The following is a 288358-nucleotide window of genomic DNA, read 5'->3' as shown; positions in this document are numbered from 1 at the left end:
TGTGCAACACCTTGGGGTGTGTAGCAGAGCTAAATTAGGCTTGCCGCTTTACCCAGGCTTATGGGAGCATCAGGAATTTATAAGTACTGATGCTGCAGAGTTCAAATCATGTAGAAGTGGATTTATAAAAAGAAATGGTAAAACTTCCGTTATTGCAGCGTGGCTCAGGCACAATGCTAGCTGTCTGTGTGTTTGTCGCAAACCACTGATCGGATCAGCGCCAGATGTGCACACTGCCAGCAGGCTAAAAGTACTTCCACTATCTTAACCCTGACCCTTTTTTCACACGTTATGTTTTATACTTTTTTTAAATATCTAAATTGAATTTTATAATGGATGGAAGTCAATACATCAGGCTGAGTCCTGGCCCAAATCTGGAGTCATACAAGAATACATCATAGATGACTGACGTCACAGACTGGCAGTCGTGGAAAGTAACTAAGTACATAAGTACATTAATTATGTACTGTAATTAAGTAAAATGTTGAGGTATTTGTACTTTACTTGTGTAATTCCAATTTCCATATTTCCAATTTCCAATACTTTTACTCCTGGTTCAAATTTTGTTTTTGTTAAAATAGCCAAACTATTTTGGGAGTAGTGGGCAAATACTGTATACCGCCTGCACCTGGGTAGCATTTGGGGCTCAATGTCTTGCTCAAGTAGCTTACACTTTGACACTAAGCCAGGAGGAGCTGGCATTTCTGCTTGGGGTGGAGGCACATCACAGCTGTAGTGGGAACATTCAGTAAAAAGTGAGAGTAAAAAAATTGCTTATTATGAGAACAGGTTAGCTCCATATGGAACCTGTCCTATCTAGCTCCGAGATGAGGTTCCACACAACCGGTATCGGCACAGGTCGAGGCCGGCGAACATTTTCCACGATGCATTATTACCCTTTTCCGCACATTGTATCAAAAAAGTAAAAGTCTGCTCTCAGATGTTCTATTTTCGGGGCAAGAAATTCTAACTGACGAATTGAAACAGGCGCTTAAAATCGCTTATTCCAGTTCCATGTTTTTTCTTCCATTGGTTTCTGGTATGTTTCAGCTTACTCTGACTTGTGATGTCATGTTGTAGTGAGGTGGTCACCTCACCACTGATAAATCAGACTATGAATAACACTTTAGTTGATCAAACTCAGAGGAACACGTAAGAAAGTGATGGCCTGCACCCTGCAGTGCCCATGCTGCACATGTGGCTTCTTGTCAAATGTATAATCTGGTGAAACCCCAAAAGAAATATGTTTCCTTTTCTGTAGTTTGCATGAAACAGAGTGGCACACCCCATGCTGAAAGCTGCCAGTTTACTGTAACATAAAGTACGTAATAAAACATTGCTAAAGACTGAATTGCCACAGGCAACTGATAAATTCTCTATGTATTGATCCACCAAGCAGCACTTTTTGACCCGTCCGGTTTTATGTTGTGGGATTTAGAAGTAGGAGTGTGCTGCAGTAAAAATAAAAATAATCATAAACTTTATATGTGCAACACTTTACTGCAAAGACCAAAAGGGAAATGCGATGCCAATGCCAACCAAGCAAGAAACAATGATACAAACATTAATGTTTACTGCTGTATTCACATGCTTTCATTGGCAATACACTACATTCACTCCTATACTTCTTTTTACGACAGATACAAACATTTCGATTAGCTATAGTGATAGATAGTCCTGATAAGCAGGCAGATATACAGGAGGAGACGTGCACTGTAGGCAGAGGGGCCCACTTTTTTTGTTTTTTAGCATTCTTTAAATGTAAATATATATTTGTATTTTACATTTAAGTGAATAGTTGATGTTCCTTGTGACCCAGAGCCGTTGGGCACAGGCCCCATTGGCCCAGTACAACCATCTCCTTTCTCTTTATTAATTAATTTTTATTTTTATGTATAGTAAGCTTGTAGATATGCTACTTTCACTACTTTTGTGCGAGCGACACTGCTGTATGATAAAGCAGGGCATTAATTGACAAAAACGTCCATATATGGACTAAACGCCGGTTGGCTACGCTTATACGTGTAGTTGGCAAGAACAGGTCCCGGGGGGGGGGGGGGGGGGTTCCGTTTATAAACGTAGATGGCAATAAAAAAGTTTACTTACTTCCTGGTCGGTTTCAAGCATGAAATAATTTATTCATATCGCCTACTCTGTTTTTATATTAAAGCAGAGAAATGCGTTATAATTACAAAAGCTATGGAAGTAGCTATTGTAGAAGTCTGTGCTACGTATACTGTCACTGTTACCCTGTTGTTGATTCCCCAAAAGCAATTATTTGGAACTAGACAAATGAAGATAAACAGAATACATCCAAAGCAAATGTGATGGATTCATCCCCCAACCTACTTAGTGGTCAATCGGAAGGCTTATTTTGAAGTGTTACTAAACCATTATCATGAATATGAGTCCATAACTTGCTGAGAGAGCTGTATGTTAATACTTGCATTGGTTTCAGTGGGATTATGGAACAAGTTACCCCTCAGGCTGTGTAATGATACCTATTAGTGCTTGAGCTCCATGGCAATAAGAGTTCACCAGCTGACAGTGGTGTAAACTAACTAAGTACAATTAATTAAGCACTGTACTGTACAATTTTGAGGTATTTGTACTTTACTTGAGTATTTCCAATTTCCAATACTTTTACTTCTACTCCACTACAGCTCAGAGATAAATATTGTACTTTTACTCCACTACAATTATTTGGGAACTTTAGTTATAGTTACATTGTAGATTTTGATTATTATTACAAAACATACATTACCCACTTCAGCCCCATACATTTCAGCCATTTGAAAATAGCAGATCTACAAGCTCACAATGCGTCACATTGTAGATCTTCTATTTTCAAATCTGTGAAACAGGACATTCTGCATAATGAGTACTTTCTACTTTTGTTACTTTGAGTAACTTTTACTTGTAACAGAGTATTTCTACATTGCAGTATTGATATTTTTGTGAGTGATATAAATGTGAGTACTTTCTCCACCACTGGTGTATTATGACGTCTACAGCTGTCACAGAAGACTGATTTTCATCACTGTGGAGAACAAAATACACAGAACATTTAAATGCATGAAAAAATAAGTTGGATCTACTGTATATATGAAAAACAATATAGGCCGTTGAAAGCTATAGTCACCACAGTCAATGCATCATATCTCTCTCTCCCCCCTCATGGAATACTTATGGTGGTAATCTTCCCAGCAATCCAAGAGGAACGCTGGGATGATGGAATAATGCATTATGTTTTCAGAGAGAGGGACAGAAGAAACGACGCCTCTGCATACATTGACAAGTAGAATGTATGGGGCGGCACGGGAGAGTTGGAGTAGAATACAGATGGAGACAAGGTTGCTTCTGATAGAGGCATGCCGAGGCACACGGCGCGCACACACACACACACACACACACACACACACACACACACACACACACACACCTCCTAGACCACGTCATTTCCTTGTGAAGTCAAGGCCAGGTGGTCTCCGAAAGGGAAATTGATCACGCCACAGTTTGCTCATTAGACGGACGGACGGGGAGGGAGGGTGCTTTGAGTATCAACGCTAACAACCAGCTGACCATTGCTCCACAGTTGTTGTTTGTTTTCAAGACTTATGCAGCAGACATTTATTTGGGGGACCCAGGCGGGGAAAGGGACGATCCATCACAGCCAGACTCGCAGTTAATAAAATTACAGCTCGCGCACAGGCTCGTACATCCCACTGATTCATCACCGGCTGCCAGGGGGTTCCTGCCACACCCGATCAGTCTTGGCTCCTGAAAACCCACCGGACAGGGAGATAGAGCCAGACTTTGGGGAAATCAGAGGAAAAAAATCAGTAATGGGATTTTGATTAGTAAACACTTTGCAGTAGTGGCGACGCTTCATCCCCGCGCTTCTTCGACGTGTGACGGGTCTAAATGAGCGACTCCTCGGAGGTGGGGGTGACGTTGGGACCCTGTGGTGTCGAGTGACTGACCAGGAAGGAAGCCTTCCGGACAGTGTTGATTTCGTCGACTAAAACTATGCCAAACTAAATCCGATGACAACTAAGACTACTTATATTGACAATTTCATCAACAAATAAAAACTAGAAAAAGGAGATCCAGTAGAACTAAAAGAAAAGTAATTTTATGCTTGGTTGCATGCAACCAAGTCTAAAATCGTCCATTACGACACCATCAATCAAGGCCTGCCAAAATACATATTAGTCGACTAAATCAACTGTAGATTTAGTCGACTAAAACACTAAAACATTTCAGTTGACTAAAATGTGACTAAATGTAAATGAAAATGTATTCAAAAGATTTCCGGAGTCCGGAGCTGAGCTGAACCTCCACAGGGAAGGAGGGTGAAGAGTGACATGGGCGGAAAGGGAGAGAGAGAGAGTGAGTGAGAGATATAGACTAGACTAGAGAGGCAGCTGCTGCAGCCAGAGGGTGACCTACAGGAGGGAATAATAGCACATCTGTAATGGCTGACAGGCCAATAAGGGCCCGGGCGTACCATTATCATCAGCAGTGGACTTGGAGGATGCATCACTGAGGGACACACACGTCACGCACAGACAGAGTGAGTCACACTCGGGGTGAAGAGAGTTCTGTCTGCCCTTAACCAGCAGATAACTGCCACTGCTGGGGGATTATTATGTTGTAGCTGCAGTCTTTTTCCTTTCCCCCCCCCCTTCTCCAGTCTATAACAGCCTCTGTAATGGCACCACTGAATATACCAATAATTTCATTTGTCAATTAAAATCTACAGTGATTAAGCAAGAAAATAGAAAGCCATGAAACTGCTACTCTGCCTGTCCCCAGTCTATGACTGTGCATGATTTATAAGTTGGTTTATATTAGGTAATAATGGCCAAAGGCAAAGAAAGGCATGTTAAAGTACAATGAAGGAAATAGTGTCATTTGTAATCGGCAATTATGACACGGTCTTACGAGAAAATGGGAAATCTGGATGAGGAATAAACAACAGCGTGACATGGAGTGAACATTGGGATTGCTATTCTCGTACTACCTGTCAAAATGTTGAATTGTGGGTTTGAGCTCACTGTGATGTAAATGTAGTGAGTGGGGAGTGTTGGCTGATGAATGAATATCAACATCCTAATACATCCTAATACTGGGGGGTCAAATTATGACAGGCAATTCCTGCTGTCAAAATATGACCCCCCAGTCAAAAAACACTTTGTTTGAAATAGACACTCATGCTTTCCAAGGTGTGATTTGGGGTCCTGATGAATACAAAATGAATATCAACATCTTAAAACCAAAATTTTGAATTGTGGGTTTGAGCTCACATGCCCTTTTGATGTAAATCAAAAGCAATGCTGATCTTAGAAGCTTGGGTTGTATACTGTAGCTACCTGCATGGGTGTGATAATATAAGTCGAAATGTCGCGATCATCTTAATCTGTTGCTTATTAATACTTGCTTCTCTACAATAGATTCTACACATGTATACAAATGCAAACAAAGAGGATTCTGCCAGTAGCCTATAAAGAAATGAGTCCTGGGCCCCTGATTTTGTCCAACTGTTTTCTAGTCATTGCTCATTTTACACTGATATGTAATGAACAGATTTTCATCATGGGCTATCTTACTTTCAGTCTACTTTCTTGATGACAGCACTTTTACAGTACCACTCAGGACAGCATGTTCATTTCATATCTGGGAAAATCGCAATCAGGCCACAACTAAAGGTGAATAAATCAAGTAAAATCCCATCAGCGTGTGTGCACAGCACCCCCAGTAAACTCCTCTCCGTCTCGAGAGACCCCTGGAAGTGGCGCTATCATTACAGAGACACATTAGAGGAGAAAAGAAGTTGAAGATAAGAAAAGAACGGGGAGTTCAAGTGCAATGGAGGGGAAGAGAAGCAGAAGGCCGGGGCGAGTCCATTTACAGGCTCATTACTGGGAGAGAGTCTCTGTTACAATCTATAGGGAGGGCTGGGAATGGCACCCTGTGCCTCAGTGCCCGTGGCGCACCGAGGCAGAGCAGAACGTTGGTTGAACTGCCCGCATCAGGGACATTATGTCAGTGGAGAGGAGTGATGGTGCTCTACTTTAGCTGTTCAAACTTTACAACCACTCCACGAGCATGTGGATGAGTGGGGAGGGTTAAGGGAACTTATATTTATTAAAACACATTTATTGCCGGATTAATCATTAATAAAACCCGCTTCGCTGCCTGTGTTTTTCACTAACCTTTGAAGAATCACCCGATCGTGAGCGTAGCTTCATTGCATGAATGTGTGTTTTAAAATAGCGCAATGTCCTACAGTATATGTCAGAAAATATCCCACAATTGCCAGTGACAACAAGGAAGAACAACACAGCCGCTCGCAGGCTGCCACCATTCTCCATAGCATTCCATTGGAGACTCCATTACCCAGCGGCCCTCAGGCTGCCACCATAGTCCATAGCATTCCATTGGAGACTCCATTACCCAGCGGCCCTCAGGCTGCCACCATAGTCCATAGCATTCCATTGGAGACTCCATTACCCAGCGGCCCTCAGGCTGCCACCATAGTCCATAGCATTCCATTGGAGACTCCATTACCCAGCGGCCTTCAGAAGCGAGTGTCACTTGTTTTTTTTCGGTCACGTGATCCAAACGTGAGACGTGTCACAAAGTGGACATGTATGTCTTAAAAGTTATCAAAATCGCCCAATAAAACAAATAAAACACAACTCGGGAAACTCAGGTTCGGCAGTGAAAGACACTATCAATTAACTTGGTAAACTCGGGTTTAGCGGTGTTAAGAGCAATTTAATTTTCCTTTTTTATTAAATAAACAATGTTGTACACTTGCTATTTTTGCAATTAAAAAGAAGTGCTATAATAATAATGGATTGCATTTTTATAGCGCTTTTCTATGCACAGAGTGCTTACTCAATTAAGGCGCTTCACAATGGCCCATTCATTCATTCTTACATTGGGGGTGAAGTGTCTTGCCCAAGGACACTTCGACATGTGGACAAGAGAAGCCGGGATTCAAACTGCAGACCCACGGGTCATTGGACGACCTGCTCTACCTCCTGAGCCACAGCCGAAATTGAGGATGCCAATACAGTCGGAAGAGGTGGGTTACAGAGCTATAGTATATAGAACCCTTTCTTTGTATTGGGTTCTGCTGATAAGTAATAGCACACTCTCCGTCTGGGAGAGTATAGACAGAGGAGGAAGATGGGGGGGGGGGGGGGGTTAGCCACCACGAATCAATATCAGAAAAGCAGATGAATAGATTTCCGATTCCAAACACTCCTACAGTAGCTCTGGTAATGACCCGCAGGGCTGTAATTCAAGGTGTTGGACATGGGAATGCACTCACGAGAAGGTGAGCCACGGCCATGATTAAATCATAGACCAAGATTATCCTCCTCCTGTCTCACTTCCCCCTCTTGTTCTTTGGAAAACATTGTGAAAAGCCATTAGTCTCGTATGCCTCCTTTCCTCACTTGTGCCTTGCCAAGGGAAGTGACACGTACAATATGATACTGCCAGGATTGCGTTTGTTTTAAAGGCATGGTGGTGGTGTTTTGCATATAGGACAATATTTATGACTGTACTACAATACATTGTGTGTCTGTCCACAGCTAATCTCGCAAACCACTACACTGATCAGCGTCAGAATTCTTGTGCACGCTGCCATTAAGCCAAGGAAGACAGTCATGGAAGCTGAGTCCACTTCAGTCACTCATTCACTACTCCTTACTTTCCTAGAGAGTCAGACAATTATAGTGAACTCAATAAACATAATAAATAATAATAAAACTTTCCTGACACTACTCGGGTCAGCGTCACCTACGTCACTTTCATCTGCACTATAACCAGTATGAAAGGTGGACACATGCAGTAGTCATTTAATGGTATATTGATAAGGCCCACATGACTTATTTATTTGGTGCCCTTGCAATAGATAGATAGATAGATCTTTATTTGTCATTGCAACGTGTACAACGAAAATAAAAGTGCCAATCAATCAGTGCATCATATCACAAAACAACATAAAGCTAAAACACAACACTTCCTGTTATTGCACAACCCCTGTAGCACTAATGCACAAACATGTAATTTTAGCTACTATTTCACAACAAACCCTTATTGCACTTAATATAGCAGAAAAACAAAACATGTGTCGCAGCAGCAGATCATTTCTTAGCAGCATTGAGTGCAACTACCGCTGTGGCAATAGTGTTAGGTTGTTTGTGCTCACTTTGAATTGAGAATATAGCTGCAAAAAAAAAAAATCACTTTGGATATGTGTCCTTGCCAGAGGGAACAATGTTTGTAATTGTTGTAATTCCTCACTGAAGTAGCCTGGAAAGTGCCTGTCACCAGCTTTATTACCAGGATGGTAATAAAAAACACAACTGGAGACCTGGTTGATTATTTTCTTTGCAGAGACTCGCAGCGGCCTCAGAGAATAAGGGAAGAAAATCAAGAAATCACTGAGTGGGGAAAAAACTAAAATCAAAACAAGCACTGTGGTTGTGGCTAATACATGTGGCCTTCACTGAAATACTTCACCGCCTTGCCTTCTCAAAATATCGTCTCGCTCACTCTTTCTCTCTCTCACCCTGGCTTATCTTCCCTTCTCCCTTCCCTTTCCTTTTGCCATCTGCCTGCTTTGCTTCTGGCCAACATGGCTCTGCTTGACTCCGCTCCCTCTGTTTGTCAGCCCTCTGTGCTCAGGGTCCTGGGTTTGATCATGATGCACAGCAGACGGAGACCAAGTTGCTCAAGGTGTTTCACCAGCCAAGCCAGAGTGTCTTACAGTGTCTGCACAGCCCGTTTATTGATACAATGCAGCAAAGGATGCAAAGGAACACGTAATACGTGATATTATAACAAGATCTATAACAGGGTCTGTGCGTGCGTGCGTGACGTGCGTGTTCCTGACGTAGGCCATATTCTTGACCTGGGCCATATTTGGGGACAAATTGTTCTCAAAAGTAAACTTTCTTGTGCACACTGCCGGTATATAGGCCAATAGATATATATTTTGGCATAATCATTTATACTTTTTTAAATATATAATTGTATAATGGAAATGGATGGAAGTCAAAGGCACTGGGCTGTAATCTAAAGCACTTCATTTTATATAGTGCTTTTATCCAAAGCGCTTTACATAGATTGTGCATTACATTCACCCATTCACACACACATGGCAGAGGAATTATGCAAGGCACCAACCTACACATCGGGAGCAATTAGGGGTTCAGTGTCTTGCTCAAGAATCGAACTGGAAACCTCACGGTTCTGGCCACTCTACCGACCATTCTAACTCTGAGCCCTCTCACATGAAGTCCGAGGTTCACATATAGGAACCACTCTGTTTTTATGTGGATTGCAAGATCCACATAATTTCCTAGTTTTTCTTTTACTGTTGAGAGGTTTGTTTTGTCTTTGCAGTTGCCCATTTTCTTGGATTCTGTTTGTTGAGGATTGGATTTGATTTGCAAAGTAGAATTATTCATTATATTGATGAAGGCCTCTGTTTATATTTGAAATGAGAAGAACACAGTTTGGTGTGTATTGTGAACGATTAATATTAGAATTCGAGTTTTTCTTTTTTACTACAACAGTATAACACCTACTTATTATGAGGTATATTTAATTGTTGTGAAGAAATGTTTATCCTGCAGGAGATATTGTATAACATTTTGCAGAAATGCAGTCCATGAGTTCATCCCTCAAATCATGCATTGTTTAGAAACAGGGATTTATTAAATACATGTAACCACAACAATCATTGACAAACCATGCAGTGGCACGATATTAAGGAGTATATCGTCGCTGCCTGTCAGGCACAAGCCTTGTAATATATCTCCATATTTCATCTTTTTATATTTATAATAAATGAATGCCCTATTTTATACAATGGGTCATGCTCACGCTCTGTGAGCTTGTAGAGCTGCAATATTCACAATTATTTTTATTAATGCCCCAAAAATATGATTAGTTGAACTTTCCTTGTTTTTTATGCTGGGTGGTGTTTAAGGAGCAACATAGAGATTTTTGTTCTGGTCTTATTCAATTCAGTTCAAGTTTGAATTGTGATTTATATTAAATCTTAAATGGAACTTTGGTAGGTTTGTAAGTATTATTTAACTTTGGTAGGTTTGTAATCATTATAAAAAAAAAAAAGAAGAGCCGTGTGCTTCAGTGAGTTTCTCCGGATTTGACTTATGTGATTTTACCTTTGCTTGCACACGCTGCCACATCTTTAATAACAGTAAGTAATGCTATATTGGTGAATTTATATACTGCACAGATACTTCCAATCAAACTTTCATTATGGGTGCAATAGTGTGGAGCTATAGCTGTCAAGTGATTTACTGACGTGGGAATTCTGGGGTGGCAAGAAAGCAATCAGAAAAGGGAGGGGAGGTGTACTGTATATCTCTTGTCCTGAGAAACTACTGTCCCCATAAGAATTGGACTGTCCCGAATAGTGGGTGACACTCAATCCCTCAACTTTCTAATTCTCCTTTCCAGTTCATTCAAAAGAGGCCTCTCCTTAAGATGTCCATGAAAGAGAATGCTTGAAGAGACAGCATAATCTGTATTACACTTAACATGTGTCAAGAAATGAGACACATAGTGGACTGCAACACAGTTGGAGTGAAACTGAAAGAAAACTACAAGCGAAAAGCCTGCCAAGTGGGGTCAACCAGACACTCCTTTCCTATTGATTGACACCTGGTCAACACTGGCACTTCTAACGCATATGTGACTGTCCGGCTGCATGAAGATGTTATATTAAAGAACTAAAACAAATAAAGGCCCTGTACCTACGTCAGTAATCCTTTATACTGTAGGAAAACTGTATTGCAGACCAAAAAGAAAACATAAAACTGTTACTTTTAACGTTAAATTGCAATATTTCTGTATATATCTGATTTAAACTTGATCAAACCATTAATAATTCACTTCAATTGAACAATCAATATAGATTTAAAACTCACTTATTTTAAGTATAGTACCGCAATGCAAAGTTACTTTAAATATCCCAGTCAAGTATCAAAAACGTTATCCCAAAAGTAATCCAAACGTAATCAAACCAAAACTTTTTCCAAAAATCAAGTAATCCATGAAGCCGAAAAATAAAAAGGCAATGCATTGCTCAAAAAGGGAAAGAAGTTCAGTATATTCCTCACCCAACCTTCAAAGGGAAAGAAGTTCAGTATATTCCTCACCCAACCTTCAAGTCAGGAGGCAACAGCAGGTTCAACTAGAAGTACAGTATATTCCTCACCCAACCTTCAAGTCAGGAGGCAACAGCAGGTTCAACTAGAAGTACAGTATATTCCTCACCCAACCTTCAAGTCAGGAGGCAACAGCAGGTTCAACTGAAGGGATTCAGAGCTAAACCCTCAGAAATGTTCCTTGACAAAACCTTTCTTTTACCAGATTTCAGAAGTAACTCAGAAGTTTTCCAGACCCACTACTCTGTGGTTATGGTTTAGTAGCGCGCAGTCCGGCCCTCTTTCATGACGACGACAGGAAATAAATTGAAAGATCTATAAGCCTAGAACAAAGCCAACTCGGATCATGACAAATCATGACAACAAACACAATATTTTGGGCCGAGCAAATTATTACAAAGAAGAAAAACAACAAAAAAGTGTTGTAACCTGCCCTATTTTACTTTTCTAGCTGTTCCTGGTCCTTCACTTCCTGGAACTATATTGCTCAGGTGCTTTTCCCCACAGCTCCCCTATATGATAATTGATAAAACCTTGTCAACAGAAAATGAATGACCAAGGGGTTAAATATTCAACCATATTTTAAGCAATATATTCCCTTGTTATCACCCAGTAAGTTATGTTTAATTTTCTTTCAATACTCAGGATAGGAAATACATTTCTTTACACATTTATGTGGCAGTGTGGCAGCAATTGAATGTTTAATAGCATTTATAATTGCTGACTGGAAACCTTGTAGGCCTACATAACGTATTTGAAATGTAAAATCTGTCTTCCAACTGATCCAATCAGATCGTCTATTTTCACTACTTTTGTGCGACACTGTCATATTATGAAAAACTAGGGTATTTACAGAATAACATAATAAAGTTGAAATATGGAGATACAAGGTTACTGTCTGACAGCAACAATATTATCTTGTGTTTTAAATAGCAATTATATAATGTATCATGTAATGCACTAATACGTGTAGTGTATTGTAATTAGTATGCACCATGCTATTGCTGGCATGCCACGCCATTAGAAAGCAAAGGTTTACTGTTGATTTAGCACACCTGTATATCAAATGACATTCTTTACACAGAACACAATCACTGCTTGCCAAAAAGCAATCCTCTGAATATTATAAAATTGGCCCGGGGTAGAGCTGCACATTTATTTCTTCTCAAACTGTCAAGTCTGTCACAGGTGAGGGCTATTTAGCTTATGATTTAGAAGCGTACCACGGGGCCTGTTTGTTGTTGACGGCATTGCATCGCTGCGTTCTCTTTGATTGTCTGCAAAAAGCCTCGCCGCTAAAGGACAAGCACAATGAAACGCACTGTGCTTGGCAGGACAAACAGCTGGATGACCCGGTCCATTTGCCCGTGGGAAGGGCGGTGATGCTCAGAGCAATAACCTTGACCTTTCCACTGACATCCCCTAATTTGTCCAGAAAGGTAATTGGGAAGATGATGGATGCCTTGCTCTTTTAGTATGTTGATTCATCCACTGGATCTCAAACAGTCTGTCACGGTATCTTTTTGTAATGCTCCATCATGAATGGTCTGAATAGTAATGATCTTGCTAAATGGCTCTAATCGATGCCGGGAGTGGGGATAAATTATTGCCAGCAAAGCTTTTGAGGTCATATCGTCACTCTGTGCCTTCCTATTACTGGTATGTCATGGTGACATTTAGCCTGTTGCTCAAATGTTCTGCATGCCTCACGGGCCACTGCCTAAACCCTAGCAGGAGTTCAAGTTCATTTGCCCCATCCAAAATAAATATTGAGTGTGAAATGAGGGTTTGATAAACAGAAAATTAAATACAATTATGCATGTGTGGCTCAAGAGAACATGTCTTTATCACACTGCCAGTCTGTCTGTCCTTCTGCTTAATGTCTGTCCATCTGCCTTCTGGGAGAACAGGCAGGGTGATGATCTTCCTCCGAGGTTGGACAGGAGAGGAAGATGGAAGTGACAGGTCTGAGAGACCCGGCAGCTTTTCCTCCGAGACCCAGGCTACAAGACGTCCCTCTGTGTCACGGTGTGAGACAGAAGGGACGTCGTTTGCAGAATTCCAAAAAGGCAAAGAAAATGGCATGGAGACACATTGCCATGCAAGTGGTTATGATGGAGGGTGGAAGCCATCTATCCAGGCCGTCGGAAGGTCCTGCCTATGTGCAAATCAACTGAATTATAATTTTCTCGTTCCACCCGACGTGCTCCATATGACATGTGAAAGATGGACAGGAAGGAAAGGCTGCCCTGTAGAGAGTCACAGTTTCTTTCAAAAGAGTTGGTTCACTTGGGTGCCGTCTTGATAATACGTTATTTTATGACTTGTGAGTGACTAACAAGGACAATCTCTTTGAATATGGAGTTTTCTACATCTAAAGTTATGACATGGTGAGTTGAATACAACATGGATAGTTAAAAGTCACTCCAAAACTCTATTCTTTTTCACTGTGACGCTTGGACACTTTTGCTATCCAACGTCACAGAATATATGAGATTACAACATTTAATAGGCTCTATGAACAGCAGCAATATTGGAAATAAATACTGCATACTTCCTTCACAGGTCACGTGTTACCTGGAAATTATACTATTAAGGCTCTGTTCCATTCTGGTCAAACAGAGTCAGTGATATTGTGCATGTTGGCTCACTGGAAACACCAGCAGGTCTGAAAGTGGGGTTCTTCATGGTTCCTTGACGGCGTTCCTTAAATGGCCCCTTACATGTTGGAAACCGAAAATGTCTAATTGTATTCTCTGCAGCGGTTTGGTCTTGTGGCCATAAGGACTCTGTCATTGTTTGCTTGTTACCAATCTAAGTGCCCTTATTTTATTTTATGTTTTTGTTTAGTTTTTTGTTTGTTCTTCATTTTAAGTAATTGTATTGTCTGTATTATGTATTGTTTTGTTGTATTGTCCGTTTGTCAAAAAAAAGAAAAATGCAATAAGAATATTGTTAAAAAACAAAACAAAAAAACCCCCCTTACGGGTGTGTAGCTCGTGCTTGAAATTAAAACGTTTGAGAACCACTGTGATACACTAAATGGAACAGAGCCTTAATTATGCATTGAAGAATGATAACACCTGTTAAGGAAGTAAGGAGAGGCACAATTTCTTTCCAATATGAGCATACATGCATATTAGAGCCTATACAAGTCTAATGGAGGTTAGTTTTGCTGACAGCTTTGTCTTAAATGATGTCGCTGCCGTTATCTAGCGTTTGAAAATTTCTGTCATCTCATTCTCTATATTATACTGTATCTGATAAGAGAAAAAGATAGAGAGCAATGTCACTGTGGGAGGTCAAAAGATGTGCATCATCTGGTGTGACAGAAGGTTTAGGAAGCATTATTCATATGCACGTCTTCTTCCTCTCACATTCTATACTTTATTTAATTTACATGTCTGGGAAAACTGTATTGCCGCTGGTGTATTGTAAAGACCTCCTTTATTGACTGACGATTTTATTGATAAAAATGTATATCCATGAACATACATGTGTACATACTATCTGTGAATAGGATAAAACCCACAAAATCTTGACAGCTTATTTCCATTGTGGAAATTAGCTCTCAGGCCTTTTTGCGCTTCTTATACTGTAGCAGACTGATCATAAAACATTGCATAGACAGGCTAAATTTCCCTCGCTGGATAGTAGGTCTCAAGAAAGACGTGAGAGAGAAGTGTGGACACTGGACAGTATTGGATTTGGAACAATAACTGGCTTGCTTTTGGTAAATAATATGAATTTCTATAGCTCCTTTATCCAAAGTGCTTTAATTAAGATATGCGATACATTGACCCATTCAGACAGACATCGGAGGAACCCTAGCGAGATTCTCACCCTCATTGGGAGTCATTTGGAGTGTCTCGCTCAAGGACACATCACATGAACCCTATAGCGTCCCTATTCTGGGCATTCTAATAGCAGATCTACAAGCTCACAACATTCACATTGCACTTTGTGAGTGAGTGTGTAGATCAGCTATTTTTGGTTTTATTTGATGTAGAGGGGAAAGCACGGGGGGGGGGGGGGGGGGGGGGGGAGTACAGACCTCTGGGGAGTCAGTTAATGGTTTTAAGTGGTTAAGCATGAAGCCATAATTAACCCTGGGATCGAACCAGGAAGTGTCTGGATACCAAGCGGCCAGCAGCCACTGTCCTGAGCCGCAGCCATGATAGAAAGGCCAGGCTGGTCTTCTTGCATGGTATAGGTTCCTTAAGTTCTTAACACCCTATTTATATGAACGAGGGGAGGATAAATATGGTGACAGTATAACTACAGTAAAGTGTTCCTTCCATTTACAGCCGTTATAACGGCATGCGTGGTCACACTAATGAACCGGTGTGCACTGTGCTGCTGAACGTCCCAGACATGTAGCTCATCTGCACATGCAGACTGCAGACCAAAATGGAGCTGGCAGTTGAAGGGGTGGGCGGAATAGCACATGCAGAATTGCCATCATGGTGGAAGCATGACTGATTAGAATTTCTTTTTTTTTGTCACCATGGTGTACATTGGTGACTTGCTTTGTCACGTCTCACGTCTGGGCTGTTGCATGATCAGGTAACAATGAGACAGGCTGGGATGGCTCCCGTCTCCACATCAGCGCATGTAACGCTCTCTGCCCATCTGTCGTTTCTTTGCTGTCAAGCAAACACCACATCGCACATCTTGACGATCAAACTGGAAATGGGATGTATAGAACCTCTGTTTCGCATGTGCCTGGCTGCCTGCAAACCCCCCAGGTGCCTAATTATGAGAGTTCCATTAACATATGGCGTCCATTAACATTGTGTTTGCTCCAGCTAAGACAGCCGCGTGTTTCATATTTACGCGGTTTATTTCTTGTTCCAGGTGCCTTCTAGATCAGGGTTGGGCAACTTTGACGAGGGAGAGGGCCACACTCACTTCAGAGGGCCACATTGCATATTACTGTCGTAGCAAAAACAGCAGATCTACAAGCTCAAAACGCGTCGCGGTGTGGCGCGTTTTGAAAACATGGTGGAGAATATGACATGGATAATGGAGCCCATGTGGTATGTGCCTTAACCACTAGGCCAGCGGGCTAGTGGGCCTGACCACATACTTCAAGTTCTAATCAGTTCATCCATGAATCAAGTGGACATTTGTGCCAATAAATGTGATGGATGGAGAGACAGATGGACCCACCAGAATGGAGAAGTGTCTGGCAACAGCTGTCCATCGGCGCAGGCATACAAAAGCAGTTCTGTCACCCTAAAAATGCACAAGCTATTTAAATCCCAATGAAACTCTTTTCTTTTCTTTTTGAGTGGTGCAACCACTCCACTCCAAGGAACAGCAATGTCCGTGTTCACCTGTGGTCACCTACGTGTTCACCTATGTGTTCACCTATGTGGCCATGAGCACCAGTATATGACTATGAGTACCAGTAGGGGCGCTGTTGTGCCAGAAACAGAGAGAGAGATAGTATTAGTGCTGCACTGTTGCCTGCTAATGAGAGAGAGGGAGAGAGAGGAGAGGAGAGGAGGGGGGGGGGGGGGGGGGAGTTGCACCACTCAGTTCACACAGGTGTGATTTTTTCAAATAAGTTTCAGGTTTGGTGGATTGGTGGAGCATTGGTTGTGAGGCCAGAAGGGCTGAGGTCGAATGTTGCCCAAGAAATGCAGAGGCAGACAGCCAATCAAGGCCAGCTAGGAACTTCACTTTGTTCTCTAGTCTAATGAACCCTCCAGACAGATTTCGCATGGCTTTTAATTTATGATGCCTTTCAGGATGTTGTGTCCTTAAAGGACCTGAAAAACTGCAAGTAATGTCTCTCCAGAAGACTAAATAGATTAGAGCATTATCACTTTGATCATCAGTATCATTTTTAACACCACAGGGCAATGTCTTTGATCAGCCAGCTTGGTTGGCAATGAGCTCCAAAAACACTTGTCTACAGATTATGAGACAGAGAGAGAGAGACGCAATAAGACATGCAACTATGCATGAATTAATTATTACCTTGGCCTGGGAAAATCTGCCTGGGCACACTGGGCACAACATTTTTGGCATTAATTAATTAATAAATAAAAATAATTAATTGATACTAATTTTTGCCTTCAATTTCCTAAAAATATTTAGTCAGGTGTCTTAGAGATTGACAGGTGTAATGTCAGGCTGCTACAAGACACTTATCCCATCACATTCCCAAAATGTAAACAAAAAATCACACCTTGTCTTCAATTGTGTTTACACAATGTTTGTTTACACAAACCCTCAGCTGAACATAGGAGGCTCCTCAACAACCATAAAACAACAACATACACACTCTCCCAGGCAGCCTACTAGTATAAAACAACAACATGCTCACTCTCCCATGGAGCCTACTAGTATAAAACAACAACATACACACTCTCCCAGGCAGCCTACTAGTATAAAACAACAACATACACACTCTCCCAGGCAGCCTACTAGTATAAAACAACAACATGCTCACTCTCCCAGGGAGCCTACTAGTATAAAACAACAACATGCTCACTCTCCCAGGGAGCCTACTAGTATAAAACAACAACATGCTCACTCTCCCAGGGAGCCTACTAGTATAAAACAACAACATGCTCACTCTCCCAGGCAGCCTACTAGTATAAAACAACAACATGCTCACTCTCCCAGGCAGCCTACTAGTATAAAACAACAACATGCTCACTCTCCCAGGGAGCCTACTAGTATAAAACAACAACATGCTCACTCTCCCAGGGAGCCTACTAGTATAAAACAACAACATGCTCACTCTCCCAGGCAGCCTACTAGTATAAAACAACAACATGCTCACTCTCCCAGGGAGCCTACTAGTATAAAACAACAACATGCTCACTCTCCCAGGCAGCCTACTAGTATAAAACAACAACATGCTCACTCTCCCAGGGAGCCTACTAGTATAAAACAACAACATGCTCACTCTCCCAGGGAGCCTACTAGTATAAAACAACAACATGCTCACTCTCCCAGGGAGCCTACTAGTATAAAACAACAACATGCTCACTCTCCCAGGGAGCCTACTAGTATAAAACAACAACATGCTCACTCTCCCAGGCAGCCTACTAGTATAAAACAACAACATGCTCACTCTCCCAGGGAGCCTACTAGTATAAAACAACAATATGCACACTCTCCCAGGGAGCCTACTAGTATAAAACAACAACATGCACACTCTCCCAGGGAGCCTACTAGTATAAAACAACAACATGCACACTCTCCCAGGGAGCCTACTAGTATAAAAAACAACATGCAAACTACTACTAGTATTGAAGTATATAGTAGTGTTGAGTATTGAAGACTGCAGAGCGTACAACAACATGCACACTCTCCGTCTCTCCCAGGCATATTGAAGTATATAAGTGTTGAGTATTGAAGACTGCAGTGTACAACAACAGCTAGTTTCTTTCAAATCACTTCCAAATTACAAATTAGCAAGCATCCCGCGCAGCAGAAAACATTGGCACAATCAATGAAAATCCATTCAGCAAAGATTACAATTAAATTATGACCTTTGATGTCTTCAATCATGTAGTAATCCATAATCAAGGGTGGACGCTGTTGTGGAGTTGCCCAGTAAAGCTGAAGTCCTCAGGATACAACTGTTATACAGTAGGCCTATAGGCTAGCTCCTCTAGGGACTGCTGACTTCCTTATAGACATTTGATATTGTGCGGCTAACATTTAAGATACTCTCAGAGAGGCTTCTCATTAATATTTAATCATAAACAAAGACGCAAGTTTCTGGTGTGGAGAAAAACAAATCTGCCGCATTCTAGAAACAAGCACATGATAACAGGGATCAGGCAGGCATGACCAATCAATCTATGCAGGTACAGATGGTCAAACTAAGCAGTTCCAGTGGCTACGGATCCAAATAGGAAAAGATGAATAATAATACACCCACTGCCATATTTTGCTAAATTAAATGCAGTTCAATGCAGATTGTATTCACATTATGTTATGCAATGACGCTACTGTCATCATATGATGATATTATTATTATTATTATTATTATTATCATTATTATTATTCATTTTTTTGTGGCTGGGCCTAGTTCAGACATGAGATGATGAGATGAGATATGAGAGATAGACAGAATAAGCTGTTTTGCTGACTGCTGGAATAAAATTAAAATATTATCCAATTGCACATTATGGGAATGCATGATAATGCATCAAACTAAAGGCTGCAGAGACATGCACATCCACACCCAAAATTAGGCAGGTGCTAACCGAACAAAATATAACATGCAGGTATGCATCAATGCATCAAATTGCCGCAAGTTGTATTTTTAAATAAGGAACAGTATAGAGTATAGACAATAATTCAAAACTTCGGCCTAGTGGCCCAGTGGCAAATAGGCTTCAATATAGCCTGACAGTGTGTCATGGGTTTGAGTCCCGATCCCGACAGCCTTTGAATAACTCAGGGGCCAATTATGACATGATACATGGCCGTTACGTTTTTCCACTTTGAATGATAAATTCTTTGGGATACATCCTTTTCTGCGTCATCAATTTTGGTTTATGATATGTTATGAAAATGAATTAACGCCAGTGTTGCACTCACTCTGCCAGCAATTTCTTTCAGCACGTGGAAAAAAAAGCATTTACATTAGATTATGAAGACGTGAAGTGAGAGGGCTGTATTGACTATTGGACAGTGCCAAATTGACCATCAGTGGTACTGGCACCCACCCAGTGATCTTGGATACTCTCTTGACTGCTCATTGTCCATGCTAGCTTCCACTTGAAAATATTGCACACCTCAGCTGGCAGAGGGAAAGCAATTTGACTATCAACCATGGCCTGTAGCAGAAGGGCATAGAACATTGACTAGCAGGGCCAACGGAGGTGGCCATTGTTCTCTCGATCTTCATTGTACTTACAGTATGTGACTATTTACCTTTTTTATACATCATACAGTAGTTACACTGCTTATTCCGATCTCGCACTTTTCTCAGGATAAAGGTGGTTGCACACTGGACGCGTTTTTCGGAAAACAGACGGAAAAACTGACTGACTGGCACTGACTGAACAGTAGCTGGTGCCACTTGGGCAATCTCATTTCATTCCTCAGGCAATCAACACTTGACCAGATGGAGGCAAGGAGTGACAACTCTGCTTCATCACTGCAGATTGGATACACAATGGCCCATGGCAAACTGGCTGTATTAAAAGCAATGCTTTTTCACCTTGAGAATGACATTTCACTTGATTATAATACCTACAGTATCTGCATTCATCACATGCAGAACCTTTTTTTTTATTTTAAAGGAGAAGTGTCCACTTGCTGTACGACTTGTGTGTGTGTGTGTGTGTGTCTGTCTGTCTGTCTGTCTGTCTGTCTGTCTGTCTGTCTGTCTCCGCTGGACCAATCAGTGTCAAACATATTTTGATATTTCATATTCCATTCCGACGTGAGAGAGAAGCTTAGACATAACTTACCAAAAATCATGAGCGTATGGTTCAATTGTCAGACCATGCACACATTGAAGTCACTCTTAACAATGCAAATGGCGATGTCACTTAAAGGGGCATTCCACTCATGCTCAATCATTCCACTGTAAAGGTCATTACACACTGGCGAATTAGCGGCGCGATGCGAATAAGCGATCTGAAAATGCGAAATATTGCATGTTGCAGTTCACCTGCGAATCTCTGCAAAATACGACACCAGAGCGAACGAATAAAGAGCGAAAAGGTCGCATTTTCGCACATTCGCCACTGATGTGGAAGCTTGCATGGACTTCAATTGTTTTTTTTAAAATGCGAATTATTCGCACGAATATATCGCGTCGCCAATTCGCCAGTGTGGGCGCCTTTAGTATGAAAAAAATCATTACCATGGTGAAACACATCTTGATGACGCACGACACTTAAATTACTTAAATTAAGCATTACTTTGAGAGAATTATCGAGCAAAAGAAGAATACATCACCGGCAATCTGCATTCAACTCTACTGACAATGAATTATATAGCCTGAAAGATTCTGTCCTTTTTTATTGTAAATAGCCAGTGAGAGACTGGAGTGTGTGAATGTTATTTATTTCTGCAGTATTGTCAGTGTCCCTGTTCCCCTCTTCTGATCTCTACGCTGAATGAGGGCTTGTAAGAAAAGCTTTTTCAGGCGGAACAAAGCAGGGCATCAATCATTCAGAAACTGTAGGAGCTGTCCTCAGGGATTCAATGGGGGCTCATTGCAAAACAGAAAGGAAAAGAAACTGTTTCAAAAGGAATAGTTTTGGAGACTCCACCAAAAAGGTCAAGTAGATGGATTAAGTGATAAAAGTGTGATGAGATAGAAGTTCACCTCACAAAGCTCCATGCTATCTTGTGTCCTCTGCAACCTTTAAATCCCCCTGGTGGATGGGTGGGCAAATAAAGTCTACCCATATTGACAGTAAATTCTTGTAACTGTCAGGTTTATCTGCAGCAAAGTAGATCATCTCTTAGGTCGGCTGATAATTATTTTAATCCTTTAAGTTACTGTCTCTCAAAGTCATGTCCCGCGGGACCAACAGGGGTCTAAATGGAGGCTTACATGTCTGTAACTTTGAAGATTTTACAGTGTAAATAATTGGGGATTCAAATTCAAATCTGTGGCCTAATGCATATCAAACTGGGGGTCCTCAAAATGGAAAAAAGGATCACTGATTTAAGGGCCATTGACAAAGCAGGGTGTGACGATCCCCCACACTACACTACACTACACTCCACTTGTGATGAAGGGGTTCCAACAGGGCCCCTGTTGCATCGCTGCACAGGTGAGCCGAGGCAAATGTTGTGCTCTGGTGAGCTGCGGCCCCGGGTGCCTCTTCATTCAGAAGTCAAAGCACCCCTAAAATGACCCTCTCCAACAAGAGCCCTCCAGGATGACTCGCATGGAGATGCCAATTAGAGCACATTTTCACATCATGAATCCAATTTTGATGTAAGTGGCTCCAGAGCAGGGCACATTATGGTCACCATGTTCTCAGTGGTAGAACGTCGTCCTTTTATTTGCCCTACATTATAGAGAGCTCAATTGCAATTGTGATTACAATTTAGGCATTTAGCAGACGCTACATGCAAAGCGACTTACAAGTGCGGGTCTGTGGGATCAGAGTAAGCATAGTAAGCATGAAATATCTAACAAGGCAAATATATAGTCACATAAAGCGTGCAACTAGAACAATGTACTGTAGTGATTCAAAGAAACTGGGATACCAGATAAAATAATATTAAGCTAGTATCTGTCTAAAATACATTCTTATCATTCTTATCATTTGTGTGTGTGTGTGTGTGTGTGTGTGTGTGTGTGTGTGTGTGTGTGTGTGTGTGTGTGTGTGTGTGGGGGGGGGGATTAATCTACTTTATGTATGAACAAGTAACTAACAAGTAACCAACATTATGTCTAATATCAATTAATTAACCAAAGACATGAAATGGAAATGGAAGCTTCACAAAATGTGAGCTTCAAACATTGTGGAAAGTTACATTAAACGCAAAGCCAATTTAAGAACAGCATTACATTTGTATCAGTGAGACAATCATAATTTTTTCACCAAAGATTTTACACAAAAAAACAGTCAGCCTCCTCTAATGATGCATAAGGATTTGAGACAGTCAATCAAGTCTGATCTAATCTAAGTCCATTTTTCTTTTGCCACAAACATATTGAAGCTGTCGGGTGGAATAACCTTGTATATCCAAAACTGTCACTTTTCATGGGAAAAAGAACCGTTGAATTGAATCGATATTAATTATTATTGGTTCTCATGCTCTTGTTAATACATTTCATTGGTTCAATATTTATAAAACCCACAGACTAGTCACACTAAAACACTTTCGCTCACAATGCACACATTGTGATGTGTTGTGAGCTTGTAGATCGGCTATTTTTGCTACTTTTGTCTGACACTGCAGTATGACGAAGTAGGGAATTCATCTATCTATAAATGCACCATGTCTCTGTATGTCTGTATGTACGTACGTACGTACGTACGTGTGTACGGCTGAAAGAACCTCGAGAACCGTTTGCCCCACCAACTTCAAATTCGCAACACACATTCACATTCCACACCCCCACAGGGAGTGCAGTGCCCGGTGTCGAGTCAGTCGGACACACGGTTGTCCAGAACCGCCACAAAAGGCCTCTGCCCGGGCTCTGGACAGGACCCCTGCATGCCCATGCTCCATACAGTATATGGAGCTGCCCTGTTCTGACATCACAACACTCCATACCTCGTTCCTGGTGGAGGTTTGGGCATGCCTGACACAGAACGCCATAAGTCATATAGGAATAAAGGGACACAGATATATGGGTGGAACCGGTACTCTGACACACGGGTATTGCATGGATCTGGATCTGGACATGGATCTCCGACTTCCATCATTACCGACTCTGTGCTCTACAGCTGGGCACCAGTCTAGTTTACCAAATATAAACATACTGTAGAGTTTAAATATGGAGATATGAGGTTTCGGCCTTAACTCAATGATATGCAGCAGAGGCACAGCAGCATTCCCAAAGAGTCCATGCACAAGATATAAATAAATACACCTTGAAGTGATTCAGACATCGTTCATGAAACCACCACAACCCCAGTGAATTGTTATGTATGTGTGTGTGTGTGTGTGTGTGTGTAAAAATGGTGTTTATAAAATGTTTATGTCCTCATAAGTAAAATAATCTAAACCTCTGTGTGTGTTTGCATACGTGCATGCCTGTGTGTGCGTGTGTTCCTGCGTGCGTGTCACTCCCCGGACGTCACACAGTCTGCTAATGAATACTGGAGGAACTAGGAACTCTAATGGAATTACACTTTAATGATGTTTGCTGTTTTTTTATGATGGCAATTAATTAGATCGGTGTAATCTCCGTCTCCCCAAAATCTTCCCACATGAGCCGCGTAAGCACGGAGCGGCACTTGTCCGTGGCCCCAGCGGAACATCATAAACGCCTGTAATGGCACACTCCCGAATGAGCTGTGTTTAATGCCTCTTCCCTCACCCAAATGAAGGCGTAGCAGACATGGGAGTGATCGCAGAGTGTTTCACTGCATGAATTCAAAGTGGTTGCACAACTTTAGACCTGCTACTTTAACCACACGGACTCTAGCATCACATCTAGCGTTCACCTAAAATAGCAGATCTACTAAGATCACAATGCTATTTTCGGCCAATGGATTTGGTGTAGAGGGGGAAAAAGGAGAGTGCAAAGTAAAGTATAGACCCTGCGGGACTCTGGTCGACAAAGGGTTTAAGTCAAGAGGTTAATGCTTGTAACTGTCTACGTCTGTATAGCATGCCAATGCCAACAATTTATGGTATAGGAAGCACTGAATCTTATGTATTATTATACAATAATAGCCTATGTATTCTTGTATGTAGTAGAGTAGCCCTGCCTGTTTGCCTAGTATAACTCCCTTGACTATGGGATGATTATACTCACATATTGCTTATTGTTGGTGACAGGTGTGCTTTGAAAAGCTCATGTGTCCCATTTTTCAAATTTGATATGCTTACCTTTATCCCTCACTTTTACAACCAAACACCAATCATCTAGATTTGACGAAAATTCTATAACTTAATGAAGGTTTGGGTCCCAACAACTACTGTAGTAGCCACATCTACCTGGAACCCTGCACTCACTTATTACTGTAGGTAGGCTAGAGAGAATATGAGATTCATTAGATGGCTAATCTCTCATTTTTATCTGTATTTGTCTCCATTTTCATCTGTAGAGCACATTATAATAAGCCATTTAAAAAAGTGCTTCATAAACACATTTGCTCTGACAGGTTGGTTGATCAGATAACACAGTTAAGGTGATACAATTATTCAAATTATGACGGGGGACAGTTTATCTGCAATATGTGATATAGATAGATAGGAGCTTTCTTGGCACTGCAACCAACTGATACCAACTGCAGCTTTCTATACCATGAGAATATATGCATATTGATTCATGGCCTCTTGTTTTCAATTTGCATTTACAATGCAGCCGTCAAGTGGATGGTCACCCCGGAAAGTGAAATATCTGCCCTGTGTTCACGTAATTGACATTGTGAGTGCCGCGCCAAGGCAAGTGGAAACAAACATTGCAAATGAGTCGGTCGCATGGTGAAAACGACCTTGCTTTATGACTTAAGTGCTTCCCGCCTTTCCTTGTCAGATGTGCCAGTTCGATCTATCACTCTAATGATGTGGCAAAGGGCCAGGCCAATCAAGTTCAATTACTTTTACTCTCATTTGTGACTGGCAGTGACACAGCATATTGTCTCATCTGCACACCTGGTTTTAGGACTAGAAGAACATCTTGAATGTTTTGTGTCAGACAAGAGTAAATACAAATCACTTAACCGTTAGGGAAGACCAATTTTAGACACATCTTAGATATTCTGTCGCTTTGATGAAACAGTATAGGGTTAAGCTTCAGGAGAGACAATGGTTTTTGAGTATCTGTAAAAGTAAATATACTCACTCAGCTGATTCTAAGGCCCTTATATTGGACTGACAGTCACAGAAGCCTTTCAAAGATGCATACATTTATCATTTCTAGATCTGATGCTAATTTGGGGACACCGTTTGATATGTTGACATAGAATCCAGAGTTCCAAGAGACTCCCCTGAGACTATAACTAGCTGCTTAAGAATATATAATTACGTTCTACGCTTTTCCAATAAAAGGAGTTGAGCACTTTGGGGATGAGGTCTTGGTGAGCACTGGATGTGGAGGAAGTTGGATGGATTTTATAAAGAATACTACTACAAAGATTGCATTCTCCTCATGAAATACGTCAATATTTTATATCAAAATGTAATATTGGCTAACTTGTCAGAATTTGACATTGATCAATTTATCAATATTTGAAGAATTTAACTAGAAGAAAAACTAAAACCAGGAGTTCTGACATTACACAAACCTTAAGGCACTCTCATCCTTGCCTTAACCACACCAACAGCGCATGAACTTAAACAATGTGTTATTAATACTGGCCTCTTGAGGCAAAATGGTCCATATTTCAGGCATGATGTCAAAACTTACATACACATTTTTGTGTTCTGGCTCTGGCATGAAGATATGTTGTCTTTCTGATCAATATTACTTGCTAATGTCTAAATTGTTCTGTTGTTCTCACACTTTCGGGGCTCCTGCCATCAAAAAGGCTCCATCTCTATCCTTGAGGAAGGCAAGACAAAGGGAGCATAAGGTTTGATAAATATTGCAGAGGCACTGCAGGCCTGTTGTTGAAACCGAGCCACAGAGAGATCAGCCACACAGCAGGCACTACCTTTTGTGCTGTGTAAACTTCGTGAAATTGTGGGCCCTATATACAAAATCAAACAACCAAAATATATCATCATGACAGCTTGTGAGCTTGTAGATCAGCTACTTTTGGAGAATGTTCCCCCAAAAAAGATTTACCTTTGGTGCAACTTGTTAAGAAGAATCAAATACATCCCATTCTTTTTTGTATTATTATTTTATTATATTATTTATAGGCTATAAGTAAAAAAGATTACTAAATGTTACCATTACTCATTGTTTATACAACATAATAACATTGTAACATTTCACGCACCAACGGCCAAGAAGTGCATCGCCCCAAGCCAGGATTGAACCCATTACCCATAGTTTACCAGTCTGGGCAACAACCCCCTTTCCCAAAGGTAACTCCCTCAGGAGGATGCTACAATATCATTATGGTTACAATATTAAGAATTATGTTGTATTTATTATGACAATTTCATTGGTTAAATGTAGACTATATTTTTGGGGTAGTTACTCATTCAGTTTATCCACTAGAGATTATTGTCTCCACCAGGCCGAAGGGATGGAGAGTATGTTTTGCACTCTGTCCGTCCGTCCGTGTGTGTGTGTGTGTGTGTGTGTCCATCCGTGTGTCTGTCCGTCTGTGGACAGCAAATCTCGTTATCCGGCACCGTTGGCTTGATCGCAGCCATACTCTGCACACACACTCCCTGAATCAATGCCACAGCTGAAGCTCTGCCCCAAGGTTTTCACATTGGCCTCTTGTAGCACCACCAGAGGCTGCTTTGTGCAAAACAAATTTTTGGACAGTACACCTGCAGATTTTGTTCAACGATAGTATACCGTTCTAACGGACCAGAAGTGGGGCCGCTGTCTCATTTGGGGGTGTAAAATTTGTAGTCCCCGTGTGTCTCTATTCAACCCGGCTTTATGATCCTGGCTCGATAAATCCACCCATTCTAAGCCTCGCTTGGCTTTAGTGGAACGGAATAAACCAGGCTGCACGGACCAGGATTTAACAAGCCTGGTTTTGTCTTAAATCCTGGATTAGTTAATCCAGGTTTCATGAAACAGGCCCCATGTAGCGCTGGTGCGTATGGGACTACGTGGCTATAATGGCCTGCTACGCCTGCGTCGCTGCTCGACTCAGTACACAGTTGTTCCTTACCTAGTTAACTTTGTTTTCAAATATGATGCTTTGCATGGTCCCGTTAATATTAACCTTGCAGCAATATTTAAAAAAGATGCAACATTAGTCTTCGTGATAGGATTATTAAGGCCACAGACCCCTGGAAGGAAAGTACACGACACCAGGCCATGCTGCACGTGTATGCCAGCGTGGTCCCCGTCAGCAGCCGTGACCCCAGCATGTTCCAGCACCAGGTTGCAATGGATTCTCTTTTTTTTTTACACTTAACATTTATTTATTCTGTTATGCCCCTCGCTTATGGCCAGGGAACATAGCAAAAAACAGGCGTGCAAACGAGTGGATTGTGTAGTGTAGGTGCATGTTACATGTAGCCTACTAGTCCTTACCCGTTCTATTATGAACACCAAATGAGGTACAGTGTGGGTAATGCGATGCGTATAGATCACATTATTGTTTGGGAGGGAATTGTTAACAGATGAGCTTGGGAAAGGCACAAAGTTACTATTATTAGGCAAGTAGTGTGCAGAGAATTCCATGGGGGGCGTCTGTGTATTCCTGGGACTCACATAAATACGTCTCTGTGTGGCTGAGACACACACACGGCAAACGCAAATTGGTTTTGACATGGCAGCAGCGCCCTGGACGGCGTGTGCACAGTACAGACAACACTGGCACTCTGGCAGGCAGTGGTTAGGTGTGCTGTGGATTTTTTAACTAGAAGGGCTGTATTTTAATGACATCACATGCACACGCATGCATGTGCACATAGCCACTTAGCTCGCTCTAGTTATATGATGGAAAACCATGCAGCTATTCTAATGTAATTATATTTCTTATTATTTAGTTCCATTGTAAATTAGTTGGTTTTTTATTTTTGTTTCAATTTATTATTTTCCTTTTAGTTTTATATCAAATCCATTTGCATTGTATACTCACCCTGCCTTACATTAGTTTGCTTTCAAAACTGTGGCTTTAAAACAATCACAAGTTCCAACAACGGTCAGGGATAACCATGTGAGTTTCAGTTCCAACAACGTTCAGGGATAACCATGCGAGTTTCAGTTCCAACAACGGTCAGGGATAACCATGTGAGTTTCAGTTCCAACAACGGTCAGGGATATAACCATGTGAGTTTATCAGTAGGCCTAGTAAATGAACAGTAGCCTAAATGGAAATACACTTTTGTAAATAAACCAACGTGTAGGATAGGCATCAAAGCTTTGAGCTTCAGCCTAAGCCATTTCGATCAAACAGAAAGAAATTTGGATGTACAGTATAATGTTTGCAGGCACCTTGGCTGGTATAAAACAGCTTTACAGCGTATCGTGACAGTTCTCTCTGAAGAGCAAGCTCAGGACACCAACCAACAGCCCTGTTGTGAGGGACTTTATTTATTGGACTACATTATTTTAAATAGTTTATTTTAAACCAAAAATACTCTCTCACACACTTATGCCAGTGTGCCAGTGATCACCCTCCTTTGTGCCAATGTTGGCACTGGTGCCTAAAGTTGCCTGGGATGTACACGCAGACTATAGACACACCAACGGACCGACATGCGGAAACAACAGTTGAACGTGCACTGCTCCGTGCTTGCGGTTATAAGGTTTGAGTATAGGTTGTTGGTCTAATGACAGTTGGACCAATATTATGTCTAAACTAAAGCATGTACTAAGGGTTGCCTACCTCATGTGAGAATAGCCGATTTACAAACTCACAATGCGCCGCTATGCAATGCATTGTGAGCTTGTAGGTCAGCAATTTAAAAAAATTATCTTGGAAAAAATGACAAATGTGGAATATTCTTGAACATTTTAACAACACAAATCTGGCATGGCCTGGCACAAAATATGTTTAGGTGTAGGGTCCTTAGTTGGACAAATGGTCCTTGACATGGAAGTGTCACTGTGTGAGAATCACTGGTTTAAACATTAGGAAACAAGCCCAAATACGCAACTACACTTTAGAAACAAGCCCAAAAAACCACAACCCGCAACTACCAATATTTACAAGCAACTTTGTAGACATATTCGCTTATAATAAGCAGACATTTTGACCATTTTGATATATGGATTATCCAATATCAGTAATTTCGATATCTCAGGAAGGACCGGGCATTTAAGCCAAAATGTAATTATAGTATATACTCAAACCAAATACCATATAGACGTTCAAAGCCTTTTTTCCTAATATACGTAATTACCAAAATATGAATATAAACCTTTAACTTTACCGTTATATATCTTCATAGAAAGATTATCAACCTTATATGAATAGTTAAAAAAGAGTATCCAAGTACCATTACTTTATGGTAAAAGTACCTTGTTAGGAAAAACCCAAAATGAATCATTGACACGACACATGAGTTTTCAATAATAATCCATTATATTGGTAAGAATGGGTCCAAAAGAGCAATCAGAAAGTTCTCCCACTGATTACGAGTCAGTGGACTTGTTTTATATTGATTGTATATGGATATAACTAAACTTTTCTGTTTCATAGCTTCTAAATTAACAGGTATATGAACACTTCCCGAATGCTGGCAAGTCGTAAGCCTTGTGTGTGTGCACTCAGTGCGAATTTATCACGCGCAAAATAGGGGCCTTAGGCTCAGATTACCAACGTAAAACTGGAAAATAAACAAACAAGATAAACGATCAGAAATCAAAATAACCCATGCAAACAAGAAAATACATTTGAATTGGCATTTACATCATTGGCTGCATATTGGCATGAAATATCCAGGAATCCAATTAAACAATAACACAACGAACTGAAACAAGATACAAAAGCAATCAATTAAACCCATAAAACACAATGTACAACTTAAAGACTGAGTGCCCTGATTCTTTTCCACACCTTTTTCCACCCTGAAACAGTATTTTTGAGGGGCACTAGCCCCTCCTATATAGAGGTTTAATGTTTGTTTTTCCTTAAACAAACATTAAAAACGCCATTGACATGGACAGAGTTTAATGTTTGTTTTGTCCATGTATCTTTTGTCTGATAATTACGTCATAAAAGATGTATATAAATATAGCGCCCCTCACTTCACACGGGTGTGATTTTTGTTACAAAAACAGTGTACAATATTTGTTAAAATGTCTTTTTTATGTGGACACGCCCACCAGCTCATTAAGTATGCCTGGTATAATTGGCAGTTTGGTTTGACTGTCAACGCTTCAGCCTACAAGAATCCCCAAATACAAAGGGAAGATATCATTGCACAACACCAACAAAAATCACACCCGTATGAAGTGAGGGGTGCTCATTCCGGCCAATCAGAATTTTTGTGTTACGCAATGTTTACACAAACACAAACTGTCCATTCATTGTCAATGACATTTAACGTTTATGTTAGGACAAAGTTTGTACACTAGAGTTCTCAATCTCTGCCCGAACCATACCGACCCGGGCCTCGGGCTCTATGATTTTCCGTGATTTATTTAATTTTTTTAATAATTTTATTATAACAAAATGTATTTATTTAATATGAAGAGGGCCGAGGCTGAGCTGATGAATGTTGGCGAATAACTTTTACAGTTTAGGCTATATGTGACCCGTGACCGGACTGGTGGAGGAGCAGCAGCAGCAGCGCACCAGAGAAGTGACAGAATAACTATGAAAGCGCATACACGACACGTAATATAGTTACATGATGACCAAGTGTAGCCCCCAGCCAAGACCCAGGCCGCAACAGCCCTGCCAATCGGGCTCAGCCGGATTGGCACGACAGGTTGCGCGTTGGTCTGGCGAGTGGGAGGCCTGGGTTCAATCCCCGTTTCCGCGCAATGCTACACAAGCATATGTTACAGTCCACTGTAGGCTACAGCTACGTATTTGGTTTCCAAATCGTAGCGCTGTACAGCTATTTAGTTAGTTTAGCCCAAAATAACAGATCTGCAAGCTGACGACATGTTATCGAGTGGCATGTTGATGGTTTGTATGTCTGTTCTTTTGGTTAGGCAACGCACATTACGCGTGGTATGTAGGTTTGAGAGGCAATGAGTAATGTAAACTATACAGTAGCCTAGTAAATTATAGCTGACAGTTGACAGTTGTCATAATATTGTATAGCTCTGTTTGGGACTGTTGCACAACGGTGATTGATGAAAAAGTTACACTTTGTTAACGGGGACAGTATTGGACAATATATTAACTGCGTCACTTCAGAGGATCGCTGCTATTTGATTCAGAAGATGTTTACTCACCCCTGGAAATTTCTGGAAACCATTAGAATGTTGGAAATGGAACATTATCAGCCAATTAACGTGAGTTACATAAATCCTTTATTTCGGCGACAATTAGTCCGTTCTCTCGGGTTTAAAATTTCGGGACTAACATTATGGTAATTGTTAGGGCCTCGGGCCGACCCAGTTAGGGTAGGGCAGGGCCTTAATTTTCAGGCCCGATGAGAACTCTATTGCACACACACTAAAAGCTGGACATAGGCCCCTCAAAAATCACTGCACTCCATCTCCATTTTCACAGTTGGCGGGGTCCCAGGGTTTTGAGTACCGTGGACTCCCCGGACTCATTCTAGCAGTCCTCCGACTGTGACACTTTTTAACCAAAATTAATATAAATATCAGTGAACAAAAGACAAACATACCAATGATGGTGGCAATGATGATGGGAAATCTACGGGCGGGCTCAAAGTGGTCAGAAGGGTAGTAGTTCATGGGTAGGTCATATTCTAAGTCATATTCTTCGTCGTCAAAGTCGTCAAAAGCGTGGTAGTTGTGATGGCCTGAACGACCCGTCTCTCCTTCTTTGGGTTTATGGAGAACTTGTGTGTTCTCCCCTGGTGGCTTTGTGACCACCATGGATGTATGTGGCGTTACAAAACTGTATTTCAGAGACAGCTCCAGGGCCGCTTTCTTCACGTTCTTCTTCTCAGCACCAGATAACTGCAACTCTTTGTCCAGCAGCTGTTTCACTGTGAGGTAGGCCCAGACCCTCTGGAGATGGTGGTCAGAAACGGTTCCTTTGGACTCCAACATGCTATCATTCTCAGACTCATATTCCACCTTTATATTTATCGATAGGGCAACAACGCGTGGAGTGAACGTTTCATTGTTGTTGTCTGTGATCTGACCAGCCACCACAATTTCAGAGCCATTGTAATACTGGCTGAAGTTGGTCTTGGTTAGATTAGTCCCACCAACATAGATCATGATCACATCTGTCAATAAAGGATTGGCAACCTCTTCATAGAAACCCTGCAGCTGCAAGTCAGCATCTGAATCCGTATAAATCCGTCGAGCCACACCGTTGTTCTCCAGTGCCATCTTCTCGAGGAACTCAAAATTGACATCATGTCCAAATCCAAGACAGTAGAGTGGGTATTTCTCATTTATGGCCCGTCTTACATTTGCCTGAATCCTTTCAAGATTCGTCTCCCCGAAGGTTGGATCACCATCAGTGAGAAGTATAAGAAGAGATGCAGAGCCTTCTCTAGGGTTTCTCTTCAGCATTTCTGCACCGTGTAACACGGCAGCATTGATATCTGTGGATCCTAAGCTTTGGATCCGGCGTGCAAAATTTTTGGCAGCTTCCAGGTTTTCACTGTTTGCCTGGGACAGTTCTCTCTTCCAGGGGGAAACTCTGTCGTCAAAAGTGATCAAACCAAAGTAATCGTCTTCCGCCAGGTCTCCCAAGATGTGTAGAAGAGCAAGACGGGTCTGATCCATTTTCTGGCCTTGCATGGAGCCACTTTGGTCAATGATGAAGACAACATTCTTTGGTATGCGGGGGAGACCGGCTGGGGCAAAGTGATGGACGAAATACCCATCAGACACCTTGATGTCTCCCATTGAGGTGTCCCTGTTGACATCATAAACAACGACCAGATCTCCATTAATTCCCTGCTCTCCACAGCAATTGATCTGTTGTTGCTCTGTAGGGTAAAAATATACCCAAGCCTGATTGTGAGCATGTGTCTTTGTAATGGCATTGGCTAGAGCATTGGTACTTAGCCCTCCTTTAACCTGGACAAAGGTAATGCCCGGCTTCTCATTGATGTATATGTCCATCTTGAAGTCTTTGACAGGCTGCATGGGTCGGGCGTGGATCTGCAGCTCATATTTACCCAGTGTGCGTTTCAGAAGCTCCTCGTATGTGAGTTCAAAGGTCACCTTTTGGAGAGCAGCCACAGTCACAGAGGTCTTAAACTCCTCGAGTGTTCTCCCCACAGAACTGACCACACCAGCACTTTCGCCCCGGGACACAGCCTCTGTGTATTGTTTTTGTGCTTGTTCCTTAGTTTTCACAACACCATCATACATCTGGCCTTCAATAAGCATGGTGAATTTGCTGATGAATGCATTCTTAGGAATCCTGACTTGGAAATGTATTTCTTTGGGTGCGTCCACACGGTTGACAACGCGGCTGGTGATGACAGTGGTGGCGTAGCGACTAGTCACAGTGGAGTTGATGTGGAAGCTGTAGATGTCCCAGTCCTCCTTGATTGATGCTGTGGTAACAAAAACCAGCAACCACCCAAGAAGGGTGAGTCGCACCAGTCTCTCCATGTTTGGCTCCACACAAAATGATACCTGGGATGTTCAACCTGCCTTTAAACTCAGCTGAGAACAGACGATAGCCAAGTGCAGACGTTCTTAAAGGAACAAACCCTATTATGAGATTTCTCCTTTTATCGCTGACACTGTAGATAAATTGAGTCCATTCCACAGAGGTCACTATTGACACAGGGTGTCTGCAAAAACACACAGGGAACAGTCTCTGGCCTTTAGGCAGGTTTATTCCAATCAGTTATACAAAAAAGGGTGCAGGGGTCGTACAGGAGGTCTAAATGGAAACAAGCACATAACAAAAATAACATCAGTGCTTGATAGACTATAACTCAATACCTTAACCCATTCAGGCCTGACGTCGAAAAAAAAAAAAAAAACGTTTTCTAAATCATGACAGGCAGGAGTACACTTTTTGTTTTGTTTTTCTTCTTACAAATTATTTGATCGGCCCAAAACATTGTGTTTATTGTCATGATTTGTCACAACTCGACAAGTATATGAGGAAAATGAATGGGGAATTATTTTCCCGGCCTCTCGTCATCATGAAAGGGGGCGGGACTGCGACGCTCTATAGACGGCCAGCACAATACAGTACACTACACTGATGGAATAGACCTACTTTCATTGCCCTGAGGAAATACCTCGTTTTGTTACTTTTGGGTCAATGTATAAATGTATTTGCAAAGCTAAAAGATAAATCAACTATAGGTGCTCAGTGGAGGTGCAAATAGTACGGATGGTGCTTCAAGGATCAAAGCTACATAGCACCAGAAAGAGCGGCGATCCGAGCACTAAAAATTGTTTTTATAAAAGAAAATAAAAACTAAAAAAGGAGAGGGTGGATATAAAATCTGTAGGAATGTAGGATCTGCCTTGTCGCCAACGCAACTGCTCTAAACAGAACCGGGTGTGCGGAAGTCTTCTCTTCATGACTTTATTAAAGTTTAAAACGCCAGTCCAACGGCAACGAGTCTTCATAAGGGCATGTATACAGCCATAAATACATAGCCTAGTAGCCCTACATACTTGTCCTGATGAAGACTTGTCCTGACTGATGAAGACTCGTTGGAGTCTCAAAGAAGAATTTAGACCTAATGACAGCCTGGAACAGACTACGCAACTGAAAAGCGAACTCATTGTTGCAAAGCATAGATAGATAGATAACCTGATATGATTGATTGATTAATTGATAGATAAAATAAAATAAAAAAGATTAAATTAAGATAAATACAGCCTCAACAGGACAAAAGCCAGATATGATGATTGATAACCTGTTATGATCGATTGATAGATTAAAAAAAATAAAGCCAGTGAGTGTTGTGTTGTGCCGGTTCCAAGCCCAGGCAGGAAGCAAGTGTCAGGAAGGGCAATTGGGCAAAAGGGCAAAAAAGAAGGAGAAGATAGATGAACTGATATGATGATAGCATATCGTTTTCTATGCATTTGTTTGACACCTCAAAATAATTTACCACCCCTCAAATTAGGTCTGCCCACCTCAGTGGAGCTGGATTAATCCGGCCCTGTATAGGGTACCGCCGTACAGAATTCAGAAAAGGGGGGTTCCGAAAGGGGCTATAGCTGGAACCAGGCTTACAACATGAAGATATGGCTACGCCTACGTACATAACAAACATTTCAGAATAGGCTACACATCTCCGCATGCTTGTATTAGCAGAGCTGTTGTAAATGCTACAGCAAAATGGATTCACCTAAGTTAATAACAAATGCATGATTACAATTCATCAGCAATAAACTCAACTGAACAACAAAGTGCACTTACTTTAGTTCAATAACGCACACAAGTAACCCACCGCATCCATCTTACAAACGTTTCTGTATTTCTTTCGGTTTCTTAGTCTCATGTGAAGTCGCGGGATTTCGGCGATCTCTGGGCGCGTTCGGAAATAGCGCACAGACACAGAGCGTAGCCTACTGTGCAATGCAAACTAATAGACGAGTGCGCTCCGGTGCGGTATTTCCGAACGCGCCCTCTGAGTAACGGGCGGGTGCGCTGCTCTTCTCTACCCAGCTGCAGCCTCGCAGCTGGGTGGAGCTCCATGAGCGGTGATGAGGGAGCGTGAGGGAGCGGTGAGGCTGCAGCTGGCCTGGGTGCTATTGATATCTGAAGAAGGTTCAGCCAGGGGAATGATCGTGGAATCCTCCAAACATAAGTTATTTAGGCATGCAAATAAGTTATGAATCGCCGTTAAGAATATCAACAAACAATAGTGCTTTGTCACTGTTAAAATAAGGGAAATGAGCAAAGTAAAATAATTGTAAAATAATATGGAAATGCAATTTATAATTAATAATATTACAACCCCATATCACAATCAGTAGTGAAGTATGTATTTATAAAACTAATATATTACAATACAAAATTATGAATAATAAAAACATAATCTTATGCAAAATAATGATCAACAATATTATATGTATTAATAGGCCAAGCAGAGATGGACATGAAAACATGTAGGTACATGAATTTTATATGCATGGGTGTATAATATGCATATTGCATATTTCTGTATTCTTGGTTTGTCTCATGCTAAAATCTGCTGTAATCATTGTTTTTTTTTGTTGAACTAATCTCTGGAAATGTGGTTTTGTTTTGTAACCAATAAAGTTACTCTTCAGGCAGTGCCGTATCCAGGGAATAATCAGCAGGGGGGCATTCATATTTCCAAGGGGGGCACTTGATTTTTCAAGTTCACATCCATATATAGCAATTAAGCTCTCACATTGGGCTATACAATAAAACAACACAAAAGGCTTGGAGAAGGGCTACAAGTATAGGTTCCAATTATACACCAAAACAAATAATATAGCCTAATTATTGTAGCCAACAGAACAAACAAACAAACATAGCCTATATACTGTCATGTGGAAACACGATCGCATCGCACCAACAACACAATGAACACAATGAGCATCTCCACGGCGGGAGGAAAGTAGAAAAAAAAGACTATAGCCTATGCACCAACCATTAATCACCAACAAATAGTTGAGCATTTAGGCTTATAGTGTCTTTTATATGTCGCCATCTCCACGGTAGGGGAATATGAGTAAAAGTTTATGCACCAACCAAAAACAACAAGTCTATATAGTGTATTTATGTCGGGAGGCAAAGGGGGGGGATCTGCGCGTCTGCAGATTGCGCGTTTGCCATTATGAAGGCTACTTGGGTATTTGTCCCGTTTTACCTGATTCGGTGACGGTGTGCCAGAACCAAGAACCTCTGGTGGAGAAGCATGCGGTGGTGGTGGAGGTCCGAAAGTTGAGCTGCTGCTGTGGAAGTTGCTAACTTGCTACAGCAGCCCTCTGCCTCACTGGAATAATGCTATCCGACACTCGCGAACCCCCAGTAATGTGATCCGACGACCGAATTTCGTTGTGCATTTAGTAGTGCTCGGTGCTCTAACGACTCCCCGCAATATTAACAACAACAGGCGACATGGTGTTGGTTTCAGTATCGTCATCAGTCTGCCTTTCTGAAGGTGCTGGTGGGTTTATAGAGTTTGGTGTTTTGGCTTTGAGCCAGTTCCTAATATCCATGATTCAATTTTACCGGTTTGGGTTTGTTTTCACTGTGACTGAATGACGTAGCTTTTGGTGCGCTGCATCAAAACGAATCCGACTAGGTGCACCGACTAGGTGCCAGTGTACTTTTTATTATTGCATTTCTATTACTATAAATTAATTAGAAAATGTAAATTTATTATAAACACAAAGAACATGAAAATAACACATTATATATATTTTAAACCTGTAAAACATTAAAAATAATGGTGGGGTAGGGTTCTGGACTGGGGGGGCACAAAGTCTATCTGGGGGGGCAGTGCCCCCTAGTGCCCCCCCGTAGAAACGGCACTGTCTTCAGGGTAGGCATAATAATAAATCCTCGGCTTCAGATACACCTTTTCGGTAATACCTCTGTATGTTTAAACCAATATCACTATAGGCTACATGACTGTAAGGACGGTACGTTTTAAAAGTGTCACGAAAGTGACAATCTTCAAATTCCTTTCACTACAATGTGGAACCCTTGCAGCCTCTCTAGCTGACGTCACCTTAAGTCATCAACCAGTAAGACATGAGGGCGAGAAGCGACCTCGACCCTAAAGGGGCGAGGTCGCGTGCGCGCATCCGCCTCGTTGATGGCAGACTGCTGGGCCAACGTTGGCGCTTTGGCATGGGGGGTCAGATCAACAAGGAAATTAATTCTGTACTGGCCAGTGGCCATATAAGGAGCATGTTTTGAGTGTACAGGGTTTGATGAGGTCAGATCAACATATTGAATTAATGTCAGAACAGGTCAGTTCCTATATGGAGATCTAAGGGTTGTAGCGGGGACATTCTCTTGAGTGTACAACTGTACACTACAGGGTTTGATGAGGGCCCAGGTAGGGCCGGGCCTTAATTGTCGGGCCTGTTGACATAGGCGGCGGGTGCGTTTTACCTTTGGGTAGGCTATAGAATTGCGTTGGGGGGGGACTCTCGCCGCCGCGGATTTATTTATTTTCCAGATGGTCTAAAAATTAGTTATTTAGCATACTTTTACCAATGAATTAGCCTATACACAGACAACGACTTTTGGACGTCTTTTTCTCAAGTCTCGAGTCAATCAGCTGCCCTGCCCCTCCGGCCCCGGGAGTCGCGGCTCATGGCTCTTCACAGACGGCACAGAGACAGCAGTCACTCCGCTGAACGTGTCAGTGTTGCTGCAGTGGTGTGAACTGTGAACCGTGCGGGCACTGAGTTCTGACAGCCGACTCACAGCTTCTTCTTCTGAATTAGGCTACTTTATCTTTGCCTTGAAAAAGACATTTTGCGTTTTGCTGTTTCCCAAAACAAACCAGCGCGCGCTACTCTTTGCTACAAAGCGACTGGAAGGACGAGGTTTACAGACACACCAATAGTACTAGTCAATCATATGCTGATTAGGCCAGTTGCTGTATAGTGTATAGCCTATATCCGATCAGCGATCACCAGGGGGCAGCGACAACACACACACACACACACACACACACACACACACACACACACACACACACACACACACACACACACACACACACACACACACACACACACACACACACACACACACACACACACACACACACACACACACACACACACACACACACACACACACACACACACACACACACACACAATAGCCTTCTATAATGCTGCATCATTTTGCCAGCATCTTGCCAGCATCATTTTTGGGAAGGCTAAGCCTTCCCTAGCCTTATGCACCCGCCGCCTATGCCTGTTGAGAACTCTAGTTTTGGCCGGCTGCTGGGCACGGCTGCACTAATAACTTTGGGGCAGGCCTGTCTAGAGTTTGAAATTTGAATGGACAAAAAAAGTAAAAATGGAGATCGAAGAGGAAGGATGGATGGAGAAGGATCAACATATGGAATGTCAGAACAGGTTCTGATATGTTTGAGGTCAGATGTAGTTCCTGGCCAATATTGATCAGGAATCTCCATATATGGGCTCAACTGTGACAGCAGGTCGCATTTACATCATGACATCAGGGTCTCCACATCTTCAACCATGATGATGTCACGAGACCTGGGCACCATATATGGTGCCTGACCAACACACTGATGGTGCCCGACCCACTGACGGGAAATGCACGATTCCATAGTTAACAATTAATGAGGGTGCAGGGCTCAGGGCTTGAGGGCGGTGATTGGAATTGAGCCACAAACTATTTTACAATAGTAAACTAAACAAATTATCTTCCTTCGTCTGTCTGTCTGTCTGTCTGTCTGTCTGTCTGTCTGTCTGTCTGTCACCCCACTAACTCTTGAAACTCTCTGTATTCAGCCCATTCCACAGAAGACATCCGTCTATTGTGTGTCAGTTACTTTTCTCCCTGTCATCAGTCCAAAATTCACCATCTTGGTATTGTTGATATTTCTGCTCTCGGGAAGAAACTCCAAAATGTTATTTTTTTATGAAATATTTTTTTATTTTCAGGAATGAAGAAAACCCTATATTTTGAAAACAAAGCAATACTGCCTCATCAAAGTTGCTGTTGTGACTTTATATATTGTCAATTGCATCCATGAGAGGGGGAGAGGTGGTGGAGTTAGTTGCTTTAGCAGACAGTTTGAGCAATGGAGTTAACAGTTTTTGTCTAAAGCTTTTCATTGGTTCAATATTTTCGAAACAACACACAGACATAAAAAAAAAAAAACACTCAAAAAAGGAGTTAGATCGTTTCCTCCCGATAGCAACGATATATACTATATCAGTTCTCAAGTCTAGGGATAACGGTGGTAAACTAAACAAATGCATCTGTGGATGCAACGGTCTTGTCAAGTCATCTAGCTAATAAACAAACAGTGGACCAGATTATGCACACATGTGCAGAACGTTCTCACACCCATAAGCCCATCCACACATGCGACCATGTACGCATGATTTTCCTCACCTGTAGAAGATATTTACTTCAAGCATGCATTCAACACTTGAACCCCAGCATCCATATTCTGGGGAGAACATTTGGCAAAAACAGCAGATCTACTACAAAGTAGCTCTACAGTAGAAATTTGGTGTGGAAGGAATAATCAGTACAGTACAGAGTACAGTAAGTAACACAGGTCCATTTACTAAGAATATAGAGTATTTAGGTACCGGTATAGGTTAAAATATATATCAGACCATTAGAAATAAATCCTTAGATAGGCTGTCTGTTTACACATAACCGAAGCCAGCAGGACCATGGTGACGGTTAAAGAAATTACTTTTGCAAAGTGCAATGTGGCTTTACAGCAGGCTAAAGCAATCATACAAGCGTTCATTGCAAGCAATAAACGCATCAAAGTCTGTTTATTTAACCAAACTAGCTAAACTCTGGTATGAAAGGATTCATATTGTGACTGCTGAAGCTCAGGAAAGACCGTATGAGTTATGGTTTCTTTGGTATGGGACATGAAGCCAGTGCTATACTGTTCTGTCCTAATTGTCCTGTATTGTAGTTAGTATCAGGGGAGGGGTCAGAAATGACTTCATCCATATTTTGGCATAAGCCCTAAAGCCCTGGCCTGTAGGCCCTGTACCACTGATTATTTCGAGCTAAGCCACTTCCAATAGTTACGGGGGGGGGGGGAGACAGTTGAAATGTTCAAGCAGTTGTAACAAAAATAAATGAACTTAATTAAAAATGGAAATCTTGCAGAGGATTAGCGAGGGAGGGCTGGATGTTGCCTGCGGGACTTTTCTATGAAAAACCCAGCTCAGGATCAACACACAGAATGGTGTCAGTGCTGGTAATTGCCCCCAAGTCTCCATCCCACAGTGTTCTCTCTCAGCTCCCTATATCTAATCTGCGCACAATTTTAGTCAGTGCCATGTTTTCTATAAGAAGACACAATACGTAACTGTTTGCCAAAACAGTATTTAACATTCTCTACATTGGTTAATGATCATGATGGTGGAGGTATCAGCACATCACCACTTTGCCAGTAAATTAGCTTTAAGTATGGTGTAGGTCTCAATGTATTACATAGTAAAGTCTCAACTTCAAGAAAGTTCCAAGTCAATGAGCCAAAGTCAAGTATTAAGTATTAAGACGTTGCGTCGACAATGAAGTACACAAAATGTTCAAACCAGATGAAATGTATAGCTTCTGGGGTGTGCATTGCGTTGTTGTGACTCGTTATGAACTTGTAATTCTGCTATTTTCAGAGAATACATTTGGTGTATACTAATGGTGTATAAGTATTGGTCTTTCTCAAGTATAATACAAACATTTGAGAAAGACCAATACGGGTGGAAACGTTGTATGTTCTGCCTGCTGTGATTGTGAATAAACGTATCTGGAGCATTACAAAGTGAGTTGCGAGCCCTTGCTTTTGTTCAATTGTAACACAGGCCATGCCATATCATAACATAATTATGTAATAATATTTACATATTTGACATATTGGCCAGTATTGTGTTCAGTCAGCTGTCTTTCAGTTACATAGTGTATTCTAAATTAGTTTAGGGTTATATAACATTGTACAACTCAATCAATCAAACGTTCTATCTTTTTTGTATAATCAATGTATTTTCCCATTGAACTGACTCAAACGCTCAAACCCCTTATGTTTTGATCAATTTTCTTATCACATCCATGTTATGAAAACAATGTTATACAGTTGCTTCAATGAAATATAATTGATTTAAGCTGAAAATGATATGTTTAATGGCGTTTTTTAGCGTAGTTACATTTATGGTGCATGCCGTTACAATTAATCCCATATGGGCAAAACAAATGTAACACTGGAACAGCGTCCACTTTCAGCCTAATAGCACAAACAGATGGGTGGTACTGGTATCCTTTACAAATTGTCCATTGCCTATTTATTGTTTAAGATATGTTTTGCCTTTATTCATAGTTGAACAGTAGGTAGACAGGAAACGGGGAGAGAGATGGGGGGAAGACACACAGCAAAGTTTGTCGGGATCAGGACTCGAACACACTGTCATGCTGGATTACCAGCCAAGGTGCCTGCATGCCCTGGAGCACTAAGCCGGCCCAAGCCACCCATTGCCGATTTTTAAGTCATCAAGTAATTATTTAATCAAGGATAAAAGGGGTGTGAGTTTAAGTTCTACTTTTTTTTTTTTGCTTTCCAAACCAAAGTATTATTTACTATGATATCTTAATTCAGTTTTCTGCCTGAGATTAAAAAAAAGAAAAATACAGAGACGGCAAACAGCAAAGAGGTCATGAGACCCTGGATATCGTTCCCTTGTTTTTCTCTCTCTCCCTTGGACAGTATCTACTGTATCTATATTTATCCCTTTCTTTCATTCATTCATTCTCACACACACACACACACACACACACACACACATACACAAACTGAATTTAATCTACCAACTTCCTTCAAGATGTAGCAATTTATCAGTAGACGTGAGGGAACCGCCGCTCCAGGAACAACAATAACAACATCCCCCACTTTCAAATGACTTCCCAGACCCTATGAGTTTAGCACGCTCACTGTCTAGATGTAGAAGACCTTCCCAGACCCTATGAGTTTAGCACGCTCACCGTGTAGATGTAGAAGACCCCTGCTAAGTAATATGGGACAAAGGAGAACAGATGTGCATGTCACCACATTATCAGACCAGAGAAAAGGCATGACGAGGCCACTTGTCTGAGAGGAAACCATTGCGATTTCTTTCCCAAAGTCAAATGATTCATCTGCGCTTGCCGAGTCATTTGTCTGTGTCAGGGTTTATGCGATGCTCCCAAACACTTTGCCTAGCCCCCCAACTTCCCTGTCTCCCAGCCTTGAAAACCAAATCAATCAAACTTCCCCATGCAGGAAAGTGCCGAAATAAAGAGACAATGAAGTGGAATGAGGAAAAGCAGGATTGATAGCATTAAGGGGATTTGGGACAGGTTGTGAAGAATATTCTCTGCTGTGGTTTTTGGGAGATGCGTGCACCATGTCCATGCAAGCCATTATTGCTGACTAGACTTTATGCAGACAAATGAATTAAGTCAAAGCCATCTAATCATATAGTTACGGCATGGGATTGGGAAGTTATCGTTGTTAGAGAGCAGGGAATATATTAATAATGTTTTATGAAATGGGAAAGACAATAAATTCAATTTCAGGACATTTTATGTTTTCTTCAATACATTCAATAGCATAATATACTATATTCTCAAAAATGAACATACCGTTGAAACATACAGTACATATACTAGTATACTATAGAACCTTGCAGCTAGAAGAGCAACATTTTTCTTATTTAATATTGAAGTGAAAACTGTATTGGTTCAAAACACAAACGAGAGAACTTAACATGAATGAGAAAAATACTGCTTAAGGATTTCTAATCATCTTCTTTGAGAGGACTACTACTGAGTGGACACACTTAATGTAGTCACTCTACTCACTGGAGTTTAGAAACATCCAAGAGAGATTGATGTCATGAATAAGCTTTCATTGTGTCCTTGTGTCAATATGTATGTAAATAAAGAAACATGAACGCCACTTTCTTCGCATGGCAATTCCAGCTGGCATATTTGACATACTGGAGCCGGACTTTTGATGGACTGTATCAATTGAAGTCAATGAGAGCTGGGTGGGCTGCCTGCCATGGAAAGACAGTTTGTGACATCCTGTCAACCAATCCTCATGATGATAGCCCATACTGCCCAGTCAGAAACGTACTATGTGCACTTTAAATACCACAACACATCGATAAACAAAAGCTCAGAAAATGTGTGATATGTCTTCTTTTATTTTCCTGAACCATTTATCTGATAAAGGTCGCAATCATTAAGAAATATTGTTTATCCATACGCTTGTCCAGTTTGCCTCCCAGTGCATCAATGGGGCATAGAACATACCGTAGTTCCATATAGCCTTGGTTGTGTGTAGCCTGCTCACGAAGCTCATGCGGTTTGAACAGATTGTTATTTTATTTATTCTTTGTGAGTCTATTATCTCAGTATCTCTGCACTGTAGGCCTACATGTACTGAGATACTTCCCACTGTAGCTTATTTCACTCCCTCTATGTTCTAGTCAATTAAACAATATGTCATTTGAAGACTGGCCATCTTTTCACCAGTGGGCCTTACCCCTTATCCCTAAACGTCTTTGCCTTTTTTGCGGTGCACACCGCTCCTAATGGCTATGTGTGTCCCTGTATCTGTCTGTCTGTGCCTATGTCTTTCTGTTTAGAGTAGGACCTATTGACCAGTTACGACCTATTGACCCCTGAAGATGCTGGGCCATTCACACTAAGCACTCACCCATTGACCACTGCAGCACACACACACAATTTACAATTTAGGCATTTAGTAGACGCTCTTAATCCAGAGCGATTTACATTAAGCAAGAACAAAAAAGCATGGGAATACATCACATAATTATGTATCATTTATCATGAAACATGCGTAAGCTAAGAACGTAACAGTGGAATATCTATGAAACTATATATATAAACTATACATATATATACTATGCTATATGTACTATGACGTGCTATGACTACATACAATGCAATTATAGTGCTGTCTAAATAACATGCTATAAGTCTGTATCAAATGCTATCTAAGTCTACAAAAGTGCTATCTAAGGGGGTAGGGTAAATGCTATGGGCTATGATGGAGTCACACACACACACACACACACACACACACACACACACACACACACACACACACACACACACACACACACACACACACACACACACACACACACACACACACACACACACACACACACACACACACACACACACACTGCACCGCTCAATTCAGAAGGGTCAGATTTATTTAGATTTTTTTTGTAATAGTTCAAAGCCAGTCTACACGCTCACAACGGATCGATGTAGATGGCCTAGTTGAACACTTCTAAATATAATAGTAAAAATAGGCAAAAAACGTTTAGAGATATTAGGTATAGGCACTGGCATAAATATGGCCTAAATCAAAGGGGCTGAACAGGCTGGACAGGCGGACATATCACGTTCACCGTGCAACACCGTCGTATGACAAAGTATCACGCTTCACTGTGACACTGTCACATGCTGCTCATTCAAGCAAATGAAAAATGAGACGATGTTGAAGTTGAAGGGCACCTCCTTTTATTCAAAGCGAGATTAGAAAAACCAAGTGCTTTCTTGGCCAGCTTTGCCCAATGGTCAGGATAGTCCTTGAGCGCCGTTTGATAGACTTGAACATCTGTGCCAATGTCAGGGAGTACTTGCAGAGGCGGATGCTTTATTGTCCAAAGGTGAAAAGGGACATTTCTGGCTGTTGTTCAGGCATTTAATTTCCACGAGAAACACAACCGGCTGATCAGCATCTGTTATCAAGTTCATTTTTCAAATTGCTAGCGACTGATTGGTGCTTTATAGAGTCCTGTAACAATGCAACCTTCTGGGAATTAAATCAATTCTACCCAAATCCACAGTGTAACCCCTAAGCCCTAACCAATTTCGCTTACACTGTGAGGGTGTTCTCAAGTGGTAGCAGGCTGAGGTTCAGATTTTCAATTAAGGACATACCATGCATACACATGACAGTTATCATTTGCAATTCTTGGAATTACCTTGTAGTTTTGGGATGGTCTGTCTAACCGCTATAGACTACACAACTGTATTTTAGATTTCATACATTATTCAATTATTTTATATAATATTATATCATATTCAGAAATGAAGAGCTGGATTTTTGAGCGGTGCCTCCGCTCCATTAAGGAGGTATGTGTGTCCGTCCGTATGTCTGTCTCTGTGTCTGTCTGTATGTCTGAGCAGTGAGCACGGAAAGCTGCAACACCTAAAGTGGCCAGTAGAGTACAGCACAGAGTAAAGTGTCACAAAGTGCCCCGGCTCTGGATGTTCCAGGGACCCCCCAGGGACCCCCATACGGACCCCCCAGAGACCCCCACTGCCCCACATGGTAACTCTGTCATTTCTCGACCGTTTCAGACGTGTGGCGGCTCGCCGGAACCGGCCCTCCCCCCTGGGCGCGTTCCTGGGGGTCTGGATGTTCTGGGACCCCCGCACAGTACACTACAATATAGTACAGAGCACAGTAGAGTACAGTAACTATAACAATAAATGTATAGTTGCACTGCTCAGTTCACACAGGTGAACCCACTCCTTAATTTTAATTACGTTGAGTGGTTAAGATTTTAAATTCCCAAAATGTGTGAATGAAGGCCCACTCTTAGCTGGTATTATGGTTTAATCATTTGAGTTCTATCTATACTTTTGTGTAGACTGTAGACTGTATGCCTGCCTTTCTTTCTAAATGCATCTACCGGTATATGCTGAAATACTTTGCCTTTGATCTAATGAATCCATTTGAAACAGACTGCTCCTCGATGTGAGCCTCTGATCAAATGGCTGAAGCATATGGTGACACAGTGGGATCCTGGATAATTTAGCCCCTCCACAACCATAGCTCTGCGTGACAATGAGGACGTAGAGAGGAGAGGGGAAGAAGCTGGTTAAGAGTTCAATGTGTTATGTTATATGGCCTCTAAAAGTCTAAACCATACAAATTGACCACCACGGCCTTTACCCTGGACATTACGTCTTATTACCAAATGCTACAACTGAATTAAAGGAGACACTACATTTTTGTTTCATACTCAAAACCAAACAACAGCAGCAGCAGCAGCATCACAATGAGCACAGACAGGCTATGACCTCTCCAGAGCCTTCCATTGGGCCCGTTGGGTCCGGCTGCCTACAGATGGAGCAGGTGGCCATTGTCACACACCGAGGCAACAGCTTGACTTGGTTTCCAGAGCTGGTGTCATCAAGTCTGAACAAATTACACCTCACAGCTTCACAAGACACAATGTCATTGGCCCCGTTTAACCACAATGTCAACCGGAGATGTTCTTTTTTTCTTTTTCAAGTCAAAATGTGTCTTTTCTTTTTTGCATAAGAAATGTAATGACACACATACATGGGCTAATACAATTCTAACTAGCATGCATAGATTTATTGGATCTTTAATTGAGGATGTGAATGGATGGAATGGATGTACTAAATGTTTAAATAGAGATGGATCCTGTGTGGGCCGGGGTCAGAATTGGTTTAAAAGATGGGGGGGAAGAGAAGAGGAAAAAAAAGGAATTTAATTAAACCTTGGGCTTAATACCTCTCTGTCTACATTAGTCAATCCGAGCATGAATTTTTAGGAACTTCACATTAAATCACTTAGCAATGGCTACTTAGTTTTGTTCCATGTGTCAATGCCAATATCAGATGGTCTGCATAATGCATGCATCAATCAACGAATGATAGAGACATACACCTAATATAGATAATATAGTTAATGGAAGCTCCAGACAGACTCCAGTCCCCAACTACAGAACACAGATGCAACGCAGAGTCACAGTCTCCCTTTGTATGGCCTTTGATCATCCTGCCAGTTCTCCCCTGAACATGACGTCTTTGATGTTACTCCAGATGTCCAATTGATTGAAGCTGTCATTGACCACAACAATCATCATGTTGTCCAATGTTAGTGCTAAACTGTATACAGATAACCTGTGTGTATATGACATGTGTCACAAATGTTTATCCTGATTGCACAGATATAGATTCTCAGAAGCCTTTTTTGTGTGTGTTTTAGTCAACACAGAAATTTGCACAGGGAGAGATAATTGGCCTAATTTGGGGGAAGGAAACATAATTGAATAATCCTGTGTGTGTGGGGGGGGACTTGAACATTAAAGTTTTTAACCTGTCATGTCAGAGCAAGGGATGATTAAATCAGAGAGCCTCTAATTCAGAGGTCAGGGCCACCGTGGGCGCTGGGCTGTACTAATGAAGGCTACAACACAACTGGTCCATTCCCTCAATGCCTCATTCGTGCTCCGTCGTAGGTAAGACGATGTTTTATGCAGAAAATAGACCATTTACATGATCACAAAAAGCAATGAGTTGTTGTAAGTTTGTAAATCGGCTAATTCCGGCACATGACACTGGTACCGTACGACAGCGTATATAAATCAGGCTTAACTGTAACACAATCACCTTCACGAGGCCACCGTGGCGAAGCGTTTATCGCCGTCCGGCAAATCGATGCGTTGATGAAGATGTGATGGTTAGGGGGGCACCGGAAAGAAGAAGGGGGGAGGCTCACTCCCAGGACTCTCTCGGCCGGGTTAGGGTCATCCGTCTCTGGGAGGACGCTCCCATCCTGTCCCTACCTCACATCCCCCGCCTCCCACCGCCCTTCCTCTCCCTGCATGGCCATTAGGGTTGGCAGGATCAATGTGAGTGGGCTAGGGAGAGACGCCATCCATCATGTCGCCCAACTCAGCCGCATGCTCCCTCCCCAGCAGAGTCTTCCTGAACCTGCCCTGACCCCACACCACAAATATAATTACATTCCGCCTTGCCTTCCTCACGCCAAACCATCTCTATAAAGGACGGTGCTCATCTTCACATCATCCAGCGGGGGGTGGTCCCCACAGGTTGGCCCATGCAGGGATAAGGGGTCCCACTGATGAAGGTGAATTAAACACAACCTTGAAATTATTATGCATCATTTATCTTTGTCACACTTACAATAATGGTCTTCTCAGAGTTGTTGTACATGTACAGTACATAGGGGTGCCCGCTGGCCAAGTGGTCCAGACGTATGCCACAAGTACTGTATAGGCTTTAAATTTGGCCTGACAACTTGCCTCGTGTTCGAGTCCCGTACATGACAACCTTTGCTGCATCTCTCCCCTTCTCTCCCTCTTTCCTGTCCATCTTCTCTTGATACTATCAACAAAGTCAGAAAAGCCAAAAACTAAATCTTTAAAATAAAAAAAGTTAAAAAACAAACAAAAAAAACACTAAAGTTCTATACTTCATCACATGACAAACAGCGAAAATAGCCGATCTGCAAGCACACAACAGGTCGCTATAGGGATGCCACGATGAAAATGGTTAAAAGTTGTTCAAAAAGGACAGTCTAAAACTCCTGAGATCAGTGAATTGATATGAATACATACCGCATCCTTATTTCTTGTCTTCAAGCCTGTTACATGAGATTTTTCTGTGGTGTAACTAATCCATCCACACAGTCATCTTGGACACGGTCAACTAAGCCATATCTGTACGAGTAAACCAGATTAGATATCGACCGGCACATTTGCTGTGTACACATTCACCAGGAGGGGAGCTGATATCATTGCAGAGCACGATTGGGTCATCATCTGCTCTATATGTCAACACCACCTCTGATTTCTCCAATATTGCTTCCTGCAGGATGAAACAGCTAGGTTTTAGTGTAAGATGATGTGAGATGTTGAGGTCTAAGATCAAGGGGACAGCTTGACTCCGTCAGTGTTTGTTCGTGTTGCTGACTTGCTGTCACATTTGGGGAAATGTTCTAGAATGTTCTAAAAGTCTTTTTCAATCATTAGGGTAGTGGGTCGCTCACCAGAACAACAATAAATAAGGAATAGCGTCTTAATTACATATTACACAATTCAGTTACCAATAATCAGTGGAAACTAAAGCCACAATGACACAAATCCTCTGTAAATCCTGCAGAGAGGGGTAAAGGGGTTGCATTACAAAGGATACCAGTTATTTGCTTTTTATGATAGAACACCTATTTCCAAGCACACAATTTGGTGCTCTGCTGTAGCCTGTTCTGCACAGTTTGTGAAATACCTTTTTGCACTCACTGATAAGGAAAGGCCAGGCCTTGGAGGAAGACAGAGAGAGTGCGATTGCCTCTTCTTTTTAGGCAGTTTGCCTCTGATGCACTGTGGCGTTCACAGATAAGATTTCTAAGTGACTGATTGATCTCAAAGAAAAGTGAGAATGTGATTACTAAGAGACTCACGCCAGCTACAGTCGCTTGCAGCAGGCCAACTTGGAGGAGCTGTACGAACAAATGAAAGAATTACAGTGTGTTCCGAAATCTAATTTTGGAATGAAATTATCTGCCTGCCAAGCTTTGATGTCAAGTGGTTTGGGCAAGCTGCAAGGTATCAGTGTAGCCAGGAGGATTTCCGTCGCTTTGTGCCAATTATAGTGCAGCTTCTAGCTGGAGTGGCAAGACTAATCGACTGGTGTATAAATTGAATCCAATCAATAATGACTAAAGGAGTAAACTACATCTACAAAAGAACCGGTTGTTATGCTTAGTTATGTAATTGGTTGGTTACAGCATAACAAATAATTGACTGTACACAAGTAATTTACATCAAGGAAATGCCTAGAATCAGAATGTTGTCTCTTCACTTCATATTACTGTTGAGAGTGCAGTAGCCTATATGAGTAAACAAAAGTAAAAAGCCAAACCACTGCCTTATCACTGATAAACCCTTTCCATTTTTATACCATGAAAGTGGATTTTAATTTAAATCCAGTTTGTCTCTAAAATGGATTCTTCATGATAGAAAACCAAACAGTCTTGTACAATACAAGCGCACAAGGAATATGCAGTGAATGGAGGGGAGGGATTAACACAGCACACATATATATGTTGGAAATAGCTGGAAAAAAGAATTACCCATCCCATTCTAGACGGCCCATGTCTTTTCAAAAAACCCTTTCTTTATGCAAACAAGAGCAATTCATTTGAATAATTCTCACTAAACCTGTCTCATCCACTCCTTTTCCCTTTGAGAAGCAATCACCAGTTGTCTGCTTGTAATTTATGAGCACGGGTGAATCTGCCGTGTTTTTCTTTACAGGGATACCTTATAAAACGCTCTGTTATTGTGAAGAATCATGGTAAATGGGGAAAAATACACCTTTTAATGGAAACAGACAGGTGCTTTCCTACGTAGGTAGTTCTGCAGCCTTGCACATTTCTAAAATACTAAAAGAGAAGATTGATTATTTTGCAGTGCAACCTTAAACTCAATGATTCATTATCCAAATTATGCAAATAGCTTATCAGGAAGTGTTTTGTGGTTTGCTGCTGGATTAAGACACACCAAGAATGTTGTGCTTCCTATGGTTATATGGTATAAGAACTGTCATCAAGTCCCCCCCCCCCCCCCCCCCCCCTCCCAGTAATGGCAACTGGAATCCATTGGCAGCATATGATCATGACAAATATGGTTATAATAAAACACCTTACACAGCACCAGCCCCTTGTTGAACCCCTGCTCTTCACAATGCTATTTCAAGGGAGGATGGAGATTACTATATGGACCAAGAAAGACTTATACTGTATGATGTCCCGTATTTTCTCACCAGAACACAATATTGCTTTATATGCAGCCAGTATGCATGAGTGTCCGCCTTTCACATCACCACCAGACTGTCCTTCATTCCATAACGGGGACTGTCTGGACATGATATGCCGAGGTGATAATATTTGACACTCAAGTACTGTGGATTGTGTGGAACTCCACAGAATGCTTGGTGAGAGGTGAGAAAAGAGAGACTTATACTTAGTCATGCACTAGCTATGGCCCATAGCTCTAATACCTTCATTAGAGCTGTGGGACTGTTCTCTTCCTATGCTCGCATAAATGCAGACCAGCCTCTCCTCTGTAGCGTAAATATAAAAAACGTTTTCGCTACTCACCAATACAAAGACGTTGTGTAATTAGAAAGCCTACTTTCCTTAGTGGACGCACTCTGAGCCCCCCACCACACGTAGAAAATAACTTAGAAATTAAAACACGTAGAAATGATCCCTTTCTGGCCAAAAAGTACATTTTATCCGTGTGGTGGGGGGCTCAGAGTGTGTCCACTAAGGAAAGTAGGCTTTCTAATTTCACAAGCCGCCTTTGTATAGGTAAGTAGCGAAAACTAGGGGTGCACGATTATGAAATTATGACCGATATCCGATTATTTGCAGGGTCACATCTGCCGATACCGATTCTGACCCATTCCGATATTATACAGAGGACCACAATGGAAACAAGCCTAGGCCCTATAGGGACTTGGCCCAAAGCCTGTTAAAGTATTCATAATCAATCAATAAATAGCATATACTATTTCTTTCACAACTGAATGACTACTGAATGAGAGGAGTAGCCTACACAAATTAAATGTAGAATGTTTTTTCCTTTTTAACTTTTTTTCGCTGGTGAAAACCGATTAAATAATCTGTATTATTTTGAGACCGATCCGATATGGCATTTTTATGGCCGATATGGCTAATTCCGAAACATTGGTTCCTACTCTGCATCCTAATAAATAATCAGTACTTTGGCTATCAGTGTGTGCGGCCACGCTTTTGTCTTTTTAAGACTTAACTCTTTCGATGTTTCTGCCGTGAGCTGGCACCACTATAAGACTGGTGTGCGTTTAGCATCCTCCTGTAAGTATTCAAGGTTCATACCATTTACTGATTCCCTTTGTAAGTCGCTCTGGTTAAGTGTCTGGGAAATGCATAAAATGTAATAGTAATTTATTGTAGAAGTGGAGTGTGTATTGATCTTATTTTGGTGTAGTTTTTTGTTCGCTGTAAATACTAGAACCCTTAACATTTAAAAAACACTAAAAGTAGTTCCTCCTGCTGTTCATCTTTGTAGGGCAGGGTAGATAAACCCCAAATTTAGAGACAGGGTTGCTGAGCTTGAGCCAAACCACAAGCTTAGCAAGAGACGACTGTCTACTCTACAGGCTGTTAGTGAGTTTCACTCCAAAATAAGATCCACCTAAGCTTATTACATGATAGGCAAATGTTGACAACTAATTCTGGGACCTCATTTAACCCATTCAGGCCTGACGTCGAAATAAAAAAAACCGTTCTGAAACGAAATATACCTATTCAAAGATTTGTGCCGCATTTTTACGATTTTTCAAAAATAGCAGACCTACAAGTTCTACAAGCTATGAGCTTGTAGATCTGCTATTTTTCAATAGCTAACGTATAACAAAATGGGTTAAAGTGTAATGTCACTTATTTTGCTTTAACACTGAAAAGAAAATGATGAACTGAGAGAAAAATGAACATATAAAATTAAACAAATTGCCTGTAAATGAGCTTATAATGGCAATATATACAAGTTAGAAAAAAAAAATCTTGATGAAAAACAAAAACAGGTATGTTTAAAGAACATTGGTAGTAAAAGTATATCCATAAAAAAGAGGGATGTCATTAAGGGAGTAAGGGAGGTGGTCAAATGGAGTTGTTTTCGAGTTGTAAAAACTGTTAAATGCCCGGATGCAAACTGTAACCCAGATGAAACCATAGAGAACCTGCTAGTGGACTGTCAGAGGTCAAGAGATGTATGGGGAATGCCACAGATCGGTTTTTAACATTAACGTTACTTATATCATGCAGTATTGTATGGAGTCTTTGATGAAAAACATGTCTGCTATGGAACAAGACTTTTATTGGGCTGTGGTTTGCACTGTGGTCAATAAGATCTGGAACACCAGGAGTGATCAGGAGGGCCATCTCTGGAGAGGTGGTCTTCATACAAATAGTAACTGAACTGAAAAGACAGAGAACCCTGGACTCAAGACAGAAAAACCAACACTCTGTGTGTGTATTGCAATTCCTTACTACTATACTGCCAAACTCAATGTAATAGGAGTGCCATGAATAATTAAAATAAAGCATATTTTAAAAGGAAAGCAGGACATGGGTTTAAAATGTATTTCGAAACTTAATTGTTGTATTAAATATTGTAGGATGGCATTTTGTATTGCCGCTATTTTTTGTATGTTATTTTTTATTCCTCAGGTACCCACACTTTCTCTCCATAATAAGGACACACACTCTTACACCAAATGGTAGGGCTGTAACGATTACAAATATAAGTTTATGATTAATTGTCACACATAATTGGGTGCTTGGACATCACGCAGGCGTCACGCATCACTAACTAACTAACTGTCTATCACACGCATGTCCTACACATACAAGACAAAGGAAGTGTCGCTCTCTCACACAGCAGTCATCAGTGCTGCTGTACGGTACCTTCTCTATGGGGCCGAGACATGGACACACAGGAAAAGGGCCCTGGATGGAGTCAGTCTGCACAAGAATGTACTAACTAGGTATCACATGGACGGACCACACCAGAAATGTGAACCTCAGTCTACTCTACAGGGACCTACAGTATACCAGGGGTCGGGTCACAGACACAGACACAGACAGACAGAGACAGAGACAGAGAGAAGGATGAGGCTACATGCAGAGAGAGAGAGGCCTACATTGACAGAGGTGTTGACACAAGCCAGTGTCATATGAACCAACCAGAGAGAGAGCGAGAGCAAGAAAAGAAAGAAAGATAAAGAAATAATTATGGCCACGGCGGGCCATGAGGAATTGACCAGTACATAGAGATAAGTTTTACCATCAAGCCAGTCATTAAACAATAGCCGTCACAACACACAATCTTCAACACACCCACAACACAGCAGCCGCACACTTAGTAACAATAACTAACTATCTACTAACTATAGTGTAGATGAACATCAGTCTTAATTTTTAAATGATGGCTGTCGTCATGTGAAAGCCCAAAACCTCTAGCTTGAACTTAAAAGGCTAATTGAAGTGGCCAAGATCCACATGATAATACTATTCTCTGTTACAACAACTCAGTTTGTTCAGTGGCAAACACAAGACAACACAGACTGCAGCATCCACCCAATCCCAGAGCAGACACAACACAGACTGCAGCATCCACCCAATCCCAGAGCAGACACAACACAGACTGCAGCATCCACGAAATCCCAGAGCAGACACAACACAGACTGCAGCGTCCAATCCCAGAGCAGAAACACAACACAACACAGACTGCAGCATCCAATCCCAGAGACACAAACAGTCACTGACTGAACATGTTTCATTAATTGCCACCCAATCATTGCGTCCTAAAATCACAGCAACAGCTTGCAGTGTACACACAGCTTAATTTGCTTACAACACAAGCAGCAGCAGCAAAGATGGGGAAAAGGGTTCGTACCTTGAGCTGTCTTCTACTTCAGTTGTAGAAGAAGGGATGGCGGCCAGCAGGGTCAAAGTTTGGAACCCACCAATGGATAGAGAGAGATAGAGCAGTCCTCTTTTAGTTCGTCCTTAGATGAGCCCTCCAGCGGGGTCTCCAGTCCTCTCCATCCTCCATACATCCCGACTGTGGCGACTGTGGCTCAGGAGGTAGAGCAGGTCCTTGGGCAAAATTGCTCCCGATGTGCAGGTTGGTACCTTGCATGGCTTCCGCCGCAAACAGTGTATGAATGTGTGTGTGTGTGTGTGTGTGTGTGTGTGTGTGTGTGTGTGTGTGTGTGTGTGAGAATGTAATCATTCAGTGTCAATGGCACCGACCAGCCTCATTCTCCTCCTCCTGGAGGCCATCTTCTCTCACCCACCCTCGGTATCACTCCATACAGATGCATGTTGGTAACGTGTTCTTCCTGGTTGATGTTTAGCACTGCACGTAGCATTCTGGTGTAGCACAGTGGGGCCAGGGACGATAGAGCAGGCTTCAGGGTCCAGCATTCACAGCTATAGGAGAGTGGACATCATGAATGGTAAATGGTGCATTTATATAGCGCCTTTATCCAAGGCGCCTTACATAGATTGTGCATTACATTCACCCATTCACACATGCATTCATACACAGATGGTGGCGGAAACCATGCAAGGCACCAACCTGCACATCAGGAGCCATTAGGGGTTCATAAATCATAAATAACAATAACCTGAATTTATATAGCACCTTAAAAAAACAAGGACACTTTACATGAATATAGTAGAGTATATATTTTTTACATTTTATGGTTTTATTACTGTAAATTGTTTGACATTGACTTATAATAATAATTATAGTTGAAATACTTGTTCAGTTATTGTTATTTTAGTATTTAAAAAAAAACATTTGCACATAGCTTGTATAAATGCCTATTCTCATACTTTAGTGTGACAGTCTTGTATGAAGAAGTATAGGGCATTAAGCCATTTTGGGGCGGGAACCCCTTTTGGTGTTTTAAACATTATGCTATACTTTAGCTATTGAAAAATAGCAGATCTACAAGCTCATAGCGCGCTATGAACTTGTAAGTCTGCTATTTTTGAAAAAAATAGTGAAAGTTTGCCTCAAATCTTTGAATATATATTCTTTCAGAGTTTCAGTTCAAATATTTGCTTCTGGGGGGTCCCTGGAACAATATATTTTCATTGGGGGTCGGTGGCATATTACATATCATTTTTGGGGTCCTTGACATGAAATATTGAGAACCAATGATATAGAAACATGAGGTTTTTCAGAAAAAAATATTTTTTTTTAAATTTCAGGCCTAAATGGGGGATATGATATTTCTGCCTAACAGCAAACAAACAATATTATTCACTTCACAGGCACAGCACTGCACAAACAATGCTTTATATCCTGACTAGTTCTTTAATTTTACTTTTTGTAAATATAATTAGTGACATGACATTACACACAAACAAACAATTCACCTCTATTAACCATGAATGCTAAAGCAGCTAATTAACTGTAGGTAGTAGCTAGGTAAGCTAACGCACCTGGTCTCTTGGGGAATGGACTCGATGAATTAATAAACGATAATTAAACTTCTCCTCCTGCTGTCACCGTCATGTCTCTGGGCACTCCCTGACAACACTCCTCAACTTCCATGAGGTGGAAGTTGGTACGTTTTAACTTGTTATTTATTTCACTGTTTTACTAACAAACACGAAGGAGTTTGAGTCAGACAAACACAAACACTCGTCAGTTTAGAGAAGGGGTGTGTGTGTGTGTGTGTGTGTGTGGGGGGGGGACAAAACCCTTTAAAGCCCGCGCGTGAAGCCTGCTTAGGGAGTGTCTGCCAATAACCTGCATCACAGAATAGTGAGCGTCTGCCATATTACGTTTTTAACTCAAATCTATGCTTCTGGGCCGGGGGTCCCTGGAACAACATATTTTCAGATGGGGTCGGTGGCCAATTACATATAATTTTTGGGGTTCCTTGACATGAAAATGTTTGATAACCACTGACATAGAAACATAGGATTTTTCAGAAAACTGTCATGATTTAGAAGACATTTTGTAGAATCGTTCTCATGTCTAAATGGGTTAAAGGAAATTAAATAATACACAGCCTTGTTTGACAAAGTGATAGTACTTAAGTACTATTTATATAAAAGCAATGCAAACTGGCAGGGATTTCAGCATGGGCTCTGTTGTCATTCACAAATTACAGTCCTGCCAGCATAAAAGGTTATGGTTAAAACTGTCATAGATTACTTGTTGAATTTAAGGAAGATTAAATGTGTTTGCCATCTTGAGACCACAAGGGTGCAACAGTGTGACATGAGTTTAAGCAGGAGTGTATCAGCACCACTATGTGGCCACTTTGGGAAGTGACATTTTAATCTAATTTAAAAAAGCATACAGGTTTGCTATGGCCTTTTGGGAATTCCTTGACCCATTCCAAGGTAAAATAGAAATGCACGAACGAACACACACACAACATGATAGATCATAAAATCATACTAAACATAAATTCATTTAATCGTTTGTACATCAAAGATAAAATGTAATCCTTGTTAAAACAATCAAACTGTATGAGCTTACACGAACACTTCAAAATACCAAATAATGGCTACATTGTACAATTAATAAGATTTTGTTCACAACATTAAAAAAAAAAACATTACACAAAATTATTTAACAACATTAAAGAAATTAGGTGGAATAATGTTCTGCAACTTTTCCTTATGTGTTACATTAGGTTAAAGGTTCCTCCATAAAATCATATTTAGCTGATCTAAACTTGGCATAAGATCATAGACAAACACTTTGAGAGATCCAGATGAACATACTGTAGGCTCAGATCACCATCAACCAATTCTCTTAACATTCAGTCATCAAACCACAGCTTGTAGATTGGCATGACACGATCAAATGACAAAGTATAAATTGGGCGTCACTTGTTATGTCAAGTAGCATACTTAATGTTATTCTGTAATCAATGATAATCGTCATAATACTATGGGTGGAACAACACTAGGTAAAGAGAGTAGACCCAAAAACAGGTACATAATAAAATCTTGTATTCGCTTAACTCAGTGTACAAATGTAATCAAATGTACACTTGCAGGTCTATTTGGTAACATTTGTACACCAACACTGAGGCTTTTACTGTGTAAATACATTGTGTTGTTACACCCATCTAAAAAGCATCTAAGGGTGATTCTCATTGAGTACCTATTGTCGTGTAGCCACAATGCTTTTCCATAGGTTAACAAGGTCATAAAAACGGTTACACTACATTACATGTGGAAGACCAGGAGAGCAACAAGCTTATTCCACTTGAGCAACATGTCTGATGGAGAAGTCCAGCTACAAGTATGACTGCAGATAAAGGCCAATGCACATTATTTAGTTCTAGTTTAGAATGCAGAGACTCCTATGATTTGATCTCAATGAAAAATTGTAATTCAGACAGTGGTCGGTCACCCGTGCTCGCACACACACACACACACACACACACACACACACGCACACACGCGCACACACACACACACACAGAGGCCGTAAATGAACATGACTCACAGGTGCCTTCCCTGATGAAAGCCTGGCGGGCCACCAGTGGAAAGTATGCTCACTATGCAGAGCGCACGCACGCAGAACCTGTTCATCAGGATTAGATAAGACAGCAGCATTCCAGCTCACCTGAGAGCAAGCTGTTACGGTAAGAGTCCAGGCGGCAAGGCTACAAGAAGCCCTCGGAGAGAGACGTCTATTCGAGAGCAATAGACTTTTCACTCTCTGTCATCTGATTCAAAGTGCATTTAAGTTGGCAAACAAAAGCAGAAGAGCTGTTGCAAATAACTGTTGCCATGTTGAATGCCTCCCGCTAGTCATACAGTATGCTCCCCTACAATGGCAAATAATTTACACAATAGGATCATTTTTTTGACTATATTCGATCAGGTACAGTGGCAATGTGGCAAATGAAAGGCATGTATGCAGCTTGAATCACTGTAAGCTGCATTACTGGAGATAGAAATCATCAATGATGATCGATTGATTTTTCCATGGCGTTGTTCATGTCGCATGGTAGAGAGAGAGTGTGTGGTTTCAACTGCCCATTGTTTTTCATACGCGAGAGTCTGTTCGGTTTGTTTTCCACTAGTAACGGTTGGCATCATCATAGGATGTCACGTCCATGTCAAAGAAGTCCTCTAACTTCCACTGGAGTGTCTCAAACGTGGGTCTGTCCTGCTCGTTCGCCTTCCAGCAGTCCATCATGATCTCATACATGACTTTGGGGCAGTGAGGGGGACAGGGCATCCTGTAGCCCCCTGGCAACCTCTGCACCACCTGCTGGTTGGTCATGTCTGGATGGAGAAGAAGAACAATTGCAACATGATAACTTAATCCATTAAGACATGAGACTGATTCTACTAATGCCTTCTAAAATCAGTAGTTCTCACAATTTCAAGATACAAAGAAAATAGCAGATGTACAAGCTTGCCACGCTCGCCGCGCAGCACAAGTAGAGCTTGTAGATCTGCTATTTTTGAATAGTCAACAAAAATCTAAAATGACAAAGGTTTTTATTTGGTAAATTCATAAAAGTGCACATTTAAATTTATGTAAAAAATAAATCCACATTCCACTTACAAAATATGATTAATACTTAAATCTATTTAACATAAAAGGTGATTGATTACAAAGCTCTTACTTGGATACGGCATCTTGCCAAAAGTCACAATCTCATACAGCAAGATACCAAAGGACCACACATCAGATTTGATGGAGAACTTGCTGTCCAGGAAGGCCTCCGGAGCAGTCCACTTCACAGGGAATTTGGTTCCTTCTCTGGCTTCATACACATTGTCACTCTCCATCTAACCCCCCCCACAAAACAAGTCAAATATTTATGGATATTTACTTCTTTAATGGCATAAAACTGCAATATTTGTGGATTCGATCCCGGGTCTCCCAACGCAAGTGCTGGAATGTTTACCACTGATCGGAGTCTGATAACCAGTAAAGGTCCTGCCAGACCACAGATCTAAATGCCTCAGTAAAAGAGCAAATAAAAGCTTTTATTCAGTAAAGCATTTACGTAGTGTAGCTTTAAACCCTATATACATTGTTGATATTCAAAAATATTATTTTATTATTATATAATATGCAACTACTTAAAAGGACCACTTCACAACTTTTTAACCTATCTTCATATAATTGGTCCTCACTAATGGTATGGTTCATGATAAATTACCACAATCTTTCTCTACTCGCTCCATGTATCACAGGAGGGCTGTGGACAGAAACCAGTCACCCAGTGACGACATCGTAGGCAGATTTATTTTTAAACAAGAAAAAAAAAATGAAACAATGACTTCCATTTTCGCATTGCCAACTTTTCAGGAATATAATTCTATTAGCTTGGATTCCCCATCGATGATGTCACTGGTGGACACGTTTCTGAACTTCCCACAGACACAGAATGAGTAGATTTCTTTTTGGCTATTTTATTACCAATTATATGAAGATAGGTTGAAGTGATGCACTACATAGCCTACATACAGTAGTAGTAGGCTACTTTGTTGACTGGTGTACCCCAGGGGTCTATACTAGGTCCCCTACGTTTTCCCTCCACGCTCTTCTGTAAACATAGCTGATCTACATTCTCAAAAGGAGTTGCAATGCCTTGTGAGCTTATAGATCCGACGTTTTTGCCAAAACTTCACCCCAGAATAGGAACGCTAGGGTCATATGGTTAACTACTGTAAGGAGTTTTGGTAAAACAAACAAAACAAGAACAAATGACCATGTCATGTGTGTGACTAGGATACCGGGTTGTAACATGAACCCGAGTAAGGGAGACAGGATTTGACACGATTTTATTTGTAAATCTGTGTATATAAAACATATATACAGTAATGTGTCCCATCGAAATCTCTTCATTACTCCAACAGAGCAGGCAGAGCGGATACAGCGAACATGCACATGCACAGATTCTTCATGGCTGGTGACAGTGGTGAGTAAAGGAGACAGGATGAACCCTTTCCGATGCTCCTTTATTTCTTTTAAATGTGTGTATATAAAATATACCCTATCAAATTGAAATCTCTTATTTACACCAACAGAGCAGGCGTTTGTCTTTTTTGCGTTCTGGTGAGTCTCCTGCAACAGGTACCCGCATTACCCGCATATACTTTTATAAGTTCACAGGGACAGACAGTACTGAACTAAACGCGGGTGGGTAACATTTTATTGTGATAATAAAAGCGCATGGTTTCCACCCAAACAACGGCACTTATGTAACTTATAGTCAAAGATAGCGAGCGGTGATACGAACGGGTAACAGGGCAGACAACGGGTCCATAATTTGACGTGCGGGGCATGTCTGGTTTGTATTTTGAAATAATAATCACAGGTGACCCATGCAGGACTATTAATTACTACATCACATAGTTGTTCAGTATTGAATAATTTGCAGTTTTGCACGTAGTCTTTGATCTATTGATCGAATACAATGAATAGTTTGTTTAGAAATATGCTGCGGCCGTCCTGTCTGTTCCCAGCCCTGTTCTAAAGCACCGGCCAGCGAAAGCTGCCCGTGTCCGCTATGCGGAGCGCTGTGGCTCTGGCACCCATACGCCGCTGGCGTACCGGTCCAGGCATCTAGGCTGCAAAATATAAACCCATGACGACATTTGCTGCATGTCACTCCCCATCTCCAGTCAAGACTACATCCTATAAATAAATAAATAAATAAAGTATAAAAGCCGCAAAACAAATTAAAAAAAAAAAAGAAAACTCACCATGAAAACCCTGGCAAGGCCGAAGTCAGCCACTTTGCAGACGTTGTTGTCTCCCACCAGCACATTCCTGGCTGCCAGGTCTCTGTGGATGTAGTTCTGGAGCTCTAGGAAGGCCATGCCGGCTGCCACCTGAGCAGCTATCTCAATCTGATCAGCCACACCCAGCTTGGCACCCTGGTCCTCTGCAGAGACAGGGAGAGAATTAACATGATTATTGTACAATATAATGTACACAGATGACTGACAAATTAAAAGGAAAAAACAATGTAAATTGTTTTTTCCAATTCTCTAAAGTAGTGGTTATCCTCCCCCAATCATGTGGGGGGGGTCCAAAACCTCCCATAGGGGTCCATTTGGGTTGACATCTGGTGACAGTAAAATGACTCTGCACCATAACAGCACAGTATAGAATGGACCATTCTATTGCACTCACCCACTTGTGAAGAATATGGTGAAGGATGACTCATATCTGACCAATAATGTTGAAGGATGACTTATCTGACCATATCACCTTTTCCCCCCCATGTAAAGGATGACTCATGTGACCATATCACATTTCCCCCCCACATCTCGTAGACCAGTGCCTAGGGTTTAATTGGGCCACTGAACGATCAAATGTGCATTAGTCTTTGTAATGAAGGGTTTATGCACTGCAACCAGACTATAACATCCCTCATGTAGTTGTCGCATTGACATTCTCTCAAGTCACCTGAGAGAGTTCATCCTGTTCCACCAGTATGGAAGCATCTGCATTTCTTACGATTCTCCACTCAATTATTCAGGCATTTCCTTTAATTTGTCACCCTGTCTGTACTCTGCACATGTTAAAGGCTAGCCTCTGCGTGACGTTGACCAAGTCCTTGTCATGAGCCAGAGGGCATACAGCACTAAGCAAACTCAAGGCTACAGACATCAATTGAAAATGAGCGCTCCTCAGACTGACCATCCGTCTGACTGGTAGTGACACAACATCTGTCATACTGCCGCAACGCCATTACTCATGGGAGGTGAATCCAACAGATTAATGGTAAAAAGAAAATCACACCTGTGTGAACTGTGAAGTGAGTGGTGCTCTCATCATCGCACATCATCCAATACTTCATCATAAATTAATTTGTCAACTTATGTTATTATCTTTTAACCATGATACACACATACATTGAATATATTTTTTAACAGTTTGTGTGTGTGTGTGTATATATATATGCTGAATTAAAACAGTTGCACCGCATTTAGAAAAGTGGATTTGCTCGTCTACATATGACGTAAATTCTCCATTCATTGTCAAGCAAATCAGCTATTTTTGTATTGTTGTACCCCTAATGAAGTAAAAGTGATACTTTGAGCATGAACATTTATTATAACCATTTTGACCACTGATTCTGCATGAGAGAATATCTATGGGGAACTTCACCTGCTTTGCCTGGATCTCTTATGTTATAGGTGTGAGGAGGAGTATTCTTTGGTCAGTGATGCATGTTATTATGTTGTCTATGAATCTTGAACTGGAACACCTTATAATCGACCCTATACAAACGCTAACAATCAGGAGGACAGTGCTATCATTTGAGGTGCTGCTCTCTGTCCGTTTCCAGCCCACCCACCCAGCGCCAGGTGTACAGTATACGCACACACTGGTGCACATGCAAGTCATGCATGCACGCACTAACTTAGCCTTACGATATACTAATACTTCTAACCAAAACCATAAACTTGGGACATCAGTCCTCAAGAATGCAGAAAAACAAGGATGCATACACGTTCACAAACAAACACGAAAACGCAAACAGACACGAGATGGCATTTTGTTGAGCGAGTCTGACTAATCTGTTGTGAAAGAGAGATGTTGTAAGCACTCTGACTTTTCCATGACTAGGTTTCAACCTGTCATAGTGTACCATCCCGAGGATATGAGATAAAAGTAAGCTGACTCTAGAAAATCCCTCCTTCTCTTTATCAGTCAGAAGCAGACACATTCTGCAAACGAGTAGGAAGACATCAGTAAGATCGCTTACTGACTCAGACTTTGATCTGCCATTTCACTTTAAACTGAATCAGAATTATTAATTTGAAAAAAAAAGGTGCTTTTGCTTCCCTACTTTTGTTTCTAATGGATTAAAACATTTGCATGGATAAAAACAAAGGAAAAATTAAACATCCCATATACCATAAACATCAACTTCCCTGATGTCTAAAATCTGAACAATAGCTGCAGAGGACTCGGATCCTCATATGGCAAGAACCAGTCTGACCAGCAATTTTGCAGATCAAAGAGAGATTGATTAAACTAAATTGCTGACTGACCGCCACCATAGACTCTTGTTCTATTTCACTTGGAAAACAAGACCGTTTCCGGTCCCCAAAAAAGAGTTAGCGACAATCGGCTAAAGTTAATTAAAATGTGATCAGCATCTATTTAAGAGTCTTAAAATTAAGAAGCATTCATATTTTAACTGCGCAGTAACTGGGATTAAGTATTGAGCCGCCAACATCGACGCTCAATCTGAGCCGTAATTCAGAGAAAAACGGCTATAAAAGGTCAGTGTCCCCAGCATTGTGTGCAGGCCGCCATCTTTGGGAGGGCAAAACACACTGAGCCGAGTGTTGCCTAGCGCCCGGGAGCCCCACTTTATTGGTGTGCTGATTATGAATTAATACAAAGCTCAAAAACATGTAAAAGAGACGTTCCTGGCGCTATGGGATCATGAAAAAGACTTATTTAGTCCACCATACGGTAAATTAATAAAATAAAATGTTGTCCAATCTGAGTACAGTATAACTTTTAATATAACTTTAACTTATACAATTGGGGTGGTTGTATTTTTTCTCCCCGCTCTTCGATTGATTGTGTCAAAGGTCACGTCTCACCTAGACACAGGATCGGACACGATATCAAAAGCAGCAGCATGGATCCCCCATCCCCTCAGCAAATTGAACCTTAAAATGATGGCTTACTCTGGAGGTAGTCCAGCAGGCTGCCATTACTCATGAGCTCTGTGATGATGTAGATGGGTTCCTCCACGGTGCACACGGCGTACAGCTGGATCAACTTGGGGTGACGCAGCTTCTTCATGATCTGGGCCTCCCTGAGGAAGTCCTGAGCATCCATGGTACCTGGGAAGAGTGTCAGTTAATAGTTTTATAAATCAGTATTCAATCACATTAGTTGAAGTCATTAAAGAACCCCATTGGGCTTCTCTGCTGCATTAGCACTGCAGACAATTAACTGAGAATTAAATTAGAATACTCTAACACAAAACTCTTAACAGGCTATTCATTGATGAGCCAAGAGACCATGTCCCTTTGAACTGTAATAAGGACATAGTTTATGGTTTCCCACAAGTTTCTGTTGGCCATTACTGCACATTGTTAGTTAATATTGAACTTTTTCTGTTCTATGAGGAGGAATAGCCATTACTGGATATTTCTTTTATTCAGTACTATATTACATGTAAACCATGTTTTATAATAGTGTTCCAAATCTGCAAAACAAGTTGTATTTACCAGGTTTGAGTGTCTTCACTGCCACTGCTGTGGTGTCATTCCACAGGCCTTCGTAGACTTCTCCAAACTGACCCGCTCCCAGCTTCTTCAACAGTCTGATGGAATTCCGCTCAATCTCCCAATGGTCTACTGTATTGTAGGACAGACCATGAGTCTGTGGGGCCTCGATCTACAAAGAGCCGGTCACAAGAGATTAAATCAAATCAACTTTTCCAGCTAATACCGTTTTTTTTTGTGGTGCAACCACTCCTATAGAGACAGCAATGTGTGTCCCTGTGTCTGTCCAAGCACGGAATTAGCGTTAGTTCACCACCAAGTCTCTGTCTCTCACACACACATACACCACACACACGCGTCTGATTTTATTTTTTAAATCAATGATAAAGAACCATAGTGTCCCTATTCTGGAGTGAACATAGGACATCTACAAGCTCAACACGCTGTGTTGTGACACATTTTGAGTTTGTAGATCAGCCATTTTCTGCAAAGAGATTTGGTGCAGAGGGGGAAAAGGAATGGGCCTAGTACCTAGGCTGATGGGAGACTCAGGTCAATGAAGTGTATAGGGTTCAAGTGGTTAAAAGCAGTATTATTTTATGAACTACAATTATATTGTAAGTTAAAATTAGATGAAAGTACAGGTATAGAGAATAATTATATCATATGCAATACATACTTTTGTGTTGTTCCTCTACCACCAGCATACAAATTGACAACCCAACTGAGGAAACCATTCATAGCTTTTAGTCCATTATGCATACAGAATCAATGTTTCACCTTTTTGCATGGTTCGGTCAGACGCACACAAAGCCCATCCTCCTGCCTGGTGTAGTGGTCCACAAACTCCCGCAGTGTTTCAAAGCTTTTATTCTTGGACACAAAATAACTGCCAGTCTCAGTTTTTCTGAGTTTGTAGTGCTTCACCTTCCCTCTATCCAACACTAAAAGAGAACATGCAGAAGGTTACTGTAGCTGGCTATTATTACATTTTATTTTAATAAGTTTATTCAATTTGATCAATCATATACAGTACAGACGTACATCTAAGACAATAAGTGTTTATTAAATTTGATAAATAATATACAGTACATCTAAAACACTTCCCTGTGAATGAAAAGTGCAAAATACAAATAACATTCATTATTATTATCACTGATGTAACATGGGGTTATTAGCTGCTTAATTAACTCAAATGAGCAGGGTTCACTGGGTTTAATGTATGAATTACACCAAGGACCTCTGACACGGTGAACGAAGAGATTGATCCAGACCAAGATAAAGTTATGCTGCTTTTATTGGAGCATGCTTAAGTCGTTGACCTTGAATGATCAATCACTTTCAGTCAGGTTCGCTTGAGCAAAGCTGGGATTGTTCTAGGAATGTAATGAGGAAACATGTGTTTAGTGTATCCAGTTCCTGCTTTAAGCCTTCATCAGGAACTTGGCACAGAAATGGGCGATGTGCTACATAACATGACTTCGTTTTTTATTGTTGATGCTAAAGTCCACGAGGTTGATTGCATGGTTTCAGAGAAGAAGGGGAAAGATGTCACCTAACATGGCACAGCTTGTTTTATTACCTGAGAGAGAGAGGTCCCCTTTCTGACTTTCACAGTTTCTGATGAGAAAGGCTCCATGCTTGTTCTCTCCAGCTAACAACAGCTTCTCTGCATCGAGTCTCTTTGTGTCAGCAAAATACCATCTGCAAATCACAAAGGAAGCAGATAAATATACCACATGGTCATCATTTGACTATAATCGCTTTAGCGACCATATAGTAAGTATAGATGAAGCCCCCTCTTGGACATACTTCGTTATGAATAGCTATTTTGTGATCTATAAGTCTGCCTTGAGTATGAAAATATTGTTCTGAATGAAAACTGAAAACTGTCAGAAGAAAAAACATTTTCTGCCATTGAAGTGCCCTTGATCAAGGCACTTGACCCAAAATTGCCTCAGTGGAGCTGCTCAATGTGAATTTGTGAAAGACTAAGACTGTGTGGTTGTACTGGGAAGCTCCCAGGTGTGAATGCATGCATCTGTGGGAGTGTGAAACAGGGCTTTGCTGAAAAAGAGAATCTATGCTCAGTGAACATAGCCGGTATAATGTATAATAAAAAGGCTTAAAAAAACAAATATTCTACAGAGAAACATTGTGCCTTGAAATGCATTTATTTTTGGGTTTTAAAGGATTAAAACACAGGACTCTCTAGAACAAAAACAGTCTGATCAGACTCTGTTAAGGTTAATCAGTGATTAAGATCATCAGACTGGTCATTCATTCATGATGACTCAAAGCACTCTCTACCTTGTCACAAAACACGCTAATCAGGTACTGTAAGTGGATGAAAGAAACTGTGGAATTGTTTCCTACAACATATGAAAAGAACAGGAAGAACTAGCTTACAGCTGGAATGAAGTTTCTTATATGCTTGATGAAAATGCCATGGCATGCCAGCCTTCCAGCCAGGCATGTACTTTACAACAGTAGGCTCTATTTGTTGAACTTATTTAACATGATTCCAGTATTTGACTAGCCCTGGCTGGAACATGACTGTCCATGGCTATTGGCTATTATTTGACATGACTTTCTTTTTGGGTATAACTGGGATAAAAATAATCCATACATAACATGCCTGCACAAATCGAGTTTACTCTCCTCCTGAAATTCTCTTTCGTGTCTAGAGGTAATGTAGTTGGTTATATCATGGGTTTTCAACAGGTGGTCCGTGGACCACTGGTGGTCCGTGAAGGTGTTGCTTGTGGTCCCTGACCATGCATTTAGTAATGTAGGAAAGTGAAGATTCATATTTGAATTTATTGTATTGACCACAAGTTGAGAAACAATGCAGTAAATGATCTGGTGACAAATTATGTCGATGTCGTCAGTTACTGGTCTGATGTCAAGAAGTTCCACATAAAAGTGAGTTAGAATCAAAGGAAACCATGCCGGATTGCCTGGTTGAGTCACCATTATAAAGAAATGTTCCCATAATCAACTGCAAAATTTCACTTTCCCTGGCTGGATTCCTTGGGTCATGACCATGTCTCCCCATATAGGCCACTTCCATTTGCATCAGTGTTCTTCAAAACACACTTTTTGCTCTTCTACCTACAGCTTTTGTGCAAATCTCACAAAGATCGGTACACATGATCTCTGGACCTATCCGATGAAAACGCCACAGCCGGCATTTTCATAGTCCCTATCGTTCGGCTGTAATCGGCGTCTAAAGATAGTGGGAGGGGCCCGTTTTACAAAAAAATGACACAAATCCAATCAATCCAATCCACCCCAAATTTCATTCACATGTCGTGGGTGGTTTAATCAACGGAGAGCCCAAAGCAATTCCATTTTCAGCCATAGGGGACACCGAGTTTTCTCAAGCCAGATCAGAATTGTGCACATTTTGGACGCAAATGCACCTATAACTTAATCTGTGCGACTCACAATATACATTTGGGAGTATCTCTGCAACTGTCCATAGTTTCTGTGGTGCATGTCAAACTGGGGGGCCTTCACACTTTTCAAATGGGGGTCTGTGGGCAAATGTTGTGGTCCTTGCCATGAACATATTTCCCTACCATGCATTTGTACGAATACTCTTTTTATATTCATTAAAAAAAAACACACAAATATATTATACAAGTTAAAATGAACGGCAATTAAAGATATTTATGGGGGGGGGGGCAATATCTCACAACGGGTAAGGACTAGTAATAAAATACATTTCTGTAACAATTACTTAAGTTTATAAATGGAAGATATGCATAATTAAAACCCTTTCACAAAACACACTGAGAACTGAACTTCTCACAAGAAACCCATTCAGCAGCATGTTTGTGGCCATGGTGATGTAGGCCTGCTATGATTATGTCACCCTCTCTGTTTAGTGGTACAAGTACAGCCACCTTGAACAACCAGTTTGTCTATCCACATCTAGCAATTTGATGCTAGCTAGATGTGGTTACCCATTAAATGCCATCTGAAGCATATTAATGCTTGGTTGATGATCTGAACGCAACGGTATACCAGAATTATTAACCTAGCCTATGCTACTGTAGCTATACTTCCTGGACATAGTCATAGACAATGATTAACCACTTTAACCCAACACTGACAACTCAGGTATGACAAGTGGCACTCCCACAGGATCAACAAACAAAACAATTGATTTAAAGGAATGTTTGGGGGGAAAAAATAGGTCAGTATGGATATAAATAGGCCAAAATGTACTCACAACCCATACATTTGAAACATGAATGTTGACCATTACAGAGTCTAAAAGTTAAGACACTTACTTAGGCTATGTCTTTGTCAATGCAATAATATATTTTGCATAGGAAAGAAATTAACAGCAGTGCCACCAAAATGTTTTATAATTCTAATTCATACAAAAATGTCCTGTCGTTGGTAATCTTAATTATTGCCTGTATCTCAAATACATAATATTAATTATTTTCAAGCAACAGTGGGGCCGGGGGGGGGGGGGGCAACAATATAAGGGCCATACAGTGCGCTAGTCTAGTGTAGGCCTATACTTACGGCTCGGCGTCAATACTCTCCACGGGGGCCACATAATTGGCAGGAATATAACCTTTCTTCGAGGCAGAAATTCCGGTGAGTGCTTTCGCATACCACCAGTCCCCATTACTTTTGTCCAGAGCTTCCAGTTTATCCCCGGCATTAAAGCTCAAGTCCTCCTCGGTTCGAGCGGTGTAGTCATACAGAGCAATGTAAACACATTTCACGTTGTCCAGCCCCGGGAGTTTCGGTGAAGAGATGCGGCCGGGTTTGGGGTCCGTTGTTGCAGCATGAGGATTTACAATCACCACCTCGATGTGTTTTTTCTTCCCACCGTCACTATCAGTGCCTTCGGGCTTTGGCTTCTTGAAACAACTTAAAAAACGCGTGCAACACAAATCGCACTGTTCTCGAATCTCCATGGTGGAAATCACTCTGAAGCGATCAGGGCCGCCTTTATGATCCATGATACTAGTTTACCGTGGTTGCTGTGCTGTCCAGTCTGCCCTGTCAACGGCTGTGGTCTTTGGACCAATAAGTTGAGTCAGAGGCAAAGAAATACTTCCCAGGTCATAAAAGATAGTCAGAAGACGGGATTTATTGCCCTCCAGCTCGTCGGTTGAACGCGGACAGGTTTATAGTTCAGCGCTCCATTGGTCAATCACCTGCACCTGCTGCCTGCTCTGTACGTGTGCTCCTTGCCTCCTTCTTCACCTGTTGTCGAAAGAACCTCCACTCCACCCAGACTGGCTCATGCATATCATGAATACTGTGGTGTGGTGACTCTGGTGAGGGACACTCCAGGAGCCCTGCTTTCGCGACTGTCAAATATACGGCTTAGATTTGACAATTTAATAAAACAAATACTGGCAATAATGTGCACTGCTAGGCCTGTGTATATATACACAAAGAAAGGCACCGGTAAATAACAAAGTATAAGTAGCCAACATTCACGCCCAGTGTCAGAGAGTATTTTCTATTTTGTTTCAGTTGTTACTTGTTGAAATCTCTATTCTCCTGTGTTCTGTCTGAACTCTTAGTTTACCGATGTTATTCTGAAGTGGGCGTAAAAATGGAGAAATGTGCCGCGCTGCGCACCACATTCATGTTGCGCTTCTACGTGGTCCCGTACGGTTATTTCCAACACACACACATGCACAGTGCACACACACCCGGAAGCCTCAAGCCTGTCGCCTCTCTGTCGCCTTCTCCTGGCGATACCAGCCTTAGCTCAACTTCAGCTGCATATTATGGACAACTTATTGACATATCGCATTGAATGAATGTTGGGTGTTGACTTCTAGAAACCGTTCCGCCCGGGGAAACCCCATTTTCATTTATAAAAGTAAAACCGAGTGCTACGTGCTACCGAGAGAGGGGCAGATGCTTTAGACGCCGCAGATCCCTGTCGTCATTGACATTGACAGATCAGACAGTGGCGCTGCTGTGTGTGCACTGTGCAGGAGGCGCGTGCAACCTGTGTGTAGTACACGTTACTGATCGATTGATTGATTGTCCTCCGGTTTGCTACAATGAGCGAATACTTCAGCCTTTCAGACTGCGATGTGATCGGCTTTGACTTGGACCACACGCTCTGCCGGTACCATCTGAAGGAGACCTCCAGGGTGAGTGTGTAGCTCGTGCAAGCTAGCGCGAGCATCATCATCCATGGTGACAATAATGACCGTCAGAGTTGATATAATGTCGGTTTTCACGATTCCCAATCGCCTCACATTGTGTTTATAATAACGTGGCGCCCACGTGGAAAAGCCGCGGTTCATCTGTTCAGCAACCGATTTGTGATGAATATTGTCTCGTGGATGTGAGGATGTAACGTACAGTATGTAGCCTATGTAACGTATGCATGTTGGATGCAGCTGCAGTCGCTCTGCGTGACTCACTCACAGGTTCAACATCGGAGATGGTGCTGATGATGATGATGATCATCATCATAATGTGTTTTAACTTGCTTTTGAGGCCTGGATGTACATCTGTCATAATAGTGCCCTTTGATTTATGTTTGCAAATGCAAGGATCGCAAATGCAATATCCCCTCGTAGAACTGACAGACGTGTGACTTTCATTCAATGGTTCAAAATCACATTAAGCATATAGTGTCATGCATGCATAGTGTGTTATATTTCTGTAGTAGGCCTAGTCCTACACGACAGCTTTGGAGTGTATTGATTTGGCAGACATTGATGTGCCAGCCAGGCAGTGTTAACTGTAAATAGCAACCTAATATGTTGTTACAATATGTTAGTAATTGTGTCAGCCAAGCTCAGTGTTACTGTCTGTAACAACAGTATTACATAGTAATTATGGTGTGGTCTGTCAAGCAGTGGTGATTCTTGCAATTCTGTAGTGATTTTATTTTACACTGGTCATCAGTTGTTGTTAAAACAGTAAAATCTGGACCTGTATAGTATACCCAGTGTCATTGGATTCTTTCTGGGCTGTCAACTGACTTGACTTCTTTGTTTGCAGCTAATCTATGAGAGCTTTGCCAGTTTCCTGGTGGAGCACAGAGACTATGACAAGGACCTCCTCAATTTAACACCTGCAACCTGGGATTTTTGGTGAGTCATCGTCACTCAGTAGCAGATTCACAGAGCTTCTGTGCACCGCATTTTTCTATTGCATATAATGAACTAATAAACTAAACTAAACGCATAGAGGATCATGCGACCTTGCTTCTGGAAATGCTTTGTAGACAAATCAGGATCAGCTCTTACAATGTTTGAAAAAAGGGCATTATTCCTGAAATACAGTGAGTCTGACAATCATCAAAGAAAGAAATCATTAGTTCAATAAGGAAATATTATTGGTGCTGTGGGGAAAAAACTTAGTTTATACTTCTTTATACTTAATGAAGAAATAAATATGTCAGGCTTGAATGCAGGGCCTAAACACTGCTGCATGATCTGGTATATCTTCTGTATACTTTTTATGTTTACTATTTACTAGCTGGGTTATAGCAAGTACATCTAAATGTCCATCCATTGTGATTCATAATATTGATCATTCCATGCTGTGTATGAGCTGACACTGACAGTCAGCATGTGGGTGTTACTGGTGCTAAAATACCTATTTCTCATTTTCATATCCAGTTTCAAAGGGCTAGTTGTGGATCTTGAGGATGGAAACCTGGTGAAGTTGGCTGAAGATGGAACCGTCTTACGGTAAAGCCAGAGCACTGCTGTCAAATAAGTAAAACTGTATAAAATGTGCATAAATGAGTACTTCTATAAGTTTCATTTAATGTTGAATTGGTACTCTTTAGGCTCTGGTCTGGTGGGCCTCGCTGCATATAATTTTCCATGACTCAATAAACGTGTACATTTTGTTTTTCATTCAAACTAAACATTCATATACTTTTTGAAATATTTTATTTGACTTCAGTTATCACGTATTTCTTTTTCTGATAGTATTTCATAATGGGATTACTGAACAATGAATGAACAGGTGTTTCTCTGTTTCATTAGGGCAACACATGGGACTACTGACCTCAGCACAGAAGAGATTATCAAACACTATGGTCCTAAAAGGGAATGGAAGCACTTCGACAGCCTCAATACCTCCTTTACCAGATCCGGTATGGTGTTCCCATGCAAGATTGTTCATTCATGATTCAGACCTTATTTTAATGTAGTTTTATGAGGTTTTGTGCTGTTGGCAGTTTTGTGGATAATACAGGTTATGGAAGGATTCCTTAATGCCCAATATAAATATTTTCAGCTCTTGGAATTGCTGTGTGTGAGTCCAGTGGCATTTGATCTCCAAAGTGACGCTCAAACTGGCCTCAACGTTTTCAGCATTCCAGTGTTATTTAACACTACACTTTTTATTTACGCAGTGTGGCTTGAGCAATCAGCAATGTATCTGGTCACACCTGGCATTTTGTATAGCTTTGTCACCACTAGTGTGAAGGCAACATAAGTCATTTAAGCAAATTTTACTAAGAGCACCAAGGGTGAATTACAATAATTTATTTACAATGTCAATTTATGTAGGTCAATGTGGTATACTGTAATACACGTCACACAATGTAAAAAACAAAACGCTTGTACATTGGCTATGTTGAGTATGTTCTATCTCTTTTATTATTTTTAAAATCATAGTAAAATTCCTAAACATTATTATGATGCACTGAATTTGAGTGATATGCTTGCTATGCAGCGCCTTCAGTGCTGTTCAATGCACTAAGTTGAGCATTGACAAAATGTTATTTTCTTCTTCTGCAGCAAAGTACTATTACTACGACAACTATTTTGATCTACCTGGGGCTCTTCTCTGTGGAAGGGTGGTGGACATGTTGCACAAGGTAAAATCTTATATGATTATTTAATACTACTACATACACATGCAGTGGTGGAGAAAGCACGCACATTTCAATACTGCAATGCATGTACTGTAGAAAGGAGGGACACCCGCACACTGCCACTTGCTAGGTTCAGAGCACTTATTATTAACGTTTCGGTCTTGCGACCTTCCTCAGGCTTCAAACCGAAACGTTGCTTCTTAAGAATAAATGCTCTGAACCTAGCAAGTGGCAGTGTGCGGGTGTCCCTCCTTTCTACATTGTATGCCTCGTCATCATCGCACCTGCTCCAAATTACCTGCCGGGTGTGCGGAAGTCATCTCTCTATAAATACTGCAATGTAGAAATACTCTAGTACGGAATTCAAAATTGTATAAAATTAGTAAAGGTTTCAAATGTATACAATTCTGTTATTGGCTATTTTCAAATGGCCAAATTCTATATAGGGCTGAAATGTTTTATAATCAAAATCTACAAAGTAACTAGTAACTAAAATTCAAATAATTGTAGTGGAGTAAAAGTATAGTATTTGCCTCTGAGAGTGGAGTAGAAGTAAAATCCTGAAAATTGGAAATACAACAGTAAAGTTAAAAATCCCTCAAAATTGTACTTAAATACAGTACTTCCACCTCTGCATATATGATAATTCAATAGGTAACTGGAATACATTTTGAAGTTTACCGTTTTCTCCCTTAAAAAATGCCTGCATGTTTTTTTGAACAGCGTGGAAATGAGGTGAATTCAAACTTTTGGAAAGACATGGTTGCTGCCATTGACCATAATTACAACACATCTGCATTTAAAGGTATGTGGATTTTTTTTTTTTTTTTCACTTGAGAATGTGCCACATTCAGGTCCATAGTTGAAATCGGCAGTGAGTGAATTTGTAGCTTATGGCAGGGATTGCATCACATGTACAGCAGAAAGCGCACAAAATACACAAATGCACAGAAAACACAACACATTGTTTCTCACTTTTTGAACTATAAATTTATTCTTTGTTTTGTTCAATAATACAGCCAATGGGATTTTGACAAAATAAACTTTGAATTCCTTATCCCGTTTTTTGTTAATCACAGTGCTTGTTAAAATGTTTTGGTTTTATTGACATATTTTAATACAACAAGTGTGATGATGTATATTACAACAAGAGACATTAACAGACACACAAAAAGATAAGATTTGCTGTAAATGTTACAGGCAGTTGTAGAGCACCACTTCTATCTTCCAATATTGTTTCATAAAACTGCACTGGCAGACACGCACCGGGAAATATGAACAATGAATCGTACATCTTTAATTTATTTCAACCCCCCGTAAAGGTCTTTACCAATACATTGTTTTGGCAATTTTAAAATCTTGCCTTTTGCATGTAAAAAATGTGATTGAGGCAGATGAGCTTGTTGAAATTACAACAAAAATTTCTTCATTCTACAATGTCAATGGTATTTTTGTAAACTGGACTAATTCTCTGAGTAGTTCTTGAATTTGGTATGGTTTTGAGGTGTAATTTTGAATTTGTGAAATCACGTTGAGGCAATCAAGAACCCAGAGAAAGAGCAGTGAACGTTGTCTGCAGCAAAGATTCCATTGCTCTCCTCGTCGGGTACCTGAACGAAGACCCTGTCGTGGGCGTTCAGCATGAGCACAGCGCTGCCTGACATCTGGTCCAGGAAGCCCTTGTTGTATTCGTCGTAGGTGAACATCATGGGCTCTTCATTCTTGTAGAGGGCCACCAGAGCATTGGCGCCATTGACATGCATGTGGTAGGCAAAGTAGTAGAGGCCAGGGATCTGGCAAGTGAAGACGCCGCTGTGAGCATCATAGTGGTTCTCACCATTGTACAGAATCTGGCTGAACGAAATAGGGGCTCCAGCTGGGGGGTAAGCCCTCGTCAGCACAGCGCTGAAGGCAGACATGGGGGCCTTCATCATCTCATGGGGCATCATAACCTCATGGGATTTCATGGGCATGGCCTTCTCGTGGTGGTAGATCATCTCGCCGGGGGCTCCGGGGGCTCCGGGAGGACCAACAGGGCCGGGGTGACCGTCATTACCTCTGGCTCCTGGATTTCCAGGTGGACCCTGTGGACCAGAAACTCCCTTAGAGGTCATGCCAGATGGGCCAGGTGCGCCGGGAGGTCCTGGGTGGCCCTTCAGACCAGAGGGACCGGAAATGCCTGGAGATCCGACAGGTCCAATGCCACCTGGAAGTCCATTCGCACCAGAAGATCCTGGAGCTCCGGTGTGTCCGGTGTGGCCCTTTGGCCCTACCTGACCCATAGCGCCTGGGATACCTGATGCACCGTGGGGGCCCATCTCACCCTTGGGGCCCTGAGGGCCAGTGTGGCCAGTAGCTCCAGTACCACCATTTGCTCCTGGGATACCTGGTTTTCCTGTGAATCCCTGATGTCCCTGATCACCCTTGGTGCCCTTAGGCCCTGGTGCTCCTACCATGCCAGTGTCGCCCTTAAGTCCCATTTGGCCTGGCTCTCCCTGGAATCCTCTGGCTCCCTGTGGTCCAGCTGGGCCAAGAGGACCAGTAGCACCTGGTGCACCTGTGTAACCAGTTGGGCCTGGCTCTCCCTTCTGACCGGTGGTTCCTGAGGTACCGGAGGCTCCTCTGTCACCTGGCATTCCAGGTATACCTGGCTTGCCAACGCCTGGCATGCCAGGGGATCCAGGCTGACCAGCAGGACCCTGAGGACCCTTAGGTCCCATATGTCCAGGCATACCTGGAGTACCATTCTGACCTGACTTTCCTGGTGCTCCAACACCGGGAGCTCCAGTGTGGCCCTTTGGTCCAGGGATACCTGATGCGCCAGAGGCACCATCTCTGCCAGGGGTACCAGCCTTTCCGGGATCACCAGGATATCCGTTGGCACCGGGCTTACCAAGTCCAGATTTGCCAGGCATTCCAGATGCACCCACTGGGCCGTGTGGGCCTTGGGGTCCCTGAGCCCCGGGGATGCCGTGTCCTGTTTCTCCCTTGGCGCCGGGAATTCCAGGAATTCCAGGGTGTCCCTTCAGGCCAGACTCTCCTCTGGGTCCCATTGCTCCAGGAATGCCATGTGGGCCGGGTTTGCCAGCGCTTGTATACCCGGCAGGTCCGGGGCTTCCAGGAGTACCTGGGACACCTTTGTGTCCCATTGCTCCAGTTGCGCCATGTGCGCCTACGGGACCGGGCATACCATTGGCTCCTGATTTGCCAGGGGCACCTGGGGTACCAGGTTTGCCAGCTGTGGAGTAGCCGGGCGCTCCAGCAGCTCCTTGTGGGCCTTGTGGTCCAGTGTGTCCCATTCCGCTCTTTCCAGGAGGGCCAGCTGGTCCCATTTGTCCAGGTTCACCGGGGGCACCTGCAGGTCCTTGCTCACCTGCAACGACTGGGAAATTGACAAATATTGTTATATACTGTAGCATAATGCAACTATGGATTACAATTAATTATAGTGAAGGTGTCAGGATCGGGCGACCATATGTGTCACGTCTAGGGTCAAATATTCACCAATCTTCATCTCTGATATTAAAACTATTTAAGCACTTAGGCTCTATTAAAAATACCTTTAAAAATAGAATATCTACAAACTCACAATGTGTCACATTTGAGCTTGTAGATCTGCTATTAAAAACATTTAAAAAATGACATGCCCAAATTAGGGACACAAGGGTGAAAATAGTTTTAAAGGATCACTTCACACATTTTCAACCATAAATTATGTTCATATAATTGGTCCACACTAACGCTCATTACAAGATGTCACCATTTCTGTGTACTCACTCTGTGTCTCCCTCACAGGAGGGCTGTGGACAGTTCTGTGTACTCACTCTGTGTCTCCCTCACAGGAGGGCTGTGGACAGTTCCGAAACCTGCCTGCCAATTAGAGAGGCTGTCGCTTGGAATCTCCATTGATTGGCAGGTTTCTAAACTTTCCATAGCCCACCATGAGATGCTGAGTGAGTAGACGGAAGTTGTGCCATCTCTTAATGAGCACTAGTGAGGACCAATTATGAAGATATGGTTGAAAATAGGAGAAGGTCATCATCACAAGGCAGCTCAAATGACAGTTACATCTTGTGTATTGTTAAATGGTGCGAGTGTTAGTCAATAGTGATACAAATTATGGCGTTATTTTCTTGTACCTGAAGTACTGTGTAACAAAGCAAAACTAAAAACACATGTTTGCTTAAACAATGTGTTCATACATGAAACAGTGTTTCACAGTGTTTCATGTATGATGCTCATTGGTGCTGTACTGTAAAAAGATGGGAAATAGCACATGGATCTTATACAGTTCATGTGCACCATTTTCTGTGTACATTGACTTTACCAGTCTGTCATGCATCACTTGTTGCGACATTGATCAGGCCAGTTATTTTCACGGAACGTTAAGGCAGACATACAAGCATTAATCTGAACTGAAAAGGTTTACCGTTTCACTATTTATCTCCACATCATTTTGTCTTTCTTGTGTTTTTCTCTAAATGACTCCTCGGATGGGTTTTTAGTGCTCGACTAACACCACGGTTGGTATTCTGCTCCATGCGACCACAACCTGATTTAAAACCCAGAGGACACTGCTCCCTGTGATTACAGGGAGAGGTTGTGGGGACACTTGTTTCTTTTTCTTTTCCCAGGGTAGTCTGGACAAGGCCAGTGGTCTGAGGGGATGTTTCCCACTAAGACCCACTCTGCCTCGTGGGAAACTCAGTAACCCCAGGTCCTGTGTATTCTTGTTTGATTCCGGCCACGCGATATCATATATGGCATATACCCTTTAATTTTCTGGTGCAGCCCATGGCAGGATGTATGGTTAGTGGTCTGCAGGATGTTGACATCACCTTGAGCCATTTTCTGCCACTTAATGTGGAAGTGCATGGTACAGTACAGTAGGTCATATGAGGATACGGTATCCACAGTACTGTATGTGGACCAGAATAGAATTTGATCACAAATGAGATATTGTGCTGTGGCTCAGGCAATATATTACAGCCGCCTGCCATATTATTACTTTAATCTAATTTTAACCAAAGGGAAGCATCTTCTCCGTGAACAAAAAATGTAGACTTAGTTTCTTTTTTCTTTTTTTTGTTGTTGTGAATGCGGAAATCTAATTTGACCACTTCCTGCTAAATAATTAGATGCCTACAACCATGTTTTGCTATTGCTGGCCACTGTGCAAACCTTATCAGGAGAGAGGCGATACCAACACTTGAATTATTGTAAAAAAAAATTATATATCCAGAAGACATCCTTATCCATCAGCTACTTGAATTGTTAACCTGTATCTAACAACAACGTTGTGAATACAAAAGCACCAAAACAGACTCACTAGGGAGTAGACAGTCAGTGTATTCTCATATTATCTGTTGACTGTGTTCTATGCAGCAGAAGCAAAGTGTGATACAATTACGTCTTTTCCAGATAGTTTGCATATTCTGATATAGTTCCCATTTTAAAGTTTACACAACTGCTGTATACCTAACAATAAATTGGATAGCCTTTCAAGGATAGTAGGTGCTGTAAAATAAATTGTTTGTTGAAATATCCAAATATATTATGAAAGGACATGTGAATGTGTATGAGCTCTTTTGCAATAGTGGCTTGAGCGTAAAATGGATTGAAATTGCTATAATTTGAAAGCCACATAAGAATTCTTCATGACCACGAATGAAGAATTGGTCCAGAACTGCACTTTTTGGCAGCCAGGAAAACCTCAAACTGGAGGTGATGATACTGGCGGCGGTTAGCATGGTGGCCTAACCAGTCATTGAACCGTGACAGAACTGTTTGTACTGTACAGCAGTCTGCTTATGTGTCAACGTGCCGCACCAATATCCATTGTTGAAATATTTCTCTTTCACAGTCCTCACTTTATCCACTTTACTCCTACTTTCTGTCTGGCTTGTTTTCTAAGTTGGTTTTACGGTCTCCTGCATCAGAAAAATATAACCTCACTTATAGTAGATTAACAAAGTTATAGTGAGCTATGGGACATTTTGATTTATTTGGCTAGTCATACATTTGTCATGGAATGTGTGAGAAACTTTCTTTCGTAATACATTTTATTTTATTTTCTGCGTTCAAATTGTGTTTGTGTTCAAAGATTTAACGCCACAAACGTGGTTTGTTTGGGTGTGCCCACTGCGACGTGGTTATGACATCTGTTTTGGAAGGTTTTCCAAATCTGAGTGCTCATTGTTGAGTGGAAAGGCTTCTATTTTTATGTTGAAGCCCACGGCCATTAAAACCACATCAAAGCATCTGAAAAGCAGAGCAACTGCTGAAATTAATTTTCAATTGTTTGCTCCCCAAGTAAAGTCATTGCATTGTGGGGATCTGAATTTAAATTTGACCACAAGTCATTGACGTATTTACAGTGTTAGATGTCAACTAAGCAATTATGTTGTTAACACTGCTTCAGGGCTTTTTTGTGAAGTGTGCAGAAGTGATGGTTATGCCTATTTCTGTATTTATCCAGGGATCACATACAGTATACTCTCTTTTATGACCGTTTATTTGATCCCAGCCTTGAAAGAAAGATGAGTTACACGGCAGTGCCAGCTGCATCTTTATTGTCATTAGTGTAAAAAAATATTTTATTGATTAATCACTTAAAGGGACAGTTCACCCCAAAAAACAATTCTATTGAATACTCACCCAATGGAAACTTGAATTCATGGATATCTTTTAGTTTTTGTTCAATTATTGACAACCAGCAGCGGTTCCAGTAGGAGACACAAAGAGTCTCCTTTGTGTCTCCTACCGGAAACACAGCAGGTAATCAGATGATTGGCTTGAATGTGACAGAAATATATATCCATGAATTCAAGTTTCCATGGGGTGAGTAGTTCATTTTGGGGGTGAACCATAGCGATACTATTATGGGGTGAACATTCAACGGAAATAGAAGATATACAAGTTCATGATGCCACAATGACGCACGTTGTGAGCTTGTAGATTGGCTAGAGTGAAAACAGGAGGGGGCTTACTACTACATATACAGTTCCCTGTCAACTAAGTATAGGATGTACTGTAAGCGGTCAAACTATTCCACTATTCCAGGGGTCTGTCCTTGGCCCGCTCCTTTTTTCCCTCTACACCAAATATGTTCATTGACAATAACCGAACGCAAAATATGAGCTTGTAGATCAGCTATTTTCACCAAATGTTCACCTATTTATGCTGAATGCCGTTAAAGTTGAATTGTGGCATTTTATTTATTTGTGTAAATGCAAATAACATGTGTTCATACAGTTATACTGACCAGGTCCTGCCCAGTACAGCTACAGTTGTAGTAGTGGTTTTACACTTTTAACTAATTTACAGTAGTTTTAGAAAGAGAGAGATCGGCAACATTTAGATAACATTTTAGCCAGTCGGGTGCTCTTTGTATTTGTACGATATTTTAAAAGCTGCTTAATGGTATGATCAGTTGTTAAGGTCATTGTCCTAAAAAAGACTTGAAAGCAAACTCATAATAGTTTGAATTGTTGCTATAAATCTCACTCGTTTGGAAGGCTTTGTGATGTGACCACGTGTGATCACACTTTTTGTTTTTGGCCTACAGTAGGCCAAATGTAGGAAATGCACTGTATTCTCTCCATGGACAAAATTATGGAGTTTTATGTATTTTTAACATTTAAAATAAAATATTGTGTAACTTTATATCAGACTAAGCCTACCACTTGTATTTCTATCCTTATTTAAAAAACCTTTATTTTGCTGAGCACAAATGCTCTTTTTCAGCTTCATGCTCACTTAGCTACAGACATTTCACACCTGGGAGCTGCCCAGTGCAACCACAGCTGTACAGTTGTACGGTTGGACTCTGACTAGCTGTACTGGAGCAGTTGGGGTGACGTGCCTGGGTATTGAGGTAGGGGCGAGTGTTACTCATTTACTTCCCAGACCAGAATTTCCCTGCCTGTCTGGGGGACTAAACCGGCAATCTCCTAGTCACAAGCACACTCTAATAACATTTAGGCCATCACTGCCCCATTTCGTTTTGATACTGAACACCAAAAATTATGCATTATTGAATTAGTGCTGTAATAGTGGCATTATTATTCAATGTGCCATCTCAACACTGAACATTGGTACATATTTTACATATTTCGGTACCTAAAAGGTCAGGTCTTTACATTATACATTGTCAATGCAAGGACAGAAGTAGATGTGCAACTTACCATGGCTCTTAACCTGGTGGTAGGGGGTCTTTTGTACTTTATGGTAGGGGGTTGCCTCTGCCAAAGCAAGGAGGACTAGGACAATGCTCGTTACTCTCAGATCCATCTTCTGAAGCTAAACCTGCAAAAACAAAATCCATTCAGAACAATAGCTTATTGATGATGGAGCTTGGATGAAAAATAATGTCACCCACTTCTTTACACCTGTATTCCTGTGATGTCACAATACATTTTATTCTGATTCTGATAGCTTCCTCAATACTTTCATCTCCCCCTCTTTGCTGTTAATTGATAATGATTTTTTTTTATATATTTATACTTAAATAATATACCATGTAAATACCAATTGAAAGTGATTGGCTTTGCAGCTCTTTAACACTAACTATCTCCTGTGTCACCGGTGCTCTAATTCCTAAGTGAATTGAGCTACCATGTTTAAGGTTAGCCTAAAGCAACCCAACTGTGACCATGGCTTAATTGACGCAGAAACACAAATCCTAACAATATATTTTGAGCTGAATCACGTCTACTTGTGTATTTCCCAAAGGCCTCAAAATATCTTTCAATCGTAACCTTGAAAAGGAAATACTTTTTGTATATTTATATTTAGTTGACTATGCTTTAGAACATGTCTCACTACATTCATCCAGAGCAGCAGGTGGCTTTCGGTATCAGCCAGACACTTGCTGCTGATTGGCATCAAGTCAGTAGATTGACACCAGGTTTGAATTCAAAGCCAGCCATTAGTGCCGAGCTGTTCTCTCGCCTTGGGAGAAGAAAGCTCTGCATCAACAGTCAATTTAACTCTTGTGAGTGTAGAAATAGAACGCAAATAGAATGCACCCATAAAAGTCAATTTCCAGATTTGACTGTGCACCTGTTTAGACTCAAGATGCATGCAAGCCCAGGCCCATGCACGTCTAACAGCAGAGGAAGGCCCACCATGGAGGGCAAAAGGGGCAATGCTAGGGATAATATGAAAGCACACCTTACCGTTACGATTATGCTCCAAAGAATCGTGGGGGGTCGGGAGGTGCTGTCCCGGTCCGGTGCTGTTATATCCTTTTGTGTGGAGTCGAGTCTGTCTGTCTGAGCGGCTGCTGCTGCTTCCCAGGGCATTGGGCTCAAGTATTTATACTGAGTCAGTCTCCAGCATCATGTAGGGTCTACCATAGTATGTGGAAGGTCCTCCCTGCTGTGATGTCATCTTTAATGACTGGTGCCATGTCCTCAGAAGGCATGTCACTTTAGGATGATGGTGCTCTCTTTTGACTCCGCCTTTGTTTTATCCTTCTCTCCCCCCCCCCACCCCCCTTTCTCGCTGACTTTCTCTCACACCCTATGTGTATAGCAGGGCTGAGGGAAATTTAAAAAAGAAACGGTCTCGGTTATGTTTCGTGTGGATTTTACAGCCTTTTAGTGTAACCTGTGGTGTGTTGCTGTGCAGATTGTTCAAGTTATAAACTTTATGTTTTTATTTCTGTCATGCGGTTGACATCTTAATCACTGTGTACATTGAGACAGAGGGGTAAATTAGTGTTTTTAGTTTCCTCCCTCTGCTTGGATTTGGGTTTTTTTAACTGCTCAAACAAATGTACTTTTACTGGCCTTTAGAGGATTCACCATCTAAAGAGCAAGTTTTTCTGTTTGCAGAGTGTATTCCTGGAAAAATAAAGACAGAATTGGTCTGTCTGTGTTTTTCTTCAGTCTGATGTCTCTCTCAGTACAGGTATATTAAAATGTCCCTACTGGCATTTCTGTGTCTATTTCAGGACACGCAATATTTTCAGAAAGCTTTTAAGAACACCTACAGTATATATTTATTTTTCAATTATTGGTTGTGCAACATTTATGGAAAAAAAGATGAGAGTAAGAGTCTGATTGTGTGGGCACAAATCTTTGTCTGAAGTTTTCTTAGCAACATAATCATGTGCTACAGAAATCTGTTTAGTGGCATTTTCGAACATTTCACACAATTGCGTTTGAAGTGATCGAAGTAACACTAGAAATTAACTTATAATAACCTTAGCATTTATGCATGCTCACAACTATTATGTGAAGCATGTCATGCACTAGGAAGTACAAGACCAAAACACCAGGGGGCAGAGTGTAGTTTCTGGTCTCAGACCTGTTGCATTTGATGCTGCATGTCAGTCCTCTAGGTTCCTGGTAACCAAATGGATAGACGAATGAGGCTGGGGCTGTTGTTGGTTGCTGGTTAATGTCCCTTGACTTGGTAGTTACATTTGGGTAGAATGCAGGCCCTAGTGCAAAATTCTCCTTCCCACGGTGCAACTATACTTAAAGTCGAGCTAAAATGGCATTTCGTGAGTGACACAGATTTATAAGTGACACAGGATAGGAAGGTGGGACATCGAATTGAGTGGAGAATCAAGATTCTATTACTGCATTGTCTATTTATTTCTCACCACCAATATTTTGAGAAACATAATTTATTTTAGTTCATGGTATAGATGAGATTGTTATCTCTGCCAGGCTGGAACAGCCGGGAGGGGGACATTGTGTTTTCGTTCCTGTGAGTCTGTCTGTCTGTCTGTGAGCGTTTTTATTATAGTCTTAAGTATTTAAGATAGTCAAAGGGGCCTAACTACTTCTCCAATGTGAGTGACACATACAGCCACAATAGTATAGGATCCGGTACTACCCACATTTTGAACATGGGAAAAGCCCTATACCATAACTGCATACAGCTGTATACTGTTTTCATTGCACACTGATAACCTATAGAGGTGTGCATAGTTGAGCTCAGGGGTAGAGTTGCCACTTGGGAACCGGAAGAGATCCCGGACTCCCCCAGAGTTGGTGTCGAAGACAGTGTCCTTGAGCAAGGCGCTGAACACCTAATTGCTCCCGATGAGCAGGTTGGTGACTTGCATGGTTTCCTCCACCATAGGGTGAATGTAAAGCGCCTTAGATAAAAATAAATGCACCATTTACCATTTTGTTGGATTTATTGATGCTGTTGGTGACCACAACTTCCTCTTGCTCAAAGCTTGTGTGAGGTGTCACTTATTTTCTCCCTTTAGCCGGGTGATAGACATAACTTTGTGCAAGAGCTTCTCCCATTGTAGATCTCTCCAATTAATTCCTCTTGGTGACCTGACTGCACGGAAGTTGTGGGGGGGGGGGGGGGGGGGGGGGGGGGGGGGGGGGCGAATCAAGCGATATTGAATTTTGCTGGACTATAGAATCTTAACATGGCATGTCCAGAATCTAGTTAAATAAACAGAGAATTCTGTCAGCTCTTAGCATTACAGATTGCTCGGTCATTATATTATTAGGTAACCCATTGCATGGCAATGATGATTCTGGCAAGCCCGTCTTGTGGTTAAATCATTGTCTGGGGATATTTTGTCTATGACCGTGCAGGACACAGCATTTGAGAAATATTGACCAATTTAACATTCAATCAAGAATTTTTGGCCCGTATCTTGGTTAAATAATTGTCGGGGGATATTTTGTCTATGTCTGTGACAGGCACATGATATTGAGGACTTGGAGATTGAGCTGGAGGTCTCTTGTCTGTCTTACCAGAAATGGTAAGATATGTTTGTATTATTGCTTTATGCCTGTATAAGATTCAGTGTAAAAAAAAAAACACTTTTCAACGAGAGGATTCTGATCAACGGTTGTTACTAGAATAGAACAGAGCATTTTACAGTATGTTTTCCTGTACTGAGAGGCTTGTAGTTACACAGTTAGATTTGGTCTGAAACTTCTCTGAGTGAGGCATGCTTTATCCGGGGTGCATCAGCACACCTCAAAAGCATTGGGTTACATTTTATGGGTTTGTAGGTCTTAGCTGAAACTATCGTGTGTAGCAGAAATAATTAGTGGTTGAACATTCTTGCTCAATCCTTCACACACTATACAAAATATACCATTAGCACAAGGATATTGGACTTCAAAATGGGTCTCTTTCTCTTATTTTGGTCTTATCGCCATCATTAACGCAATCCTCCTTCAATGGTTCTGATCATCAATGGTTGTTGTTATGTGATGATGGGGTATGGTCTATTTAGGGCACAACATAATGTATCTATGGTTTTGGGTACAACCGCGATTCCCTTCCTTGGCATATCATTTCAACTTTCTAAGTTGAGGCCACGGAAGAAAGCCTGTTAAGCCTCGGGCATCTTTGGCAAACGCTTCTGGTAAAATGACAGAGCTGTGGGGCAGGGGTGGAGTCACCAACACTTAAACAGCTTTTTAAGCTCCATCGCATCGTGCCATGAAAGCAACAGTGACCACACTGTGGCACTACCATTTGGATGTCCTGCTTTTTCATTTTTTTTCTTTTGGTGTGTCAAGATTAAATCCTCCTTAATCTAAATTGGAGCACTCTGTGATTTAATGCAAATGGTCACCTAATTGTGCATCCCGCATCCTGGAAAGACCTGGAGTGTGGCAGACGACAGTTGGGTGCCCTGTATAATATACATGTCAGAGGAGAACGCATTTCAAATGCGTCAGCAGAATGCCATTAAAAGTGTTACAGGACTGTAACTTTCACACTGCCTATTCTAAGGCAATGGCCTGATTTCCAGGTATTAGTCCTTTTATTCTCCTATTGAAAATGACTGCGTCAATACAGAATCAAACATTGTAGAAACTTAAAAATGTCCCTCATACATTCAGGTTGTAACTTGGTATGAAACGAATGCTTTGTACAATTGGCACTTTCATGAACACATAATGTAGTAGGGACATTTTCACTAAATTAATATATAATGCAAAATTAGAAACAAAAACTACAAAAAGCACAGTACAGTACAGTGCATCATTCCTCTACACAGCATACGTTTTTTAAATTGTTAAATAAACCTTAGTTCTTGATTCTATAACTACTAGTTATTACATTGTAATAGAATCAAGAAGCACATCTGCAGTGGTTGCAGGTGGGGTATCGGGAGGTGCTGTCCCGGTCCGGTGCTGTTACATCAATATTTTCTCAATGGTTTGTTCTTCCACTGAGAGAATTAGACTCTGGTGTCAGGCAGGATACCAGGCTGACATGTAGTACTGCCTGAATATCATTAGTTTCTCTATGTAAGCTCTGCACAACGTGTGACATTGTGACACACATGTAGTGAGCTTGTACATTTTTAGGTTTTGGTACCCATCTTTGGCCGAACTATTGAGTGGGAGAAATAAGCCCCCCCCCCCCCCCCCCTCTCTCTCTCTCTTTCTCTCTCACTCTTCTCTCTCATCTGATTCATCACAGACTCCTGAGACATCAGAAAGGAAAACTTTGTCACTTTGTTTTGTCTCGTTTTAACTCCCAGGAAACAGAGGATGCCATGATAGCTGGGAGAGAAGAGGGAAAATAATTGCAGGTTGATGTGACTAGGCCCGGTGGGAAGACTGGAAAGTGGGTGCTAAAGATAGAGCCGTTAGAGCTTGGATGTGACCGGGGCCTAGATTTAACGTTTTAATAAACCCAATATGCCACTAAGAGGCACTTGCAGCTTTATGAATGGAAGGATTGATGTTGGACCTCCTGGCTGAATGTGGGTACAATTATAGGGACCCGAATACAAAAAATCACGGTCGGAAATCTGACCGACCTGAGGCGAACTTACATTTCAGAATAGCAACCAAAACACCCCAATCTGTAGCCTGTTGGACTTTTGGCACCTTGACAAATAAAAATATCGCCCAAGTCATTAAGACATTGCAGTGATGTTGAGTTTGTGAGAAAGGGGAATTTAGGTCACAGGCGCTGAATCCAAATCAGATTTCACTCTCATTTTAGGTTTGTTTTTAGGACCTGGTAATGGGCTCATTTGAAGTAAATTGCCTTAATAAAGGCAGGACATAGCACAGAATGTGCTGCAATGACCATTCTTTTTTCATTTTACTATGCCTCCCACACCCTCAGGTAACTAATATATTTTACAATGAATGTGCTTGATTATTATTTAAACTAGAAGCTCGACCTGCCTGAATAACGGAGTTTTATATTAACTGTACAATATGTAAATACATTGAAGGCAGGGAAATAAGCCCAGATCATAGCCATAGCGCTGATGGATATTCTGTGGTCTGGAGGCAAGTGGAGCGCTTGTGAGCTGGGCCATAGCTGACGAACACCACAGCGTGGGCATTCTGGTTAGAGGAGAAGGATAAGTCATCAATGTTTAGAAGGAATAGCCCTACAAATACATTGTATTTATTTGTCCAACTACTGTAGATCATTATTAAACTATTTTTATGATTGTGATGTAGATAAATATTGGCAGCAAAGGAAGCTATATTCATTAAAAACATATTGTTGTGTTTACAGTATGTTAGTACGATGAGGTGTCAGCATCCTGTTTGGCTGCTTTGACTTACGTGACAAGCATTCTGTAGGCTCTGCAGGCTCAATTTAAAGGCTCCCAACCCCTCACTTAGGCCTAATGGTTGCCATGAATCCAGCTGCGTCTCGTATAAGCTTTGCTAAGGTCCTGGTAATTTATATAAACTGTATGATTTCACAGTCCACCAGAATGCAACAGCCTGATTACTATAGTTTTATCAGTAGTACCCCTTGATTAAGCCACGATTCTCCACTTTCTGTTTTTACCACTATTACACTTTGCATCAAATGTCCCTACTGTATCCATCCATCTTCAGTCTGTCACCCAGTAGTAGGTGGGTGGTGGATCTGAATTCTCTCCTGTGGATGTTGCGTGGGGAGGTTTGTGGCAAGTAAGGTGTGAGAAGCCAAACCGAGACGTCTTAAACAGCTACAATGCTGTTATGTTTGTGTTCTTTTGAAGGAAGCGCCAGTGTTTACCACTCTCAAAATAATTATGATGGCATGAGGAGCCATGCGGATTGTAAACATCCTAGTCTGTAAACCTTTTCAAATGTATTTGTATCAAATTAACCCCTTCACAAACCACCAACCCACCAAATAAAATAGAAATCCCACTGGATTGAATGTAGCACATCTCTGAAGGTGTTACTGTGCCAGTAGTAATTGCATTAATTTCAGCTTAAGTTAACTTTTTTCTATTGTGGGATTTTGATTTAAGGATATAAATGTATTTTTCATCACTTAAACCCTTAAAGGGATAGTTCAATACTTGTTCTTTCGGTTACTCACCCCATGGAGACTTGAATTCATGGATATTTTTTTGTCTTTGCCAATATTTTGATGACCAGCAGTGGTTCCCTATCGAGACACAAAGAGACTCCTTTGTTCCCTATGGAGAACCTCCTCAAATGATAGGCTTAGGAATGTGACAAAAACAAACATGTATTCAAGTCTCCATTGGGTGAGTAATCGATAGACAAAATTTTGGGGGTGAACTATCCCTTAAACCAATTTGTTCTGTTCTTTTTCGGGTGCATACTTCGTTTAGACTAGTCATTGGTTAGACGTAAGGTTGGTGAGGGGTGCATTAAAACGACCGGATTAAGGTTGGTGAGGTGTGTGTTAAGGGTTGGGAGAGGGTTAAGGTTAGGGTTTGGTGTGCTGCCCCGTGGAAGGTTAGGGTTAGGGTGAGGGTTTGAGATAGGTTGTAGGACTTTCTCATCTTTTATTTGCACAGGGCTTTCAAACTCAGGAACTCATAATTAATGAGCACAGCCAACTTTACACTTACTCTACAGCAACACATATTGTTTGGTTTTATATATAAAATTAATGTATATATAGAAAAATATAAAACATTTGAGATATATTTTGTATGTACATTACATAGGGAGGCAGCCTTTTTTCCGACACCCAAATAGCCGACGGGGCAATGGTCCGACACTGTCGGCTATTTGTATGTCGGAAAAAGGACCTGCACATTACCAAGCCACACTTTCCTTAATGCACCTTTTCATGTACATTGCATGCTAAGGATACTCCTCATATCACCTAATTACATCAACATTAGACTGAAAGGGTGTTATTGCTAAAGCTGAAACTAGTGCATCAGCCCGGGTGGCCTTCATATGAAATCCTTGCTGACTTCCCCTGCTAGGCTCCTCTCGCTGCTCTCAGGTCTGCTGTTGTTTTTGTCGGTTTTGGGAAGGCTCCCCGAGCTACCATTCTTAGCACGGAGAATGCACTTAGGGAAAGTTCAGAAGCACGTGGCTCTCCTTCTCAAAGAAAAGCCCTGCGTCCCTCACAGGAACTGAATCAAGAGCAAGCCCTGAATTATCTCATAAATGGTTTAACTACCTCTGCTGTGAGTTTGAACACAGCTGATGCACATATAGTAAACAGACTTGCTTATGTATGTAAGTAAAAGCTATTATTTAGATGCTATTATCATTCCCAGACTATAGTTGGATTAAACAGGATTTCATATCCGTTGTGTTCACATGGCTCGTAACGGGTCAGCTCCATATATGGAGATCTGTTTTACGTTTGAGGTCAGATGTAGAGTTGCTGGCCGACTCCATATACAGTATGCAGATCTAGGTGATGATCCAGTCTTATCCATGTATGGTTATCCAGGGTTTGATGAGGTCAGTGTTGTGATCTTCATATATGGAGACGGTCATATATGGAGCATGTCACAAAGCGCGAGGGACTGACGGCCAATCGGCCATATATGGTGGCGTGACGTGTCATGAGGCGTGAGGGACTTACAGCCATATATGGTGGCGTGACTGACGGAGCAACGGAATCGCAGGTTTTCATAGTAATCTACGACCAACTAAAAAAAAAACTACGGTCGCAAATAATCAGCCATCTCCAGTAGGCCATTATTCTTATCTTTAGCAACGATCAGACCTTCAGAACTATATGTCACATTCCATATTGTGCATTACATAGTAATGAAGTGCTGTTAACTGAGTGTGGCTTCAAAGCCACACTCTCCTAGTTGAAAGCAAACACTGTTCAATTGCTGAACATTTTGTCTGCATTTGTGTGGGCACAAATCATGCAGCTTTTTAAAGGAAAGTCTAAAATCGGTGTGTCTGAACTGACCTATGATCAACCTTTTCTTTAACCTTTATTTACCCACAGAAAGTTGTCTGAGCTATGAATGGTGTGTTTCACACACCTGGGAGGTGGCCAGTACAGACATACTGTACCGCAGAGTTCCAACACTGCAGTGGCCACTGAATAGCGCTGCTGGCAGCAGTCAGGGGGTTACAGCAGGTCAAGGGCACCTTAATTGTGGCTGTTGAGGGAGGGAGGTTTTTCTCGTTCATTCTCAATCCTCGCCCACATTTTCTGAGCAGGTCCGAGAATACGAACCAGCAACCTTTCAACCACAACTCAGGGCCCGTATATACGGTACAGTATATCAAGCATCTCAGAGTAACTCCTAGGAATTGTGATGAAAGTTTTACTAGGACCAGAAATACTCCTACCTCAGGGTAGGAGACAGGAGTACATAAGAGGTAGTTATGAAACTTCCTGCAACCACTTTCAGCGAGGCATACAGTATGAGTTCTCTTTGGAGTATGAAGGATGTCGCGGTTTCCTGACATAAAACACATAAAAAGGAAATCACGATGACGTCTTCCTCTTCCACTTTAGATATCTTAATACTGGGTGGATTGCTATGGCATTTTCTGTGCACCTTCGTGATCCCCAGAGGACGTGAATAGCTATAAAGCTTGAATGTCCAATAGTTTGGTCTTGCAGCTCCTACATAATTCTAACTAGCCGAACATCACTGCAGAGATCTCAATGCGAAGGTTCTTTATTGTTATGTCTTCTGTACAGGTAAAGGAGAGTACAAATCATTTTTGTTCGGCTTCTTGGTCTTTGTAGCAGCAGAGCATAATAAAAAGTGATAAACGACAATAAAATTATGGGAAAATAAAGGAAATGTCTATAATCCCTCTCTGAGGAACCAGATAGCAATTAAATAACGGAGAGAGATAGCACACACTTTTCCACTAGAAATTATGACATCTCAGACAATGTCAACGAACGTCAGAGGGTGATGATCCAGGTGATAAAAACACAGTTCCAGAGCACTGTATACAGAGCCACATTGAGTAAAAAACTATTTAATCCACAGCAAACTTGTTTGGTTTCTGCAACTGCAGCCAACTTCAACTTGATAAGAAACAACCTTTGTGAATTTGTACAATCACATTTGTACTCTGGGACTTGATAATAATACGGACCCAAATCTTACCAAAGATGGTAACTAATGAAAGATTGAGAAAAATTAACAACTGAATTTATGTATGACTCTCTTTTATATGCATAATTGAAGTTACCAAATGTGTTTCACTGGCCCAAAAAATGGTAACCAATGCCATTGTCCCAGAAACAAACATCACAGCAATTGAACTACCCATGCCGTACGCACATGTACAACTGTGGTTCACTTTGAAGTCACTGAGTGTGTCAATGTTTTACTACATGGATGAGAAGTGAAGCAGTAGAAAATTAATGCTTAATTTCACCAGTGACATGGGGGACATTCTTGGTAAAGGCTTAAATAAGAAAATGTGCTTTGGTTTCGATGGTAATCCTGCAAAACTAAAAGAAGGCTTTAACTCAGCAATTTCATTTCAAACATGGTATTAAGATGCAAAAAATACCAGAATGCTCTCACCAAACCCACCACGTCCTTTACCTCAGTGTCCACTATGGAATTGTGACTGCCAGGTCTGTTTTGCAACTGCTATACAAAATAATTTCTCCTTTTCTGATAGGCTATCTTTATTTCGGACTGAGGTTTGTTTTATTGGCGTAGCATACCACAGAGCTGTGGTTGTCTTATAGGTTTTCTTTAACAGACAAATCTCTTCTAAACCATTCAAAAACAAGACAAAGTGACATTTTCTAACTAATGTGGGACAATTACAGTCACACTGCTTGGCTTTAACTCACCACTGTCAACCTGTAACCCTCAGTGGCCATCTTCTTATTTTTTCTGTGTCTGGAGCTAACATGTAATATTCAGCAACGACGGCTGCTCCTCCTGCCTGCAATTTTTCTTCACATCTCAAATTTGAGACTTTTGTCATGATGTCTACAGGGAGCTACGTATAAAGGGAAACGCATACTCAAAATAGACAAGACAGGCAAAACTATCTTTGTTTCACACATTCTGCCATAAATTCTGAAGAACTGCTGTGCTTTGTCTTTCTGCGCTGGCAGATATGATTTTGTTTTGGAGAGTTGGTAACCAAATGGACCCTTATACATTGTACATTGAAACCAACACTTATGGTTCCATTTGGTTTCATTTTACACTCTCAAGAGTTTATTATTGTTAAACATCTGTATTACATAGTTTACAAGAAGTACACAGTTAGCAACGGTAGAATAATGTTATTTTGTTGTCTCCTATGGTACCACAGTTTTGGGTCTGACTCTGAAAGGCTAAATCACACCAAATGGTTGTCCGTTACTCAAATGCCGAATTTATAATGGACCTTACAGTATATGCTAAAGGTTTAATACTACTGCTATATGACATCCGTCGTCTAAAGTGCCTTGCAGAGTCGAATCACAATCGACACAAGAAGACAAGAAGAGGGTGAGAGAAATTTCTCCCCTTGCGTCACGTCAGTTACGTGATCCATCTCGAGACGCAAGCATTTGCGTCGAGGAAGCAGAGAGCAAGAAGGCTTTTCCTCCTCTGCTTGAAAGAGGATGACACTATCGCCGGCACATTAAGTTGTAAACGTAAACACGATCGGCATGGATATCATTGAAAGTTAAACAGGGCAAATTGACATCATCGTTCAAAGCACTGCTTTGCAAACTCTGTGATTATCAGGCCTGGACTGGCCACGTTATGTCCAGTGGGCAGTGGGCCGCCCAATGAATGGGCCGCCCACATTGCTTGGGCCAAATATGTCAGGGATGATTTTTTTGACCCAGTCCAGCCCTGGTGTTCAGACGAGAACAAGCGCTGACAGTTTTGTATAATTAATCGTCTCCTAATCCTATGCTTCCAATTGGTGCCGTTTACAGACGCGACCTGTAGCCTAACTGTGAGATGGTCTGCTCTAGCTGTTGATATTTCAGCACTTAGGTTAGAAAGGCGTCCTCCAAGCTGTAGTCAGAAGTACAGCCAACCTCCCTATGGTTTTCAGTTACAACGTCATCAGGGGTGTTAGCTCAGCTAGAGAACACAGAATCATCACCGGCTGAACATGTTCGGCTTGCAGTAGTATGCTTATACAGCATAATGGGGGAACTGAACATAGAAGTGATATATTTTGATATAAGATAAGATAATTAAATTTACATAAAATGGAAATTTGTCTTTGGCACACCGGCAGTCAGTTTACAACAATAAAAACATTACATAAGATACACCAATACATTAAAATACTATATAAAATGTATTCACATAACACAGCAACAGTGATCATGGGCTGTGGGGATTTGGTGGTGGAACTATTTAAACATTTTCTTATTTAAAATGTCCACAGCAGTTGGCACAAACGAAGTGCCAACTCTCAACTATTCTGTCATGCCTACTTACAGTATGTAGAGAACCCTTTATACATGGCAAACATTTTTTAGATGTGGGACATGGTTTAAGCTATTTGTTCATAGCCATGATGAATACGGAGAGGAGCATGATTGCCTGGAAACCAGATTGAGATGGTAGAACCTGTAATCTCGCTTTCAAATTAAAGACAACAATGCAGTCATCTATGGCAAGATTTTGAACACAGAGACACCCTAGCCTAGCCCATCGCAGAGTCACGCTGTAATCAACTCTAGCTCTTTCTGTTTGTGTGGTTGTGTGTTTTTATCCCATTTTTTTATATAAACATTTTCTTTCTTTTTTTCTATTACCTTTTTTGTATTGAGAGGTGTGATAGTGACCATATATGTTGACATAACAACAGTAGCCATGTTTATACAGTATGCAGCTTTATTAGATGACAAGTGAGACTATGAAGTCATCCATGACACATGCACACTTATGAGTCTGGAAAGTGTTGGGTTAATTGATGCACGCATCAAATGCTCCCACAACGCCACATAATGTTACTTTAAATTTGCGGCCTTCTCTTTATGAGACGTGCAAGGTGGGCCTGCTTACTGGGATGCAGTAGACGCAATGTACAGTACTAGGACACACTTTGGGACACTGTTGTATTTTACTTGACATTCCTTGTGTTGTTTAATTTCATCTGCTCTTTCCATCAAAGATTTAATTTTCATTTTGAAATCTACTTCAGCCACAAAGGGGAGATATAGAGGAAAATTACTGGATTAACTTTGACAGTCCAAAGTGTGCAACATTTGTACAAATCAAGTCAATATACTGTAGACTAGCGTTTCCTAAATAAACATAGGTCCACCCGTTTATACTCTGAACCTGCGGACGATAACAACTTGTACAGTACAGTATGCGAATATGATTTGCTGTACGTGTCTGTTCCCAGCATGCTTTGTATTGTATTGAGGAAATGGGCAGTTTACAGACCCTTCAGTCCTGTTGTCTCTACTTTAGGTCTCTGAGGGGAGGCTCATTGCAAGTAATTGTCAACAAATAAAATTCAAAACGTGACGGTGAACAAAAACCTCACTCTTAATCCTGGCTCACCCCGGATCACTTTTAGTCTTATTTTCAAACCTTAGATGACTTATTCGAAACGTAAGCCCCTTAATGAACCAATTTGTTTTTGTTTGAAAGTGTCGAGGAGGTCTATAAACGCTTCAGCGTTAAGATAATATGCTTGTGTGTATATTTTCCAGGCAAGCCATCATTCTTCAGGGTGGGTATGTACACTGTTATGTCTGTCGTTCTAAATTATGTCCTGATTTGTGTTTGCGCCTTGATCTGTGTTTGCGCTTAGATAAGCTAAGCTTCTGTTTTGCACGCAACAATAACAGTTGGAGTACATACTGCACGGTACAAAACAGCCCAGAACGACTTCTGTTCTGATGCCTCAGCTGGTTTTATTAAATCACGTTTGTTTTTCTAAGGAAGTGAGCACATTTTTGATTAAATAATAAAAAGCAGTATTACAATGATGCCGCCAGGGCTGCGCACTGTCAAAGTCACATTTGAATGGACAGAGTTAAAGACAGCACTGTCATCATCACTAAAGGTTGATGGCTGACAGACATAGGGCTCAATTTTGTGGTGAACTGTAACTGCTCTTACAGCACCTTTTTAGACACGATATTCAATTACTATCCGGTCTTTGAGAGGAAGAGAGGCTTTGAGGGAAGACAAAATGAAAAGGATAGGAATAGATGAGGAATTGCGTGGGTGTTGTTTTGGTAGCCTCAGTGGAAGTGGAACTCATAACCCTGACCGTCTCCCTCCTGAGCTACACAAGGATTTATAAATGTATCATGTAGACAACGTTTAACAATACACCCCTTCTCACACCATTTTGCCACGCAAAGGCACTCATAAAATGGCCAGCGAACTACATTATAATTGCTTATAAAGTTCTATGAATGAAATCACAGAGTGCAAGTAAATACATTCTGCATTTTTAATAGTCCTGTAACAAACGGAACATTGTTATGCCGTCTGCCACTGATGGCTCAATTTAGTCATGAATGCCCACAACTGTATAGTGTGTAAAGTTAACGATGATTCAACTGGTGAGCAGACTGGTGGGCACTGGGTACTGGGCAGTGGTGTGTGAGGCAAGCATGAAGAAGATACTTTAACGGTAATAAACCTGTTTACTGCCCCTCTTGCCATGCTGCCGGTTATTGCTCCCTACTTCCCTCTCATTGAAAATCAAGTCCCATTTATACTTTGTCGAAAATAGCCGATCTACATGCTCACAGCGCGTTGCATCGCAATCTGCTATTGTCAGAGGGTAATTTTTCACATGAGTTTGTGGTTGACATCTGCTTGCTATCTGACCATGTGGAGCAGGCACAGGAGCTCTTGACCAGAGTGTGTGCCGAGGTTGGTCTTGGGCTAAATGCCAAGAAAACCATGGTTATTATCACAGTCTACAACATCCTCCAGGACCTTCCACCTCTAACTACAACAGCCGGCACTGTGCTGAAAGAAGTCATGATGACTTAAGTTGTAACACCTTCTGGGCTCATGGCTGGGGTGAACTGAGAGCAAGAGCAAGACTTTAGATAGGAAGGAAAGTGCTCACATGGAGGGCTGTGGAAGCAGGACCAGTATGTGTCCAACCTCCACTGTAAAAAATAATTTAATAATAATAATACGTCAATCTTATCGAGCTCTAATATAGATCTACTCAAAGACGCATTACAAAACGAAACAAATAACTATTAAAGCAAGAAAAGTCAACTAAAACACCCATAGACAATATATACCTGAATGGTAATGTTGACTTGAAACACTACTTTTTACAACTGTCTATCTTTCTCTGACTTAAAACATTTGTAATCATGAGGGATGAGGCATTGAAAGGATTGTGATATCTAAAACAATACTTGCAAAGTGTGCAACATTTGTACTCAAATGAAAGTAGCTGTTAACAAGGACAGTTCAATTCAAGTTAGTGCCACCAGTTGCGGTTACTACCCCTAATTAATGAAACTTTAATAGTGCACCGCACTCTCACTGTGGATGTGAGGCGAAGTAATTCATTTGTGAGGTCGTTATATTTAAAATATACATACATACATACATACCCATCAACGGGTGACAAAATACTTGTTTGTGTTGGGCTAGGGGCCACCAGAACAGTTTAATTGTGCCTTGACATAAATTGCACAAGGGCAAGGCTCTGATAAAACACCATTCTAACAAGATATTTTGATGATGGTAGTAGAGAGTGCTGTCATCATGTATGTATAAAACCTCCCAGTATAATGAAGGTTGAGATCTGGTGACAGCGAAGGCCATATTATATTTCATACTCATCAAACCATCCAATGACTTATTATACCCTGTGGATAGGGCCCATCAGGATGAGACCACTGCACCACTCCCATATGGGTAGAAACTTGACTTTGTATTGATTTGCAGGGATTCTTCCCACTAATTGGACCCAAATACTGGCAGGGAAATGTGTCCCCACAGCATAACAGATAAATGTCTCCACAGCATAACAGAGAAATGTCCCCACAGCATAACAGAGGAAATGTCCCCACAGCATAACAGAGAAATGTCCCCACAGCATAACAGAGAAATGTCCCCACAGCACAACAGAGGAAATGTCCCCACAGCATAACAGAGAAATGTCCCCACAGCATAACAGAGAAATGTCCCCACAGCATAACAGAGAAATGTCCCCACAGCATAACAGAGAAATGTCCCCACAGCATAACAGAGGAAATGTCCCCACAGCATAACAGAGAAATGTCCCCACAGCATAACAGAGAAATGTCCCCACAGCATAACAGAGGAAATGTCCCCACAGCATAACAGAGAAATGTCCCCACAGCACAACAGAGGAAATGTCCCCACAGCATAACAGAGAAATGTCCCCACAGCACTCATGTACTAAGAATATGGTAAAGGATGACTCATCTGACCATCTCACGCTTTTCCACAGACCAGTGGCTATGGTCTGTGCACCATGAACTCAAAAGTGCATTCATCTTTGTAATGAGGGGTTTATGCACTCCAACCCTACTATAATATCCCTCTCTATGTAGTTGTTGATGTACTGTACTGTTCTTGCTTGACAGTACACAATCTCCGACCCTAATTGCTTTCCCATAGATCTAAATGCAGATGTGCAGTGTTCCTATTGAAACACTAGTCAGTTCAGTGTTCAAGTGTTCTCTATCGTGTTCGAGACTGGCTCTCCACTACATATTTTCAATATGTACGGGAACTGACCCTACAGGGCAGTGTTCATGGATATCTCTTTAAGACACATCTTCTATGGTGGCACCGCCCAGATGCCAATCAGCGGGCTATTTAAGCCCCATCTGTGCAGTGCCACTTCGATTTTTTGATTTCCACGAGAGCAGACGTTTCGTGTATCTCAGCAGTTTTGACACTATTAAACAACATATATATATATAAATATATATATTTAGAACATGAAGCTGCGTGGCACACAGTCCACTTACCTAGGTAAGAAGAGAGCTGGTCGTCTCGACGACTCCTCTCGGGGCGCCGCGTAGCTCCACAAAAAAACAACAGCAACAAGCTGCAGGCCTAATCCGCTAGACAGTGGAGGAAGCCTCAGCTTGTCCGTGCGTCCGTTCCCTGGTGAAACCCGACCACGTTGGGGGAAACCTTGAGACGGCGTTCGGTCCGTGCGTCCGTTCCCTAGTGAAACCCGACCACGTTGGGGGAAACTAGGAGACGGCGTTCGGTGTGGCCAAAGCCAAGTGCGAAGCCGACCACGTTGGCGGAGCCCTGGTTCCCTGGCTGCAGAAGCGGTGAGACCTCCGGGTCTATCATCGCAGCTGTACACCGCGGCGGCGATTGGCGGGGTAGAACCTAGAGGAGCTGACCCAGTCGGCGTACTCTGAGGCCATCTACGTTCGCTGATCGTTGCCGCCGCGGTCCGGGCCAGACCACACGGCAGAGAGTGTAAACAAACAATTCCAGCGTGTTCCAACTTCCTCATTGACAGGTTGACGTGAGCGTCATAGTGTAGGAGGTATGCTCGTCAGGGACGGCTGCCCAGACTGCACTGTGCCTCACGGTTCACAAGAGGGCGGTGTGGCTCAAAGATCAGGAGACAAAAACTCCAGATGACCCACCGTGTTAGGCGCTGCAATTAAATCGCTTACTCTGTCAGAATTGGTTCTGGTTAATATATACTTATATGCTTATATATTATATACCTGTGTGTATCAATACAAGCATACAGGTATGTGTATCACGCAAGCTGATACACTACCAATGTATTGTACAGTCTGTACAATACAGTACAGGCATATATATATGTACCATTGTAAAGCGCTTTGAGCACTTGGAAAAGCGCTATAAAAATGCAATTCATTATTATTGTTAGTATTATAAGTATGATAATGGCTACAACAACACACTATGCATGTGGACTTGTAGGCCTACTGGTATGATATACAAAAGTTTGGAAGCCTCCAGTGTGCTTAATGTCAGATTGTTTTGTGCTAGAGCAGAGCGGCCGAGCAGTTTATGTACAACCTCTTCCAGAGGTCCATAACTCTGCTGGTGACACAAAACAAACTGTGGACATTGATTTGGGGACTCTGTCCTAACAAAGAGAGAGCACACTGAGAATCCGCGTCATGGGGATGTCTTAGGGTACCATGTTGCCTTGATTCGTTGATGCAGCATTGTGAGCTGCAAAGGGTAGATTATGACCCCTCACGTTCAAGCAATTACTATGGGCCCACTCCCTGTGGAGCACATTCCGAACAGTTAAAATATGGTGTACAATACAAGATGTATACATATATGTATATATAGGTACACATATAATAAATAATATATAGGTATACATATGAATATATCTATATAGAGACAAGAGGAGATGGAAATAGCAGGGGTTTCTCAGGCTGCATGTGGAGCTCACACGCCCACAGAGGATGGCCATGACCAGTGTGTGCCCTGCGGGGGCCCTGGTATGAGGACCTCCTGTATGAATGGTCTCTTCCTTCCAGCTGAAGCTGGAGGGGCCATGCCTGTTTTGGCAAAAGACCAGTCGTTTCCACTGACAGACCCATAAAAATGTATTTTTTATGTGAACGGGTATATGCTATTTGTATACAGCTGTGACTCTGTCTCCAAGACAATGTTTTCTCAAGAGAGACAAATAAAGACTACCTTGAACCTTGTCCCAGGTTGGCAGAGCTGGGCGAGCTAAGCTCAGGCTATAGCTCCACCTCTTTCCTGCCCTGCCTGGTATGGACAGGTCTGTAAAGAAGGATTTAGTGAAAGTTTTCGGCGAGACTACTTACGAGTGTCAGCAGCCTATTAATGCACTACAGTGTGCAGTTTAGGGAGCGAGCGTTGACTCGCCCTCTCGGGTTAGCTGTTGTCTCGTTTGTAGGTGAGACTAACACAATTCCTTGGGGTCAGACGGCCATTAGAGCACACTGTACAGGGTATGGTTTACTGAATGGATCCCCATTAGCTGATGCCAAAGCGACAGCTAATCTCCCTGGGGTCCATATGAAATAGACATACAAAGAGTACATGAATACATGTATTGTGGGTGTTGCGCCAGCTTACACCCCGGTGATGTAGTTCGGTATTGTGGATCTGGGTTCAGTGACACAAACAGAACGTGCTGGGTCAGTCGAAGGTTTCCCTTTATGTTGGGCAGTCATCATAGCGCACTATACTGTCGTATTTCTGGCGGGGTGTCAGCTCACGCGACAGTGGTGTAGTTCTGTCACAGACAGGACATGCTGTGTCTGTCCGACGTTTGGTAACATAGACATGACATGCTGGGTCTGCCAGGAAGTATGCCTGAATCTCAGCCATTATCACACTATAGGGCGTATTGCTGACGAGGTCAGCTCATGCGTCCGTGGTGTAGTTTCACGGTGGAGCCGGGCTCAGTGACACAGCAGAGCGTGCTGTGGCTGTCGGGCAGAGCACACGATACAGTGTACAGTGTGTCACGGCGAGCCGTTTATGCACCTAGGTGTGACTCTGCGGGGTAGAATCCGGTTACCGGTCTGAAACCACAGAGAAAGCTCTTCTCATCCAGAGAAGTCACGAAGTCATGGCTATCTAGGCGCAGCTAGCCAACAACAACAGCAACAAGACTGAGTGCCGAATCTGCCTCGCGGAGGAAGCCTCAGTCTTGTCCGTGCGTCCGCTCCCTGGTGAAACCTGCTCGTCGGGGGAAACCTTGAGACGGCGTTCGGTCCGTGCGTCCGCTCCCTGGTGAAACCTGCTCGTCGGGGGAAACCTTGAGACGGCGCTCGGTGCGGCCAAAGGGTCCCAAGTGCGAAGCCGACCTCGTTGGTGGAGCCTGGGTTCCCTGGCTGCAGAAGCGCTGTGAGACCCCGAGCGAAACCGACCTCGTCGGTGAACCTCCTGGTTGATCATCGCGGCTGTAAACCGTTGCGGCGGGTAGCGGGGTAGAACCCAGAGGAGCTGACCTAGTCGGCGTACTCTGAGGCCATCTACGGTCGCTGATCGTTGCCGCCGCGGTCCGGCCAGACCACACGGCAGAGAGCGTAAACAAACAATTCCAGGGCCAACCGGCGGGGTATGGCTAGAGGTGCTCAGCACACCGAGCCCACTCCTCAGTCCTGACAGTTCAGGATACCCAGCCCCCACATGCTGTCTCTCGAGACAGTGGCGGTCAACTCAGGTGGACCCCTGAGTAGGTTCCACCATGTCATGGGTTGTAGCTCTCTCGAGGTCGTCCTCAGACGAGCCCTCCATTGTCGTTTCCGGTGATCCTGGATCTCCATCTGGCCAGTTTGTTGGTACTTTGCGCTCCTGCGTCGTTCTTGAGTACATCCACGGATGTTGGCGTGGGACGTCCTCGTGACCGGTGCCCGTTTGTTGGATCCCACAGCACTAGTTTGCTGGCTGGCATCTCTTGGCAGTGAGCCAGCTGGTGCCTCCGCCCCTTAGGGCTGAGGGAGACCACGGTGTACCGGGTGCTCGCACATTAGGTCGGCAGCCCCCCCACGGGAGGTGGTACTGTCTGCCTTGCGGCATGAGCCAATTAAGCGTGGACACTTGGGTGGCTTCTCGCAGGACAGCATTTTTGTTGTTAGCAGTGTCAGCCACAAGAATGTCCCTATCAGTGCATGAAGGAGGCTGCCGCTTCCTACATGGCAATGGTTAGGTGGTGCTGGCACCAATCCCTGCACTCTATACCATACGGCCTGATCAGAGAGTGCTCGGGTAGACCATGGTCGAAGGGTGGACTGTCCCACCGGATCACAGGGGTGATCCAACAGGGACAAGCAGGCAGGAGTGCCAGGGTCGCCTGGAAGGCGGGCACACTCTGCCCATGGGACAACAGCCCCCTGGTTGCTGTAGAATGGTGTATCTCTGACAGAGATCTACACAGCAGTGACATGGGCGACTCTGTCTACATTCACCTTGTCCTACCGATGGAACGTGGTGGCATCCGCTCCCCCTGTGGGAGTCGCTCCTGCGTGCTACTCAGCGGTAGGGTCACCAGCACCTTGACCGGTCAGGTCGGCCGGGCATCTGACGGGCTGGCTTGAGCAGCCCTTCACCCCGGTGGTCACTGGCCTAGCATCATGCTGGGCCAGCTGAGCCTAGGCGGCGTCTTGCGCCTAGGCCACGAGTATTACTTACTTGGTATGAATACTGAAGTTTTGGAGCGTTTTGGCAAGCGCCTGTGACTCATGGCGCTCACCACTTATAGGCTCGGACGGAATTCAGGTTAAACTGCCTCGGGCTGCCGCAGGGGCAGCTGGTCTGCTTATTTCCTCGCGGTGTGTCTTAGAGAGTTCCCGTACATATTGAAAATATGTAGTGGAGAGCCAGTCTCGAACACGATAGAGAACGGAGGGTTACACTCTCTGTAACCCGGGTTCTCTGAGTGGAGAGACTGGCTCTCCACAAAAGAGCCGCTCCGAAATGCGTGTCAATCAAGAATTAATCGAAGTGGCACTGCACAGATGGGGCTTAAATAGCCCGCTGATTGGCATCTGGGCGGTGCCACCATAGAAGATGTGTCTTAAAGAGATATCCATGAACACTGCCCTGTAGGGTCAGTTCCCGTACATATTGAAAATATGTAGTGGAGAGCCAGTCTCTCCACTCAGAGAACCCGGGTTACAGAGAGTGTAACCCTCCGTTGTATGGTAGCAGTAGTAGTCGTTCTGTTTCTCTCAGTTATTTAATTCGTCACCTGTCTGTAGTACAGCACATAATAATGTACAGTATATGTGACTCTTCTATCCATGACCGTACACAGTTGAGTTTTGGCAGTGTTGAGGTTCCTTGATTGAGAGGTCTGCAGCACTCCTTCCATCACCTTATTTCATGTCTGTTGAAATGACAACCTTATTGTTGCCATAAATAGTATACACGTGTATTTTCAGCTTGTGAAATGTGGGAAATGAATTCCTCACATCCCACAGGCCGTAGTGTACATCCACTGCCACGACTCCTGCAGTTGCAGATAAACTCTGAGCCCAGCATGCCCCCGTGGCAGATGGTAAGCCATTGTTTGCGGAGATTGCATCTTGAGACAGAAGTGTGATTTATTGCCATAAGTGCCAAGCCCCCCTATGATTAAACGAACCTGGCTTGACTTGCCACAGTTCTTTCATTGTTACCCCACGAGTCAGCACATTTCAGCCTTGTTAGTTACAATTTGAGGACTTAAAGGCAAATGCATTTAAATAAGGAAGCCCAATTTAACTGTGATGCATGAACTGCTACACAGTAATAAACTATAATCTTTAATCTGACTTAATGGCACGACTATTTTTACCTTCCAAAGCTATTTGTATACTTTAGACAGTTGTTGCCACTTTCCAATAATGGTATGATACTTGGAGAAGGTACAGTAGTGCATATTCTTAAATTTGTGTGTTGAGCGGTGTTGAGCTGGAATTTCTTTCCATTTTCTCTCATGCATAGCAAAAACAGGTATTACACTTTTAGCAACTAAATGAACACAAACAAAGCAGATTGTTCCAATGTACTAGAAAACAACAGTCCCATATTAATTTAGTTTTGCCTATTTCGCCTACTGGTACACATACAGTATGTGAGCGTCATCATCACCGTTAGTACTTACTTGTGTGTTGTGTTTACACAGACATTATGTGGCACTAGAGATATTGGCAGAATCTGCATCGTTTGCATTTATGCACTAAAAGTGTGATTTTTAACCCTTTGACCTGGAACGCATCTGTGTCACTTTAGCTTTTAACCACTTTAAACATTATTTTATACTTTATAAATACTAGCTATTGAAGGCTATTGAAAAATAGCAGATCTACAATCTCATAGCATGGCAGTGGCACTCTGTGCCGCACTATGTGTTTGTAGATCTGCTATTTTGGAAAAATCTTGAAATGTGGCACAATCTTTGAATATGTTCTTTCACAGTGAATGTTTTTAACTCATACATTTGCTTCTGGTGGGTCCCAGGAACAAAATATTTTCCTATGGGGGCCGGTGGCCAATTTCATATAATGTTTGGGTTCCTTGACATGAAATCGTTTGAGAACCACTGATATAGATTTGTAGAATCTGGTCTCAGGTCTCAATGTACGAGATTCCCCGCTCCTTTCACATGGAGCACGGGACGGGACCAACAAGACGGGATCACAAGATGATTGACAACATTTGAACTTACAGTAATATATCATGGCCAGGTAGCTGCACAGCCCAAGGTTCTACTGTAGTTCAACATCACTTTAAAGATATGCTACCCTTGGGATCAGATCCTGAAGTACAGATCCTCCCAACTCTCCTTTTCCTAAGATATCTCGGCTAAATATAGCGATGGTTTTTATATAATGACAGATTGCAATGTCCTCACTTTAGCTCTAACGGGATAGTGACTATGCAACTGGCGTCAGTGTCTGTCACACAGACTGTATGTGTGTGTGCACCAAAACCACCATACCTTTCTTTCTGTGCAGCCATTGTTCTCTTTGTATCTCACTGTCCCTTTACTCTTAAGTGTATATGGTATGAAACGGCACAATTATTTTCTTTGGACAGAACCAGATGCTTATGGGTGTGTAGTTATGGTTGAGACACCTGACTTGAAAGGCTCAATAAACTGTGTCGGGTTTATAATTTAATAATATCTGATTCCTACTGGTGCCTCAACTTAGTGGTGGATAGTCCCCCCCTCACCCCCCCCCCCCCCCCTCACCCCCCCCACACACACACACACACACACACACACAAAAGAAGGAACAGTACCATGGTCACATTGAGTACAGTATGATGTTGATGCTACATTGAAAAAGCACATACTGTGTCCTTGTGACATAACCCGAGCAAAAAAGCTATAAAAGCCACATTGCTATCCCACGTAAATCTTTGTAATGCTTCACTACATGTTGACACTAGACACAATGCTATAGGAACTTAGAACTTAGGCTCGGGTGAGACCGTACATTAAAATGCTCCCAGTCCATATAGGGTTTTATCTAACCGTAGCATTACTGTTTTTCGCTAGCCACCAAAATGAAGACTCTCCACGTCTGTCATCGACCAACGACATTTAAAAAAATGTGACATACTGGACACGTCGCATTTTGTGGCCAGTTGGCTAAAAATGGCAAATCCACAGGCGTGATGGCTCTCTCTTTCTGATGGCTGTCTTCTCACACATGGTTCACACAGGTGCATGGAAAAATAGCCCACACTCGCAACAGTTTGTCTGGAGAGAAAACGCAATTATTGTGTTCCTTTTAAGATCCGCTTCATGTTACTTATGTTTACAATGAGATCATTTTAGCTGATAAACCATAATTAGGAATGTCATAAACACACATAGCTTTTGTTTGCTTCTGTTTTGACGACCTGTATATGTCCCCCTGATGAGCTGGGTGAAAATTAATGTGCTGGTTTGGTGTGGCTGTTTGTGAAACGCTCCCGTGCTCTGCCCTAATTTGCAACTGCAACTGTTGATTTGTGTTTTCCTGTAAGGGCCGCTTTGATGTGTGTGAGATTGGCTGTGTTGGGTCGACGTTTGTTCTCACAGGCTGGGCAAGTGTCCAGCTAGACCGCATGCCAGGCGACCAGGCCCTTTCCTCCCTGTAACTGGCAAGCCACTGAGTTGAGAATCACTGTGACACTTAACCACTGTCAACCTGGCCTTCCCTATTTTGGGAATGTCATTGTATGTGAAAATGTTTTGACACGCACGCGCCACACATGCATGCAGTTGTTTTATGTTGCACACAGACTTGCATCTTGCTGCTTGTACCTGTATGACTAGTAACAAGTACACCCACCCTCTTGATTCTTGTTTGATTCTTATACTGTATTTTTACCCCTTTCAAGTGAGATTTTTTCACAATTTTCTATAATGTTGGCCTGGGTCTCTAATGAGGCTGCCCAATTAATTAATTGTGTATATTGCATAACTGATTTAGTTTCCATTTCTGTGGAAATATTGAAACATCTCAGTTCATTTAGAATTCCCAGATTGCCCACTTTATTTGAAAATAATTGACATGTTGGTCCAATAGTATACCTTAGTGGTTAGGATTGCATAGAAGCCAGCTTGTCTTTTATGGAAGCACGTTGCACGGCGCAAATAGACGATCTACAATTGGTTATATTCGCTTATTATTTTTAACTCTGCCGCTAACTGCACTGACTGCCGCCTAGTGGTCATTGGAGGTAGTTAGCTTCTGCCAACAGACATGACTGGATACTCATTTATACATCCCGTCTCCCGGCCTCTCAGACTGAGAGAAAAATAAAATAATGTTAGCATTAGCATCAAAAAAAATCTAAAGCCAGCTTAGGTGGTTCGGGCATCTGGTTAGGATGCCTCTCGAGCATCTCCCTAGTGAGGTCTGGAAGGAGACCCCCGGGCAGAAGAAGATCGGCTCGGGGCCCTCCAGAATGAAGCTGCTGGAGCCCTCTGGTGGATTTGTAGGCCCTGCGAACCGACTACGGATAAGCGGTTGAAGATGGTTGGATGGATGGTACAGTTCAATACAAGGTCTGCTAAGACGATTAAAAGACCCAAAATAGCACTATGACCTTTTACATTGGGATCCTCCATTTTCAATTAATCAGTAACTTCATCAAGTAACTTTGCTTTATTCTTGACCGCATGTTGGTCTATGCTTCTCTGTTGATCAGGTCCGTCAAGAGAAGGCGCACTCAACTCGAGGGGAGTCTCATATATGTTTGGGACCACTGCAATAGTTTACAGTCATATTTAAGATCATAGTTTTAGCGTTATAGTTCAGCCCTGATCTCTCCAACCTGGGTCCCATTTTTACAGTCTTTGGTATGACCCGGCTGGGGATCGAACCCCCGACCTCCCAGTTTCAGGGCGGACACTCTAACCACAAGGCCACATCACATCTGCTGCATTGTGAGTTTGTAGATCGGCTATTTTTTTTAAATGGTTGAATTCAGCTTAAACATCTTCACCAATTTTCAACCTACCTTCATATAATTGGTCCTCACTGCTTTTTTTTCCTGGAAACCCACCTACCAGTGACTTCATCGTTAGGCAGTTAAAAACATTAAAAATCAACGTGAGAATAATGGCTTCCATTAAAGCATGCTAACTTTCAAGGAATATAAAGCCGTCAGATTCTATTAACTTGGATTCCCCATCGATGATGTCACTGGTAGGTGCGTCTCTGAACTGTCCAAAGCCCTACTCTGACTGAGACACAGACCCACAAAGTAGACGGAAATGGTACCATTATAATGAGCATTACCATATGAAGATAGGTAGAAAATGGGTGAAATCTTTGAAGTGGTTAACTTGAATTGAAATGACCTGTGGAGTGCGCAAGTTTGAATGTAAGCCCTGGACATTTAGAAAACCATCCCTTTCCTCCCCTAATTTTTTAACCTTTTCAACTGCTTACTCGCTTTGGATTAAATCAGAATCCCACTTTTGAACCTGTGTTTATTTGTCCTTGTGTTTGCCGTCATCTGCTGGTAAGAATGCAGTACTGTCAGAGGAAGCCTGTTTCTACCATATCTTTGTTTCCTACCTCACGTAACTTACTCACTGTACCACATGATGGCAGCATGCTCAAATGTTTCACGTTCTCATTCTCAGACTACAGTATGTGAATGCCTGCCTGTGAGGAACAGTGTGATAGCTTTCCAAGGCTTTTCTGCTGCCAGGTGTATGCATAAAATCATCATCATTATAAAATCATTCATAAAGAAAGATGATATATTGGGAGAAAGATTGTTAATTTAAATGTGCCATTTTGAAATCCACCATTTACTGTCTAATAAATATCAAATTTTAACAAATATAATGTTACTAACCAGTCTGTATGGTGGTCTCCCCTACACTTCGATAGAGAAATGTAGACCCTGCTAGTAGGACAGTTACTGACTGACGAGTAGTACTGTCTGAATGTCATAAGCTTAATATCGCACCCGGACAAGTGTGGATTTCACTGAGGGGTAGACATGTGGTCTCGTGTGTGGAAGACTGGAGATCGAATCCCAAGTAGGACATAAAAGTTATGGATTGTAGCTGTAAAGATGAACTGTAATTACACAGTGTGTTTCGGATGAGTAGCAGGACTAGAGTCCATGATCTCAGATCAGGAGAGGTCTCTGAACAGAACTCCAGCTCTTAAAGGAGACAACATACAGTTATCAGTCTATTTTAATTTACCATCTATGTTTCTATTTTGTCTGACTTTCTGAATCTCTCTTTCTCTACATCTTTCAGAAGGTTTCTTTCTCCCTCTATCCTCCTTGTCTTATTTCTCTCTTTCTATTTCCTCCCTCTCCTTCTGTGAGGAGGGTGATGATCCTTAATATACAAGCTCACAAGGCATTGCGATGCGACACGCTGTGAGCTTGTAGATCGGCAGTCGACTCCGTCCGTCAAACGACAAAGTGTAAACCAGGCTGAATCCCACTAGCCTAATGAATACATGTCACTCAATCTGCTGCCCGCCTTGTTTTCCCCAATCCCTCTTTTCTCCTACTCGTCACAGAAGCAATGCCACTTCTCATATCGTCGCTGTCCTGTGGACATCCTCATATGAAACCTTTTTTTGTAGAAGATCTACAAGCTTGTAGAACGGCTATTTTCACTACTTTCCTGCGACACTGTTGTATGATGAAGTAGGGCATTCATTTACGAAAAATGGGTAAATGACTTTAACCTATTTCCCACCACGTGTGTACCAAGTTTGGACAAAATCTGTAGTGTACTGTGAAAAAATGTGTTTAGCATAAAGCGACCTCCTGGTGGTGCTATAACAGGCCAATGGGAAAAACTTGGGGCAGAGGTTCATGTTTAATATTCAGTCTGTGCATCTCATCATCAGAAGTGCTGAGAAACCAATGATTTTTGTAATCACTTAGTAGAAGAGAATGTATTATGGGGGAATTTTAATGAGGAGCACTATGCCCAAAAATATCAAATCAAGAGTAATAAAGTGGTAGCACCTTGCCTTGCATGCAAAGTTCGTCACACATTGACACCTTTCAGCATTTCATCAATTGTCACACAATTTCCCCATAATAATCACAAACACAGACAGAGAGATACAGAGATCAATCTACAGTATATGGCCATTAAATGGGACACAGACGGATGCAGAGATTTGTGACAACCGTTAGTCCCAATCATCCTCCACAACACATCCTCAGGCCCTCCTTGGACAGTGCTTGAGTTATGCAGTACACCCCACACACACACACACACACACACACACACACACACACACACACACACACACACACACAGATTTGTCATAGGTTTTTCAGATTCACGAAGCATTGCTGGGAACATCAGCCCAAGAGGCATGTTCTGTGATGAACTGGGGGTTGTGTAACAGAGATCTGACGTGCACCATATATAGCTCCATGCAGTCAGTCTGGGCTGCTTGCTGCAGTGCTTTGTGAGGCTCTGTCTCACGGGATGTAGGAAAAAGCAGCTTGAGGAGGCCTTTGAAGAGCGGGCAACGCGTATATCTTTTCTACGTCCGAGCATAGACGTGGTAACGCCCCGTCTGCCTCTGATTGGCCTACAGACACTGACACTCCGAGGTGGAAGATACATGCTGGATAGTCTGACCCGAAGTTACTCCGTGGTGGGAAATAAATAAATAATACAAGTACGATATAAAACAAGAGAATGATAGCTTGGCACGCACAACAGTAACTTGTGTAGACTTGAAACATTATTGTACTGTAAAAAGGTCTCTTTTCCCACGATCATTATCTTTTTTAGAATAATATAGTTTACTACCGTATACACTTTAATTTATAACACAGCCAAATCAAATCATAGTACATAAGTGTTCAATCAATTATTCAATCAAAGTAAACGGCACAAACAATATTAGTTTGCCTCTTATACAAAAATTGAAGTTACAAGTTACTGTTGCGTCTTGCCATTCTCTTTTTTCCTATTTCCCACCACGGGGTACCCTTGCATCTCGGAGGACAGGCAAGACGGGCAGTGTCGGTAGGCCAATCAGAGGCAGGTGGGGCGTTACCATGTCTATGCTCGGACGTAGAATAGATATACACGCAGACAACACATCTCCAGTGCTGCAGAAGTGGGATTCATGACCCCACGGTGCCCTTTACCCCCTATACTGTACCTATACAGACAGATATCTGAGACTCAGCAGGGGGTGAAGAAAAACAGAGGAAATAATACTTATGGGGTACACATACTTGACCCCCAGGTCCTGGATTTCCCACCCAAATTGTGTCTTTATAGTCGGTGTAAAAATCTATAGTAGCTTTTATATTCCCTTGTGTAGAAGAGCAGCTCAATCTGAAGCTCAAAAGTATAATATTATGTCCCCTGGCCAAGGATGGATTCACTCTTGGCTTAGTGGTAGATGTTTGGTTTCCCACCCGGGAGAACCAGGTTCCAAACTTGGGTGTTACATTGGTGTCGTGACCCGGATCAGGTTTCTCGTAGCTCAGCTTGAAGCCCAAAAGCCTCATATCAACTGTGGTCAAGGTGGGGGGTTCCCTCTTGATGCTTGGTTTCCATGCGGGAGATCTCGGGTCTTGCAATGCCATGATGCATTGCTGGCCGTGTTAATGTTAATATTTACATATTTGTCGGTCTGTTATCAACAAGCGTTAGCTGTACTCCATGGGTTATATCTAGTGATAGGCAGTGCAGAATGCAGAGTATAGTGGTGCTTCCCCGTCATGTGAACACGATACTCTAAATACATTATTGTATCTAAATATATAGGCTATAATGTTTTTCAGAGTTTGCAATCCTTTTCTTTATCCACCTTTTTCTTATAGCCCATAAGTCTTTGCGTTTGTGTGTGCATAAGTTCCTCTTTCTCTTGCTGTGTTGCCAGTTTTGCAAGAGAAACAAGTGGCCATGGGTCTATGAAAACAACCACAAATGAAAATTGCTGATGTACAAGCTCACAGCAACACATTGCGAGGTTGTACATCTGTTATTTAAAAACACATTGAGAATAAATCGATATATTTTGAATATTTTTTAAACATTTTAATAAAAAAGGCACGAAATATGTTCAGATGGATGTCTGTGGACAATTACTTACTTGCACACACAAGGAGGAGCCCCAGTATGTTGGCGGGGAAAACCATGGATAGATTAATTTGGCGCGATTCATACTTCAGCTATTTTACAGCTGTAGTGCCTAAATGATTTCGGCTCGTCAGAAACTTTCAGTAGCACCGAAGAGACGACTTTAGGACGGTACCTGCCCCCCCGAACCTCAAATGACGTCACATTGTAGGCTCTACAGCGCCGAACCGTCTTTTATTCGGCTCTAAAATAGGAGTATATGAATCGCGCCTAAGAAGTCGCCTCTTCGGTGCTACTGAAAATCTCTGACGAGCCGAAATCATTTCGGCACTACAGCTGTAAAATAGGAGTATGAATCGGCCCAGAAATGGGACAGTTTAGATGGAGAAATTGAAGCATGCATGCTCCTGGAATATGATTCTAGGTTTTTCTTGTGTTGTGGTGAACACTGGATCTTGTGTTTCCCGAGAGTCTCATTGTTTATGGTGTATTGTGTAAGCCTTTCCACCACATGGTGAACCAGAGTTGATACATCTTCCAGAGTTGGCCTACATCCCGAGTTAGGCACCAACAATAGCAGATCTACAAGCTCACAACTCGTTGCAGCGTCGTGAGCTTGTGGAGCTGCTATTTTTAGTGCCTCACACACTGGCACACAAATAAGTCTTAACTCCGGCTTGAGCATGCCGAGCTCTGCAGTATGGTTCTGCTGTGATGAAAGGCACTTGGCTGGCTGTCTGGTGGTGTGGTGGAACTGTTTGGTACATTCTATATGCCAGCATCCACTTACAGTAGGCCTGTCCACCATATGACTCCCTTAACATACGCAAAGCTGCTGATGGGAAATATCCTGGAACCGCCATTGATCACGCTTGGCTCACTCTCTCTAACATCTTGTTTTTGATAGGGAAAAATGGAGAGCATGTGTCCTTTGATGTCTACAAACCCTTTGTTTATTATTTGTTTTGGTGCACTCGGAAGGCCTGTTTTGGGTTCGATTTGAGAACTAATCTCATCCTGTAATTTTATTTCTCAAGAATCATTGTGAGTTCACTCAGGCTTGCAGAGTGGAATTCTCTTTTGGAACACTATTGTTTGATCCCTATTTGTCTGCCTTAAAATCTAGTCTCTTCCAATTATAACTGACATGATACAAGGAGTTACAATAAGATAAGAGTCAAGACGATATAGAATAACACATGTATATAATATAATTATAATAATATCATAATAATAACATTCTGAGGTTTAAAATGGGTTACATCCCAATTTCAAGAATAGCAGATATCACTTAGCACAGATATCACATAGCACATCACTTCTTGTAGATCTTCTATTTTTCACATCTGCTATGTTCCTTATTTTAAGTAATGCTCACAACTTCATGTACTCTATTGTCTTTTTATGTGTATTATATTGAATTTTACCTTTTATGTACACACTTTTTATCTCTTCCACTTGATTTATTTTGTGTTATCTGTCTTTTCTTTGTAAAAAAACACTGGACAAGCGAATAATCATTGTAAAATGATGTAATTGTAACATGATTATAGATGAATTAACCCTATACATATGTTGCCTGTGTGTCTGGTTCCCACAGACGACACAGGGACCTACTTCCCCAGCGTGAAGAGGGACCCCGGCCGGTACCTGCAGCCCTGCTCCGACTCTGTAAAGAGCTGGCTGCGCAGCATGAAGAGCGCCGGGAAGGTCCTGCTGCTCATCACCAGTTCTCACAGCGACTACTGCAGGCTCATCTGCGACCACATCCTGGGGTGAGTCTGACCAGAGCGCAGCCGCAAGACACTGAACCCATAACCCTGCTCGCATGATGCACTGTACACCCTGGGAATGAGTGAGCCCAGAACCCACTCAAATGATGTTAACACACCCTGCGGCCCAACGGCCATCCCATACTCTGGGAAATGGTGAACAGAGAAACCACTCGGATGATGTTAACACACCCTAGGACACAGCGGTCATCCCATACTCTGGGATATAGTGAACAGAGAAACCACTCGGATGATGTTAACACACCCTAGGACACAGCGGTCATCCCATACTCTGGGATATAGTGAACCCAGGCCAGAAGCGACTCAACTGTTGTGCACATTGGGAAATGTTGGGAAAGAGTGTCTGCCACAAGGCTTAAGTGTGACAAAGTTACACATTTTAAATCACACATCCAGAGAGATGTGCTCCGTGTGTTTTCTCCATCTTATGGCTATATAGCATCCTGGCTGTGACTTACTTTACTTTCCCTCTCCGGTTCACCCACATTAAAATGAACTGCTAGACTGTTTATTAATAATAATATGGAAACACCATTAGTATATATATTATTCTATGATTGTGTATTTAAGTCATTTAGTCTATAAATCAATAGGGAATACTGGGGGGAAAAGATGAGGGTGATTCGGTGGGGAAAGAGGGACGTGATGTACTTCCTGAAATGAAGAATTTTATTTTTTTAACGATAGAATATATAAAGCGACTGCTACCGCTTTGACTGAAGCAGGAAGGCCTGGTTTGATATTTAACTTCGCTTACCATAAAAGACACACACACACAGGATTTATTATAATGTAGCGGTCTGGAAAATTTCATTTAGGACAGCGTACCACATGCAGACAGTCTTAGTACAGTGCAGGCCTGCACCCCTTCCCCACCCCCCCGCCCCTTCGACTCCCAACATTCCTTGGAGCTCTCACATGCCATCAGTCATTCCTTTCGGTCAAACCCCCCACCAGTTCACTCGTCTGCCTTGAGTTAGCAGCATCGTAGCACACACACGCTACACACCTCTCGCACCGTCAGTTCAGCTCGCCCAAACAACAGGCCGGCCTGTCAACGCCATGCACGGGTACCTGTTATTTCCTACCCTAGCCCGGCTTAAACAGCAAACGCTATGTAGGTTAAAGTGTGCGGAAGGTATTTCTGTCCTAGCGGGGCTGTCTGCAGCTTTCTTATTGGCCTGCTGTGACTTTGAGTTGACCTGGAGGAGAGGGGTGGTCTGTATACTAACTGCTCTCCCAGACTCTTTCGTCACTGTCGGGTGGGAACCTTGTACAATATGTCCAGAGCCGTTACTTTTCAGGAAATGGTAAAATGGTGGTGTAGCTCTTGTTAATTCTTACATTGCTTAGTAGTTACAAAACCCACAGACAGACTTGACCACATAAAACAATAATTATATGAAGTAGGGCATTAATTCATGATAATACAGCCGATGGCAATGCTATGCAGTGTACACTGTGGTTAGGGCTTATTATTCCTGTCTAAACCCTGTTACACACTCAATCGAACAGCGATATGTGCGATGTTGGAAGTAAGCCGGTGATGTTGTGGTTGCACCGGTGGAGTGTGTTTTGGTGCGTGATTACTGTGCGGTTAGTCATCATCACACATAAGTGTGAGTATTTTTCTAATATTTGTTTGTTGATGCACAACTATGGCTTGGATGATAATTTAATGTTTTTGTCAATTAAGCAAATTCCTGGTTGTTGAATCCCTGTATTAGCCTGGGCTTTACCAATTAAAACCAGGAAAGCATCTGTGTCATTTAGATTTTTTTGCCTTGGCTATTCAAAAATAGCAGATATACATGCTTGTACTGCTATTTCTGAACAGTTTTTAAAAACCTTGATAGTGTGAGATACTACTAATTTAGAAGAAGGCATCTGTATTATGAGTTTCCTTAACCCCCTTAAGGGGTTAAGTATTTAACATTACGTAGCACTGCTCCTGCAGCAGGCAGCCCTCCTGCTCCACATGGCGGTGTGCTCTCTGCGGCGGCGGGGCCCAGCGGTGGGTCGCTGGCTCTGACTGCCAGAGTACAGTCTCATGGGATGTCTGTGGCCCAGACCCCCGCCACACCCCCCACCCTTAGCCATTTCCTGTCAAACAGCGCGCCACCTGGTCATACTGTTGTTGGCCTCCCTCTCCTCCTGTTCCCTCCCGCTGTTTCCCCTGGCCTCCCCCTCCCCTCCCATCGACCTTTCACCCCGCAGCATGTATCACCTCCCAAGGACATGCCACGTCACGTCAGAGAGCCCAGCTGCATCAGCGTATATGGCCCTGTTTACAAGGTCAGCCGATGCAGATTTATGTTGTGATAGCCACCAAGAGGAAATTGAGGCAGGCTGAATCTTGCCGGCTTGTGGCTTTGGGCACAAGGGCGCTTTGTTCCTAGAAGGAGGGTCAGCTTGCTTATATGAGGCTCCTGCATGACGGGCTATTGTTTTTTCTTAAATCTTTGTCCCCATAGCCAGTGATAGATATAAATCTGTAAAATATATCTAGAGACTGGGAAGGACTGTATAATTACTGTAAACTGATAAGACTTCAATAGCTCGGGTTTAGCTTCGGGGCTCCGGTAAGCTTAGAGTCTGAGGCTTCGTCACCCAGCCTCGGGCGAAACACTCAGGATTCAGTATAGTACAAATTAAGACACAAACGGCATTCAATCTGACGTGAACAGCTGCTAAAAATGTTACTTGTACAAATGTACATAGATAAGTGAAATTGATGTATATTTCAGCCTTCTGTGCTAATTGTATTCAACGATTATTCTGCACATTCTCCATTGCTTTTTTTTTTTACCATACCTGCTCTTCTACCTTTAGCAGGCATTTCGATCTTCACATGACCTGATGAAGTCCCACAACAGGATCAAAACGTTGTCAGCCGAATAAAGAGGTTTTTGTACCTATTCTGGTGTGATTATTATTGTATTGTTAACACAGTCTTTGTGGAACATGTCCCACCAGCATTCCTCTCCTTGTACCTGTGTGAGTGAGTGACAGAAATAACCCCCTCTTGATCTATTAGATCTCTCTTGATCTTGACTACAGTACATGTCTCAGCACCTCACCCTTGAATGTTTTTATGAAAGAGCCATTTCCTGTATTATTATTATAACATAAAAACATTGCATTAACCAGACAACGACTACAAGACATTGACATTAAAATTGACAAAGTCAATATTATTTCCTTCAGTCAATATGTTCCCTACTGCTGGCCCTCCCCTCCATTTCCTCAGTTCCCTGGAAAGAAATAATTAAAGAAATAATAATGAAGCCAAAATAAATATATAAATAAATAGTCCTAATGAGCCCACAGTGAATGTACAGTACAGGACTATTAATTTGTGCCACTTGTGCTGGGACATACAGTTTAAGTACTACTACTACTACTACTACTACTACTACTACTGTAGTACTACTACTACTACTACTACTACTAATACTATTAAATGCCCCAAGGACGTGTTATACCGAAACAAAGAACAAACACGCATACACATGTGTCTGCGCACATGTGGTGTTGGGTCAACAGGGCCTCACATTCAGTGCACTGGGTAGCTCTTGACAACACAGGTTTTGTTTTGTCCTGTACTGTCCCTTCTGCCGTTTTGAGAGTGAGATCAGAGTGGAGGCTTCCCTCTGCTCAGGTCCTCTCAGTGTACTGAGCAGGCTGGGGGCCAGTGACAGTCATCTGTCAGAAGTAACGTACCAAAGCCAGAGCTGTCTAACAAGCCTCTTCCAGCCAACACTCCTCTACGGATGCTGTAGGGCTGCTGTCCTGATGTCTGATGCTGCATCCATTGAATGAAGACCTGAACATGTTTTGATTGAATGAGAAGTGGTCCAGAAGCATACCTTTAAAAACGGATGCAATGGACTTGGATGTGCACACTTGAACCCTAGTACGCCCAATTCTGGGAGGGAACATTTGCCAGAAGTAGCCAATCTACAAGATCACAAAGTGTCGCAACGGGACGTGTTGTGAGCTTGTGCTGTAGATCTGCTATTTCTGGTGATTTGATGTGATTTGATGTAGGAAACCAGAGCAGACCAAGTACAGAGCCAACTCTATGAGCCTTTTCAGACGGGGAGCGACTGACACGCCTAGTAATTCATTTTCATTTATTTTGGACGCACAGACAAGTTGAGGGTCGATTACGCAAGCGCATTTTCACGGGCGTGCACGATCCCGTGACAATGGCGTGCACAAACTGCACATGCCTACGGCCAACTAGACCTGGATTGTGGTGAGCTATTTATTTTTACGTTACGCGTCCCGTGCCCCTCATGAGCAGACACATCGCTGATCCAGGCGAGAACGCCTGCGTCACTCGCTGTCCGTCTGAAAGGGCCTCATGTCTAAGCAAAGTCATCAGATAACATGACTTGGCATCCTTTCCTTCCCTCAAGCCAACGCGTTTGCTTTGTTTTGTTGAGTTGAAGATTTATGATTCTTCCTACTTGACTTTGATAGATTTTTAGGTCACTACATTCATAGCAGTTATCTACTTACATACACAGTGATTTATCAATTTGTAACTGTGGGTGTACAAATTGAACGAAATTGACATTTGTACACACTCAGAGATAAAGGAAATTGGCAATTTGGTAGAGGATTGTATGTGTTGTATGTGTGTCTACCTTTCCATAGCCTGGCCCAGCCTGTGTGGTTTCTGGTCTCGAGGGGAACGGAAATAAAAGCCTGGGTACCGAGGCTAATCATGAACTATGTAACTCCAAATATTGGCAATATTTTCAATAATAATTGATTAAAGTGTGATAATCCAAAATAGCCTTCCCATTCACTTACGTTGCAAGGTATAACAAAACCCAACTACACTTTATATATACAGTATATATAGTTTATATACTGTAAGGTGCTCAACAGAGCACCTTATACATTCACCAATATACATTTTGGTTACATCATGGCAAGATGATTGATTGATTAAATACTGTATTAATAGTTTGCATAGACAAGCACAGGGAAGTACAATATAAAGTATATATATACTTCCCTATAAAGTTTCCATTTGGGACATTTTGTACTCCATTCATTAACACAAACCTCAATCACATTGAAACACAAACCTGTACCAAAGTAACATTTTACTTTTCATTAATACTAACAAGTTTACAGTGTAGTTGAGTGTTGTCATAAAAAACAGAAAAAGGGAAGGAAAATGATTAATTCCCCGCACGTGGTGACGACAGGTGGGCACCACAAGAGCAGACGTAATGCAACGTCAGACATCTGCATTCTGTTACTCACCTACCACGTACACTGTATAATCCTCACTATGTTAGTTTAACTCTGACGGTGTACAGAAAAGAACCAAATTGATCAATTTGATAGTTATTTTACTGTGTAGGCCTGCTATGGGTGTGCTGCAGCTATATCAAAATGTTACCGTTATTATGCCTCTTGCATTCCCTACCTCAACCCCTCTCTACCGTCTCCACTCACCTCGTTAAACACAATGTTTAGCTTCTATAAGTAGTTTACTTGCACACATGTTACATAAGGGCATCTGGGCGCTGTCCAAGCGTTGTCCTTTAACTCTGTGGTTCTCAAACATGTTGGGAAAGCAAAGGAAATGAATCAGTCCACCCAAACAGAGTGTAGCCAACTGTCTGTTCTATATACTGTATAGTTGGGGAGATAATGGTGGAGAGTGTGACACCTATGATCTGAATAGTCATTCTTATACATCATTTACAGCTCATTTAGCTAACTTCTAATTAAACTGTCCCTCCTTATGCTACCCCGTGGAACACCTTCAAGGACCACTGGGGGTTCCTGCATCCCACTTTGAGAACCACTTCTTCAACCACATTATCAGTGTCCTCCCTATTTGGCCATATTTGTTTTTGCAATTTGACGTGTAACAAAGTATATGAGGCTTTATTATAAGTGGTTAGCACTGAACTGAACCTAGTTCTGCTATATTTCTCGTTTCAGAAAGGACTTTGAGGAGCTCTTTGACATCATCATCACAAATGCCCTCAAGCCTGGCTTTTTCTCCCTGGTTCCTCAGCAGAGACCCTTCAGAACCCTAGGTGAGTCCGTCTCAAGGACTATTCATAGTCCAGTTTTCGGTGAAGAGGTGACCACCGGAAACTACAACATGACGTCACGTTGCGGTATAGTCACTGCACACAGCACATCTCTCTGTTTTTCAAGATTCAATAATTTATTTGCCATGTCAACAAGTTGATAGGAATTTGTCTTGGTTCATACTCAACATATACAGACAACCATAGATACTCAAACAAGAAGGACAATACAATACAAAAACCAGCAGCATAGGCAATTACATTCAGTTTTGTGCTATATGCATATATCTATGAGTTCAGATGTCTAATGGCTACGGGGTAAGTGCTATCTCTGAAGCGACATGTTGAGCTCTGGATACTTCTATATCTCCTGCCTGATGGGAGGAGATTGAAGAGGTGATGTGCAGGATGGGAGTTGTCTGCAATGATTTTATTTGCCTTCCTAATTATTCTGGTGGAATAGAGTGAGGAAAGTGTAGGGAGGCTACATCCTATGTTTTTTGATGCGCGACGTACTACTCTTTCCAGCTTTGATTTGTCTTGAGAGGTTGTGTGACCAAACCAGACAAGCATGGAGAAGGTTAGAACACTTTCAATAGTGGCCCTGTAGAAGTGAGTCATGGCTGCTTGGCTGACTTTAAACTTCTTAAGCTGCCGCAAGAAATAGAGACGCTGGTGTGATTTACCTATTATGAGACTGGTGTTAAGATCCCATGATAAGGATTCATGAATGGTGGTCCCGAGGAACCGGAAGGAGGAAACTCTTTCTACCTCTTCCCCATTGATGAAGAGGGGAGGGAGGGGACTCGATATCTTTTTCCTAAAGTCTATAAACATCTCTTTGGTTTTAGAGATGTTTAGAATCAAGTTGTAACTCTCACACCATCTCACCAGCTCCTCTACTGCTCTGCGGTAGTCGGTTTCAACCTCGTTGGTAATAAGACCTACTAACCACCGGTTTAGTGGTCATCTCTTCACCGAAAACTGGACTATAAATATGCCTTTAGAATTAGACCCTTCAGAAATAGTTCACGACTCTTAACTGAGCTGCCCAGAACTGTGTGCTACCGTGGTTGGCAACTTGGCATGGTATTTTATCAGTTACAGGTGTGATGAATTTAGCCAATATTGAAACCAAAGAGGTGCTATAAATTGTGTGCCAAATTTGCAAAGATTCAACAAATGAACCCCTTTGTCTCTATTCTGGGAATGTCCTAAATAGGCGTACGTTTAGTAAAAATTGGCCAACATTCAGCGAAAATAGAGGATCTACAAGCACTCAACACATCACAACATGATGCGATGTGAGCTTGTGTATTTTAGGCAAAGAGGGGGAAAAGGGAGGGGGAAAGTACAGACACCTGATGAAAACATAATATTATCTATGGTTTAAGTGGTTAACTCAGCCATCCAGCTATGTTATTGTCTCCACCGAAGGCATGGGGCGAGAGTATGTTTTGCACTCCGTCCGTCCTTTCATGTGTGTGTGCGTCCGTCCATCCGTCCGTCTGTGTACAGCTAATCTCCGGCACCGTTGGCGTGGCCCATGCCAAACTGCGCAAATCATGTTCTTACCTATATAATTGCACCGATCTGTGTACAACTTTGCATGCTCACTCCCTAGAGGCCAAGACAAAACCTTTGCCCTGCATTTTCCACATGTGCCTGTTGTTGCCACCACTGAAAAAAAGGTTAACGTCCAACTATTTGTCACATACAGTACATTGCTGTATGCCAAATTTGTTCTCTGCATTTGACCCTTTGCAGCGGTGAACCGCAGCCGCACCACGCTCCAGAATCATTTGTAGTTGATGTAACCCCCCAATCCAACCCTTGATGCTGAGTGCCAAGCAGGGAGGCATTGGGTCCCATTTTTACAGTCTTTGGTATTACCCAAGGACTGTCTAAAGAGGACAAGAAGCGAAGACCGTAAGGGCGCCGCCATGTTGATCACATGGAAGGAAAAGAAACATGCGCAATGGGCTTTATGCAGCCTTGGTCTGCAACTGCACATGTTCCTTTCCTTCCATGGAGCACCATGTGATCAACATGGCGGCGCCCTTGCGGTCTTCGCTTCTTGTCCTCTTTAGACAGTCCTTGGTATTACCCCGGCCAGGGATCGAACCCCGACCTCCCAGTTTCAGGGAGGTCACTCTAACCACAAGGCCACTGAGCTGGAACCTATAAAATAGTGAGCTTGTAGATCAGTTATTTTCGACAAATGTTTGACTGCCAGATGCCAGATTTAAATTGACACTGAGGATTCTACAGTGTAGATAGACACGGGGTCCCAAATATTCAAAAGAAGAAATGTATCAAATGGGCGTCCGTGGCCTAATGGATATCAAACTGGGGTCCTTGAAAATGAAAAAGGTTGAGAATCCCTGGTATTGAAGGTGTGCTCTAGCAGTGGCAGCACACTGGAATGCTCTCCAGTTCTCCTCATCTGGTCTTTGTTGCTGCCAGGAATAACACTGGTGGGATTCGTTAAGTGTGAAGACACAGTGATCCAGTCTCCAAAATATTTCTCTCTCTCTCTGTCTTGCTCCCCCTCCATCTTGCCACGTTGGCCGAAATAAAATCAGGACTTTACTCTTCCTCTGGCGTGTGTAGAGTATTAGCCACTCCTTTTGTATTCGAGAACATTACTTACTTTTTCCACTCCCAGGAGTTGTTATTCTTCTCAACGTTGCTGAGTAATGCAATGCTGTTAGCTCATTGAGCACACCCGTCATGACACGTGTGTGTGATCGGGGTGAGTGAAGAGTCTCTCTCATAAGCCTTGATTCCTAAGAGAGTGTTGATTTATAAGGCTGCTGATGAAATTATCACCACGGGATATAGGTCTAGCTTGCAGTTCAGAATGTGTGCTTTGGGATTATGTAAGCTGCAGGATCTACAGAGTGTTATAGTATTAATGCTTGAACTGCTGGTTGATAGACAAACCCACAGGATTGTTTAAGTTTGTGCAGTACCTGCCAAGTACTATACTGGTAGTATTATGTAGTCTTCTGTGCTAGCAGCCATCAGGCTCCACAACCAAGCTTGAACCCCATTTTAGAGCTTAACCATTTAAACCCATTTTAGAGCTTAACCATTTAAACCAAAAGTATATTATACTTTGTTTACCAGAGTCCCCCAGAAGTCTTTTCTCGGTCAACTCTTTTTTCCCTCTAAACCAAATCTCTTTGCCGGAAATACTGTAGCTGATCTACTTTGGTGACCAGTGTCCCCTGTCTATGCATACTTGTTGACCAGTGTCCCCTAGGGGTCTATGCAAACATGTTGACCAGTGTCCCCTAGGGGTCTATGCATACTTGGTCAGCTCCTTTTGTTCTCTACACCAAATCTCTTTGCCTAAAAATGTCAGATCTACAAGCTCATGCTTGACTGCTATGAGGATTGATGTGGTTGAGATCCTTTTCTGCTCTTTTCAAGATTACTGGCCCAGTGGCCCTCAGCTTTGACTCTGGCATGCTTGCACAATGCACATGATTGAAGAACACTACAGAGTAGTACAGAACCATGACAGATAACGATTTACTGTTTTGAGACTTATACTCAACTTCTACACATTTATATATTGATTGTTGACCGCAAAAATGATATTCATCCATATATTCATTGGTGATAGATGTATAGGCATTCATATTCACCTGTTGATGAACACGTACAGTGTACATTATGCATTTATTGATAGACTGTAGATAGTAGATACAGTACAGTATGTTAACTAATTCTTTCATAGACCTAGTGGCGTGCACACATGTAGTACCTTTTTTGTTTTTTTTATTCTTTGCTTGACTCCAGCTCTTACCTGTACCTCTCTTGCGTTTCAGTACTCTTACTGCTGTTGCTGCCATGACACCTGAATTCCCCCCCGGGGATCAATAAAGGTTTATCTTATCTTATTATCTCATCAGAGAAAAGGTATTTAGCTCGTTAGTTCTTGGTGTATAGATCTAAACAGCATAACACACTGCAGCCTTTTGTTAGTTGTTCCAATACGGTCATTTCGTTCAGATGATGCCAGCGCTCTCTAAATATTGGCCTCATGCTTGCAGGCCTAATTTGGTTACAGTGCTGCAGCTCTACACATTTTAAAAGGTGTTTTCAACATCCTTTCAGAAGCTCGGTTCAACATGAAGAGACCACATCCTGTAACATTCACTTGCGGTAGTGACTTGGGAGGTAGAGTGGTAGTGTGTGTGTGTGTGTGTGTGTGTGTGTGTGTGTGTGTGTGTGTGTGTGTGTGTGTGCGCATGCGCGTGCTAGGAGGGCAGCAAAGCAGCCTGAGATGTCCTGCAGTTGATGTCCTTATCTTGTATTTACACATAGGGACTTTGGCGGAAATGACGTGGTCTGGGAGTTGTCTTTTGTGTGTGTTTGTGTGTGTGCTCCAGCACTGTTCCTTCACTCTCTTCTGTCACAATATTTATAGCATGCTGTGATAACCCTCATTTTAACCTGTTGCGGACTAGACACTGCTTCTTGGAAGAAAAGAAAATTGTAATGCTCAAAATAGGAACACCGGGTAGAAAGTGATTTAAGTCTGTCGTTTTCACAAGTGGAGGATGCTTTCTTCTCTGTCTGCCTCCTGCTGCCGCTGCTCTCGAGTGCCAATCAGTCCTGAACACCACTCTTCACTTCTTCTGTCCAGAATGAGCAATGCCACACTTCAAACATGGAGGGAGTTGCAGGCTTCCTACATAATGGCCCAACACTAGACAACATGTGAAGGTCATGCAGTAGCCAACAACTTGATGTGCTTCTGTAAAGATACATTCTCAACTGAACTAAGGGCTGTCAATTTAGCTGGTACTGCTTGCGCTGATAGCTTTGTACTGTTGGGGTGAGCTTTGTACTGTTGGTCCAAATGATGCTCCTATTACGCTATTCAATAGAGTGATACTTTTACTGTGCATGAGTAATGACAAGTTACTAAGAGGATCATTTCATCCTAGTCCCATACAGAAAAACATGCACGCACACGCACACACACACACACACACACACACACACACACACACACACACACACACACACACACACACACACACACACACACACAGACAACGCATATGTCTCTCTTGCAGGTATAGGCAATTGTCCAAACAAAATATATTTAGTTTTGCTTGACTAAGTGACGTATAACGTTGCCTGTAACAGGTGAAGGGGGACATGATAGCAGGTACTGTATGATGCTGGGCCTGAAGTGGGCACAGTCCATCGCTGTGATTTTACTATCCCCGTCCACTGCTGTGCATATCAGTGAGCGATAGAGCTTGGTGAGGAAAATAAAAACATTTACTCTCCATGGACGGCATTAATAAACATGTTAACAAGCTCTGACAGAGCTGGAGAAGAAGCTGTAATTAGGCTTCCCTCCCTCTTTGACACTTTAGGTAATTCAAGACAGTCCACCACACACCTCACATAAACCCACAGACATAGACCCATACAGATATATATGGTTGCTGCCGGGCAGAAACCTTGTACTTTTCAAAACCATTAAGGAAAATGAAAAAATAAGTTCTGACGATATTCATATAATATATGTATAACAATGTGGTCTATTATAAACGTATCACCCAAATGGTCCTACTGTATCTGCTCCTGTATTTTCTTGTGGGATGTGCTGGTTAGTTCTGTGGTGGCACGAGGTTAAGTGAAAGGAGGCGGTTGAATGTCTGGGTGCCAAAGAGCATGCGGTCACGTCTGCTCTTGTCCTCTCTTCCAGCAGCAGCTTGCTGTGTGTGTGTGGCTGTCTGACCATGCGGTTTGTTTTCTCTGTCTTCGCCCCGGCAGTGAACGATGTGGAAGAGAGCGAGGGTCTGCCATCTCTGGAGAAGCCGGGCTGGTACTCGCAGGGCAACTGGCCCCACCTCCATGAGCTGCTCAAGACCATGACCGGCAAACCCGAGCCCGAGGTACAGTAAGGTCTTCGTCCGTCCGTCGCTCAAAGGGTATTGTGCTGAAATGAGAAAAGCACATGCTGGGCTTTCGTTGAGGCGAAAGCCAGACGTCACGGTATGGGAACGTTAGTGTTGAGCTATTCTAACCAAACTGTTCCATGGACAATGGGTACTACAGTCTCTATTTAATGCCTCCTTAAATGCTGCAATAATGGTGAGATTAGTGAATGAAGTATAAACCAGAGTGACCGTTCCTTGTAAATACCAATGGCTGAAAAGAGATCAAAGCTTAATTTTGGAAACAATGTCCTGTTAGCAATGTACAGTAGACAAGAAAGTCCAGGAACCATTGTCAGTTATTATAGTAGCTATCGCACTGAAATGGGTGACAACTGCCTCTACAAGAATGTATCTTTGCTTTGTGGTTGATTCAGGCACTCATTTCTGGCACAGATGAGAGCTTTGCGATCAATCATCTTGGGTCAGATTCACACCAGGGTGAGGGAGGCAGGCACACGTCCTGCAGCCTCCTGGCACTGCTGTTGACAAGGCATGCCGAGTGCCAGCAGGCTGCCTGCTGGGACTTCAAGACCAAGTCCATTCTTATAGAAAAATACTAAATCAATCCCTCCTCCCCCTTATCATCACCATCATAAACATAATCAGCATTATATTATGAAGTGGGTTTATTAAGTCCATAATATGATTGTTAAAAACTAAATTTACATTTGACATTTGACAACTTTTCGCATATAATCCAGTCCAAAATACAGATTGGTTATTTAACTTATTATTTCATTAAACTAGTGCCCAACTCTTTCCCGCTGGGCACCGGCCTACTCAATGAACGATGCAGGTTGGGAACAATGAAAATAGGGAATGCCACACCCTCTTATGCAATACCTGCTATACCCATTGTCACAGTACCCATTGTAACCGCCTTATATACCCTTATATACCTCTTATATACTCTGCTATACCCATTGTCACAGTACCCATTGTAACCGCCTATCTGTCCAACAATAACATCAACAACTAGAAACAGTTTATTGTTTATTTGGGATGCCCATTAGCTACATTTCCTCTGGTCCACGCTTATCCACTGCAACGCTATAGCTTACCTTCACGCTCACGCTCGTTACCTAAAATGCGCTCACACGCCCTTGATTCGTCTGTGTTTCGTTTCGCCTAGAGGGCCTCCGCACCTCCACTTCCCGGGCTGAATTATGGGCCCAGCACATCCCTGGTCATGAACTCTGACCTTTAAAATGGTCTGCCAATATATACAGCCTTCCCTAGTGTGATCACTTTCTACATGGAAGAAATATGAACGAAAACCACAAGAATGGTGAGTTTTCTTCTCTTTCCGTCCAGAGTTGTAAAAGTGTCACAAAAACTGCTTGTGTCTCTTAATTTATTTTACTGTGCGTAGCGTAGCGGAAAGGTTTTGGTCTGGAATCTGCTCAGATATAAAAGTGGAGAAACTCTGGCACAAGGGAGAGTTACGTTGCCTTAACCAATAGATGGAGTACTCGTCATCATCCATCCACGTCCTCAAGACTCTCCCCCTCTTCCCTCTCACTCACCCTGGCTCGGGGGCTCAATGCCCTGTCTGTTCCCCCTCAGCCACGTGGAGAAAGCTCTCGCGGAATGCAAGTGTCAACCTGCACTTACGGCTGCTTTTGAGTAGCTCCTCCGGGGTGACTTGAGGCGCTCTGTGTTTAGAGTTCTCTCCACTTTCACCTGACATGGCTTACCACAGGTGGGCTGAATGGAGCCATTCAGGGGAAGATTACACCCACCCACTTCAAGTCCTGTCCAACCGTGGGGTCACAGCCGGAGTGAGCCGGGTGACGGGATGCCATCACGTACCAGATTCACTTGCTCAAATGATTAGGGTTGCAGCTATCAATTATTTCCGTAGTGATTTTTCTATCAATTATGTTTTGATATTAGAAGCGTTTTCTTGATCATATATATTTTTCTTCCCCATTTTGATACCGTGGCTCAATTGATGCCTTTCCTCCCTCTAATATTGTATAGTTATATTTGTAGTGACATTACATTTTGCATTCTAGAAATAAGACATGTAGCTGAATAATTTACCAAAAAGTAATTCATGTCCAGTCTAGCCTAGCTTCCATTTCCAGACCACCATCATCACATGCAAATAGTCTGGAATACAAGGCTTAACTTATTACCATTGTTTGTTCCAAATATTTATACATAACAAGAGTGTCAATACAAGAGATAAAGGCCAGAACTGAGAAGATGGGTAGAATAACTCAGATTTAAGTATATGTGTATTTATTTTGAGAGGAGGAAAATATGGTTGAGGAGAGGAAAACGTTTAGTACTCTGTACTCGCCTACTAGCAAGGATATCCTCAACATTGCATGTTTAAGTGCTGCACATTTAGCATTTAAGACTTTATGGTGTTTACAGACTGCTGCATTTACGGACCTGAATATCAGAGCAAATTCCGGGTCCGCACCAGTCTGCAAGGACGAAAAACGCAGTATAGTGTGCAAGCTCCTTTACATTGATATTCTAATGTATTCCGATTAAAAAACAAACAAACTTGGAGTTACCCCAGATATGCATATTTTATTGTTTCCTGATTAAACGTGAATAAGCAGAGGTCCACTGTGTCCAGTATCAAACCGAGAAGCCCTGGCTTAACCACATAAACCCTATATATACTTACTTGACTGGGATCCCCCAGGGATCTACTCTAGTATTTCCCTGTACACCACACAGTTGCCAATCTACAAACTCACAACGTGCCAAGTTACGACATGCACATGAAGGGAGCTTGTAGATCTGCAATTTTCTTTGCTGAATATGCAGAATAGGGAAGCTAGGGTTCTTGAAGTCCTTATCTCTGTGAACGTTTCCTTTCAGATGTGTCGTTTGCAGCCCTCCACTCTCTGTAGCTCAAACCCCACACAGTGGAACACAATGGTCTCATTAAGAAGCCTTTGCCTTCTGAGGGCCCCCTGTCTCCCTGTTGACCTGGGGACCACTTTATCTGGAATCTCTGCTGTGAGTGACATGGTGATGATAACAAGACACTGGGTCATGCTCTTGATATGAAGACCCACTTCACCTCCAAGCACACTGCACAGCTTAATGCGTTGTTCAATCCAGTGATTCTAAACCTGAGGGCAGTGAGGTTATTGCAAGTGGGCCCCTAAATAATTGGCAAAACACTACGATTTTAATGATAATGTAACATGAATATAAAAAATCACACCTGTGTGAACTGAGTGGTGCAACTCCCCCCCCCCCCCCCCCCCCCCTCTCTCTCTCTCTCATATTAGCAGGCAACAGTGCACTATCTCTCTCTACAGTAGGCTATACTGTACAGTGGAATACAATGTCTCATTGAGTGAGACATTATACAAGACCTTCATTTAGAAAGTGTGTGGTGTGTCATCTTGTGTGACTGTGACAGAATGATGGTCACATAATGATCTGTTGGTCTGTTGGGACAAAGATGGGAAAATTATAGAGAAAGAACCCAAAAATCACACGATTAGCATTCCAGGTTTCATTGACATATGTAGAGTGTCATTCCGGTCAGCGGAACTGTGTCTCGTTCCTGAGAAAGCACCTTCTATAATATCTTGCCTCTTGTGTTGGAATGCCGGGCCCTTGTAAATATTTATCATACTGATCCCATGCCGCTGGCTGCAGAGGCCAATGAACAATGGTTGGCGTACTGAACAGCCTAGCTTTTTTCTTTGCTTTTTTCCCCTCGGTTACAGTGCACAGCTGTGGCTAGTTCTGGGGGGGAAATATGTTTTTACATTCCTTAATCCAGAGAAATTTAAAACAAGTGCAGCTGTACAGTTTACCTTGAAATTGTTAGATCGACTTGGCAAGCACCGGCGATGGATCCTCTGTATTGCCATTTTAAGAATAGGGCAAGAGTTCCACAGAAGGGCGGTTCTTTTAAAAACATGGAATAGGTCCAGCTGGAAATGTGATGCCTGAAGGCTCTTCCCTGCTGGCCCACCTCGCTGCCTGTAGCCCGGGCTGTTTGTTGATGTATGGAGGACCTGGCTGTATGTGCACCACAAGGGTCCAGCGTGAAGGGGATAAACTGCACTGTAAAACCCTGAGTGGTAATGTATCTCAAGAGAGAGAGTGTACAAATGTACAGGTAGAAGTTACTAATGATAAATTAACATTAACATTTTACTGGGTTGAGTGAGTCACCTACCCAAATGCCTGAATGCATGATGGACACTCCTTTTTATGGCCATTCTGTAGGTGTCATTATTAGCATTATATGGGTTCATTAAACCAGGAGCTCCCTTTAAAGATGTAAAAAAAAAAAAAAAAAAAGACAAAAGGGTTAGGTTATGACCATTCACAATGGGGTTTTTTTGTCTTCAGTATATTCCCACGTATGTATATATCATGGGTAATTGTGTTATGATCAAACAAAACTCCAAGATCATTTTCATGAATGAGGACCCAGCTTTTTCTATCCATGCATATATCATTTTTATTATTATTATTATTGGAACTAAGAACTTTTCATGTTTAGGGCTGGTGCCTTTAAAGAGGAGGTTCGATGAGAAATGCCACATGTGGTGAATGTGTGTTCAGCTGTGTTATCTCGTTGGTGTTGATAGCTACCGTTCATCTGACAGAGCAGCCTAGCTAAGCAAAAAGTTACGTAAGTGGAAGGCAGAGCATGGAAGATTTATGGGTTTTAAAGATGTTCTTTTTTGTGTGTGGGGGGGGGGGGTGGAGGGGGTGGGGGGGGCACCAGGATTTGTGCTGTAGCCAGAGAAAGTACAATAGTGATGCACTTATGGAGGGGGGGTGGGGGGGCACCAGGATTTGTGCTGTAGCCAGAGAAAGTACAATAGTGATGCACTTATGGAGGGGGTGGGGGGGGGCACCAGGATTTGTGCTGTAGCCAGAGAAAGTACAATAGTGATGCACTTAAAACATATGGCTTTCATTTATGGGTCTCATTCGACCAACAATGCTCAACAAAGTGCAAACTGCATCTTAAATGTAATATCCGTCCCAAAATAGGCTATGCCATATTTACTATACCTTTAAATACTGGAAAGCCCTTTTTTTATTAAAATAATTTAAAGCTTTGCTCAGTTGAATTCTGTATGGTTTTCATTTCAATTTCCTAATCTCACATTTCTATTCTTCAGTATTTTCTCTCCAGTTTGACTGGTGTAGATTACATACGTACAGTAACTGTTGTCAAAATGAGAATTAAAAGCTCTAAGTACTGCGCCCCTTGCTGTCAATGGAATGCTGTTCCGTTAAGGCCTGTCTCAACTTGTTTTTCTTTCCAGACATTGAAGACAAAGGAAATACGATGGTCAAAGAAGTCATGATGAGTTTTCCAGGCTCATCTTGTCTGGTCTAGTTCGCCTTTGGGGCAACATATGTTGGTTTTATTGAATTTGACTACCACCAAGTACTGCAGAAAATAATTCAGTCCAACTCCAATTTTATTGTAGCACTGACACTAAGTAGACAAATCAGAGCAGTTCTTCCCAAAGTGTTGGCAGGGGACCCTGATTTCATCTGATAAATGTATGTTCCTTGTTAAAAAAGTTTTTTTTTTTTTTAAATGTATCAATCATTCGGATTAATATAGTTTTCACATCTCCCCATCTGCAGTATTGTGTAGTAGACAAACATATCTAACAATAAATACAGGAATTCCATGGGATAACATTCTGTTTAGGGTCCCTAGTATAAGTAATTCTTTTCTGTGGGTTGCTTAAAACCCTGCATAGATAGAATAACTCTTCAAAAGAAGTGAAAATTACATAGTTTCACCCCTCCGGTGTATTTCAGGGAAAGTAACCATTAGACTGATACTTTATCACATCACTTAACCCATTTAGGACTGAGGCCTTCTAAATCCTGAAAAACTTCAAATATTTATATAGCAGCATCAAATTTTCGTAATTTTTTGAATACTGTACAGAACCCCAAAAGGGGTTCCAGTCCAGAAGGGTTAAAACACCAAAAGGTGTTTTAAACATAGGGTCCCATTTTGAATCGTGGGCCCGTAATTATGGGTCATCAGTAAATATGTATTTATTTTATGAAAAAGAAAAGATTCTCAGAAAACAAATTCAAGACTTTAAAAATGTATTGTCAGAAATAGCAGATCTACAAGCTCACAATGTGTGGTGATATGACGTGTTGTGAGCATGTATATAAGCTATTTTCACTATTTTGTTTTGAAAGAGGTTTAATTCCTAATGTATTTCTATAACTTTGGGTTCCGGGTAGACGTTTTCTCTTCTGGGTCTCGAGCTGAAAACGTTTAGGAACCCCTGGGTCTGAACGATTGAGCTGATTCCAGTATGTGCAGCTGTTAATGCACCCCCCCCCCTCCATCCCCCCTCCAGGTAGTGTACTTTGGTGATAGCATGCGGTCGGACATGTTCCCCGCCAGCAGCTTCGGCAAGTGGGAGACCGTGATGGTTGTGGAGGAAATGGAGGGAGAGGGCGTCCCGAAGAGCGACGCGGCGAAGTCCAATGAGGCCCAAGTTGAGCCGCTGGAAAAGAAGGGAAAGTTTGAGGTAAGTTCACACAAGCAGCTGTTTCCGTTTAGTGCGCTCACCCACCATTGCTCCCCCCCCCCCCCTCCCCCCTGCCTGCCCCTACGAACCTCCCTACCCCCATGCCTTGGCTGAGAGCCACCAACATACCCTTTGTAGACTGTGTCTTTGCATGTGTACACGTGTTGCAGTGTGCAGAGTTCGATTTGCTGGGGGGGATGGAGGCGATCCATAGCTATAGTAGGGAGGGGGGTGGAGGTGATCCATAGCTATAGTAGGGAGGGGGATGGAGGTGATCCATAGCTAGCTAGTAGGGAGGGGGATGGAGGTGATCCATAGCTAGTAGGGAGGGGGATGGAGGTGATCCATAGCTATAGTAGGGAGGGGGGTGGAGGTGATCCATAGCTAGCTAGTAGGGAGGGGGATGGAGGTGATCCATAGCTATAGTAGGGAGGGGGATGGAGGTGATCCATAGCTAGTAGGGAGGGGGGTGGAGGTGATCCATAGCTAGCTAGTAGGGAGAGGGATGGAGGTGATCCATAGCTATAGTAGGGAGAGGGATGGAGGTGATCCATAGCTATAGTAGGGAGGGGGGTGGAGGTGATCCATAGCTAGTAGGGAGGGGGGTGGAGGTGATCCATAGCTAGTAGGGAGGGGGGTGGAGGTGATCCATAGCTATAGTATGGAGAGGGATGGAGGTGATCCATAGCTATAGTAGGGAGGGGGATGGAGGTGATCCATATAGCTAGTAGGGAGGGGGATGGAGGTGATCCATAGCTAGTAGGGAGGGGGATGGAGGTGATCCATAGCTAGTAGGGAGGGGGATGGAGGTGATCCATAGCTAGTAGGGAGGGGGATGGAGGTGATCCATAGCTAGTAGGGAGAGGGATGGAGGTGATCCATAGCTATAGTAGGGAGGGGGATGGAGGTGATCCATAGCTAGTAGGGAGGGGGATGGAGGTGATCCATAGCTAGTAGGGAGGGGGATGGAGGTGATCCATAGCTAGTAGGGAGAGGGATGGAGGTGATCCATAGCTATAGTAGGGAGGGGGATGGAGGTGATCCATAGCTAGTAGGGAGGGGGATGGAGGTGATCCATAGCTAGTAGGGAGGGGGATGGAGGTGATCCATAGCTAGTAGGGAGGGGGATGGAGGTGATCCATAGCTATAGTAGGGAGGGGATGGAGGTGATCCATAGCTATAGTAGGGAGGGGGGTGGAGGTGATCCATAGCTATAGTAGGGAGGGGGATGGAGGTGATCCATAGCTAGTAGGGAGGGGGGTGGAGGTGATCCATAGCTATAGTAGGGAGGGGGGTGGAGGTGATCCATAGCTAGTAGGGAGGGGGATGGAGGTGATCCATAGCTATAGTAGGGAGGGGGTGGAGGTGATCCATAGCTAGTAGGGAGGGGGATGGAGGTGATCCATAGCTATAGTAGGGAGGGGGTGGAGGTGATCCATAGCTAGTAGGGAGGGGGATGGAGGTGATCCATAGCTATAGTAGGGAGGGGATGGAGGTGATCCATAGCTATAGTAGGGAGGGGGGTGGAGGTGATCCATAGCTATAGTAGGGAGGGGGATGGAGGTGATCCATAGCTAGTAGGGAGGGGGGTGGAGGTGATCCATAGCTATAGTAGGGAGGGGGGTGGAGGTGATCCATAGCTAGTAGGGAGGGGGATGGAGGTGATCCATAGCTAGTAGGGAGAGGGATGGAGGTGATCCATAGCTATAGTAGGGAGGGGGATGGAGGTGATCCATAGCTAGTAGGGAGGGGGATGGAGGTGATCCATAGCTAGTAGGGAGGGGGATGGAGGTGATCCATAGCTAGTAGGGAGAGGGATGGAGGTGATCCATAGCTATAGTAGGGAGGGGGATGGAGGTGATCCATAGCTAGTAGGGAGGGGGATGGAGGTGATCCATAGCTAGTAGGGAGGGGGATGGAGGTGATCCATAGCTAGTAGGGAGGGGGATGGAGGTGATCCATAGCTATAGTAGGGAGGGGATGGAGGTGATCCATAGCTATAGTAGGGAGGGGGGTGGAGGTGATCCATAGCTATAGTAGGGAGGGGGATGGAGGTGATCCATAGCTATAGTAGGGAGGGGGTGGAGGTGATCCATAGCTAGTAGGGAGGGGGGTGGAGGTGATCCATAGCTAGTAGGGACGGGGTGGAGGTGATCCATAGCTAGTAGGGAGGGGGGTGGAGGTGATCCATAGCTAGTAGGGAGGGGGATGGAGGTGATCCATAGCTAGTAGGGAGGGGGATGGAGGTGATCCATAGCTATAGTAGGGAGGGGGATGGAGGTGATCCATAGCTATAGTAGGGAGGGGGATGGAGGTGATCCATAGCTATAGTAGGGAGGGGGATGGAGGTGATCCATAGCTAGTAGGGAGGGGGATGGAGGTGATCCATAGCTATAGTAGGGAGGGGGATGGAGGTGATCCATAGCTATAGTAGGGAGGGGGGTGGAGGTGATCCATAGCTATAGTAGGGAGAGGGATGGAGGTGATCCATAGCTAGTAGGGAGGGGGATGGAGGTGATCCATAGCTATAGTAGGGAGGGGGATGGAGGTGATCCATAGCTATAGTAGGGAGGGGGGTGGAGGTGATCCATAGCTAGTAGGGAGGGGGATGGAGGTGATCCATAGCTATAGTAGGGAGGGGGATGGAGGTGATCCATAGCTAGTAGGGAGGGGGATGGAGGTGATCCATAGCTAGTAGGGAGGGGGGTGGAGGTGATCCATAGCTAGTAGGGAGGGGGATGGAGGTGATCCATAGCTATAGTAGGGAGGGGGGTGGAGGTGATCCATAGCTAGTAGGGAGGGGGATGGAGGTGATCCATAGCTATAGTAGGGAGGGGGATGGAGGTGATCCATAGCTATAGTAGGGAGGGGGATGGAGGTGATCCATAGCTATAGTAGGGAGGGGGATGGAGGTGATCCATAGCTAGTAGGGAGGGGGATGGAGGTGATCCATAGCTAGTAGGGAGGGGGGTGGAGGTGATCCATAGCTAGTAGGGAGGGGGATGGAGGTGATCCATAGCTATAGTAGGGAGGGGGGTGGAGGTGATCCATAGCTAGTAGGGAGGGGGATGGAGGTGATCCATAGCTAGTAGGGATTCATGCCATTGCCTCTGCTTTGAAAAAGTGTGCACGCACATACTGTACACATGGGGGCAGGACAAACAGCAATACAACAAAAATGAAATAGAATCTGCACAGTGCACGCTGGTAATAACAAAAAGCTCCTCTTATCTATTGTCAATGTTTGAATCAGTTCAGGTCTTCACTACACCGAAAGCTGGGCCATGTATAATGTTGGTGGAACTCTAATGAAATGATCTCAACAAGGATGTACAGTAATACTGCCCAGTGCTGCCCTCTCCCTCAACAAGCAGGCTCTGGCCTGTTGAAAGCTGCAGTTCTTGCACAGTCGCCTCTCTGTGACAGTGCCACGCTACAGGATGTGTGTTACACGCGCACACACACACACACACACACACACACACACACACACACACACACACGAGTCAAGGTATCTGACCGATTAGGCTTGTGAATATTTTTACGTGTGTGTGTGTGTGTGTGTGTGTGTGTGTGTGTGTGTGTGTGTGTGTGTGTGTGTGTGTGTGTGTGTGTGTGTGTGTGTGTGTGTGTTACTTGCAGTACAGTATGTTACTTGCAGTACCGTATCCGAGTGTGAACTGTGCAAAAAGTGAAATATAACCAATATTTGATTAAACCAATCATACTTGTTTTCACCTTAAAATGGAGTGTGCCTTAGTGATTTTCCCATGGTTGTCTCATCACTTGAGCTGAGCTACTAAAAAATCCCTTTTGTGAAAAACAATGCAGCACTGTCTTCTGTGGCAGGTATAAACATGACATCCATGGACAATGATTTTAGGTCACTGTAGGACCTAAAGTTACCTAAAGTGCGCTCACACGCCCTTGATTCGTGTAGATGCTATGAAGATAGTAGTTTTGGTAGCGACATAAGACAAAATATTAAGCCATGCTAGTGGGTTTAAGCAGATTATTACTGTAAGTAATATGCACAGTTAACCATAACGACTACAGAGGATAACCGCTACATTTCTGTTCTGATTTTGACTACACTACTAATCGTATTTCTGTTATACATATTATGTCTCACTCGCCACACTGAAGCCTGATTTATACTATACTTAGAGCAAATAGCAGAACGCTGTGAGCTTGTAGATCTGTTATTTACGCAGTACGACACTGGCATGCAACTAAGTATGGTAAATGGTAAATGGTGCATTTATATAGCGCCTTTATCCAAGGCGCTTTACAGAGAGTGTGCATTACATTCACCCATTCACACACACATTCACACACCGATGCCGGGGGAAACCATGCAAGGCACCAACCTGCACATCGGGAGCAATTAGGGGTTCAGTTCAGAGTCTTGCTCAAGGACTCTTTGACACGAACTCTGGGGGAGCCCGGGTTCGAACTGGGAACATTGCGGTTCTCATCCACTGCCGGCGCCGTATTAGGCTTAAAATCCCTGGGGTTTCAGTATTCACTGAGGCAAAATCTGTCAGATGTTAATGAAACTCATTTTATATTGTTTTTGGCTGATACACTGTAACTTTGTTTTACTGTAATGTCGTACAGTTTAAAAAAAGTTAAGGCCTGTTTTCTAGTGTGGTGTGTGGTGTGGTTATCTCGCCAAATGTTTGGACAGCACTAAATCCATTGCAATAAATCTCCTCTTTAACCACTTTGACCCCCAAATATACTAAATGTCACCTTTGAGCCTGTAGATCCACTTTTAGTTAGTTTTAAGTGTAGGGGATAAACTGCACTGTAAAACCCTGAGTGGTAATGTATCTCAAGAGAGAGAGAGTGTACAAATGTACAGGTAGAAACAATTAGGGGGGCTAGTATAGAGCCCTGGGGTACTCCAGTCAATGAAGTATATAGGCCATATATTATAGAGCATAAGTGGTTAAATCTCTGTGTTGCTTCCTTACGCTGATAGCATATCTTAGCACAGTTTAATACACCACATCCTGTTTTTCACAGGTGCTGTTCTCATCAACACATAATCTAGAAAGGATAACTGACTCATCATTAGTCACAATTACATGTAACACAATTGGTTATTTCTGAGAAAGAATATTCTTTACAGACTTTCAAATTTTTTTTTATGATGAAGGACGTTTTTATTTTATATAATCTTTATTTAGTAATACAGACGATAAAGAACACATTTTTATTTACGACTTTGGCTTGACAAAATGGCAACTCCTCTTGAGGGAGAAAGGGATAGGGGATAAAAGAAATCAACAATCAGGTTGAAAGCAAATAAAAACTAAGCAATATTGTAAATCACAGTAAAATGAAGAAAAGAAATAAAAAATGCACATTGATGCAGCAGGGGTTTAAGGACAGCAACATTATTTTTTAACTGACTCATACCGACTCATCATTTACAATGAAGCAATACGATTGGGTATTTCTGGGAAATGGGAGCGATTTTAATTCTGTGTAATTAAATGTCATCCTGACCTCAGAGCTGTGACGAAGGCAGTTGGGGGTTGCCTCATACAGTAATTCCATAGGAGTTCATAGTGGGGTTGTCTTCAGGACCAAACTTGTCTGGGAAGTAATCTCCAGCCCAGTTACAGTACACAGTAAATACTAGGGTTGTCAACTTGTCAGTTGTCAATAGTCTGATTATGCAAAGAATTATATGGCCACCACCCACATTCTGTCCATTCAGGTACTTCTTAATCTTATTTTATTTGCAAAAATGTAATTTTCTTTGCAAAACGTTTACATGATAGACAAGACACTGCACCCATAACGTTTTTTTTAATATATCGTTTGTGTGACTCACTGGAGTTGTGCTCGCATCTCTGTTAGTGTGTCTATTCTCTGATCCAGGATGGAGGGCAGCTCATGTAGCGGACCCAGCTGGCAATAAGGAGTTGGAGATCGACTGATGAATTTTACCATTTTATTGTAAAGTGTCACCGTGAAAACTGAAAGAAAAACATATAATACATACATCAAAGATCAATAAACATCACATCAATAACATCACATATCAGTACATCATATATATAAGCAGTTTCATATATAAAAGTAAATCCTATTTATGCATTGGCATTGCACATTTCCCATATATACACAGCCTACATTTCTAATAATCTACACAATTGGCATCCAGAATCATAAACCACCAGCCCACCATAACACAATAGATCAAGACCATAAAACTCAATATAACATTTATAATAAACTTCTAGGGAATTCAACAACAGTACAGACAAACAGTACAGAGTAGATATCCAAACAAAATACCTTTTTCCCCCTTCCAGCTAGGGCGCTAAATCATTGAGATATGAACTGCTCGTCTCTCTCAAGGTCCATTCTTGTGTTCTCTCAAAGTTACATTTCCACGGGGATCGCACCAAACATGTCTAGTTTGTCATGCGATTCCCCATGGCGTCCGTCCATGCCAAACAATTCCTCTCCCTGCACATGCTAAACTGGATTTAAATAGCCCTCTCTGATGACAGCCGGAAGGAGCTGGCTGGCGCTTCCGGCCATACCCTTCAAAATAAAGTTCAGCCTTCTCGGGGTCCGTTACAGCTCACATCCACTATTGTTTACCACTTGAACCCCAGCATCTCTAATCTGGACGGAGCGAAATTAGACGATCTTCTATTCGAAGATCACAACGCATAACAACGCGATGCGTTCAGAGCTTGTAGATTGCATATCTTTGGCAAAGAAATGTGTTATAGAGCGAAAAAGAGTGCACCAAGTATACAACTCACGTCCAATGTACTAAGTATAGAGGGTTTAAAATGGTTAACTCCTCTGTAACAGGACATGGGGATGAAGGCGCCCTCGGATGTGTCCAAGCAGTGGGGGTCTTACTTCGTTGACGTCCACAAGGGCAGTGGAGCCGATGAGGATACCCAGAAGCTCACCTGGTGCGGCCAATGCATCCGCAAATACAGCACTATGGCCATCCCTAGTGTGGAACACATAGCAGGTAATGTTGGACAAATACAGCACTATGGCCACTATGGCAGGTAATGTTGGACAAGACTGTGGGTCCACATTGGAAGAAAACCAACAAAACATACAGTAAAATCATCAAAGATTGCTCTGAGAGTGTACAAATGGGAAAGATGGCGAAAGAAGAGAAAAAACACTGTATAAGATTTTTCTTTTAAATTCATTCTTATAATAAATTATCTATTTTGTGATGATAGAAAGGACTGTAAATAAATACCTTCAAATAACCCAGCAGGGAGACCAAATAGGCTACCGTGCTGTATTTACCTTAAAATTCTCCAGTATAAATTATTTTAATTGCAATTTGATAATAGGGGGTGGGAGCTTTTTCACTGGGCCTCATCACATTCTTGCATGTCTTGATTAACGACCAATTAAGTGTTTCTCTTAGACTACAACAAGACTACAGGCCTGCAATGAGCAATGATGGGTCACAAGACCACAGCCCCCAAAATTGCAACCACCACTAGGAAACGTGAAATAAATAGTCACATATTTACAGTATGTGTACATGTATACCGGTATGTTTTTTGCCAATGTTCCCTCAAAACACATTGGGCCAGTGTTAAAACAACAAAACACTCATTTGAATCTCAGGATCCATATGGGAACGGTGTGGCTCCAATGATGATGAGGATCTCAGCCTTCATCTGGCCAGCCTGTGACGTCACTCTTGTCATCTATGAAATATGGGCATGGTTTCAGCCAGATCAGAGCCCCTTTGACGTCCATTATGAAATGTATGTTTTATTTAACTTTTGCCTGATTGAGACCTGGCCAATACGCTTTAAAAAGTATAAAATGTGTTGACAAAGGTAGAGGTACTTGTGTGGTCTACAAGAAATTTGGCGCTGATCGGTTCAGCGTTATTTCAATATTGGTGCACAAAGCCGCACATGCAGGCAGACAAACATACCGACCATCTTATAGACTGCTAGACTTGCAGATGGTATCCAATATCCATCCATCCGTCTTACTTGACCAGACCTGGCTCCATGTTATGCTTTTAAAGTCAATCGCAGCTGAATATGATGCACAAAACTAGTATTGGCTAGTGTTTGATTTCATTGGCTTTCATGTGGGACAGCTAAAGATAGGATAGGATTTGAAAATGATTGTGTTTCAGCAGTAACAATAACATACAGTAAGTGTATGGGGAATTTGTGGGATAAAAAGTCTTCCTCAGCTGCATTAGAAGATCACCAAACCCACAACCAATGTTTCAGTTCTTCTGGAGTGAAAACTGAAGCTGGGGCTAGTAGTTCCCTTGGGGTCAACTGGCCTGTTGATTTATTGAATACTTTATTAACAGTTTGCAAAAGGTGCAGAGGTACAGTTATACAATAATGCTAAAAGGATGACACAAAACCCCCTGAAGGCTTGTTTCCACTGTGGTCCTGTGTATGCAATACATCAACACATAAAGAATACAATAATACAATAATATTATATATGCTTTAGACCACTCATTCTCAAAGTGTGGCCCAGGGACTGTCAGGGTTCCTTGAAGAGGTTCCACATGGACCCTTAAGGGTCTGTAATCATTATTTACGAGTTATGGGGGCCCTTGAAAATAGAGTATTTCAGAGTATGGTCAGAGTACGGTATTAATTACTCTGACAATATTCAGATGTAGTCAAGATTCCGAAGGCTATTCATCAGACATCGTTAAAGTTAGCCAAGGTGTGCTCGTGTGCTTAGTTTGCCATGCTTGGTGTGCAATAGCACACTGCGTCTCAATGTGGGGTCCGTGGACCACCGGGTGATCTCAGCTAAATTATTGATTGTTAGGAACCACCTTACGGGTCCATTTGCTAACACTCTTAACACTTGACCTAGTAGTAGTAGTAGTAGTAGTAGTTTATTGTGTATTGAATGGATCCCCACTAGCTGCCGGGGCGACAGCTAGTCTTCCTGGGGTCCATATAAAATGCATACAAAAAATAAATAAATCCATTACAATACATTCTATAAGATTAAGCACATGAAAATACATACTGTAATTACAATCCATTCTATAAAATGAAATACGACATAATAACAATACAATTCAAATTGTAGTAGTAGTAGTAGTAGAATCAATGACAACTTTGCAGACATGGAGGACAGCAGAGCAAAAGGGCACTGTTTTTCTGATCCCTTATTGCCCCCCCCCCAACACACATTCTACAAGCTCTGGCATTTTGCAACATACTATTAACCTTCATCACTAATACTACACCGCAAAAAGAACAATACGAGGGAAAATCACTATCAGTGCCATCCACTGTTGAACTGAAAAACAAACCCGATTGAGCGGAAAAGTTTTATTTAAGCTTCGAGACAAACTTCTGTCCCTTCTTTCATATTACAAAAATGCTTCTTTAAACTTTGTTTCCCTCTCTTTGGAGGGTTTGGTTTGGCAGAGCTGCAGTCATTTTCCAGACGAGAGGGGAAAAACAGTTGAGCAATGGGCCACTCCCAGACACTGTGGATAGTTACTGTGAATTAACTGGTATTTTATTGATTATGTACAACAGGCTTCCATACAAGTCCCGATTCAGTATAAACACAACTCAGTGGTTGTTCAGCAGTGGTACAGCACTGAACCAGCCTGTATATTGAATGTTATAATGTATTACTGAGCCGAGACCAGTAAAACATCACTTCTGATTACATGATTTAGCATACTTTGGTGCAATTGTTTTTATTTACAACTTTAGTTCAACCCTACTGTACACTGTTGACCAGCGTCCCCCAGGGCCCCCAATTTACATTGTAAATGAACAAACTTTATTTTTACCATATATATTATTCTGTGAGTTTGAAATGTGGCTACAGTTTGAATTTATTTTTGGAAACAAAAAAGATGGGCTATTATCATTGACGGATAAGAAATCTGTGTGAGGCTATTAAAATAGCAAAAAGACCAGATACCTCAACCTTAAAAATCTTCACTAGAAAAGTGAGAACCCAAAGTATCAAAAACCTCAAAAGAGGAACTCTAGTGAAACTTAGAGTAGTGCAAAAGACCTGAAAGGATTTTGACACAAGACAAGTTCTTACAATATTCCAAGTTTAGTTAAGTTTTTCTTCAGATTCAAAGCCCGACACGGCCTTTACTGCATGTCTTCCCCCATCTCTCTCCCGTTTCCTGTCAGCCTACTGTCCCTTCAAAAAACCAATAAAAGGCATGTTGTCATGTTGTTTTCCATTCCCTTTGGTACAATGGTCAATCTGGAGTGGGTGACAGCTGATAATGGAATTAATACACACGCAAATATTGATATGACATCACTGGGTGACAGGGCAGTCCTGTGCACCAGATACAAGAAGATTTACAAGGTATTTTTTAACATAGTAATAAGATGTGAACATAAAATATGAAACAATAAATCATAATTAAGAAAATACCCATCAATCATCACAATATTGATATTGAGGTATTTTGGTAAAAATAAAATGTTTTAATTGATTTGGTCAGTATTGCCCAGCCCTTGAAATGCAGACAATTCACTTTGTAAGACCCTTTTTATAAGCAAAAATTGTAATAGTGATTTTATTCTCATTTCAGCTCTCCCTCTGGACTACAAGTTCCCCAGGTTTTCTCCCGACAAGCCTTGCACCACCGGTTACTACCCCAGACCTCCAGATTCCCTGTTGAAGAGGTGCCAGACTCTGTCCTAAAGACGTCCCCCCTCACTCGTCTGCCTCAGAAGAGCAATGTTCCTCCATTTTTGCCCTGTAGTCTTCACACACACACACACACACACACACGCACGCACGCACGCGCGCGCACACACACACACACACACACACACACACACACACACACACACACACACACACACACACACACACACAGCTGATCCCTCCCCATCTGTGGAGCACAGGAACAAAGTAAAATCTGCAGTGTTCATTTAACCACTTAAGCCATGGTTTCAGCTCTGAGCCATCTGAGCAGCCATCTGCTGAGTGGACCAGTAAATGTAAATTTACCTCTCTTAGGGGCCAGAAAGTCCCCCCCACGCGCATGCACACGCACGCTCTCTTAGGGGCCAGAAAATCCCCCCCACGCGCGTGCACACGCACGCTCTCTTAGGGGCCAGAAAATACCCCCCACACGCACGCGCGCGCACACACACACACACACACACACACACACACTGCACAGTAGATAAAGTGATCATATTGCCAGTGTAATAACACCTTATCATTGACATGACAACCTGACTCAGAGCCTGATGGCCTGGTTTGTGGAAACCATCCCATTAGTGTCCACGAGGCATTTTTCCCCCCCAGCAGAAAATGCAAGGCACTCACCTAAAGGCACATCCAAATGCCTGTGTTGAAAATAATTCAGCTCTCGGCAAGCAGAATAGGCGCTCAGTGCCAATTAAAAGCACACGCTGCGCTCAGGAAAAAAAAAGATTGGCGTGTAGACAAAGCCCCTTAAGCCTGATTCATACTTTTATTTGTTGCATGCTGGTGTGGTGTCACATACAGATCATAGCTGACCTACAAGCTCACAACATGTTGCGGATGTGACGTGTTGTGAGCTTGTAGCTCTGCTCTCGGCCAGGCTCAGCGTGCAACACTATCGCACGACAGAGCACACATTAGGCTTTAGTCCGTTTGCTGGGCATCACCTTGCCTGACGGTAGCAGTGTTAAATGAACACTGAGGACTTTACTGTGAACCATCTTCCCATCTGGAGAAACCATGTGAATGTATCTCTCAGTAATAACGCCAACATCTTCTATGTTGTTCTGTGGTTTATTGTACTGTAATATGTGGAAATAATTACTTGCCAGAATATGCGTGTGTGTGAGTGTTGGCATATATTGATAAACAAAAACAATGTAGTGGTCTTATTGTTTTATGTGAGGACCCCCCCCCCCCCCCCCTCCCCCATCTCATGTTTCTTATGTACCTTAGAGACCTAACCAGTTGACCCCATTTAAAATTTAAATACACGTCCATTTGTGCTGCACAGGTTTCTCGTTTGACGTTCATAAGTGTAAGGATACTCTACAAAACATTTTGTCGAAAATGTGCACAGTATTTCCATCATTTGTTTTATCCCCTCAAGATGTAACCGCAACCCAACTCATTACAAGAAACTTCTCTTCCCTGTGCAAATGGTATTTGTCAGTATTTGTAAACGAGTATTATTACACTGTTGTGTGTTATCAGGGGTTTTCTCTTTCTCTCACGATCTCTCTCTCTCTCTCTCTCTCTCTTTGTTTTTATTTTGTATTTTCTTACATTTTATTTCACCATATGTGTTTTTAGTGACTTGAATATGGTGTTCAAGATCGAATTGTTTCCAGTGTCAATTTTGTGGAAAGTGTTATTTCAGGTCATTGTCGCTGAAGAATGCCACAATTACTGTTCTGTGTTGGCTGTCATAAAAACACAAAACTATCCCACCAGTTTGGGAAAACTATTGATAGTAATGGTTTGATGAAGACTATGCTTGATGTTCTGTATTATTTTTGATGCAAAGTTGCAATGTGCTCTTTTGAGTGACTTATACAAATGGACTAGGCCTACTACTCATGCTTCATAATGCTGTACCAGTTTGAGGTATGTTTTAACTGACTTGTGAATGGTTATTTAGTTGGTGTGCATAGACGAGTTGCGCCAGAGGAGCCATGTCGTATAAGTTAATAAGTCATTTGACATTAAGCAGAAGATAATTTAGATGAGAGGATGGCTCTGAAGTCATGGTTATTCAAAATGAATGATTACTTTACTTTTCTCATCTGATCTGGAAACGTACATGCACATTTGCCTTATGTTCAATTCATTAGTGGTCTTAAGTTATTGAAAACACAGGGAAAGTTGAATTACGTGTTCCTAGTGTTGAAGTACTGTCAATGAAATAAAATGTTCTATGATTTTTGTTACACAGTTGATCCTCTGCAATTACTGATCTCTTTTCTTCACCCATATCACCTGCTGTGAACTAGGCTACAGCATTGATCTGGTTACTTTTGACAAATATGCTGTAAAGTTTAAAGGTAATGCATGCAGCCTTCGAGGCAGTACGTGGTTCTCAAAGTGGGGTCCAAGCAGAGACTCCCAGGGTTCCTGGTTCCATGAGGGGTTTTTATATTTACCCTTTCATACAAGTCTGTAACTCTCAATATACGGGTTAATTTGGTTAATTGGTTCCATACTGTCAGAGTTAAGTGGCGTCCTTGAAACGTAAAAGTTTGAGAACCACTGACTGCTCACTGGTCACTGCTTTTAGAAGGAGTAGGCCTACCTGGGAAGCTTGTGGGAGGGCAGCCACTTAATTTATTAGGTCTCCTTTAAGCCACTTTCCCCTTCTGCCCCTCCTCATTCGCCAGCATGACGCTCACTCCACACTCGCATTCTTTTCCTGCGCACTGAAACTTCGTTTCGCTCCTTCAAAAAAGAAAGACGTTTTTCAATATATTATATATTTCCGATATAAGTTGCAAAAGTTACTTTTGTGGATCGCAGAAATGACTCGTCGTGTGACGACTGGAATACCAATTCGTGACTGCCGGTTTTGACAGGTAAAGCAAACGGATATATGTTTTACTCCTTCATTGCGTTACGCCTTTCGTGATAGACAAGAACAAGGCTGCTTTTGTGCATGTATTCAGCTGATCGATAGTCGGTAATTGGCAAAAAAGTGAAGAGAACAAACGGTGTTTTCACACAGGTTTTAAACGTCTAGCGACAGCTGACTGCGTAATGTGTTGGTCTAAAAATAAATTAGAAAAGAAAGTCCTACACAGCTTTTATTAAAAAATAATTCAAAAAAGTCTGACCCAAGATTCGGTGCCACCGTGCCAAGCGCGAGCGATGGGCAGACAGGACTCGGGCACCCGCAGCGCAGCACAACAGTACAGTAGGTGTGTGTGTGTGTGTGTGTGTGTGTGTGTGTGTGCTCGCTTGTGTGCCATATGTTATGTGGGTAGTAGTACGTGGTACCAATAAAACCGTTTGGTGGTTGACATGGAAAACGCTATTTAGGTCAGCCCACTGCTCACTACGAGACCGTTTTCACAGTTAAAATGCTAGGCTTACAGTAAGTGTTTTAATATTATACCCCACTGTATTATACCCATCCGTGGTCGAAAATGAGGCCTGTGTCTGCAGTGTGGATCATACTGTCATTCTGGGGGGCTTGCAGGAGCTCCCCAGAAGTGCAGCTGATCTAAATGATCTACTAGGCTACTCCTGTATTTGTTTGTAGCCTATCTATTTTTGTTGATTTAGTGAACACAAGGGCAATAGGTTGTCTTCGTGACTACGTTATTCAACGGAAAGTATAGCCTATGAACCATCCCACTCTCAGAAGAGTTATGGGCTCAGTGTGTGAAAAATGGGGGAAGCCTATCATGGGCTGCTGGGCTGCTGCTGCTGCTACTACAGTCTCTGCTGGCCAGTGACATACATGAGCTCTGTACTTTTCCTGACCAGCTCTTTCTGGCCAAAGGTCCACTATCCTCCTGTGCACCACAGTGCCCTCAGGCAGGAATGTCTCGCCTCAGAAGGTCAAATGTCAGCATCAAGTCAACTTGTGGTCTGAAAGTAATAGATGATTTCCTGAGATGAGATTGCTCTTGTTTATCCGGTATTAATAAAAAGTTACACAATAAACCCAGGACAGCTCATGCCATAAAAATGGACTTCAGTCTAGACAACTTTTAAATCACTACCAAATGGTTTTCCACCACGCAATTGCCAAGAACTCCACTAAGGTCATGGAATTTACTCTTGTGTTCGGAGTGGTGATGAAGGTTAGCTCTTGTCTTTCTGCAAAGCACAGCATTTTCTTTTAAAGACTGTCTCCAATAACTTAGCAGACCAGACTAATGTTACTTTAGTAATGGGCCATTTATTACCTCCACAGTGCTGAGGACAACAATATATGTCTGGCCATCTGGGTGTGCAAGGCAAGACAGTCTGTTTGGTCAAAAACTGAGCAGTTGTAATGTAGTATCATAGTTGCCAAGAGTTGTGTTTATATGTATTTGGACATTTAGCTGATGCCATAGAATATATATTATAGGCTACAGAAAGATAGTACATGAAGAGAGATAAGCAGAATGTACATTTGGCTAAGCACACACTCCTTGGTAACAATAGAAAATGTAATGTGATGAAGATTTATAATATAAATCATTCAAAGCTGTATAAGTCAGTCCGCTGGCAGAGCTGCAGTACAGTACAAGATGCTGCCTGAGTGCCTGGCCTGCTATATTGGAGACTTTTCTGTGATTTGTCTGGTATAAGTTCTCATGTTTGTGCTGCTCAGTGCTCAGTAAACTGTCTGGAACTGTAGGGGTAAAGTCAGAAATGATCAGGACTACAGCTGTATCTAATTATTCTAGGAATGCGGCTCTTTGTAACAAAAACGCTGTGGAGAATATGGGCCGGCTTACTCAAATCCCCCCCCCTCCCTCCCCCCTCCATCCCTCCTCCTCCAGCTGAGCTGCTTTTGGGCGATGCCACGGTCCCCTCCCTTCTGATGTTACTATGAGGACCCACACCCGCGGGGCTCCCACGGTGTTCTTCATAACGCTGCTGTGGCCCCTGCTGCTGCCGCGGGGGGCGGCGGCAGCGACGGCGGCGGTGGGGGGGGAGGAGGAGGAGGTGGACCCCAGCGGGGGCATCCCCTTCATGGGAGGGAACTACGACGGCCAACACCCCATGCTGTACTTCGGCCCGGCGGACGTGGAGGTAAGGACTGTCACCGTTGCACATTTTATTATTGTCACACAAATGACTGCAATTTAACGGTTTCATTGTGCTTTTGGCATTGGAAATTGGAACATTATGAATAGAAATTAGATGTCTGTTTGGCTTTTAGGCTTCAGATAACAGATCAGAATCAGAATCAACTTTATTGTCAACACATCACAGTTTTCCAAGTAAAAAAGTGGGTGAAATTAGTTTTTGTGCATAGCTCCCATCATGTGATTTTTTCCAAGAAATACAAGACAAAGAAAGAAAGGAAGAAAACAGAGAGGGGGGGTACAGATAAATATACAAAGAAATTACTGCCATTTTTATAATTGCGAATATAGCTGATCTACAAGCTGACACGTTGTAAGCTTGTAGATAAGCTATTTCCGCTATTTTCTTTTTAAAGTTGTAAGCTTGTAGATCTGTTATTTTTTAAATGTATGAAATTGTTTCAACATGGACACGATTATGACAAAATAATTGCGATTATCGAAAATTAGATAGAAACTACAGTAGATGATCATTCTGTAATAACTGTGACAACCCCCCTACGTGGAGGAGCTGCAGGCGGCGGCGGCCGGGACGCACCGGGACATGGCCCGGAGGATCCGTGAGGCCGGCGAGACCATGCTGGAGCGCCCCGAGGAGTACCTGCCCCCCTGGAGCCCCGCCGAGTTCAGCGCCCGCTGGAACGAGGTGTACGGCAACAACCTGGGGGTGCTGTCCATGTTTTGCCTGCTGTATCCGCACCGCGCCGGGGCGCTGGACCTCGCCCGGGACTACATGGAGAGGATGGCGGCTCAGCCTAGTTGGTACATTTTCAAAATTGTCTTTTATTTTCAACTAGCCTTGGAGACCGCAGGCGTTTAGTTTTTCACAAGAAAACTAAAAGTGGGAGTGAACTATGTATGTATATGCATAGGCGTCAGCTTGCAAACTTCCTTTATATCCGCTCATCTTTAATATTAAGCATCCTTTCCAAGAAGTGTATTTTTTAGTTGATGTATTTTCCATATTATCACTCTCAGGTGTGGAAAAATGGCCATATGTTTTTCTCATCACAATGAATATTAGAAATCGTAATGAGGCATAAAGATGGAACTCTCTGATATCAGCAGCCCTCCTACGCACATGTTCATCCACTGGCTATCCAATGTCGATCCCTCCTCCTAGCCAATCGCTGTGTCTTTCAATGCATTATCATTTTTCTGTGTGGCTGCTGCAGCACAAGAGTGGAGGGGAGGGGCAGGGGTAGCTCATTGTGGTCCTGTGGTCCAGGAAATATGTATAACAGCTGTTCAAATTCATTCCTGAACATGACCCTGTTAAAAGGAAATGAAATGTTCAGATGTGAGCTGGAGTGGCTCACGGCTCTGTGATGGCGCCCATCTGGGGTTTGCGACCACAGTTTATCTGACCAGGGAGGGATCCCAGAGGACTCTGGCGGCTAATGTCATTATATTAGCATTTTACGTTTTCGGTGTTAAGCTGTGCGACTGCTTAGAGAGCAGTGATTATCAAACGTTTTCATTTCAAGGCGGCCCCCAGTTTGATATGGATTAAGTTACATATCTCAAGCTACACAGTCAAATCTGGTGTTCATTTAAAGGTATAGAGCGTCGCAGTTTTGGGCCAAACAAAGAATTAGAAAGTAGAAAAAAACAGCAGGTTACAACTTACAACACTTTTTTTGTTGTTTTTCTTCTTTGTAATTATTTGTTTGGTCCAAAATATGGTGTGGTGTGTGTTGTCATGATTTGTCACGACTCGAGTTGGCTTCGTACGACGCTTAAAAGTTTATATACTTTTTGAAATGTCGAAATGTTAAAGCACTATATTCTGATAGTATGCATTGCTATAGTGTTTGTTCAAGAACAGGGGTCCTCCCAGTCCAGAAAACCTGTGGGTACTCTCGGGAGAGATCAGTAGTACCCATTTATCAGCTTAAATTGTATATGGTTCCAGTTAAATTTGTTGTGTCATCACTTCCAATTACATTTGTGTATCCTCTATCCTGCATGAGTTCTCTGTCCTGATTGGATAAAAAATAACTGAACAAACAATACTATCATATAGTTTATTTAACACTTATTTTAACTAAGGAATATCACTTACCTTACCGTACTACCTTTAACTCAGAGACTGTACACAATAAGGGTGCATTTGGTGACATTTGTAATGTACAGTCTCTGAGTTACAGACCCTATTAAGTTTCCATGTGTTTCCTAACTATCAATCATTTAGCCGGGGGCCCCTGGAACCCCCCAAGGACCCCCGGGGGTCCTTTCATGTGTCTTAGAACACATGAGAAAGTGGTTCAGCATCTCGCTCTGGAGGACTGTCTGACAGTGATGAATGCTGGTGTGTTCACATTTGGCAGCTTTCGGGTCGAACCTGTGAACCTTTCGTTACAGGACAGTGTAGCGGAAGCTAGCGGTTATGCCAGGACGCCAGTCAACTGTCCGAATCTGACAAAAGATATAAGTGTGAGAAACGTCCAGCAACTCTTCAGAGGACTGATAGAACTACAACCCCCTCTTAAACAGCCAAAATAGAATATCACAAGCATGAAACACAGCTTTGATCTCTTGCTGCGGGGCCTGTAGTTAAGTCACGGGACTGTCTACACTAGAAATCTAAGATCGAGACTCTAGATGCAGAATAACACATACGTGTGTGTGTGTGTGTGTGTGTGTGTGTGTGTGTGTGTGTGTGTGTGTGTGTGTGTGTGTGTGTGTGTGTGTGTGTGTGTGTGTGTGTGTGTGTGTGTGTGTGTGTGTGTTTGTGTTTGTGCGTGCGTGCGTGCGTGTGAGAGACTTGGTATTGTTTTCCCAAGAACCACTATGGTCATCGTCTTCTGAAAGTGCTCTGTCTCATTTCCTTTATAGTGAGATCTAAAAGAGAACAACAATGACACAAGCAAACATTAAAAACCATGGAAAAACAAGTATAGCATATCTCACAATGCCCAGCTTTGATCTCTTGCAGCAGGGCCAGAAGTTATGTCACATACCATGCAAGTGTCTAAACTAGAAATCTAAGATCAAGACTCGTCTTAGTTAAAAGCTATCATGTTTGCACTGTGTCTAGAGAGTGCAGTGCTCGCACAGATTCAAGATTTCTATTGGTGCATCTCATACACGAGTAAAATTATATGGTTTTGGTTCCTCGTTCCACATTGTAGCAGCAATAGCAATAACAAAGAGATACTTTTACAACATGAATCCTAGCCTCCCTATTCTAGGAATTTGTCGAAAATAGGTGGACATTCGGCCAAGTGGCTAAGAATCAGATCACAGGATCACATTCCTTTGTCCATCCTGACTTTGTCTGTTACAGCCTTAAAGGCATACACATTCTCATGCTAAAGAAATCATGCTTGAGGGGGTCACTGACACACAGCTATTAAAAGCTGCAGCTAATTTCTGAGAGTTTTACTCCACCAACTCTGTTTTACTCCCCAGTTCTGCAACCTTCACCCTTTTAAGAGGGATTTCTTTCCCAAAGGATTATTTCTATGGGTTTACATAGCCTACTGTAGACACCATGGTATTAGCACCATTTACAAGACCATTTTTTCCACAATATCAACGTCTGCCCCACAGCTGAGGAATGAGAAGCCACTGAGCATGTGTTTTCACGTCTTAAAGAACACGCTGTGACTTCTCTCCTTCACCACACTTTTATTATGGTCACTGAACCTTGCACGGTTCCTCCATAGTGGCTCCAGGACTCAGGCTGCTGTGGTATCCCTGACCTTAAATTATGTCTCCGACAACTTGTAGAGGGTAACCATATTCCGACGGGGGAAAACTCCAGTTTGTGGCATTCTAGGTCCCCAGTTCATTTTTTTACACAGTTCCTGTGTAAACACACAGAAGTGAGATTGTGTGTGCTTTGGCATAATTCATGATACACTGCTGCTGTGACGTGGAATTTCACCTCAGACTTGCTTTTCCAGTGCATACGAGATTAATGTAGCAACCAACGTCTGGCATCTAAGGTGGTGTGACGTGTTTTGGGTGGATATGGGAAAATGTAAGGATTCTTTTTATCCTCTTTGATAATTATATATTCCTGTTTAAAGGAAATGCGCCTAATTTCAAATGAACCACCCAGCTTGTTGACATATGGAAATGACACGTTGGCTACATCAAGGAGCGTATCTTTATTGGTGCTGTTAAATGCAAAGGAAGGAAGGTGGCAGTTAGCAGGGAAAGTTTGGAATTGAGACTGTAAATGTAATTATAGTTAACATACTTAATCTCAATTAGAATTGTGCATTTTTTGTCACTCAAAACATACATGGGGAAAGCCTCCATATATTGTGCCCATGTCTCATGACATAAGTCTCATGACATCACTATGACATCATCAGGGATGATAGTAAATCAGGGATCATATCATAATATAATTTAGTAGTGATAAAATAACTGTCAGTGATAAACGTATTAATATCATTAATAGCAACATCAATTGAATTGAAGTTGGCTGAAGTCTGCATGTAAAGTAGTCTACATATTTGAGCTTAATTAGTATTTACATCATAACTCACAAGGCATTAACAGGAGAAAGCACAGAGTCTACATATGTATGTGTAAGCACAGTTTGCACATTAGGCTGCACCTTGATTTGTATTTGTGTACAACAAAACGTGATGTAGTGCGGGGAATAACAGTTAGAGGTGAGATGAGACGTAAAGGCCAGGGTACTTATGGCTATTTAAACACAGCCTTTAGATGCCTCATCATCACATCTGAAGTTAATTTCTGTATAATTACCTTCAAAGCCTTCAACAAACACCGTTTATTGCTTTACAACAGTTTGCACTTGCATACAAGGAAGTCAGCATTCTTACATGCCGCATTTTGCACCAGCTACAATTTTGTATGGCTCTTTAAACAGCAGGACTTGGTGTAGATTTAATAAATGCATGGTTTAAATGCTGCTTAGTTAGCATCTGTGTTTTTGTACCAAAGGGAACAGACATGTTAAAGCGTTATGGCCAGACCACACCAACTAGTCGCAACACCTTGCAACAAAACTATTTTAAGGCCAGTCCACACCAATGCAACTCCCCATTGGTGTGGACTGGACTTTAGGTTTATCAGCAGTAGTTTTTCGTGACGTGATATTGTCCAGCATGTTACGGGCAAATTGTTGAATAGCTTTATTTTGTTCTGCTGTTCCTGTGCTGATTATTACTTCTTACTTAATGTTACTCATGTCTGTTTTATATTTAATATTCATACCACATTAATTTGAGATATCAGTTTAATTCTACAATCTTGGTTATCATAATTAAATTGAATTAAATCTTCGTTTTGAATTGATCCAACTGCCCTCCTTCTCTTTCAGGTTGGTCAAAGACGCTCCCTGGGATGAAGTTCCCTTGGCACATTCTTTAGTTGGGTTCGCGACGGCCTATGACTTCCTGTACGAGTACCTTAACAAGGGTCAACAGGAACGCTTCCTCCAGGTGATTGGCAACGCATCGCGCCTCATGTACGAGAAGTCCTACGTACGTGGCTGGGGGTTCCAGTACCTGCATAATCACCAGCCCACCAACTGTGTGGCTCTCTTGACTGGCAGCCTGGTGTACATGACTCAAGGTGGGTGCTAGCGCCGTGCAATGACAATTAAGTGAACAAAATAATTTAATAAGCACTTGTTCTTCTTTTGTTACCTGCTCCTCTTTTTAACCATATGAACCCTAGTGTCCATATTCTGAGCATGTCATTATTACCAGTAAGACGCGCAAACGCGGGAAGCGAACGCAGCTCGTACATATTTGGGTTTTTTTAAGATTTATTTTTAAGTTATTTATTTTTAAGTTAAGTTAAGTTATTTTTAAGTTAAGTTTTTAACTTAGCCATAACCATATAAGGAGTCCCCAAAGCAGCTATACGTCCATATACGTCCAAATATGGAGTGTGTTGCATCAATGACAAACAAATCACTCAGCTCCATATATGGGCACAAAGGGGGGACGGACACACAGACATGATCTGCTAGGTCTCATAGTAAGTGCACACTGGTGTTCGCAATCACTGCGTTCGCAATGACATGCCTATTGGCAAAAATTTGGTGAAAATAGGTGAACATTCTGAAAAAATAAAAGGCTTCATAGAAGGCTGTGTAATTGATAGAAAATAAGTATTTCTTGGGGTGAACTACTCCTTTAAGTGGTTAACACTTGTGTCAGAGAGCTGTCTCAGACAATGTTGTTGATCACAATCTCTGCTTCCTTGCATTTTCAGTGAATGGTTAAGTCCTACGTACAGTATATCTCAGAATGAAAGATGGTTATGCAACTCTTAAGCCTTTAGTCTTACGGGACTTATTAACGATTTAGGTTCAGTCTGCCTGTGGTTATCTCCCATGGCTTTTGGTCTACCTTATATTGATCCTTGGTAATTGTTTATCCAGCTGAGACGCATGATTTTAAAGCATTTATTTATTTTCTTATTTTTTTGTCTGTGTCTATTTTTAACTCCAGCATTTCCTTTTTGAGAGGCGTCGGACTGCAATACTGCAGGCGCCAATGATTATTTCCTGTTTATTCGAAATACCGTAGCTCCTTTTCTTTTTTCTTTCTTTTTTTAACATCAGTATCCTGATGGAAATAGTTTGTGTGAGGGGTGGGAGAACAGGCCATGTGGAGGTGATCGCCAGCACAGCTTGGTTTGTTTACTGGTGGGATTTAGCTTTGAGTACAAAAGACCCAGGTTGACGTGAGCTGAAGGACAGCTGGCCTTTGGGGGATCGCTGTGCTATGCTTTGTGGAGGGTTGAGGACAGAGGAACAACGTGAAGGTTCCAGACTGGACTGCACACTCAGGGAGAGTTATGGCTCACCCTCTTTTTTTCCCTTGGTTCATTTCAACTTGTTTGTCTCTCAAGCCAAGGGAAAAACTGAGTTTGTTCCAGACCATTAATGTCTTGGTTACCTGGAAAAGGGACATTGTTGTGTGGCCAGTTCTTGCCAGGTTCTATTTGTTGGAAATGCATGCTTTTTTTTTTTCATGCCGGAATGATCGTTTTATGGTGAACGGGAGTGACAAATAGCTTCTTCAAAGATTTTGGGACTTATTCACAAGTGCTACAAAACATTACTTAGTTTAGCAACAATAGTTATGCATCTCTTAGGCATGTCTAAGCACATGAATGTCCCTGTTCAGGGCATGTCATGATGATATTGTAGGTGAACATTCTGCTAAAATAGGCGAACATTTGGTGAAATAAATAGCAACGCAACACATGGTGATAATTGGTACATTCAGGGAAAAAAGAGGAGACCAAGTATAGACCTCAAGGGGACCCCCGGTTAATGAAATATATATAGTGTTTAAATGGTTAACACTGTTGGAGGTTTAACTGCAAGTCACTCGCCTGCACTATTATCATTAGTTTCTCTAGCCAGGGTATGACATTACGCATAAATGTTATTCTACTGAGACGTGAATAGATGGACGTTTGCCACATAAAGCTCAAATATAGAATAAACAGTGGCTTCATTTCAGAACTGTAGCTTCTTCAGCAGTTATCTTTCACCGTAGACATTTATGACTGGGTAACATAGTAGACTTTTATTCATTAGGGTTATGTTTATGCACAGGGCAATTTGATATTCATGCAATTCCACAGCATATAATCGAAGAACAGGGAGACCACATCCAACTACCACAGTTGTGCTGGTTATATTGTATTAACATACTCTACCATACAGACTAAATGTGATGTATTACAGCTTTAAGTGGTTATTATGAGGCACGCGTTACTGTACATACTGTATCATGTAGCAAAGTGTGACTATATGGCTTCAGTTCATGGAAATCCCCACAAGGAAGGAGACTAGGAGAGAGAGGATCAGATAACTAGATAAGCTTAAAAGGATAATTGCATTCCAGATGCAGGTGGTGGCTGCGTATGTGGTGGCTGCTTTAATTGGACATAGCTGTGTGCAGTAGAGCCTAACCGTAATATCACTATTGGCAATTAATGCAGCCGTTGTGTCTACATTTTAACCAATCGTTTTTTTATTGACCGTTATTTATTCAGGGAAGACTATTGAAAGCAAGCTCCCTTTTTAAGGACACCCAAAAAGTAATCATTTTACTCTGTGTCCAGAAATAAAGTATTGATCAGTGCGTGTGGCCATCTTCTTGTCTCTTGAAGACTAATATTCTACGTACCACACAGGGCCTTATTAATAAATAAAAACACAATGCTGCTCTCTATGAATGGCGAGAGAAGGCCAGCCCAGTTTTTCATATAAAATGCAGTGATATTGAGTGTGAAAGCCGTCACCGGTACGGAAACTGTGGTAGACTGCTTCAATATGGAAAGTGAAGTATGACTCTCAATCTGGCATCCCCATTTTGGGCTGTCATCGCAGACATTCTCTAAAGTTTTACATAACTTTCAAAAACAGCTGATCTCCAAGCTCAACCTATTAGCCAATTAGCCTATTAGCCAAGCTCAAGACAACGCATCACAAATTGTGATGCGTTGTCTTGAGCTTGGCTAATTTTTGGAATAGGTCAAAATTGGTCAAATTCAGTCCAGTTTTATTCATTTGTCAAATGGAATTTCGTATAAAATCTTTTGAAACATATACGTATTTCCATATATATATATATATATATATATATATATATATATATAAAATTATCTTTACAAAATATAAAAAAACATGGGTAATCGGTCCAAATGGCATTGGACCCAGAAATCTGGCTTCAGTCAGGCTCTCGTCGAGACAGTAATTGGACATAACTGTGTGCCGTTCACCCCTGAGTTCATCTGTCGTTGACCCTGACTCCTTGCGCTGTCACATCAGCCCATTGACCACCCACACTGAAAAAATAACCATAAAAAAATAACAAACAGGACTAGCCTGTTTATTATTATTATGATTCACTTGACAGAGACTTGAGATGTTATTAAGCCCTTTATTGTAAACCATATTTTTGTATTGACCGGTAAGTCCACTCCTTTTTCCCACCAAATCACTTTGCATGGTTCGCAGATATACACGTTGCATCATGAGTCATGACATGACACTTTGTGAGCTTGTAGATCTCTCATTTTTACTGAATGTTCACCTATTATCAAATGTCCATAATAGGGACGCTAGGGTTCAAGTGGTTAAGTGATATAGAGATTGTTTTTGTGTAAGTGATTCATCGTAACCTTTATTTCATTGATGGAGCACAAGGAATATTATTCTTAACTATGTTGTTAACTGCAGCATGTGTGTAAGGTGCATATTAAGTAGACATTTTGCAAGCTGTTATGCGTTTCTGTGATCACAGAGAGTTTTGATGATAGTTTTCTCATTCTGTAATTAGGGTGTAAATTGTCAGTAAGCAAAATAGATTTGGTTGCAGCTTGAAAAACATGATTCATATAGAAGGAAGATTTGTCTTTGCTGCTTAAGTTACCATATATTTTACTTCCAATAATTGTAGCCTACTGCAGTTACAGAAATGAAGGTGCTGTAATTTCAAGCCTTAATAACATAAGCAGATAATCATACGGCGGTGTCATGTGGCAAAAATAGCCAATGTACAAGCTAACAAAGTGGCGTATCGCATTTGTGCTTGTAGATCTTCTATTTAAAAAAGATTGCAACACTATATTCTGCAAGTTAGTTGGTAAAGCTTATACATTTATGGAGGGAAAATGCTTAGCGTGTTTACTACAGTAAGCTTGCTCTACAAACGAGCTAGTCTAGTGGTCGACAAATCTTGGTAGGCTATGTCTCATTTTGATCCGTGACCAAACTTGAGACAGAAGGCAAAAGAGGAGAGGAGCTTTAGTGGAAAACACAAAATCCTCCTGACCTTTCACATTCCTCTGGACTACCGGGGGTAGAGCAGTGTTCTGAGGAGTCATTTGGAAGGCCTCAGTACCTTTACGCTCAAAGTGCTGACTGCTAATGTGTGCTGATGGGAGTTCAGGGTCTCCAAAAGGCGGCACCCTGGATAAGCAGCATGGGAGAAGGTTCTTAGAAGGCCTGCCTCAGTGTGACAGCAGTATTATCCCCTCTGTTAGTCATTAGGGAAACTAGCCACATCATTAGGCCTGTGGAGAGAACAGAGGAAATTAGAGCTGAGACCGTACTGTTAATGTAGCATACGTGACGCAGGGTGTCTGGTATGCCGTTTTCCGTTTAGTGTGGGCGACGTATATCCGTGTGCTCATTACAAAGTGGTTACTTGGTATGTTGGTGATTGAGGGAAGTCAGTGGATCAAACAGCATCAGCTGAGCTGAGCCAGTTAGGTAAATACTAACATGTAAGCAGATTCCTAGAGCATCTGTGATGGCTGAGAGGGGTGTTCACAGATGTACACTAGTAGTAGTATAATAACACTCTAATATTATTTTAAAACTTTTTCTTTTTAACTCAAACTTCTGAGACATAGAAAGTCACTCATTTTAGACATATAAAGTTGAAATTGCTAGACAAATATCATACTTCTGAGATATAAAGAAATCGTGACAAACAACTCGGACCAGAAGCAGGGATAAAACATATTCCCACCGGTGCCCAGACCCCCCCCCCCCCCCCCCATCCATCTCAGCAAATGCAACCCTCCTTATTGTACTAGTACTTACAGGCTTATCTCTTATAAATAAAGAGGAAATGACCAGAAAAGTCTGTGCGACTGTATTTCTTTTCAGTGAGGAACTGCAGTGCGAGTGCCACAAGCGTGCCACACAAGCGCTGTTTGTGTAAAATGCTGCTCTTTGTATGCCAGCGGTTCTTGTTTGACGCTAGTAAATACCTGCTCTGTGTCGGGCACTGGGAGTCCCAGAGCGCAAACCAAACACTGGTGCAGACCACTACACAGTAAAATCCTAAAAGAAAAGTGTTAATTGAACTCTGAGAGTGTAAAAGAATTGATGCAAGACAATGAGTTAACCAGTTAGGCCCTTTTTTACAGTATACTTTAATTTACAAGCTTGTCATTGTGCTATTTTTAGGGGCATTTTTAAGTCTTGATTGACAAAGAGAGTAGGGGAATGACAGCCAGCCCGGAATCGATAAAGATTGCAAGCTTTTGCCCAAAATCCCCAAATAGGGATATCAGATTGAAAGTGGTTAAATTAACACTGACAATTTGACTGTTTACAGTGGCCGTGTTCAGATGCATGATGGGAGGGTACCGGTGCCACCATTGATGGCACCAGGATTCCTCAATGAAGTGTGGCTGGAGTGTTTATGTGGCGGTCACTTGTTCTCATAGTAAACTGTGTGTGTGTGTGTGATCCAGTGAAAAACAGAGAGAGAGAGTCAGGGCAGAGGGAGAGAAGGACACACACTGCATAGTACTATACACTACAGCAGTCATCACACTTTCCATCAGCTAGGGCTACATAGCACATGGAAAGGAGTTGTTCAAAGTTTTTTCCTTACAGTAGCTAACAAAAAATAGTTGTTTGTTGCTATTTTGGTTAACCAGGTAGAACTTTTGAGACTCTTTTGTCCAGGAAACAGACATCAATGAAACTCAAAAGTTACACACAAACAACACTGTACCAAAAACACACTAATACACATTTTCACACAAAACCGAGATCTTACTAATCCTCTTTGCCATCAGGGGCCTTATAAATACCTAGATTAGTAAGGATTTGCTCACACCGTAACTCCAAGTGAAAGAGACCTTGCATTGCATTACTTCCTCTCAAACCTCTTGAAAGATTGTACTTATCGTGCTGCAATACTAGGGGCCTCAGTCTGTGTATTGTGTTACTGTATGACATTCATTTTAACCCTGTGTCATTCTAGCCATATTTTATACTTTGGCTATTAAAAAAATGTGAAATTGTGTTAATTTTAAGTCAGGGTGGTGATCCCTAGTTTGAGATGGGAGTCGGCTACCAAATACATATCATCTTGGGGGGGGGGGGGGGGACTGTTTGTAGAATGGCCCTCAGGTCTAAATGGGTGTGTGTCTTGTGTTCCAGGCTACCTGCAGGAGGCCTACCTGTGGACCAAGCAAGTGCTCGCCATCATGGAGAAGTCCATGGTTCTGCTGCAGGACGTGACGGACGGCTCGCTGTACGAGGGCGTGGCGTACGGGACATACACCACGCGCTCCCTATTCCAGTACATGTTCCTGGCTCAACGCCACTTCTCCATTGGCCACTTTGACCACCCCTGGCTCCTCAAGCACTTCGCCTTCCTCTACAGGACCATCCTGCCAGGTACCAAAAAAAAGATCACACTCGTGTGAAGGTGCGCCTGGTAATGTTTGTATAAAGTGCTCTAAACAAACATTACAGGCAAAAAGTGCTCTATACAAACATTTTAAAAAGCCATAGACTTGGCTGCCACATGACATAAATTCCGAAAACCAGGCGTTGGAGAGGCTAGCTGCCCCTCCAAAACTAATGGAATCATGGGATTAGTGTGGTTCCAATATGCATCTAGGACAGTGATTCTCAACATTTTGTCATTTCAAGGAATCCCAGTTTGATAGGCATTAAGCTACGGACCCCTATTTGATATGATTTTTTCCCCCCGTACATACCTGCGTGTGTGTGTGCGTGCTTGCATGTGTGTCTTTGTGCCTTGAGCTTGTGTCTTGAGCGTACATGCATGCACTCATGCACACACACACGCGCACGCGCACGCACGCCAGCACGCACGCACGCACACACACAGAACTCACTCATAGATGGCTAGCCTCCTGCAGAACCATGTTGTGAAAATAAATAGAACCACCTCATCTACTATGGCCAGATACTCTTATTTCCACGTCAAGAAATTATGAAATGAGTTTGACAGATCTGTTGTGAAATATAAAATGTCACAGAGTTATACATTTTTGATCGAAAGAGATATATTTTTGGCAGACAAATATAACCAGAGTCAACAATCTGTGAGAAAGTGTTGACTTAGCTATGAATGGCTGTGAAGAGAATTTAGAGCACACCGCTACATGCCAAAGTTAACCATTGGCCGAGTTAGATTGGGCGTGAAAATCACCTTAGCGCACCCTATTAAGAGAGTAAATTATCCTGCTGCTTGCCCTGACATGGGGCATGCATGCGTGCAGTCATTACATTTCTTGGATGCCATTCAAAGATTGCACTGGGAGACCCAGTGGTGGTCTCTGCCATTTGTCTCCGGGCTGGCTGTCCTGTCCTGGGGAACCTGCCCGAAGGTCAGGGGGAGGCCAAGGGCAGAGGGGGTGTAGTGGAGGGTGTGTGTGTGTATGTGTGTGTGTGTGTGTGTGTGTGTGTGTGTGTGTGTGTGTGTGTGTGTGTGTGTGTGTGTGTGTGTGTATAAACACAGCACTGTAAAAATAGACTGGTTTGATCACAATGACACGCATGTCAATTCACTACAAAATATTCCAAATACCCCAGATATTGTGTTCATCAATGAAATTAGAAAAACTGTCACTATATTTGAAATAGGCTGCCCATTTGATTTGTATATGGACACTTGTTTTACATCCAAACTTATGAAATATCAGCTTCTGGTGGAACGTATTATGGCCTTGGGATATAACTGTCAACTTATTGTCCTTGTATTTGGAAGTCTGGGCCATGTCCATAAACTTGTGCTCAGGGGTTTGCAATTGGGTGGATTGCTAAAAACAAATGCAAAAAAGCTGGCTAAATACTGTTCTGTCTCAGCTACTATGGGCAGTCTGTCTGTCTGGAGAAGGCGTTGTTTCATTTATCCCTAGGTGGCTTAAAAACCCCAAAACAAACATCCTGTCTAGTAGTATCAAGTATATAGTATGTCAACAATGTGCTATATATATATATATATATATATATTTTTTTTATATATACTTTCTCTTCTTTTCCCTCTGTGTGTTAAGCGCATGTGCAGCAGCTTGGTTGGACCATGTAATGTATAACCTTATTCTGACCAGTGTTTGGGTCTATTCTGTATACGCCTCTTGTGCAGATCCAAATAAAAGAATTCAAATGTGTGTGCACTGCATAGAGTTCAGAACATTGGAAAATGGTTTCATAACTGTATTCAAAAAATTCCAGACTCCCAGAGATAATACTTTATTGCAAAGAGGAAGCAATATGCCAATTTTAGCAATTAGCATTTAATCCATTGTCTAGAGTCTAGACAATGGATTAAATGCTAATTGCTAAAAATGTCTATGAAGAAATGAGAGTAGTGTAGACTCTAGACACTACTCTCATTTCTTCATAGACATTTTCACATTTCTTCATAGATTTTGTAAGAATTTAATTGTCTAGTCCTCATAGTCCATGCCAGGCCATAGTAGATTATTAGAAAGTGCATGGTATACTTGGGAGTGGGACCCTGACGATGGCTTGTAGCCAAAACGCTTTGGTCCATTTTTTATGATCTTTGCCATGCCATACAAATAAAGGCTTTTCAAACATTAAGTAAGTAAGACATTATCAGGTCTTACTGGGTTATTGTCATTCTACACAGAAAGTGACTTTTCTTCTGTATTAGTATTACATGTTCAGAGTTTTTCATCACATTTGATCTTCTCAGCTTAAATACCAATGTGAGCTGTCAAGTAATGTTTACCTGACATTCGACATAACAATGTCAAGTATTACTCCAACAAACCCTTATGAATAGTCGCTATTGACGTTCCTCTCTCTCGCTGTGTTTAAAGTGTAAAATAATCTACATGGACCTCTAACCTCTCACCAGGGTTCCAGAGGACCGTAGCCATCGCTGATTCCAACTACAACTGGTTCTATGGACCAGAGAGTCAGCTGGTCTTCCTGGACCGCTATGTGATGAGGAACGGAAGTGGGAACTGGCTAGCGGACCTCATCCACCAGAACAGGGTGACAGAGGGGCCGGGGCAGGCGGGGAAAGGCCAGAGGTGGTGTACACTCCACACGGAGTTCATATGGTAAGGAAGCCCCCCAAAATAAGCATATTTAAAGGAGAATTCCGGGGTAGCCGTTTTTTTCTTACCGTAATATGACGATAATATATCCGTTAACCACTGGTAGAGGCAAAAATATTAAAGATAAAGTGCTCTGAGCAGGGAGGAGGCCCCTAACGTTTGCTAGCCTTAGACGGAAGCCCATTTGGGACAAAACTCTGTGGACTTATAACCGATGTCATCATGGATGACAGATTTAAGATGAGATAGATAATAATTGTCACGTTATCTAATTAAGTGGGGGTTTTTTCTCTCCCCACCAGTGGTTAATAGATATATTATCGTCATATTACTGTAAGAAAGCGGATACCCCGGAAATTCTCCTGTAAACTGGGGACCCCCCCACCCTGACAAGCACATGAAATGTAGGAGTTGAGGCATTACATTGAGTTTGAGTTTTGATAAATATTGTGAAAATAGCAGATCTACAAGCTCACCGTTGTGAGCTTGAGCTCATCAATGGGCAAGTCAAAGATGATAAGACAATCACGTGCGTGCGTGCGTGTGTGTGTGTGGTTTATTTAAAGTGAAATGATGAACTCACCCCATCACTATCGTCCGTAGGTATGACCCAGGCCTGATCCCAAAGCCTCCCCCAGATTTTGGAACATCTCGACTGCACCACTTTGAAGACTGGGGAGTGGTCACCTATGGGAGTGCTTTACCCGCCGACACCAACCACTCCTTCCTCTCCTTCAAGTCGGGGAAGCTCGGAGGACGCGCCATTTTCGACATCGTTCATCGGAACAAGTATAAAGACTGGATCAAAGGGTGGAGAAACTTCAACGCGGGACACGAGCACCCGGACCAGAACACTTTCACTTTTGCACCCAACGGCGTGCCTTTCATCACGGAGGCGCTCTATGGACCCAAATACACTTTCTTGAACAATGGCGTGATGTTTGGCCCGGCTGCCTCTGGAAGCTGCTTCAGGCCTTGGGCCGGCCAGGTCACGGAGGCCTGTGATTCCAAGTGGCTCAAGTACAAAGTGGGCCTGGCGGCCGACACCCAGGGCCGGGTGGAGGCTGCCATGGAGAGACAGGGGATGGTGTTCGTGCGAGGCGAGGGACAGTCCGCCTACAGTCCCGACCTGAAGATTAAGAGCTTTCAGAGGAACCTTTTGCTACTCCACCCCCAGCTGCTGCTGCTGGTCGACCACATACAGCTGGACGAGGACAGTCCCACCAGGGCCATGAGTGCTTTTTTTCACAACACAGAGTTGCCGTTCCAGGACACCAAGGTGGACGGCGTACACGGGGCGTTCGTCTTACACGGTAAAGACCCTTATAAAATGTTCTGGATGGACGACACAGGCTTCAGTGACAAAGGAGTGCTGGGGTACTGGAACTACCCTCGCGGGTACCCGTACAACGGCTCCAACTACGTGAATGTGACCATGCCACTAAGATTCCCTCACACCAGGGCGGCATACATCTTTTTCGGGCCAGGGGTGGACGTGCAGAGCTTCAGCCTACGTGGCGACAACCAGAGAGTGGACATTTACCTGGCCACCAAGGACCACACCTACACCATCTACCTGCTGACTGGCGAGGTCACCAGCAAGCCTCTGTTCGCCATGGTCCTGGTGGACCAGAAGAAGGTTGTGTTCGAGAAATCCGGGGCCGCAGCGGCGGACGGATCCCCCGAGGAGGTGGAGGAATACGTCAACGTGGTGGAGGACAACCTCGGGCACGCCAAGCCCGTCTTCCAGCAGATGGAGAGACACATCCTGGGCCGCGTGCTCAACTCGGCCAGCTTCCGCAAGACCGCGGAACGCTTGCTTCAGTTCTCGGACAAGCGGAAGACGGAGGAAATCATTGAGAAGATGTTCACCATGTCGAAGAAGCAGGGCAGGGGCAAAGGCGGCAAGAAGGTGAACCTCGGGGAGAAGCTCTCGGAGAGCATGCCTGACATTTTTGCACAGATAGAGGCGAGCGAGAAGAAGGAGAGGCAGAGGACTACGAAGCGCGTTTACGACGAGAACCCGGAGGAGGCGGGAGATGGAGACTCCCGGGCTTTTTTGGATTACGCCGACGGCCGCAAAAACAGAAAGGGGGGTTTCGTCAAGGGCCGCAAATTCAAGGAGGTCCACATGGTAGCCACCGCTGGGAGCGAGGGCCCGTCAAGCACCGCCTCCTACATTAGACTGTTCCTCATCCTGAACATAGCCACGTTCTTCCTGCTACTGGCTGTGTTGCTGACACGCTTCCAGAGGGCACGGAGCCTCCACACCCAAAGGTGTTTCTATGGCGTCCTCCTCATTGACAGTTTCATCTTACTGTACCTCTATTCATCCTGCTCTCACACACAGTGCTGATGTTGTGCGACAGTGTGTAACTAACGAGGGGATCATCCGTTGACAATATCATTCACTGACCATATTCACATGGCAGCTATTTGTCTCTTATGTCACACTTGGTTACGATTTACAATTTAGACGTTTAGCAGGCGCTCTTATCTGGCGCGACTCACAGCTCTGAGCATTGTTTTCATCTCTCCAGTTATTTAGTCAACAGGAAACACATTTTCAGGTCAGGATAGCAATTTTATCCAATCAGGAGAATGAATACCGCCAAAGAGTGGAAAATGGCCGGCTGTGTGAATATGGTCAATCATGGATGAAAAGAACCATACACCTCAGTCTGAGCCAAAATCTACCTATTAAAATGTGTGTCCAGGAAAAAAGAAAATATTGATTCCAAATAGGAATTGATGAATGGCCTATAAGAAACCAGACCACCTCTGATGTAATAAGCTTCTGTGGAGCTGTAGAATTTGCGTGTGTGAAGTGTGTCCTGTACGTGTACAGTGTTGAGGTGTCCTGCCTTAATGTCAAACGATCTTACGGTTAGCCACTAAAATGCCTCTGTTGTCTCCATCCGTCTGTACTTGAGATGTCTATATAGTTCTTAGGAGTAAAGTAGAAATGTATATACATATACTGTATATATATATATGAAAGCAAAATATATTTTTGTGGTTGTGCTTTTTTTTAAACATTTTTTTAATTAAAATGAATACATATATGTGCATCATCATTTTGCTAGTCTCATGTAGCCATACGATCAAATATCTCTGCCTATTGTACTGATACATATGATCTGCTGACATGCTCCTGTATAAATTCAATGTAGGCCTGAGACCCAAGATCTTATATAATATTGAAAACCACTGGATTAGAACCACAATGATAATGTTCACTGATAGAATGGCCCTGCAACACACTTGCCCCACATTAGCACAATGCTACCATCTGCTGGCTACATATGCTCAAAACAGCCAAAGCGAATGTGAAATAATAAAACAATAAAAAAGTATGTACAATTAAAAGGGAATAAATAAATATGTAAACAGAGATAAGTCATATTGTAACTTTGTGAAAACTGATAGAAATAGTTATGTTAGGCCTACGTGCAAACAAGCCAGAGCAACAATTTGATCAAATACTGATATGGTGACATACCGGTATCTCCTGTATGAATTCAATGTAGTACTAGTGGCTGAAACAGGGTGGAAAGAATCCTCAGAATTAAGAAATGACTGCATTGCATACAGAACTGTTGCAAAGACTTCAGGGCATTCCTTCATATTCGATGACGTGATTGGTTTCCAAAGCAGCAGGTGTAGGTTTCTTAGCTGACTTTCTCGATCATGATTTGATTGGCTGAGCACAGAATTGAGCTGATTTGATTGGCTGAGCAAAGTACGTATTGAGGATAAAATTGAAGACACCAATTGTGATTGGCCGGAATGTAATGATGTATCATGATAAGAACTCCCCTCACTTCACACGAGTGTAATTTATTTTATTTTATTTATATGTTTATTTGACAGGGACAATACAAAAAACAATGTAGCAAGTTATAAAATCTTGAAATCGGCATTGTATATGGGGTTTATAGCTTCTTCTTTCGTTTAACGTCAGAGGTCCTGGTCCAACTCGGTGTCGTGGAGCCACGCCCGCATCTCTGGTCCCAGGTCAAAGAGGCTGGTTTCCGAGGGTGGTCTGTATAAGGGGCAGGTGTTGATGATATGGTCCGGTTTATAGCTGAGGATAATTTGCGACCCCAATCCCTGTGTAGGCCTTTCTATACAATAATATCAATTACCAAAAGCACATGTATGAAGCTCTAATCTATAAACAAGTACAAAAGCAATAACATTCCCAAATTACAGTCATGAAAGCAGTGATGTTAATGTTTTAAAACGGGCCTAACATATTAGTGTTCACAGCTTTGGTTTGATTTCAACCAGAATTTAACCTTTCCATTAAATATTTTGAGATCTTTTATTTATTTTTGAATCTTTTGTATTGAATTTAGATATCACCAGACATAGTATTGTAGACGGAGATCTCCAATTGTCTGTCTACATGAGACTATCATTGTGTTAATGGATGTGTGAACTAAGAATAGAGAACCTGCCATGGAATATTTGGAGTACTTATCAGTGATTATGATGGAAACACCATCATTGACCATTCGTTCCATTTGTAGCCACTCTTGAAACAGTTTGTGATAAGATGGTATCTTTACACAGGCAAATCCTCACCATTACTTTAACTCTGAGACTGTACAAAATAAAGTTATTTGTATATTTATGCAGTCTCAAGATTACAAATGGATAATAAATTACTGTGTAGCCTAGGTGGCCATATTTACCTCAGATAAAATATAGCCCATGAAGGTATACCTGTAGGCTTATGTTTCTCAAGCACTGCTCAGTAGTCATTCACTAGTCATCATAAGTGTATTTTGTATTGCTCTTTGTTTTTCTTCTGCCAATATTTAGTCCTCAGTGTGAATTTTACTCTGAGCGTGTAACATTTGGCTAAAATGTTTTGTACATTTAACTCCTCATTCATTCACACTCGCATCAATATTTTGAATGTAAGCTAATTATAATAGATCAATAATTTTGACAGGTGGCATACTGTATGATTCATAGTACAAACATGAAAAATAAATAAGCAAGATTACCTTCCAAGTCATAATGCAATAAACAGAGAACATAAATCCTGATTGTGGCACAATATTTTGAACCTGGTAGAACTTTGGCCAACAAATCAACACAACATTCCAGAATAAACTCATTTTTTACAGCATGTTGGTGTTGTTTTCTTTCTTTCTTTTAGCTTCTTCTTCTTCTTCTTCTTCTTCACCACCATTCATATTGTAACAATTGCAATTCAGGAATGGTAAATTGGTTCTCAGAGTGGGGTCCAGGGGATCCTCCTTGGGGTCGCAAATGGAGAGTGTCTAAATTATGGCTGGAATAAGTAAGAAATTAAGAATAATATAATTTCATATTTTGGTGGCAAACCTGACACAAGCCAGTGCCTGAGACCCAAGATCTTATAATTAACTGTAGAAAACTGATTCTCAAAGTGAGGTCCAGAGACTCCAGACGTCCAGTGAATGACCCTCAGGGTTCATTGAGTAGTTTCTAAATGGAACCTTACAAGGTCTGTGAGAGTTATGGGGGTCCTTGAAATAACAAATAATACAATAAAAGTTTGAGAACTGGATTAGAACCACAATGATAGAATGTGGCTGATAGAATGGCCCTGCCTCATACTTGCCCCACATTAGCAAAATGCTGCCATCTGCTGGCTACATATGCTCAAATTTCAGGTTATATTGGTGTGAGAAAATAGCCAAAGCAAACGTGAAATAAAAACCAATTTAAAAAAAGTATGTAAGGAAACAGACAAACAGATTTATAATTACATTATTTTAACAACATTTAAAGTATTTTTCATGGTCCTTCAAAACTGTATTAAAAGGTTTTAACCGAAAAATCCACTCCAGTATGCCATGCCAGCTGTTTTTCTCTCTGGTTCTAAGTTTCTTCAGATGCAATGGAAAAACACCTTATTTTGCAGATGGCACTTTCACTTTGCCTGTCAATCATCGCCCTGCGATCTGCACATGATTATAAGTCCTCCAAACGCAAGGCGTCGCTGTAGGATAAAAGTTTGGCTCCGTGTGGACCTCTATGGTCTGGACCCTCTCGCCTGCCGTATGCATTTGTACATACAACCTTTATTGTTCGTGCAGTTTGGCGTAAGATGTCAAATATGGGAGCACGCGTATCGCGGGTGTTTAGGAATTTTAATCTCGAAAACCGGGTACACCGTGAAATATCCAAGCAGAAGCCAGAACCAGCACCACGACACCATGTCAACATTCCACCCGAGGTTGAGAGCAGTCCTGAAGGTGAGTGTCTGGTCATGTGCATGGGGTCAGCTCGGGTTATTATTCCCATCCACATTCAGCGTTCAAGTTCATCATGTCAGAGTCAGACTCGTGTGAAACATTCAACATTTTGTCAAACATGGTGTTTTCTTGCAGTTCTGGGGGTAACTGATACAATCCACCAAAAGAACGCCCCTCTTCTGTCGCTCCTGCAGTCTGTGTACGTGGAGTCGAAAGATCCAGAAACAGAGGTCAGATTGGGTTGGTTGATGTGGTGTGTGTGTGTGTGTGGCCTTGCTTATAATGCCTTGCTTATAATGGTAATCATCTACTCTTTTACAATCAATAGTTTGATCTGTATATTAAACAATGTTACATCACCACTTTTTGTTTCATAAATTCCACCATAGACAACATGTTACTTTCTGTCTTTCTGTACTTTACTTTCTGTCAATACATTCTGAGCAGGTGATAATTTTAATTTTTTTAATTTTTGGATTTTCAATAACGTCCTGTTGCCATGTGCAATTTAAAAACGGGTCATACGCAGTATGCAGGACGGATACTGTTGAGTGATCTTCAACGAGTGCTTCCAAACTCTTAGAAAGATTATCACTTGCATGGAATTTATTGACAAAGTATCATCTATTTTTATGAGACAAAAACTTTGCAGATACAAAGAGCATAATACAAGCTTTCTGTCGTACAGCTGCAATGTTGGTGAGTTTTACGTTGTATAACGTTACAGTCAGATCAGACTTTTCTGTTTGGGTGAATGCATGAATGGGCTGTCAGCCTGTCAGGGTTGGTACTGCAACTCTAGATGTGGGATATTATCAATGGAATCTAGTTGTGTTTTGAAACTGTAGACCGTGGCTGTGGCTGCAGGCTGGTAGAGATGAGGAAAATCACTATAGAATAAACTCTCTATGTAGCTATGATTGTATGCTATAGGTGGCTGCGTTACTACTTGCCTATCGGGCCATGGCTCTTTAGTCGATTGGTAACGTATGCAGCTTACTGATACGAGGTTCCGGGTTCGCCTCCAGGCCAGCGCTAGCTCCTGGCCGGTGGACCGTGGACGTGCTTCCAGGTGGGGGGGGGGACTGTATCGGGCCATTATTACTTATTGCACTTTTTAATAGTCACCACTGTTTCTTCACAGTCACCAAAGCAACTAACGAAGAGCAGAAAGAATGAAGAGCGCAGAGCACTGAAGTACAGCTTACCCGGGGACCCTTACGGCTTTGTTGACATTACAGACGTTCCTAAAGGCAAACTGTCCATTGTGGAGGCTCTCAAAGCCCTTGCAAGTCACAAGCGGGAGCCACAAACATGGACCCCTGAAAAGATTGCACAGGAGTATTCCCTTACCATGAAAGACACAAAAGCCCTTCTGAAGTTCTTCATCCCCTTTGAAGTAAAAATCCTCCCACCAAAGACGGAAAAAGTGAAGCAGTTAAAGGGTTTGGGTTAAGCCTGATTTATACTCCGTCATATGGCGGTGTCTTATGCCGAAAATGGCCAATCTTACTGTACAAGCTTGCAACACATTGCACATTTGGGACGTTGTGAGCTTGTAGATTGAGTGTGACACAGCCGTACGATGGAGCATACATTGAGCAATAGGACATCTTCATCAGTCAAATTGTTATGATTTATTTATTATGTAAATAGTTTGACTCTAGGGCTCATGCTTACTATGATTTTACATATAAGCCAAGTTGCTCTGGATAAATTCCTAAATGGAAAATTGTATTTGATGAAACTATATTACACCAGTTCCAGTTTGCTCTGACCAATGCTATTGTCCTAAACATTTGGTCTTCTTTTACCATGGTATATCTTGTTTGTTCGTTATGTGATATCCATGATAAAAGAAGACCACATTGGATGTAATTGATATCTAGTTACGTTTTGTGTTATCATTCTAGTCAAGATATTCTATAACTGAATACATGGATTCATTTACAGGTCCCCCAAAAATGCACAGTGAATAGTATTGAGCTCTATGTTGTTTGCTAAGCTGCCCCGACACACTGCATCTACGTAGGTGTGGTGACTTTTAAGATTGTAACAATTGTCTTATGGCATTTGCCTCAATTTGCTGCATATACGCACACAATAAACTTTTATTTTGGCCATAATTTCCCCACATAATTTCAGGTGGTTCACCATGTCTGTTTTTCAGCATGAGATTAGTTAAAATGAAATGCAACTGCTTTAAGTGCTTTTGTCTTTAATGTGTAGGTCCTCATGTTGTGGAGACTGTATTGTTATTGCTGCAATATAAACTCAGTCTCAGACAGTAATGTTGGATACTTGAATTAGCCAAGGCTGCCAACAGGGAGTTGAGGCATTACATTTTGGCTTCACAGATAAATGTTGTGAAAATGGCAGATAAGCTATTTAAAAATATGTTGCCTCTTTTATCACCGGTATTTGACAATATGGCCTATTTACCAGTTTTTATATAGTAAGTTTGTTGATTTTTTTAATGCATTCATCTTTTTCTTTTTTAAGTAGCCTATTAAACATGTCTAAAACGTTCTTAAATTGTCACTTCACAGTTCACTGTGATCTGCTTCTGGGGAGTTACAAAAATGTAAAAATCTGAGAACCAGTTCTGTAACGGTATGCATATTAAGATACCGATAAAACCTATAACCTATTGTACGTTAGATTTTAGATTTTTCTTCCTCCCGCACGTGCGCAAAAACCCAAACCCCTTTCATTCGACTTAAACCCACTCCCCTTATTACACATTTGGTCATTTCTATTGGAGTACGTAAAGGGGCGTATCTGAAGAGCCGTTCCTGTCCAAACTATTGGCTGGTGGAGGTGTCAGTTTCCATGGACACAACCAAAGAGACATTGTAGTTTGTAAGTGTAGTGTATTATTAATAAGGCTGATGTATGTTGCATCCGAACATCTCATTGGAGGGGCGACTGCTCTCATCAGTGACTAACTACGGAGGGGAACGGTGAATTAATATGTTCACGTTAATAAATTGAGCAGACGGTGTGATGTATTTGGGGCGAAACGCACGCGGAGGGTAAAACAATCTATTTTTCTGTCTCCAGTGGAAACAAAAGCGAGAGTGAAGCGAGAGTAATGTGCCGATCTCTCTTCCCGGTTTCCAGTTGTGTGGGAGGAACATCGCCCATTGTCGCACTGTCGTCTCTATTTATCTGCAGATTTTGAGCGAAGAACAGGTAACTTAGTTATTATTGCGTGAGATCAACGATCCACCCGACCACCACCACATGCCTCGAGTCCTCGACCACAAAGAGGGAGACGGTGACGAGATGAACCATAAGGGCTGAGACAGACACACTTGAACCGATTCATCTGGATAGCAGCTGCTTCGTGTCGTGTGGGAGAATGAAGGTAATAATGGAGACGGAGTCATTTCAAGTCAATTACTTGCGATCGATATATTGGAGTGTGTATATGCATTGTTGTCCAACAACAATGACGTTGTCACATAGAGATGTGAAGTCTCTGTGGGCTTGGGCCAGTGGGTATCCTCCCCCTCAAGCATTTGGTAGAAAATTACAATACGAGGAAAAAGCATCAACAATTATCAATAACTGTATTATCTTACGCATAATTAATCACGACTGTTTGAAATGTATTTTTTTAAACTATTCCAACGTCTTATAGTAAATTATTACAAAAAACATAGCATGCAAAAACAGCTCAGATATTTTACAATGCATGGGCCAATTCACATATTGGAATATATTATTATTTATTTTATCGCACATTTAATGGCACTGGCGTGACTGACTTGTTCATTCATAGCCTTCATACGGGTGTCCACTCACTGTCTCGTCTGCAGTCAAAACAAACAGGGTGATAAACATGACATTCCGCTGTGAAACAACTGTTGAATGGGTGTTTTTTTGTGACAGGCTGTAATCACAGCCTAAACTAGCTCCATTTGGGACCTCATCTACGTTGGAGCAGTGGAGCTGAAGAACATTACCATGTTCTCTATGAAGAAGGGTGGTAGAGAAGCTGTCTATCACCGAGGCTGGAATGTCATCATTTTAGGGGAAAGGTCTCTTTTTGAGGGCGCAAATGCCTGTGCATGAAGGCCATAAACTAAAAGGATGTTTTTAAGTCTGCATAATTAATTAATTTCACATAAGGGTTAAGAATGATTGTATTGTTTAATACAGCACACAGTATAACTAACTCATAAACAAGTATGTTTTGTGATTCCTTGGGCATGGATGAATTGGCCTCTTTTTTTTGTGATGCCAGCTAGGTCTTAATGGTGGGCAGAAGTTCACTCGGGACAGCTTTGCAGCAGTGGCACAACAGGATGGTTCAAGTCTCCCGGTTCTAGATTTGTGTCAAACTAACTCATCATAAATCAATCATAAATTGTGTCTTTACATGTTTTCAGACGTGTTGTAAAGATTTGAAGCTACTTGAAATAGCCATAAATACATCATTTTTGGCATGTTATTAATGCCACTAGCTGTTCTCACCAACAAGCTATTATTGACTTAAAGACAGAACCCTTTTAGAGTTCACAATTTATTTGAATTCAAGTCCATGTGGCTGAAAATGTTTTATTTAATTGGTTTCTTTGCAATTTTCCATCTTGACAGATTGTGCTGCCATGTCTATACTTGAGTTATCCAGTCTTCGAGAACCCTTAGTATCCTAGCATCCATTTCGCTGCAAGTGTACTTGATTGCTCAGAGGTTGAAGGAGCTATTTTAATATTTTTAGGTCACTGCCTGCAAAGTGCAGCGAGCATTGTACTCACTACTGTCTATTACCTTCCCTGGTGTGGAACAGTGTTCAATACTAATAGTACATATTTTATGCTTTGCTGCACCCATGACAAAATGTCCTCTCTAGAACATATCAAATAGGCTATATGCTGGCTCTGTTTTAATATTTGTTCTCATTTACATGGTCCTGCTTAATAAAGCTGTGGGTAATTGTGACACTCAAGCCTTTGATCACTTGCCACAGCCTTATTGTGATTTAACTTTAACATAAATGAATGTAACAGAAAGTATAAATGATACAAAATGTATCATTTATAAAGGATGAGCTGGCCTCAAAGGACTCTTTCAAAACCTTTGTGTCGTGCAGAAAAGCAATGGTAAACATATTTTATTATTTGACATGCTGCTCAGCCATTGTAAATTATACCAGCTGTCCTGAAATAACAGCGCCCAATGTTTATACAAGCGATAAGGGTTTTCTTTTTATTGCTGTATTGAGTTGTTCCTGGTTGAGCACTGGATGTTGGTTAGTGACAGGGTCTGCAGGAAGTAAAACAGAAGCATACTGCTCAGACATATTTATGGATTAATCGTCTTAGGCATGTGCTTTTTCACAACAGTCTACTAGTTATAATACACTAACTTTTTTGATGCACCTCAGATGCCTGGCTTTTGAAATTGCCTCATACAGTATGACTGCCAAGTCGATGGACTTTTAATGTTTGTTTAGAGCACTTTTAACAAAAATCGAATGCCAGCCACGGCAGCTTTTAATGTTTGTTTAGGGCAGCAGTTAAACAAACATTGACGACATGAGACGTCATGTGGCCAGTATAAATCCATCTTATATGTCTCATTTCGTTTCATATACAATTGGGGCGGCATCCCCCCAGCCCCCACTTCTCTCACGCCTAAAATTATTTTGGGGCAAAAATTAATCATTTACTTTTATGGATACGATTAAGCATTGTATTTGTAATCCCTGTTTCTAAACAGGATATACACGTCTGCAACTCTGCATGCTTTATCTGCGCACATGCACGCAAATGCACGTGCATGTGTGCAGGGCAGGCTTGTATCTTATGGGGCATCCCCCCATTTCTAAAAGTAGAAAGTAGTAGTACAACACAACGTATATAGTGGCAGTGAATCTGCAGCCACAGTGGGCGCCCCTCACCTCACACACGTGTGATTTTTAAATAAACTGTATAATAAATTCCCATATTGGCGTTGGTGGGGGGAGTGTACTACTAGCTCCTTTATTATGTTAATCTAAACCGTACAGCGTACACCAACTCATCCGTGGTAGATGTCAAAACGTAAAATAGGTCAAAACACTTAGGGCTGTATTTTGCGTGTCTTAAGTACCAGGTCTTATTCCCTAACTTGAGTAAACTAAAGACCTGGAGGCGTGATCAATGCTCTTTGGCCACTCAGAATAGCCAAATGGCATTGATCACGCCTCCAGGTCTTTAGTTTACTCAAGTTAGGGAATAAGACCTGGTACTTAAGACACGCAAAATACAGCCCTTAGTGTCATTCTTTATCACAATCCTAACCACAATTATGCATGGGAGAATTACATCTATGCTTCACTCATTCTGTCCGAACAGGCTGTGAGGTAAATGTAATGTGACATTCAACTTTATGATTGTATATTTGAGGTAATTTGGGGAGTTGTAGACTTTCTTCCCTTTCCTTTTTATCCAACTCTTTGAGTTGGTTATGTGCTCACTGTCTCATTCATTACACAACAACACTAATGTGATTTTGATTGGAAGAATATTATATAATCTCTTCTGATCTCCTTCATACAATGCCCATTCATTGATATATTGATTCTCATCATTAAGGAGTTGAGTGTTGTGGGGGCAAAGGGAGTTAGAATTTACAGGAGACATGTTATTATTGCGAACGCAGTGATTGCGAACGCAATGAGCACTTACTATGAGACCTAGCAGATCATGTCTGTCTGTCTGTCTGTGTGTCTGTCTGTCTGTGTGTGTGTCTGTCCCGCTATACGTCCAAATATGGAGTGTGTTGCATCAGCAATCACTCAGCTCCATATATGGGCACAAAAGGGGCCAGGTCCACATATACAGTAACAGCGGGACAGACAGACAGACAGACAGACATGATCTGCAGGGTCTCAGCTGCGTTCGCTTCCCGCGTTTGCGCGTCTTACTGGTGTATGTTACTCTAATACCCTTATCATGCCTTATCTGTTCTTGTTTCTTCAGGCTTTCAGATCTGTGAAGATGCGCGTGTGTGTGGCCAAAGCGTCCAAGACAATGGAGGTGTTGTGTCTAGGCTGAGAACGCCCAGTCGACAATGTCCAACCTCCAGGCTGGGGAAGAATGGTCCACTCCACTGCCCTTCCCCTACCCAAGGCAGGAGGGGAGATCAACGCCAGCCTCTGCTGCCTCATCACGGGGCTGCTGAACTTCTCCGATCGCCCGCATCTCCCGGAGGGCTTAACGGCTGCAGGGGCCATGGAGGACATTTCCTTGGTAAACATCTCCACCCAGAACTCTGTGGCAAATTCCTCCCATGGCTACCGGGTGCCACTGGAGCATCTCACACCTGTGGCGGAAGTCACTCCAGGGAGTGTGCAGCACGGCGTCAGCCTGCCGCTCCAGGTGTTCTTCTGTGCAGTCATGGTTGTTATCCTATTGGTGGCCCTCCTGGGGAATGTGGTGGTGTGCCTGATGGTGTACCAGAGGTCGGCCATGCGCTCGGCCATCAACATCCTGCTCGCCAGCCTGGCGTTCGCCGACATGATGCTGGCCGTCCTCAACATGCCCTTCGCCCTGGTCACCGTGGTGACCACGCACTGGATCTTCGGGGACGTGTTCTGCCGTGTGTCGGCGATGCTCTTTTGGCTCTTTGTGATGGAGGGCGTGGCCATCCTGCTCATAATCAGCATTGACCGTTTCCTCATCATCGTGCAGAAACAAGACAAGCTGAGCCCGCACAGAGCCAAGGTGCTCATCGTGATAACCTGGGGACTCTCGTTTGTCTTCTCCTTCCCGTTGTCCATCGGTTGCCCCTCCCTTCAGATCCCGTCCAGAGCCCCGCAGTGTGTGTTTGGTTTTAGCGAAGAGAGGGGTTACCACGCCTACGTGTTGATCCTGATGCTGGTTTTCTTCTTTACGCCCTTCATGGTCATGCTGTACACCTTCATGGGGATACTGAACACCATCCGCCACAACGCTATCCGCATCCACAGCCACTCGGACAGCATCTGCCTGAGCCAGGCCAGCAAACTGGGACTGATGAGCCTGCAGAGGCCCTTCCAGATGAACATAGACATGAGCTTCAAGACACGTGCCTTCACCACCATCCTCATCCTCTTCTCCGTGTTCACGGTGTGCTGGGCGCCCTTCGCCGCGTACAGCCTGGTGAGCACGTTCAGCAGTGACTTCTACCGCAGGGACACCTTTTTCCAAATCAGCACCTGGTTCCTCTGGTTGTGCTACCTCAAGTCGGCCCTCAACCCCCTCATCTACTACTGGCGGATCAAGAAGTTCCGCGACGCCTGCCTCGACTTGATGCCCAAATACTTCAAGTTCCTTCCTCAGCTGCCAGGTAACACGAAGCGGCGCATCCAGCCGAGTGCCATGTACGTGTGTGGCGAGCATCGCTCTGTGGTTTAGCACTGGACACAGTGAATCACTGACATGAGCCCTCTTCACTGCCATTGCTTTATATTTGACCTTTCATCCAGTCTGCTCTTGCCGGTAAAACCATGAGTCACGGGCAGCGAAAGGTATGTTTTTAGCCACGTAGAATCTGTTTTACCAGGTGTGTAAATTAACTGCTTCAGTGAAATTTGAATGTCCAGAAAATGGCCACCAGAACACATTTGAACATGTGTTTCTTATTTAATTATTTTTTTGTGCCTATTGATTAGTCTACTTGCCAGTCAGAATGCTGCTATATCTGGTGAATATGTGCAATTTCAGTGTACTGTATTTCTGTTGAATGTAATAAAAGGATTAGATATTTCTTACATTGTTAATGCTGTCTAAAGTGTCTTTATTCTTGTTCCTTTAGGTTTTTATTTCAGGGTTACTCTCTTTTTGTATGGCATCACGTGTGTGTGTGTGTGTGTGTGTGTGTGTGTGTGTGTGTGTGTGTGTGTGGAAATGATACAATTCTATTTATATTGTTGTGGCTGCATGTAAAAAACATTGCATGTCTTATTTTAGTTAAGTGTATGCCAATATTACACACACACTTGATTATGATTATATCTTTTTTTATTGTTACATTTAATTGTAGTCACTAGAAATGCATTAGAATCTAGTCTAGTGCATTGCCACACTAATTTCTACATTATGAGGTGTTATGTTTGTGATGTTTTTATGAAAGCCTATCATTAATTATCCCCATCTATGTGTCACCAGGGTGTAGCCTTTCCATTCTGGAACTCAAGTTCCTATCATTGCCGCTGAGTAGTTCTACGTTCTACATTATGCATTTAAGCGTTTAGTCCATAATATTGTCTGCCTTAAGTCTGCCTAGGTCTTGGATAAGGTTTAGTAATCTGCCACTGATTGCATTGAACAAACAACAACCTGTCATTGTACTGTATGTCCAAAACTGTTAATTGTTCATGAAATGTAAAAAAGATAAACATATTCCAATGTTATGAGATTTAGTTACTTTTCTTTGGTTAACCACTTTCCACATAGCATCGCTATTTTGGCCGTAGGCAAAGACTTTCAAAAACAGTGAAAATGCATTCAGCATTTATCTTTATAAAAATTAAGGGAAAAAAACGAATTCTAAATAAAGGGTTCCACCCAACACTGCCGTTATAGACAGGTGAAGAAATGCAACTCCATTAGCAGCCAACGACGATTTTGCCTAGGTAATAGTTGATTTAAAGATCTTAATTGAAATTCACTATTTCAAAGGCACACCTTTTTAATAGCCTCAGTAGCTCATCAAAGAGAAGTAAATCTCTGAGGACACACACAGCATGAAAGCAAAGCAGACATGTTTGCAAGTCGATGAACATTTTAAACGTCTAAATTTGTGCCTAGCTAGGAAATGTCACTAGGTTGATTTAAGACTGGAATTGTTGCCTTCCATCAGCCAGTTCTATGCAGATCAAAGTAGTGAAGAAAGGTTACAAAATTACTTTGTTACAAGAACATGTAAATGGCCTACTCAAGTAAAGTAAATGTACCTTGAACATACTTCATTACTTTCCACCACTGATGCGGATAGCCTCAAGTTGGTTATATTAAGCTCTGTGCTTTAGGACAGTGGTTCTCAACCTTTTCTGCACTTTGAAAATCTCAACATCACTCTTATGGTCAGATGGGTGGGCCATGTGCATTTTCAGAGCATGTTGTGATCAATCAATGGATTATCTTCTGGCTCGAATCAATAGAACTAATGTAGTATACTTTTAAGTTCCCCTTTTAGCAATACCAAATTAAATATGCCCCCCCCCCCCATAATTGCTTTTAATATATATCTTGTAATATATCATTACAATCTTAAGTGTTATGCATTTTATTTTGGGGCGGAGGGGGGGGCATTTGCAATATCCTCACGGCCCGCCACCGCCACAGGTTGAGAACATAGCACCAGCGCTTTAGGATGTGATTATGTACAGCCCAGTGAACATGGAGGATGGCGTTCTTAATCAGCTTCCTCCCTGGGACTCATTATTCAGCCAGCAGTGACTAATGAGAGAGCATGGAGCTTTGAAGTTCACTTTAATCACACTACTGAACACTATTACTAAGCAACAGGAACTTGCAGATGTCTCAGGAGAGAGAGAGAGAGAGAGAGAGTGTGTGTGTGTGTGTGTGTGTGTGTGTCTCCAATTTACAGTTGCAGGGTTGTTTTTTACTCTTAACCACATGAATGTCCTTAACTCCCTATATTCTGCAGTTGAACACTATAGGTGAAAACAGCAGATCAAGTAGATTTGCTATTTTCTAGTGAGTTGAAGATCGTTCGGCTATTTTTGACAAAGACCCCTGGCCCGGACCACTGTTCACCACAGGTGACAAGTAATAGGCCTATGCTTTTGTTAAAATTTGTGTTAAATAAAAAATAACTATTTCTGATGTTATTACTTGTGCATGGTTCTCCAGCTTTCTAAGCCCAAACCACACCAGTTGCAACTCCTTGGGAGAAAACCGTTTTAAAGAGTTGCAATGAGTTGCATTGGTGTAGTTGACCTTAAAACGGTATTGTTGAGTTGCAACTGGTGTGATTTGGGCTTTAGAAAACAGAAACCCCCATCCATCGGTGTTGGACATATTGTGAGGGTTTCAGTTCAGCTATTACTTTCAATGGTGTGACAAGAGATTACGTTCTTTCTATAAAATGATGAATGGGTACTTTCCCCTGGCTGAAATTTGACCACCCATCAGAATTTTATTTGTTTTTGTTTTTCTGTTTATTTAAGAGCTGGAGAGACAGGGAGACCCTTGTTACTGGACATCAGAACATATAGCGATTTAACCTCTTAACAAAAAACGTTTTGTTTTAATTGGAAAATATCACCCTACCTTTATGCTGGGAACTGGGATTGTTAATGTAACACAGACTTATTTTAGATCCAAACCCAGAGAGCTCAGTGGAATACAGGGAGCGGGAGCGTAGTGCATAGAATGTGGCCTCAAGTGGAACGATGCTTGTTCCCATGGCAATGTGCAGCCTGGATCATGTGCACATGTATGACGATGTTACACATACTCAATGTGGAATTTACTCTTCTAGGGTCCAAACACTGTCCGCCTCCACATGACACGTGGTATAGCCAGTAGCCACATCAGGCTCAGGCCAAGAGTCAGCAAGAGTACTGTACAATGATTTCATACATGTGGACATGTATTTTGTATGGGGCATGGGTACTTGATGTCTGTGCGGGTATAGTAGAGTATTTCTTTCCCTTTTTCCTAATGCCTGATTCCTATGGGATATCAATGGCTTGTATGTCTGCTCACTTGGATCACAAGAGACGGTCGTCGGTCATAATGAATAATTATATAACTGTCATATAATATATGACAGTCTTGTACCAGTAAGACACACTGAGGGCGAGGTCACGTGCACGCATCCGCCTGGGTGACGGCATACTGCTGGGCGAGCGCTCAACGGGTGTTGTTTATTTCTCTTCAGGTACAGGTGAAGGTCATGGAACACCGTGAAAACTATAATAGAAATATAAATACTGTTACAATCATGACATTTTCTCATAGTCTTCACCAACAATAAAATCTGTAAATTGCTAAAGGTTTAATCACAGGGCTGTCTGCTTCATGTAATATAATTAAAAGTGTATTGTGAATCAATGAATTGAGTGCTATCCAGTTTACTTTCATGCAAAGCACCAACTTCAGTGTTTACGGACTGACCTATAATAACAATAGGCCTATAGCCTACAATAGCCCAGTGAGTCTCAGACTGGGGGGTCCGGGGAACCCATGCATGCAGTACCTACCTGTCAGTTGCTGGGGTCCGGGGACCCCCAGTATAGGCCTACCTACCTGTCAGTTGCTGGGGTCTGGGGACCCCCAGCTCTAGTACCTACTGTCGTTTTTTTTAATGAATTGAACAAGGTGGACCCTCTTGTAAACAAGTGTAATGCTTAATTGGGTCGTCCACTCACAGTTAACAGTCTTTGTATTGAGTTTGTGCTTGAAATGTACTGTAATTCTGCAAACTGTTAATAAATATTTAAATCAATCAATCAAAGGTTGCTGGGGTCTGGGGACCCCCTGAAGTACCTACCTGTCTGTTGCTGGTGGTCCCAGAGATAGAAATGCCACTAAATGGGGGTCTGCAGTCTAATGCATGTCAAACTAGCCCTAACCATAACGTCACAAAAACAAGTAGTCTGTGTTGTTGTAGGAAATATTCCAACAGGCTGCCTGTTGGAATATTTCCTACAACAGACTACTTGTTTTTCCGACTGTCTAATTTAGTAGCCTACTAGACGTAAGACTACTCTAATATAGTATTCTTACTTGCACTGCTAAATCCCTTAAATGTGAACCATATCGTCCACATTCTGGGCATTTTATAATAGGCTAACGTTCACCATTATGGGCAAACATGGAACCAAATGGACTCAATTTGTTTTACTGCCAAAATAAAAGTATCTACGGGACTTTTATTTCGTCATTAAATTAAATCTAGCTACCCACTTCCGTATCCGCTGGTGTGATGCTGGAATTATCAGCTTGCTGCTGCTTCAGCTTTAACCTTAACTACGACTGAATTTGACCACTTTTCTGTGAGTTTTTGGCCTACATATAACATCATACACGACTTACACGGGAGAACGTCAAGCGAACGTCGTTTGGTATAGAATACAACAAGGGGAAGAAAGGAAGGATACCCGGTGTTGTCGGGTTAGTGTTTGTGACGGTGTGTGGTTGTAAACATCCCCTTATATCCTGGTTTAAAAATGCACTGCATTCTTTTCATTCTCTGTCATCGTTACGTTCGTGTTCTGGCCTGGTTTTGATGGTTTTAAATGTGCTCTGAGTGAAAGATAAGACCCCGTTTTATTCATGTAATCTACTGTATATAGGTTAGTCCATTTAACCTACTGCCCGTGCTTGTTCTGCATGTTAACCTATAGCTAACAGTTGTTAGCCTTGTGGCTAACATTAGCTGGCCAGTGTGACCACCAGCAGGTGGTATTTAACGTTTAGCTTGCTTCAGTAATCTCTGTCTAGCCCAATATTAACACACGTGGCCTTATTGTCTCTGTGGTTTGTATAAAGTTAAACTGTTCCTCGTTTCCTAGCTGTAATCCCATCGAGGATCTATCTGGCTGTTCACTAGCCCTAGAGTAGCTGATAATCCATTCATAACATTGCATTTATTCTGTAAAGCTGCAATAGAACATAAGTGTATGGGCACATAGTATGCACGTATTATGCACACAAATTGACATGCGTGATTACAATTACCCCACGTCATTAACTCTGCCATGGGTACAAGCATGTGTTCATTGGAAGTTAGTTTACAAGTGTCGAGAGTGCTGCTGTGATTGTCATGCCATCACATACTAGTGTGAAGGTGGTCTGTGGAAACTTAAATACCAAATGATCAGTCCAAAACGGACTCCAAGTCGCATCAATTTAGTTTTAGGTGAGTACACATGGTGCTGCAATAGAGTGACTAGCCGCAATTTGCAACTCTAGATTTTTTTTTACAATTGGCTGAATCCAGAGTTGCAATAACCTCCATCAACTTCCTATGCATGTTTTTTGGTTTGTAATCTCCTGGTCTTAAATGATGTTAAACTCACCAACTTTGCAGCTGCAGTCCAAGCTTGAATTATCCTCTTTCAATCTGGTGTCGCTTGTTTATCATAAAAGTCCCCCGTAGAGATGTTATGAGCTACTTTCTGTCCAAAATATTCCAAGAGTGACAATATCGAGCCGCCATTTAGATTTTTGCAACGTGCTGTAAAACAAGATGTGAGGGGGAGCGCTTGTTTAATAGAATCTTACCTGCGCAGGTAAGACACCCAAAGAAGAGGCCGACGCCCTAGGGAGGGAGGGACTTGTTTAATAGCGTCCCTCCCTCCCCTCTTGTTTTACAGCACGTTGCAAAAATCTAAATGGCGGCTCGATATTGTCACTCTTGGAATATTTTGGACAGAAAGTAGCTCATAACATCTCTACGGGGGACTTTTATGATAAACAGGGACACCAGATTGAAAGAGGATAATTCAAGCTTGGACTGCAGCTGCAAAGTTGGTGAGTTTAACGTCATTTAAGACCAGGAGATCACAAACCAAAAAACATGCATAGGAAGTTGATGGAGGTTATTGCAACTCTGGATTCAGCCAATTGTAAAAAAATCTAGAGTTGCAAATTGCGGCTATAGAGTGACTAGACATTAGAATGCCACCAAGATGAATCCCTCCTCGAACAATGTGTACTATGGCAGTGTATATGGAGTACACAGTGCAATGTATGGAATAGTTGACGATTAATTGTCATGCAAATAATTTGTTTTTGCCATTGAAACTTGGGATCTTTAAAAAAAGGCATTTCTGTTTCTGTCTGTTTATAGGTGTTAAAAACTGCAATTGCACAGGGCAGATATGACAAATAACGTAAAACATACAAAGAAATGACTAACAATGACCAGTACCAATAATCAATGAACAATGTACTATTGTCAAAACAGGCCATATACTTTATAAGACAACTACATATAAGCTCACTACAATACTTGTAGATCAGCTATTTCTGCTAATTTTAAACTTCTTTCAAACTTCTTACAAAAATCACACCTGTGTGAAGTGAGGGGTGCATTTAATGTTTGTTAGGACAAGAGTAAATTTTAAAACAAACATTGAACTAAAAACAAGCATTAAACCTGTATATAGGAGGCCCTCAAAATATGTGGGCACATATATTGGCCTCGTTCTTACACTGTGTAGTATTGTTGATTCAATATTTACTGGTAAAATACTGTACATTAACACCTCCATTGGTGGCCCATACACTAATACACCTTATCAGCCCTTGTTTAGAAAGCCAGGTTCAATATTAAGTCATCTTTACTGCATTTACGTATTATTATTTTGTTACCCTTTGTGTTAATAGTGTTTCTACTTATCTGTACTTGTTCTCTTCCTATACCATTGTCTTTGTTTCAGGCTTACTTCAGTGCTGCAATGATGAATTGTTTCCCTTCGGAATGAATATCTATCTAACTATTAACTAACCTAAGGGCCCCACTTGGAGAACCACTTGACACATTGATTTAACCTTTAATGTTTGACTTTTTGTCCCATGTCAGATGTGACTGTGGTAGCGTCCCCGCCTTGTGACCTGTGATCATGAGTAACAGTCATCCCTTGCGTCCCCTGGCCTCCGTGTCTGAGATCGACCACATCCACCTGCTGTCGGAGCAGCTGGGTGCCCTGGTCCCCGGTGAGGAGTACAGCGATGTCACCTTCATTGTGGAGGGGAAGCGCTTCCCCGCGCATCGGGTCATCCTAGCTGCTCGCTGTCATTACTTCAGGTATACTGAGAGAAATGTCTGTAAAGCAGCCTGCAACACTCCATATTAGACGAAAGTCTTTGAGGTGCACGGCTCAAATTCTCACTAATATAATGGAAATGTATGTCCTTTTCACATGGTTTTATTTACCTATGGCTAGTATTTCCTCATTTCCATTACTTTATAATTACGTTATTACGTAATCCTCCATTTGCACAATCTCAGAGTTGCATGTCCATGGTAAAGGTCCATTTTCCTTCAACAGTGTGTAAAATGGACTTTTGTATACAATGTATGTTGGTATAATGACAGTTGCACAGAGCTGTCTTGGGAGTGTATATCAATACATTACTTAAATTATTTGTTTTCTGTTTCTGCAAATTGAGTAAAATGCAGGTATTATTCTTACATCATGATTGTGAATCCTCTTAAGTAAATGCATGGAAACTGGAGAGGCATGGAAACAGGAGTATGTAAAGGTGAACAAAAAACAGTATTTAAATTTGAAAGCTGAAAAACAGACTTAATGGTACTTAAGTACTGTTTGGACAAAGCGGAACAGCAAGCAACACATCTGGGGAATCTTATTGATTTAAAACTAAAAACAACAGAGAGAGGGCTTTCAAACTTGCACATAAGCTGCAACAATGAAAAAAATAAACACAAAAAGCAACCTTTTGAATGTAAATACATCTTTAAAGTGCTATTAAGCAGTGCAATGTTCAAAAAGCACACTGTTCAAAAAGCTGTCACCATACTGTACATGTAACACACAGAAAATTCTAGAGTTCTTTGTCACAAAGCAATGTCAGACAGCAATCTTCTGCAGAAGGCATTCTGCATTAGAGTAGCTTCCTTTTTCATGATTTCTTTCTGTATGTGATGTAAACGAACACAATCTTCCGCGGTAGTCTGAAAACTCACCTCTTCAGACTATCTTAGCCTGTAGCACTTGCACTAGCCTCGACAACCTTACAGTTGTAGGCAAAAGCTAAACTCATGTAACTTGGATAGAAATTTCAGTGATGCAAATACTAGCCTGCATCCTAGTTAGACGCAATCATGTCACCCTCCGGGGGTCCTGCACACAATGTACCCAACTCTCATGGGTTTATAAGACACCATTTCACAATTTCATTTACAGCATGTTTACATTACATAATTAATTACATTACAACTCAGATTTATGCAGTACTTTACTGTACAGTACTGTAACAGAATCTTCCTTAAGTGCTAAAGGCCTAAATTGTAAACCACGGTTCTGCTTCTTATTACTTCCCCAGGGCACTGCTGTATGGTGGTATGAAAGAATCTCTGCCCCAGGCTGAGGTGTGTCTGGAGGAGACGCGTACAGAGGCCTTCTCCATGCTCCTCCACTACCTTTACACGGGCCGTGCCAGCCTCAGCTCTGCCCGTGAGGAGGTTCTCTTGGACTTCCTGGGCCTGGCGCACCGCTATGGTCTGCAGCCGCTGGAGGACTCTACCTCAGAGTTCCTGCGCACCGTCTTGCACACCAACAACGTGTGCTTGGTGTTCGACGTGGCAAGCCTCTACTCCCTGAGTGCACTTAGTGCTGCCTGCTGTGCCTACATGGATAGACACGCCCCAGAGGTGCTGAATTCGGACGGTTTCCTCACGCTGTCCAAGGTAAGAGATGGGATTCCTTAATATAGACTAGAAAAGTTTATGAAGATACCATAGATTCGAAGAGCATCAGACTCATGGGGCCATGGAATTTCAAAATCGTGCCATTGTCACATTAAGACATATGGCACATTCACATCAGTATGTTTTACTGCGATTAAAACGAACCCTGGAATGTATTGTCGGAAAGTGTGCTTCGTTTGAGCAAGTGTGAAGAGCACAGTGTGTTGTGTCCTCGACGTACTGTGAGCTTGTAGATCTGCTATTTTCTGAGTGCAATGGCCTGTCATACGATGAAGTAGCCAATACATTTGCTGTATGGTCCACAAGAAGTGAACGACTGGGCAGACTTTCAAACCTTGAAGTTAACATCTTAATCCGCAATATCATGGATAACAAGAACATGTTTCAGTGTTTCCCCTAGCCAGAAGCTTTCGGTCTTTTGCACTCTAGTGGTTATTTGCCGTTTTTTGGCCTATTCGCGGCCGCCTACTAAAAATCATACTGTGGTGGCTGGTCATGATTGTGTGGTGGCCCACCACACAATAATGCATATCGTGGAAACACTATGTTGGTGAGTAATTAGTAATATGGACAATTAAATGGTAATAAAAAATCCCACCTGTGTGAAGTGAGTGGCGCTCTTATCATCGTACATCATCTCATTCAATCAGTTCAGTTCAATTTGCACACCTTAGTCTTCAATGTTTATGTTTGTGTTTACACGGACACTCAAAATTGTCCTTTCATTGTCGATGGCATTTTATGTTAACTTTTTTGTTTGCGCATTATCACATACACTAAAAGCTAGACATCGCCTCTCAAAAACACACCCGTGTGAAGTGAGGGACGCTCTTATCATCGTACATCATACATCATCTCATCCTGGCCAATCACAATTTGAGCTGGGTATAGGAGAAGCTAGCACCCCTCAAAAACACAATGCTATAAATAATATAATACAATTAAATATTCAAATGCATTTTTCTCATTGTGGTAGAAATTTCAACTGCGTGACATTTGGTGCAGTTGACAAAGTCTAGTGTGAACACAGCTACCCAATAAAATTACAGTTGTGAATGGGCCCTTAACTTAAATGTTGCTACTACTGCTAAACTATAAGTTTTCTACTGAAAGTGTCTATGCATTCTTCTAAGTTCTAACCCCAATGAAACTACACACCACTTTGAATTGTCTGGGACATCATTGGTATTTTATATTCTAGAATATACCGGTACTGTAAGCCTTGAATTAAAAAGACTCCATTTTAAGTGATTTTTATTTAGCTTACTCTGTCATCTTTATGTCTACAGATTGCCCTGCTGACAGTGGTGAGGAGGGACTCTTTTGCGTCCAGCGAGAAGGAGATCTTTCAGGCACTGTGCCGTTGGTGCAGGCAGCACGGGGAAGGCACCGACACACAGGAAGTGATGTCGGCGGTGCGTCTGCCTTTGATGAGCCTGACTGAGATGCTGAACGTTGTTCGACCCTCTGGTCTGCTGAGCCCCGACGACCTGCTGGACGCCATCAAGACACGCTCTGAGAGCCGTGACATGGACCTCAACTACCGCGGCATGCTAAGTGAGTTTATTATTGGCTAGGTACCCGCTAGGTAAACAGTATGTTACGGAAGGTAACCCAGGTTCTTTGGCTACTGAAGATCTGAGGAGCAGATCTGGTCATTTGTGAAGCGGAAGCTACCATGACCATAAAACGGTTTAAAATGAAATGTATTACCTTCTGGATTTAATATCTACCGTATGTAGATATTGTATAGCTGCTGACATACAGCTATTTCCATCTATTCTACATGATTGCATTTACATTATGTATTCTTGTGTCCATTTCAGTCCCAGAGGAGAACATAGCCACCATGAAGTATGGAGCCCAGGTGGTGAAGGGGGAGCTAAAGTCAGCTCTGTTGGATGGAGACACGCAGAACTATGATCTGGACCATGGATTCTCCAGACACCCCATAGAGGATGACGGGCGGGCTGGCATCCAGATCAAACTGGGCCAGTCCTCCATCATCAACCACATCAGACTCCTGCTATGGGACAGAGATAGCCGGTGAGAAACTGTTTATTCTACTCTATCGCTGTTCAGTTTCCGATGTTAAGGTTTTTTCCTATTTGGCCCTGCAGAGCAAATGCTCTAATCTAGTTTCTCCATCAAAACTTAAACCTTCCCTGCTTAGGGTGTACCATTTGTCGGCAAAGCAGCAGGTAGATTTCTTAAAACCAAAGGAAGATAAACAATGTAAAAACAAAACAATGTATCTATATTAGTATATTACATCAATCACTATATTTAATTGTAGATGTGAATTGGTTCCAAGTTCCAACTTTGAATGTATTTGAAGCATGGACAGGTAAATGCAATATGGCAGAAACTGAACCTATCAAATAGTGGTCAGTTCAGATCAGACATGGTTACAGCGCTCCAGAATAACTCTTCCACTGGTAGCACTGTAATGTCCCTAGACTCTATATTGCCTGCAAATGACATCATCTGAGATCATGCAGATGTAAAAGCAAACATCAACTTGGCATGCAACTCCATACTACCGTTATGTTGTTTGTGTGTGCATACACTGTATCCTCGTACACAACCTGTTACCTGACCAAATTGTAGCACATGTGAGGCAATCTTCTTTTTTTTTACTAGAGACAATGTGCACCAGTGATTTTAATTCAATGATTTTATTTTATTCTCAAGACATGACATGGTGATCAGATAGATCAACATGCACCTACACAAATGTGATCAAGAAAACTTTTAACTCGCACATTGATTGCCTGCTAATGAACACAAGACAAATAATAATTTTCACTCAGGTAAAAATGACAAAACCTGGTGTTTATGATAACCTGTCATGTTTTAAAATAAATAAAAGTGAGAGTACCCCTGACTGCGTCTATGTAAATGATGTCCAGGTCCTACTCTTACTACATTGAAGTGTCCATGGATGAGCTGGACTGGGTGAGAGTGGTGGACCACGCAAAGTTCCTGTGTCGCTCCTGGCAGAACCTGTACTTCACACCTCGTGTGTGCAGGTAAACCTCAATGTAGCTTTTCTTTCTCATTTATCTCCCTACAATTAAATAATCTAATCTAAGTCTATAATTTATTCTGACACCTCCCACGAAACGGGGAAAATCTGACCTGACCCCCTTATCCATAATTTATACATTATGGATAATTATTATCGACTTAGATGGTTCTTCGTATCAACTGCTCTTTATATTATATACTGTATTATTGTGGTGTCATTTGAAGCATACCAAAAGCTTCACTTTTCTGTTGTGCAAAAGGTAACGCAAAGCAGGTTCACTTTGCTGGCAAAAGATTCTCAGTTGAGTGTGCAAAGCGATCCTTTGTGTTTGACTCGTCCAGGGAGTGGAATTGGAGTGGAATTCTCTTTTACATGAATAGTTTTATTTCACCCATATCATAATTTTATAATATTTACTTGCCACAGTGTCATGTATCCTGCTCTTGTCTTGCTTTAGGTACGTTCGCATCGTGGGAACGCACAACACGGTCAACAAAGTCTTCCACCTTGTGGCTTTTGAATGCATGTTCACCAACCGCCCATTTACACTTGAAAATGGCCTTCTAGGTGCGTAATAAGATCAGGAGCGTCACATTTATCTGTTATCTTTATTTTTTTTATTTTTTCCCCATCAATACAACTTTTTTTAACCACTTTATAATTATAATACAATTTTGTCCCTACTCTTTTGGGGTATTTCTTGTACTTTTGTCTTTTGCAATTTTAATAATGAGCCTTGCTGTTTGTTCCCACAGTGCCCGGTGAGAATGTGGCGACCATCACAGCCTGTTCCAGTGTGATTGAAGGGGTGAGCCGCAGCAGGAATGCACTGCTGAACGGAGACACGCGCAACTATGACTGGGACTCGGGCTACACCTGCCACCAGCTGGGATCCGGGGCCATCGTCATCCAACTGGCACAACCCTACACTATAGGCTCGCTAAGGTACAGGAATGTTCTGGACAATTAGAGGCTATAAAACTCCATTTATCCCAAAAAATTATTTACGCATCTTGATGCTCTCTATAATTTTTAATTACTAGACTGGCGCCCGGCTGTAGAGCACTGAGTCGTTAACGGAGATCCATTCCCCACCCGGCTATGCAATATCCGTTATAACCGTGTCCGAGTACCTGTTCCACCCATCTACATATCCATACGTAATGGACATATGACATGCCCAAATATGGAGTGTTGTCAGAATAGGCCAGCTCCATATATGGAGCCTGGGTAGGGGCCATGTCCAGAGCCCGGGCAGAGGGCTTTTGTGGCAGTTTCTTGACAACCATGTGTCCAACGGACTCAACACCGATCACTGCACTCCCTGTGGAGGTGTGTCGAATTTGAAGTCTGTGGGGTCAACGGTTTTGCAGTTACATGCATTACAGCCGTACACACGTACTAAAATACTACTCATCATATGGCTCTTATTATCATTATTATGTAATTATATGTTCCTTCATAGTAGGTTTTCTTGATGATTTTCCAGTTGTATTGCATGGTTGTCTGTCTGCATCGTGTGTATGCGCCTAGTGGTAAAGAAAATCTGTATATCTATTTGGTATTAAATATCAAATATCAAACTCATTGGAAAGTGTGTAAACACACTCTAATTTCAGATGTGAAACTGATGTGAAGATAAAGTTTTAGCCATTAAAGGATTTGTCCTATATGACAGTCAAATAGCTCTCATCTCTTCTTCACCCGGGCAGGCTGCTACTTTGGGACTGTGATGAGCGCTCCTATAGTTACTACATCGAAGTCTCCACCAACCAGCAGCAGTGGACTAAGGTGGTGGATCGCACCAAGGCGGCATGTCGGTAAGACTGAAGTACTCCGAATCCTGACATTTCTTGGTGTCGTTAACGTTTTCTAATGGCACAATATTTCTGTGTGTACCTTTACCATAATAATCATCACTATTATTCAATTATTGAGGGGCGCTAGCCCCAATATACAGGTTTAATGTTTGTTTTTAGTTCAATGTTTGTTTTAAAAACGCCATTGACAATGGAGGCAAAATTTACGTCATCTTGTCCCTAACCCAAACATTAAATGCCATTAACAATAAAGAGAATTTAATGTTTTGTCAGTTTGTTTTACATCTGCATTACATCACCTAATCAACATGAGTTAGACTTTAACCCATTCTGGACGGGAACCCCTTTTGGTGTTTTAAGCATGATGTTATACTTTAGCTATTCAGATCTACAAGCTCATACCATTGTGGTTGGCTCGAAGGCACAGACTCCTTTGGGAATATAGGCCCCTCCCACTGATTTAGCTAGCCAAACAATGTCAAGTGACCTCTGATCATGCGTAAGTAATTAGGAGGGGATTTATCCATAGATATTTAAAGAAAATCACACCTGTGTCAAGTGAGGGGCGCTAATATATTAAAGTCTAACTCATGTTGATTAGGTGATGTAATGATGATGTAAAACAAACGGTGCCAACACAAACATATGCACCCAATGAGACCTTTATACTTAATTGCGCAACAGTATTGCATGCAGAAAACAGCTGATATACAAGCTCACCTCGCATCGCGGATGCCACTGTTGTGAGCGTAGAGGTCTGTGTGCATGATACCATTGCGGGTCGAAGCATAAAATATACTTGATGGGCTGCAGGTGCGCGTGCAGCCGTGTACATCTGCTGCCGTGATCATGAGCGCACCTCCCGTTCTTATGACAGTGACTGGAGGTGTGGTTTTGAGGACAACTGCTTTGAGTTGATATTATTGTTCACACACAACAGAAACCAATGGATTATATATTTCAAGAGTGAGAGAATACAGAATACAATAAAAATCCTAATCATTCTTCCTCCACACTGGAAAAAAAACAGCATCTGAAAGTTTGACGGGGGCATTTTTGATGGTACAGCTAGAACTTCTCTTATGAGAGGTGGTGTTCTTGTGCTGCCGGCCTGCTCTCGCATGCTGGTGCTTATCAGTGTGACGACGAGTTGGTATTTTATTTTATTTTATAAGACTAGCCTGGGCAGTATTCATTTTCATGTTTATGATCCGGTTGGGAGCTGATAATATCATTGTCATGATGTAGTCATTGTTTTGTAGTCATCAGGCAGGAACCATTAATCTTGAACTTCCTTTCCCTCAATTTTTCTTTTCTCATAACACAAGAGAATGAGTCACGCTTTTATTGTTATGCTTCCGGTTGAGGGAAAGGACGTTCCAGATCAATGTTCCTGCCTAATGACTACAAAACAATGACTACTACAACATGATGCACAGATATCATCCGCTCCAGACCTGGGGCCTGTTTCACGAAACTTGGATTAGAGATTAAGACGGGATTTAACACATATCCTGGCTTAATATATCCTGGATCAACGATTAACTGGTTTCATGAAAGCTGGTTGATCTTGCCAGATTAATTTAACCAGTTAACCTGGATATGTTGAGGCTTAATTCGGTTTCATGAAAGTGATGCTACATTAGTTACCATGGAAACTAATGCTTTGGATTTAGCCTGCTCCGGACCAGGCTAACAGCCAGGTTTAACTTAATCCTGATGTCTTTACTGTTCATTAAGCAGTCAAACTGATCACAAACCAATGATGTTTTCCAGATTTATTCAATTATTATGGGTTTATGTTGCCTTATTTGTATCGGCCTGCATTAAAGGACTAATTTAAGCACTATATAAAATCAAATAACCAAGCTTGTGAGCTTGTAGATCAGCTGCTTTTGGTGAATGTTCCCCAGAATAGGTTTGCTGTCGTGCAAGTGCACGGTTAAGAATAATTATTATATTATATATATTTTTTTTTAAAGTAAAAGTGAAAACCACTAAATATTACCATTAGGCCTACTCATTGTTTTACAACATATTACCATTGTAACGTTTCACCCACTATTGAACCCATGACCCACAGTTCACCAGTCTGGCCCCTGTCTGGACAACAACCCCCTTCCCCAAAGGTAGCTCCCTCAGAGGAGGGAGTTATGGCCAAATATCACCATGCGACAATATCATTATGCTTACAATATTAAGAATTCTGTTTTAAGTTATTAGTAGTGGTAAAATGTAAACTATATTTTTGGGGTAGTTAATCATTCAGCCTATCCACTATTCAGAGTATGTTCTCTCTTTAATTACAGCAGCAGTATTTATTTTAGAAGCTTAAGTCCTTGTATCGGTAAGTCTTGAATAGATTAGTAAAGATACTGAGATATACAGAAGGGGGCAGTAATGCAACTTTTAAGGATGCAAAGTGCAAACTGCCATAATACCCCATGAAGAAGAAGGATCAGTAAATCTGTGTTCCTTTAGTGGAACAGAATAAACCAGGCAGTAAAGACCAGGATTGAAAAAGCCTGGTTTTGGCCTAAATCCTGGATTAGTTAATCCAAGTTTCGTGAAACAGGCCCCTGTTCACACAGAAATGTTGTAACACAGACCAGGCTTTCCTCCGAGGTGGAAAGCCTGGTGACGCGAGTTTAGATCAAGACTAGTGTCTCAAGACGGACTCAAAAATTTCAACGGCTTCCATCATATCCACCGTCACGGAAGTCCATTTTGGAATCATGGAATTAATTTTATCTTGTGTAAATTTCACCTAATGAAAATAGTCAACACATAAAGTTTATTGCTTAGCAGAAAAGGAAACGCAACAGGCCTGGATCGCTTGGCTCTGGGCACCCATGTTGCGTGTTCGAGTCCAAATCCAGCCGGCCTTTGCTGCGTGGCACTCCTCATTTCTCTCCCCGTTTCTTGTCTGACTTACTTCACTGTCGATAAAGGCATGAAAAAAAACCCTGATTGTGTCAACTGTTTTTCTTTACTGGCCCTCCCTCACAGATCATGGCAGACCCTCAAGTTTGACAAGCACCCAGCCTCCTTCATCCGTATTGTGGGGACTCACAACACTGCAAACGAGGTGAGACTGCTGTTTTGGAGTCATCGATGTAGAGCCTGACCAATATATATTGGTCACATTTCAACCTGGCGTCCCTAATTTGGGCATGTCTATAAAAATAGTTGATCGACAAGCTCACATTTGTCACAGTTGTCGACTGGCTATTTTTGTTACATTTTGAATAGGGTTAAAAAATACCCCTTGGGGCACAGGTCTCCACCAGGCCAGGTCACGTTATTGTGGCCTCCTGGTGAAATTCCTCGTAGACATGTTATGAGCTACTTCCTGTCAAGATATTCCGTACAGGTTTTCCTAAGTGTCAGAGTTTGGGAGTGCTCGTTGGATATCACTCAACAGACGTGTGTACCACTTGTTGTGAATTCTCACATAATGCAGGAGGTTGCTTTATTAAAAACGAGTGCTTCCAAACTCCAGTACTTAAGAAAAAAATCACCTGCAAGGAATTTCTTTACAGGAAGTAGCTCATAACATGTCTACGGTGGATTTTTATGAAACAAAAACAGCTTCATTGCAGCTGCAATGTTGATGAGTTTGACGTTGTTTAATACAATTAGATAGGACTTTTCTGTTTGGATGAATGGGCTGACTATGGGATGTTGCACCCTAGTTAGCACCTTGCTGGCAAGATGGCTGCGGTCTGAATATCGTCAATTGGATGATTTGAGGCATTTTATTCAAAACAGGCCAATCCTGCAACCTTTGAAAGCCAATGTTAGCCAATTTGTTTGGAATATGAAATATCGGGGCAGAGGTTCATCGCTGGCATCAAGGGATTGTGTGTGTGCAAAGTTTGGCATTGACCGGGTTAACGGTGTCTGAGATTAGCTGTACACAGACGGATGGATGCACACACGGATGGAAGGACGGAGTCCAAAACATACTCTCCCCATGCCTTCGGCTGGTGGAGACAATAAATATCAGTTAAGTGTATATTTAAATTGCATCCAAATGGTGTCTCACTCCGTCTTTGCTCCTTGTCGCAGGTGTTCCATTGTGTCCACTTTGAGTGTCCGGCCCAGCTGGACGTCGAGGTCACAGAGGGCAGTCCAGGCCGGGATACTCCAGAGGCCGGCTCTTCATCCTCCTCCCCACATCCTCGGCCGCCGCGGCCTTCACGCACACACAACCTCCTCCCCTCCTCCCAGCCCTCCCAGCCCTCCCAGCCCTCCCAGCCTTCCCAGCCTTCCTCGTCCTCGTCCTCTTCCTCATCCCCCTTGCAACTCCACAACCACTGAGAGAAATCCTCTTCCACGTCTCTCCTCGGTTCGAAGGTGTGGGAGAGAACTCAGACCATTAAAGTTTTGCACAGCCTTGCCCCCCCACTGTCACTCCCACTCCCCTCCAATAGCACTGCGAAGATGCTGCTAGGTATTTGTGTCATTGCAATAATCCACAGATCTCGTTTGCAGCGCGACCATCGACAATACTGTATCCGTAGTATAGCATCATGTACAAGGTAGAATGCTCAGTGTGAATTTATCCACTTGTAACTTCTACAAGTGTAATTTGTACACACTTGATACCTTAGAAAATAGCAGATCTACAAGCTCACACTGCGTCACAACACATTATTCTGTGTGTGTATATGTGTGTGTGTGTATATATATATCTCTACACACACACTAACCTGGCGCTGCCAGATCCAAGAAGCTTGCTACACATGTTTGTTTCACAGCTTATTGGGATCTGGGATCGTGGAAGCAAATTCGATGACGGGGCTGTTCCTTTTTTTCAAGATACATGGTAGATGATTGGATGGGACCGTCTGTCTATCACCGTGTGGGCGTGCAAACACAACCAATCATATTGACGTGTCTGTATAGCTTCACATCCGGTTTCGCACATATCCCGCCCTTAGCTCACGCTGATTGGTTCGGTACGGAGCGGTTCGGCGTTAGCTCAACTCCCTGCGAGATTCCAGATGGATGTGGTGTTGGGGAACATGGTTACCCAATACCGCCCCCAGCTGGCAAAGTCAGGTTACACACACACACCTACCAACAAGAAACTGGTAAGAAGCAACTCTTCATTGCGTAATCTACATAGCCACCAACTCACCTATGGATGTCTGCAAATGCCGGATCACAGTTTGAAAGCGGTCTCTAAGGACCTTACCCTCGATAAGCAAGCAGCACTATTCATACAACTGTACAATCTACACAGAACATGCCATGCTCCAGTCAGTTAGAACTCCAGTAGAAAGTCTCAAAGTCAGACCCATGGTCAACCCCATATTGAGCTTGTAGATCGACTATTTTTGGCGAAGATATTTATTGCAGAGGGGGAAAACAGAGGGGGCCTAGTATAGACCCTTGGGGGACTTCGGTCAGCTAAGTATATAGGGTTTAAGTGGTTAAATAAACACTCAGGATTTTACTGTGGGGTTCCAGTCCCGCCAGAATTTAAACCGAATGAAGGGAATACATTGTTTGGTTGATTCCACCCTACAAAGACAAATAGCAGTAACTATTTTTGTGAATTTTTAAATGTCCATTCTTTTGATTAGTGTTTCGATTTCATAACCGGACAAATTGTACCAGTAACTGATACAAATCACTTCTGTACCGACCACACTTCTGGCAGGACAGAAGATATTTTTTCTAAGTCACTATTCACACAGTTAATGCTCCATTGCTTTGTGGGGCAGAATTTGTTCAATGTTTTTGTGAAGACGTTACAGTAGCTGGCAGTGCTACAGCACTGTCATTTTCACTTATCAAAACTTACGGTTAGTACAAAAGAGGAATTTATGTTGCTTGTACAAAGATGAGGTACACAGCAATATGGGCATACCACCAAAGATTGGACCACAGAACAAAATATTTGCTGAAGCTGTTTGACTTGTGTATCCCATGATATTTTTATGCAAACACACTCAATGTTATTTGTGTTATATGCACCTAAAATTATTAAGTATTCAACAGTCTTTCTTGACCAAAAATCCAATCTGTGGTCCTTAAAATGGTATGCTTGACTTTTTGATACTTTCAATTCATGCCTCAAGCAAAACTAAAATAAATATTTAATTGTCTTAATTTAGAACTACTAAACACTTGAGTAGCTTAGCACAATTGATTTTGGAAAATTAATTAGCACATAGAAGTGTAGTATGATTGATGATTATGATTAGTGTTTAATTTCAGTTGTGGAGAACGGACCAAATTATTTATGCACTTGAGCTTAAGGAAAAGAGGATGGATTATTAGACTGATACGCAACTGTTACTGGCACTTTATTTTACTCAAATCGTCACTGTCTGGTGGAAACCTTACATGTCCAAAAAGTGACTGTTCAGGAAAGGGGGAGGGGGGGTGACCTGTATTCCAATGGATCATCTTAATACTTCTCAATTGTTAGATATTTATAAGCAAACATTTTTTTTTTTTTTATGATTTTTTTCCCTCAATGTTCAAAGATAGTAAATAGATATTCAAGCTCACATCGGCTATTATCTCTTATTTATGAAAAATTATGAGAATATGGTGGTGCAAGGCTTCTGCCCGACAGTGATCGTATACGGAAACAATGATAATACTTATGGTCCTCTTGCACCGAAGAACAATGCAGGAGTGCTGGATTTTGGAACTGTTCTCTTTTAGTACGTTACCACACTAATTTAAAAACTGAAATACTCTTTCTATCAAATCTACGTAAATTGTCCATTGAGTCTGTGTGGTAGGTAGTTGGGATATGATGGTAATTTACAGTGTCCTTATGCCAGTGTATTCACCTGTTACTTTATGGTCAAGTATTTTATGCATACAATACTGTTGTATTGTTAAAAAATACTGAATTTACAAGGGTATAATGTAAGTAAAACTAAAAAGCTATTATGTTTGTATACTTATCTCTTGTCCTCTTATATTGTGTTTCTCCTATACATAGGTTTAATGTTTGTCTTTAGTTCAATGTTTGTTTTGTAAACGCCATTGACAATGAAGGGAAAATGTACGTCATAATGTAACTCATTATGTCATATTGTCTCTTTATTGTTAATGGTGTTTAATGTTTGTGTTGGCACCGTTTGTTTTATATCACCATTACATCACTTTAATATATTAGCGCCCCTCACTTCACACATGTGTGATTTTTGTACTCTTACATTACATAGGGTGATTTTTATTCAAGCGCTTATTGTGTACTTGCAATACTTTTCATAAGTTAATTTGTAGGTTAATACACTGGGATAAAACCATTGCAAAGTTGTATACATTTTTGGGGGATCTTTGTTTTAAGCTATTAGGAATGTAGTATCTTTCCTGTTTTCTTTTGACATTTTCTGTTCTGATCTGAGTTGTTGAAAGCTAGTATCTTCCCCTCAACATTTTACTAAATTCATTAGTTGGCAAGTCCTTGCTTGATGTGTTCCATTTGAATCAGAGAGCTGAATTTGAGATTTTCTACTTGGTTGTAGAAAATAGTTTTGACCATTAACATGGTTTTATTTTCATGTTTGACGGCCTCCTGCCTGTTTGTGTAGCCTGTTCATAATACGATAAAGCAACTGTTGTCATTGGTTATTCATGTTCATTGCGTGGCCTGGCTAAATCAATAGCCTACACATTTTTATAAGGTTGCAGACAAAGATATTTCAAAGGACAATGTGTTATTTAATGGGCCCTGACTTGATGTGAAGTGGAATTTGGGTACCAGTGTGAAACCATTTGACAGCCCCTGGAGTTTACCTGTTTTATTCACTGCCATTTAACATACAGCTGACTGCTGAGAGATGTTACCCTTCTGTCCTGTTATATTTGAGAATGTCTAGTAAGCACTAAACATTGGTGATGTATCTGCTTCTGCTATTTTAAATACATTGTACTTAGAGCAGTGATTTCATAGATTCCCTGTTTACTGCAAATGTTTAAATATATAAATATAAATTTGATGCTGGGTTTGTATTATTACTGGTTCGGGAAAATTGTCTTGCTACAGTAAAAGGCCTTATTGCAATGCATTAGTAAACTATTATTTTTTATTAAGATTTTCATTTTCATCATGCTAATAACTGCCCAGTAGACTACAACATTTTAAAATCAACAAGAAGCGTTTCAGCAGTACCAGTGAATAGCCTACCTACAGTCCTACACAGTAATTTGTGAGTAATCGTCGCAAATAAATTGTATTGCTGTAGCCTGCTTCCCATTCGCCAATAACGATTTAAAATCTATTGTATGGTGTTGTGAGCTTTTAGATCAGCTGTTTTTTTTTTGTTCTTTCACCTATTCCCCCCAAAATAAGGACGCCAGGCCTGGGTAAATATAGCCTCGGAAACCCAGACGTTTTAATTTCCAGGGAGAAATATGGTACTATTTACAACTTGGGCTACTGGTCATTATTATTGACATTTAGGACCACCCATACGGCGACGTGTGAATGGGGAGGTCCTAAACAGGGAAGCCAATTGTATTATATATTTTCCTTTGAAGGTATTCAAGGGAAGATTCGACACTATCGATTCTTTCTCTTCCACGTTTATCTAACGTACTCGTTACATTACATTGTTACTTTCTTTCTCGGCGTTTTAACATCGGATAGCAGTTTGGGAGTTACAGATCCCCCTCCCCTCATACAGTGCTGTGCTCGTAAACGTCGAAGCGTCCAGCTGATCGCATTGAGTACCGTGAGAGGACGGACGGTTGAACGAATGATCAATCCATTTATATATTTTTTCAAACCCGCTTTTAAAGACCGATCGTGATTTGGAGTCCTTCGACGACGACGCGAGTCGTCTCCTCGGTTCTTGGCGTGGTTTTGTTCCTTTATTGTTTAGGGACTTCTGAAACGTAGAGGATCTTTTATCACTGTTATCTATTTGTTTCAAACTACGGCTCCGTTGAGACTGAAAGGAGCTCCATACAAACATACAGGCCCCGGACACATCCTCCAGCCTCGCGTAAAGGGAAGGATCGTTTTGTTTTCAGTCATGGGAGATACGAGTGAACGCAGCGAAGCATCCAGTCTGCCACCCCGATGTCCATGTGGATTCTGGGGGTAAGAAAAACCAACATTCCGGGGTTTTTATGATCGTTAACGTGTTGTGACAATGTTTTCAAACGGGGACCCATGATGGCCATTTAAGCCCATTTAAAATAATAACCGAAAATAGCCGATCTACAAATCCACAACAGGTCACATCGCGACGAATTGTGGGATTGTAGACCGGTCGTTTTTGCCTTTTTGGGGTGGTGGGGCTGTTTGAATTTGATGTTAAAACATTTTCTCGTGGAGTTTTCATCAGGGTGGGGGATCATTTTAGCCGCTTAGCACACCCAGAGTGACTGCACCTTTCAACTCAAACAGAACACAATCGTCTATGTAAGCGTTCGAAACAAGTGTTATTGTTTTCATTGTGGTGTAAAAACAGGCACGGTTGACGTTATAAAACGTGCTAAACTGTTACAAAATAATATATCCTCACGGCGTTTAGTAGCCTTTACCAAAGCCCCATTGTTGTTGTTCTGTTGTGCAGAGAGGCCGAGTGGGGGTTGGGAAGTTAATACCTTTTTGTGTTGGCTTTGGAAATACTATCTACTGTATTTTAACTGTACCAAACTGCTGCTGTCCGTTTAGTGTGGATATGAAACGTCTAATGTTTACGTTGTTTGTGTGTTTTCAAGCTTGCTTATCAGGAGGTGACGTATCCAAAGATTGGAGATGATTTATTGTCGCCAGGTTCCTTTTAAATTCACCCCCACCCCCTCCCGAGTCACTTGTCGACCGAAAAACAACCATGGTTGAGACAAATAATGTACATATTTTGGTAAAGAAAGGCGTCAATATATACCGAAATGTCGGTGTTCCTGGCTTCATTTGTGTTGTTTTGTGTCACTAATGCATTATTTCTTGTCAAGTGGTCGATGTCTTTTACATACCGGATGTAATCCACTATTAATGTCAAGCCGTGGCAATAGCAAACATTTGGCTGTGCTATACTTGAGAAATGCCGAGATTTTTGTCAACAGTCGACGTATTAATCGATCCGCCTTATGACATGACGAATTTATTTTGTCTCCTAAAAACATACAGCCTCGAATCGTTCTGTTCGGGTAGGAAACGCCGATCTGTCACACACCTGTCAATGTCAGGTGACGCAAATGGCAGCATGGTTATGGTCTCGGAAATAACACCTGTGTCCACCATATTCTACCCCCTAGCATAGAATACAAATAGTAACTTCAACACCATTTTACAGTTTTTGTTGTTGCTACTTATCCAACTCTGACAAACCTATTTTAAAACACATGGGGGTAAGAAAACCCCCCAAAACATTTGAGTTATTAGCTGCCTTCATTCAACCAGTGGCTGGTTTACATATGCACACCTTCTAAAGAAACCATTTGGCAGCACACATACTAGCGTATATATGATTGGGAAATATCATTTTAATAGACTTACATTTCTAGGCCTAACTGGCCTATTGATGTACCAAATGCTAGGAAAGGATTATTCAGGGAAATTAATTCTATATAATACTATTACTGTCTGTGTTTAGTGTTCTCCCTTGTAGTTATATTTACCAGTCTGGATAGCATTTGATTGAACCAATGACTCAGCTGTAAACACACAGTGTTGCAAATCATACCAGGATTATGTTCGGCTAGTTTGGCTATGTATGTTTGTGTAATAGTTGGACAAAACATGTCTTCAGTGCTTTAAGTACATTCCCACATACACATGTTAGGACATTATCCAAAGTCCTTGCTTTAGGCCTACCAGGAGATGATATAATTTAATGATAATGAGTGTTAACGGCTGTGCTCGTAAAGCTATAACCACCAGGGCAGGAAGTGTTGACTATGCAACCCCCACGTTGGACAATTAATTTATTGGTCTTATAATTATTAGGCAGAGACAAATTCTAAATCTCGCCATTTGACTTAACCTGACATCCCAGCTGTTTTGGTCATGTCTTCATACGGTAGCTCCTATATATTTCATTGACCGGCCTCCCCCTGTAGCATACAGGTAATATACTTGGTCCCCTCCATTTTTCCTTCTACACACTATCTTTTCCCAAATTAGCCGTATCTACAAGCTCACAAACGTGTCTTCAGCTTGTAGACCTACAGTATATTTGCCAAATGTTCACCTATTATGACATGCCAAGAGTATGGATACTAGGGTGCAAGTGGTTTTGGTTCTCAACATCAGCAGTACCCGAAAATGGGTAGTCAGTTGACCCTGATAAAGGCCCATGCAGGCCTAAACGCGCTGGTGTTTTTTTTTTAAATCCTTGGTTTTTTTCTTTTTTTAAATGCTAAATGAAATAAAGGATTTTTCTACCTCAATTGCACAGAGCTGCCTTGGATCCTCTTTAAAGTTCGCCACCTTCTTACCTCCTTCCACATTGATCTTTACTCAAAGCCTAAGGTATAGAACTTTTAAAGAACTATTGTTGTGCTGTATTATTGAAACCCTCTCCAAAGAGCACGTACCTGTCTGCAGTTTTCTACATAAAGGACCCACAAAGCGCTTCTTCTTTTCTTTTTGAGTGGTGAAACCACTCCAAGGAACAGCAATGTCCCTATGTCGACGTACCTGTCCCTCTGTCCGTCCCTATGTTTAGAGTACCAGTAGGGGCAAAAGTGGCGCTGTTGCCTGCTAATTACACAGAGCGAGAGAGAGAGGTGTCTGCTAAATGCTAATTCCCCCACACGGTAACTCTGTCATTTCTCGACCGTTTCGGACGTGGGGCGGCTCGCCGGAACCGGGCACCGTGGGTGCATTCCTGTGGGTCTGGAAGTTCCAGGGACCCCCACACGGAGTTGCACCACTCAGTTCACACAGGTGTGATTTTTTTTGTAGAGTACCTGATAATGGCTTCTATTTGATCAATACACTTCCTTGTTTTCCGACTGCTGCAGCTGGGCAGACACCGGCCTACTTTCATTATACTTTATTTATTATACAGAATACTTTTATTACCAAGCAAGGAAATATGAGTCGTTTTGTTGTGTTTTGGGCCAATTAATTTATTTTATGTATTATATAGCCGTGTAATAAGCTGGATAATGTGTATATATAGACGTATATAGATACAATGAAAGGCCTATGGAGCTGCAGTCTCGAAGCTATTGACAGGTCTCATGGCTGACAGAAACAGCCGGGCTGATGCATTGTGTTGCCGTTCGTGTGGACGAGAGGTCCAGAAGGTGGGGAATGGACCTACCTCTGGAAAATTGAAGCAAGACTTATTTTCAAAATGTTATTCCGATATTTTAGACTAAAGGAAATACCTGAATTTTATCATTCTCATTTATTTTAGTACACAAAGGGTCCCATCATCTGGATTGGATTTTGTAACATTTAATAGGCATTTTTATATTATGCTAGAAAAATAGTTTTTGTACTTTTATTACAATAATAATTGTTATTATAGAAAGGGGGGTAATGAATGGAAACTGAATACTGTACACATTTTTGCGGTGAGATCAAATGTATTCGCTTTGTCATCGGCCTATATTTTTATTAAATGGGAATTTCAGTGGAATGCAACATGTCTTCACAGATATACAGTACATGCAGGTAGCAGCAGCAGCGACTCAATTTGGAAGAACTCTTACGACTTTAAAACAAACTATGGAGTAATCTGCAGTACCTGATTTCCATATGATGTTATTGTAGCTATCAGACTTCTCAGTGGCAGTCCTTTGTAAAGCAGGATGCTGGAACATGCATGTTATGTTTGGAGCTAAATTTACGAATCTTTTCTAATACGAGACCCTTAACACAAAGAGTGATCCATCCGTAGTATTCTCATGTGTTCTGCCCTACAATATGGCACGATGCAGCGGCTAACTTGCAAAATATGTTGTCACTTATTTAATTCAATTTCAATCATCTGTTTGCCACCGAGATGTCGGTAGCTGTGTGTGTGTGTTAAACTATTCTCTCCTAGCACCTTGTCATGCATTTACAAGCTTAACAGTTTCTTATCCAAATTGGATAATGGTATCCACTTCCAGGAATGTATCTGAGTGGCAGTGGTGTAGAGATATCAACGTCACATTGTGTAGTTACACATAGAACAAGCAGGCCCTCACATGAAGTATCAAGCAACACTGTTGTTCAGACTGGCAGCCCAAATAAAAAGATTGGCCTATCCAGAATTCAATCCGGTTTTATCGAGTCGGAGAAAAAATAATAACGAATGGAAACCTATTTCCATATCATGGATATCGTTGCCATCGGGCAGAAACCTTGTTTTTTTGCAAAGTGTTGCTGTTCAAATGTTCAAATCACAGAGCTGGGAAATTCTGTGTGGTGAAGAAAGGTGTCTTAGCCCATAAAATTACTGCTGTAATTCCTCTGACTGATACACTTAACCAACCGTACTAATCCAGCAGCTCATTGGCCAGCAGAGTGTACATACACAGTTAAGCATTTGACAGTGAGTTGAGATAAAGAACACTGCCGTATTTACCAGTTAAACATTCCTCACAGTGATAATATAGTTCATAAGTAACCTGTGTCACCTGCTATGCCACACACTTTTTTTTGGCCTTCATCCATCATCCCACTGTATTTTCCTCACAGTACCCGTAGCCATCACACCGACCCAAATGCTGTGGCACCAGAAATGGGTCGAGATTCAAGACACAACATCACAAGATGTGATATAAAATCGATTATTCCAAACTTGTGCCTCGACTACAATTCATAAAATATTAATAAAAGAGGAAATATAGCCAAGCTTTTTTGCCCACCACCATTACATTGTATAACAAGGTATAATACAGAGTTGGTTAATCAGACTAATTGATTCAGTTCATTATAATTGGTTAGTTACTGCGAGAGTGAGGTCTAGCCAACACCAACTCAGGATTCCTGGATCGCTGCCCTCCACAATTTCCTATCCAACATCAGGTTCTTGAAATCTGCAGTGTTGTCAGCCAAGCTGTCAAACCGCAGCACATCTACATAGGTGGTACGCTTCTTTCCCTCCTCGCTTTGCCCTGGGTTGGCTCCCATAGAGTCGATTTACTTTCCTCAAGTTCTGGGTGCCTGCCCTGCCAGCCTCATCCTTCTCTCTCTGACCTGTGGTAGTTCCCCATAGAGGTCCACACTTCTGGTCCGTCCATGTGACACCTAGTGCTATTCATAACATTCTTGTGTAGACTCCATTCAGGGCTTTTTCCTGTTGTACTGTGAGGGTCCATGTCTCGGCCTCATACAGCAGTACTGACGCCACAGTAGCTTAAGGTCATTATTATAATAATGATAATAAAGATATATATTACATGTCCATTTGATGTACAGTATGTATATATTTGAGTAACATATATGAGCAAGATTAAGTCGGATTTTGGTTCTCATATCGGCCTCGATATATGTTTTGTTTAATTGCCCATCTGATGTAACTATCCTGTGTGTAGTTAAACTACTCTTGACTGGCAACATAACAACCCTGTGTTGTTGGAGTCAAGTAGTGGCATCATTGTTTCTGACATAAAAACAAAATGGTAAATGGGGAAAATTTCCATCCTGTTGACATACTCATTTGTATATTGTTATCTGGGTCAGAAGTAGCAACAGGATGAGCAGAGCTCCCTTGACATTCCTTCTTCAGGGAAGTCGTAAGAGACCCCAAGACACCTACACACCTAGTAGATGTAGCCTACTTCTGCTGTGTCCTGGGTTCGCCCCTGGGAGATGTAGTGTTAATGCCATGTCTCCCGGTCTAGCTGGGAGATGTACTGTAGTTTTAATGCCATCACAGTGAGCACTGAAAAGGCGTTTTTTTATAATGTGGGATTTTTAACCACATGAACCCATGCATCTCTATTTTAGGCATGTATACTTAATAGGTGAACATGTGGTGTACATTCTGAAAAAAATACATCTAGCTTGTACATCTGCTATTTTTGGCAAAGATATTTGTAGAGGAGGGAAACGGAGGGGCCCAAGTGTAGACCCCTGGGGGACCCTGAAAACTGAGAGTCTTCTTGGAGCAAGTAACTTGACAATCAATCAATCTATGCCGTTCCATGTTTCTAACTTTTGTTTTTCTCTCTCTCTCTCTCTCATTCTTCAGCTCTAGCAAAACCATGAACCTCTGCTCCAAGTGTTATGCCGGTAAGTTTGTTGTTGCTTATTCTTGATAACATTTAAGAAGCCACAGGACAGAACCAGCTTTTGCTGAAGGCAAAGTGCAAACTGACTGTACCAGCGAGTTTCAAAGTGGAATGCTAAGAATGCAAACTAGCTATAGAGATGCTGAGTGCCAAAGGCACAAACTATTCACTCTTGTTTTAAAATATTCTGCTGGTAAACATTTCCAACAGAATATCTCCTCCGTGACACTGTTGATGTGACATTAATAATCTCATCAGGAAATCAAGAGTCATGGAGGCCCACATTTCCTCCCTCAAAGCAAGGGACACAATTCATTATGAAGCTCAGTGCTTCATGCTACAGTAACTTCATTGAGTGAGTGTCAATGAAGTCAACAGCCAACCGTTTATGCTTGCCACAACAATTGTTGAACATCACGTTGCATCGAGCCTCACGAGTTTTGAGCAACTCGCCAACATCGTCGCAACCAAATATTAAAGTGAATGTTGCAACCAAATGTTATAAAGTAAGTGAATGTACTGTACAGTCTCCTGCATCTCTCTGGTAGTGAAGCTCGCTTTGTCTTCCCAACAAATCAGAGTATGCAACATTTTATGCTCGCTACTCTCTGCAAATGTCCTACACCTAGTCACCTACTGTTTTCATTTCATCATGCAACAAGTTGCACAAAACATCATGAATTGACCTTTATGCTGTGATTGGGGTGATGCGGTTAAAATGTACACACTCTTGAGTTAAATATTAACACTTGAGAATGCTGAGTACTTAAATATAACAAACTGTATCCAGATGGTGAGGGTTCAGTTGAGTTTGTTCTTGACTTGAACCCTGGCAGTCAAGGTGTCCAGAGACAATGGAGACCCCACAACGTATCTCCTGTGAGTTTTCCATCACAGACAGCTCCAGTGCTCAGAATAGACTCAATGCACATGAGTGCAGAGGCCCAGCAGAAATGGGTTAGACTACACTTGTGTCTGGAGGAGAGGGTAAAGCTGAAAATTAGGCTGTCCACTAGTGCATGGTTCCATCGAGCCCTCCAGCTTCGGAAGAAGTGTGAACCACACAAGTTTTGAAGTGCGTCTGGTGTATTCAAGTACACCTGATGAAGTCCCCAGAGGCTGAAACTCTCTTCTTAAAAAAAAATAATCTCTGAGCACACCTTACAATACATTCTAAATAGTCTGTAAATTGGCTTTGGCAATGCATGATTGAATATTAAAAAGCTCTGCCCATTCAGAACGGCTCGCTCAGTGTTCGTTAGGCAAGGAACCTTCAAACGTGGGAGTACTTGTGCCACGCTCTACACACATTTCAACACACTGTCATGGCATTGTCAAATCCTAGCCATTGAGTAACCCTGGGAAAATATCCGTAGCTTTTCTGGGTTACTTGTTCTCCTATATTTAGTCACTGACAAGTGCACTCTCATACCTCGGTCACAAAATCTGCATTATTTTATTATTGCTGATGTTTCACTAGGTCATCATGTTCACTGAGCTGCTTCTCAAAATGTTACAAGTCAGCTATTGTCTCTGATTGTGTGTGCTCTCTCTCTCTCTCTCTGTCTTGCTTAACCCATTAAGCCCTATTCAAATTAATTTAATAATTTGACTATGACCTGACCAAAATCGAGACATCACAGTGATTGTGGTTAAACCTGCAATCTGTAGCCTTCATTTCCTCTCCAGGATGCAAACCTGGGTCCCTCACACAAGTGCCACAACTTAGCTGTGCCTTGGCAGGGGATAAACTACATTTTGAGCTTCCTGTAATAACACTTTGCATCCAGTAGTGCTCCTCGGAAACCCAGACGTTTTTATTACTTTGGTAGAGGTTTAGTTTGTGTATAGTCGGGGAGCCACGGGCCCAAAATTTGAGAGTACCTGTGATGTCTTGCTGTACTTTTTTATATTTTTATATTTTTCTATTCATTTGGTTATTATGGTCCACAGAATGAGAGGCCTGCTCTGCCGGAAACATCGCAAAAAAAATGTATGGGCATTTTTGTATACCACACCATAGACAATATAGGCAACATGCTTTAAGTAGCATGTGACATGTCAAACTAGCGGGTTTCCATGATTATGAGCATTAGTTTTGCACGAAAAACATTTGGGCTAAAAATGGCCTTAGCCGTCAGCAGCACAAATGTGATGAGGTCAGCACAAATGTGCTCTTAAAGTCACTCTTTTAGTATGTAAACAAACATAACGTTGATTCAGACTATACAAACATCACCACAACTCACTGTTTTATTTTTTTATTTAAAAAAATTAACGCCATTTCTATTAGGAAGAATACCCGATCCGGATCCAGATCTTCAAATAGTAAAATCAACAGGAAGTTAATTTTGTTTTAATACAAAGATAAAACTAGTTTCGGTGATGTTCTATATTGTCTGAATCAACTTTGTTTGTTTACATACTAAAAAAGTGACTTTGAGAGCTGTTTCAGTGTACAATGCAAGTCAATGAGGAGCATATTTTGAACGATCAATTTCTAATCACTGGAGCAATTATTTATTTATCTATATTTGGAGTTACATCATGGCAAGGTAACTACACAAACCAACCCTCTACCAAAGTGGTCTTGCACTTTAAGCTAAGAGCTAGCTGTTAGCTTGAAGCTCAGTTCTTGTTGGGAAGTGACACGTCACTCTACGGCGTTTCAATCAGGCATTATTATTTTGATTCAACGTGCTTCTCTTGGCCCCAGACATTGAGAAGAAGCAGCCAGAGGAGGAGTGCAGCTCCAATGCCATCCAAAGCACTGCGAGCAGCCAGTCTCCTGTCTTCAGTAGCGACATGAACAGCAGTAGTGGTAGCCAATCCCTGTCATCTTCATCGTCGTCCTCCTCATCCGCCAGCTTGGAGGTGCCATCGACTGAGAACCCCTCTCCCTCTTTTCCCAGCACAAGGGAAGGTAAGATGGGGCTATCACTCTTCTTATGTCTTATTTTCTATGGCACTGGTTTTCAACATGTAACCCTGGGGACCCCAAGGTGTCCTTGAGGGGGGTTCAGGGGGTCCCCACTCCCCAGTTAAAGAATTGATACCAAATGGACCCTATTAGGTCTATAACTCAGTGTTACAGTGTAAAATTAAGTTAACACAGAAAGCTATAGGATATCTTCAGTTTCTAGAGAGAGACTTGCAAGTCTACTAATGGTACTATGCCAAGAGACTAAATGTTCAATCACTCTTACGGTGGAGAGATAATAGAATTAACGAAAAGAAAGCTGTCTATTTAAGTTTCCAAACGATGTACTGTAACTGAATGACTGTTTGAATATAAGTTAAATCTATAAATTGTATGACCTTTCAAATATAATTTTCCACAGGCGTATCATGTACAGAAACGGCCCAAGGAACGCTCTGCACACCCACAAAGCGCCCCCGTGACTCAGGTACTTACTCATCTGCAAAGAGAAAAGCCTGGCCTCGACCTAAGGCAGACAGTGTCTAGAAAGGCGGGGCTTCCTGCGTGTGAACTCTCCAGTGATTTTCCATCACTTGTTTAGACAATCAACAGAGCACTTTAGAGGTCGAACAATGCAAGATTCTTGGGTCCAATCCTGATTTCGGAGATTCCTAGACTGCCTATTGCGGATGGTTTCACAGATATTTGGCCAAAAAGGTTTCTATTAACTCTAAGATCTCAGTCATTCAGAAATAGTGTTTGTTCATGAGCTGCTCTCATTGACTCCAGTGCATTCTGCCGAACTTCCGGGTGCAGTTTAGCTCCCATGGTGCGACGAATCTGCCGCCTGGAATTGCGTGATCGCGAAAATGACGTTGGTGACGTTTACCTCCATTAAATTTCATCTTCTCTGACGTCTTTGCTTTCTATTATTTCAGCCTCAGGGCCAGAGAGCGAGGCATCTCCGGAGAAACGGCCGCGGACGGAAGAAGAAGAAGATGAGGTGGCGGCGAGCCAGGAAGGGGCCCCTGGAGGTTCGGGGCCCAAACAGAAAAATCGCAGACGCTGCTACCGCTGCCAAACCAAACTAGAGCTGGTACAGCAAGAGCTGGGCTCCTGTCGCTGTGGTCAGTACTTCATATCTCTCATAAGATCAAAATCACTTGTCACTTTAGTCACTGTTCCTATCAAAACACTTAAATTACACTTAATTAATCTCCTGCCATCTGTGCCACAATAACAAACTTGCTTTCATTGATTGATTGATTGAAATGTTTATTTTGAATAAAGCAATTTGAAAAACAAATAAGCAAATAATTCATAATCTGTACCAAAATAAAAAAACCTATTCAAAAGGAGTAGGAAGAAGCATGGCTTATAGCTCCCACCCCTTTCGCCATCAATAAATATCAGTCTATTCCAAATACTAAATCTGTGATATTTGTATGTACATATATATCACATTTCTTTTCTACACTTTTTACACGCAAGCACACATACAGGACCCATAGTCACTTGGATTGCCTTTTGTTTTGATCTGAAATTGTAGTCTACTGGAACTGCTCAGCATTTATATATAACCATGACCAAATGTTAATTGCTTAATTGTCTTGTGCAGGCCACATGTATGGATGCATCTGCATTCGTTATGTTTCTACTCTCGTTTATTTATTGTTTTCCTTTAATTTGGAACCTGTCAGTGCAGTGCTAGTCTCTCAAGCCAGACAAGTAGTGCACAATCTTCTACAATTATGCCCTGTAAAAGTTCTACACAGGAAGCCATCTGTTTGGTTCACGGAAATATTTTAATATCTTTAAAATCAAAATCTTTCCATATCTATTAAACAGCAAGCTTGATGAATTTGATTAATGTAGGACCTTTTTACGAAACTGCAAAGGCAAAAGAGTAGTGAGTATAGGCAGAACATTTCATTTATTTTCTGTGGCTTTTCAGCACTGATGTACTCACTGTTGGCCAAAAGCATTTGAAGATTGTGTCTAGAGCGACCAGTACAGTTTCATTAACATCGCATGGTTACAGATATAATGGAGTGTATTAATACTTTAGTTATTATTAGTTTCAGGGAAGAATTGGAATAGCGAAAGAGAATGATAGAAAGGAAAATAAATGAGCCCCAATGTAAATGGCAATGCATAAATGCTTCTTGTGCAGCTATAGAAACTGATCCAGCAGGTATAAAATAAAACACAGTTTTATGTGTATAGCTGCAGATCTAGAAACAGACCACTGTGCGTATGGTCTCTTGGAACAGGTCCTTTACCAGCAGATATCAAACATCACTGTGCACTGTATGCTTAAGTGACAGTGCCAGTGTGCTGTTGTATAAAAGCAATAAAAGACTGGAGATTGTGCTTTATTGTGGTTATTGGCACGGCTCTGCAGGGCAATGCCACTCTACCTCACATTGTGCCCATGTCACAGCACAGCCGTGCCAATAACCATGATGAAGCACTGCCTCTGGTGGTGTTATTGTTTTAATTAAGATTAAAATTCAGATAGTTCTGTCGGGGAACTCTGTGCAGTTTATGCTTGCAGACCATCGACAACATCGTATACCTAGTCCGCTCCTTTTTCCCCTCTTCACCAAATATCTTCCCTTTGAACCCACAAAAAGCCTGTGCAGACGGAGTCCGATCAACTTTGATCATTTCTATTAACTGTATTCCATGTTGATCACATCGCTCTCTCTCTCTCTCTCTCCTCTCCTTTCCCCGTTCGTCCTCCAGGCTACGTGTTCTGCATGCTCCACCGTCTCCCAGAACAGCACGACTGCATGTTCGACCACCTGGGCCGCGGGCGCCAGGAGGCCGTGCTCAAGATGGTGAAGCTCGACCGCAAGGTGGGCCGTTCGTGCCAACGCATCGGCGAGGAGTGCTCCTGATCGGGCTGTGTCAGTGGTTCTCAAACGTTTTAATTTCAAGCATCCCTCTCCAGTTTGATATGCATTAGGCCATGGACCCCCATTTGATACCAGTTTGATCTCTGGGACACCAGTCTACAGTATAAAATCCTTACTCTGACGGTGTACAAATGGAACCAAATGGACACTCCGTTCCATTTGTACACTCTTGAGTAACAGACCCACATCACCTCAAGGACCCCATGTGGGTCCCTGGACCACAGTTTGAGAACCACTGGGCAATTTCACCCCTGCTGGCCAGCCAGCCATCCAATCAGAAAGACGAGGCACTTAAAATGTTGGAGAAGGGAGTAAAGAGGGAAGGAAGGGGGACAGAGGACTTGGTGAAGGGAGGAAGCATGATCGCAATAGCCTGCATTTTTTACCCTATAATTCTGGATCTGAGTGTGACCCAGTCCTTGTTTTGAAGTCTTGATACCCTGGCCAGGAATGCTGTTTGGACCATAACTGTGGACAACACCACTCTCAGGGGGTGTGGGTTTGGGACCCTTGTGGCTACTAGTCTGTGGAGCCGCACTGTCGTATACACATGAATACACACACCCACACAGCATTAACACAGCCACTCATCAAAGAGGACTCTGCGTGGAGAAGGATCGGTCGGTCACAATCTGTTGCAGAGCGAAGCCACCGCAGCAAATTCCTCTTCTTTGCTCACACTCCTTGTATCACTATAGAAAAGTTACCGAAAACAGACACTGAACCGTCAACCGTTTCGCTCTAGATCTATGGTTAGCAGACTTGCCCCCCCACATCACTTTGTGGATGTGGTGAATTCCATTACCAAACCTCAGGTTGTCATTAATTTAAGAGGGGTGTGTATCTTCTCTGTTAGCCCCGCATTCTTTTTTTCTAAGAGATGAGTGCATGGTTAAGTGGCCGATTACAGGAAACTACTAAATTGACTAGCTGTTTTCCTGTGACTATCAAAACTGTTAACCTTATTGTATCGCCCCGTTGTGGTCCCATCTCAACCTAGTGGTTTGGATTTTGCACGGTCATGTGAGTGTATTCAGGTTGTGAGCAGTGCGCCATTTGTTAATGCGATAACGGTACACAGACAAATTCAGTGTTTCTTTAACTATGAAAGCATACGAAATTATCCAAATGGACCTGTAAGGTTACATCTGTAAGCTCTCAGAGTTTTACTGTGTAGTGGTATTAAGTCTTTTGATTTAGTATTGGCATGTTTAATGTTAAGTAGATCTGGGTTTCCTTTATCTTTTTGGAGAAGCCGTTTGCAGCTGGTCTCACACCTGTGAGAACAAACCAGGAAAATCAGGACTTGGCGTGCTAAGAATAGCACAATAACTCCTCTGTTAAAGTTATTATTTGTCTGCGACCTGGCAAGAGCATCTCAAGACACACTTTTTGGTCCAACTCCCCACCAGTGACAAACACTGGACTAGAGGGTGTACAAAATAATGACGTGCTGTCATTTGGCACGTGCCCGTGGCAGACCTGTTTCACATCCACCCTGTTTATTAAGTTTACACTGTAAAAATCCTTGGATTTATGCAAATAGACCCATAAGGGTCCTTGGATAAATGAACACTGAGGATTTTACTGTGCATTGTTTCTCTACTTGACTTAAAGGGAGGTGTCGGCCTCATTTTCATTACACTAATGACATTTTCTCAGGAGTACAAGAGAATAATATACGTTATGAGTTGTAGCCCAAAACGGTAAATATCTTATTTTTTTAAACAAAGGATTTTTATCTGACTTTTGCAGATATTTCAACAAATAGACGACCCTCTTTGTGAAAATTAGTAAACATTTGGCATGGCAGGGAATTTAATTGACTAATTAAAGAAAAGTTCCATTATTTAGTTTATTGGTAAGTACTGTAGCTGTGCCTGTGTAAGAAGGTGTCATTTTGTTTTGAAAACGGTGGATATTTTACCTTTGGGAAGGAACACAAGTACAATTGTTAGGATATAAGTTATTAGTGCAGATTCACTGCTGTCCCACGAAGCTAGAAACTAAAAAGAAGTTTGTCCCAACCTCGAATTTGAGATGTTAGTATTGAGGCATGACATAACATGCATTAAAGAGATTTTTGGTTTGTTTACCAGATAAGTGACACCCTTTTGGAGGAATTTTTATTTTCCAAAAAGTAACAAGTAACAGGTCTTGTTGGCTGTATATATTGGGCAACTCTGATGACCTCACAGATTCACAGTTGTGTTTCTGGTTTCTAGCTTTACTGGGAGATTGTCACCATTTATAATTAAGTTTGAACTGTCACAAATAACTCATCTGTCCACCAGGGGGGGCTGTATAGCAAAGGCTTTGATGGTTCTGTGGGTAGAGATGAAGTGATCTCCATTATTTCATCTTAATCTTTTCTTTGTTTACCAAACAAATTATTTTAAGCTAACATGCAGCTGTCCATTTTCCACCTCTCTTCTACCCAGTCGACTGAGACAATTTCAAATATTAGTGACTGTTGGCTGAATTGAGTGCTGTTCTCTTTTTTTCCGTAGCCATTGTTTCTTGCTTATTTCTCTATGCACCTACACAGCGTGACACCCTCCTATACTTTGTACTGTGCATATTATTCAGTTCCTTTATATCAACGAACATCTACTCTTAACCACTTTCACCTTGGTGTCCATGTTTTGAGCACATTTTGAAAAGAAAATCCAAAATATTTTGTAATGTTAAAAAAATGCTCAAATGGCAGAAAATGTAATGCCGGGATGTTTCAGATTTTCCTTTTTAAAAAAGTGCCCAAAGTAGGGATGCCACGGTGAAAGTGGGTATATTGGCTAATGTTCCTATTCAGCATAAGACAAAGTATATAGGGCTCAGTTGGTTAATGGGGTATTTCATAAATATTTGACTTCGTTATTCAGGAAAAGTTGATGATTTCCTTAGATGCAAAATATTTGCTATTTTAGATGCATCGTACATTTCAGAGTTGTTGAGAAAGGTACTGTTGTAGTTTTCCTCCTTTCAGCCCAGCAGGTCAGACAATGTAATGATGGAGGCTTTAGTATTTTGAGATGCAGATTTCAGAGTGCTAAAAAGTCATTAAAGGGGAGATGAGATAGTGTTTTTGTTGTTTATGGGGGAAATGAGTTTTTGCAATAATGTAACCTACAGAGTGGATTGTGTTGTCGCGCCATTGAATCGGTCATACTGTTCAACTATGCTAAATATCATGCACACAGAGTATGACATTACCTCCAGCTAACTGCTGAAATGTAAATTAAAGTGTGGCTGGTAAATTAATCTCATGCTCACTTTGGCAGGTAAACTTCCTTTTATTCAGAAGTCTTATTATTTTTTTTATTTTTTTGGGCCGGGAAAGTGTGTTTTAACATGAGTGTAACAAAATCCAAGTATGAAGTGTACAAATGTAATTGGTAGTAGGCTTCTTATTGTTGCTAACGCGTATGTATGTGCTTGGCAGGCTGAGAGTACTGAAGGTCGCAGGGCGTTAACCGTACATTGTGCTCTGTAGATGAGAAGGTATTTCCTGCTCTGTGCACACATCAGGCTGAATTTATAGTCATAGCAGATCTACAAGTTACGTTGTGAGCATGTAGATCTGCTATTTTCTGTAAATATAACCGCCCCCCCCTCTCTCTTCACCACTCTCTTCTCCAGTGAGGGACAAAGGGAGTTTCGTTTCAAGTGTGGAGCTATTTCTGCCTGGTTCTTGTTTTGAAAGGATTGGAGAAAATGAACAACCCCTGATCCCCATTTTGATTGCTAATAAGAAATGGAACATCTTTTCTGTACGTTACAATTTTAAAAGAAAATGATTATTTAACCTCATATCGGTTTGAGTTACTTACACCTAGCATAGCTGTATTATTTAGTTAAGTGTATTAAAAAAAAACATAATTCTTATTTTATCCTGTTCCATTTTCTGCTGAGGACAAATAAACTGGATTAAAAGATGTGATGCGTTTCTGACTTATTTTATTTTATTTTCTGTAGTGTCTCACTATGAAAGGTCAAGCTTTTAACATGTAATACTGATGCAATGCAACGGTGGAATAGTTACAAAAGAGACCATACTTATGTCTTACCTACTAGGTCTGCAAATATCTATAGTTATTCTGTATCTTTTTTTGTTTAATTGAATAGGTGAGGACATTTAAAAAATATATACTTAAAAATATATATCAAATCGAGTTATTTTATACATGCAAAGAAAATCCACAAGCTCACTCACGTTGATCTTCTTTTTAACCCTGTTTGATACTGTAAATACTGTAAACATTTAAAGACATTTGAAGGTGTACAATGTGAATGAAGTCTTTGAAATACATTAGTAACTGGAGTTACTAAAGCCTAAAATGAATGCTTGAGCAAGTTCTGCCCCCCCCCCCCGGGCCCCACCCCACCCCATAATAATAATAAAAAAACAACAATATCAGCTACACTTGACAGGAAGAAAGGCAACTAGGAAGATTACTGTAGTAAGACAACTGTACTAAACTCTTGGTGTCCATGTGTGCGTGACTGCGTGCCAATGAGATCTGTCCCATAGGATAGGACACTGTACCAGTGTCAATCTGTAGGAAATCTTGTTTCCTGAAATAACACAGAAATAATATAATGCCATGAACACTTCAGGAGCAATTCCAAGTGAAGTGTATTGAGGAGAGTCAGGGGACCAATGCAGATGAGAGAGAGTGAGAGTGTGTGTGTGTGTGTGTGTGTGTGTGTTGCTACGTGGCGGCCATCTTACTTCGGGGCAGCATAACATTGTGTCTATGGGGCATGTACTTTTAAATAACCATAACTTGCTCAATTTTCAAACGGTTTGGTTTGTTATAAACGTCAGAGACGTCCGTATACGTATGCTTTTATACGACGTTCATATAAAAAAAAACAGCAGATAAGCATCCTGAATCATAGCCACGTTGACAACGTTTGTATTAAACCAACCCATTTGTTAAATCCGTCAAGATTTGAGAGAGTTATGACTGTTTTTGTTTGAGCTGCCATAGAACATACTGTACTGTAGCCCCGAAGCAAGATGGCCGCCGGGTGAACTACGTCAGAGACTCCGCCTTGAGCCATCTGGCCCTGCATCAGGCTTTTCAGCGCGCGTTTACGCACACACGCGCATACGCGCGTCAATCTCAGTTTTAGAAGATCTCAGCACAAAATGTTTTCAGATTGGGTTTGCTTTTGCGGTCAAATGTGGGAGACTGGGAGTCCACCGGGCCGGTGGACCAAACCACTGCCGGTGCCGGTTTGGTTTGGTTTAACGTAACATTTCAAATTGAGCGAAACTGCGCAAACCAATCAACAGTCGACGTGATCAGAGCGAGTTGAATGACGTAATCGCGTGGTCGCGATACTCTGCGCAGACGGCTCCTCTCAGCCAATCACAACGCGAGCACAGTGTGATCTCGTGCGCTGCCGCGAAGAGAGCGTTGTTTTAAATATTAAAGTTGGCAGCATTTCAATCTGTTCACAGCGCTCTAGAGATACACTTCAACATGACGCACTTCTGCAACACTGACCGTTACCAGTCGTCTTTTGAGCTTTTCGCAGTAACTGAGATTCTACACGTTCCCATGGAAATCCTGGAGGATGAGGAAGAGGAGACGATGAAGGGAACTACCGTCTACAAACATGACCTTGTCCTTAATCTTTTTGACGAAGTTGAGGAGGAGGAGGAAGCCATTATGAGCACCACCGTTCTGCATGTTGCGCTGTAAGTAGGTCTACGGCCGATGGCGTGTTTTATGTTTCTGCAAATGTGTTTAACAATTCAACTATCTTTTTTGGTGCAGTTGGATCCAACTGCACCAAAAAAGATAGTTTAATTTTGGGTGTGCGATCATTTGCCAATTCATCGACGGAAGACATGTATGAACGTGTCTGTGCAACCGTCATGTTAACGGTGCATTCAGCTATAGATTCAAATATAATACGACGTTAATTTGGAATCGTCCCTCCTAATCGTCTAAACAAGCAACAGTCGAGTCACTTCACTAACCGGAATTATTTCAAATGTCGCGAAACTGTTGATGCAGACAGACTCGTTGCTGCTGCTACCTTCAGGTAAACCTAAGGACCCAAATAAGAGACATAAATGTCGAGAATAATGAGCCGTACAGAGTACAGTGCTCTATAATGCTAATGTACCAAATATGAAGTACTAAATTATTGATTCTCAAACATTTTAATTTCAAGGACCCCATGCAACCGATCAGTGTGTAGCCTATAAATGGAACCAATTTATGCTTTATTTGATGTTCCCCACAGAACGAGGTACATTATCAAAAAATATCATTCTACTACTCAATTTTCCCATGTTTGTTCTATATTTGAGTAGCCTACCCTATCGTCGCTCCCTCTAGTGTTGTAACTTATTGTGGCTAGTGGGTGTGGTTGTCACTCATTTGGAGAAGTAGTTAGTCAGGTATGAGGGTATTGAGTGCACTGCCCTTATGCACTATCTTGACTTAAGTGTCAATTAAATATCAATCCTATTTTTATGGTTTTGCAGTTAATTGTGTGCATTTATTGAATCTGTTGACCAGTGGTTCTCAAGATTGGTTCTGGGGACCCCCAGGGGTCATTGAGGGGGTTCCATGGGGGTAATGATAGTAGTTACCAAAAGGACACTTACAGGTTATTAGTCTTAATGTTAATGTTTCGTGCCTTGTTGTTCTTACAGGTTATTAGTCTTAATGTTAATGTTTCGTGCCTTGTTGTCCCCCCCCCCCCCCCCCCCCCATAGCTCACCTGTTGATGCTGTGTTGCACCAGGACTTAGATGAGACACTCTTCTCTCCAGAAGAGGATCAATATGTAACACACTGTGCTTCAAGTTCAAGCCCCATTCTGCAATCTGCACTGTGAGTATATTCTCGTATTTTCACAATTTATATTCTCTTTCTTAACTCTTTAAATCTGCACTGTGAGTATATTCTCGTATTTTCACATTTTATATTCTCTTTCTTAACTCTTTACATTTGTATTAAAATGTAATTTTATTATATATTTCTTCTTATTGCTCTTAATGTTTTGTGCCTTCTCGTTTCCTGTCTTCTATAGTGACAAAGGACGTGGAGCAGTGGCATGCTGCAGTCCAATATGGTGCGCAGAATGGGAGCCATTTAGTCAGCGGCCTGAATACGTCGCCTGCACTCAGAAGAGCAACCAGTATTCTGACTGTCTCATGACAGAAGAATTCCTCCTTCATCAAGGTGAGCATCTGTGTCCTGTCAGCTCCCTGTCATTTTCTTTCACTATAGAAGACCTCAGGCTGAGGTCTTCTATAGTGAAAGAGAATGATACCAGTACTACTCACGTTGTATCCCTCACATTCTTTTATTTACTTGAAAAGTGAAATGCTTACTTTTCAAGTAAAATAAAAGTATGTGAGGGACACAACATGAGAGTGCTGGAATCATTGTCTTATATTTGTAACCAGGCTGGCATCACGGGGCAAGCTGCCTGTTAATATGCTTACTTATTGACATCTTTTCTGCAGACGATGCTCAGCAAGATGATGACCTCTGTCTGAAGGACTACCACCAAGACTACCACCAAACACTTACCAGTTCATTAACCTTTGACCAGACAGTCCCATCATTCACCACCAGAGACATCCACTCATTGCAGGAGGAAGAGAAGCTGCTAGACTCCTACTCCACTGCTGCCAAGAGTTGTGAGAAACGTCCTTTGACAACTCCAGAGAAACCCCCCTCCAAGAGGATACTAGCAGCTCTGCCAGCTAGTACAGGACGTCCGCTGTCCACTGCCACCAATCTATGGATTGATATTCTGTTCCAATCTTCAGTGGAAAGTTTGGAAACTACAATAAAGGAACTCCACACCTGGTTGGATTCTACAGCCACAGATGGTGGTAAGTAGTAGTAGTAGTGGAATGTTAAGCTTAGCTAATGCAATTATCCTGATCTCCCAACCTTTTCAATTTCACGGGCCCCTCTTATTTATTATATCTGCGATCCCATTCTATACTGTGGACTCGTGTGGAGAAAAAAAAAGTTAATTGAAATCTGATAGTGTGTTTCTATTTGGTCTCATTTGTTCACTCTCTGAGTTGTACATTGTCTGTGAAGTATGTATGGAAAAATATGGACATAATTATTATAATCGGAATCGGATCAGTGCAGAGTAGTGTTGGTTTGTTAAATCAGAGCTTGATCAGAGAAAAGAGCATATTTTATCCACACAAAGTACCAGGACCTGAACACGCTGAGCAACACATCTATTAGCACAACAACCCTGGCATCGCTGAGCCTGTTGTTAATAGATGTATTTTCGGACATCTTTTCTACAGATGACGCTCAACAAGTTGATGGCCCCTGTCTGCATGGCGATGTCTCATCAGAGAATCAGCTGAATTCAGAACAACTCAAGGAAGACAAAGAGAACACTTCTACAGCCACAGATGTGTGTGAATTGCTAATGGATACTAATTGTGATGCTATATTATCATACTGTATTACATATTATTTCTGGGGACCTCTATGTGCCCCACTTTGAAAACCACTGGATTATGCAAGCTACTTGTTGTGAATAATCTTGTTCACTGACAATCTTTTCGGCAGATGGCGTTCATGGTATCCCCCGCTTGAAGGGTCCGGAGGCCCCAGTTGTAACTCCTACTGAGCAAGATGGTGATGCTGAAGCGGTGACAAGAGCACAGGAGGAGGGTTGTGTAGATGTGGTCTTCCCTGGCAATGTGAGCCAGGATAGCTGCTGTCAATTTGTCATTGAGATCCTCAAATGTGTCCTCTACCAGAGACAGCAGCTGCCCATGACCTATGACCAGCTGAAGTGTTCTCAGAGATGTCGAGCTTCAAAGCAGGTGAGTTCAGTTATAGTTAATCACTAATAAGTTAGTTGGTTTGTAACTTCTGTCATTGCATAATCCAGTGTGAATCAAGATCATTTCCACTAAGTGTCAACAAAGGATGGCTGCAACCATCTAATATTTTCTTAAAGATTTATTTTCATATAATTTTGTGTTTTTATAATCAACAAAAATGATTAATCTGAATAACCACATACATACGCCCTAATCTCACATGTTTTATGATGTGTTGTGAGCTAGTAATTCATTTATTTTAAACTATTTGTTTGAATTATTGGGATGGAAAAATATATTGTTTCCCACACAATTTATTATTTTAGTCAAATTGATTATTTGTATCTATTAAATCAATTGCAGTAGTTTTGCTCAAAGTCCTATTGTGGGGATCCTTTGTTTTTAACGGACCTGATATGTGTTCTCTTCCCTGTCTAGAACAAGGAGGAGGCAAGCTGTAGAGCAGTGCAGTCAACAGACCTGAGCTGGAGGAAGAGTGAGCGGAGCCTGCAGGAGCTGGACATGTTGCTGGGGCAGCTTGAAGAGCTGTTCTCCCTCAGCTTGGTGCCTCGTGTACTGCTGCTGTTAGGTGGCTCTCTTGTCCTGCCCAAAGAGCTCTATGAGATCAACATGGAGGCACTCGTATTGTCTCGAAGAGATCGGAGCCTGCAGGTATCATCGTGCTTAAGGCAACTCTTTCGCACACTTTTGGTGGCCGATGTTTTCTCCGATACCGCACCTGTGCGCCTGATGTCCGCCACAATCTTAGTTCTGGCTCACAGGGAATGTGGTGTTGGCTGGTTCCGGCCCAAATTAGACTTTAAAGTGCCAACCCGGGTTAAGAGGCAGGTTATTGCCCTGTCAACAACAGACACTGAGAACCTCCAGACTGACTGGAAGGATTATGTGTGGTTCCAGGCCCCTACAGCTTTCAAGGGCTTCAGCTCATCATAACATGGGGATCGATGTGTAATCTTGATCAGTAATTTTTGCAGTAAATCAATGAATTTGTAATAATCATCATCATTTTGTTTCAAATGTCATGTGATATATTGTATATAGTTAAAAGATTTCTTTTTTTTCTCTATCATTAAATATAATTATAAAAACAAAGTTTTGGAGTCGTAGTTAATTTATTCACATTAATATCCCAACAAGAAATCACTGCTGTCAGAAGTAGTGCCAGGGTTAGTACTAGGGTTGAATACAATTGACACAGATCGAAATTAAATGGTAATATAATGAATTAAATCAAATGTAATGTATAATGGGGACCATAACTGAATGAGTAAAGATGCTGTCTGGGAAACTGAAGGTCTCTGGTTGGTAGTTAGGATGGGTAAATGCAGGGGATACACTTGTATGTGCAAAGAAGTCGGCCAGTCATGTGGGCACAAATGTCCTAGTGCCAAGATAAGGAAACTGCCAACTAGAGACTATACATGCCATTATTACTGATGTCACCAAGATTGTAGAATGAAAGTGATCGATCAATGTTAGTCTTATATTTCTCTTTCACTAATAAGAGACCACACCTGCTAAAGTTTGACAGTATTTATTGCACAAAGTGACATGTATGTGTATGTATTGGTTGAGGAGCCTGAGGTGGGGCGAGACTCAGGGTGGGAGTGTGTTAGCCTGGGTAAACCGGTAAACCCCTGGCAGAATGAAATGTTGCCCAGCAGGGGGAGTGGGTTTACCCAGGCTAGGGGTGTGTACCGTGTAGTCTAGGAGCCTGACGACTGCCGTAGCTCTGCTCGAGCAGTCAGTCGGGCAGCGGGCTCCTAGGAGAAGGAGAGAGAGAGGGCAAAGCTAGATGAAGGTGCTTTGTTGGGTAGGGGGGGATTCTGACGGCACGAAGCAGAATCAAACAGGTAAGTGACGCGACCATGGGTGTATTTATACTGTGGTGATTGTTACGTGATTGGCTGTGCTGAACACAGGTGTAATTGATGAGGTGATAGAGAATGGGACTGATCGAGATAAGCAGAGGGTGGTCTCTACTCCTGAACCTGCGTTGAAACAACTTAATTTGTAGAAGCGCATGGAGGACACAATAGAGCCTGTGGTCCAGTAGATCAGGGTCTCAACGTTTTGGGCTGGGGAGTGCAGGGACCCCCAGAAATGCTTTGGCCATGTCTCGCGCCCCCCGCCCCTCCCCAATACAAATTGACCACTACAATAACCTTAACAACCTTAAGAAAATACATCATAAATAAATACCATACTGACTAGATATAATCAAGGAAAGTTTATGCATGTAGGCCTACTATGTGTACTATCTGAACTTATTGGATAAAACGTGATTCACTGCATGTTATGATATGAAGGTTTTCAGCATAATAATCTACATTACAGGTTTTATTTCAGTCACACTGTATATCTGATCTATAGTCCCTTCAGAGGTCATTGACCTCACTGCACCTCAGCATTGCATTTTCTAGTTTTTGCTCCATCACTATCTGCTATATACATTTATAATCATGTTAAAGTTTCCAAATTAGGATTTCTGTTCTAACAGAGGACAGCTATATACTTCCTGTAAGATGTACAAAGAGACAGGCAAAGCAATGGGAACAGGTGGGCTGATCGAACGCTGTATAGGATGCTGTAGTCTAGAGAGATAAATCTATAGCAGCAGATGGTGGGAATGACCCGTCATTTGAGTTACTGGATAAAGGTCAAGTAGGGCCCAATAGAGCGTCGCAGTCCTGCCCCCTTTCATTACGACGCCAGGCCCAGGAAATGAATCCCAATGCATTTTCCCCATAGACATTTCAAAAAGTATAATTTATTTAAAGTCCTTTTAAGCATCGTACCAAGCCAACTCGAGTTGTGACAAATCATGACAACAAACACAATATTTTGGACCAAACAAATAATTACAAAGAAGAAAAACAACTACTTTCTAATTCTTTGTTTGGCCCAAAACATTGTGTTTATTGTCATGATTTGTCACGACAAGAGTTGGCTTTTGTCCGCGGCGTAAACGTCTTTAAATAAATACTTTCTGAAAAGTCTATGAGGAAAATTAACAATTTATTTTCCGGGTCTCTCGAGGGGCGGGACTGCGACACTCTATAAGGTGATCGATACGTTTTAGGTCTATATTTGGAGACATGCGTCAATGCATCTCAGCCAATCACAAAGTGACATCTGTAACGCTGCGCACCACCCTGACTCCACGAGTATAATAGCTGTTGTTTACAGTTTTATAGCACAACTTGTTGACACAAATTTGCTCTGCCTTAGTGTTCCAATGGTGCTGCTTGCTCTCTGGAAAGTAAATATGAAAAGCTGAATTTTTGCAAGTAACTAGTAGCAGGTAGGAGCCGAGATCATTAGCTCTGCCGGGTATACAATGGCTGCTCCAGCTTTTGAACCGCTGTCGAAGATGATGAACGGACTAAAAGGTTCTGATGCAGAGATTCGGTCTAAAGAGCTACAGAAGTACATTGACGGTTATCTTCCTAAGGTAATCTTCCCTGTGCTGGTGAAGTGTGTCTTTGGCAGTCTGGATGGGAAGAGTGCCGGATTGGACCTGCACTCCTGTACCAATGAGCACAAAATCGCCCTGGATTTTGTGGGCCCCAGTGGGCCAATGATGCAGCTTGTGTATAAGCTTCATGCAGAAGAGCACAAATATGAAATACCTGTCAATTATCTTCCAGGTCCAGTGAAGGCTTCCATCCAGAAAGGACTTGTCACAGACTGTCCTCTGTTCCACAACAAGCTCAATCCATTTGAATTCTACATGTTCAACTTCGCCCACAGTCTTATTACACCTAAGCATTGTTCTCCAGCCCAACATGGGAAGAACAGGGTTAATGCGTACTTTGTGCTGGTGGACACCTACCTGAAATACTTCCTCCCTATTGAGGGAAGTGTCCCCCCTTCTTTCTCTGACTCCAGAGGCTCTATCACTGCACCTTCTATAAGGTCTCCCAGTGTTACTATCACTGGCTGTGGTATTCACAGACCCAGCCTCTTCAAACCTCACATCTTCCACCAACCTTCTGTCCATGCAGACCCTGCTGCACAGGAGATATGGAGGTCTGAGACATTACTACAGATGTTTGTGGTGATGTGGCTCGATCACTACTCGCTGGAGGTGTACCAGAATCTACAGTCTCCCCAGGTGCAGCTGGCAGTGCTTCAGTACCGCCTGAGTATGTGCAGCACGCGGCTCCAAGACCACGTCCCACCAGACATTGGGAAACTCCACACCTACCTAGAGCCCTTCAGTACAACAGAGGAACATATGCGGGTCGTCCAACTGCTGGTGAAACACCTCCATGCCTTCTCCAACACTGTGAAGCCGGGGGAGCAAATATCACCCTCACCCTCGCTCACCCACTCCCACACTCCCACCAGCCCACTGGATGAGTTCAAGAGAGTTGTGGTTCAACGCTTTGTCCAGCCAAAGCTCTACCTGTTTCTGCAGCACTGCTTAGGTGACTGGCCCCTCGATGAATGTTTTACAGTGTTGTTGGATACGTGGTTGAGCTACATTCAGCCATGGAAATACACTGGAGAAAGGACAAATCCACAGGCAGACCTGAACAGAGCTGTACCAGACAAATGGGCATCATTTGTTCAGGAGAACTTGTTGATGTACACTAAGCTCTTTCAGGGCTTTCTGAATAGGGTGGTGAGAATAGACCTGGTCAACGGTAAAAATGCCCTGATGGTCTACAGGGTTTCCGAAGTGTTTCTTCAGCCAAACCTAGCAAAGATGATCAAAAAAGGAGAGCAGTTATTCCTTGAGCGTGAAAACGTCCTGCATCACCTGAAAGGCAGCTACTGGTCCCCGTGCCAAACGGAAGTGACGGATACAGTGTTCAGAGTGAAGAGTCACATCTATGCCCTGGAGGGCGAGGACTGTCAATACAAACAGATGTTTGGTAACGATGTCCGAGCAACGGTCTTGAAACTAATCCACAGTATAGTCCAGGCCAAACAGACAAGAGCCAAGAGCAATTTGGGTTCCTCAGACCTCTACAACCTGAATAAAGCATTGGAAAACCTCTGTGTGATATTCAGTGTAAGTTCTGATCAGCTGAACCAGCTGATAGCTAACCAAAGTTCATCTCAGGACGAAGTGAACTCTAAAGAGCTCCCAGACTGTAAACATGGAAAGACAGGACCCATCCTCACTGAACTGGGCAGGAGACAGATCATCAGTGGACTACGGAGGTTTGAGATGATCGAATACCAGGGAGACCCAGACGACCAGCCAGTTAGGAGTTATGAGAGTGCCCTGCTGGTCCAATTGTTTTCAGGAATATCTAAAATGTTCAATGAAAGGTTCGGAGGGCACATGCTCACTCTGTGCTCGCGACCAGACTTCCTGGGCCGTCTGGGCCATCACTGCCTGTCTGTCAAGCCCAGGAAGAGCCCGTTGACCACGCACACCCTGGAGGCCCCCCACATGCCCAGGCTTAGCCTCCGCACTCTGGCCAGCAAAAGAACACTGGTGCTTATAATACTGGGTATTATTAAGCTGTTACTGGGCCCCACATCCAACACCATCCTCATCCTCATTGGGTGTATTGGGTACATGTACTACTTGAAGTAATTATAAATGCAGTTCTGTTGGGGGGAAGGAAAAGAAGAACTGGATGGGACTACTGAAATCTGTCACTTTACAAAGGAAATAACTAGGGATGGGAATTATCCATTAATTCATGAATTGATCATTGATTATGTTTTGATAACCTTATTGATCGATTAACCAAGCTGTGAAAAAAACTAAACAAAACAATTCCTATCATAAAAATCTACATTTTGCTGATGTACAGAAAGAATGTTATTATTATATTATATTCCTTAATCAAATATTTATTTGACCATTTGAGATACAGGGCCACGCAATGGCATCTTTGTATGAGGAATACATTTTAATTAAAAGTGCACCGTAAAACTGTAAATAGGTACTTATGATTTGTATATACTCTCTGTCCTTATGCCCCTTTGGCATATGTATTTTATGATTTGCATATACTTTTTGTTTTTGTCCTGTTATTGTACTGTCAACCCATTTGGGATTATGGTTGATCTCATGAATGTCTTATAGATCTTGATTTAAACCCCCAGAGAAGTGTTTAATAGAGAAAGGAGAAAAAGAAGGGGGTTCCCGCCCAGAATGGGTTGTGCCCATGTGTCATAAGTTCATGTATTGTCCATGTCTTTTTCTGCTTAATAAAAAAATATTGAAAGACAAAAGTGCACTGCAGAATTTGCTATTTATTGTTATTTTTAATTTAATAATTGATCAATCGATTAACGGTTAACTATTAACATTAACAGAAATAACCATTGATCAGTGTGAATATGAGTGGCAGTGCACTGAGGTCTTTGAGTACATTTAGGAACAGCATCAAGCCTCCAGCTCATTTGCATGTTTTTTAAGTGATTACTTGGGCTTGCCTTGAACATGTAAATTTTTTTTTTTTTTAAATACATAAAAATGTCATGTGGATGTTAATCAGATAATTCAGTGGCCATGACAGAACACTGAACACAGAGAGCCTGGTACAGTAGCTCAGTGTGTTAAGTGGCTGTCCACATTAAACAGATGTTGTGGGTTCAAATCCTACTTTACTTTACTCTGAAACTTTACTTTGAAGAAAGATAAAAGTGAAATCTCACTCAATCATGCTAAGGTAGTGATGGTGCAGTTGGTAAAGAAAATTATGTCAAAGTTTGTGCATCATGGTGTGGCGAACCACATGCAGGTTCAATTCTCATGCCACTAACTAACATGTCCTGATCCTGATGTGGTGAGAGATAGGATGGGATGGGGGTGTCTTGACTCTTTATAATTCAGCCCCGGCTGGCCAGGGGTAGTTTAGAGACCAGGATTACTGCATGTTTTTTGTGAGTGTACCTACCCTAATGGGACACGGGGAGAACAAGCAAAGTCCACACAGAAAGGCCCTTTCACCAACCCCGCCTGAGGTATGGGCACTGATGACGCAGAGGAGAGAACACGCCCACAGCGAATCGAACTCAGGACCTTCTAGCTGTGAGGCGACAGCACTACCGACCACCGTGCCCCCCTCTCCAATGCATTCTCAATGGCAATAGCACAAACTTTGGCATACTACTAGTCCTATATATTATATATATATTATACTTACACCTAGAAATCCCATTCAAACCTATTTAGATTAGGTTCATCTTACAGTGGACATGTTTACCTGAAAATGAATCTTTGGAATGTTTCATAGTTTTAGAAATATAGTGCTTTCAAATTTAAGAAATTCAGAATGGGGGTCAATGGCAGATCTTTGAACGTCAAAAAATCACTTTCACCTAGAAACGCCATTCACACTTTTTATAATTCAGCTTACTGTGGAGACACATGCTGAAGCTTTTTACTTTGAAATGTTTTGTAGTTTCTGAGTTATTTAACTTAAACGCCCAATGCATTCTCTATGGCAATAGCACAAACTTTGGCATGCTACTAGTCCTACATACTTAAACCTACCAACCCCATTCTAGCCTTAGGTTCATCTTACGGTGGACATGTTTGCCTGAAAAGGAATCTTTGAAATGTTTCATAGTTTTAGAAATATAGTGCTTTCAAATTTGAGACATTTATAATGGGGCTCAATGGCAGCTCTATGGGACGTCAAAAAGTCACTTTCACCTAGAAACTCCATTCACACTTTTTATTATTCGGCTTACTGTGGAGACACATGCTGGAACTTTTTACTTTGAAATGTTTTGTAGTTTGAGTTATTTAACTTAAACGCCCAATGCATTCTCAATGGCAATAGCACAAACGTTGGCATGCTACTAGTCCTACATACTTAAACCTACCAACCCCATTCTAGGCTTAGGTTAATCTTACGGTGGACATGTTTGCCTGAAAAGGAATCTTTGAAATGTTTCATAGTTTTAGAAATAGTGCTTTCAAACTTGAGGAATTTATAATTGGGCTCAATGGCAGATATTGGCACATCAAAAAAGCACTTTCACCTAGAAACACACTTTTTATAATTCAGCTTACTGTGGAAAACAGGTCAATATAAACATAAAACATGTAACCCACAACTAGGATGTCTTTATCTTTTAAGTTTAAGGTTTTATTTCTCTTGTTTTATGTTGTGGTTTCAGCACCTTGTAGTTGTAACTATGCTTTGAATGGTTATTCTTTTAATACAAATTTACTTTTCTAGTCAGCTCTATGGAGTGCATATATTCCCTCTAAAACACTAGATGAATGTAACTGTAAAACACAAAACTAACCACTTTGAATATTAATCAATAAACCAAAGAGGCAAGAAAAGTAGGGATAACCAATATTTATTCAATTTAGATTCAACTCTTAAAACCAAACATTTTTTCGAATTGTGGCGTGAGTGTTGACATATCTGAAAAGAAATCATTTTTAAAATACTGCAATAAAATGACAATTCTTTCCTACAATACTACAATTCCCCAAATCTTGGCCACATCACAGCCTCCATGATATAAGACATGGACGTGGTATACTGTAATAGAGCCTTTCACACTGTACATTGTTCACTTTGGGTTAGGAGGACTGCACAATAATGACCAACTCTTATGCTGCTCATGATACATTTTGTTGAATGCTGTATATTGAAGAACATCGACAGATTTTACACACATTTTTCTGTACTTACAAATGTGGACAAGAGGGGAAAATATAATTTGTTGTTTGAATACTTTTGAATAATTTCTCCAACTTGTTTTGTAGTCTAACGATTTTGCACATTAGAATACCCTTGAGAATGGCTGTTGAGAACATTTGTCTTCCCTGAAGAAAATGGAGCACCTTGCAATTGAGAAATTGCAAATTAGTCAGTTTTTCCAAATACTTTTGCAGCCCATACTAGGGTAATGCAAAACACAATGTGAAAAGCCCTAATGACAAGATCCTCCATGAAAAATACAAACTCACATACAGTATTTGGTAAACAACATATCAGTGCTTTACATTAAACTTAACGGTAGAGATAAGTGAAATGAAAATATAGCCTGGAAAACAGTATATAGACACACAAACATCAGTGCTGCAAAGTTAACCACTTGCACTTTTCCCTGGGCATGTCATTATACCAATAATCATTCCAAGATTTTAACAACTTCAACTTTTTTTCCAATAAAAAAAAAAAAACAGATCTTAAAGCTCACAATGTGCTCACGTTTATTGTGAGCTTGTAGATCGTCCTTTTTTGAATTGTGTAAATGAGGCTTATAAGTGCTTAAGAAGAAAGGTAATAGCACTCGGTCTCAAATGCCAGGTGTCTTGCAGCAGTTAACATGATGGAGAAAGAAAGAATCCTTGATTTTCAGACTTTCACATTGTCATTCTAATCTAGACCTTTCACAGGTCTCCCTGAAGGTTATTTGGCCTTCACTGCATAGGCCTTAAAATCAGTCTACCTAAGGCTCACCGAATCCTGGTCTACAATACAAATGAGCACCACTTTCAGGGTGAGGAAATCACCAGCCACATGCTGGTACATTTAGTTGTAGCTGGTAGGTTTGTCTACTCAACACTATCCACTTTGGCAGGTAACCAGCCATGGTTTAGAAGTCCTTTTCTATTCCAAAATCTTCCTTCACTGGTACAATTGTTAAAGTGACTGGTGGAGGAAAAGCTAAAGCTAGCTTCCTACCATGCCCGTGTTGTTTTTAATGTCTTGTGCAAATCTGTAAGAAAATGCTTCTTACATTCAATGTGCCCCGTTGGATACTACGACCCATTTAAAGGAACTGTAAGAAAGTGCCTCCATTTCACGGGGAACATTTTGATTAGCTTCAGTAACAAAACTAGAATCTCAGTTAAAACATGGAAAATATACACATAGGCCTAGGTCTACAATATACTATGTACATTTACACGAGTTCAGTAAAAAAACAAAACTGATTCAACACAAGGCCGTTTTCTCAAAATAATATGTAATGAAAGTTAATGCATCACACTGCTAAATGTAAACATAAATTGGAGACACTCATTTCTACTGGCAACATACAATCTTCAACATTCCTGCCAACCAAGTGAACCAACCTTCTTTTAGTCACTTTGAAATTCTCACTTGCTGATGGGTTCCCTTTCAAAAACAAAAGGGACATATAAAGGCTGGTTGTGACAATGTGATGGTTGGCATAGGTCACCGACACCTTCTGCAATGCTGACACTGCATCTACAAGATGTGTTTACAAAGGCAGGTGGTTAAATTACTTTCTTTGCATCATGAGGAAAAATTTACTATAGTAATAAAACTTCATTATATTGCAGTAAGTTATAGGATAAATCCAATTTCCATAAATTCCAATTTCTGACCTTTTTTTAACTTAACCAATTGTCAGATCGATACCATAGTTTAAAACTTCATTCAGATTTTTTGCCAATTGTCACATAAATATACTATAGTTTAAAAAATTCAGACTTTTTTTTTTGCCAATTGTCAGATATAAATTTGGACAGTTTTCACTATGTAATTTCAGCTTTAAACAAGTATGACTGAATATCACTCATGTCAGACTGCATTTATGCTTTACCCTCGACCTTTAGCAGAGACTTTAAGTGAACAGTCATTTGCTCTCGGCTCCGGTCTCCGTTTTGCGAGGTGTTTTCACCAACCCAGTGACTGGGCGGTTTAGGCAGGACACTTGGCGAGGGGGGCTCGCTGAATTTGGCTCCAGCATAAATCTTCTCGCCTTCTTCTTGGTTCACATGACCAGTGGGGGATATCTCCTCTATCTTAACATTGTCTGTTGAGCGGAGGGGTGTCTTCGGGGTTGAGTAAGGCAGCTTCTGTGGATTGATGGCATCTTTTCTCTTCACAGAGTGAGCACTGCTGGGGGCGGTTGTGCTGTGCTTGCTCCTATGGCTCCGGGAGTTCCGATTTTGCGATATGTGGTGGTCATGTTTCACACCTGGCGGCGTGACCACCCGCTCACATCTCACAGCTTTTGATTTCATCAGCTAGAGAAACACAAAAATAAAAATCAGTTAAAGCTGAAATTCATACCAAAACATAAAGGCAATGACTGTAGCCTGCGGCGCAGACAGTTATTTAGGTAGAATTCTGATGTCCATTTTTGAGGGGCGCTAGCCCCTCCTATATTCAGCTATAGAGTATGCGCGTGACATCAAACCAGGAAGTTATGCGGGAACACCTACTGGGAGCCAAAAAACTACTCTGGCCTTGACAGGCCATACATCCAAACAGAAAAGTCCAATATGATTGCATTAAACGTTAAACTCACTTTGCCATTCACTTTGGCAATGGAGAATTAACTTCATATGTGGACGAGAAAATCGGCTATTTTTGTCCTACAATTCCCATTGACAATGAAGCAAGACAATTAGAGCAAATAGACATGTTATGTCATGATGACATTGATATCAATGAAAACATTGATATCTTGTATACAACTATACCTCTAATTCTTGTTGGTGATAAATTAAAAGTGGCGATACAGAAGACAAATCTTTATATCATAATTGCATCAGGACTCGGAGGCCGTCTCGTGGAATTCATAAAAACTACAGTAATTCATTAATAAATAATTTTCATTTATTGATATTTATTTTCATATTTTTGAGGGGCGCCAGCCCCTCCTATACACAGGTTTAATGTTTGTCTTTAGTTCAATGTTTGTTTTGTAAACGCATTGACAATGAAGGGAACATTTACGTCATAATGTGTCATATTGTCTCTTTGTTAATGGTGTTTAATGTTTGTGTTTGCACCGTTTGTTTCACATCACATCACCTAATCAACATGAGTTAGACTTTAATAGCGCCCCTCACTTCACACGGTTGTGATTTTTTGTTTTACAATATGATGTACGATAAAAGTGCTCCTCACTTCACACAGGTGGGATTTTTGAGGGGCTCCTATATACAGATTTAATGTTTGTTTTAAGTTCAATGTTTGTTTTAAAAACGCCATTGACAATGAAGGGAAAATTTACGTCATCTTGTCACTCCCTAACACAAACATTAGTCATTAAATGCCATTAACAATAAAGAAAATGTAGCAACGTGAGTTAGACGCTTTGTCCATATTTTCTTTTTACAGTCTATGGTTAGACGTTAATATATTAGTGCCCCTCACTTCACACAGGTGTTATTTCCCCCTCATATATATATATATATATATATATATATGGCTTTAATGTTTGTTTTTCAACCATGTTTAACAAAACGTCATAGACAATGAAGAGAAATCTTCATTGAGGACTAGCACCCGTTGCTTAAACAAACATGTTGTAATGATAAGAGCGCCCCTCACTTCACACAGGTGTGATTTTTAAATAGTGTTCTATATCACAAGGGATATTAAAGACCATATAATGACAGTGAAGAGGGTCCTTGTGTCCAATCCCTTCACTATGTAAGCAATAAGTGCATGTATAATTTACAGTTTACACTGATTAAAACAGTGCAATGGTCCTTGCATTAATTGCCAGGCATGTTCATCCGCAAGTGGCACAGTTGTTTACTAACATTTATCGAGACCTCACAGAAGTGGTGTGACTAAAAGAAAAACAAATGTTGGACTGTTAGAATATTTATAATATTCTATAGAGCGTCGCAGTCCCGCCCCCTACCAGGGCCCAGGAAATGATTCCCCGTTCATTTTCCTCAGACATTTCAAAAAGTATTTATTTAAAGACCTTTTGAGCCTCATACAAAGCCAACTCGAGTCAATTGTGACAAATCATAAACACAATTTTTCGTTCCGAACAAATAATTAGAAAGAAGAAAACGGCAAGTTACAACACTTTTTGGGTGTTTTTCTTCTTTGTAATCATTTGTTCGGTCCAAAATGTGTTTGTTGTCATGATATGCGTTTATTATTTATTTTACGTTAAAAAATATTAATTTCGTCGTTTTATTAACGGTTTGTATTGGTTCACAAAAGATACAGAGGCAGGTAGAACTTGCCCTTTCGGGACCCTCAGCTCAGTTACCTTTTATGAATTTTGTACGGCGGTACCGCGGCCGCCGTCCAAAATTAAGAAAAGGTAACCGAGGGTTCCGAAAGGGGCTAAGGACGGTAGAACATGCTGTAGGGCAGGCTACCTCTTTCTTGTTGTTTCCCAACTTGAGGTGATGAGGAGCAGCAGCTGGCTGTGAAGCTGGTTCGGTGTTGGTCTGCAGACACTGCACTGTGGTGGCCCTGGTACTGCACAACGCTGCTATGGTGCCGCCCGAGACGGTATTGTTGTTGTTGTTGTTATGGTTGCTGTATGGGGGATGGTGGTGGTTCCGTGCAGACCTCGTCTGGACGCTGTGGTGTTGATGATGGTGGTTGTGATGATGATGGTGATGAAGGAGATGCTGGAGTCGCGGAGGACAACACGTCGTCGTCTGACGAAGTTTCTTCCCACCTTTCTTCTTCATCGCCTGTCTTGTTGTTGCCGTTTTAGTACCGACGTGATTCAGGCCGTCTCCGTTCAGGAACACCGCGGCGGGAGGCTGCTTGTTCTCGGCGTCGTCGTGGTTCGGTTCGTCGACGTTCTGACCCGCAGGTTCGTCCAACATGACTTTTAAAACGTCAAACACATACAAAGACAAATAAACGGCGGAAGTTATCTACTCGTTTAGCCAGTTAGCTAATGTCGAATCGATGGTTTAGCGGTTTTTTCCACCCTAGTGAGACTTTTTTTTAAATGAAATGCTCTACTATTAGGTGGTCGCGGTGATAAATTGTGTTCGACGTCCCGATAGATAAATTGTTTGTTGATCTCACAGACGCAGACTACAGATCATGGCGCATTAAACGCTGTCGTCCTACTCGTCGTAGCAGCAAAACATTAGCTATCATCCCATCGCCTGCACGGATGTATATGCTGCCTGGGATTGGTCGGTTGATTGGCAGGCAACAGCTGATGGCAAGAGAGAGATAGACCTCTTTTATAGCTCCATCCTTAGAGTATATGGCTCCATCACGTCAGCCAACGTAACCACTAACCACCTTAGTTGATTATACGTAGCCTACTTTATTTAGCTTCCATTAATTAATGTTAAAAACATCAATGAAAATAATTAAAAATAGGCTACATTTAAATAAATGAATAAATCAAAAACACAATTTAACTAGAACTGCACTCTGTCGAGTGCATACTTGCTTGTTGCACACTAGTAGGCTACTAGTGCGCAAGCCGAGCGTGCAAGTACTTTCGACCACAAACTGTCAAATCTCAGTAATGACTACTTGTGCCTGATACGGCAGTGGTGCCAGAATGAAACAATGGTTATTGTTTTTATACACTTCAGAAACATAATGTTGTAATGAATACGTAAGTGACGACTTTGGATGGTGACGTATGTCAATCAGTGCCTCCCAAGACTAAAACATATCGTCATTACGTCACCAACCAATTACACTCTGGCATTGGGTCCTTTAATCCACATATTTCTTACGTCATCATTGAGAGCTATACATATATACTATTATGTATATGTAATTTGTAAATTGATTAGCGGTATACTGTGGTTACTTTGCGCCGTACGCAGTCCCAGCCAACCCGCCACTTTTGATGCGTATGCACCGTCCCAGCAAACTGTGCCTGATACGGCAGTGGTGCCAGATTACATACATGTATACACAGGAGCATTATCATTTAATCCTCCCAACACTAAAACATATCGTCATTACGTCACCATCGAAAACCAATTACACTCTGGCATTGGGTCCTTTAATCTACATATTTCTTACGTCATCATTGAGAGCTAGTTATACATATACACACCATGTAATCTGGTCCCAGCAAATCAGGCACAATTTGTTGGGACGGTGCATACGCATCAAAAGTGGCGGGTTGGCTGGGACGGTGCATACGAGCCAGGCGAAACTATTACTTGCGCACTCTGCTTGCGCAAGTAATAAACTAGAGCGTTGCCCGTTGGCCACTGCGGCACTGCCACTGCATGCCTGCTTAGTTGGAACGATGCAAGTTGGAAATGGATGCCCCACCCAGTTATTATGTCTGTGCCCCTTAAATGCCCATATTTGGAGTTCTTTATCGCATTATCAGGCATGCCAAAATGTGGAATCTGTGCAGATGTCAGAACATCATATGATGTCAGAACAGGCCAGGCCAGCTCCATATATGGAGATAGGGGTGATCAGGTCCAGAGTCCAGGCAGAGGCTTTTGTGCTGGTTCTGGACAACCGGCTATCCGACGGACTCGGGAGTCGGGATTCGACACCGGGCACTGCACTCCCTATGGTGGTGTGGAACGTGTCTGTCAAATTTGAAGTCAGTGGGGCGAACGGTTCTCGAGTTATGTGGATTACAGACGTACACACGTACGTACACGGCCACGCATGTACGTACAGAGACTTGGTGCATTTATAGTTAGATTAGATACTAGACCGGTGCCCGGCTGTAGAGCCAGGACCGGTAACGATGGAAGTTGGAGATCTATGCCCTATGCAATATCCGTTGTACCCGTTCCAAGCATCTGTCTGTGTCCCTTTTATGCCCGTATATGGATATTTCTGTATGTCTCTCTGTGTCCCTTTATATATGGAGTTCTGTGTCAGGCATTCCCAAATATGAAGTGTTGTGATGTCAGTACAGTCCAGCTCCATATATAGCGATATACTGTAAGGGTGATCAGGTCCAGAGCCCGGGCAGAGGCTTTTGTGCTAGTCAGAACCAGCACAAAAGCCCAGCACAGAATTTGAACGGGGAGAACAGTTGTCGAGTTACGTGGATTACAGACATACACGGTACACACGTACTGTACGTGCGGTGCAGTACTTGGAACGATGCAAGTTGGAAATGCATGCCCCACCCTGTTATTATGTATGTTTACCTTTTATTCCCATCTATGGAGTTCTTTGTCAGGCATGCGCAAATATGGAGTCTATGCAGATGTCAGAACATATTTGTGGTGTCCGAACAGGCCAGCTCCACAATGGAACCTGGGCAGAGGCCCTATCTAGAGCCCGGGCAGAGGCCTTTTTGGGGCGGTTCTGGACAACGGTGGGTCCGACCGACTCGGCACCGGGCACTGCACCCCGGGCCCTGTGGTGGTGTGGAACGCGTGTGTCGAATTTGAAGTCAGCAGGGCGGTAGATAGATATGATATGATTTATTATTATTTACTAGTCCAAACTGCTGTTCGTTTTAGTAATTAGGCTACCTGGAAACCAATATGCCAATCACAGCGCGACCATAGACGCGACCGTCTCCCGGAGCTATGGGATAGTCTCTAACCTGTTTATGTCCCCGGGCCGTCCCCTGTAAAAGGGGCGGGTAGGCTATAGGCTATACTATTTTTCATTTGAAGGCAATAATTTGTATACACACAAGTGTTAGTTTCTTTTCTATTACAGTCGAGTAGAACTCTTTACTTTGCCAGGATTTATTCAAAATACCAATGTATTAGATAAATGTCAGCTGTAAAGATACATGTCAGGGTATGCGCTGGTATGGCATGCATTATAAGTGAATGGCAGATCGAGTGGCAAAGTGAGTGACACAGTGAATTTAATGTTTAATTTAATTTAATGATTTATAGTTTGGATTAGGTAGGGATCATGAAACGAATTATATCTCAAACAATGTTTTAAAGATCAGACATAGAAAATGAGGTTTTGTTCCACACCTTTATTGTAGAAAATCTGATTATGAGTTGTACTCTTTCTTAGCTGACCTTGAGTCATTAAACACAACATTCACTAATAATAAACAAAGGTAATATCCTATGTGTACGTATTATTGTGTGCATATTGTCTCCTCAATCATTCTTTTCTTTTGACCCACCGACCCAGGATGAAACCTGGCTATGAAATACTGACAATAAGTTGAAGTTATTTGACTACATAACGTCCATACCTCCTCTAGTCATCACATACAAGGCTACTCATTTGGCAGATGACAAAAATAAAAGAATAATTCAAAGGCAAGTCAATTTCACAAGGGAGGATCTACTGTAGGCTATAAAGATTTGTTTGGTACCAAAAATATATTATAAACAATATACAAATTCAACGTAAACATTTAAATATCCATCCCTGTGATCAAAGTATAGTATATCAATTAATCATGTGTGTCACTGTGTGCAGAAGGCAAATCAAAGAGAATCAGAGACCAGGTGAATCAAAATTCAGAATCACACTCAGTGGGTTGAATGGATTGCTCTCCAAAGTTATTTTCAAATGATCAGGGATTTGGTTGTAGTTGCAAATTTGCTAAATGCAATTGAATTGTATTTTGTAATTGAAAGTGTCGCATGACATTTATTTATCAACACCCAAGTAATGCAATATGGGTATGTCCTAACAATAAAATCAATATCCATACCTCGAGAGATTAATTTGAATCCATACTGTAGAAGTCTGAACATACTTTAAAATTATGAATATAAAATATTACAGTGTGCCAGAAAGGTTTGAGATAGACTTCGATCAACCCTGTTTCTATAGAGCATGTGTGTCTGTGTTCTATGACTTCTTCACAGTAAAATCCTCAGTGTATTATTATTATGCATTTGAAACTCGGAGAGTGTACAGATATAACCAAATTGACCCTTTATCCTTTTGGTTACATGTGCATCCTTGCTCAGCCAGTGCAGAAGGCAGACATAAAACATAAAGTATAAATAAGTGAAAGTGAGGCCTATATATCTAGGAAGAACACCACAGATGAGACATTGGCAGAGGCGTCAGCGAAGCAAGTTATACGGTCTCCCTTGTTTTTTTACGAGTCAGTCTAGTTGGCAGAATTGCTGTTCAGGGCTGTGCCTCCGCAACAGGCTCATCGTAGATGTAGCTGCCTACGCCTCCAGTATTCACACCTGAAATGGAGAAAGAAGTTGCAATGCAAAGAATTCTAATTTATATTAATTAACACAGTAAAAAATGGTGTACAGATGTACCATTTCGTTACATTTGTATCCTCTCAGAGTTACAAATGATTAAATCAACGCAAGGATTTGACAGTGTACCTCTTTTTCATAAGCATGCTGTGGACAGGAAATAACTGTTAAGCTTTGACAATTCAATTTCAACCGTTTAGTGCATAAATCTCCTCCACCATTAAAGAGCTTTGTTCAGCTTCGCTCTGAGCAAAAGAGCAGAACTTCAAGGTCTACTTCACGTGACTGGTGTATCTCTAAATGAGGCTCTTCGATTGCACAATTAGCCTTTTCTTTTAAAGTCACCAAAGAATGAACTAAAGTCCTAGTCAATCTGAGCTTTAAAGATTGTCCCTTGATGCAACATTATTGATTTTATGTTACCAATCTTGTCAGTATTGATTGTAATATTTTATAACGTTATTCAGTAGGTGTTGTTTTGATTTTTGGATTCTGCTTTGTGTTTTGTTGCAGCTATACATGGGGTTGGGGGTAATTTATAATTATTGGTTCACTTGTAGTGGAGATAATGTTTTGTGTCTTATTGTTTCTGTTTACCTACCCAGGGACTACAGAGGGAAATTAGTACAGTATCTAAATCTGGTACAAAGCATTGTTTCTCTTTGCTTGAGATTATTGTATTTTGTACATGGTCCCTGATACAAATGAAATAATAAAATAAATCAAAAGCTATTTATTCTGTAGGCCTATCTGTCACATTGTCTTATACAGTATTGCATTGTAGGCTGCAGCTTCTGTAATCCAATGTAGCATATACTGAAAGGCTGAGATTGGAAGTGAGGTATTCTGTCATGGTGCTTTTTACACCATGTGTCGTCACTGTCGTGTATACTCACTGTACCCAGTGTGGGGGACTTTCAAAATGTAACAGCAATTGATGAATTACAAATCCGAAGCTGCTCTGTGCCCTCTACTAGTGCAGAGGTATATACTAAATCAAATAAAAGTTGAAATAGGGAATTGTAGTCAGGCTGCATTGTTATCAGTGTGCATGAATTAGCTAGAAGCTTAACAAATAAGATAATTTCTTAAACTTATTGTTGTTTTATGGAGGGTCAATGAGTGAATAATAACATACCTTTGGGTCCAAATAGGACGGCATAGCAGGGCTTGTGACAGTAGGGCTGTCCATCATGCTACAAGACAAGAAGAATATTTTCTCAACATAAAAAAGTTTAATCAAAAACATAAATTTAGTATCTGTCAGCACAGCAGTTAGATAATTCTACTTAGAACATAGTCTGTCTATAAGTATTATATTTCTCGTAGTAAAGCTACTGTATTCATATTTCTATATCACCTGCACATGACAGTGGAAATATGTTTATCTCACGAGGACATTAAACTTGACTGCCCTTAAGTCTCAATACAAAAAATGCTTTTATGCTGTGTATTGTAAAACCCAAACCGCACCAATGTTTCGCGAAGCAACTACTTGCTTTTGCTACTTGTTTTGTTGCAAGGAGTTGCGACTAGTTGCATTAGTGAAGTTTGGGCTTAAGATTAGTTATCTTCATGAGGTCTGATTAAGTTACTGTAGGCTAGGCATCGATAGCTATAAAGAAATATAACTATAGATAGATAGAGTTTTTTATTAAAGAAAGTGTCCTACATCAAAAGATGCCCAGCCCACACAGGCTTACAAGACAGTGAAGACACTCACAAAATTTACATACACAATAATACACCATAAACAATAAAAAAAAAGGGGATCTGTTCCAGTATAGTGTTTACTGTTGATACCCAGGGCGGCATGTGTACATTGTGATGCATTGTTGTGACGCTTCTATATACGCTATGTAAACTGAGATCTTTTGAAAATTACGTTCTCACCTCGGCATGGCTGCCGGGAGCCAGAGTCTTACTGCATCTCTCACAGCGCAGACACGGCCTATGCCAGTTCTTCCCCAGGGATGACACCTTCTCAGCTTCATAAACACACACACACACACACACACACACACACACACACACACACACACGCAGGGATAAAACACACACAGATGTGCACCCTCTACTGAAGACATAACCATGACCTTGGTAACAACAATCTGTCACCTATGTAATTAGTCATTGTACTTTTGTATATCCCAGCAAAGAATGCACGCACGAACACACTTGCATGCATGTGTAATTGTGTATGCAGATGGTACACTACGATACTTACCAAAATATACAGTCTTGTTGCATCTTGGACAGACATCGGGGCCTCCAGAAAAAGATGAAAAGCTTGCAGCTTTTGAAAAACATAAAACAGCATTATGTTGCTAGTGAATCTTCTTGCTTCTTAACCTTGCTAATGAATCTTCTTTCTTCTTAACCGTAGGTTATAAGCAAATAATTTCAAACCTTTTCAATTAGTTTACAAGATTACTTTTCCAAGAATACAAAAACAGCAGATAATACAAACTCACAACACATCGCACTTCTACTATACTCAATAATAATGTATACTACTACTGTATGTATACTAGAATACATTTAAAGTACCCAAGACACTTTTAAACATGTTATGATGTCTTGTTTCTTACCCTTCACTGGTCCCCGAACGGGAGCTTTTCTCTCCTCTTCTGGCTTGACATCTGTCTCTGTGGCAACACTGGCAGGGGCCTCATTGACAGGAGTGTCATAGACATATGAACCGGCTCCCCCGATGTTCACACCTACAACACACGCACACGCACACGCACACACACACACACACACACACACACACACACACACACACACACACACACACACACACACACACTTTACATGGTTAGTGTACAGCTTTTCGGAAGGCGTCTTACAAAAGGTTGCTTTTGTTTTAAATAATTAATAATTCTAATTTAGTCACTAAACACTTGCACATGCGTGAAATCTGTCACCCATCCCAAATATTAGGAGCAGTGTTTGCTATTAATACAGTAACTGGGGAGTCTTGCTCTAGGGACGCTTCACTACGTAACGTGATTATGGACATGTACATCACTTTCATTTTGTATTCATCTTAGGAACTTTGCAGACATCATAGATGTTTGTGAATAACTGAATATTATGTGTAAGATCTGCTCATTTTTATTTCCCCTTTCACGCACTGTATTATGACATGCCCAGAATAGGGACCCTGTGATTTGTTTTATAAATAATACAATAATAATAATAAAATAACTGTATATGTAATATGTTGTTAATAGTAACAAAATTACATTTGTTTATAAGTGGAAAGTTAACTATACCTTTTGGTCCATAGAGGGCAGCATAGCATGGCTTGTGACAGTATGGCGTCCCATCGTGCTGCAGAAGCAGGGCAGAGTTAAATAAACACTGCTCTGCTGTGCTGAAGCACTCACTAGTACATAACATTTATTCATTCATAGTTTCTGCATAGAAACCACATTAAAACCAGAGCATGATGCTAACTGTTTCGACAGTGGCTTATTTGTTTCAAAAAGCTTTATGTATTTCAAATTAACTTGAAGTATTTTTGTAAGCAAGTTTCTCCAACTGTACATATTATTAGATAGTATTATCCTCAGTGGGTTGACCGGTCAATCTTAACTTGCATTGACTAGTGGTGTATGAGTGAAAAAGCTAATTCTTCTTCTTTTCCCACATTTAGCATTTCTGTGAACTTTCACTTAATTAAGACTGCAGTTAGTAGAGACTGCAGGTGTGATTCATGGGAGCAGTGCAAGGGTAACTTGATTTTAATTGAATTAGATAGACAGACAGAAGTTTTTATATTTTATAGTACAGTAGGCTAAGACAATTCAATTCAAATTAGCTTTATTGGCATGAGAAAACATGTTTACATTACCAAATAAAGTGTCAAAGGACTTTAAACGCATAGCAGCAACATGGGCTTAAATGTAGCCGTAGTGCACCAATTTCTTTGTATGTGTGGTCAATCAAACAAGGCTTTAACGGTCTCATCAGCTGTACCAGTAGTCGAAAAGCTAGCATTACAGTTGCTGAGAAATGTCTACTGGTCGTTTGTTATCATGTAGCAATGCTAATGGAAATAAAATGTTATCAGCTAGACAGTATCTGTTGGGGGACCCTCTATGTACAAAGGCCTCTTCGTGTGCTCCTGGATCACTCACTCACCAGTTAAGTCATCCAAGCTGCATGACTTGACCAGAATTGGAGCCGTGGCAGACGTCACATTTATCTCAGCAGAGTCAAATAAGTGTTTTTCCTTATCCATGGGTGATTGTGTGTGAGGTGTGTGAGGAACTGCTTATGGCTATTCAAATGTAGGATAAATCCTACTTGCACTCGGTGTGTTTTCCTTTTAAATTGATTTAGAAACATCTTCACTGTAACCTTCAAATTAAAGTCTCCTCTGAAACTATTATTTGGTCGGAATCCTTTCTCCCTGTAGTTTTTCAAACCTGACCTGGATTATAATCTTATAATTTTATAATCTGTAATGTTTTGTGACTGCATCTTGCACAGTTGTGACATTAACTCGTTGACAAATTCTGCACACATACAGACCACACATTCAGACTCATAAGGTACCAGCCACAAGGTTGTGCATGGCTAGTAATAATGGTTTGTTATGACAGTGGCTGGTAGAATATAAAAGCTAAAGCAACATCCATATATATTTATTTTTAATTACTATTTTGGCTGATGGATGATGTTTATTTCCCACTCTGACTAAACCATAACATCTTAAACTATGATGTGCAGAGAATAACGCCCAAGTTGACAAAACACATTACAGAAGTCTTTACTCTTCAGTTCTGTACTTGAACTATAAGCAAAGTCATACGCTGATGGATAGAGGACAGAGAGGGAAATAAACACCAGCCACCATCATTGCACTCTGCCCTGGAAATGCCCTCCAGCGCTATGCAGACTTTTCTCCAGGTTGTCCTACCTCTGCATGGCCCCCTGGATTTAGGGTCTTATTACAGCGCTCACATTTCAGGCAGAACTTGTGCCAGTCTTTCCCCAAAGAGGACACCTTCTCCGCTATGGAAGAGGGGAAAAAACAAGCAGGTATTAACAGGAAGGTCTAGTAGTGATTAGTATGGCTGCTCCATAGAGCATGGTTTGTGTCCTTGATTAAAACACAGAAGCCCCTTTGAGCTGAAAATCCTGTTAAAGAGGGTGAAAGTGAATTGTAAAAAACAAACAAATCTGCTTTTTGTTAAAATGTCAAAACTATATTCCAATTTTCAGGTCAGGATACCAATTTTATCCAGTCAAAAGTGCAGAAAACACTGCAACGATAATTTATCAGCTACAATTATTTTGTGTTCCAGTTCCAATTCTGCCTGCACATTCTACTTGTTCATCATGTATCCTGTGTCTGAGTTCTCGCTCCTGAATGGATAAAATTAGACATTAGAAAGAATGTATTAAACCCCACTGTAAACGCTCTGTTTACCAAACACATCAGCGATGGGAAAGGAGAGTTATTTAACACTTATATTAAGAACCCAGATACATTTTTAAAACAGAGCAGAACCTTCAAATGATAGTAGTTGTCAACCTGCCAACTATAGGCTAGTAGAGTATAGTAACCTTTATATTCGTAAAAGGGTAGGGGTGGTGCAATGCATAAGAAATTGAGAATGTAATGGATTCGTTCCTCACTCAAGAGAATGACCATGGAAAGTATGATCTAGCACGAGAGGCTCTCAGACAGTTATCTGTAGCCCTGTATGTGACCCCATCCAAGAATATCCCAGTAAAGGACCCACCCTCCCCCCAACACCCCTTCACTGGCACAGCCAGATGTGACCTCCTCTTTAGATTGGACTGCCCAGCATTCTGATGAGTGACATTCAAAGCCAGCCTTGGCAAACAATGAACTTGTTAGCCATATAGGGTCGAGTTGAGTGTGTGTTGTGTGATGTACACACAGACATATAGACATGCCATGCATACTGTACAATGGAGAGTGATGAAGTGAGAGAGAAACAGAGAGAGAGAAATAGAAAGTGAGAGATAGAATTGAGATAATGATTACGCCTACTCCTTTTCTCTTGCACACAGTCCAGACTCCCAGCTCATACTAACTACACCATGACTAGACTGCTGTGACTATTCAATTTGAGTATACTGTTCTGTGGGGCTCGTGATTCAACACAATGCTGGTTGTCTCTTATTGAATATCCATAATAAGATCTACTGTACCTGGCAAATATAGCTCTGTGATTGACAGTAGGAGCAAAACGATAATTAAAAAGATGAATGTCACAAGGGGGAGAGAGTCACGTGTCTCAGTCTCTGCCCTCTGAATTACATTACTTCTCCCACTTAGGAATTAGTTTTATACTCATAAAACATAAATTCCACTGTTCTCCTTTTGCTCAACAGTCTTCTTTCTGTGGAGTCTATCATTCCAGGATAGCATGACCATTGTCAGGCCACTTGAACTCTTCACAGTGTTTCTATGAATTTAATTTGCAGTAAAAGTCTTAATACTTAAAAAGTATTAATGTAGATTGGTAAATGTGTGTATCTGAATAGCAGAGCTATAACAAATCCCCTAATGTCCCATTTAAATTATTGTTGAAATGTTTTTTGGGTTTTTTAGGGGATTTTGAGATGTTAAGTTAGTTTCTTCTCCTGGATATGCATTACAAACAGCAAAGGCACAATTAGCCTGCACAATTAGCCTACACAATGAATTGTCCATGTTTTGCATTAAAGAGCTCAAAGAGATCAGATTATGTTTGTTTTCTAGCCCATAGAGACAGTATCCTATGTGGGAGTTCATCAAACATGGCTTACTAAGTAAATAGAGACAAAAAACACTGAGACCAGCCCTTAGAATTATAGATCTATTCATTATTCAGTAAGAAATGTTCGATTCAGGGTGGGGTTTCTTCCTTCATGGGAGCTGTCCATGCCAGTTAGTGCTGAAATTGTGATCCCATTGTTATCAAGAGACCTCAAGGGGAATGAATGGGACCAATTCGATCCATATAACGCTTGGGAGGGAAATTAATTATTCATTACGAAATGCGGCGTGGCGTTGGCAGAAACATGGGGGCTCGTCTTGTGAGACCATAAACTCATATCACCAGGTCGAGCCTGCTGCCTCCAAATGAAAGCTATAAACTGCTGTCAGCAAGTCAGTCAGCGTATTCGCACACAACATAACAATAATGTTGTGTGAACTGCAAGAGCACTAGCCTGCGTTCACTGGCTTACTATAAGCTTACCCAAAGATAGTAAACTCACTATGGCTTGGCCGAGGATGCACCTACGGCTACGTGGTGTCTGTGAGTGGACGATTTGCGGTGTTGTATGATTATTTGGTGTCGTATCCTCGTGTTAATCTTGAACGTTGAACGTAGAAATTTTAAACCATTTGAATATCGAACACTAGGCTATATATCAAGCTGCGAAGCCTGCGATCAGCTGCGCAGGCTGGGATATAATTTGCAGGTTCTTCTCGGGTCCATAAAAAAGCAACAATTAATACGCCACCTATATTTGCCTGATTAAAACCACATCGAACCATAGACTATTAATTGGTCTGTCCTAGCCTACTGAAATAATATACATAAATCTAAATGTGATACTGATACATTTATATGGTGCATGGGATATATTGGTGAAATCCCCAATTCAAACAGTTAAAATACAATCATGATTCTTTGTCTATCTATATCACATAATATGACATGGTATGCTGGTAGAAATACCATAAAATACCATAAAATCTTAACAGAAAAAATCATACACTTACCAAAATAGACAGTTTTGTCGCATTTGGGACATTTTGATGCCATGTTCCATGTATTAAAACCAGGAGAATATGAATTTCTGCTTTCTTCTCAAGTCATTGACAGCAGCACAGACACACACAAGGTAGTGGAAATAAAGCTCATCCTCCCCTATGATCCTCCCTTGCGTTATTCTCCTGGATTTACATAACCCCGCCTCCACGGTGACATCATCTCTTGCAAACGGACATGGTGCTAGTATAACTATGCGTGGTGCATGTCAAAGTAATGCCAAACACTGATGGAAAGAAGAACTACGATTTTAGGCACAATGTTCCATTTCACAATTAGTTTCAAAAATATTTTTTAAATGGTCAATATCTTTAGGAAAATATAGCAGATATGCCTATAGGCCACGTGGTGTGGTGTGATGTGATGCATTGTGAGCTTCTATTTTCAAATATTTTTAATACAAATTACAGATGCATAAAGATTTCAAATAATTGTAATTTTGCCTCTGAGATGTTGTTGAGAAGTATAATGAATTTGTTTGTAGGCCTATAAAGTAAAAGTAAAGTAAATGTACACCTTAAATTCTACCACTGAATGAACGACCCTTTGTTATAATACATTTTAGCTATAAATATACCTCACATTTAGAGATGTTTATCATTGTTATAGTTACAGGTGTCTGTGTCACTATTTTGGAACACTGATTAATCCGGGATGCTAGTGGTGTCTTCTCCCAGACATACATTCATCAAGCTCATCTCTGTCTCCTGAATTGAAAGTCTCTGTTTGTTTTCCTGGCTGCGGTCGTTAGGTTACAGCACTACGCTTAACATGGAATGTCAAGTGATACTCTGCAGATCCCATGGGGCAGTCCGGGCTACTGTACATTCTTCCCATTAAACCAGATTTATTAGGGGATACCTAGTGGATCAACCAGTTAGTCTTTGTGACTCCTTTTCCTGTCTCTCTCTAGTCTACACAAAGCAGAACACAATCAAAAGTCACATAACACAGCTTTAAGTTAAAGGCTCTAATATTATGTCCACCTTCGTACAAGCAATTTGCATAAAAAGAAAAGAACAAAAACAAACACCAACTTGCAAATAGCAAAGGCAAACAAACCAAACTAAGAGATTGATCTTAGATTACTCCAGTAGTTTTACAATTTTTGTGGCTGTGACTACTAAAGAAAACAATCATCACATGTCCATGCATTGTTCCATCCAATATGACATATATCTACTTACTAGTTAGTAACTATTAACCACTTAAACACTGTCATCATCATAACCTTTATTTAAACTCGGAGTACAATTGAGGGGCAAGCCCTCATTTTCAATGTAGCCGAAATACAAAGCACAAAATACAAAAAACAAACTCAGCAACATACACTCTACAATACAGCAATATCAAAATATGAATTGTAAAACAGAAAGTGTCCAAAGCTAGAATAAATATAATAAATAGATGAGACTCAATTAAAACAGTTACATTGATGAGTAAAAGTGCTAGAAATAATTTCCCTGAATTGACCTATAGGGAGCTGTATATAGCCTATATATACTTCATTGACCGGTGTCCTCGATCTAGGGTCTGTACTTGGTCCTCTCCTTTTTTCAATACACGGAATCCCTTCACTGAAAATAGCAGGTCTATAAGCTCACAAATCGTTGCAAAAAAGTTGTGAGCTTGTGGATCAGCTATTTTTGCCAGTTCGCCTATTATGGGAAACAAAGGTCTACCATGCATTCAATGTGTTTCACTCAGTCATTAATTCCAGTAGCCTTTTCAAGCTTTTCTGTAATTTCAGTAGCAGTTATTTAATTGGTACATATTACAACCAAGGAATTCATTGTATCATGAATACAAAAAGTGTGTGAAAGTATCTCCAAGGCAAGAGGGATTTGGCTTGGCAAGACCACCTTTCTATTTGTTGCATGGTCCTGGAACTTGCTACAAAGTACCTTAAAATAGGACTCCTCCCGTCTCTTACTCAGTTTACGGTCCAAGATGAGAGACGTCTGTGTATCTTCATGTGTTTGTTTTGTTTGATTTATACTGAGATTCGTTGCTTCGTATTTCCTTATCTGCTGTATTTATTTATTCTGTGTTGTGCACTCGGCCCCATCAGAAATTACGGTCTCTCTCAATGGACTCTGAGTTTAACCGCATGGGCCTTAGCATCCCTATTCTGGGAATGTCTTAATTAGGGAAGGGAAAAAAGAAAAAGGACGGGTCCAAGTAAAGACCCTTGAGTGACCCCCGACAACAAAGTACATAGGGCTTATATGGTTATGAAATTGAATGTACTGAAATTAAACATTTGGATGGACAAGGTTCTTCATGAAGAAAAGGCTTGTTTCTTCACAAAGAAAAGGCTTGTGTAAACAAGATTACATTATATTTTAGATTTTTCAAACAGTACTACATTAAACCTCTAAGGGCTACAAGTGCATATAGTTGCTGTCGGGGAGAAACCTCGAATCTCCAGGGTTATTTATTTATTTTTTGTGATATAATGTTCTACTTTGTCAAATATTACACACAAGTTGCATTTTTTGGTGCAATTTATGACAAATAAATACATTTGTTAAGTGTGTCTGTGTTTGTTTTTTTAAATGAACATATAACAAATGAAACATAGTTATTAACAACAACTTTGGCTATAATAACTCTATGTAGCCTACATTGGATCTATTGGAACACTGAATGGTTTTGGACATACAAGGTTTCCGCCCGTCGATGACTATATATCATTTTATAATAAGATAAACACATATAAACACATCCAATAAAGATGGAATCCGTGTTGAACTCTTTCCACAGTAGCACTCTTTACCCTGGAGGCCCTCTGGGGGCCTGGGAATCCATTAATCTTAAAATAAACATCACTAGATTGGGTCTGTCCCTCGTTTTGGCAGACTCCAACAATGAGTCGCCGATGGGGAGATATTTTCCCCCTCAATCTACTTAAAAGGTTTTCTAGGCAACCATGTTGGATTCTAGAATGTGCACCACTTCGATTTGTATTCTTGTGGAACAACTGCCTGTAAATCATGTCACCCACCCACCCTGATGTATTGTAAACCTACACTACATTGACCACAATGCAATGCGCGAAAACAGCATGAGGAAGAGACCAAATCAAAAATGCAATGTCTGTATGTCTGCTTCGTCGTGTAGCCTACCAGAATTAAAATAAGAGTTTTGGTGTCATGGCAAGTAAAACACTAAGAAGAACAGGTGTAGCACCCGAAATATGCGAGCGCTTCAAGCGCCACCAAATAGAAAGTTGTAAGGTAAGTTTACTGCACTAATTCTGAGCGTGGCTACACTAGCACAAACCCTGTCAAAGGGACTTTTATGGATGTACAACTCTGTTGTGTATTCATTCGGGTTCATCATCATCATCACAGTTAAATTAAAGTTGCAACCCGAAGGTTTTATCGACACTCACATTGCGTTGTGAACTGTGGTTAGTTGTTAAACAGGATTACAGGAATACAACTTCTTCCCTTTTCCCTCAATTGCTCTTGTTAAATAAAGTATATCACAGCCCCAGCATGCAGACCAGTGAGACCACCATAGCACCATAACAATACTGACGAGGGAAAAATAAATGTAGACGAAAACCCGCAGCTCAGCTTCACACAGAACAGATAAACAAACATTAGTTTGCCTCTTACAAAATAAAACATGGTTACAATTAAGAGCACATCTTAAAAGCTCTGTAAAACACTTTGAGCTGCATTTCATGTCATGGAAGCTGCTATACAAATAAAGTTTTATTATCATTATTATTCCTGTGACTGTCTGTCTCTACAATTTCTCTACAATTAAAGATTAATTATTTATCTAGGCTACTATGACTAGTGACACTACCATCGCCACTGACTACTGCAGATGTACTAGTTGTATTAATAATGTTTAATTGATTGAAAGGTTTAATGCTGGTGCAATGTTTCAAAGATATATTCCACATTTTTATCATTTTCCCCCAATATTGTTTTTAATCCCTGATGCATATAGGGTTAAAGTGATTATTAAACAGATTTTGATGCAATATCAACATATTAACTTGAGCCCCCCAAGGATGCCTGATCCTGGAGTGAACTTTTTGTCCTGTGATGATGTGTTTAGGAAGTGCTGTCCCACACACCGCTGGAGGTGATGAGGCTGGCGGGACTGAGCTACGACAAGGCCTTGGCGTTACTGCAGTCAGTCAGCAAAGAATGTGCCCCGTCTGTGACCACGGTTTGTCCCCTTCACACACTGACACAGACGAGCAAGTCTAGCTCCACGCTTCTGTGATCCACCGAACCAGTCCAAGGACTTGGTCGTAAAAGTTGTTGCACAGACAAATGTCATCTTACCTGTTTTACTAGTAGAAACATCAATACCTAACTTTGCGATACCACGTTGGAAATGAAAATAAGTTTCATTTGTTTGCCATGCACCCAGAATTCTAGATGGCAACGCCATGTAGTGCTGAACTACAGTGTTGGGTGAGGTCATAGTGAGGCTACAGCAAGTCACAAGACAACACATATTGATTATGTATTTTTTGTCTCTCTGTTTTAGGCCTTGGAGTTGTGGAAGCAAAACTGTGATTCATGTTTTTCTACCTCACTGTCAGAGCTGGATAAACGTCTTCACGGAGGTCTCCCCCGGGGAACAATTACAGAGGTACAACATTACAAGCAATAGATTGTTTAACATATTTTGTGTTAACAAAATGTTGAGCACATAACAGTACATATTTAATTTGAGGTTTGGCGCTACTGTAATTGATTTTGCATGAAGAATATCGAATGATCTAATTATCTAATGACATACGCAAGCTTTGGTCCCATGTAAGTCTGCCTCCGAGCAGACGGGAGTTTGAGCAGACATCATTCATAATTCACGGCCAACATACGTAAACATGGGAATTTGCACAAATGCCGGTACGTACAAAATACTGGCCTAAACAAACTTAGTGAACCAGGTCCATTCGCTTTTTAATGCTAAGAACTGCCCGAGTGGCTTACTTTACTGGTTTACTTAAAACAGCGTTATCACACGTGAACATGTTTAATGTTTTCAAAATGTTACATGCTCCATCACTTCATAAGGTATAGATATTAACCACTTAACCACTTGAAAATACTAATTAAGCCCTGTGTACTTTGTTGTTGTACCACGAATAGTGAAAATTGTCAAATCTACAAGATCACAGCCTGTCTCGTCATATTTTTATTTTTTATTAAAATTAATGTTGTTCTGGGTAATCAATGACAATAATTACTTTTACACACTTGTGTGTGTGTGTGTGTGTGTGTGTGTGTGTGTGTGTGTGTGGGTTGTACTGCTAGGTGGCTGGTCCGTCAGGATGTGGTAAAACCCAGCTGTGTATGATGCTTAGTGTGCTGGCTACTCTGCCGAAGAGTATGGGAGGCCTTGACAGTGGAGTGATCTACATAGACACAGAGTCAGCCTTTTCAGCAGAGAGGTACACCTGTGTTCTTACATGTCATGGAATATCTGGTAAAGTCATTGAATATGCCAAAAAAAGTCATGAAATTCAGAGTTCATGTATGGTGGCAGTCACCTGAGGAATAGTAGCTCTTTTTCATTACATGTATACAGCACTAATGCACGAGCATCATGGTTATTGAAGGTGCACTTGCCTCCACAATTTCCAGTCTTTGTGACTGAAGTTGCTATCTGTGATCCAACAAATGTCTCTTTCATTTCATTCATATTCACTTAGATATTTTCCTCTTGCCATCTTGATCCAAAACTGAGGATGCAATAGCAGTACATATTTATGGAAGTATGGCATTATGGATTGTGCTCAACTGATCTGTAGTTTATGAAACGGTTCCATTCCCACCTGATTTTATGTGGGAGTTCTGACTGCTCCAGACGGTGCTGAGTAACCGCTAGCTTGCATAACGTCTTAGGACTAGGAGTCAAGTCCAAGATGCACAGGTCATCAGGTTTGTGACATCCTCCAAAGAGGATGATGCGATCTTCCACCATGCAGCAGCACATTCTATACATTGGCCATGTTCCTTTTGGGCCAATGGGCTCAACCTTTTTCCAGGAGAAGGTCTGTGGATTGAATTTCCACAGATCGTTAAAGAACTGTTCCCTGCCATCAAACCAGAATTTGCCACCAATTATGTACAGCTCTCCATTGAAGACAAAGGCCGAATGACACGTGCGTCGCCCTGTTTCCGTAAGAAGCTGTGCACAAGGCGTGCTCATCCAATAGTTGGTCTCAGTGTCAAACATACTGATGATGTCGTAATATTTGGCCCGCATATCCCCCAAATACAAACATCTTTGTGCCGATTATGGTGGCAGAGTGACTTTAGGAAGCAGGTGATGGTGTGCCTCTGGTGTTAATTAACGACCAGACCATTGTGGTGGTGACCAACTTGTAGATTTGATTAGAGCGACGTCGCGGTGGCCGGCTCCATCCACCATAGATATACATGACCTTACCCAGGACACAGGATGAGTGGAGGTATTGTTCCTCTGGAACAGTCCCAGAAACCCTGGGCTTGATCCATTGGTGGGTGTTAACGTCAAAGTTGTATGATTTGTCACACACGTTACCGCAGTGGCATTTGTTCTCCACATTTGTGACCCATCCATCTCTTGGAGCGGTGAGCCGCAGCCAAGGAGCGGTGAGCTGCAGCCGTGCCGCGCTGATTAGTAGATTTGACTCCCCAATCCAACCCATTGATGCTGAGTGCCAAGCAGGGAGGCATTGGGTCCCACTTTTACAGTCTTTGGTATGACCCGGCCGGGGATGGAACCCCCAACCTCCCAGTATCAGGGCGGACACTTTAACCACAAGTCCACTGTCTGGTTGCATGCATATGATGTCTTCTATCGGCGCAGCTGTGTGGCCATATCTCCTGGATGGAGCATCGAGGAGACAGCGTCCAGCGCAGAGTCACCGTGTCGAAAATATGCACGTCCATCTGATCGCCACTGACGTCTAGTATAGCAAATCGATTGCCTGCGCAATCTCAGAATCAGGATGCTAGGTTTCAAGTGGCTTAGCCCCGACCAGAAGTTCCTCCGCACCCCTGATGTTCTTCCTTGAATGCCCCCTCGGGGGGCATACTGCCCCTGTTTAGAAACACTAGTCAGTCTACTCTATAGCAATGATTACTATCACAATATAGAGCTTAACATTGTAACTATATATTTTTTGTTGCAAATCACTTTGAACTAGTATGTACTGTTTTCCCTGTAATGCCAGGTTGGTGGAAATCGCCCAGAGCAGGTTCCCAGACTACTTCTGTTCCAGGGAGAAAGTGATGCAGATGGCTGGGCGTGTTCACGTCTTCAGGGAACTCACCTGTCAGGATGTTCTCAACAGGTACTGTACATAGAAGCCACATGCTTTACTATCTAGTTTTTTCTTTGGAGGTCACCAACACTGATATGTACTACTGATACCCTTATTCATAAAGATAAACATTGATACTTTTGTTATATATAAATGACATACAATGATATATAGGGACGCAGATCTCATTACAAAAATATACAAGAAAGTATTTCTAGAGGGGAGTGGGACACCCATAGAGGTCTCTATATTTGCTATAAAAACCAACATGTAACCGACGTTACATGCTTAACGACAAACACATTAACATGACCACATACAAGTGGGTGATATGTGAATCAGTCCCATTAATTCAAATGCTTGAGAAATCATCACAAAACACATTCATATACTGTATATTTTAAAATACAACATTTATTTTTCTACTCTGATGTGTCTTGTATACGTTGTGCTTAATCCAGAGTGGAGAGACTGGAGGAGGACATCATCTCCACCAAATCAGGTCTGATCATCCTGGACTCTGTGGCCTCGGTGGTGAGGAAGGAGTTTGACACGTCGCTTCCTGGGAACCTCACCCAGCGGAGCAACCTGCTGGGCCAGGAGGCTTCCACCCTCAAATACCTGGCTCATGAGTTCCACATCCCGGTAAGCAATATCAGTTTTTCTTTTTCTTTTTTCTTTTTTACTATTTTTTGGGTAGTTCACCCCCAAAAATCATTAAAAATCGTCAAAATCATTATTTTCTATCAATTACCCCATGGAGCCTTGAGTTCATGGATATTTTGTTTTTGTTACATTCATTCCAGACAGATCCTACTGGAGACATTAGCATCTTTCCTCCGGCCATCAAATTATTGGCTTAGGAATTACACTCCTCGAGCGTGACGAATAATCTATCTGAAAATAGCACCTGTAAATATTTTGCTAGACTATGATAGTTGATGCGCCGATCATATAAGCTGACGCTTAATTTTTTTAATATATATATATATATATATATATATATATATATATATATATATATATATATATACATGCATTGAATATGCATTGAATATGCAAGACGAGACACAATAGACAAACAAGGCATACAATATAACAAAAACATCAACAGAAAAAAAGAAAAGAGGTCATGGGATGTACAGCAACAAGCAACAACAATACATATTACAGAATTTTGGAATCCTTACATTCATTGACAACAGGAAAGACACAGCCCATATTCACTCCATATCCGCCCCCCCCCCCCCAGCTAAATACTCTATACATTTCTCCCATCTTCTTTCACCCAGCTCTTTTTGCAGTCTTAAAGAATAGGTCATCTGTTCTAGGAGATGCAGTTGTTTCACAATGCTGATAAATAGGTCAGCAGTAGGACAGTTCTTTTGTAACCAATTTCTTGTAATAGCTTTTTTGCTTGCTACAAGTAAAATCTTAAGTAAGTAGGAGTCATCCTGATTTAGCCCATCTGGGAGTTGTCCTAGGTAATAAGATGTGAATGTATCATCTATTCCAAAACCCATAATGTTTGAGATAAGTGTTGTCACTTCCTTCCAAAATGGTTGAATTACAGGACAAGGCATGATCAACCACTGTATCTCCAGTAAGCTGACGCTTTTAATTACATTTTAATTAATCATATAAGCTGACGCTTTTAATTACATTTTACCTTTTACATTTATTTTTCCTGTTTTGTAGACATCTCTTAAGTTGTATTATACTGTCCTATAAAGCCAGCAAGTGCAAAAAGGCTTTTCGGCTGGCCAGCTAGGTTATCAGTAATACATTGATATTGCACAAATTATGTATCTGCTCATGAGGTAATTGTTTATCCCCCAATATATTGAAAGCTATTAGCCTGTTTGACCTTTGAGACAAAATGGATAAGTCAAGTGTCTCCAAAAATGTAGGGCAGTATAGTGTAGCACAGTAAGGCGGTGTGCTACCTTTTCACCACTAGATGTCAGCGTTGTCACACAAACCTGCCCCATTGTTACAGAGAGTTGTAAAAATGTAAAACATCAATCAGATGAACACTACACAATTGAATAGCCTTAACAAGAATATCGGATGGACTAAAATCCTCTCTGCTAATATAAGGCCATGCCAACAGTAACCCATAAACAATAGGTCTGGTCTGGGTGCTGTGTCTAGTACTCTATTGTCTACTAAGAATCATAATGATAAAGCAGAGGACTAGCAGGGACAGAGTCATGGATGATAATGGTTTGTGTGAAACATAAACATAACGTGTGTATGGCTAGGGTTTGACTGGATTTCTGAATTCCTACAATGACCATAATTCTTTGGTGCTCCTTGTGGGGAGGGGGGAGGCTGTGTGGAGGTGAAACTTGTAGTCCAGGAAGGAAGTAAGAAGTAGGTCGGTAGTGGCTTCTTGTCGGTATCAGCCGGTAACACGCAGGAGTCCGTTACAATGCGCTAGACCACTGGGACATGGATCGCTGAGGTGGAGCGCCACACCTACCATCAGCTCCCAGTACTTCCCACAGGACTTGCTGCACCCAAGCCGTGCCACTCATACGCTGCTGAGTTGGCGGTGCCCGAAATCGAACCCATGAACCATTGGTCCAAAGGCTAGAGCTCTACCGACTGAGCTACCTGGACACAAGTGAGACCACAATTTCATGACAAATCGTCGTCATGACTAAAATATATAAAAACACATAAAACCCCCAGGAAAGTGTTTCTTGTGTCCTAAATATCATTCAAATAAGATCTGGTTGCAAAAAGGGGTGAAGTAGCCCTATTTATCCATTTGAAAAAGCAAATGGACACTTACCCGGTAAGTCTTCTGACTTTGCAGCACATATACTTAAATACAAACATGTACTTAAGTATACGTGATAGTGGCTCCTATACTGTGGAATAACCTCCCCATTGCAGTCATAACTGCAGACTCATTCCCAATCTTCTGCTGTAGTCTGAAGACCCACCTCTTCAGACTCCACCTCACCCCATAGCACTCTCATATCCCTTCTTGATGCTAGCTTACTTACTAACTATGCAGATATACCTTGGTTTGTGTGTTCTAATGTTTCCGTTTCTTAGATTTGTTTTTCTCTGCTGCAAATGTTAAGAATGCTATTTAGATAGCATGTTTGGACAGATGCTAGGTTAATTGTTTACTTGCTGTCCAAGTTTCTTTGAGGCACTACTTTGTTCTCTCTGCACTCTTCTTGTGTGTGTTTATCTCATTGTTTATTGACTAGAGCTCATGCTTACTCTGCTTATTGAGATTATGCACTTCTAAGTCGCTCTGGATAAGAGTCAAGTCAATTTGATTTATAAAGTATGTTTAAACAACCACGGTTGGCCAAAGTGCTGCACAGAACAACGAATACAAAGAACAACAATGTTACACATACAAGTGCAAAAGTGTATGCTAAATGACTAAAGTGTAATTGCAGTGCAGCAGCAATGGAGTGTATTCATATTCACACTGTATATATACATGAAGTGATAATGGCAATTAATAGTTTCTGAAACTATACAGCAAATTTTAATATGAGCTTATATTGTATTAATAATCTGCTGCTGACAAAACAGTTAATTGAGATGCCTCTGCCTCTGAAGTGAAAGCTGCCATTCACATTAAAACACTAGAGAAGAATCGTCAGATTCACCAGGGACCCCACATAAAAGCAGAATGGTCGACAGCCTCCATGTTGAGAACCAGTGTCTTTTGTCCAATGGTTCTCAAGCATAGCGCCACCTCCTCCTCCAACCCCCTCCTGATTGTCAAAACACTCCTCTTCTCCCTCAGTGAAGAGATGTCCTTAGCTGTGTCCCTACTTGATGCACAAAATGCTGCAACGGCAGCCATGTGTGGAAGAATGTAGTTGCGGTGGTCAGCTCCCAGGTCTCTCATGTTTTTAGCGCAGTTTATTTAGTTAACCTGGCATGGGAGGGGAGACGGATGTTCACCCAGGGTGAGGCGCTGACAGGGTGACATGGAGGGCCATGTCGCCCAGTCTGGATGTTGAAGTGTCCCCATGCTCCCAGGTGCTTCATTAATAGTGCCCACTGCTCCTAAAATGGGTAAATATAGAGGATACATTTAATGTATGTGCAAATTAACAATGACAAAAAATACCACAAACCAGTGGGGACTAAATCTAATCTTACTCAGAGTTAAAGTAGCAAAGTTCTACTACTCAATAGTCAATTGGCCGGGGGAGATATTGCGCTTGTGAGCATCAGCTGGCAGTGCTACTTATAGAATAGTAGGCATACTACTGCTTATGTGCTGGTTATATTGTCTATTAAAATACTCTACCATACAGGTTGGTTGAAATAAGATGTTATTTCATTCAAATAATAATTTCAGCTTTAACACTTTACTGTGTAGGCTGTTATTGCCATCAAGGTGTTAGTACGCCATCACTTTAAACCCTTTCAGCTTGAGGGAAAGAGCAGGCTTTGTCTGGCTTTATGTACACATCTTACATAGGCCTGTACTTGGTGTTACGTAGCAACAGGAGACTTGCGATGCTTGGCGACCACAGAGCTTTTGTTCACCATAATCTCTCTCAGCCCTCTTTCATAACCAAAGGCCCTATCCATGTCCCTGGGTGTTTTTTTTCCCTTTTCTTTTCATTTTGTCTATCATCTGCCATGTGATTTCTGATCAGCACTCAGGACCAATATGTGCTGTGTCGGCACTTGTGTTGTTTTAACATTATGGATGCTTGCGGTTAGACTGGGCGCTGTTCTGACTCGATAGAGCAAACAGACCAGAACACGTCTTTTCTTTTCTTTTTTCCCGCCTTTCGCTATCTTGAAATGTGCCCGGACAAGAAGGACACAATGGGATGGAGGTTACTTGTCATGTCCCACTTTTTTTCCCTTTAAGCCTATCAGGGTTTAAGTAAATAAAGACATTTATCTTAAGTAGAGTTTTGCAGGGCTAATACCCTGTTTCACCATCCTGTCTGACTTTGAAACCTTAGAGAGCTGTACTCTTTTATTTATCCAAGTCAGGGTTTGTTGGGTGAACATGCGTGCACTCGTGCAGACACCCCTCAGAGCTGCTGGGGAGGCACTGGGGAGGCACTGGGGAGACACTGGGGAGGCACTGGGGAGGCACTGGGAGACACTGAGGAGGCACTGGGGAGACACTGGGGAGGCACTCAGGGGGACACTGGGAGGCACTGGGGAGGCACTGGGGAGGCACTCAGGGGGACACTGGGGAGGCACTGGGGAGACACTGGGGAGGCACTCGGGGGGACACTGGGGAGACACTGGGGAGGCACTGGGGAGGCATTCAGGGAGGCACTGGGGAGGCACTCAGGGGGACACTGGGAGGCACTGGGGAGACACTGGGGAGGCACTCAGGGGGACACTGGGAGGCACTGGGGAGGCACTGGGGAGACACTCAGGGGGACACTGGGGAGACACTGGGAGGCACTGGGGAGACACTGGGGAAGCACTGGGGAGACACTCAGGGGGACACTGGGGAGGCACTCAGGGGGACACTGGGAGGCACTGGGGAGACACTGGGGAGGTACTGTATATCACACACACACACCATGATTCACTAGGCCCCTCAAAAAAAAACAGCTTGGCATGGCGCGATTTATTTTAAGCATGGCACAGCGCCATGCCAACAACATTGTGCAGGAAACCCTGGCACTATGCAGCCCTGTAGTGCTGCATGTACAGTACGTGCACTGGTTATTAATATTTGTGGCTATATATGTGTGGCTTTCTGGGGGAAAAAAAATGTTTACGTTGGCACCCCTGCGATCGTCACACTTTTTCTGTTACAAACTGACCCCGGCCCCCATCAGAGAAGGGAAAAGTTATGTGGCCCTCACAGGAAAAAGTTTGGGGACCCCTAAAAGTTTTAAAATTTTAGTAAATGTAAAAAATTTGGATCTGAAATGTAGTAAAGTAAAAGTATTGGAAATACTCAAGTAAAGTACAAATACCTAAAGTACAGTACTTATTTGTAAATCTACTTAGTTAACACTGTGTAAATGTACTGTGACAAAAATATGAGTTATGTGTAGATGCATTGTCTGCACATTATGTATGCGATGAGCTCAGCGCACTGGCATGACCAACCACAAAATTCCCTCAAAATATGAGTTTGGCATTGTTTTACCTGCATATTTGTGCGAAAACAATACTGTTCTGCCAAGGTGTGTTACCAGGAAAAACAGCACAAAACATGTCTTGTTCTCCCAAGAGTTTTGTTTCATAATTTCAAAACATCCAGAGGAATCTGCCACTGTGATACTGCAACAGGAATGTATTATGCCTGATTTATACATGGTTGTGAGCTTGTAGATGACTTAAACCTCAGCATCCGTCTGGGGAAAATAGCAGATCTATTCGCATTGCAACGTGTGGATCAGCAATTTTCAGCAGCATTTCATGCACAGTGAATGAGTGAAAACAGACAATACACTACTATAGAGGGACCCCATCGACAATGTACAGGGTTTAGGTGGCCAACAGCTGACATCCTCATGGGACGGCAGAGCCTCACAGTGGGGGATGTGTAATAATGGCTGCAGACCATGCCATGTAAATGACCTGGAAACAACGCCCCCTGGTGTGTAAGGTCCTTAACCACTTAACCCTATACTTCATTGGACTTCTTCCACTCAGTGACTTCTGAGTATGGGAAATGTGGGGGCGGGGCACATTTAATGTAGCTGTTCAAACACCAATTTCCTGAATGTGTACTTTATGAGAATGTAAAATTGGTACAGTTTTCCACATTATTAGAATTTCCAGCATTTAAAATTAGCAGTTGCCCTTTGTCTTTGTGCCCTATATTATACTTGAACTATTTGAAAATAGCCGGTTTACAAGCTCACGATGACGTTGTGAGCTTGTGACGACCATAATGCCTGAACCTGGCGACGCAGCCACACGAAATGTGCCATTCACTCCAGATGTGTTTTACATGCATTCTGAAAAGTTGTAAAGATAAATACTTGGAACAAGTCAGTTAAGCAATGATTACACTTTTGAAAAGTCTGCAGTTTTTATGGACTGTGGTGAAAAAACATCGTACTAGATAAGCCTGAAGATAGACACAGCATTTTTATAGAAACACATAAAAACAATCTCCAAGGGATGGCACAGCATGGCATAGTGGTTAACCACATGAACCCTAGAGTACCCTATTCTGGGGTGAACATTCTGCAAACATAGCAGATGTACAAGCTCGCACAACATTGCAACGTGTCATGGCCAAAAATACATTCATTTGGGGGTCCTTAACATTAAAAAGTTTGAGCACCACTCATATAGCAACATACGTTTTTCGGAAAAAGGATTTAGAAGATGGTAGAATCGGCCTCAGGTTTTAATGGGATAACTGAAAACTGGTGTTTCCATCAAAGGTCGAACAATCAACTGTAACCAGAAAAATGTAATGAATGCAAAACCGAATGTTGTTTCTCTGAATGCTTACAAGACAGGATAATAGAATGGTATTATTGTATTTTAATGAATTGTATCTGGCCCGCTGGGAAACTATCACTTACTGTATGAACTTGCTTCAGTTAGCTGTCTGGCTGGTTATTTTGGCATACGTCGTATTTTTCAGACCAAAGTGTGCCGTTTTGACAAAAGATTACATTATGCTTACTCGTGTGAAGCAAACTGGGACACTATCTCTTGTTACTGGAAACACTGTTATCATACACTGCTAGTCGTGCCTTTGTGACCAAGGCCAACTCACACACACCGAAAACTCACACAGACACAATATTAAAAACATAGCATAATAAAGGGTGGTTCATACTTCGTTGCGCGGCGGTGTCGCACAGCGAAAACAGACAATGTACAAGCTCAAAACAAAAACAATTTGTGAGTTTGCAGATGGACTATTTTCGGTGCACGACATGGTACACCATATCTAAATCAGACATAAGCAACAGATCAGGTGTTGAAGACAGACTTGAAGTCACTGTAGCTGTAAAGTAATTGAGGGATGATGACAGAAGGGTTGGGTTAAATAATTTAGCGACGACTTAACTGTTGTCCCTACATTTATTGGCCACCCTTATGCCAACAGCCCCCCCCAACCCGACCAGGACCGGTTACATCACACACCGTTCATACTGTATGTGTTTGTTTTTTGCCTCTCCTCAGGTGGTCCTGACCAACCAGATCACAACGCATATCGGAGATCGAGGTGAGTTGTGTTTGCGTCAGTGTTCTTGTTTTTTGTTAGTGGGAACCAAAAGTCCCCACAAGGACTTTGACCTTATGGGCAGGGGTGCGCACTATTATTTTGGGCTAGTACTCAAAGGAGCACCTTTGAGTACTTGGGTACAGACGTTCGGATCCTGCCACAACGTTATGCTGCTTTCACACGGGCAGATGCAACAGATGCAAAGCTACACTAGTACACCTACAGTAGTCACAGACAGTGTCGTCGTTAAGCAGCAGTATATCCCACTGGCAGCACCTGTCCGTTTATCTCTAGCACAACCACAAACGTCCAACAGATACTGTATACAATGAATTACTCACCTAATGCTGCCTGCAGGTTCCATGTTTAATTCCACCGTGTGTAACCTACATTGTCTAAGTTACAGTTTTCATATTGTAAACATGGTCGCTAACGTGGTTTAGCGACTAGCACTTTGACAGCTCATCCAATGTAGCTTGTTTACAAGTGAAACGGACTTTCTGTGCAGAAACTGCCTCATCAAAATAAGAGCCACTTGTAATGATTAGTCAACACTAGTTTTATTCTAAGTCTACTTACGTACAGGACGTTAACATCTCATTTGAGTTCCTTTTGAATGCCTGTCAGCATTCTCTAAATCCCTGTCTCTCAGTGTGCAAATGTGCCTCCATGCCTTTGATCTACCGCGCACCAAACGTTTTGACGACTCATGCGCGCTGGCGCACCGCTTGTGCACCCCTGCTTATGGGGGACATTTTTGAGGTCCCTGTGAGGAAATGTTTCATTTTCATGGCTAGGAAAGATTTTTAGAGCTAAGTTTACAGTTAGTAAAATATTCAGGGTAGGTTGGGGTTTATCGATTGGCGTTAGGTTTGAGGTTATGGATTGACAAAGCAAAATTATACGAATAACATTTTTTAACAAAACATCCTTGTGACGTACCCACTGGGATGGATGTTTATAACACCTGTGTGCATGTAAGGCATAGTAAGTGCTAGCAAACCTACACTATCAAAAAACTGGAAGCAAGACGTGCGTCCGTTCTTTCCTCTCTGCAAAGTGAGTGCAAAGCGTCAAACCATGGTGACCAAGTAACTAAGTACACTACATTTACTCCGGGCACCTACAGTAGGCTCCTAATGCAGTGTGACCGTGGTTCGAGTCCCGTTCCTGATGCCCCATCTCTTCTCCCCTCGTTTCCACGTTCCACTATCGATAAAGGCAAAAAGCCCCCAAAAAAATATTTTAAAAAAAGTACTTCTATTTTTCCAAAACATTATACTTTACTCTTCCACATATCAGAGGCAAATAGTGTACCTTTTATTACACTACTATTATTTTAAAACTCAAGTTCCAAGTTACTTTGTAGATTTAGATTATTACAAAGCATACATAACCCTATTTTATAATTTTCTATTCAAAAGTAGACAATCTACAAGCTCACAGCCAGCGCTTCGCAATGCATTGTGAGCTTGTAGATCAGCTATTGTTCTTTAAAGGTCTGGCACATTTTTGAAAAAGAATACATTTTGATGCCAATACTTTTCTCAGGATAATTCAGTATCTTTTAGTAGTAAAATAGTATTTCTACTTAAGTAAAAAGAAAACATCTTTGTGGACAGCCAGGATGGGAGGTCTACCAGCACAATGCTTTCCATGTTATCTTACTTAACCCACGTCTCCACTTGGCCACAAACCACGCATGTTATTCTGGTGATTTTTTGCCTCACATTCCCAGGCGTGGGACTTCTTGGAATATAGATAGACCTACCGTAGGAGCGGTTAACTTGTCTTGTGTCTAGAAAGCACTACTGTAGTGCATGTGTGTGTGTGTATATACACACTCACACACACTTATTTACATGTTTATATTTTAGTTGCATAAAACAAATGCATAAATGAACACTGAGGAATTTACTGTGTAGGTTACTATTACATGTACTGTATATGTTTTCCATTATCTATATCTCTGTGTGGACGTCAAAACGAATAGATGTTAAAATGCAATTTTTTTACTGTTTCGTTTGGCCATTGTAACTATATCAGAACATTAAACACAACGCCAACCTCTAACCCCAAACTGTGGGTAAGCATGACATAGTGGCATAGTAAATTGGACGGCGTGTTCATGATTTTGGTGTTTTTTGGTCAAATAGGCCTATCGTTGTATTAACTGTTGTACAACAGAGATCAACAACACAATTCATATTATATACAGGTAGTGGTACTAACCTAACTAAAGTCAGGTAGTAACCGAAGCCAGGACGACACAGACAGACTGAGGCCCTGTAACTGCAACCTGAATATTTTACCAATTGTAAACGTAGCTCCAAAAATCTTTCTTAGCCATGGAAATGACCCATTTCCTCACGGGGACCTCAAACATTTACCCATTTGGTCAAGTCTTTCTGGTTTTGCCCTTGTCCTACATCTGGAAAGCACAACTGTGCAGTGTGCATGTTCTACTATTTACATGTTTATATTTTGGTTGCATAAAACACCACTGAGGATTTCACTGTGTGCCTCACTATTAATACATGTTTTCCATGACAGCTACATTGCACTGTATCATTATGCTTCTGAGATTGAGACCTAAAGGCCCACAATTGCACATGGCCCATGCAGTTTATTTGACAGTCTAGGCATTCCGCTGGCATGCATCTTTATCTAGAGCGACCTCACTTCCAGGGAGTTGGCGGGTAAGAAGTTCAGTCTGTTGACGTGGACAGATAGATCCAAAATTTGACCTTAATTACCTTATAGCAGTGGTTTCCAAAACTTTTAGCCTGTGAACCAAAAGAGAAATGTGATATCTCCCCAAACTAGTGAAAATAGCAGATCTACAGTATTGCTTTTTTGGGAATGTTTTTTGAAAATGTTTTGAAATGATAATAATTTAAAACAAACTGTGGGAAACAAAAAATAAAGGGCCCCTAATAATGTCTGTGTCACGACCCACAAATGGTTCCCGACCCAGAGTTTTGGAACCAGTGACTTATGGGATTGTTGAGGCTAAAGCTTGCTGTTACTGTAATAACACATTCAGGCGTTTATATATCTTTGTCCCTATATTGCAATACAATCCCTTGGCTGTTCTGGTTCATTTTTCCATAGCTCCATAGTTTGATTGGCTCGCCACTGAGTCGTGCAACAGATTTGAACCGGAAGCAAAATTATGTGTATATGCTTGCTGAGCCAATTAATGAAGGGAAACTGAACCGCAACGGGGTTAAGCCACCTTCTGGAAACCCGGGACTACAGTTACGCACAGAACCTTTTGATTCTAGCCGCTTGTGTGTTAAAAAAAAGAAACAGAAAAGGGAAACCCAAAACATTGAAATTCTAGTTTGTGGCTGGCAGTCCCGTGATAAGAACTCTCCCAGCAGACACCGTGGGCAGTGGATACATAATCTGTATCTCCCGTATCTTTTCAGTATCTACTGTCTGTATGTGTGTCTGGGGCTGTCCCAGTGGAGCGGCTGAGGCACTGAATGTTGGGACAACATTATACCAGGGCCGCGCTTTGAATAAAAACAAACACGCTACACGTTATGTAATAGACACACTCGCTCCCTTGTTCTATGTCTCTTTTTTATCCTACTTTCACCCTTTCTCTCCCCGTTTCACTCGTATTCTCTGTCTCCACCTCTAAATCCACATTTCCCCTGAGGACCTGCTGTCTTTCTCGACCCCCTCACCCCCCCAGTTAGAGAGGGACCATACAGTGTATTAGACAATAGAGGTGTGTATCCAATTCTTCTATGTAATCAGATTCACATATTCACTCCCTGGCAGCAACACCCCCCTCTCTATTTCTGTCTATATATTGTTGCTGTCAGGCAGAAACCTTGTATCTCCATATTTCAGGTTTTTACAGTATGCCCCCCCCCTCCCCCCCGTAAATTATATCGTAGATTTTGTCGTGTCACACAAAAGTAGCCGGTCTACAATCTAAGTTTTCTCTAACTATTATAACCTTTTTGTGACTGTAGGTTTCATAAGGTTTGAACCAATCAAAGGTACTGTATTAAATATGACTAAATAATAACTAGCTTGGATGCATTGCAGCACAGGCACTTCTTTCCCCTCATTTCTTGAACAGTAACAGAAAACACACAGTATGGGCGCTCTTGGGTGGAATCCTTGTATGTCCAAAACTGTCTATTTATGCTCTCGTTCTGTGTCGTCCTCTCTCTCTCTCACTCTCTGTCTCTCTTTCCCTTTGACTCTGTTTACCTCCATCCTCCTGACTCTTATACTCTTTGTCACTCTCCCTCTGTTTCTGTTTCTCTCTCTCTTTCTCTCTCTCTCTTTCCCTTTGACTCTGTCTACCTCCATCCTCCTGACTCTTATACTCTTTGTCACTCGCCCCCCTCCCTCTCTCTCTCTCTCTCTCTCTCTCTCTCTCATCCCTTCTACCCTTTGTCCCCCCAGCGTATTGGTTTTTGTTCCACCCCAGGTAGCCCAGGTCTCACGTTGCCTTGTTTGGTTGCACACTGTCTGTGGGCTTTTCTTCAGCGAGCTGCCCAGGGCCTCCCGTGTCACTTAGTAGGACAAGCCTGTGTTGTTACACTGGGTGAGGCTCTGAATGGGGCCTCAGTCTGTCTGTGTCGTCCTGGCTTCGGTTACTACCTGACTTTAGTTAGGTTAGTACCACTACCTGTATATAATATGAATTGTGTTGTTGATCTCTGTTGTACAACAGTTAAATGATAGGCCTATTTGACCAAAAAACACAGAAATCCTGAACACGCCGTCCAATTTACTATGCCACTATGTCATGCTTACCCGAAGGATGAACCCTACTGATTAGTTTTGCATCACAGACGTGTGGCTCTACCATTCTACTGTCTACGTAAGAGGGTCAGTCTGTGTGACTGCATCGATTTCGGGTGTGCCAGTCCAGTGACCGTACAGTAGAGGGTACAGTAGAGGGACCCCCACACGGTAACTCTGTAATATCTCTGTTGTGAGCTTGTATATTGGCTATTTGAACTATTCCAAAATGTTTTTAGAAATGGTAAAATAGGAAAAGAAGTTTAGGGATAAGGGTATAGCACTGGGGAAAATAGGGCCCTTAGCCATATGTATGTATGAATGAATGAAGTCCACTTCAGCTAAGGTTTGGTAGAGTTGTCTAGCACAGAAAAACAAGAAAAGAAGGTGAGGCTCTGATAAGGACAGTCTCTCTGTGTGTCTGTCTGAGAGAGTAAGGGTGTGGTTACCGGCAGTCACAGGTCGTACAGGCTACTGTACCTATACAGCATAAGCATTCGCAAGTGTCTGTGTCAATATTTGATGTTTCTTTATAAGTGAAATACTGTTACACCGTATGAAGCAGTCAGAACTCAGATTGAAGATTGATAACTTATCTCGCCTGTTCCTTCCACTTCACTTAGGTTTGTTACTTTATTTGTCAAATAAAGAAATAAGAGAAAGTCACCTAATACATTATGTGACAGGTGAGGCCCAAAACAGAATGGGCTCGACTCGATTCACTAACCGAAATAGTTTGAACGTACCGGCATTTACAACATTTGCTACGTTAGTGGTCTGAGTCACTAATGATTTATTGCCTGTGATATTTTTTGCGGGATAGAGAAAACCAGTTATTTATGTCCACCTTAGTGAGTGTAATATGTCTGAAAGAAAAGGTTGGTCTGGATACTGGCTAGTACCTCAAACACAGTACTTGTAAAAAATATGTTATGTATTATAATAATAATGTGTATATATAAGTACTTCCAAATCAGTGGTTTTCAACCAATGGTCCGGGTACCACCAGTGGTCCTTGAGGGGGGGGTTCCATGTAGTCCCTGGAGAGTTTGTAACCAAATGGACCCTTATTAGTTCTTTAACTTTTGAGAGTGTAAAATGAAACCAAATGGACCCATAAATCATTGTTAAACATCGGCATTACTTCATTTTCAAGAAGTCTACATAATTGGAGAACGGAATTGTGGACAAAATCCAAAACGATTACAAATTCTTTAGTTTTGGGCCATTAAGTCTAAATCTCATCAAATGGTGGTCCGTGGCTGAAATGCTGAAACAATAATGGGCCTTGATATGCAAAAGGTTGACAACCACTGCTCTAAAGGATCCAACGAACATTCTGCACTGTGGTTCAGTGTACACCCCATAGAGTAATGAAAGGATAGAGACCGAACCGGAGCGTTAGCCCCCCGCTATTCATTTAGATGGAAGTTGCTCAGTGGCGTTTTGAAGCACCCGGAATACTGCCGGAAGTACAATTATAACTCAATGGCTCGAGTGAGCAGAAGTTAAGCCCGGACCTCAAATTTGAGGTGTGGGATGACACACACCTCAGTAGGTAGTAGGTTTCGCCAGTAGGTAGTGGCAGGTAGTGGCAGCTTCAACGTTGGATAGCCTTACTGGGGGCTTGGTACACCCTCATAAGCGTCCATTTGATCCATCCACATGAAAAGAAACAGCGTGTTGCTTTTCATGTGGATGGTCTGTAGAATTAAAGCAGTTAACCCACATTAACCCTGGCACCCTTATTTTGGGCACAGTTATCATAGGCAAACATTTTCTAAATTTGTTTCAAAAATAGACAAATTATAAAACGGGGCTTAAAGCTGCTATAAGAAATATTATGTCAAATTTTAATTACCTTATTTTTTGGGATGGGGGGGGGGGGGGGGGTATTCAGACAGCCAGCAATGGGTAAAACGCTCCAAAAACATGTAGTCTCTGTTACGCGTGAATTCCGTTTGTGTCCGAGCATAGGCATGGCTGAGGCATGGTAACGCCCCGCCTGCCTGTGATTGGTCTACTGACACTGCCCGTCTTGACGGTCCTCCGAGACGTGAGGTTACTCCGTGGTGAGATTGAGAAATAAATAATAGGCTACAAGAGAATGACAGCTTGACACACGTGACAGAATGTAGCCTTTGATAGTGTTGTTTATCGTGTATTAATCTAATTATAGTAAATTAATAGTATTACACTAAAAAGGATACAGATGAAGGGGAAATAGACCTTTTTATAGTACAATAATGTTTCAAGATTACACATACACTTTATTTTAGAACACACCCAAATGAAATCATATGATGGCGTGCATGTTCAATCAATTATTCCATCAAAGCAAACGGCATAAACAATATTAGTTTGCCTCTTCTACAAAAATAAAATGTACAAGTTAGCGTTCTCTCTCTTGTATCATACCATACTACTACTTTGTATTATTTCCCACCACTGAGTAACCTCGCATCAGACTATATCCAGGCATCCAGCATATCCACCTCGGAGGACAGTGTCGGTAGGCCAATCACAGGCAGGCGGGGCGTTACCATGCCTATGCTCGGTCACAATCTGCATTCAAAGATTTTCCTAGAAGCTTTGCCATTGGTCGATTTGCCAGTCTACTTCCTGATTGGTTAGTCCTTTCGACCTGTTTTTTTTCCGACCAATGACAAAGCTTCTAGGAACATCTTTGAATGCAGATTGTGGCCCATACATGTGTCACAGATAATTTTTTGGGAGCATTTTACTTATTGTTGGATGTCTGAATAATAATAATATTAATAATTAAAAAAGGGTCATTACAATTTCGACATATTGCTTATAGCAGCTTTAAGTGCTTAAGCCACTCTGAATTAAAAAAATAACTCATAGCATTATGTAAATCTAATAATGTAATTTAGATGCTTGTTGTTCAGATGCATGGCATGCTAGGTTTCACTCTGTAACCTGGCGTTAGACAGACCTTTATTAATCCCATGGGGGGTATTCAATTGTCATGGCAGTACAGCAGTTATGAAACACAGGACAGATACAGAAAGAAGATAGAGCTGGGTGTAAATTATAGTAAGACGTATGCAGGTATATCACATTGGGATTAGGAAATGAGTAGCAGAAACCAGGGGATTTCTAGTTGCACTTAGCACTTGGACTGCCTGACAATTAGCCTGATGAGCTATTAGCAGGTGTGGAGATAAATGCACTTAGTATGCATTTAGTCCTAATCTATACCCTAACCCCAGTAGTACTTATGTAGCTATATACTCACAATAACCTCACAGCCCACCAGCAGGGCCCCAGCCCACAGGTTGAGAACCAGTGGTCTAAAAACCAAGCAGCCTCTAACCTCATTTAGTGAAAACTCAATAGCCGGTGGGAGTGCCAAGTGCACGGCATGCCAACACTGCAGGCTTAGAAGAACACAGCAGAACACAGCACAGGCAGAGGATGTGCTCACTCACACTGCTCTACAATTAACCCATTATAGTACAGCAGATAATAGGAACGACATTTCACTTGGTGATACAAGTATGAAATTTAGCATGAACATTCCTCTGAGTCTTTAACTTTTTAAACTGAACCAACCACAAATCCTATATGGCGGTCATTTATCAAGAGATGACATGAAGGTAGCAGGTCACATAGGAAGAGGCAGAACCAAATGGGGTCCATGTGTGCTCCAGCCCCTTGGAATGTAAAATGCATGCATGTGCTAATGAAAAGTATTTAAAATATTATTTTGATGCTCATATTATTAACCTTATGAAGTATTACAGACAATACATGTGCTAACTAATTATTATTATTATTTTTAGCTAGAGCATGTTGAAACATGCTCTAGCTAAAAATAATAATAATAATTACTCTATAGGGCATCATCAATATCATCAACTTGTGACGGGAGAGCGCGGTCCCTATTGAGTGAATGACAAACTATAAAAGAACTAAAATATTTAAGGTGTTTTTAATTCGATGGGGAATCCAAGCTAGAAACTGCAGGCTAGCTTTTTTGTAAAAGAAAATATCTGCCTAATGTCACTGGTGGACGAGTTTCTGAACTGCCCACAGCCCTCCTATGAGACACAGTAGAAAATGGATTATTAGTGAGGACCTATTATATGAAGATGGGTTGAAAAGTGGTGAAGTGGTCCTTTAACCACTCAAACCTGTTTCGCTTTGTTGTATGTCGGTATTGAAAATAGACTGTGTACAACCTAGATCGGCTAGATAGCCAACACATCCAGAATATTTGCCTATTTTCACCAAAGGTTTGTCTGGTGTTCACATGTTTTCACATGTTTGTCTACTTTCACCTGTCATAGCAGAATAGGGATGTAGGGTTCATGTCCTTAACCCATTAAGACCTGAGGCCAGATGTTTCTGAAAAACCTATGTTTCTATATCAGTGGTGCTCAAACTCTTTCATGTCAAGGACCCCCAAAATGATGTGTTTGGCCACCGACCCCCAACTGAATTGTTTTGTACCAGGAACCCCCAGAAGCAAAGAATATATATTCAAAGATTTGCGCCACATTTTCATGATTTGTCAAAAAATAACAGATTTACAAGCTCGTAGCGCGGTCTTGACGATCACAACACAGGACTGCAGAGCACTGCAGAGGACGTGCTAGCACTGGGCTGCAAGGAGGGGATCATAATTAATAGCGCATATTTTCTCATTTTGGTTTCTCACATAAATGATTGCGGTAAAGGTTTGAAGACATTTTTCTTGACACTACATTAAGAATGTATTAGGCTGAGTGAGATCACGATAATGTGCAAGATGCTCAGACGTGCATTAATCAGATTAATTGTAGGCAGCAGCACTTACTGTATCGTTGCTGTCAAGCAGAAACCTTGTATCTACATAATCATACTTTTTTTCTCCCCCGTAAATTGTGGAACAACAAATGTACTGAAAATAGCAGATCTATTGCTATTTACACCATTTTTAATAGATTTCTTGTTAATAATAATAAACGATGCATAGTTTTCTAAATACAAGGTCTCCACCTCTGACAATATCATACGTTTTTTACTTGCGCCGTCTTTATCAGCCATTGCCCAATACCCGGGCATGGATGAAGCAAAGTTGCAGCTGCTTATTTGCAAAGCCAAGCCTTGAGGCGTCAGTGCTAGGATATGGTCATGCTGGATTTGTTTAGCTTATTTCAGTTTACTTTAGTCTAGACTTGTCTAATCTAGGTTAATTTGATTTATTGGACATTAAAAAAGAATTAACAATGTTTAATATAATTTATCCACGCAAACCATAAGTATACTTTGTTGACTGGGATCCCGCAGAAGTCTATACTCTGTACACTCCCTTCCCCCCCTCTATGCCAAATAAATTTGTTAAAAATAGCCATTCTACAAACTCGTGCTGTGACGTGTTTAGTCGATCTGCTGTTTTCGCAGAACGTTTCACAGGATGTGAAATAAAACATTCAATCAATCAAACCTTGACTAACATCGATTGCATAATGCATATGTACAGTATATCTGCTTCTATGCTCGTGCAGAGCGTTCGCCTATTATGACTTGCCCAGAATAGGGATGCAAAAGTATAGTAACAAGGCTCTCCAATTGTTTTGTGTGTTTATTTATGTTTTTCTAATGTGCAGTGCAGGGTGCTGAAATGGGACAGCTATGTATACAGTACCTCCAGGTCACCTCCTCTGTAGTCTGTGGTTGTATTATTTGGTTTATTGGACAGGCCGACAAAACATAGGAGGTAAACACGCAACTCGGAATGATCAAGAATAACAATGATGCAAGAAGACAACCACTGTAAGGATTATGTACACATGCCAACAGGAGTGCAGAATCAATCACATGTAAACCTGACCTTGAAGTACCCAGAAAATGAGTAGCAAAGACTAAACTACATAATTGACTCTTTGTCTGAGGGTTGAGTTGTAAACAGCTGCATGCAACCGCCCTTTGATACCGCCTTGTTTGTTTCTGGATAGACTGCTAATCTGTCACGCTTTGTTAGCATTTGACTGAGGGACTGCCATTTGGATTTTTTTCGTTTTTTGCAAAGCAGGGAATCATAGCTTCAAATTGACATATTGGTTGTTCAGTTTGACCCACCAGTTTTGGAGATATGGCTTATAGAGTTGCAGAAAACGGCGAGTTGAGAAAACGGGCATGAAAGGTTCACTTCTGTGGTCTCTAACATTATACCTAGCTACATGTTTAAGCATTTATTTCATATTTACATGTCTATTTCAACTCTGACATTTATTCCAGACATGCTGTAGTATGTGAAGTGTCTGCCTGTGCTATTAACTCATTTTGGGAAAAAAAGGTTTTTCTCCTCTGGTGAAAAGCTGGAATTTGCACGATGGCAGTTGGCACAAATCTGGCCACATATGTCTATACTCACACACACACACACACACACACACACACACACACACACACACACACACACACACTCAGTAGGAAGTATTGTTTCATTACTGTTGTAATATCCGCACAACAAAGATTACCCATGTTTTGACCGATATTGTGATTTTTAGATTTGATTAAACTTGTTTGACAATGACACTCTCATAAGTAGACAAATGGATAATAAACATAAATTATTTGATAGACAAATACAACTTAAATATGAAAGAACAATTTACCTTTAAAGCAAACTATACACGTAGACTGCACCATAACCAGTTAAGCCCTTGTAGAACTGGTAGATCAGCTATTTCTACTATCAAATAGTTTTTGAAAGTGTAAAACAATTAAATATGCCATTAGTTGTATTTTAATAGTTATGTTATTTGTCATATATGCACTGTGCAATCCTAAAAGCCAAATAGAAAATGATTATTTATATGTTCCTATGTTCAGTGCCTAAAATCATCAATCGCACTTTATTGTATGACATTAACTCAATTAAAGTGAACTAAAATGTCATAATCGTGACATAAAAATTGCATGCTCTCAATGTGTTGCATCGCGACACATCGTGAGTGCTTTATAAGCTTGTAGATCAGCTCTTTTGTTTCGAATAGCCAAAATATACACTACATCGACAAAATAACTAATAATTAAAGCTGTCAAATGATTCTAGTGAAAATGTTTCCCTCTGAGATGTACGTAGTGCAATAGAACTACAAATAATAAAACAATTGAAATACTCAGGCAAAGTGAAAACAGAAAGTACCTCAAAATCTGACTTTAGTAGAGTACTTAAATAAAAGTATACTTTCTACTTTCCACCACTGCCCTCGTTGTCCCCCTCCCCTTCCCCTTGACCTAGTAGGGCTTTTAATGAGAGCAGGAGGCCAGTGGTGTGCGACCTGTCACAGGCTCTGCAGACAGCCTCTCTTTGTCTGCGGAGAAAAACCCTCCTTCATTGACTGCGTGTGACAGAGACTGCAGTGATTCAAGCCCCCGCGGGCCTTCGCTTGTCCGTACGCCACCCCTGATAAGGGAGCCACTGTATAGAACACACACACACACACACACACACCCGCAGTGACACTGTTCCATTGCCCACAGCTTTATCTGCATGACTGAGGATGCCTTTTTCCTCTTTCCCCCAGTTGCATTTTGTCACTGTCGGGTGGAAACCTTGTATGTTCAAAACCGTTCCGTTTTTATTACTATTTAAATTAAGAATTTACAATGGCGAAAAGGGCCATCTACATCGTGTTTGTGTGCTTGTAGACCTGCTATTTTGCATGACACATCTATGACACAGTAGTAGGGCATTCGTTTATGAAAATATATAAGTAACATTGAAATGTGGAGATATGAGGTCTCTGACACTTTTTGCCTTCACATTGCAGGCATTCAGTCGGACACTCTTCTTTGGAGTGACGCTATAATGAGTGCAAATGCAGGAGCAGCTTGAGCTGCTAGATTACCAGTCTGACCAGAAAACCAGAGGTCAGAGCCTCTGAACACCAGAAATGCTCGGAAAACCAAAATGAAATGACACGCAGGGAAAGGCCAATGTGGTATTAGTCGACACATTCACATCCGGGCGCAGAAAACTATCCAGTGGTCAACCCCTAACTACACTAGCGCCTGATTTATTGTTAGTCGCACGCCAGTGCAGCGTCTCATACCAAAAATAAGACACTCTACAAGCTCAATTTGTCGCAGTGAGCCACGTTGTGAGCTTGTAGATCTCCTATTTTCTGAGACACACGGGCACCAGGCATGAATCGGGCTTAATTCATGTCACAGAGCCCTCCATTATGGATGAAGATTTTGTAAACTTGTACATGTGGACTCCGGTTAAGGGCGGTTAAACATGATGTCATATTATGCAAATGAACATTGCAGCACATGACGAGCCTTGGACACAGTATCATACTGTAGCTAGAGCTGTAACTGTTGCTAGATGTAGATGGTTTATACAGGTATGTAACAACAGTGTTTACCCCTTAACGTGCCACTTGTTTTCATCTTAATATTATAGATGTTGTGGTGGTAGCCATCAACATTGGATATTTGATACCATTTGTTGGATGAATCCAACAGGATAATGTTAATATGACAGCTCTGTAAGAGTAAATGCAGTTCAGCAAATGCAGGTCACTCAAAACCCCATATTACATTGAAATGCTTGTAGAATTAGCCCTTCACTAAGTCCCTCCCCAACCCATCCTTGTCCAATAGGCACCTTAGCAGTGAAGAAAGCTTGACCTGCATAGCAACCGTTGCTAAACTATTTGGATTGGCATTGGACAATCGCTTTTTGGGGTGGGATTTAGTGAAGGGCGAATTCATTATTGCGAGTGAAAATCGCAGTTAACCACTCCGCATTGGGTTGTGAGCTTGTCGATCGCCTATTCTCAGCTAAAGCAATATGATCACTCATAGCTTTGATCAATATGATCACTCATAGCTTTGATCAATATGATCACTCATAGCTTTGATCAATATGATCACTCTCATAGCTTTGATCAATATGATCACTCTCATAGCTTTGATCAATATGATCACTCTCATAGCTTTGATCAATATGATCACTCTCATAGCTTTGTGAACCAATATGATCACTCTCATAGCTTTGTGAACCAATATGATCACTCTCATAGCTTTGTGAACCATTTTATTTTATTCACTCTCATAGCTTTGTGAACCATTTTATTTTATTCACTCTCATAGCTTTGTGAACCATTTTCTTCTACTGATATACAGTATGAACACATTCCCTGCCATTGACGGAGATCTCAGTCATGTGGTCTTTTCAATGTTTTATGATAGATCGTGCTCTTGGCCAACGTATGACTGGTTCTAGGTCGCTAAGCAAAGGATACAACCAGAAATGAAACGGAAGTGAACATTTGGCCTGCCGTTCGCCTCCACGTTATCAGATTTAGAAAAATGCATTTATCTTGGATCTTTTCCCAGATTTAGTTTTTGGTCAACGACCCATAACTAAAGAATTGATGATTGGGGTTACAAAATGTATTTTCCAGGCGAAAGAAAAGACCATTTCCCATAAATTTGCACAGCGTTTGTTTACATACGATTTACGTCTCATGTCCCAGTGGGACAATATAGCGGTCTTCACTGAAAAAAAACGGCAGTGGCGGGAGAATTAATTAATATACCCGCCAGTTAATGTGTTTATGTAAAGTAACTAAAGAAATAATGTACATACTATACTATACTGCAATAAAAATGTGTGCTCCCAAAGACCTGGCACACCGTTTGAGAGCCATTGTCCTACAGTATAGGATCTAATAGATCCAGTAGTGTCACTTGTGTGTATAGACCCCTTATCAGTGATAATGACCAGTATCTGCGCACAGGACAGCACCACATGAACCCTTTTGCTCATAAGATGCAATGTAAATGTGGTCGCAGCCTCACGTTTAAAAATGCATCCTATCAAACCCTCAATTGCTATTTTTCTTCCAGTATGGAGAAATAATGTTTAGGATGTTTACTGTGATCTCTCGCTCATGAAATATGTAATCATTGGTTTCTGTGGTGTGTAAACAATAATAGCCATTCATTGTTTGTCAAATAATATATTTTTAAGAACGGGTTATAAATTATTATACAATTGGTACAGTATACATGATTTTATTTCTTATGAACAAAAGTAAAGAAAAAACAGACAAAAAGAAAACCCTCAATCCCCATCCATACTGCTTAGTGACATCAACATTCAATGCAGTTGTCAACAAAACCCCACCTACAGTCGCTGTCATAAGACATGGGGGAATGATCGCGGCAGCAGAGTCTGCTCGTGCAGCTGCAGCCCGTCAAGCCTAATTTATGCTCCGTCCCGCGAAGGTGTCGTAAGCAGAGAGCGGCCGTGAATAGCAGACCTTTAAGCTCACAGCGGTCGCATCCGTGACACGGTTGCTTGTCTGTCTGTTAGGAGCATCTCACTAGTCAAAACACAGAGGAGGTTGAATGAACTTAAACCAACGCTCCCCAAAACAGCAATGTTTGGGGATCTGTTGGGAATTGATTACATTAAACAGTCTCAATGTTTGTATTAAAACAAATAATTGGTCTATAGTAGATCATTTAAATACACTATGCCGTATACAGTAGTTTACTGTCTCTTTTCGGTCCTGTGTCATAACTTCATAATCGTGCACCCCTAGTATTCATAGAAGGTAGAAGGACAAGGGATGAAGCACCTCTACAAGCTCATTGTTTTGCAACACGTTGAGATATGGTTATTTTAACTATTTTTACGTGACGCCGGATATTTGTTTTTAATTGTTTAAAAAAACAATCGCACTCGCCCACATGTCATTTTACTTCGTCATTTAGTGCCCTGAGCAAACATTAAAGTTTCTCTGAGAGTTAAGTGAACATTGGCATCAGCTGTGTGAGTGAAAGGAGGATGGATACAATTTTTGTTACCACCCACTCTTACTCCTGGTGCGATATCCTCTTAGACTTAGACGAGTTAACTAAATCTAAGTTAACTTTTTTATTTCTTCTCCATATCTTTACAACAAAGGACAAACGTTTATACCTAGCCGTCGTCGTTGTGCTTCCTTTTAAAGAGGAGACAACAGTATACAGGTGACAAACATCAGTGCTGATCACATGAAGATGACACCCCACACCTGGAAGGTGAAAGGAGGATGAGCAGCGGCAGTTGGATGGTGATGGGGTGAGCAGAGGAGGTGGAGGCCAGTGGCCAGGGTTTTGTTCAGTGTTTGTGTTGGAGGTGGAGCAGCATGCTGATAACAACCTCACGTCCTCCAGGGAACCGAGAGGGAGGTCGGAGACACATGCAGATTGTTTAGTCTGCCTCTCCATCCTGCTGCCTCTCTCTCTCTCTCCCTCCAAACAGTTGTGTAAAGTAACTTAAGTACATTTACTCGAGTACTGTACTTAAGTACAATTTTTGAGTCCAGCTTTTATTTGGTGCACAAACAAAAGCCTCCCCCCCCATTCTCCTCGCGCACACGCACGTTTCCCCAGGAAATATTTTGAGGAAGTGAGAGTTGCTGATGCTCACACTGATGAAGGCCAATTCCTGCTTAGCACACAGAAAGAAAACCTGAAACAAAACATGAAGGATCAGGCAGGCACGTTCAGTGTGAGAGCCCTAGGGTTGTGTTAGGGAAAAGTAGGGATGCACCAATTTATCGTCTGTACATCGGTTTTCGGATGATACTGTATGATTGAATATGTGCAATTAAAGGGTAATGTGATGAGGTTATTCTTTATGATGAAGATGCTTTTCTTAAACTGGCACAATAGGGAAAATGATTAATAACATGGACAAATCGGCCAAGTATTGGTATTGGCGAAGAATTTCCAAGTCAGTCCATCTCTAGGTAAAAGGACTTCTGATATAAGGACAGCTTTGGACAGTTCAGAAACCCTCACAGCACAATAGTTCCGCCTTAGAGAATTTTGGTTCCTACCTAAACTACTGCGCTGAAACTGACACAGAGGCAGTTATAGCAGTTCCCTGTCGATAATAATAATGCAGCTGGTAATTCGTTGATTTAATCAATTTGGGCTGGTTTAAAATACTTTTTGAAATATCTACAATAACTTTTTATCAAATGTTGATAATGAGGAAAGTCAAATGACGTCTGATAGCGCTGAAACCTTGCCCAAATTTGGAGTCATACTGTACATCATAGATATGTCATATATCACTGGTTCTCAAAGTGGGGTCCAGGGACCCTCAGGATTCCTTGAGGCGTTGGGTCAAATGGACCCCTACAGGTCTGTAACTGAGAGTTAGGGAGGGTCCTAACTAAGTTTGAGAACCACATCATGGTTCCAGCTTGTGATAACCCACAGGCTGGAAGCATGAAGTCCAAGCCATTTCCATGTGGATGCTGAGATCCACATGATTTGATTCTTCACATGGAACATTGGAACATGGAACATTAATGTTAACAAGCAACACTAAATAAATGCACACGTGCTGAACCCTCCCCTTTAAATGTAATGATAATGGCAAAAACACCTCATGCATGGTCTCCTCCTTGTTGGACTTGTAACTTGGTTTTTTATAGTTGTCATGTGAACTGCGGGGGTCATAGTCACACAGAGGCAGTCAGAGCTGATAAGAGTATCAGGTGCTAGCCAGCTGTAGCACTCTAGTTAATGCTGTGTTGTGCTTCGGTCAAGCCTCATTAAAAATTGGCGGGACAATACAGGACTCACACAGCTGTAACGTGTTGTTTGGTGACTTTGAACCCCTGCGATGAGCCTCCATGCAGTCTGTGTTCACTCCAGTGTTGATTTAGTCTACTAAAACTATGACTAAAAATGTCCGTAAAAAGGTAACTAAATTAAAACTAAGACTATGACTAAAACTAAAATCTGCTGTCAAAATCAACACTGGTTCACCTGTACATGAGTTAAAGCAGTGGTTCTCAATACCGCCGTTGCCTGATTTCTGAATCCAAGCACTCCTTTTACCCAACTACAACATTTTGCTTGGAAAACGGCAAGATAAAACTAATAGCTAACATATGATACTACCAAAGTACGAAGAATATAACATTGCAAATAAGTGTGAAAGCGTTGCAATCAGGGCCTCCTGAGCAGATTTATTTTAAACTGTGGCCATAACATCTGAGTTCAGTTTTTATGTCAATATCTTCAGAATAAGACCGCATAATGACAAATAACTAAGTATTGCTTTCTATTCAATAATATTATGCTGGCGCCCGCTGGCCAAGTGGTCCAGGCGTATGCCAATAAAGGCAGAAAAGCCAAAAATTATCTTAAAAAAAAAAAAAATAATAATAATATTATGGTAGTCACTTACATACATTCAGAACAGCGCTCCTAATGAGAGTCCGCAAACATGACCACATAACACCCATCCTCTTCACACTGCACTGGCTCTCCGTTACAGCCAGGATCCACTACAAGGTCCTGCTGATCACATGCAACTGCATAAACGGACACGCCCCTCCCTACCTACAGGAACTAATCAACCCTCGAAAAACATCCTCCACCCACACCCTCAGATCTGCAAACAAATTCCTGCTCCAGGTTCCTGACACCAATCTGCGCACCATGGGGGACCGGGCCTTTTGCTCGGCAGCCTGTGGAACAGCCTCCCCATGGACTTGAGAGTGCCGCAGACTATTGACTCTTTTAAAACGGGCCTGAAAACATTCCTGTTTCGGAAGGCTTTCTTGTGTTAAATTGTTGTAGTTTTTGCACATTGATAATTTTTTTGATAACCCTGTTTTAACCTTCTGTGATTGATTATATGTTTTAACCATGTAGCACTCTGAGATTCCCTGTGAATGAAAAGGGCAATACAATACAAATAAAATTAATAATAATTATTTATTACATAACGCAACATAAAAGTAATTTCCAGATTCTCTCACGTACCCCACATACCCCTAGGGAGCATGTACCCCCCATTTATAGGGGGTGCATACGTTGGTTAGACCAGTGTTTCCCAACCTTTTTTGTCCCAGGGCACACTTCATTTTTCTCGGGGAACACCTAGATATATGTGTGTGTATATATATATATATATATATATATATATATATATATATACACACACACACACCGTATATATCTGACCAGAAGTAAGTCCTTGAGAACGGGTTTAGACCAGGATCCCTAATTATGGATATTAACAATACAACTAGCCTATTAATACCTTTTTATATTTCATATTTCGTATGTCTAACTACATACCAACAGTCCTACAGTCATTAGTCCGACAACACCTGTGCTGCGGGTTAAAAATCACCCGTGGCTCCTGACATGCGTGGCAGGTTAAAAATTACCTGTGTCATCCGGGTGTTCACCACTTTGATTTCCTTCAGTGGTTTGAGCAGTGGAATTGAATGAGTAACCTATTCTAGAAATAGTTTCTTGTCATAATTAAATTAATGTTGATATCTGGCACACTGATTATCAAGATCATGTCAAAAAGGTTACTCCAATTTGGTATGCATTAGGCCCTAATGCATACCAAATCAAAGTTTGAGAATCCATGGTTCATACCACTGCTCACCTCCTCTGTTGTCTGTCTTTTCCTCCAGGTTCCATCCCATCTGAAGAGGGCGATTCTGGGTTTGTGACGGCAGCCCTTGGGAACACATGGAGTCACACGGTCAACACACGTCTCATCGTCCAATATCTGGATTCTCACCAGAGACAGGTGAGGAACGTTTTTACACCTTTAAATGAACACTCAGGATTGTGAACACTCAGGGTTGGTGGTCTAGGACTCTCCAAACGTGGGATCAGACAAAAAATCCTGGCTCTAGTGTAGAGAGAGATCAGTGCTAGAGAAAGACAAAATAGACATAAAGGAAGAGAGGACCACAAGGACAGACTTGTACGAAGAGTGGGTTGAGAGAGACATGAGATGGGCAGAGACAGAAAGGCAAGCAGAACAAGGAAGGCAGACAGGGAGATGTACTGTACTGTAGTGGAGAGACAAAGGTGGTTTTGTTTGTCAATCATGTTTCCACAGAGGAAACTCAGTTGCTGAGTGAACTCAAGTTACTCTACTTGAGTTCCATTAAGTGAGAGCTGTTCTTTGCCACAGTGAGACGCAGTCATCTTCACACCCCACTTGAACTGAAGAGACTCGCTCAGTGGGCATGCTCCAGTGTTGCGCCTATTGTCACCCCGCTTGAAACCCAGCCGCCATGGAGTGAAACGCGAGAGCGGCACACTCTGAAGATTACAAAGGAAGCTTCAAGGAATCAGACAGCAACCATAGGGGAAACCCCCGACGGTTACCTGACTACCAGGTTTTACAGAGTCTTCCTAATCATAGGAACAGTGACGGTAGCACCATGAACCTCTGACATACAGTATGGGAGATTCTTCGAGGAACCCTGTAGAGGTGTTTTTCCCATTAAGAAACTGGCTGTAGCACTGGCCGTAGCATTTTCCCTAGCCTTAAGCAAATGCTAAAATATGTAATTTATATACCATGTTATGGGTTGTGTTTTAAGTGTTTATCTACTGTTGGACGGATGATAGGTTCTTAGTTTACTTATGATACTAGATGACTATTTCTATGCATTTGATGTATTACCTTGTGTTATTCTTGCTTATTGTAAATCACAAGCCGACAGGCTTCTTTTGTTTAAAGTGGAAAATTTGGTATATAGTCTTTTTTTATTGGCCTAAAATATTGTCTATATACATACATTCACTGAATCCACTTGCTGACCGGCTGTTGGTATTGGGCAATTTTCATAGGCTTCTTTTCACAAGTTTCTTGTGACCCTATCATTAACATCCTATGGCAGGAAAAAATGATACACATTACTGAATACATTCCAAGCTTGACAGCCGGTCAAGTGGATTCATGAATATTCATATTTTTGGACAGAAGTAGCAGCTCTACAAGACTTTATTTTTCGACAATGAGATTTAGTGTAGAGCAGTAGTCAGTAGGATACCGTATGCCTGTTTCTCTCTGCAGATTCTAGGAGAACCATTAAATCACTCACAGCTTTTAGAGTGGCATAGTGGCCCATGGCCAGCACCACACAGCTTGTATAAGTTTAGCAGATTTGCCGCGGGGCAGCAAAGTATTTGCGTCAAACCTCTGAAAGATGCCAACATGCCCATGTTGGTCGGCTTGCATCACCAGATACAGATTTGATTTCCCTTTCTCTTCATGAATGTGCTTTTGGTCCAACGTTCCCTTGTTGAGTCTTGCTGTCATTGAGTGTCTGCTTGTAGTTTTCTTTCTTGTCAAGATCTTTTCTTTCTTTTTTGTTCATTGCTTTCAAGCTTCTTTCAAGGTGCGATGTTCCTACAAGCCCCTTGCTGGGATTTACTGATGAATGGACTAACCTAGTCTAAAACACTCACATGGACACGCTCACTCATACACATTCATTGTTGTGTTTCATTTTTAACTAAGGGACTGCAATGGAAATAAGCCGTTGGCTTTCTTGCATTTATCCATTTGATAGTGTTTATGTGCATTTTTCTGTACATGTAAACGTTGTTAATAAACATATCAATCAAAAAACCCTACATTCACGGGTGACGTCAAGCTGAAATTTAAATGAAAGAACAATTTTCAATTTGAACTCCCTCCATGTCATTATGTACATACTGTACATGACATGTCACCTTTCCAGAACTTATAATTTTCAAGTAATGTCCACATAATAATTATATATAAACAATTGATATTGTTGTCTAAAGATGGACTAGTCACAAGTTATCTCTTATCTGCTGCCCTACCTTTAAGTGGTTTTGGCCAAAACCTGACATGATAGTTGTCAAGCTTCTTTGAAGGTGAGATGTTTTTACAAGCCACCTTTGTTTTGTTTTATTAGTGTTATTTTTCAATTTATTTTCTTTCTTTCATTTCTTTCTCACAACCAATGCCTTTCCGGCTCTTTCTCAGGTCATGCTGCACTCCAAAGCCCTTTCATGATCTAAAGCAGACAGAATGCATTGCTGGCGGTGCGTGGGCACCAACAAAAGCATACGAACAGGAAATAATTGGGGGCAAAAACAGGATGGCCAGAGTTCCTGTATGCAGTAGACGGCTATAAACGGTGCAGAAATAATGAGATCAGTCATGTGACTCATTGTTTTGGAAAACTCGGGTCAATCACGGGCTTACCGTACTCTGCAACAATCTTAACGTCAAAACAATGAGGAGAAATTTGCCTGAATCAGTTTTTCCACCTCGGATTTGAACTTCAAGGTGAACTCCGTTGCACCACCAGGCCAGTGTTTCTCAAAGCAGGGTCCGGGGACCCATATCGGTCCTTACGTGGATCCGAGGGTCCCAAGCAAAGTGGGAAGTAGTCTAATTTCACTGATATTTAATTTACTGTAAGTTCATTTATCATATAAAAATCACTGTTCATACATTTCACACTCTAATCAACAACTGTCATCTCAGGGGTCCCTGAGATAAGATCTAATGAAATGGGGGCCTGTGGCGTAGTATGTAGTCTCACATAGGCAGGCGATTATAGATTTTCTCCTTCTGGTGGCGTCTAAATTCAATGAATGGGCGAAAACCGGCCCCAAACAGAACGGCATTGCAGAAGCGACAGCGATGCTTCGGGCGGTCCTTCATATTGCTACGACAACACAATTTGGTTTTCAAATGTTGGTGCTGGTTTTCTCCACTGTTCAAACCCATACATTTACTTTAGATTTTCCCAGTTGTACCAGTATGTGGATATCTTTCCTGCCTAAGCAAGACTACAAATGTATCAATGTGAGGGCCCTCACATGAAAAGGTTTGAGAACCCCTGCAATAGGCTGTCACATGTGCCACTCACTTAGAGGTTTTCTGGACAAAGTTGTCTATTTTTTAGCTACTATTTCCAGGCACAAGAGACTGCATGTTGAAGCAGTCAGCATGTTTAAATTGCAGTGGGTGGGGGGTGTCTTAGATTATGAATCAAGAGAAATGTGCTAGAATGACTGTTCCCCTCCCCTTTCCACTTAGAGAGAGGTTGAGTTGTCACTTTGACCCACTACGGGTCTCCATGATAGTTTTTTGGCTATAGGCCCAGCATCTCCTTGCCTGCTATTAAGAAACCATTCCAAAGCACTAAGTACATGTTGAAGCAATATTTAAAGCTGAAATGGTGATGGTGTGGAATGATAGCGGGCGGGGGTCTTGGATTAAGAAAAACAACCACAGTGCCCGGTTAATGGGCTTGCTTTTGGGGGGGGGGAGGGCAATCCGAACCCAAGCATTTATCTCCACTTAGGGCCTAACGGGCTGCAGATGTCTGCTGTTTTCTTGATTTCTGGTTAAAAATAAACTCGAACTGCTATTTCACAGTGGATTAGATTACCTGTGGTCGGTAATCAGTTATTTTGGCTACCCCCCCACCTCACCCCCCCAACCCCTCTCTTGAATTAGGCCGGTGTGAATAATGCAGTCTCAGTTGATTCTCACAGGCATGCAGAGCTGAAGGACTGTGCTGTGTGTGTGTGTGTGTGTGTGTGTGTGTGTCACAGTGTGTGTGTGTGTGTGTGTGTGTGTGTGTCACAGTGTGTGTGTGTGTGTGTGTGTGTGTGTGTGTGTGTGTGTGTGTGTGTGTGCAGGTTTTGAAAAACCGCAGCCGCCACAATAACATGTCATTACCGTGATGGACATGTCTCCATGTGTGTGAAGCGTGAATTGCGTTTCCTTTTAACAACTTAAACCTAAAGAAACACTGCAGGCGAACGAGTCTGGGGCGTGATTGTTTGAGTTTTGTGGTCTGACTTGGTTTACTTTGAAGTTACGTTCTTAACATTTGAAATGCATGTATAGAGAGACAGGGTTTTCACTCATGTTGGTTTAGTTTCTATTTGACAAAATATTTTTTTGTTATTGGTTTCAGTTTTGGGTGGTCAGAACCTTAAACCTAAAGTAATTATCGTTATGTATTCATTTATTCACTATTATGCATTCATGAGAAATGAGCCGCACTGTTAAAAAAACTGAAACTGAACTGAAAAACAGAACTGTAAAATTATCTTATTACGTTTATGTTCACAATCACTTACATACTTCATCATACGACGAATAGCCAAAATAGCTATTCTATACTGTAAGTTCACAACGGTAAAGCTTCATTGTAGATTAGCTATTTTCACTATAAAAAGTTTAAAGTGAATCCTTTAAAACCTCTTAAACCCCAGGGGGGTCCGGGGGGAAAATCTGCAACATCGGAGTTGGAACCGGAGACCAATTGGGTCTCCATTGCCCCGCTGAGCGCTGTTCAGAGGTGAACAGCCGCTGCCCCCGCCGACAGGGGCAATGGGGCTCAAGAGGTTGAGACAGGACATGGACAGTTTTGGGACACTCCTAGCAGTGTCAGTGAACCAGTTCAGCGATAGGCCACGAGTTTGAACTCAAAACCTAAAGCCTGGAACATGCTATAGACATATATCTGCTTGGGCAGGTCAATGAGAACGCAATTAATGTGGACCAAACAAACAAACGCAGTGCCTTGCCAAAGTTAATTTAGGCATTTCTTGCATCTCCAAGGTTTTCTACCTAGCCAAACACCACCACGGAGCTGCCAATGTAAACATTGTGTATTATTGGTCAGACTCTCAATGCACTTTATATTATTTTATTTGCGCAATATGCAAGCAATGTGCTGTGGACAGTTTTGAATAAAAGTAGTCTGACGATGCTAGAGGTACAAACCTCTATAATCCTTTGCTGAGTGACTACGAACACAAACTCACTGCAATTATTTAATAAGTACGTCGGAGCTTGAGATGTACAAACAACGATAATCCATACTAAAATCAACCATTCATCAGTGTATATGTCATAGTACGATTGGAAAACCAGTCACATTGAAAATGGTGCACTCGGTTTCACTATCGGAGGCGTGCCGTCTGAAGGTGACTTGAACTACGAGCAAGTTGCCGTGCCGAACGTTGCGAAGTCACCTTCAACTAGCCTCGGAAACCCAGACGTTTTTATTTCCAGGGAGAAAAAAAAAAGTCTGGGTCAGAGTCCACTTCAATTCGGCATAGAGTAGCGCAAACGTTGATCACTCTCTGCTGATTTCTGATCATCTGTTAAATTGACGCACACACGTACACACACACTCCTCTCTTTGTCGCTCTAATTAATTAGTCTCATGCGTCTAGATTCTCCCGGCGGATTCTGCTGGGAGCTGCCTATGCCATAGAAAGCATAGGTGGACCCCAGGCTACCTTCAACTGACTCGGCGCTGTCCGAGTTACAGTATGTCCTGATAGTGACAAAATCGTAAATCCTCGTCCCCATTTCACCATCTTGCCGCCGTT

The 288358-nt window shown here is 41.8% G+C and overlaps 13 protein-coding genes across 21 annotated transcripts in view; 8 read left to right on the top strand and 5 right to left on the bottom strand.

Moving 5' to 3' along the window:
* Positions 1 to 30012: 30012 nt before the first annotated feature.
* On the bottom strand, positions 30013 to 36020 carry LOC308334823 (inter alpha-trypsin inhibitor, heavy chain 4-like). Its single transcript, XM_080791688.1, has 2 exons — positions 35957 to 36020; positions 30013 to 34450 (listed from the first exon to the last, which is right to left on the bottom strand). Exon 2 carries the CDS (start codon positions 34171 to 34173, stop codon positions 32104 to 32106), a length of 2070 nt encoding a protein of 689 aa, XP_080647814.1. The 5' UTR covers positions 34174 to 34450; positions 35957 to 36020; the 3' UTR covers positions 30013 to 32103.
* A 23098-nt stretch (positions 36021 to 59118) lies between these two features.
* On the bottom strand, positions 59119 to 71416 carry frk (fyn-related Src family tyrosine kinase). Its single transcript, XM_080790753.1, has 8 exons — positions 70437 to 71416; positions 67474 to 67595; positions 66672 to 66835; positions 65895 to 66063; positions 65346 to 65504; positions 62391 to 62572; positions 60299 to 60464; positions 59119 to 59951 (listed from the first exon to the last, which is right to left on the bottom strand). The coding sequence occupies exons 1-8, from the start codon at positions 70880 to 70882 to the stop codon at positions 59743 to 59745; spliced, it is 1617 nt and encodes a 538-aa protein (XP_080646879.1). The 5' UTR covers positions 70883 to 71416; the 3' UTR covers positions 59119 to 59742.
* Positions 71417 to 71626: 210 nt separating this feature from the next.
* Positions 71627 to 144091, top strand: nt5dc1 (5'-nucleotidase domain containing 1). Its single transcript, XM_080790754.1, has 12 exons — positions 71627 to 72040; positions 72903 to 72994; positions 73526 to 73597; positions 73901 to 74010; positions 74660 to 74739; positions 75460 to 75541; positions 114508 to 114682; positions 120677 to 120774; positions 126580 to 126701; positions 133097 to 133270; positions 140117 to 140285; positions 143865 to 144091. The coding sequence occupies exons 1-12, from the start codon at positions 71948 to 71950 to the stop codon at positions 143975 to 143977; spliced, it is 1380 nt and encodes a 459-aa protein (XP_080646880.1). The 5' UTR covers positions 71627 to 71947; the 3' UTR covers positions 143978 to 144091.
* On the bottom strand, positions 75701 to 84071 carry col10a1b (collagen, type X, alpha 1b). The gene is made up of 3 exons (XM_080790750.1): positions 83916 to 84071; positions 82923 to 83043; positions 75701 to 78118 (listed from the first exon to the last, which is right to left on the bottom strand). Exons 2-3 carry the CDS (start codon positions 83026 to 83028, stop codon positions 76263 to 76265), a joined length of 1962 nt encoding a protein of 653 aa, XP_080646876.1. The 5' UTR covers positions 83029 to 83043; positions 83916 to 84071; the 3' UTR covers positions 75701 to 76262.
* A 2563-nt stretch (positions 144092 to 146654) lies between the features above and the next one.
* dse (dermatan sulfate epimerase) lies at positions 146655 to 169048 on the top strand. Of its 4 annotated transcripts, XM_080790948.1 has the most exons (8): positions 146655 to 146841; positions 147105 to 147183; positions 148765 to 149017; positions 149582 to 149835; positions 154382 to 154635; positions 161000 to 161239; positions 163701 to 163908; positions 164509 to 169048. In XM_080790948.1, the coding sequence occupies exons 3-8, from the start codon at positions 148814 to 148816 to the stop codon at positions 166259 to 166261; spliced, it is 2913 nt and encodes a 970-aa protein (XP_080647074.1). In that variant the 5' UTR covers positions 146655 to 146841; positions 147105 to 147183; positions 148765 to 148813; the 3' UTR covers positions 166262 to 169048. The 4 variants fall into 4 exon arrangements, with proteins under 4 accessions (XP_080647074.1, XP_080647076.1, XP_080647075.1 ...); XM_080790950.1 differs by lacking the exon at positions 147105 to 147183 and having other exon boundaries at positions 149591 to 149835; XM_080790949.1 differs by lacking the exon at positions 147105 to 147183 and having other exon boundaries at positions 149585 to 149835.
* Positions 169049 to 169977: 929 nt separating this feature from the next.
* Positions 169978 to 172288, top strand: ndufaf4 (NADH:ubiquinone oxidoreductase complex assembly factor 4). The gene is made up of 3 exons (XM_080790204.1): positions 169978 to 170162; positions 170298 to 170392; positions 171307 to 172288. Exons 1-3 carry the CDS (start codon positions 170015 to 170017, stop codon positions 171616 to 171618), a joined length of 555 nt encoding a protein of 184 aa, XP_080646330.1. The 5' UTR covers positions 169978 to 170014; the 3' UTR covers positions 171619 to 172288.
* A 785-nt stretch (positions 172289 to 173073) lies between these two features.
* Positions 173074 to 178886, top strand: gpr63 (G protein-coupled receptor 63). The gene is made up of 2 exons (XM_080791708.1): positions 173074 to 173532; positions 177137 to 178886. The coding sequence occupies exon 2, from the start codon at positions 177254 to 177256 to the stop codon at positions 178550 to 178552; it is 1299 nt and encodes a 432-aa protein (XP_080647834.1). The 5' UTR covers positions 173074 to 173532; positions 177137 to 177253; the 3' UTR covers positions 178553 to 178886.
* A 4198-nt stretch (positions 178887 to 183084) lies between these two features.
* Positions 183085 to 200463, top strand: btbd9 (BTB (POZ) domain containing 9). Of its 2 annotated transcripts, none has more exons than XM_080790752.1 (11): positions 183085 to 183165; positions 185700 to 185924; positions 187187 to 187550; positions 188861 to 189128; positions 189398 to 189617; positions 190484 to 190603; positions 191060 to 191169; positions 191358 to 191547; positions 192315 to 192422; positions 195432 to 195510; positions 196494 to 200463. In XM_080790752.1, the coding sequence occupies exons 2-11, from the start codon at positions 185740 to 185742 to the stop codon at positions 196743 to 196745; spliced, it is 1896 nt and encodes a 631-aa protein (XP_080646878.1). In that variant the 5' UTR covers positions 183085 to 183165; positions 185700 to 185739; the 3' UTR covers positions 196746 to 200463. The 2 variants fall into 2 exon arrangements, with proteins under 2 accessions (XP_080646878.1, XP_080646877.1); XM_080790751.1 differs by having other exon boundaries at positions 183108 to 183283.
* Positions 200464 to 200935: 472 nt separating this feature from the next.
* On the top strand, positions 200936 to 217363 carry LOC308334267 (AN1-type zinc finger protein 3-like). The gene is made up of 6 exons (XM_080790923.1): positions 200936 to 201504; positions 207548 to 207588; positions 210304 to 210510; positions 210929 to 210994; positions 211446 to 211634; positions 213256 to 217363. The coding sequence occupies exons 1-6, from the start codon at positions 201437 to 201439 to the stop codon at positions 213408 to 213410; spliced, it is 726 nt and encodes a 241-aa protein (XP_080647049.1). The 5' UTR covers positions 200936 to 201436; the 3' UTR covers positions 213411 to 217363.
* An 8267-nt stretch (positions 217364 to 225630) lies between these two features.
* LOC308334588 (sphingomyelin phosphodiesterase 4-like) lies at positions 225631 to 227847 on the top strand (the record flags this gene model as incomplete). Its single annotated transcript, XM_080791388.1, has 1 exon — positions 225631 to 227847. The coding sequence occupies one exon, from the start codon at positions 225631 to 225633 to the stop codon at positions 227845 to 227847; it is 2217 nt and encodes a 738-aa protein (XP_080647514.1).
* Positions 227848 to 230566: 2719 nt separating this feature from the next.
* LOC308333877 (uncharacterized protein) lies at positions 230567 to 236106 on the bottom strand. Its single transcript, XM_080790387.1, has 2 exons — positions 235345 to 236106; positions 230567 to 233235 (listed from the first exon to the last, which is right to left on the bottom strand). Exons 1-2 carry the CDS (start codon positions 235804 to 235806, stop codon positions 232798 to 232800), a joined length of 900 nt encoding a protein of 299 aa, XP_080646513.1. The 5' UTR covers positions 235807 to 236106; the 3' UTR covers positions 230567 to 232797.
* Positions 236107 to 238997: 2891 nt separating this feature from the next.
* Positions 238998 to 247971, bottom strand: crip2l (cysteine-rich protein 2-like). The gene is made up of 8 exons (XM_080790552.1): positions 247859 to 247971; positions 245030 to 245124; positions 243378 to 243435; positions 242688 to 242819; positions 242324 to 242392; positions 241990 to 242084; positions 241235 to 241292; positions 238998 to 240075 (listed from the first exon to the last, which is right to left on the bottom strand). The coding sequence occupies exons 1-8, from the start codon at positions 247899 to 247901 to the stop codon at positions 240011 to 240013; spliced, it is 615 nt and encodes a 204-aa protein (XP_080646678.1). The 5' UTR covers positions 247902 to 247971; the 3' UTR covers positions 238998 to 240010.
* Positions 247972 to 250998: 3027 nt separating this feature from the next.
* The window catches only part of rad51b (RAD51 paralog B), a 164319-nt gene continuing 126959 nt past the window's right edge, over positions 250999 to 288358 (top strand). For all 5 annotated transcript variants that reach the window (XR_013965856.1, XR_013965857.1, XR_013965858.1 and 2 more), the window contains exons 1-8: positions 250999 to 251146; positions 251988 to 252101; positions 252429 to 252533; positions 253202 to 253338; positions 255109 to 255228; positions 255660 to 255843; positions 263332 to 263374; positions 282631 to 282749. Coding sequence is in view for 1 of the 5 variants with exons in the window: in XM_080790818.1 (XP_080646944.1) it covers positions 251063 to 251146; positions 251988 to 252101; positions 252429 to 252533; positions 253202 to 253338; positions 255109 to 255228; positions 255660 to 255843; positions 263332 to 263374; positions 282631 to 282749 (906 nt within the window). In the remaining 4 variants the exon portion in view is untranslated. The remainder of the gene's footprint in view (positions 251147 to 251987; positions 252102 to 252428; positions 252534 to 253201; positions 253339 to 255108; positions 255229 to 255659; positions 255844 to 263331; positions 263375 to 282630; positions 282750 to 288358) is intronic.

The sequence above is a fragment of the Protomyctophum bolini genome (assembly GCF_963924005.1).
Source record: "Protomyctophum bolini genome assembly, chromosome: 19".
In the NCBI taxonomy this organism is placed as follows: domain Eukaryota; kingdom Metazoa; phylum Chordata; class Actinopteri; order Myctophiformes; family Myctophidae; genus Protomyctophum; species Protomyctophum bolini.
The sequence above is the reverse complement of the archived record's forward strand: the minus strand, read 5'-3'. Positions and strand labels throughout refer to the sequence as shown.

Bases quoted from the DNA above. Each gene is read 5' to 3' on its own strand.
- ndufaf4 (XM_080790204.1), top strand. From the start codon at position 170,015: ATGTCAAATATGGGAGCACGCGTATCGCGGGTGTTTAGGAATTTTAAT. The intron at 170,163-170,297 runs GTGAGTGTCTGG...GTTTTCTTGCAG, and splicing joins GGTTGAGAGCAGTCCTGAAG to TTCTGGGGGTAACTGATACA. The intron at 170,393-171,306 runs GTCAGATTGGGT...GTTTCTTCACAG, and splicing joins CGAAAGATCCAGAAACAGAG to TCACCAAAGCAACTAACGAA.
- crip2l (XM_080790552.1), bottom strand. From the start codon at position 247,901: ATGGCATCAAAATGTCCCAAATGCGACAAAACTGTCTATTTTG. The intron at 242,820-243,377 runs GTATAGTTAACT...CGTGTGTTGTAG, and splicing joins TGCCCTCTATGGACCAAAAG to GTGTGAACATCGGGGGAGCC. The intron at 242,085-242,323 runs GTAAGTATCGTA...GTGTTTATGAAG, and splicing joins CAACAAGACTGTATATTTTG to CTGAGAAGGTGTCATCCCTG.
- LOC308334823 (XM_080791688.1), bottom strand. From the start codon at position 34,173: ATGGAGAGACTGGTGCGACTCACCCTTCTTGGGTGGTTGCTGGTTTTT.
- frk (XM_080790753.1), bottom strand. From the start codon at position 70,882: ATGGATCATAAAGGCGGCCCTGATCGCTTCAGAGTGATTTCCACCATG. The intron at 65,505-65,894 runs GTAAATACAACT...CACTCTTCCCAG, and splicing joins AGTGAAGACACTCAAACCTG to GTACCATGGATGCTCAGGAC. The intron at 59,952-60,298 runs GTAAGAGCTTTG...TTCTCCATCCAG, and splicing joins TGGCAAGATGCCGTATCCAA to ACATGACCAACCAGCAGGTG.
- dse (XM_080790947.1), top strand. From the start codon at position 148,814: ATGAGGACCCACACCCGCGGGGCTCCCACGGTGTTCTTCATAACGCTG. The intron at 149,018-149,581 runs GTAAGGACTGTC...CCCTACGTGGAG, and splicing joins TCGGCCCGGCGGACGTGGAG to GAGCTGCAGGCGGCGGCGGC. The intron at 161,240-163,700 runs GTACCAAAAAAA...ACCTCTCACCAG, and splicing joins CTACAGGACCATCCTGCCAG to GGTTCCAGAGGACCGTAGCC.
- LOC308334267 (XM_080790923.1), top strand. From the start codon at position 201,437: ATGGGAGATACGAGTGAACGCAGCGAAGCATCCAGTCTGCCACCCCGA. The intron at 207,589-210,303 runs GTAAGTTTGTTG...TCTTGGCCCCAG, and splicing joins CTGCTCCAAGTGTTATGCCG to ACATTGAGAAGAAGCAGCCA. The intron at 210,511-210,928 runs GTAAGATGGGGC...AATTTTCCACAG, and splicing joins TTTTCCCAGCACAAGGGAAG to GCGTATCATGTACAGAAACG.
- btbd9 (XM_080790752.1), top strand. From the start codon at position 185,740: ATGAGTAACAGTCATCCCTTGCGTCCCCTGGCCTCCGTGTCTGAGATC. The intron at 190,604-191,059 runs GTAAACCTCAAT...GTCTTGCTTTAG, and splicing joins TTCACACCTCGTGTGTGCAG to GTACGTTCGCATCGTGGGAA. The intron at 191,548-192,314 runs GTACAGGAATGT...TCACCCGGGCAG, and splicing joins TACACTATAGGCTCGCTAAG to GCTGCTACTTTGGGACTGTG.
- nt5dc1 (XM_080790754.1), top strand. From the start codon at position 71,948: ATGAGCGAATACTTCAGCCTTTCAGACTGCGATGTGATCGGCTTTGAC. The intron at 73,598-73,900 runs GTAAAGCCAGAG...CTGTTTCATTAG, and splicing joins GAAGATGGAACCGTCTTACG to GGCAACACATGGGACTACTG. The intron at 120,775-126,579 runs GTGAGTCCGTCT...TCGCCCCGGCAG, and splicing joins GAGACCCTTCAGAACCCTAG to TGAACGATGTGGAAGAGAGC.
- gpr63 (XM_080791708.1), top strand. From the start codon at position 177,254: ATGGTCCACTCCACTGCCCTTCCCCTACCCAAGGCAGGAGGGGAGATC.
- col10a1b (XM_080790750.1), bottom strand. From the start codon at position 83,028: ATGGATCTGAGAGTAACGAGCATTGTCCTAGTCCTCCTTGCTTTGGCA. The intron at 78,119-82,922 runs GTAAGTTGCACA...TCAATTTCCCAG, and splicing joins CCACCAGGTTAAGAGCCATG to TCGTTGCAGGTGAGCAAGGA.
- LOC308333877 (XM_080790387.1), bottom strand. From the start codon at position 235,806: ATGTTGGACGAACCTGCGGGTCAGAACGTCGACGAACCGAACCACGAC. The intron at 233,236-235,344 runs GTAGCCTGCCCT...GTGTTTCTCTAG, and splicing joins TGGGAAACAACAAGAAAGAG to CTGATGAAATCAAAAGCTGT.